General features: G+C 39.4%; 2 protein-coding genes and 2 pseudogenes across 6 annotated transcripts; 1 reads left to right on the forward strand and 3 right to left on the reverse strand.

Moving 5' to 3' along the window:
• Positions 1-12,158: 12,158 nt before the first annotated feature.
• Positions 12,159-19,579, reverse strand: LOC311601908 (Y-box-binding protein 1-like). Its single transcript, XM_084789677.1, has 2 exons — positions 19,548-19,579; positions 12,159-13,673 (listed from the first exon to the last, which is right to left on the reverse strand). Exon 2 carries the CDS (start codon positions 13,420-13,422, stop codon positions 12,463-12,465), a length of 960 nt encoding a protein of 319 aa, XP_084645803.1. The 5' UTR covers positions 13,423-13,673; positions 19,548-19,579; the 3' UTR covers positions 12,159-12,462.
• A 60,753-nt stretch (positions 19,580-80,332) lies between these two features.
• LOC311601152 (Y-box-binding protein 1-like) lies at positions 80,333-81,296 on the reverse strand (annotated as a pseudogene). Its single transcript has one exon. The product of its transcript is annotated as a Y-box-binding protein 1-like (transcript).
• Positions 81,297-109,469: 28,173 nt separating this feature from the next.
• WDR44 (WD repeat domain 44) lies at positions 109,470-239,315 on the forward strand. Of its 3 annotated transcripts, none has more exons than XM_084790546.1 (21): positions 109,470-109,581; positions 139,515-139,700; positions 179,672-179,705; positions 190,738-190,812; positions 196,467-197,103; positions 197,769-197,899; positions 198,915-199,010; positions 201,082-201,218; positions 202,099-202,182; positions 207,029-207,135; positions 208,668-208,819; positions 210,783-210,921; positions 212,671-212,735; positions 217,869-217,982; positions 222,852-222,974; positions 228,682-228,873; positions 229,033-229,134; positions 229,358-229,473; positions 230,499-230,626; positions 232,063-232,197; positions 238,251-239,315. In XM_084790546.1, the coding sequence occupies exons 2-21, from the start codon at positions 139,624-139,626 to the stop codon at positions 238,343-238,345; spliced, it is 2,739 nt and encodes a 912-aa protein (XP_084646672.1). In that variant the 5' UTR covers positions 109,470-109,581; positions 139,515-139,623; the 3' UTR covers positions 238,346-239,315. The 3 variants fall into 3 exon arrangements, with proteins under 3 accessions (XP_084646672.1, XP_084646673.1, XP_084646671.1); XM_084790547.1 differs by lacking the exon at positions 109,470-109,581 and adding an exon at positions 139,196-139,211; XM_084790545.1 differs by lacking the exon at positions 109,470-109,581 and adding an exon at positions 139,225-139,432.
• Positions 151,375-154,529, reverse strand: LOC311601972 (large ribosomal subunit protein eL36-like; annotated as a pseudogene). Its single transcript has 2 exons — positions 154,409-154,529; positions 151,375-151,681 (listed from the first exon to the last, which is right to left on the reverse strand). The product of its transcript is annotated as a large ribosomal subunit protein eL36-like (transcript).
• Positions 239,316-285,215: the final 45,900 nt, after the last annotated feature.

Below are 285,215 nucleotides of genomic sequence, written 5' to 3' on the forward strand. Positions count from 1 at the left end.
GGACTTCTCAAGGCAAGGAGCAGGTATGTGCCCTCAACTTTTCTACCTGCCCTTTTCATCAGCTGTTGTTCATACTGTCTCTCTCAGTAAAAATTGGTTTACTAATTATTATTCTGTAAAAATAGATTTGGATCTCAATAAGAATTAAATAATCAGCTCTAAATCAATATCCCCACAAGACAGTTTCCCATGTTTTTTTAAGTAAAGTTCAGGAGGCTGGAGAGGTGGCTCAGAGGTTAAGAACGCTGACTTCTCTTCAAGTGGACCTAGGTTTGATTCCCAGCAACCACATGACAGCTCACAACTGTCTGTAACTCCTGTTCCAGGGAATGTGACACCCTCACACATGCAGGCAAAACACCAATGTACATGGAAGAAAAAATTAAATATTTTTCAAAGTAAAGTTCATCTTGCAAGTTATTTAGTGAAAATTTGTTTTGTCTATGTTCATCAGGTAGACTGGCCTATGGTCTTCTTTTTGGGGGGTAGTCGGGTAGGGACCTTGTCTGGTTTGAGTATCAATATAAAACTCCCTTAACTGAAAGAATTTGGAAATGCCCTTTTACTTCCTATTTTATGCAATAGTCTGAGGAGTTCTTCTTTGAAGGTCTGACAGATGTGCTAAGTCCACAGCTTTTCTTTAACTAACTTTAAATTATTGCTTCAATTTCATTGGTTGTTTTAGGTTTGTTTGAATTATTTTTTGTGTGTATCTTTCTTCCTTTTATTTAACTAATTTGTTTATGTATTCACTTTACATGCTGATTGCAGCCCTCTCCCTCCCCTTCTCCAAGTACCCCAGCCCTGCCACACCTCTCATTCCCCCATGGGTACCAACCCACCCTGACACATCATGTTGTATCTTCTCCCATTGAGGCCAGACAAGGCAGCCATGCTAGGATAAAGGGATCCAAAGGCAGGCAACAGAGTCAGAGACAGCCCCAGCTCCTTATGTTAGATGTCCCACACAAGGACCAAACTGTGTCCAGGCCATGAGGCCATGCATGTTCTTTGATTGGTGTTTCAGTCTCTGTGAGCCTCTATGGGCAAAGATTAGTTGACTCTGTGGGTCTTCTTGTGGTATCCTTGATCCCCCCACCTCTGGTTCCCTCAATCCTTCCCCCAATTCTTCCACAAGATTTCCCAAGCTCTGCCTAATGTTTGCATGTGGCTCTCTGTATCTGTTTCCATCAGCTGCTGAGTGAAGCCTCTCAGAGCACAGTTATGCTAGGCTCCTGTCTGCAATCATAGAAGAGTATCATTAATAGTGTTAGGGGTGGGCTCTCTCCCATGGGATGGGTTTCAAGTTGAGCCAGTCATTGGTTGCCCATTCTTTCAATCTCTGCTCCATCTTTATCCCTGCACATCTTGTAGGCAGGACAAATTTTGGGTTGAGGTATTGTGAGTGGATTGGTGTCTTCATCCCTCCATCAGAAGTCCTGCCTGAGTACCAGAGGTGGGCACTTCAGGCTCCATATCTCCCAGATTGCTATGGTTACCCCCATAGACTTCCAGGAGCCTCCTCTGTGCCAACATCTCTGCCTTGTCCCAGAGGTGCCCGCCACTAATTTCTGTTCTTTCTCTCTCAATCCTTCCTCTCCCAATACCTGGTCTCCCTGTTCCCCTCCCAACCCTTCTTCCACCCAGTTCCCTCCATCCACCCACCTCCAATGTCTGTTTTATTTATCTTTCTGAGTGAGATTCAAGCATCCTCCTTTGGGCCCTCCTTGTTACTTAGCTTCTTTGGGTCTGTGGATTGTAGGATGCTTATCCTGAACTTTATGGCTAATATCTGCTTATAAGTGACTTCTTACCATGTGTGTCTTTCTGGGCCTGGGTTACCTCACTCAGGATGTGTCGCGAGCAGAGAGTTTACACTCAGAATCCGGAACAAAAGAGTCAGGCCAAGAGCAAGTGGTACGATTAACAAGAGAGGTCTATTAGCAATACAAAGGCAACTACAACAAAAGGCAGCGGCTAAGGCTCCAAGGCCAAGCCACCAATACCATTTCATTACACTCTTAAAACTATCTTAATTCTAATAGGAGTAGCATTTAGCATCTTATAATATCAATGTTCTGGGAGCTTATGCCATTAGGGTATACGACCTGATATCGCGAAGTTCTGTCGAACAGGTTCGCTGCTGCGACTTGAATCAGTTCTCGGGTTGTTATCTGACAGCATGTCTGTCTGCTCCGTCCGGGGGGGGGGGGGAGCGCCCCCTTGGCTGGCAGCATTTCAAGTGATCATGGTGGCAGCGAGAGAGAGAGAGAGAGAGAGAGAGAGAGAGAGAGAGAGAGAGAGAGAGGGAGAGCGAAGAGAGCTAGAGAGCGAAGAGAGCTGGCTGCTTCTTCTCAGGGTTTTTATACTTACTTTAACCTTACCCTCTCTAATTCACACATCTAGCTTTCTGCGGCACTCTTATCACCAACTTGCAGTCCTGGCTGCTCCTAGGTCAGAACTTACTACTAAGGTTTTATCTATCACTCACACATCTGGTCAGACGTCAGCTTTTTGGGCTGTCAGCTATTTTCTACACTGGGCTTTGAAACAAGCCCTGACATGTAGCTGCTTCCTACACTGGGCTTTGAAACAAGCCCTGACATGTTTATTACAGGATGATCTTTTCTAGTTTCATCCATTTGCCTGCAAATTGAATAATGTCTTCATTTTTAATAGGTGAGTAATATTTTATTGTGTAAATGTACCATAGTTTCTTTATCCATTCTTCGGTTGAGGGACAGCTAGGTTGTTCCCAGTTTCTGAATATTATAAATGAAGTTTTAATTATTTATTTTATCTTGATTTAACTTTGGTATGCTACATAAATCTAGCTTTAGTTTGTTGGAATATAAACATTTAAAGTATGTCCTTATGATTCTCTAATCTTCTCAGCATTCGTTGTAATGTCTCCCTATTCACCTCTAATTTTCTTAATTTGGATTCTCTCTTTCTTTTGGTCAATTTGGTTAAAGGTTTGTCAAGGTTGTATGTGGGAAAGATTAAGCTTTGTCACAGGTGGAAGCAGTCTTGGCGGGCTTTACCCTTGGGGCACACCATGAATACCTTGTGACAGACTGTTTGGAGCCTTCCTGGGCTTGGAATTCAGGAAGCCTACCTGGGAACCCCACCATGGCTATTGTTTTCCTAATGACCCTCGAAGGGAGAAGGAGACCGCCCTTTGCATGTGACTGGGAGGTGGGGGAAGACAAAACAACAGACAGAGGCGGAGAGAGAGAGCGCAGAGAGAGAGAAAACGGACCGGATCAGCTCGCGGGACGTAGAGACACCTAAGGACCTGTCCTGTGGAATGGATACCGGAAGGTTCACTCTTCTGTCCCTTTAACCTTTTTTTCCTTCTTGTGTATGCTAGTTGGGTTGTACAATAAAGTTTAATTGTTAATAAACAGAGCCAACAGTTGTAAATATTTTCAAAGAATTAACTTTTCATTTTAATAATTCTGTGTATTGTTTTTGTTGTTGTTGTTCATATGTCATTAATGTCAGCCCTGATTTCTTTTAAAGCTCAAAGGTAAGAGATAAATCTCCTAGCTTCCCAAAGGAGGAAAATGAAGAAGATTACTATGGAGATCTGTAGCATATTGTGTTGGGGGTGGTGGTGGTAAGTAAGACCTAAGAATACTTAGGCTCATGTCAGTGTCCAACAGAAAAGGAAGAATAGGAAAAGAAATAATTACAGCATTCTGCGAAAGGAAGCAAACTCAGCCAGACCTCACAGTGACTCATAGGGATTGCCTTAGCCCTGATTTTTATTATCTCTTCCTACCTAATGTTTTTGAGTGCTGTTTGTACTTATTTTCCCAGAGCCTTGAGGTACATCATTAAATTATTAACTTGATATCTCTAAACCTTTTGATACAAGAGCTTTAAAAAAAGGAAAACTATTCTAGGCAGTGGTGGCAAATGCCTTTAATCCCAGCACTCAGGAGGCTAAGGCAGGGAGTTCTTTGTGAGTTTGAGGTCATCTTGTTCTACAGTGCAAGTTTCAGGACAGCAAAGGCTACACAAGGAAACTCTGTTATGGAAAAAGAAAAACAAAAAGAACAAAAGCAAAAACTACAATCATCATCCTAAAGTATCTTAGATCCAGTATTCTCTGCCTTAATAATATATGTCCAGATTGACCTGCAAATTTACTAGTCTAGTAGATTTTCCATGGAATAACAGTTCCTATCATCAATAAAGACAGACAGATGTTGTAACTGGTGTGGCAGAAATGAAGATATTCTGAGGAAATTCTTGTATCTCACAATCGGACCATCAGGTTATTAAAACAATGGACCCTGAAGAAATGAGTATGTGCCCAAGAATCTCATGCTGGGAGGAAAAAAAAGCTCTCAGCCAGAAGGAGAATTTGTCTCCAGAAGAAAGATTTCCTATATGCAAGGGATGACAGTGGCCAGAATTGTTGACCCTGGATCTGGGGTTGCAGGAAGTTATATGCCACCTGATTCAGATTCTGGAAACCTAAATTGTGTCCTCTGGAAGAGCAACAAGTGCTGTTAACCATAACGTCATCTCTCCAGACCCTTATTTTATGCTTTAATCTGACACATGGAATTGTATATATTATGGTTTACAGTGGGGTTTTTAATGCATGCATATAATATATATGGACCAGATCAGTGCTGTTGGCATCTCTCACTTAAGATATTTATCACTTTTGAGTTGTAAACATTTACAATCTTTTCTATTGGCTATTTTAAAGTATTCACCTAACTGTTGTCAATTACAGCTACCTTGCTGGGCTACAGAATGTTATTGATCCAATCCAATTTCATTAAGTATTCAATCAATTAACTATTCCTCTCTCCACACAACCTTATCCTGTTCTGAGACTCAAGTAACCACTATTTTACCCCCTATTTCTGTTAGATCAACTATCTTGGACCCTAAATATAAGTAAGACCATACAGTATTTGTCTTTCTATCTCCAGCTCTATCTGTGTTGTTGTAAATAGCAAGATTTCATTATTTTTAATAACCATATTCTTATATAAATACCATTATATTGAAGTAGAGGCCAACTCTACTTCAGTATAATCTCATTTTTGTTTTTAGTTGGAATTAAAAGAAAACACAAAGATTATAAGAGTTGGCAAGGTGGCTCTGTTGTTAAAGTAAAGACCAAATGTGTGATTTTACCAATGAAGACTCAAGAGCCAGATACTGGGGTGAAAGCCTACTAGCTCAGAGAGGCAGGGAAAGCACTCTGCTGACATCTCAGAAGGAAAAAGCCAAAATGCCAAAAGCCAAAAGCCCAAGGCCAAAAGCTTACTAGCTCAGCTGATGTCCCAGGAGGAAAAAGGCAAAAACTAAAAGCCAGAAAACTAAAGAGATCCTTCCTCTTCTCCACTCTGTCTTAAATACCCTTCAATTCAATGCCCCTCCTTTCTATTTAGTCCCTGTCAGCTGGTTTCTTGCACCATCTCTTGACCTAGGGTTATCTTTATTAAATCCCGTGTACAGGAAGATCTTGGATTAAAGGTGTGTGCTAGGGCTGGACCATACCATAATCACCTGTTAACAACAAACAGAAAATTCTTGGATTAAAAGTGTGTGTTATGGCTGAACCATACCAAACAAGAAACAAGTTTTTTACAGCTCACAATCTGGGGATTCACGGTGGCATCAAATATTCTACAACATGGCTCAATGGGTAAAGGCATTTTGTCCCCATGGTGAAAGGCCCTTACCTTCTCTGACTCCAACATGTTCCATGAAGCACATACATGTGCATGTGCACATACAAAATGAACAAAAATCTAATTAAAATTTTAACTATATTTTTTTCTGTGTGGGTATTTTGCCTGTATATATTTCTATGCATCATATGTGTATTTAGAGTACATGGAGGTCAGAAAAGGACATGAGATTCTCTGAATCTCAGGTGACAGACAATTGTAAGCTATAATACAGTGCTGAGAATGGAAGCTGGGTTTTCTAGAAGAAGAGTCAGTGCTCTTAAACACTGTGACATCTTTCTAGTCCCATCAAATGTAATTAAAATGTTAAAACATACACATAAAATTTGCCTCTGGGAATATAAATCAGCATAGTCAACAGGAAATAAAAATGAACTACCTACCACATGATCTACCAAACCCTCTTCTAGGTATATAGTCAAAGCAATGAACTCAGCACCTCATAAAGCAATCTGGATTTTCATGCTGATTGTAGCACTTTCACAATGGCCAACTTATAGAAACAACTTGTGCATTTGTCAAGAAATGAGTGGCAAAAGAAATTATTATACACATATTGTAGTAATTAGAATATTTCTAGGCCTTTTAGAAGAAGGACATTCTGCTATTTCCAACAACAGGGATGAACATGGAAGTCATGCTAAGTCATGTAAAACAAACATGGTAAGAAAAATGATACAAAACTTTACTTATATGTGGAATCTCAAAAAAGACGGGGGCTGAGAATATAGTTTGGTGGTAGGGCACTAGCTTAACTTAACATATGCAAGACTGGGATTCATTCTCTAGCTATGCAAAAAAAAAAAAAGGAATGTATAGAAATAGAGAGTAAAACAGTAGTTACCAGAGGCAGGAAGAAATCAGGGTGAGAGATGGGTGTCAAGAAACCCTGCTGCTAAGGTCGTAGTCCACAGTTACTGGAAAACCCTGAGCTTGGTGCAAAATGGAGGACTTCCTGTTGGCAGCAAGGCTTCCTTTACTTTGCACAGGGAGCCCATATCCCCACACCCTCTACCTGAAGAATGTCACATAGTCCTTAGGGAAATTACAGGTCCAAATCCCTTTCTCCCAATGAGAACCTGTTCAGCAAGCACCTGGGGTTCCTGGAATGTCTCTTTATGTAAATGAGGCATCTAAGTATATTAGATCTTCAATCAATGACATTTGCTCACCCTGGATATCCCTCCCCCTCCCCCAAAGCCTTATATAACCATCATTCACTATGAATAAAATTGATCTGACTCCCCAAAACTGATCCTAGAAAGTCATTTCCATTCAGTTATAAATAACTTCACAACAGCAAAACCAAAAGAAGACAAGCACACAAACACCACCACCACCACCACCACCATAATAAAAAGAACCAGCAACCATTGGTCACTAAGATTTCTCAACATCAGTGGACTCATCTCTCCAATAAAAAGACACATAGTAACAGATTGGATGTGCAAACAGTGCCCAACATTCTGCTGCACATGAAGAACACACCTCAGCAAAAAAATACGCATTATCTCCGAATAAAGGGCTGGAAGAAGGTTTTTCAAGCAAGTTGGAGTAGCCATCCTAATATCTAATAAAATAGACTTTCAACCAAAATTTTAAAAGTTGGAGAAGGACACTTCATTCTCATCAAAGGAAGAGTCCACCAAAAAGACATCTCAATTCTGAACATCTATGCCCCAAATAAAAGGGTATCCACATTTGTAAAAGAAACAGTACTATACTGTAAACCACACATCAATCCCCACAACATTAAGACAGAAACTAAATAGAAAAATAATGAAACTAACAGTTTCATGAATCAAATGGACCTAATAGATGTCTACAGAACTTTTCACCCAAACACAAAAGATACTTTCTTTTCAGCACTGCACAGAACCTTCTCCAATATCAACCATACAGTTGGTCAGAAAGCAAACCTCAACCTATAAAAGAAAATTGAATTAACCTATTGTAATTTATCAGATAACCATGGATTCAAGCAGGACTTCAACAACAATAGAATTAACAAAGCCTACGTAGTCATGGAAACTGAACAACTCCTTACTCAAAGACCATTGGGTCAGAAAAGAAATAAAGAAAGAAATTAAGGACTTCCTAAAAGTAAATCAAAATGAAAGCACAGCATACACAAACTTATGGGACACCATGAAAACAGAGGTAAAAGGAAAGGTCATAACACTAAGCAACTTCATAAAGAAATGGAGAGATCCCATATTAGCAACTTAATAGCTCACCTGAAAGCTCTAGAAAAAGCAGCAAACACACCCAAGAGGTAATCATCAAACTTAGGGCTGAAAACAATGAATTAGAAGCAAAGGAAATAATACAGAGAATAAAAAAAAAACAAGAGGTGGTTCTTTGAGAAAATCAACAAGATAGACACACCTTTAGCCAAACTAACTAAATGGCAGAAGGAGAGAATTCAAATCAACAAAATCAGAAATGAAAAAGGAGACTTAATGATAGACACTGAGGAACTACAAAGAATCATTAGGGTTTACTTCAAAAGCCTATATGCCACAAAATGTGAAAATCTGAATGAAATGGACAATTTTCTTGATAGGTACCAACTATCAAAATAGAGTCAAGTTCAGGTAAACAAATTAAATAGTCCTATATCTCCTAAGAAAAGAGAGACAGTCATCAAAGTTCTCCCAAACAAAAATAGCCCAGGGCCAAGATGGATTCAGTGCAGAATTCTACCAGAACTTTAAAGAAGACCTAATACCAATTCTCTCCAAACTATTCCACAAAGTAGAATCAGAAGGAACATTAGAAAACTCTGAGTCAACAGTCACCTTGATACCTAAGCCACACAAGGATCCAAGAAAGGGAGAATTTCAGGCCAATTTCTCTTATGAACATAGATGTAAAAATACTTAGTAAACTACTCTTCTGCAAACCAAATCCAAGCAAACATCAAAACTATCATTCACCATGACCAAGTAGGCTTTATCCCAAGCATGCAGGTGAAGTTCAATATACAGAAATCCATCAATGGAATACATCATATAAACAAACTGAAAGTAAAAAACCTCATGATCATTTCCATAGAAACCATAAAACATTTGGCAAAACCCAATACTCATTCATTGTTAAAGTCTTGGAGAGATCAGGGATACAAGGCATATACCTAAACATAATAAAAGCAAAATACAGCAAGCCAATAACCAATGTCAAACTACACAGAAAGAAAATTAAATCAATTCCACTGAAATCAGAGACAAAACAAGGCTGTCCACTCTCTTTATATCTCTTCAATATAGTACTTGAAGTCCTTGCTAGAACAATAAGAAGACTAAAGGAGATCAAGGGGATACAAATTGGAAAGGAAGAAGTCAAATTATCACTATTTATGGGTTATTATAGTATAAATAAGTGACTCCCAAAATTCTACCAAGGAACTCCTACAGCTGATAAGCACTTTCAGCAAAATGGCTATATACAAAATAAACTAAAGAAAATCAATAGCCATACAAATGACAACTGGACTGAGAAAGAAATTAGGGAAAGTACACCCTTCTCAATAGCCACAAATAATATAAAGTATCTTGGTGTAATGCTAACCAAGCAAGTAAAAAACTTGTGTGAAAAAAAAAAACACCTTCAAGTCTCTAAAGAAAGAAACTGAATAAGATATCAGAAGATGGAGAGATATCCCATGTTCATAGATTGGGAGGGTCAACATAGTAAAAATAGCCATCTTACCAAAAGAAATCTACAGATTCAGTGCAATACCCATCAAAATTCCTACACAAAGCCAGGCATGGTGTCACATGCCTTTAATCCCAGCACTTGGGAAACAGAGACAGATGCATCTCTGTGAATTTGAGGCCAGCCTGGTCTACAGATTGAATCTAGAACAGCGAGGGCTACACAGAGAAACTCTATCTCAAAACAGCAACAATAACAACACAATTCCTACACAATCCTTTACAGACCTTGAAAATCAATTCTAAACTTCACATGGAAAAACAAAAAGCCCAGAATAGCTAAAACAAACCTGAACAATAAAAGATCATCTGGAGGAATCTCCACGCTGTATCTCAAGCCGTACTATTGAAAAATGGAAAAACAAAACAAAACAAAAAACAAACAAACAAAAAAAAAACCTCACATTGTACTGCATAGAAATAGGCTGGTTGATCAGTGGAATCGAATCAAAGACCCAGAAATAAACCCAAATACCTATGGACACTTGATGTTGACAAAGAAGCCAAATCCATACAATGGAAAATAGATAGCATTTTCAACAAATAGTGCTGGTCTAACTGGATGGCTACATGTAGAAAAAATGCAGAAGATCCATATTTATCACTCTGCAATAACCTATAGTCCAAATGGACTAAAGACCTCAACATAAAAGCAGACACACTAAATCTGTTAGAAGAAAAAGTGGGGAAGAGCCTTGAACACATAGGCACAGGGCACAACTCACTGAATAGAACACAAACAGCTCAGGCTCTAAGATCAACAATGAATAAATTGGACCTCATGAAACTGAAAAGCTTCTGTAAGCCAAAGGACACTGTCAACAGAACAAAGTGACAGCCTACAGACTGGGAAAAGATCTTCACCAACCCTACATCTGACAAAGGGTTAATATCCAAAATATATAAAGAACTCAAGAAATTAAACACCACCAAACCAAATAACCCAATTAAAAATGGAGATCAGAGCTAAACAGAGAATTCTCAACAGAGGAATATTGAATGGCTGAGAAACAATGAAATGCTCAACATTCCTAGACACCAGGCAAGTGTGAATCAAAACAACTCTGAAAGTCCATCTTTCACTTATGGGAAAGGCTAAGATCAAAAACTCAGGTGACAACACATGCTGGTGAGGATGCGGAGAAAGGGGAACACTCCTCCATTGCTGGTGGGAGTGCAAATTTGTATAACCACTTTGGAAATCACTCTGGTGCTTTCTCAGAAAATGAGGAATACTGCTACCTAAAGACCCAGATACTCCACTCCTGGGCATGTACCCAAGAGGTAATGCACCATACTACAAGGACACTTGCTCAACTATGTTGAGCAAGCTTTATTCATAATAGCCAGAATCTGGGAACAACCTAGAGGTCCCTGAACTGAAGAATGGAAAAACAAACTCTGGTACATTTATGCAATGGACTACTATTCAGCTATCAAAAACAAGGAAATCTTGAAATATGCACGCAAATGGATGGGGCTAGAAATGATCGTTCTAAGAGAGGTAACCCAGACCCAGAATGATACACATGGTGTATACTCGCTTATAAGTGGATATTGTCCCAACAGAGATGTCCTCTGAGAAATTCCACCTAGTGCGGGGTAGGGACAGATACTGGGATATGCAGCCAGAGTCTGGGTAATCAGCTATGAATTGTATGCAAGAGTTGGTGGAAGGAAAGACATGAGGGCGAAGAGAGTTGTCAGGACCTGCACAAGGAGACTTCCAAGGCTGGTGGATCTGCACCCAGTGTGGGCTGCACAAACTGAGGCACCAATCAAGGACATTGCAGGCAGAGGACCTTGTCCCGCTGATCACATGTAGCCAATGGACAGTTCATTCTCCACATGGTGGGTAGGTGCACACGGGACTTCCTCTGAGAAGAACTCAGGTGACTTCAATTTTATCACTGCCCCTTAGGGGACGCAAGCTATCCATGTGAGACTTGATTGGCTGTGGTCAGAAAATGGGGGAGGCGGACCTCACCTGTCGTAGGTCATGGGGAGGGGAATAAAATGGAAAAGGGAGGGAGGTTGTGAACAGTAAGATAAGAGCAGGAGGTAGGGGGGCCTGATTACAACCAGGATGCAATGTGAATGCATTATAGTAATAATAAAGATTTTTAAAAAGACAATAGATGTGATGGTCTCAGAACCAGGCACGATCCTACACATCTGTAATCCCAGCACCCAGGAGTTAGAAGCAGGAAAGTCAGGGGCTCAAAGACAGGCAGAGCTGTATCACAGAAGCCTGCCTTACACAACCAAAGAAAGAAGACAGTGGTCTCAAGCAGGAGTGGTGATGCACTTGTATTATCCCAGAAATCACTTGGCTGAGGCTGGGCGATTACTTCAGTTTAGGAACTGAGATTAGCCTGGAAAACACAGTAAGATCCTCAGGATGTTTTCTGTCTCTCCCTCCCCCTCCCTCTCTCCCCCTTCCCTCCCTCCCTCCCTCCCTCCCTCCCTCCCTCCCTCCCTCCCTCCATCACTCTCCTCTCTCTCTCTCTCTCTCTCTCTCTCTCTCTCTCTCTCTCTCTCTGATTTGTGGGTAAGCAGAGTGTAGCATTGAGTTCTAGCTTAACTTCTCAGAATATGTTTCAAATAACAGAGAATGACAACTTTATATATATTTATATATTTTAAGACCTTTATTTACATGTGCTTGCAGTGCATTGACTTTTTAAAAATAATGTTGTAAAAATAAAGTTCTTAAAAATCTGAACTTGATCTGATATTTAACAATTTAAACACCACTAAAGTTGTATGGAGAAAAACCAGGCCTTGAAAAAAATCATGTCTGCCATTACAAAAAAAAAGGGACATCGTTATGAAAAATAATAACCCGATGCAGCACAGACAACGCAGATAGTTCTAGAGTATCTGGTCAACGGGGAAAAAGCAAGCACGCTTAAGGTCTTCAGATGTAATCATTGTTCTCTTCTTGTGGCTAAAATTTCCTTTTCATTTTTCCTGGTTGGATGACCAACCCGGCTGATGGTAGAGATGGTAGCCTGCATTTAGTCAGCCCCGCCCTGCTCAGCCTGGGGAGCCTGCGGATTCTCAGCTGGTGGATCGGCTGCCTTTGTCTCTCTGCCATCTGGTGGTTTACGGATCTCTGGATGTCTGCATCTGTACTTGAAGATGCGGCCACGCCGACCTTGAGGTGGCTGCTGACCTTGGGTCTCAGAGGCTCCTTGATGTTCCTTGTCCTCTTCCTTGTGGTCCTCGCTAGGCTGTCTTTGGCGAGGAGGGCCCCTGCGGGATCTTGGTCTGAAGGCCTGATACATATTAGGTCTCACCGGTCGGCCTTGCTCTCGTGCACCCTGCTTGCCAGCACCCTCCATCGCTTTTCCTTGCCCAGGGCGGCTGGAATACTGTGGTCGACGCCCACAGCGTCTCCGCATAGCAAAAGGTGCGAACCCTCGCTGAGGAAATGGCCAGCGCTGTGGGGCCTGGTCTTTAGTAGAGCTTTCCGCTCCCTCACTCTTTTCCTCACTCTGGCTGTTCTGGCAGTTGTGCTGGTGATGGCCTGGAGGACCCCTCTGATCTGCACAGCGTGTGTTCCGGTCTGCCGCGTATTGACTGCCTTGAACCGCGATTCCACCAGGGCCTGTAACATTTGCTGCCTCCGGGCCCTTTCCTCCTTCAACGATATCAAACTCTACGGTCTCTCCATCTCCTACACCGTGAAAGGACTTCCTGGGGTGGCTCTTCTTTATGGCCCTATGGTGCACAAATAGGTCTTCCCCAGTGTCATTCCTTGTGATGAAACCGTATCCGTTCCTTAGATTGAACCATTTTACTGTTCCCAAAACCTTGGTCTGGATGACCTTCTTCTTGTCCTGGCGGGCGGGCGCCTCTGATGTGGCGTCCCCTGTGCCTCCACTGCCTGTGCTGCTCCCCTGGGAGCTGGGCTTGGTGGCTGCTGCACTGAGGGCGGTGGGCAGCGGCTCCCGTGTCTTGGCATTTCTTCTCATGGCTGAGGTGGTGGCAACTGCGGCCTGCAGTCGAGGCCAAGGCTCCTCCTGGGTCTGATGGTGACTAGGTCACTAGGGCCATGGGGCCCTCAGGGCTCTCTGGGGCTCGCTCTTGGCTCCCACTACCAATCGAACTAACTCGATAATGACAACTTGATGTCACAACTCCGACTCTCACAGAAGGAAATGAAGGTAAGATGAGAAGAGTCTCACAAATACAGACATAAAGGTCCTGGATACGGACGAAAGTTCTAAATAGAATTCAGATGAAGTTCTAGAGTCATTTCCATTCATGTCATAAACAAGGTGAGGGCGCCTGCTGCCCTTGCTATTAATACTATTAGGGGTCTCCTTTGTCAGGCCGTGGTGGGGCACACCTTTAATTCCACCACTTGAGAGGGAAGAAACAATACCATCTCATACTACTTGTAGAAAATATGGTTGTGCATATAGGATACCTAAGATAATTAGAGGATAAAGATTTGCACTGTCAAATGAATTAGGTCCTGCTTTTCCAGAGGACCTGAGTTCAATTCCCAGCACCTACACAGCAGCTCACAACTGTCTGTAACTCTATGATCTGATACCCTCACACAGACATACATGCAGACACCATGCATATAAATAAAAATAAGTAATTTTTTAAAAAGCTCAGAACCAGGCATGATGATGGCACATGCCTTTAATCCCAGCACTTGGGAGGCAAAGGCAGGCAGATCTCTATAAATTCGAGGCCAGCCTCGTCTACAAAATGAGTCCAGAACAGCCAGGGGTAGAACATAGAAACCTTATCAAGAAAAACCAAATGTAAATAAAAATAAACAACTAAATATTAAAAAGCTCAGATTTCAGTAAGAATAAGGATGGTGTGTGTGTGTGTGTGTGTGTGTGTGTGTGTGTGTGTGTGTGTGTGTGTGTGTGTGTGTGTGTGTGTGTAGTTGAATCCTTGTAGACTTTCTAGTAATGCAATAGATGCTTACTCAATAAATATCAATTGAATGAATGAATGAAACATTTACTGATTGTTGACCTAATGCTACTGCAACAGTGTCCTCTCCCTCCCTGTGGTACACACTGTGATGTGCTTCTCTGCTCTCCACTTATGGCCTCTGTCTATAACAGACAGATGCTGAGCTATCTGTGTGCTAGAGAAAGAGGCAGCAGATTGAGAGTAGAGTTTGAAGTTTCCTAGCATGGAGGTGTACTAAAAACTGAATCGATGGCAATACCAACTACCTTGATTTGATCATTACATATCTGAGAACATATATCGAAGTACAGCCATTCTCCATAAGTCAGGGTAACTATCATATGATAAACAACACACTTCAAAGAATAAATGGAAGAATGATTCAGACTTCCCAATCTTGCCCCCTAGAGAGCTCATGGTCTCTCCAGGAAGAGGAGACAGAAGTTGTGGGTCTGATGCTCTGATACCTTGGGCATTAGCAGCCATTGTCACATGACTTGCATGGCCCCTGTGCACTCCTGCATCCTGTGAGACACTCATAACTCCTTGGTTTCCAGGACTCAATACCAGCATCTGACTAGGCCTATCTCGCAATAGGGCGGTTTTTCTGAGAGAGAGAGAGAGAGAGAGAGAGAGAGAGAGAGAGAGAGAGAGAGAGAGAGAGTCAGAGAAAGTGGGTGGGGTTTCAAGAAGTCTAGACTCTTGTGTCTGTGTACTCACACAATCTTGCTGCCCCAGCCTCTGTTGCCCTGGCTGTCCTGGACATCTCTTTGTAGGCCAGGCTGTCAACAAACTCACAGATCTGCCTGCCTCTGACTCCCAAGTGCTGTGAATACAGGTGTGTGCATGTAACCTGGACCTAAAGTGTTCTAATGACAGGATTTATAGAAACTTACTGAGAGCAGACGGGGTGTGTAGCATAGTGGTACAGGGCATGAGAGTATAGAACAAAGTGGTGTTGTTGAGACAGGGTCTCATATCTGAGGTTGGCCTCAAATTCAGTCTGTAGCCCAGGATGACTTTTTGAACTTATTTCCCCTGCTTTCACTTCTGGAGTGCTGGGATTACAGGAGTATGCCAATATGGCTGCCTGTATGCAGTCCTGGGGATAAAATCAGGGCTTTGGGCCACTCAGACAAGCACTCTACCAATTGAATATATCCCAAAACCCCTAAGATAGTGGACTGTTGACATAAAAGAGTAGTTTACAAAATAGTATATAGAGTGATATTATTTAGTATCTGATATATTTTTGTGTGTATTTATGTAAAAGGAGAGGAAGGAAAAGACAAAGGGAGAGACATGGATACATATCAAGACAATGTGGTGGTGGATCCAAGACGGCTGATAGGAGCACACATATTGTTTGATCAGCAGGACAGCAGTGACTGTACCCAAGGATGGATCTAGGAAATACAGAACATCAGTGCTCTTGATCCACAGGTGAGAGGGGTGCTCCACTTGTGCAGAGCACAGGCAGGTCTGGCCTCAGGCCACCCAGAGAATCCACAGAAAACTTCCTGGGTCCATACAGGGAAAGTCAACTCATTCCAAGGTCTGGCTACAGCAGGCCTTGTGAGAGTGTAATTTCTGACCTCTAGAGCCCAAATGGAGCTGTGTGCTGTGGAAACCCCAGCATCTGCCATTGCTGGCCCACTGGAGACCACACCTAGAAAACAAGTGGATCTGACTTCAAATTCCCAGACCAACCCACAGAAGCTTCCATGGTCTCAGCAGGCATGGATGCGCCCCAGGGACTTGAGGCAGCACGCCTGGCCTGAGTGTAATCTCTGATCTCCTGGGCCCAGAGGGAACTGTGTGCTACATCTGTGCCTGCTGTCTCACTGGAGATTGCACAGCCTAGCAAATAAGACAATATGACCTCAGGACCCCAGACCAATCCACAGAAAGTTCTCTGGTCCAGGCAGGCAGTGACATACACCAGGGACTGGCGGCAGCGTGCCTAGCCTGAACGCAATCTCTGACCTCCTGTGCCCAGAGGGAAGTGTGGCCTGCTAAAGTACCAGGGTCTCTGAAGAATGAAATTGAGGAAGATTATCAGAAAATGGAAAGATATCCCATGCTCATGGATCAGCAGGAGAGCTAGGACAGGGTAGGCTTCTGGGAGGATATGGGACAACCCTAGCTGTGACTCCTGGTAGCTTGGGTCATAAAGAGAGAAAGCAGCCCCCCTCTAAACCAAATAGGACTCCTAGTAGAGGGAAGGGAACAACAACCCACCCACAAAAACTTTGACCCAGAATTTACCCTGCCTAAAAGATGAGCAGGGATAAAGATAGAGCAGAGATTGAGGGAATGTCCAACCAATGACTAGCCCAACCTCAGATACATTCCATGGGAGAGAGTCAACCCCTGACACTAATAATACTCTGTTATGCTTGCAGACAGAATCTTAGCATAGCTATCTACTGAGAGGCTATATACCCAGCAGATGCTGAGACTCACAGCCAAACACTGGGCGAAATATAGGGAGTCTTGTAGAAAAGTGGGGGGACAGATAGAAGGACCTGGAGGTAACAGAAGCCCCGTAAGAAGATCATCAGAGCCAACTAACCAGGGCCCAGAGGTCCCTTCTGAGACTGAAACACAACCAAGGACCATGCATGGACTGGACCTAGGCCCTCTATACAGATGTAGTTGATGGGAAGCTCAGGCTTTATGTGGGTCCCCTAGTAAAGGGAGTGGGGGTTGTCTCTGACATGGACTCCATTGTCTGCTTCTTGGTAATTACACCCGGGCATGTCTGCCTTGCCAGGCCACAGGGGAAGAGGATGTGCTCAGTTCTGATGTGATTTGATGAGCTGGGGTGGGTGAGTAGGGGGAACTCCCCTTTTCTGAGGAATAAGAGAGGGAGGAGGGTGAAGACGGAGGGAGGGAGGGTGTAATTTAGAGGAGAGGATAGAGAGGGCTATGATAGGGATGTAAATATGTATATTCTGTATGATTACTTCTTTGTGTGTAAGTACATATATGTATGTTCATGGGTGCGTGCGCACGCACCTGTGTGTGTGTGTGTGTGTGTGTGTGTGTGTGTGTGTGTGTGTGTGTGTAATCAGAAGTTGGCATTAGGTGTTTTTTAAATTAACTTATCCAGATTACAACTCAACTGTTATCCCATCACTTGTATCCTCCCGTTCCTCTCTCCCTCCCGCTTTCACCCTATTCCCCTCCCCTAGGTCTAAGACCGAGGGGGACCTCCTCCCCCACTATATGGACATAGGCTATCAAGTCTCATCTTGGTATCCTGCTTATTCTTCCTTGAGTGCCATCAGGCCTCTCCACCAAGGGGAGGTGGTCAAATATGGGCACCAGAGTTCATGTCCGAGTCAGTCCCCACTCTCCACACAACTGTGGGCATTAGGTGTTTTCCTTGACTGCAGCCAACTTTATTCACTGAGGCAGAGTTTCCTAATGAAGTAGAAGCTCAGTAATTCCACCAGTGTAGTCAGTAGGCTTAGGCCAGGATTCCACTGTCTCTGCCTCCTGAGCACTGAAATTACAGGTGTACCACCATGCCCACTTGCACTTACATGGGTACTAAGGATCTGAAGTCTAGTCTTCCCACTTGCATGGCAAGTACTTTAGTCACTGAGCCATCTCCCCTGCCACCCATCCATAACAACTTTTAAGCACATATTGCAGAATTGTTAAAGTATAGTCATACTTCTGGACAACATATCTCTAGAATTTTCATCTTGCAAAACTAAACTTCTTTACTCATTTTCCCTTTCCACTTGCTCTTGATAACTGCCATTCCACTTTCTGTTTCTATGGGTTTGACATCTGTCTATATTTGAGGTGAGTGGAATCATATAATACGGACATTTTTGTGGTTGGCTTTTTCCATTTAGCTTAAAGCCTTCAAAGTTCATCTATGTTGTACCACATGTCATGATTTCCTTCCTCTATAAGGTTTTGAATAGTATTTCACTGGATTATATATAGACCATTTTTCTTTGTCCATTCTTCTGTAAATGTGTATTTCTACCTATTAGCTACTATGAATAATGCATCAGTAAAAACAGCATTGTTACCATTTCATCAATATCTTGAATATTTTTATACACTTTAAATTTTCAGAAATAAAAAGAATAAAAACAAATAGAAAAAGGAGTATAATTTGAAATAGAATACATGAAAATAACCAAATTATATTAGACATGAGATTTTTTTTTCAAATATATAAACTGGGAATGCTGGTGACCTCCTTTAATCCCACCACTTGAGAGGCATAAGACATCTCTGTGATTTCCAGGCCAGCCTGGTCTACATAGCAAGCTATAGGCAGGCCATGGCTACATAGTGAGTCTCTCTTCTTCTTCCTCTTCCTTTCCTTCTCCTTCTCCATCCTTCTCTCTCCATATGAATATAGATATAAATTAGAAACACTGAGATGACTTCTTACAGCCAAGCCTTGTAACCCGTTTTGAGCCTCAGAACCACATGGTATAAGGAAAGAATCGATTCCCACAAGTTGTCTTCTGCCTTTTATATGTGTGCCTCACCGTGTGCCCTCCATACACAAAGATAAAATAAACTTTTAAATTAAATATATATTATTTGATAGATTTTTCAAAATAGATAGTTTATTTGTCCAACAAATGCAGATCTTATCTAGGCAACTGGAACTAAATGACATTTTTCTAGGTAAGCATTACTTGTTACAAAATAAATATAATAGTATTCAAATAGAAATTCTTCACTCCAGCACATAATCCATTAAATGGAAAATACATTTTCTCTCATAACCATTTTCAAGCACATATGGTCATATTCTCTATTATGTGTGCAGGAACAAAGACCTGGACTCCTAATGTTTCCTTTGATTGTGAGCACTGAATCATAATTAAGATGCACACACTTAACTCCACTGTTTGTGTTGTCTCACTATTTGTGAGGATCCAAAGTCAGACCATTTTCTTTCAAAGCAATTGTGATTATCAGAAATGAAGTGGCTCCCTTAGTCTTTGTAGTTAGTTTGGTCTTATAGCAGTAGAAGTTAGTATCAAATAGGCAGTGAATGGGATAGAGTTGAAATCTGGTTGTTCTTTTCATCTGATGTGCTACAGTGGAGGAAAAATAAAACAGTCATTAGTGGATGAATGAGAAATCAGATGGAAGAGATTGAGAGTACCTGAGTCCTGTGTCTCAATAGCTTGACAACCGGATGTATGCTTCAGAAGTGTGACTGGTTTTTTCCATAGAGTCTTTCAAAGTTTATGTGACTTGGCTCCACATTTGTTAATTTTCTACAAATTGCAGGTAGGAATGTGACTCTGGGAACTAGGCTGGTTTGTTATTCTTGGTCTTACATCCTCTGAAGGTCTATGTATGCCAATCACATGTAGGAACTCATAGAACTGGTATCGAAATTCATGCCTTCAGCAAAGTTTTTCCCCCTTCAACAGGATTGTAATTTGGTCCACATTCCAGTGAAAAACTATTAGGATGTTATTCTATTAAATGGCTGCAAATATCTGAAAGCTTAATAGCCTGCATGGGCAAATACCATAGTGCGGGAGCGTATAATGAACAATCATACGGATATATTTTCTGCCCCAGTAACATGGCCAGGGGGCCAGACATAATGCAGCATGTGCTGAAAGTCCTCTGAAGGCCACTGTGAGTAAAGAGCAAGTTGGTAGGAAAATAGATGATATATCTTTTCCATCTCTGCCTATTGGCTTCCCCTAACCACTCTACTACACAGATAATAAGGGAACTATAATTTAAAAGGTGGGAGGAAAGTGATGGTGACCAGATGATACTCAAAAAGGGAGGCAGGATCAATCAGCAGCCAGAGACAAGGGGGGAACATGAAGCCCTTGCAAGTCTGGTCCAGAGCACACCAGCCTTTCATTTTTCTGGGTACTGTACGGTTGAAGGTAGCTTAATTCTTCACCAAGGGTCCAAACGTGCCACCTGTACGTTCCTCTAATTATCTTTGATCAGGCTTATGTGGTCGGAAGCTATGCTTCAGCAGCTGCGATTGAGCCCAGGGCATAGCTAAGTCTATAATTACTGGCTGGTTAAATCAGAACTCTTTCAGAATTTAGAGGCTATTTGAGCAAATGGTTTTAAATATTTTTAGACTATAAACTTGCCCTTTTGAACCTCTCAGGAAACTCAGAAATGAACAAGTAATAGTTAAGGAGAGGCAAATCTTTCAGTGAATATTTAGAAAATGAGAAGAGAACTAGATACGGGAAGGAAAGGTAAGTATTCCGCACAGAGAGGGTTATATGCTTCCTCAATAACCAGCGCCAGAGTAGGAGGCAGGCCTTGGGGTAGCCCAGATTGAGACACGCAAAATTCTAAACTGTGTGCCTCCAGATGATTGCTGAAAATATTAACTAAAGGGCAGTTATCAGAAAATCTAGAGTTAGATCCTAACACTGTGTGATGAAATCATAGGAAATCCTTTAACCAACTCCATGATACTCAGGTATCACACATAAATTACAAACAAAAAAGCACACCAAAGTACACCACACGGCTATTTTGAAGATCAAATAACCCAGAAAGAGCATTTAGCAGCACCTTTGGCACCTAATAAATGCTTGATGTAATAACAATAATTCCTAATATTAGAGTATATAAATTTGTCTGTCTCTGCGGGAGAGAAAGGCAATTCCTTTGCCTATATGTGCTAATTAGAATTATATGGAAGAGATAGAGAAACAAGCTCTTTCAGGGTAAAGAGTGGGAGCTGTATTCCCTTTTGAAGTTAAGAAATATTATGCCTCTAACATGAACTCTGGTGCCCCCTATTTGATCACTTCTCCTTGGTGGGGAGGCCTGGAGGGCACACAGAGGAAGGGGAAGCAGGCTATCCAAGAAAGACCTGATAGGCTGTGGTCAGACAGTGCGGGAGGAGGTTCCCTTCTGTCAGAGGTCAAGAGGAGGGGAATAGGGCCGGAAGAGGGAGGGAGGGTAGGAATGCTAAGACACGAGCAAGGGGATAACAATCAGGATGTAATCTGAATAAATTAAAATTTAAAAAAGAAACACTATTCCCAAATAATATGCTTTCCCCCCTCCTTCTATAATGCTTCCGAAATGGTACCGTTGAGGTTAAAGAAAATGGTACTAAACAAATTAACTACTTCCAAATGAGATGACTACTCATAATATAATGTAGGTGATGCTTAATAAATCCTCCTTTAAGAGGGGCAGTGGTAGCGCATGCCTTTAATCCCAACACTGAGGAGGCAGAGGCAGGCAGATCTCTGTGAGTTCGAGGCCAGCCTGGTCTACAAAGTGAGTCCAGGACAGCCAGGACTACAAGAGAAACTTTGTCTCAAAAAACAAAAACCAAATTAAATCCTCCTTTAATTGTGTACACAAAAAAAGGAGCTATGAATGGTTTAGAGACATCTAAGTGAAACTGCTTGTGGGACTAGACTTTAGACTAGATTTTGCTTTACTGCTCACCTTCAGATATGTGGCCCTGGAAAAGACCAGCAACACAAACCCATGGAAATGTTTTCCTTAAACGCATGTGTGCATCTTCCTTCTCTAAAGAAGTAGAACAAAAAGAATGAGAGTTACTTGTATATGGACTAGGGCAGCTGTGCTGCTGGATCAATGCCACTCTGATTCCCCACTGAAACAAAGGAAGTAAACTCTGTTTGCAAAAACATACTGTTTAACCCTTGAGCCAAGCAGTTGTATCCAAATGTTATCCCCCTCAAAGAACACTGTGATAATTATGTATATATGATTAAACGGCATTTGGAAAGATTGCCTGTGTGAGAGAGATTTTTAATTTTTCTCATCTTAAGCCACCGGGGTACTCTGGTCATTTACTTGGGCTCTAAAGGGCAACACCTGACATTTGGTCTTTGATGGATTTAACAGGCCGCTTGTAAGCTTAAAGGTTTTGCTTGGCTAAATCAGGTTTGATCTCAGAGGCTATTTGCAACTTTATGCGCTCTGTCTTACAGAAATGTCAGTGTTTGATTTTGCTCTGAACTGTGCATAGCAGCTCAAGGTTTGTCCCCGAGTAGCTCTGGAAACAGAAGATCCTTGGGTTTAGGCTGGTGTTCTCAACCTCCCACAAACAATCTGTATGACGCATTCCATTCAAAGGATAATGTAAGGATTATGGATGACTGAGCAACCTCAGTCTTTTGCGGGAGATGATGCGTTTGTTTGCCTTTATTCTCTTCCTGACAAATAAATAAATAAATAAATAATAAAAACTATTTTGATGAGAAGCTTGAGAAACACATTTTCTATGGGTTTTGTGGAAATAACAATCTCATTCTGTATGGGAAGTTAAAGCTCAGCTGGGCTTGCACTGCAGCTTGGCAGGCCTCTTGTGGACTCCCTTGGGGATCTCTTACAACAGTTGTTCTAAATCCAAACTGTTACCACTGTTCTCAAGCCCCTAGTCCAGCCCCAGCTGTCCTCCTCCTCCTCCTCCTCCTCCTCCTCACAGATGACCTCACCACCTACTTCACCACCACAGAGTCTCTGGCCACGCAGCACCCCACCCCACCCCCCAGTTTCCCTTCTTTCTTCAAAATACATAATGCTTTTACCTCTTTTTTTTTTTTCCACAACCCTTCTGTCTCAAAGAAAGCCATGTTCCCTTGCCAAGGCTACCTCCTCACTTGACACCACCCCACCCCTCCCCTTGAGAGAAATTGTTCCCTCAGTTATTTTTATTCACTCTTTTTCTGTAGTGTATATTCAGGGATCTCTGGCTTCGATCCAAGTCATCACCAATTTTCTTTTTTTTTTCCCTTCAGTTTTTTTATTGTTTTTTTTATTTTTTACATATACATTTATATTATTTATTACACATTTATACAATAAACTACCTATTCAAAGAAGAACTATGACACAATCCGGAATTATATAAATGTTACACTGTTAGTGTTTTGGCTATTTGTATTTGGCAGCCTTGAAGAAAACATTTTTCCTATCTTGGTGCATCTAAATTTCTGAATATAAATCAATCTCCATCACATATTGTCATTATCAACTTAAAATATCTATCTAGACCTAAACAACTAAGCTTCACTGTAAAACTAAGCTACCTGGTCTTCAACTCCATCAGAGACTTGAGACGGAATAAACATGATTGCCTGAGTATGGAATCATCGTCACCCAAAACTATCTATAATGTTGGAGCATCTTCTTCAGCCTCCTGGCCCAATCTATCTGACAGACATATTTGTGAGGCAGGAACTATTGAGGACTTGCTTACCATGTCTTGGCAGAGTTTGGCCGTCGACTCTGCCTGCATCCAAGCTTGCCCATTTTTAGGCAGAATTCTGTCTGTGGCAGAAACAAGGACATTTTGCCCAGTGGCTTGTTTGCCACATCTGAAACCATCTCCATAAGGAGGCTCTTTGATGTTCATCATCCTCTTTGAGGTAGACTGGGTGTTGCCAGGGGTTAACCTGTCTCATTGTCAGTGAATCTTTAAAATAACAAAAATATTTAAATGCCATATTCTGCATGTCTCTGATGTTTTTGAAGACCTTATCTAACTATCCTACCTTATTTTTCTATAGATTCATATCTATCTGCTCCACCTAAGATGTATATTCTTGCGATAAAAGTAGACTAGTGTTTGACATGACCATCATCACCAAATTTCTTACCTACCATGCACAAGCCAAATTTCTCCCTGCCTCACTCCATAGCATTAACTCACCCAATAACCCCCAGCAACCTAGCTTTTACTCTCCAGCCTATTACAGCCTATTGAAGCTGCAGCTGTGACAGTCAGCGCTGATCACATAATGAGCAGATGCACTGTCTTTGTCTCAGAACTCATCTATCTTGACCTCATTATAGCTTCGCCTACTATTGATCACTCTGTCTCTTAAAATTCCCTGGATTCCAAGCCATTACCTTGGTTTTTCTCTTTCCTTGGTGACTGTTTTGGATCTACCTTCCTGATAAGTTATTCCTCCTCTGTGCCTGAACTTCAGGCATTGCCCACAGTTTCTGTGCTTTCAAGCCTCTCTTTTGGAGAATATACTCAGCTTTTCTTTTGACAACTTAACAAAAATTGGTCATTCTAAGTTGAAATTGAAATCTGCAGGCATAATGTGGATGACAATCTCACACACTCAATCTATGTATAGATGGCTACGTAATGCCTCTCACTCGGCCTTGTACTCAACTACTGACTTGAGTGCATGGCACAAAAAGTGACCATATTTCCATATATCCATATATCCTGTAGTGCTAGGTCAAACTCAGGCCTCTGTACATGTTAATTAAGTATACCAACACAGAGCTGTATGCCAAGCAAAGTGGGACATTTTGAGTGTGAAAGGTAGCAATGCTGATGTCAGAGTAATAGTTGTAAAAAACAAGTTATCGTGGGTAAAGTGAGATATATGTAAACTATATAACATTATTTTAAAAGTAAAAAAATGCTTTCACCTTCAAACGTATTTTGTCTAATAGAGTAGCAACATATACACATAAATAAACAATAGCATTAGAAAGGTATAAATACCCTCAGAGTTTCCAGTTAATTACCCTGAATTTTGAAGATATATATTTTCACCTTACAGAATCAGGAAATGCTTTACAAAGTGGTATTCATGAATGCATGAAGATGATGATGGGCAGGGGTTGCTTGTCAACATAACAGTATAAACAGGATTCCACTTGTGCATCTTCGGTTTGTGTTCTGGAAAGACCTCTTCATCTAAGGGGACACTGTTCACATTCTTAACATTTTCGTTATTAGAAAATTGTCATGCTTTGCTGTTCTAAAGATGAGTGATACATATTTATTATATTTTTTTCTAGTAGGGACTGGGCATATGGCTCAGTGATTATGAAAACACAAGCATTAGTACCTGTGCTTAAATGCCCAGAACCCATGCACAAAGCTAGGCATGGTTGAGCCACTTGTATCTATAACCCCAGCACTGCAGCTGGCTAATTGCCGGCCTGACTCTGGGTTCAGTGAGAGGCCTTCTCTCAGTGAAATGAAATGGAAAGCAATAAATCAAGATACCCCCAAATCCTCCTCTAGCAACACCCAGTGCATGTGCGCAAGAACGTACACAAGGACAGATGAATGCACATGCTTGCATGTACACACACACACACACACACACACTCCATTCATACAACATATACACACAATTTTTACTAGTCTTCTAGTAGATGACAAGATAAGGACATCTTAATTTGTACATTTAAACAATTTTCTGACAGGTGAAAAAGTGTTTTGAGGGAGGGACACCTTTTTCTACTTTGCATCCATATGGTTGATGAGAAATTTGTGGAGCACAAATAGAATTGAGAGAGCATATCAACCTACATAAAGCAGAACATATAAAGGTCACAATGAATACAATTGGAAAAGTGCATTCCTGAATGTCAGCATATAAAAATCTAATTCTAGCCAGTTAAGCATAAGTCAACATGCTATAAGATATGCCCATAGGTACAATAGTGGCATAAATGTTATTGTGGAAACCAAATGTTTTCTGATTGGATTTAAGATCACTCTATGGGAGGAAATATATTTCTGGTAGTATAATCTGGCTAAAACCTCATGACAGAGGAGCTCATAGGCCCTTCAGGGTGAACCTACTATTATTTCGCTGCATGGAAATACAATCAAACTACCCTCTGAATTCATACCTCTCTGCCCATAGGTTAGTACTGCTCTCAGACCTCATGAGAAAAGGCTTTTGTTTTGCAGTGGACAGTGGCAGAAGCTCACAAATGACCAAAGTGTAAAGAGTGAGTGACTATGGAGTACTCAGCCATAAATGAGACATCTAAGCCATACCTCTCCCCAAGGTTCAGCGAAAATTATGGAAAAGGAGGTGTAAATAGTGTATGATCCAGAAGGTGGAGAGGACCAGAGAAAAACAGTGTCTTCCAGACAGGACAGGACCACAGTATTCAGAACTCATAGTCTCTGTGGTTGCCTGTACAAGACCTGCACAAGATCAGCCAGTCAGCATTGCAACACGGAATGAAGAGGACTCATAAGCACCCAGTCCTAGCTGAGGGGCTATTGGCAGTGTCGTCTAGGGAGGGAAAGATCAGTTTCCTTTAAGAGTATGGCTCCTAGTTGGTTGACAACAACCCTATTAGTAGATGGACAGCGCAAATTGGACTCCATGGGTCATAATAATTAAAGAGGACATAACGTTGTGAGTGGAAGGGAGTGGATCTGGGAGGAGTGAGGGGTAATTATAATTAAAATACATCAAATGCGTGTATCAAATTCTCAAAGAATAGAAATGTTATATATATATAGTTATATATATGTTAAAATAAGAATACTATAAAATATTTCAAAAATCAAGGACTGAAATTAGAGAGGCTAGTAAGAAGGCTATTGGCTTTTTAGTATAGAGTGGTATTTCCAAAGTGAGCTCTATGGAGCCATACCTGTTTTGTCTGGATTTTATTTCTATTGAACATCAATAGAGTCAGTAGAAGCTGAGAAAGCTTTGAATTCAATCTTACTATTTCATTCTACACCAGAATCTTCTACATCTCTCTGAGTGACATGTTTGTGCTTCATAGTCACAAGCCTAACATCAACCTCATCATTTACCCCCTCAAAACTCTTTTCTATATGGTTTTCTTTTCCTAGGCTAAGCCTAGTAGCACAGGCTCCTAATCTCAGATACTCTGGAAATGTAGACAGGAATATCACAAGGTCAAAGCCTACCTGAGGCTAGTAACCAAAACTTCCTTTCTACCTCAAAAGAAGGTGTCCAAGTTTATACCATGAACCAAGTTAGAAGTGAGTTTAGGTCCATCCCTCAGCACATCCAGTTGTATGAGGCAAGTATTCAAGACAGATTTCTTCACATTCCCCAGTAGAGCTCTCATTTGTGCTCCCCAAGCATCCCAAAACATATCGAAAAGACGCAGCTGGATTTTCAGTAACCTAAACCAAAAGGGATGAGAGCCATCTTTAAACCAGACTTTCTCTATTCTGGACTTCATTGTAGCTATATAGGGACAATGTGCAGGAGGAAGCAGGAAGAGAATAGGAAAGAAGGCTTTACATTTTATTGAGGTTTGGCTTTGAGGTTTTCTTCTTTTGTTGTCAAAATATTGACTTAAATAATATCTTAATGATCCAAGCCAGTACTTACAGTTCTTCTAACCCTATTTAACTTTTTCTGTGTCTCATCTGTTAAGCCTCTTAGCCAACAGCACATACCAAATCAGTGACATAGTCATCATGAGGCCCCAAGTGATTGCTTCCCAGTTTCATATTTTAAGTAAGCCAAGGGAAAGAAAAGAGGGAAAAACTGGGTCAGGGAAACAAAGTTGGCCTAAAAACAGTCTCTGTTTCAAAACAAAGCCAATTACACAACCTGACATTTCTCATCTATAAACAAAAAAATAAGCAGCAGTCTTAGTATCTTCCTTTTCCAATGGATCCACAGAGGCACGATCATGAGAAGGGCAGAAGAGTGAATCTCTCACCATTCTCCATTCTTTTATCAGATGAAGATCCAATTCTTATCACTTTTATAAGAATTAGGGAAACAAACAAGATATGAAAGTGGCTAATATAACAGAACTATAAAGTTTCTTTGATTTTTGAGGGAGGGTCTGCATGGCTGTCCTGGAACTCACTGTGTAAACCTGGTTGACCTCAAACTCACAGAAATCCACCTGCCTTCCACCTCTCTAGTGTTTTCCATAAGACATACCAGGAAAAAAATATATATATATGACTCAATTTGTCTCGATATTAGGACTAATGCACTATAAAAAAGAATACAGACACAAGAACAAGTAGCTTTCTTCATGGCAAAGCTGATCAAAAGAAAGTTCCCAGTGCAACTGATTGTACTCACTTGCCTATATACCTCTCTATCTCCTTTCTTCCTTCTATCTCTGCCTGATCCATTCCTTCTCTCTTTTCTGTCCCTGGAATCTAAAGTATCACAGAAAACTTCCAAGATGTCACCTACAAGTACACTTGTTTATACTTACTCTAAGATTTGAAAGGCCATGGGTGTGATTCAGTGAGGAACAGATAAATGTTCCTGGAAACTCTTTACCAAAGTGATATTCACCCAAAAGCATGCAGCCAGCCCCTCTGTAGTACTTCATGGCAGTCTTGGCTGGTATATATCATAAGTGTATCTTCACCTTGTGTCAGGCTATGAAGCATGCAGGGATGCTGATCATGAACCTATTACCCTGGTATTCTACCTTTTGGGAATTGTTCAGTGGTCCAGGAGAAGGAAGAAACTTCTATCTGGCCCTACAGAAACATAACTGCCACTTCTCAGAAACAGACCAATCCCAATAACCACTAAGCAAGACGTTGAGTGCTGGTCTGCTACCCACAATTCAGGAGTTATGGAACAGAAGTGGAATCTGCCCCTTAACAGTGATTCTCAACCTTCCTGATGCTATGACCCTTTAATATAGTTCCTCATGTTGTGGTGACCTGCATCCATTAAATTATTTTCATTGTTACTTTATAACTGTAATTTTGCTACTGTTTTGGATAATAAAGCAATTATCTGTGTTTTTCAATGGTCTTAGGTGACCTGTGAAAGGGTGGTCTAATCCTGAATGGGGTCATGACTCACAGATTGAAAACTGCTACTCTAGAATATCACAGAATTTATCATGGTTTTCACATAGATAACCTAGAAACTCCCAGCCTTGCTCATAGTGAAGGGTTGGACTCCTCTTTCCCCAAAGAGTTGTTCAATAGTATCTAGCATGATTATCCTCCTGTCCTCAAATCAATAATGTATGCTTTCTCAGCTCACTAAGGCCTGGGCTCCTGACTCTATAACCCAGTGACAAGCAGTACCCATATTTGATATTCCTTCAGTTTGGGTGACACTTTGGATGATTGTTAAGATCAGAAGTTTGGATCTCAACCACTTTTTGGCTTTGCTTATCTGTTTGTGTTTCTAAAACAAAATGAGGTTACTTTATTTAAAATAAAAATATCAAATGCCCACTGCAAAAAATAAGGAAAAGAAGAGATCAATCAGTCAAAAATAACATTAAAATGAGCTATTAATTTCCACCATCCAGATGATACCCTCTTCTGATTTCCTTAAGGAGGCCTGAGAACACCACTTTTCCATGTTGTGCAGTGTCTTATGACTCCTACAATTTTATTTAACCCAATACTCCATAGATTGAGAACTTCATTCATGAACAGGGTAAAAACATCTTGACTTTTTTTTTCTCGCTGTATGGTAGCCACAGGTGAATAACTGGGCCCATAATGCCCATCAGACCTACACCCATGTTTGACATCTGGAACAGAAATATGCTTCCAACATCTTGACCTGAAGAACCTCCTTAATGCACAGAGAACAAGAATACTCAGGCATCAATTGTAGGCCTTTAAGAGGTTTTGGGAAAGAGTTTGTATGTGTGTGTGTGTGTGTGTGTGTGTGTATGTGTGTGTGTGTTTACATATATGTGTGTGTATGTACATATACGCACACATGAACACATTAGGTAGCATATGAAATCAACTTTAGATTGTATAATTTTTCAAAATTCTAATGTTTCTGATTTCAATAAAAAAATCTTCAAAACAATCTTCAATTAGGTATTTTAATTTTTCTAGGAGCAATTGTTTATTAGAATGTTTAAAGTTGAACCTTTTTACAGTTTTATTATTTTTAAAATGGCACTACTTTTAGTGTAGCAAGAAGCCATCAATTTTAAGTTACTTTCACTGCTCTACCTGAATCTGCTCACCATAAAAAAAGCAGCTTGACCCACTTGTGATTCTAGAGTAAGGAAAGAGCACCGCCCTGTGGTAGTGTTTTGAAGTGCACCAAGGGAAATGCCACTACTCTCCTCTGTCTCTTCTTTTAGCTATCCTTCTCCCTTCCTCCCAACAGCCATAGAATTGTTAGAAGAATCCTTAAAACTATCTAAAAAGTGTTTTTATGTTACAAAGAATCTTCTCCAACAGACTACAAATCATCTTCAACAATATGCTCACAATGGCAAAAGGAGCTAATATACAAAATCTCTCATTTGGTTATTGGACTCAGCACTTGATAAGATATAGATAGATAGATAGATAGATAGATAGATAGATAGATAGATAGATAGATAGATAGATAGGTAGATATATATATATATATATATATATATATATATATATATATATATATATATATATATGAAGGGTGATGCACACCTTTAGTCTCACCTTGGGCAGAGCTGGCAGATCTCTCTAAGTTTAAAGCTAGACTGGTCTACAAAGTGTGTTCCAGGCCAGACAGTGAAATTCTGTCACCAAAACAAACAAGAAGAAAGAAGGAAGGACGGAAAGAAAGAAAGAAATAGAGAGGGGGATAGAGAGGGAAGAAGGACGAAAGAAATAAATAATGTAGTAAATAACCAGAATATTTTTTACTTGGTAACTGACATCATAATAGCTAATACTTCCTGAATATTTACTTGCACAACAGTACATTCAATGTGAGGTATAGATACATATGGACACATACTAATTTAATACATATCCTATAAGTTGGGTGCCATTACGAATTAGATTTCACAGACCAAAACAAACAAACAAACAAACAAAAACAAACAAACAAACAAAAAACAGTACCTAGAGGATTGTTTAAGGATGCACAGTTACTAAGTGTCATTCCATACTTGAAGCTAACTAGTCTGTGCTCTGTACCACTATACCACATCATATCTCTAAAGCCCAAATTTTATACAGCCTTTTTTCAAATTAAACAGTCCAAAGTCAGAATCTTGTCCATATACATTCCACATCTAGCACAGGCAATATAAGACCCATGTTTTTATATATTTTTCTCTGTGTCTTTCATGAATTTGAAATTATGGCTTACCTCCCATGGCCTTCTCTACTCTAAAATGATTCTGTTTGTGAGTTTCAGAAGAAAGTTTGGTATCTTAGAGTCTAAGGCTTGTGACTGGTCACCATCTAGCTTTGTCTTATCCTCCTCCAATACCCACATGATCCCAGCATCTTCACACTTCAGCCACTTCTAAATATCCTCCAATTTAACATAACACAAAGCAGAATTTTTTTCTAAAACACTGATTTCCAAAATATTTAGTCTCAGACTATATTCTCTCTTTCCCTCTCTCTCCCCCTCTACTCCCTCTCCCTCTCCCTTTCTTACCTCCTACTCTTCTCTCTCTCTCTTTCTCTCTCTCTCTCTCTCTCTCTCTCTCTCTCTCTCTCTCTCTCTCTCTCTCTCTCTGTGTTTAATTTACTACCTTCAAACTAAGGTTGACAATGTACAAACTACCCAGCTAAGGGACAAAAAGAAATGTGATGCTTGGAACTCTAACAAAAATGTAAAATCCATAAATAAGTAGAACACAAGAGTGTACTCTACTTACTGAAATTGCCAGATGATATTTTTCTCAGACTTTCAGAAGAAAGAAGTAAATAAGTCTCAGGATACCCTGGGAGCCATCTACCATGGTATATTGTCCTTTTGTTTGTTTGTTTTCAAAACAGGGTCTCTCTGTGTAGCCTTGGCTGTCCTCAACTGGCTTTGTAGACCAGGCTGGCCTCAAACTCACAGTCATCTGCTGTCCTCTGCCTCCTGAGTGCTGGGATTAAAGATATCATGCCCACCCAGTGGTATCTTGCCTTTTGAAATTTTAATTCCTTGCTAAACTAGCTCATCCTGACCCAAATGAGAACCTTGGGTGAATTCCTCCTTCCCCTTTCATGTCTGTGATGCTTGGGCACTACCAAAACTGCAAACTGGCTAAACATCAGCAATCCACCAATTTTGTCAATGTCATTTTTCTCTAACTCCATTCTCTACCCAATGTCTTGCTGCTCCTCCACTCCTAACAATCCTGCTGCACTCTCTGGACCATATTCCACAATACAAAATCATTATTCCTTCTTTCTCTCCACTTCTTCCTTCTATGCTCATTCCATCTGATTCTGGTGACTAGAAGAAGGCTCTATATATCACAACCCCACATCTTACATACCCATCTCAAGGCTCTTCTTTCTTGTGCAACCTGCATTCCAGGTTGGTATGTAGTTAGAAAAGCTTTGTTCTTTCTTACCACTACCACTACCCTCCATTGGTAGGTCAATTATTTTTTAAATGGAAGATAATGCATATTTTAGGCTTTGTGAAATAAGCATAAACAAATAGGCATGCCTGTAGTCCAGTATAACTGTAATGACCGAAACAGGCAAGAAGACCAGATTTTATCTGTAGGTATTTTGTCAATCTCCACCCTAAACCAGTCATCTTTCCTTTCAATAACAATGCTGCCTGTGTCCAATTAGTGCTGCACTGAATGGGAAACCTACCATTGAATAGTGAATACACTCCTAAGGGAATCCTAGGAGCTGCTTCCACTCCAAGCAGTCCCCAACTGTTGGAAGCACCTCACCAAGTGGTGGAGCCTCAAGAGCTCTCACCGCTTCATGATATAATTTTTTTTTCTTTTTCTTTTTTTCCATGATGTAATTTTTAACTGGGTTGACCTTCTGCAGTAAACCCTACAGCTGTGTTAATTAGAATCAGTGACACATACATACATACATATGTATATGTGTGTACATATGTGTATATATGTATACATACATATGTATAAATATATAAATGGATGGTATTATGTTGAGAGGTAGATGAAAGGAAGGATCCTGGGGGGAATTAGGAGAATCACAGAGAAGTAAATATGATCAAAACACATTGTAGACATGTACAAAATTTTCATAGAATAAAATAATCTTTCTGCTTTTTGAAAATCTAACTATATACCATATTTGACCTGTCCCTTTTCCTGTCATATAATCCCTGGTCCATTCATATTTATTAAAAAAACTCCAATAATATGATGGGTAATATTGACAATCAACATTTTAGGATGTAGAATCACTTAAAAGACAAACCTCTGGGTGTGTCTGTAAGGGAATTTCCAGATTCGTTTCCAGATTAGGTTCATTGAGGTTGGGAGTATCTTCCTTGACTATTAATGACACTATTCCATGGACTGTGTTTACTAACAAAATTAAAAGGAGAGTGTGAACTGAGTGCCATCATTCATAGCTCTGCTTCCTGAGTGTGGATACAATGTGATCAGCTGCCTTATACTCCTGCTACCACATTTTCCCCTTGAAAATAAACTGTATCCCCTCAAACTGTGAGCCCAAAAAAACCCTTTCATTCTTTAAGTTGTGGAGGTTTTTTTTTTTATTTCATCACCACAACAATAAAAGTAACTAATACAAACACATAGATCACAATCAATCTCTACTCTTATTATAATTCTAGATAATTTCCAAATCCATAAGAATTATGGATATACGACCATGTCTCCACAGAATCTTGACACCTTCAATTCCAATGACATCGATCTCCACTTTATTTTAATGATCTAATCCACTGATGTAGGAGATAATACTTTTCTCTTGGGTTTCTTTAGACAAATATCCCACTATAGCTTCAACTTCTATACTACCAACTGTCCAACTTTTCCTTCCCAATGAATCTGCTCTTTGATCTTGAACCTCCAGCTCATTAACTAGCAGTTAGTTTCCACCAGGAACCTCACTGTCTTATCCTCAGTCATCCGCACATCATAATCAATCACTCTTATTAGTATACTCGACTCTGTTTCTAGTTTTCTTTCTTTTGTCTTAGCTATCAATATCATATCTTACTACTGAATCAAATCAGTTACCAGATCTCTCTGATTTTACAGTCAAGTGGGTAAACACAGGTAGAGAATATTGTACTGCTGTGTAAACTTGAGTTATTATGCCCGCTTGAGTTATTGATGTTTTGTTGATTTTGAAATAGAATATCACTATGTAGCCCATGATGTCCTAAAACTCACTAAGTTGTCCAGACTGGCCTTGACCGCATGCTGATCATCTTTACCTCCCAAGTAGTGGCATTATAGGCATATGCCGCCCTATACCTGGACAATTTGTGAGTGTTTAAACTTTAACTGGGCCTTAACTATCAGTAGTCAATCATTTTAATAGTCTTTGTTTAGCTGCCTTATAGCTTCATAGGCAAGACAAGATGGTGCTATAAACAGGCTTAGAAAGCAGACAGATCTGGGTTTGAATATAATTCCACTCATTTGTTAGCTGTGGTCTCAAGCAAATTATTTAACCCCCTTCATGTTACTTTTTTCATGAGAAAAAATTATATGTGCATTACATGTGTGTGTATGTTTAATAAGATTATATATAAAGAATACTATATTCCATAATTCCTATCCGAGGCTTAATAAGTGATAACTATTAACAAGCACTCAGATCCAGCAGATCACCATACACCTCACTTGAATAAGACAATTAAATGTTTCTTTGTCCTAAGTTGCCTAGAAAGCAGAGAAACATGTTACATGCCACTATTCTGTTAAAGCATGCAAAAGCACTGAAGTTCAAATGCTTGACATACAGACAGAAGTAAAGATGGAAGTTTCTAATTTCACTGCAGGTATTATAAACTCACTTTATTTTTTAAATTAGCCTATATATTCTGAGTCCCTTTGTTTAATATTTTTTAGACATAACTTTGCTTTATATTTAGAGCCCTTTTATTAGTAAATGATTCATATTCTGCATTATTTGATCCATTTGCTATTGTAGAAGTATAAACATTTTTACCTGTATATAAAATAAAACTAGTACAATAAAGTCTTGAAAGAAAATGGTGCAGAAATTCACTATCTTCTCAATAACCTCCACTCAACTCCCCATAAAACCTATCTGCAGATTCTTACCATGATACTTTACATCAATGGCTTTCAACCCATGAGTCTTAACATTGGGGGTTGAACAGCCCTTTCACAGGAGTCGCATATCAGATATCCTGCATATGAGATATTTACAATTTATAACAGTAGCAAAGTTAAAGTTATGAAGTAGCAATGAAATAACGTTATTGTTGGGGATCAGCACAGCATGAGGAACTGTATTAAAGGCTCATGGCATTAGGAAGGGTTCAGAACCACTGCCTTACATTCTACTCTACAGTTAAGGGTTAAGTAACTGTCCTGTAGAATACAGTGTTCTAGATGTTCACTTTTGTGTCTCGCCACATTTACCCAAGTTTAATGTTTGCCTCTGCCTCCTTCCATACTCACTATACTTTAAACACCCCTGACAGGTGAAGAGATGGGCTCTGATTAATACAATGATCTTTGATTCCCTTTGACACCATTAATTTCAATAGTAGTATCTGGACCAGAATAGGGCTGTGTACAAAGGAACATACCTGCCTCCCAACTGCTCAACACACAGCAGGGTAATGTTATTGGAGGAGGAGATCATGATGAAAATGAGTGTAGCCTGTCTATTGTGGTTCCTTTAACAAGTTACCTTGGGCTGGAGAGATGGCTCAGAGGTTAAGAGCACTGGCTGCTCTTCCATAGGTCCTGAGTTCAATTCCCAGCAAACCACGTGGTGCCTCACAACCATCTGTAATGAGATCTGGTGCCCTTTTCTGGCATGCAGGTGTTACAAGCAGGCAGAACACTGTATACATATTAATAAATAAACACATCTTTAAAATAACCAAGTTACCTTAGCCACTATTATATTGTTATGAGGACCCATCATGACCAAGGCAACTCTTATAAAAGAAAGCATCTAATTGGAGGCTGGCTTACAGTTAGTCCATTATTGGAGGTTAGTCTATTATCATCACGGTAGATAGTATGTTGGAAGGAAGACATGGTGCTGGAGAAGAGCTATATACTGATCACAAGAAGAGAGGGAGGAGAGGGAGACAGACACAGAGACAGAAACAAAGACAGACAGAGCCTGGCATGGGGTTTTGAAAACTCAGTGACACACTTCCTCCAACAAGGCCACACTGCCTAATCCTCAAATAGTGCCACTCCCTGGAGACTAAGCATTCAAATGTATGAGCCTCTGAGGGCCATTCTTATTCAAACAACCACACAAGCTATATATGTCTCTACTTGTAGTTATCTGGTATTATGTAAAATGGATAGCCAATAAAGCCTAGCATATTTAGTCCAAAGATTAAGTCCTGAACTTCTCTGCTGAACATACACCATCAACTTCATTCTGCTTTTCTTATATCACTCACACATAAACTAGTCTTTTAACATATCATGTCCAGAAACTAAATACAGATGATTAAATCCCAGATTATGGTTTTGGCTTTTCTCCTTAAAACTCTCTTTCTGGCTCTATCCATGATGTGGCTTAACTTCCCTTGCCCAAGGATTACTGACTCAAAAACGAAGGGAAGAACTCATTGGCTAGGCAGAATCTGAATACCAGATTCAGAAATATAAATTAAAATGTGTCGGAAGCCTGTGACATTTCTGGACAGGAAAGCAAACAAATGGGAGCATAAGGTATGTTTCTGAATTTGGTGAAGCAGGATGGTAGCTATAGTAAAGATTGACTATGAAGGAAGATTGAAAGCAAGTTCCTATTTCAGGAACCTAGAAGTGAAGCCACCTTCCCAGACTAATCAAACACACCTGCCTCATCTCTTCAAGCTTAATCCCTTAGCAAATAAACCAGAGAGTCTAAATGGGGAAAGCATTCAGCAACAGAAGACAGATGGCCATATTTGAAATGAATTCTGAATATCCACAGTGTCCAGTAAGTGAAACTGATATCGCTGTGGATCACTCTTTGGATAGCTTGAATTTTTAAAGAGAAGTCATGTGCTACTGCAACATAAACGTCTTAAGTGTCTCCTTTGCTTAAGCCCTAAAATAAGAAGCTACTTAGGAGAGCCCTACCAATAATAGAGGATGACTCTCCTAGACTCTACATGCCTAACCTGACAAATTGCCTACCATTAGGTTCTGATTTTAGAATTTTATTATTGAGTTTTGAAAAGCTCTAGTATAATTCACATGGAATTCTTAGGTACATCCCTAAAATGTGTCATTAAATAAGTATACCTCTAGGTCTAAAAATAACAAAATGTCCAATATGGCAATGTTCATAATGACCTCTAGCCAATCAACTCCAGTTTTATCCACTCATATAAAGAACTTTTTTTACTTGTTTGTCCTTACATATAACTGATCTCATTTGAATCCTATTGTCAATGATCAATAGCTATTATAATCAAGATGTAAAATGTAGGGAAAATGATACACAATCTCATAGTCTAAAGTTATAGGCTTTTAGATTAACAATACATAGGAAATTGATTAGATTAAACTAATAATGTCAAACAATAATTATATTTCAGAAAAATATCTATAATTTTCCAAACCTCTATACCATATACTCTTGAGATAAACTTTATTAAAATAATAAGAGCATTAGAATATTTTAGCTGTACCATATATACTGTATATTGAAACAGAAAGTTTCATAGATATTTCACTTAATAAGTTACTATGAGATTTAGTTTTATAATTCAGAAGGAATTCAATTTACATTTTAAAATTAAGCTAGTGTGTTTTTAAATCATTACACTTCAAAATGGAGCCAACAACATAGGTTTATAATCAGATGCAATTAAAATAAATAGATATAAAAATTGAATCTTTCATTACTCAACACTAAGTCTTGGGACACCACAAAATCACTTAAGACATTATTAAATCAAACACATTATCAAAATTCAGTGCATGCACTATGATTTTAATGTCTATATTAGTGAATACTGCTAACTGATTTGACTTTATTTCTTCTAAATTCAAGGGAAGATATATCTCCAAACACTGAATTATAGTGAGTATACCTGTTCCCTACCAGTTTTATGGGATCTCCTTGAAGCTAGATCAATACAATTTATCCTGTTAAGATGAAGAATAAAGCAAGAATGCTTCCCTCAGTATTCCCTTTCAGCATTATTCTGCAAGTACTAGCTACTTAAGAAAACATGAAAATAAAAAAGACATGCATAGCAGGAAAGTAAGAAATGAAAGTTTCTTCCCAGATGAAATGGTTGTATACATGGAAAATTCAAAAGAAGTATTCCCAAAGAATCTAGAACTAATAAGCAACTATGAAGAAGTTGCAGGATATACAGCTAATTCAAAAAAGTCAACCACTTCCCTATATACCACTAATTAACAAGTAGAATTTAAGTTTTTTTTATTTTTTAATTTTATTTTATTAATTTATTCTTATTACACTCAATGGTTATCCCATCGCTTGTATCCTCCCATTCCTTCCTCCCTCCCATTTTCCCCTTACTCCCCTCCCCTATGACTGTGACTGAGGGGAACTTCCTCCCCCTTTATATGATCATAGAGTATCAAGTCTCTCCTTGGTAGCCTGCTATCCTTCTTCTGAGTGCCACCAGGTCTCCCCACCCAGGGGACGTGGTCAAATATGGGGCACCGGAGTACGTGAGAAAGTCATACCCCACTCTCCACTCAACTGTGGAGAGTGTCCTGTCCATTGGCTAGATCTGGGTAGGAGTCTGAAGTTTATGGGCTGTATTTTCCTTGGCTGGAACCATATTTTGAGCGGGACCACTGGGCCCAAATCTGTCTATCATAATGTTCTTCTTGTAGGTTTCTGGGACCCTCTGGATCCTTCTACTTTGCTATTCTCCCATGCTTCTCTCACCTAGAGTCCCAATAGGATGTCCTCCCCTCTGTCCCAGTTTCCTGGTAAGTGAAGATTTTCATGGGGCATGCCCCTTGGGCTAGTATGCAGATATAAGTGAGTATATACCATTTGACTCTTTCTGTTTCTGCGTGAACTCACTCATTATGATCATTTCTAGTTCAATCCATTTGTCCACAAATTTCAGAAATTCCTTGTTTTTAATAGCTGAATGGTATTCCATCCTGTAAATGTACCTCAGTTTCTTTATCCATTCTTCTACTGAGGGACACTTAGGCTGTTTCCATGTTCTGGCTATTATGAATAAGGCTGCTATGAGCATGGTTGAGCAAATTTTCTTGTTGTGTGCTGGAGCATCTTCTGGGTATATTCCAAGGAGTGGAATAGCTGGGTCTTGAGGAAGCCCTATTCCCAGTTTTCTGAGATAGCACCAGGTAGATTCCCAAAGTGGCTGTACTAGTTTGCATTCCCACCAGCAATGAAGGAGTGTTCCTCTCTCCCCACATCCTTGCAAGCATGTGGTGTTGCTTGAATTTTTGATCTTAGCCATTCTGATGGGTGTAAGATGGAATCTCAGAGTTGTTTAGAATTTAAGTTTCAAAGCACAGTACTATTTATGTAAACTGAAATACTTAGGTACAAATATAACAAAAATCAAACAACATATATCAAAGAAACTAATGGAAGAAATTAAAGAACCAAATAATTCCATCTTCACAGAATGAGAGACTCAATATTATCAATATATAGGTTCTTCCCAACTGTGGTGCCGAAGTGCAGTGGAACTGGGAGGAGCTGGTCCAAAGCAGGAGTGGGGTCAGTTGTGTCTAACCCTGGAAATCTCATCTGGAGTAGGAGTGAGGACCACCCCCTCCCTTGCCCTAAGCATGCACACATACTCCTGTGTCCCTTACCTTTGCCCACACCAGAGGAGATCACTCCCAGGTTAAACTTCCTCTCTCCTTATAAAGGTCACATAGAGCAAGCACGTGAAATTCCTCTTCATGCAAATAAGACATTCCAAGGATTTTAACCCCAGCCAATGATATACACTCACCTCCCCCAGAAAGCCTCTACCCACACTTCAAAGGTTTAAATAGCCTATTCTTGCCTCCCCCCACAATTAAATAAGCTGCTCAATGGAGTCTGCCTCACAAGAAGTCTGTTTCTTGCTCTGCTTAGCTTTCGCTTTCAGGCTACTGGTGTTAAGGGAGGTGGAGTAGAGTGTAAAGGACACTCAACTTCATCTATAGATTCAAAGAAATACCAATCATAACTCTAGTGAACTGCTTTGTAGACATTGATAACTGATTGCAGAGTTAATATGGAAATGCAAAAGACCCAGAATAGCCAACATAATATTTAAGGAGAAAAACAAAATTAACTGCTACTACCTGACTTCAGGCATTAAGATAAAACTGTGGTAATCAAGATTGTGTAGTATTGGCAGATAAATAGGCAACTACATCAAGGAAACAGAATAGAGGGCTTGAGGATGTAGCTCAGTGGAAAAGTATTTGCCTAGCATGTGTTTGGCCTTAGGTTCAATACCAAGGCCATGGTTAAAAGAAAGGGAAAGAAAACAACAAAAGCAAAAAGAAAGAAAGAAAGAAAGAAAGAAAGAAAGAAAGAAAGAAAGAAAGAAAAAATATGAAGTCAAGAGCAAAAGTAGCCAGGCATGTCCATATACATGTTTAGATGCCCAATCTTTGGAGGCAAAGGTAGGTAGATTTCTTTGAGTTCAAAACCAGCCTAATCTACATAATGACTTTTAGGCCATGCAGGGCTATATAATGAGACCCAGCCTGTCTCAAAAAAGGATAATCCAAATTAATAGAATCTCTTTTTACTATCAAACCCAGGATTTTATGTATGCTGGGCAATCATTCTGCCACTGATCTATATGCTCTGGTTGCAAGGCTAATATCTTCAGTATTTAATTCTAGAACAACTGTCAATCTCCATGCACACAGAAGGAATCTAAACACTGCCCACATATGCCTTATAAAAATTAAATTAAAATGTATCATAGGCCTAACTATAAAAACTCTTAGAAGATAACATAAAAGAAAGTCTATATGACTCTGGACATGGCAACAACCTTTCAGTCAGGTACAAGACCAAAGCCACAATTCTGAAAGAACTAACTAATGTTCTGTGCTTCACTAAATTTTTTTTAATCCACTCTGCCGAAGACACTGTCAAAAGAATGTCAAGCTAAGCCCCATAGGTTCCTGGGGAAAATATTTATAAAAAGCATATCTGACAAAACCTGTTATTAAGAATTTCCAAATAGTGTTAAAGCTCAACAACAAGAATAAAGCCCATGTAAAATTCATCAAAAGAGGGCTAGAGAGATGGTTCATTGGTTAAAGCACCTGCCGTGCAGGGCTGAGGAACGCACAAAAAGATAGACATAGCAAGGCATGTCTACACATCGAGTGTTCGCACAGCACCATGGAAGGCAGATGTCTCTACAGGCCAATCTCAGGAGGCTCTCAAGCCAGCTAGACTAGCAAATGCAAGAGCAAACAACAAGATACCCTATTTCAAACAAAGTTGAAGACAAATGTACCTGAAGGTGCCCTCTGACTTCCATGACTGTGTTCATATCTGCAGTCACACAACGTGAACATGTGCACACACAAAGTTTATTTCTTTAATGAGCAAAAGACATGGAAAAATTTTTCTCCGAATGTGGTACCAAACAACAAATAAGTTTATGACAAGATAGTCAATGTCATTAAAGAATTGCAAATTAAAACACCAATGGGACATAAGTACACATCCTTGAAATTTTTTAAAGATTTATTTTATGTGTGTGGCTGTTTTGCATACATAAATGTATGTGTACAATGTACAAGCTGGGTGCCCAGAGAAGGTCAGAAGTAGGCATTGGATGCCTTAGAACTGCAGTGCTGGGTTATTGTGAGCACCATGTCTAGTACAAATCTTCAGAATGGCTGAAATCCAAGTCCCTGAAAACACCCAACATAGATGAGGACATGAAACAGTGGCAACTCCCATTCCTCCCTGGTGTGAATACAGAATGGGACACATGAGAAGGGAGCTTTCTGTTTCTTCCAAAATTAAACATATTCTTAATACTATGGTCCAGGAATTATACTCCTTGGTACTTTACCCAAATTAAATGAAGCTTTATACGCATATAATAAAGTATAAATGCAGCTGAATAGGGCAGTGCACAACTGAAGTTTCAGCACTTGGCAGGCTGAGGTTATTAGGTTCACAAATTTGAGCTCAGTCTGAGCTACATAAGTAGATCCTGTGTCAAAATTATAAAAAAAACTTACATACATGGATGTTTATGCATATAGCAGAATTTTATTTACAATCCCTAAAAATTGGAAAAACTATACCTCTTAATATATGAGTAAATATTAATGTGTGATAGATCCACACAATGATCGATCAAGATCTTATACACACACTATCAAACAGACATTAAACACTACCTCAGAGTCCTATCAAGCTGTGAGATGGAGAAACCATAAATGCATATGCCTAAAGGAAAGTCCCACTTGAAAAGGCCATGTACATATGATAGGATTCTTACATTCAAGAAAACAAAAGTTCTGTGGATGCCAAGAGCAGTAAGAGTGGAGGGATGAATAAGCAACTCACAGCAGATTTTGAGAGCAGTGAAACTATTCTATGTGATACTATAGTAGAGTATACATGCTATTTTATATTTGTCAATAATCACAGACTGTACAACAGTGGAAATGATCCTTCATTGAAACTACGGACTGAGTGATGGTGATGTGTCAATGAGGATCATTAACTATAATAAATGAACCAATCTAATATGGGATGTTTATAGTGAAAGGGAGTGTGCATATGTGGTAAATGTGACAAGTAAAGCCCTTCTAACAGTAAGCAGAAGCACTGGACAACTTGACCATTTATGCCAAAAATGTATTTTAACTATCCCAAATGTTAATGGAAATCATAAAAAACAAAAATTAATATACATGTTCTAAACTAGCAGAAAATATGAAGAACAATAGAAATCCATATCAATACAACACAAATCTGGGTGGGGGCAGAAAAGCAGGAAAGATGAGACAAAGTGGAAAACAGAAAACAAACTATATGAAAAACTCAAGTGGTAGAACTATATGTATGTAATGGTACAATTTATATACAGAATTGAAGACCCAGGAGATACTTAAAGCCCACAGAATTATTTGTTGATGAATTCATGGATAGTAAGCATAAATAGTTTGATAATACTTATCTTGGAAAAGAAAGGAGATTAAAGACAGCTATATGGAAAACTAAACTGCAGATACTTTCATCTCCATTTTAAAATGTTTTGAAAAACTAAAATCTGATATTAATATTTTGTAAAGATGAGCAATAGGAACCCAAATATTTGTTATATTATTTTATGTTTGCTTTGTGTGAAACAATACCTATTTAAATATGAGTTGAGCACTAGACAGACGGCTCTGTAGTTAAGAATCAGTATTGCTCTTGCAGTGGGCCTGAGTTTGGTTCCCAGTACCTGAGTTGTGTGGCTCACAACTGCCTGTTATTCCAGCTCCAATTGGGAGCTGAAGCTGTGGCCTCTGAAGGCACCTGCAATTCATGTGTACATATCACAGCCTACATACATATAATTAAAATAATAAAAATAAATTCTTTAAAAGGGGAGTCAGAAAAGAGGAAAGCAGGGCATAAAAAATCTTGTACTTCAATATTTCTTTTTTTAAATATATTTTATTTATTTATTCATATTACATCTCAGTTGTTATCCCATCTGAGTAATTAGAATCATAAGCATTGGAATAAGCACACCAAAACAGCTAGAAAATATATACTCTTAACTTTTTAAATTTTTCTTTTATTTTCTGGGTATGGGTATTTTGTCTGCATGTATGTCTGTACCATATGGGTACCTGATGCCTGTGGAGACTAGAAGTGGGTGTTGGTTCTCCTATAACTGGATGGTAGAGATACAGATGATTGGAACCAGCATGTCAGTGCAAGGCATCGAACCTACATCTTCTGGAGAGCAGTCAGTATTCTTAACCACTAGGCCATCTCTCAAACTTATCATCTTAATTTGTGTTTGTGTTTACCCCTAAAGTATAGGATTACAGCAAAAATATTGTTATTTATTTTGTTTTATTTTTCAATGGGTATGCATTACTGCACTCAGCAGTAAAAAATAATAAAGTTTGAAAGTGAGGAAAATGAAACAGAACACAGGAGAGTCTTTAGGTTTCATTAGCAAAACTAGGAAAATCAAAGAAGTCCTGGTTAAAATAAAATAATATACTTGGAATCCCATTTTAAGGAAGTTTTCTCTAAATTTAGTGCCATTATGTCAAAATTCTAGAAGTAGCTATTAACAACTCAATGTAAAGTGTAAATAAGGATCTATTTTATTATATTCTTGCTAAGCTTTTATATTATTATAATGGGCAAAAATGAAACAATGAGATTCTATGGTATAATTTTGATTAATGGGATGCCAGTTGTTGTTCAAGATTAGGTCATCTTACCTAGTAATTAGGTAATGCTGGCTTTGTTGATTTGAAGTAAAAAGTGAATCCATAGAGTTTCCAGTGACAACAATACTGTTAGGTTGCTGGCATAGTAACAGGAAAAGAAGAATCAGGATGCACCAATAGCTCATAACAGCCCTTTTGCATTTCTATCATGCCTGGTTTATTTATTGTACTGAACTACAAATGTATTTACACTTAATAATATTATTGTATATTGAGAAATAAAAATACAATAGCATAGTTCATGAGTGAATATACAGTAACATACATGTTGTATGTGAAAGATTGATTCTATAACAGAAATCACAGTTCCAAGATAAATTCTTTGTGTTACATGAGCCTACTTAGAACACAGCTGAAGCACAAGAAAATGACCTTAAATCTAATCTTATGAAAATGGAGGAGGCCTTTAAAAAGGAAATTAATAAATCCCTCAAAGAAAAACAGCAAAATACAGTCAAACAGGTGAATAAATCTTTCAAATAAATACAGGACAATGCAAGCAAACAGGTGAAAGAAATGAATAAAACTAGAAATAGCAGCAATAAAAAAAACACAAATTGAGGCAATCCTGGAGATGAAAAATCTAGGAAAGAAGACACAAAGTATAGGCACAAGTATCATCAACAGAATCAAAGAGATGGAAGGGAGAATCTTGAGCATAGAAGAGACTATAGAAGACATTGATACATCAGTCAAAGAATATGCTAAATCTAAAAGGGTTTTTAACACAAAACATCCAGGAAATTTGGAACATTATGAAAAGATCAAACCTAAGAATAATAGAAATAGAAGTAGAATATTCCCAGGTAGAAGGCCTAGAAAATAGATTCAACAAAACCAAAGAAGAAAATTTCCCCAACCTAAAGAAAGAGATGCCTATAAACTTACAAGAAGCTTATAGAATACCAAATGGATTGGACCAGAAAAGAAAACTCTCCCGCCACATAATATTCAAAACACTAAATGTACAGAACAAAGAAAGAATATTAAAACCTGCAAGGGATAAGGGGCAAGTAACATATAAAGACAGACCTAGAAGAATCACACCTGACTTCTCAACAGAGACTATAAAAGCCAGGAGATCCTGTGCAGATAGATATCATGCAGACCCAAAGAGACCATAGATGCCAGCCCAGACTACTATACCCAGCAAAATGTTCAATCACCATAGATGGAGAAAACAAGATATTCCAAGACAAAGCCAACTTTAAACAATATCTTTCCACTCACCCAACCCTACACAAAACACTAGAAGGAAAACTCCAGCACAAGCACAAGGAAGGCAACAACACACAAGAAAACACATGAAATAAATACAATTCTGCAAAAGAAGGGACACACACACACACACACACACACACACACACACACACACACACTGCCACCACCAATATCAAAATAAAAGAGATAAACAATCATTGGTCATTAATATCTCTCAACATCAATGGACTCAATTCCCCAATTAAAAAACACAGCTAATCAAGTGGATGTGAAAACAGGACCCATCATTCTGCTGCATATAAGAAACACACCTCAGAAACAAAGATAGACATTACCTCAGAGTAAAGGGCTGTAAAAAGGTTTTCCAAGCAAACAGACCCAAGAAACAAACAAGAGTAGCCATTCTAATATCTTTCAACTAAAAGTAATAGACTTTCAACTAAAAGTAATCAAAAGGTATGGGGAAGGACACTTCATACTCATCAAAGGAAAAATGCACCAGGATGATGTTTCAATCCTGGACATCTATTCCCCAAATGCAGGAGCACCTACATTCACAAAAGTAACATTACTAAAGTTTAAATCACACATTGAACCCCACACATTAATAGTGGGAGACTTCAACATCACACTCTCATCAATGGACATGTCAATGAGACAGAAACTAAACTGAGAAATAATAAAACTAACCAACATTATGAATCAAATGGACATAACAGATTTCTAAAAAACATTTCACCCAAACAAAAAAGAAAACACCTTCTTGTCAATCCTACACAGAATCTTCTCCAAAATTGACCATATACTTGGTCACAAATCAAGCTTCAACAAAATCAAGAAAATTAAAATAATCCCTTGTATCCTATCAGACTACCATGAACTAAAGCTGGATTTCAACGACAACAGAAACAACAGAAAGCCTACAAACTCATGGAAATTGAACAACTTCCTACTCGATGAGATCTGGGTCTGGGATGAAATTTTTATAAGAAATTAAAGACTTTATAGAATTAAATGAAAATAAAGGCCCAACATACCCAAACCTATGGGACACAATGAAAGCAGTGCTAAGAGAAAAGTTCATAGCACTAAAGGAATGGGAGAAGCCTCCTACTAGCTACTTATTAGCATATTTGAAAGCTATAGAACAAAAAGAAGCAAACACATCCAAGAAGAGTAGACCACAAGAAACAATCAACCTCAGGGCTAAAATCAATAAATTATTAACAAAAAATACAAAGAATCAACAAGGCTAAAAGCTGCTTCTTTGATAAAGTCAACAATAGACAAACTCTTAGCCAAACTAACTAAAAGGCAAAGATACAATATCCAAATTAACACAATCAGAAGTGAAAAGGGCAGACATAAGAACAGACACTGAAGAAATCTTAAGAATCATTAGGTCTTATTTCAAAAGCCTGAACTCCACAAAACTGGAAAATCTAAATGAAATGTATGATTTTCTTGATAGACTCCACTTACCAAAATTAAATCAAGATCAGGTTAACTACCTAAATAATCCTGTAACCCCTATGAAAAACAGAAGCAGTGAATAAGTCTCCCAATTTAAATAAAGCCCAGGTTCAGATAGTTTTAGCCTAGAATTCTACCAGTTTTCAAAGAAGAGCTAATACCAATATTCCTCAAACTCTTCCACAAAAATAGAAATACAACCTATTTATGAAGTTACAGTCAACCTGATACCAAATCACATAAAGTTTCATCCAATAAAGAGAATTTCAGATTAATATCCCTCAAGAACATTGGTAGAAAAATACTCACTACTCACAAACCGAACCCAAGAACATATCAAAAACATCATCCACCATGATCAAGAAGGCTTTGTCCCTAAGATGCAGGGATAGTTCAACGTACAAAAATCCATCAATGTAAAAACAAATCCATCAATGTAATCCACCATAGAAACAAACTGAAAGAAAAAAACCACACATGATCATCTCAAGAGATGCTGAGAAACCCCTTGACAAAATCCAATACCCTTCATGATAAAAGTCTTAGAGCGATCAGGGATAAAAGGCCTGTACCTAAACATAATAAAGGCAATATACAGCAAGCTGATAGATAACATCACATTTAATAGAGAGAAACTTAAATCAATTCCACTGAAATCTGGGCCAAGATAGGACTGTACACTCTCTACATATCTATTCATCATAGTACTTGAAGTCCTAGCTAGAGCAATAAGACAACTAAAGGAGATCAAGGGGATACAAATTGGAAAGAAAGAAATCAAACTATCACTGTTCACAGATGATATGATAGTATACATAAATGAACCAAAAAAATCTACCAAAGAGCTCTTGCAGTTGATAAACACCTTCAGCAAAGTGGCTTGACACAAAATCAACACAAATCAATCAGTAGCCCTCCTGTATACAAATGACAAACAGACTGAGAAAGAAATTAGTGAAATTACACCCTTCACAATAGCCACAAATAATATAAAGTATCTTGATGTAACTCTAACCAAGAAAGGGAAAGCCCTATATGACAGGAAAAAAAAAACACTTCAAGTCTCTGAAGAAAGAATTTGGAGAAAACATCAGACCATGGAAAGATCTCCCATGACCATGGATCAGTAGGATTAACATAGTAAAAATGGTCATTTTATCAAAAGCAATCTACATATTCAATGCAATTCCCATCAAAATACCAACACAATTCTTTATAGACATTGAAAGAGCAATCTTCAACTTCATATGGGAAAATAAAAAAAACCAGTATGGCTAAAACAATTCTGTACAATAAAAGAACTTCGGGAGGTGTCACCATCCCTGATTTCAAACTATATTGCAGAGCAATAGTAATAAAAACAAAGAAGCCAAAACCATACAATGGAAAAAAGAAAGCATCTTCAACAAATGGTGCTGGTCTAACTGGATGTCTACATGTAAAAGTGTGCAAATAGATCCATATTTATCACCCTGCATGCAACTGAAGTCCAAATGGATCAAAGGCCTCAACATAAAACTAGATACACAATTGCCGATGCCGCTCCTGTCCAGCAGGAAAGACACCAACACCGGGAATTCTTCTTGCAGCAGTTTTTATTCAGGATCCTGGAGTGTCCCCGGGAAAAGCTCCCACAGAACCTTTTATAGTGTGCCTGTCCTATCAGAAACTGCCATGTCGCCACTCCTGGTTGGTGCATTCGGATCACACCACCTGACGCTATGGCTTGTTTGAATCACGCCACCTCACGCCATGCCTTCAGGCATGCGCATAAGGGGCTTGCTCACTGCGCATAGGCATAGGGATTACTCATTGCACATGCGCAAAAAAGGGACGCACTGCGCATGCGCAAAGGTTTACTCACTGCGCGTGTGCAAAGGGTTTTCTCACTGCGCATGCGCAGAAGGGGGAGCATTGCGCCGGTGAAGCAGCAAGGGGCACTGCTATCTGTGACTCTCCACACACAATATTTTTTTATTTTTATTATTTAATTAATTTATTCAGATTACACCTCAATTGTTATCACATCACATGTATCCTCCCATTCCTCCCTCCTTCCCGCTTTCACACTATTCCCCTCCCATAGGTCTAAGACCAAGGGGGACCTCCTCCCCCACTATATGGTCATAGGCTATCAAGCCTCATCTTGGTAGCCTGCTTATTATAGAGGAGAAAGTGAGTAATAGCCTTGAACCCATTGGTACAAAAGACAACTTTCTGAACAGAATACCAACAGCTCAGGCTCTAAGATCAACATTTAAGAAATAGGACCTCATGAAACTAAAAAGCTTCTGTAAGGCAAAGAACACTGTCAACAGAGCTAAATAACAGCCTACAGACTGGGAAAAGATCTTCACCAACCTTATATCCAACAAAAGTTTAATATCCAACTATATAAAGAACTCAAGAAATTAGACACTACCAAAGTATCCTAATTAAAATATTATGTACAGAACTAAACAGAGGCTTCTCAACAGAGGAATCTCTAATGGCTGAGAAGTACTTAAAGAAATGTTCAACATCCTTAGTCATCAGAAAAATGCAAATCAAACAACCTATCAGAATGGCTAAGGTAAAAAAAACTCAAATGACAGCACATGCTGATAAGGATGTGGAGAAAGGGAAACACTTCTTCATTGTTGGTGGGAGTGCAAACTTGTACAACCACTTTGAAAAGTATTCTGGTGCTTTCTCAGAAAATTGGGAATAGTTCTACCTCAAGATCCACTCCTGTGCATATACCCAAACAATGTTTCACAATATCACAAGGACATTTGCTCAACTCTGTTCATAACAGCTTTATTCATAATAGATAGAAACTGGAAACAACCCAGATGTCCCTCAACTGAGTAATGGATTAAGAAACTGTGGTACATTTACACAATGAAATACGACTCAGCTATTAAACACACGGAAATCTTGAAATTTGCAGGCAAATGGATGGAAGTAGAAAAGGTCATCCTGACTGAGAAAGACACACATGGTATATACTCACTTATGAGTGGGTATAGTACAGGAAAACCATGCTACAATTCACAGCTCCGAAAAGGATCCAGGAGGATGTTTGAATCTCCCTCAGAAGAGAAGATGAAATAGACATCTGAAGTGGATGAAGAAAAACAACTAGGTGGGAGAGGAGTGAGATGAGGAGGAGTGTGTGGATCAGGTTGGGAGAGAGGGGGGGATAAGAGGGTTGGGGGAGATAAGAGAAGCCAATGGAGAGGGGCATCTCTGAAACAAGCTGGAGACCCATGATGGGGTAGGCTCCTGGGAGAATATGGGCGTGACTCCAGATGAAACTCCTAGCAGCAGCAGCAGCAGCAGCAGGGGAAATGGAAACTGAAGCCAGGCAGGATTTCCAGTAGAGGGAGGGTGACACTAACTCACCCACAAAATCTTTGACCCCAAATGTATCCAGCCTACAAGATGTGCAGGGATAAAGATGGAGCTGAGGTTGAGGGAAGGGCCTAACAAGGACTGACCCAACTTGAGACCCAGTCCATGGGAGAGAGCCAACACCTGACACTATTAATTATACTCTGCAATGCTTTCAGACAGAAGACTAGTGTAACTTCCCTCTGCGAGGATTCATCCAGTAGATAACGGAAACAGATGCAGAGACCCACATCCAAACATTAAGCAGGGAGGTTTTTGGAAGATTTGAGGGAGCTGGAGGGATCAGGAACACGACAAGAAGACCTACAGAGTCAACTAACCTGGGTCCATGGGGGGATTACAGAGACTGAAGCACCAACCAAAGAACATGCATGAACTGGATCTAGGCCCTCTACACATATGTAGCTGATGGGCAGCTTGTTCTTCATGTGGGTCCCCTAGCAAGTGGAGCAAGGGCTATCTCTGGCATGGACACTGTTGCCTGCTTTTGCATCACTTTCCCCTAGCTGTGCTGCCTTGTCAGGCCTCAGAAGAAGATGATGATGCCCTTAGTTTTGATGCAACTTGATGTGTCAGGGTGGGTTTAGGGTAGGGGACTCCTCTTTTCTGAGGGGAAAGGGAGGGGGAAAGGGGAATGCGGTGGGAAGGTGGGAATGGAATGAGGGGAGGGAAAGGCGCTATGATAGGCACGTAAAGTGAAGCGAGGGAGGGGCAGAGACAGAGACAAGAGAGGGCGAGAGAGACACACACAGAAAGAAGGTGAAAGGAAGGAAAGAAGGTAGGAAGGAAGGAAGGAAGGAAGGAAGGAAGGAAGGAAGGAAGGAAGAGTGAAAAAGTGAGTATACACAAAACCAAACCCCTATCAAAGACAGGACAGAATTGGGCCCAGGATGCACTGCAGAAGAACTTGATTCATCTGTAAGAAAAGTAGTGTTTCCCAACATTTCGTTCTCCCCCTTGTAGAAACTAATACCAAGTTTTTAAATGTGAAATTTGGCAGTATTCAAATTACTAATGTTTTTAAAATTTGAGACAGCTTCTCAACATCTAGGAAATATTTCTATAAAATCCCACAATATAAATATGTATGTAGAGTAATATTTGTTTCAGTATAATTCAGAATTTTCAATAGCTAAAGATTAATAGCAATTAAAATACTAATCAATAGGAAAATAATTAAATCATTGCACATGTGCACAATGAAATGTGGTATATATGAACAAGTATACATATTCATTAGTACCAATATGAAAAATATGTATGATATGTTAAATGAAATAATTATTATACTATCTTGAATATGTGCCTTATTAAATATGATCCAATTAACATTATTGGTATCTGTATGTAATGAAGAAAATTAGAGGAATTGGCTATTAATTCTTAACAATGGGGACTAAAAACACTAATTTTTAAGATTATATATTTCCACATCTTGCGTCATTTACACATAGTAACTTTGTAATCCTTAGAAATAATTTAAAGATTAGAGACTTTCTCTGTTTAAAAGATTTATTTATTTTATATGTATGAGTGCTTTGCTTGCATATATGTATGTGTACCATGTGCCTGTGCAGGCATGGTGCCCACTGAGTTCAGAAGAGGTCTTCAGATCCCCTGGAACTGTAGTTGCATATGACTGTGAGCCACCATGTGGGCTCTGGAACCACTCCTGGGTCCTTTACAAGAGCATCAAGAACCAATGAAGTCTCTCTCCAGCCCCAGTACCAAGATTTCCCCTCCACACACACACAGAGTAATTTGAGTACTTTGACTGACATGGGTTGCATTGATCAGAGATATGTGTATATAAACAGACAGAGCTACATAGGCTTCATTGTTTTTTCCTTTGAAATAATATTATACACTGAATTGCAACACATAAAATTCCTATGTTGAAGTCCTTACCTCTAGTACTTGGTAATGACTCCATGGTGAGCTGGGGCCTTGAAAGATGCCCTTAAGCAAAAATGGGGCCAGTAGAATACTTCCTAGTCTACTTTGGCTATCATTCCTTCAAAAAGAGGAAGCGATTAAGACAGAGATGCATCAAGAGAGGAACAATCAAGTGATTCCACAGCCAGAAGACAGCCATCTGGAAGCCTAAAAAAAGAGACATCAGAAGAGTCAAACTTACTGATACCTTCAGTTAGACTTCTAGCCTCAAAATAGTGAGAAACTAAATTTATGTTGTTTAAACCTTTTACTATGTCAATCATAGCAAAGTAGTACAGATGATAAATTGATAAGAGATGTGAAAACCATTAGAGATACAAACTTTTTAAATGGTTTTCAAGGCTGGAGAGATGGCTCAAAGGTTAAGAACACCAACTGTTCTTCCAAAGGTTTTGAATTCAATTCCCAGCAACAATATGGTGGCTCACAACCATCTGTAATGACATCTGGTGCCCTCTTCTGGCCTGCTGGCTCATATACTGGCAGAATACTGTATAAATAATAAATACATCTTTTTAAAATTGCTTTCAAAAAATATGTGCTGCTTCAGTCTCTGTGAACTCATATGCTCCTTGCTCAGTTGATTCAGGGCATCCAGTTGTTCTCTGGTGTCCTCCATCCTACCTCGCTCTTAGATTCTTTCTGCCTCTTCTTCTGTGTGGTTTCCTGATTTCTGACAGGAGGGGTTTGATTGAGACATTGAGTTTGGGGCTGTGTTCTAATATATCTCACTCTTTTCATAATGTCTGGCTCTGAGTCTCTATATTTGTTCTCATCTGATGCAAGAGGAAGTTTCTCTGATGATGGCTGAACAAGGCACAGATCTAATAGTATAGCAGAATGCCATTGGAATCATTTTATTGCTGTGGGGCTCTTGCAGTGGAATAAAGTTCTCCTCCTAGCACTTTGTGGTCAGTTCATAATCAACAATTCCTCCAATTCTAGACATCCAACACCCTCTCTTCTACTCTAGACACATGCAATCACATTATGTGTGCACAAACTGGCATATATAGAGATATAATTAAGAAAAAATTTTAATTATGTGCATTATGAGTTGGAGAGATGGCTCAGTGGTTAAGAGTACTGATTGCTCTTCCAGAGGACCTGGGTTCAATTCCCAGCACCCACATGGCAGCTCACAACTGTCTGTAATTTCAAGATCTGACACCTTCACACAGACATACATGCAGACAAAACACAAATGCACATAAAATAAAAATAAAAAATATGTGCATTAGTGTTTTGTCTATATATATATATGTCTGTGTAAAAGTGTCAGATTCCCTTGAACTACAGTTGCAGACAGTTGTGAGCTGCCATTGGGGTACTGGGAATTAAACCAGGTCCTCTGGAAAAAGCACCCAGTGCCCTTAGCCACTGAGCTATCTCTTCAGCCCCAAGGAAAAATATTCTTTAAAACCTATCTTTAAGAGTAGCAAAAAGTCTCTTCTTGGTAACCTGCTATCCTTCCTCTGAGTGCCACCAGGTCTCCCCCTCCAGGGGACATGGTCAAATATGAGGCACCAGAGTACGTGTGGAAGTCATACACTACTCTCCACTCAACTGTGGAGAATGTTCTGCCCATTGGCATATACAGGGGGAGGAAATCCCCCTCAGGAACAGTCATACGGGAAGGGAATAAGGGGAAAATGGGAGGGAGGGAAGAATGGGAGGATAAAAGGATGGGATAACCATTGAGATGTAACAAGAATAAATTAATAAAAAATTTTAAAAAAAGAATAGCAAAAAGCATGAGGGTTGAAAAAAGAGCAGTGAAACTCAACACAGAATGGACAATATAATTCCCAACACTATTTGGACCTTCAAAATTAATCCAAGAAGAGATGAAAAATAAAATAACATTTGGAAAGCTGAGAAAGTATAACAAGTTCAAGTTAAGCCTGGATATATATATATATATATATATATATATATATATATATATATATATATATATATATTAAGAGCATGTCTGTAAATTATAATCATAAATGATCAGAAAAAACACTACCAGAGCATAAAATACATGAGACTTACATAAATTAAATATTAAAATATTGGGTAACTCTATCCCTTCTTCACTTATTCAATAGTACAGAGAAAAATACAATTTATTATCATCAGCTATAGATTCAGGTTCACTTATTAATATCAATTTCTAAAAAAAACTGTTAAAATATATAAAGATAGGCTGCCACACAACATATATGGTACAAGAAGATTTATTTGAGGGAAGGGGAGAGGAGTTAGGGCCTGAGCCAACCATAAGGGAGAGAGAGAAAGGGAGGGAGAAGGAGTGTCCCAGAAAGGCAGGGAGAGAAGGAGAGAAAAGGAGGAGAGAGAGAGAGAGAGAGAGAGAGAGAGAGAGAGAGAGAGAGAGAGAGAGAGAGAGGGAGGGGGAGGGAGGGAGAGAGAGAGAGAGAGAGAGAGAGAGAGAGAGAGAGAGAGAGAGAGAGAGAGAGAGAGAGAGAGCATGCTAGGGTGGGGTGGGGAGACAATAGGGTTCTTATCTCCTATGCACCTGGTGCAGGTGATGACTCTAAAGGCCCTGAGGGCAGGCCAGTTGAATTGCCTGTACACCAACATAGCTCAAACTATCAACAAATATTATTTGAAAGGCCATATAAAGAACACCATATCACTAGCCAAGTAGTTTGAAAGGCACATTTATAATCCATTATATTGATAGAGCAAAGTAGAAAAATATACTACCGTTTTCACAGATACTAAAAAGGTAATTGACAAAATTCAAGAGCGAAGCCTACTCACACCAGTAATCCCGGTACTCAGGAGGTAGAGGCAACAAACTCAAGACCAGTTTGAAATACATGGTGACTTCAGGGCCAGACTGGGCTGCATTACAAAATCCTGCCTCAAAAAACCCAAGGTTTGGGGCTGGAGAGATGGCTCAGAGGTTAAGAGCACTGTCTGCTCTTCCAAAGGTCCTGAGTTCAATTCCCAGCAACCACATGGTGGCTCACAACCATTTATAGTGAGATCTGGTGTCCTCTTCTGGCATGCAGAGACACATGCGTACAGAATATGTATAAATAAGTAAATAAATCTTTTTTAAAAAACAAAGTTTTCTGAGTGTGGTGATGCACACCTTTGATCTCGCCATGTGGCAAATAGGCAGTTGGATCTCTGTGACTACACACTGATTTTCAGGCAAGCCAAGGCTACATAATGCAGAGTGCTTGCTTAGAAAGCACAGGACTCTGGACTCAATCCTCAGCATCACAGAAATATTTAACAATAGCCTCTGATCTCTGGTTTAAATAGTAAACTGAAGAGAGATATATCACTTCCTATGAGTATGATATTTTAAGAGTTTGACATAAGTGGTGGCGCACGCCTTTAATCCCAGCACTTGGGAGGCAGAGGCAGGCGGATCGCTGTGAGTTGAAGGCCAGCCTGGTCTACGAAGCAAGTCCAGGACAGCCAGGGCTACACAGAGAAATCCTGTCTCAAAAAAAAAAAAGAGTTTGAAATAGATGCACAATAGACAGATAGAAATATCCTAGAAATGAAATACAAATATGTAAAGGACTTTTCCATTGGAATAAACCACACTTCTCATCAGTGAAAGGAGAGGCTGCATTCAGGAAATGTTATAGTGGCAACTGCTGGACTCCAGATGGCTATCTACCACATTCTTTGCCTCAAAATAAATTCCAGATGGAATGAAAGAATTTTTAAGAAACTAAAATAGAATGAGAAAAGATAGATATGTTTATGACCTTGGGATAAAGAAGGTCTATTTAAATGTGATACAAGATCACACGAAATTTTGATATGCTTGTCTACATTAAAATTAAAATCTTCTGCAGAGAATTAACTCTTTGTCTTAAAAATAATTTCAACCGCTACCCAGATCTAGCCAATGAACAGAACATTCTCCACAACTGAGTGGAGAGTGGGGTCTGACTTTCAAATGAACTCTAGTGCCTCATATTTGATCATGTCCCCTGGATGGGGAGGCCTGGTGGCACCCAGAGGAAGGATAGCAGGCTACCAAGAAGAGACTTGATACCCTATGAGCATATACAGGGGGAGGAAGTCCCCCTCAGTCACAGTCATAGGGGAGGGGAGTAAGGGGGAAATGGGAGGGAGGGAGGAATGGGAGGATACAAGGGAGGGGATAACAATTGAGATGTAATATGAATAAATTAATAAATATATTTTTTAAATTAATATTTTCATATTTATGAAATATTTAATATGTTCAAATCATTAAGAATATGATTACAAGGGCTGGGCGTGGTGCCATATGCATGTAAGGCCAGCACTTGGGAGGCAGAGGCTGATGGATCACTGTGAGTTTGAGACCACCCTGGTCTACAAATTGAGTCCAGGACATTCAAGGATACACAGAGAAACCCTGTCTCAAAAAAAACCAACAACAACAACAACAACAACAACAACAAAAGAATATGATTACAAAAAATAGTGAGAAAGTTCTTCCCAAAGAGGACACAAAATCCAGGAGTGATAAAAAAAATACTGTCATATATGGATGTGTAAAAACTTAAATGGTTTATCTAATGAAAAATATATTTCTTTTATTTTTTGAGACATAAAAATTCTATTTCTAAAGAAAGAAACCAAAGGACTAGAATCTGTGGTTGAAAAGAATTTGTGTTTCATTGGAGGATACATTTTTGGTTCCATTTAGGTTTTTCACTATGTCGATAGTTTGTCATATATATATATTATTCATATTACATCTCAATTGTTATCCTATCCTTTATACCCTCCCTCCCACTTTCCCCCTATTCCTTCCCCTATGACTGTGACTGAGGGGGACCTCTTCCCCCTCTATATGCTCATAGGATATCAAGTCTCTTCTTGGTAGCCTGCTATCCTTCCTCTGAGTGCCACCAAGACTTCCCATCCAGGAGAAGTGGTCAAATATGGGGCACCAGAGTTCCTGTGAAAGTCAGTCCCCACTCTCCACTCAACTGTGGAGAATGTCCTGTCCATTGGCTAGATCTGAGTAGGGGTTCGAAGTTTACTGCACGTATTGTCCTTGGCTGGTGCCATAGTTTGAGCAGAACCCCCTGGGCCCAGATCTGCCTATCAGAATGTTCTTCTTGTAGGTTTCTAGGACCCTCTGGATCCTTCTATTTCCCCATTCTCCCATACTTCTCTCACCTAGAGTCCCAATAGGATGTCCTCACATTTATCCCACTTTCGTGGTAGGTGAAGACTTTTATGGAACATGACCCTTGGGCTAGTGTCCAAATATAGGTGAGTATATACCATTTGACTCTTTCTGCTTCTGGGTTAACTCACTCATTATGATCATTTCTAGTTCAATCCATTTGTCCACAAATTTTGGGAATTCCTTGCTTTTAATAGCTGAGTAGTATTCCATAGTGTAAATGTACCACAGTTTCTTTATCCATTCTTCTACTGAGGGACACTTAGGCTGTTTCCATGTTCTGGCTAGTATGAATAAGGCTGCTATGAACATGGTTGAGCATATGTCCCTGTTGTGTGGTAGAGCATCTTCTGGGTATATTCCAAGGAGTGGAATAGCTGGGTCTTGAGGAAGCCCTATTCCCAATTTTCTGAGATAGCGCCAGATAGATTTCCAAAGTGGCTGTACTAGTTTGCATTCCCACCAGCAATGAAGGAGTGTTCCTCTCTCCCCACATCCTCGCCAGCATGTGGTGTCGCTTGAATTTTTGATCTTAGCCATTCTGATTGTTGTAAGATGGAATCTCAGAGTCGTTTTGATTTGCATTTCCCTGATGACTAAGGACGTTGAGCATTTCTTTAAGTGTTTCTCAGCCATTCAATATTCCTCTGCTAAGAATTCCATTTAGTTCTAAGCCCCATTTCTCAATTGGGTTATTTGGTTTGGTGGTGTTTAATTTCTTGAGTTCTTTATATATTTTGGATATTAGACCTTTGTCAGATGTAGTGTTGTCACCATGCACAAAACTCAAGTCCAAGTGGATCAAAGACCTCAGCATAAAACCAGAGACACTAAATTGGTTAGAAGAAAAAGTGGGGAAGAGCCTGGAATACATTGGCACAGGAGACAACTTCCTGAACAGAACACCAATAGCCCTGGCCTTAAGGTCAACAATTAATAAATGGGGCCTCATGAGGCTGAGAACCTTCTGTAAGGCAGGAAATAATGTCAAAAGAACAAAGCGACAGCCTACAGACTGGGAAAAGATCTTCAGTTTGTCTTTTTTAAAACTACAACTTTATTTATTTAATAAACACATAGAATTCAGTGTTTGCCATCCACTAAGAGCTTTATTTTCTCCAATATGTTATTTGAAAGTAAGCACAATTGTCTGTTTCACTGGTAATTTGGCCTTAGTAGACCACTTCTTCCAGTAAAAAGTATATTTGGCAACTGTGTCAATAAGTAAAGACAAATCCAACCCAGGCATGATTTATTGTTATATATTCATCATTTAAAAATTTTCCTGATTTTAAGAGAAATAAAATCTAATACATTTTCAAGCCAAGTGTTGTAGAACATGTTTTTTATTTCAGCTATACAGGCTGCTGAGGTGCAAGGATAAACAAGTCTGGCACCACCTTGTGAACATGGCAAGACTTTAGCTCAGATAGATAGATAGATAGATAGATAGATAGATAGATAGATAGATAGATAGATAGATTCATTAATTAATAAAACAATTCAGTAAGTAAATAAATGAATGTATTAAATAATAAAATAACTACATGGGCTTTTTTTCTGACACTAAGTTTTGTTATGTAGCTCAGGCTGGAACTCATAGCATTCTTCCTGCTTCTGCCTCCTATTCCAAAGTGCTGGAATTTAAGGCATGCACTACCACATGGGGCTTCAGGGATTCTTAAATTATTTGTGGGTTCTTTAAAGTATACAATAGTCCCTAAATGCCTCCTTTACTGTGTCTAATGGCCACGTCAGCCTTGTAGACTTTGGGGATGTTTGTGCAATGTCAGAGAACCAGTCAAGTGATAAAGCTGAGATCTGAACAGAAGAAATTTGGTTCCTAAATCTATTCTTTAAACCCCTATACTACACAAAGTCACAGAAGGGAAGTAGTCCTATATTTCAGAAAGGAGGTTAATAAGGCTTAAGAAGCCTATCCTAGCTCTGGAAGAATCCACACACAAATGTTTCTTAAGCTGAATATTGTGGCAGATGCCTGTGAGTCCAACACTCAGGAGGCAGAAAGAGTAGGAGCACCATGTGTACAAGGACAGCTTAGTCTACACACAGTGAGTTCTAGGCCAGGCAGAGCTGTATAGCAAGACTCACTCTGCATCACAATAAAACAAAAGAAAAATATATCTGGAGAAGAGGATTGAGTAAAAAGCTTGGGAGTCCAGGTAAATTATTCTGTTAATGCACTATGTATCTCTTTGCACTGTTGAGCTTTGTTTTTACCAAAAGTATATATTTGTAAAAGAGGAAAGTGGGGTATAAAGGGGATTATATAACTTGTCCAAGGCAAGTAACAAAACAAGGGACTCATGTAGCACTCGGGCACAAACAACTATTCAACCAATCAACAATTCACCTCCATTCCTCTTAAATTTCATCATGAACCCAAAAGTGTGTCAATCAGCTACCTTCTTTTTATATGATGATTCTGTATCCAAGGCTTTCATCTTTTTGGCTTCTTTATTTCCATCAAAGTTCCTAATGAAAGTGTTAACACATGACAGGGCTGAAGCAGAGTCCTGCCGGCAGGACTAGGGATCCCTCGGGGAGTCATATCAATCCACCTTACTGGATAATATGTTACCTCTACAATGAACTGTACCATCTCCCATTTCACACACATTCCTCTACTTCCCCTTGCCCGTATGATATCTTGGGATCAACATCTCTTACTGAACACTTATCCTCAGCATTTCTCCCCTGCTATGTTCCTCTAAAGTCTCTTTCACAACCACTATTTAAAATGAATAAAGAACTACCTCTTTTACTAAAATTCTACAGGCTTCGAATTTTTACAGCCTGGCCAATTACCTAGAATTCAGTTTCTGGAAGGCTATAATTTCCCCGCAAATCTTTCATAATACACTTGCACCAAGTGTTTTAAAACACAAAGATATACAACTGTTCCCCCTCTTAAATCAACCCACTGTCACCCAAAATAACCCAGACAGCAGAACACAGCAGCTGGCAAAAGGACAGAGGTCTCCAACGATGGGGGAAGGGAGCTAAATGCATGCTGTGGGGAATTACGAAGAAACACCCTGTAACAACCCCTTGCTCTATTTCTAACCTCAACATACAAGTCAAAATGTTGAGAGAACACGCATTTCCTTTTGAGTGATAAACCATAACATCAAATCATTCCACAGGTACCCCCAATAATATAATTACTACAATTCTCTACTTTAAAGTAGAGCCCAACGAACAAAGACTATATTTTCTTTTTCCTTGCTCTGTTAATTAGACTCACATTTCTCTGGAAAGAATTTTTTGCCTACTTATTATACATTTAATGTATACATACAGCAGAATGTTTAATGGCAGATTTTAGAGGGGGGAATCATGATTAAGATAAACATAATAAATAATACGTTTTTACAACAAATGTTACAGGAAAGATTGACTAAAGGCCAACCAGAGTAGAATGACAAGAATCTGACAAGAGAATTACTTAGCTAATACTACCTCACACATTGTTCCTCTGTGGAAGCTCAGTTTCACACCATTCCTAATATTTCCTCATTTAGATTTACCACCTGTCTAGTTCTCAGACCTCTTCAATGGAGTCTGCATGCTTTGCTGAAGGATCTGTTTCAACAGAAAACATTGTGTAGTGCACACCTGTTGAGCTGTGCCCTTGGCTGGCAGATGACTAATTTTCAAAAATAATTGGTGCGTTAAGCTGTTGTGTTTCATCCTTAATCTAATGTTTTAAATTCTGGTGCTGTTCTCATTATGATATATTACTTTATCAAACAGTGCTGGCTATGACTGGCAAAGTGCTGATCATAGTTAGATGTTAACAGCATGCTGTGATTTTCGTTCCAGAATAAGTAATAACAGGGAACTTTTACTGAGCACTCAGCATGTATTAGACACGCAGAAGCGTTTTAGATGTACTATCGTACCAACGCTACTAACACCCTATGAAATAGGGCTTATCCGCATGTAATAGGAGAAAAAGGCAGCAAGAGACTAAGTGACCAAAATCACATTCAAATAAATAGTAGAGCGTGTTATAAGGCAAATTGACTGCAGAGCCTCAATTCCATCTCTATACCTAGAAAGCAATTGGACTTTTTTTTTTGAGACAGGGTTTCTCTGTGTAGCCTTGCCTGTCCTGGGCTCACTTTGTGGACCAGGCTGGCCTCGAACTCACAGCCACCCACCTGCCTCTGCCTCCTGAGTGCTGGGATTAAAGGCGTGCGCCACCATGCCTGGCTGCAATTAGACTTTTTTTTTTTTTTGATAACTTGGGGGGAGTAAATGTAATAGCAGAAACTTTGTTAAAAGTAGTGGTGGCTGTTTCTGTCTTACCTACTAAAAAGTTTCCTGACTTCATGCCTCTTAATTAACCACTGTCCAATGATGGATACCCAGATATTTACATTTTACTCTTTAAATATAGTTTCTATCTTCTGCTCTCTGACATCTTTTTTTTTTCATAAACTCCTCCTCTCCTCCACCTTTCTCTCTCCTCCCCCTTCATTCCCTCAGGTTTCTATTTTGAGACAGAATGTTACCGCATAGACTCGTACTTCAGATCCTCCTGTAGCGGCCTCCTGGGGTCACAGGCATATGCTACCACACCCAGATTCTATGAAAATCCTCTGTGTCTCCACATGGTTTATAATTAGATTAAAATTGAACCCTCTTCCAATTCAGTAACTTTTATGTCTTTATAAGTAACTTGAAAGTTCAATGCTATAGAGAAGAATCAGGAAGATAGATGACAAAGCTGGCTTGGCTGACATTCTGGCACATTTTAAAATGAAAAGAAATGTAACTCTTTCCATGAAGCTTGACTGGGAGTGTGTCAGGAAAGGCTAGGAGGAACACTTACTAAAGCTCATGAGGCTAATACTCTTAAAATTCAGTTCTGTTTTGCATGTCATTATTATTTTTCACACAGCTAGAAACAAACTTCATTAGAACACGGGTCCCACTAAATACAATAATATAGCTAATACTCAGATATTTAGGTCATTGCTGTCTCTGGTAGGGTTTCTATTGCTGCAACAAAACACCATGGCCAGAAACCAAGCTGGGGAGGAAAGTGTTTATTGGGCTTATATTTTCACACTGTAGTCCATCACTGAAGAAAGCCAGGACAGGAACTCAAGCAGGGCTAGAAGATGGATGCAGGAGCTGATGCAGAGGCCATGGAGGGGTGCTGCTTACTGGCTTGCTCTCCATGGCTTGCTCAGCCTGCTTTCTTATAGAACCCAGGACCACCAGCCCAGGGATGACTCCACCCACCATAGCCTGGGCCCTCCTACACCAATCACTAATTAAGAAAATGCCTTACAGCTGGATCTTATAGAGTCATTTCTCGCCTGGGGCTTCCTCCTTTCAGATAATTCTAGCTTGTGTCAAGTTGACATAAGACTAGCGAGCACAAATGTCTTATAGTTTGAAAAGCCTTAATAGAAAATAGAGATTCTAAAACACCAATCCTCGTTCATTTTTACTGTGCTAATATATATTAGCAAATTGAGCAGCAGCCTTACCTCTTCTAAGTTACATGAAGTCTACGTCCTTTGTTCATTTCCCCAGCTTCCAAAATGATCTGTTGTCCATACGTGGTCTTCTCACAGTTCCTTTTGAATAACAGGAGACTAGTCACAAAACCTGGCCTACATCTTTACCTAAAGTATATGCAAATTACTAATTTCTTTTTCACGCCAAGAGAAATGAATTTAGCTTCCACATTCAAGTCAGTTACCGCTTTTATGCCGTTTCCCTTGATTTAGGGTTAGCAACAATTATTATTATTTCTAGTATTAGTCATGGTCTTTCAGAGAATAGCAAAGCTATAATTCATGCTTTACCACAATTGGTAAATCAGGCAAGTGTGAAACAGCAGAAGCCCATAATTTCAAACCTTTCTCGGTTCTTCATCTAGGACTCTGACATTTGAATTAGAATCAGCTATATATGGCTAAAATTAAACCATAAAGCAAGCCTACATAAATTATTATAAATTCTAACCCTGTCATCTAGAAACTCATAAATTAAGAATCAAGATTCTTCTTCCAATCCAATATGACATACCTTAATCCTATGGCATCTAGCATACTAAACAGTTGTACGTTTTGTTTTCATTGATATTGGTTATAGACATAGATTTAGTTTTTTCATCTAAAGTAAAAACCAATAACTTTAAGATGGCAAGATAGTCCTCTAAACATATGTTTTTTGAGTGCATGAAATTCCAGAAACACTTTGAGGTCATCAAATCCTGACTCCATTTCTTTTAAACAGTGGGAATTGTGGCTTACTTTATGAGTTGCAAATTTGGTTTAATTTTTTTTCTTTCCCTATTCCTTTCCCATCTTTGATAGCTATTTTCTAAGAATTATGCATAAACTGAAATTATATATGATTAAAATATTGTACAACATGAGTGAGGTCCTTGGTTTGATCCTCAGTACCGCACACAAATACATACAACACATAATTGAAATATTTGCTACTAAACAAACATTATCAGCTCATTTTAGATGAAGCAACAGGAAGTGGTCCTTGATTACATATCCCAGTTTTCACCTAAATGGCTGCCTCATTGGAGTGGAAGTCAGTATTTCCCCCTTTGTCCTAAGTTTCTGGGGCTGTCTTCTTTGACTTTATTCATTCCTTCATTTCCTGCCACTACCTAGTATCTCTTCCACCTAGCTCCAGTTGCATATTGGCTGACAAATGGAGACAAGAAATAGAAAAAGACTTTCCTAAAAGGAAGGAACTAATGCTCTTCCTTCAAAGACATTTTTCCATTTTGTTTTGCAACTCTGAGGATAGGAAACAGTCTTGTGCAACAATCAACCATGTTATTAGTGAGCTACCCCCAGCTTCATCACTTTTTTGTGCTAAGTACTGTGCCCAATATTTTACTCATATCTCAATCTATAACACCTGTGTAATACTGAGCTCTTATATCCTCACTGGGCAGATTAAAGAAAACAGGCCAAAACAGCTTAAAAATGTACCCAAATAAGCCAGGCATGGTGGTGCACACCTTTGATCCCAGCACTGGGAGGCAGAGACAGGCGGATCTCTGTGAGTTTGAGGCCAGCCTGGACTACAAAGCAAGTCCAGGACAGCCAAAGCTATACAGAGAAACCCTTTCTTAAAAAAAAAGAAAAATAAATAGATGGATGGATAGATAGATAGATAGATAGATAGATAGATAGATAGATAGATAAAGTGACCAACTATTCCTTTCCCCTAGCTGGGCTGCCTTGTCTGGCCTCAATGGGAGAGAGTACTCTTAGTCCTGCTGCAACTTGAGATGCCTGGGTGGGTTGGTTCCTATGGCAGGGGCACCCCTTTTCTGAAAAGTAAGAGAGGAGAAATTGGGGGGGGGATAAGGGTGGGACTGATAGGAGAGGAGGGAGAGGCTGGGATCAGGCTGTAAATTGATTTAATTAATTAATTAATTAATTAAATTTAAAAATGTGTCCAACATTTCACAACTAGCAAGTGACAAAAAGGGAACAAGACCTAAAGAGAGGCACATATTTGTTAGCATTAACATCACCACAAAGGCTCATCTTTATGGGGTTATGGCTGGCCACTGATTATTCAGCCTAACACTCACAATTATAACTGTAACTCTTATAATGTTGTCCCAACCATAACTTTTTAGTGTTATTTAACAAGCCAGGCACATTGGTGGGCAGGTGCAATCCCAACACAGGGAAGATTATAGCCAGGAAATCAAAACTTCAAGGCCAGAAGCCTGGGTGATACAATTAGACTTTGTCTAAGATTATGCTGTTTACAATTATTGTTTTCTCATATGCAGACTCTAGATTTAAATACACACACACACACATACACAAACACACACACACACACACCAAGAAAGTAAAAAGGTAACTATGAAGGGAGAAAAGATATCTGAGAGGGACAATAAAGGTTAACAAAGAAGAAAAACAATTTATGTTTTCTTTTCTACGTAGAATCTAGCTTTGATGCCATAGGTGGAGTTTTGGGTCATGAAAACAGAAGGCGGACTATCTGGGGGAGAATGGCTCCAATTTGGGGGAAGAGTGTAAGGAAGAAACACCAGAGGACAAAGAGGGAGTGAACATGGGCAAGTACAATAATATATACATATGCAAGTGTCATAATGAGCTCATTGATTTTGTACACTAACTTAAAATTACTAAAATTAAACATTTTAATGTTATTTGCAATAAGGTAATTACACACAGTCTCAAAGACAAACCAAAGAATGACAAGGCTTCTAAGAAAAGGGTACATCAGCTCTCCTGGAAAATCTTCTGCCTCAAAGGAAACAAAAATCTTGTGGGTTTATTTTTAATCTTTCAAAAAAGTATTTTTATATGTCTGTGCCTCTATGAGTTTATGTGCACAATATGCATGCAGGTGCCTTCGGGGACCAGAGGACATTAGCTCCTCTGGAATTGGAGTTACAGGCAGTTATGAGCCACCTGTTGTGGGTTCTGGGAATCCAAACCCAGGTCCTCTGCAAGAGCAGTAAGTACTCTTAACCAATAAGCCATCTTTCAGGCTTATTTTTAATCTTTTTCTTGTGTGATATAACTTAATAAGAAAGAGAAAAACTTCAGAAGTCAGAAAATGAAAAAAGATGAGAGCAAAACAATAATGGATGCTGATGTTTCAACAGTCCCGAGTGTTTCTGTACTTTCCAGTGACCAATACATTCGCAGATAATTTTTCAGAATTGTGAAGGTTGTATGTTCCAAAATTCAGAAGGCACAACCCCTGAACATGTTTTTTAATATTTTATTAATTTATTCATATTACATCTCAATTGTTATCCCATCCCTTGTATCCTCCCATTCCTCCCTCCCTCCCATTTTCCCCTTAATCCCTTCCCCTATGACTGTGACTGAGGGGGACCTCCTCCTCCTTTATATGCTCATAGGGTATCAAGTCTCTTCTTGATAGCCTACTATCTTTCCTCTGAGTGCCACCAGGTCTCCCCATCCAGGGGACGTGGTCAAAAATGGGGCACCAGAGTTCGTGTGAAAGTCAGTCCCCACACTGCACTCATCTGTGGAGAATGTCCTGTCCATTGGGTAGATCTGAGTAGGGGTTTGAAGTTTATGGCCTGTATTGTCCTTGGCTGGTGCCATAGTTTGAGCGGGACCCCTGGGCCCAAATCTGCCTATCATAATGTTCTACTTGTAGGATTCCAGGACCCTCTGTATCCTATTTCCCCATTCTCCCATGCTTCTCTCATCTAGAGTCCCAATAGGATGTCCTCTCCTCTGACCCACTTTCCTGGTAAGTACATGCCCCTTGGGCTAGTGTCCAGATATAAGTGAGTATATACCATTTGTCTCTTTTTGCTTCTAGGTAAACTCACTCATTATGATCATTTCTAGTTCAATCCATTTGTCCACAAATTTTGGGAATTCCTTGTTTTTAATAGCTAAGTAGTATTCCATAGTGTAAATGTACCACAGTTTCTTTATCCATTCTTCTACTGAGGGACACTTAGGTTGTTTTCATGTTCTGGCTATTATGAATAAGGCTGCTATGAACATGGTTGAGCAAATTTTCTTATGTGCTGGAGCATCTTCTGGGTATATTGCAAGGAGTGGAATAGCTGGGTCTTGAGGAAGCCCTATTCCCATTTTCTGAGAAAGCGCCAGGTAGGTCCCTGAATATGTTTTTAAGACTAAAGTTTAGTAGCCAAACACCTTGTTGTTAAATACAAAAGCAATTTTTTTCCTTTTTTTTTTTTTTTGGTGTTTTCTTCTTCTTTTTTTAAACAATTTTTATTATAATTTATTCAGATTACATCCCGATTGTTGTGCCCTCACTTGTATCTTCATGTCCCACCCACCTCCCTCTTTTGCCCCTAGGTCTGTGATAAAAGGGCACCTCCTCCCCAACCATATATGACCACAGCCTATCAGATCTCACCCGGATAACCTGCTTCCCCTTCCTCTGTGTGCTACTGAGCCTCCCCACCAAGGAGAAGTGATCACATTGGGGGCACCAGAGTTCATGTCAGAGGCAGTCCCCGCTCTCCCCACAAGGTGTCACTATGTAGCTCTTGCTGTCCTGGAACTCACTATGTAGCCAAGGCTGGTATCACACAGATCCACCTGCCTCTGCCTTCGGAGTGCTGGGAACAAAGGGCCATGTCACTACATGAAAACAATCCATGTAACAAATCTTAAAGGAATCAGAGAGGAAAGATAATAGATTTTAAAAAATGAAAAAGATACTATCCAACAAGAAAAATTGAAAACAATAAAAATAACTTCAGAATGATGAGAAAATTGTTAAATTGGAAGTGTGAAACTAGCAAAGCAATCACAAATAAGACCAAAGTGACTGTAGCGATGCAAGCTTTAGCAGCTTTAGAACTTACCTCCTGTTTCCCTGGCGACATTAAAAAGAGAAGCATCACAATTGCCTTGCCTTGGGATTTAAAATACCATATGACAAGGTGGAAGCACCTGGGTTTTTTGAGGCCCATTGATGGAAAGCTATTTTCCCAAGGTCAAAAGAACAGAATCTGGCCCTGGGTGCAGAGAAGACATCGTAAACCGTCCCAAACATTACATATTGTTGTCTCCTCCTTTAAGAATTTATCCAGCTGTGCCTGACAATCATGTGGCCAGGAGACTTCTCTGGAAAGTTAATCCACCTAATGAGGTAGTTTGAGTAAGAACAATGCCCCCCGTGCCCCCCCGCGCCCCCCCCCCCCGCGCCAGTAGGCTCATGTGTTTGGACACTTAGTATCTAGTTGCCCATGCTACTTGGGAAGATTATAGGGGAAGGAGAGCCCTGCCAAAGAAGTGCACCTCTTGGAGCAGGCTCTGAGAGTTCATTGTCTAGCCCCATTTCCAGTTCACTCTTTGTGTTTTTTGCATGTGGTTGGAGGTATGATGTCTTGGTTCGCTGTTGTTTTGGTTTGGGTTTGTTGTTGGTTTGGGGGAGGTCGAGACAGGGGTCTCGGTGTAGCTCTGGCTGTCCTGGACTCACTCTATAGACCAGGCTGGCCATGAACTCTGCCTCTGCCTCTCAAGGGCTGGGATTAAAGGCGTGCACCACCCCTGCCAGCTGAGGAATGATTTCTCAACTTCCTGCTCTTGCTGCTTGCTGGCAGCCTCCCCACCCCCGCCGACCATCGTGATGGAATCTTATCTCTTTAGAACCTTAAGCCAAAATAAATGTTCTTCTATAAGCTGCTTTGGGTCATGATATGTTGTCAGAGCAACTGAAAAGTAACCAATAAATCTGAAGACATACTAAGGAGCTAGGATGAAAAACTATCTCTTTAAAGATATAATGTACTTATCCTTCCCGGAGGCCCTTCCCCTGATACAGCTGCTTAGAGAGCTTCCACCATGAAGCACTGCTAAGCCTACCTACTACTATGAGTTGTATTTTAAAGAGCACAGCTTTTGGATACTGGCTAGAATCCTAAGCATACCTGTTCTGACATCCTGGACATTCTCACCCTTTCTCTGAAGGCACACTGTCCCACAATGCACCTGTTTGCTGGTTGCGACTGCTAAATCTGCACACTTTCTTGGATTCTAACTCAAAAGATAGAACTGTCTTTCTTCTTCTCCATCTCCCTTCTCCCAGGATAAATTGAGAGTTACAGCTTGTTTGACCTTTTAGTTTTCTCTCAAACTATAATAAAATGGGCCTTGGGCTTCCTTCTGAGTCCATTTCAACTTTATCGACAAGATTAAAAATTCACTTGCTGTCAAGTATTGACTTTTATTTCTTTAACATTCTACCAATGATACTAGGATTATTTATTTAATTAATTCATTGATATTACATCTCAATTGTTATCCCATCCCTTGTATCTTCCCATTCCTCCCTCCCTCCCATTTTCCTCTTACTCCCCTCCCCTATGACTGTGACAGAGGGGGACCTCCTCCCCCTGTATATGCTCATAGGGCATCAAGTCTCTTCTTGGTAGCCTGCTATCCTTCCCCTGAATGCCACCAGGCCTCCCCATCCAGGGGACTTGGTCAAATATGGGGCACCAGAGTTCTTGTGAAAGTCAGTCCCCACTCTCCACTCAACTGTGGAGAGTGCCCTGTCCCTTGGCTAGAGCTGCATAGGGGTTTGAACCTTAACCCTAACCCTTACCCTAACTCTAACCCTGACCCTGACCCTGACCCTGACCCTAACCCTAATCCTAACCCTAACCTTGACCCTGATATGAGGGTTTTTTTTTTTACCCACTAGTACATTTTATTTTATTTTTTTCCTGCTTTATTAATTTATTCTTGTTACATCTCAATGGTTATTCCATCCCTTGTATCCTCCCCTTCTTCCCTCCCTCCCAATTTCCCCTTATTCCCCTCCCCTATGACTGTTCCTGAGGGGGATTACCTCCCCCTCTATATGATTTTTAACTCTGGAAAAGAATGCTACTCATTAAGATAGTGACTTTTTTTAAAAAACATTTTAAGATGATTGTTTTGAACATGGGTTTTCTTCTTAGTATGAGTTTATTGCAAAATTATGTAGAAATAAGAATCATTGAGAATATTCTACAGAACACATCAAATATATATGTTATTTGTTGTGTTTTTTAAAAAACCTCTTTGTTCTTCTGTCGAATAAAGACTAAGAATTCACAAAAGGAGCCCAGCACAGTGATGCATGCCTTTAATCCCAGCACTCAGGAGGCAGAGGCACGTGGATCTCTGTGAGTTTGAGGCCAGCTTGGTCTACAAAGTGAGACCAGGGCAGCCAAGGCTACACAGAGAAACAGTGTCTCAGGGGAGAAAAGGGGGGAGACTGTGATTCCTTGCTAACAAGATATTTTCAAACAATATGTTAACTCTCACCAACAAACCTTTACTAAAGATATTCTAATGAATATGCTTAGGAACAATGAGCCCAGAAAGAAAAGCAGATTTAAGAAGCAATGACTTGTAAGGAAACCAGAAGAAATGATCAATGACAACAGGTGCTGGTTATAAGGAACAATATGCTGTAATCTGGATAAGGAAGAAGTGAGACAGGAGGTAGCTCCCCATAGGAAATAAGAACCGAGGCTATGGTATGTCATATGTCACTCACATAAATAGTGGTCTGCTAGTCACAAAATAAAATGAGCAGAAAGAGTAGACAAAGGTGACATTGACATCCTAATTGAATGAATAACGCACTTTCAATTCTCTGGTTGGGCCCAGGAGGCCTTCAAAGAAGGTGTGGGTCACCTATTGGCGTGGTGCATGACAAATCTCAAAAAAATTACCTCAGTCCTCAGTCTCCATTCAATTCCTGGCATAAAACTCCTAAAAGACCACTGTGCAGGACAATACAGTAATAATTCATACTTGGAGGCCTTCCCATCCTCAGAAGCTCTTTCTCATCTATCACTTTTTTTTAAAAAAATTTTTTTTGAGACAAGTTTTCTCTGTGTAGCCTTGGCTGTCCTGGACTGACTTTGTAGACCAGGCTGCCCTCGAACTCACAGAGATCCACTCTGCCTCTTGAGTGCTGGGATCAAAGGCCTGGACCACCACACCAGCTCAACTAACCTTGAAAGTTTAAATTTGCTCTGTTCACTCCTTGTCTATGTCTCCTTGTTTTTATTGGTCATGAGACAATGACATCAGAATCTACTGTCTCAGGAGCACTTTGGTAAATGTTGGTCATATGGCAACCCATTTCCCCAAATTAAGTTCACCAAGAGCAAACAAGGGCCTTGTCACTCTCAAAAAGTCACATCAGGAGCACAATAAATAGACACCAACAACAAGTAAAGTGGCAGATTGAGTAAGCATAAATAAGTATTATTAGTTCTTATTCATCTTTAGAAGAGAATACAGATGTTTATTAATATAGACATTTTTGGTTGATAATGCATGTTAAAAGTAATCACTAAGAAAAGAAAAATGTTTAAAAAATAGAAAGAAAGGCTTTTATACAGAAAGGAGAAAAATAAGAGAATGGGGGGAAACAACAGTAGCCTACATTAGTAAAAAATATTCAAATATATCAGTAAATACAATAAATACAAGTAACCTCAAAATGAAGGTTTCCATGTCAAATTTTTAAAAATTCATTTTCAAGAGCACAAATAGATAATTTCCCATTATTTTCTCTAAACACAGCTAAAGTCTTATCTACTATGTTGGTTAACTATTTTTTGTCACCTTGACACAAACTATAGTCATCTGGAAAGAAGGAAGCTTAATTGAGAAGAAGCCTCCATCAGGTTAGACTGTAGGCTAAAGCTATGGAGGGCAGTGCCACTTTTGGGCAGAGCCACTTCTGGAAAGGTGGTCCTTAGAGGTACCAGAAAGATAGCTGAACGTGAACCTAGAGAGCAAGCCAGTAAGCAGGAAACCTCTATGGTCTCTGCTTCACTTCTTGCCTCCAGCTTCCTGACTTGAGTCCTCACTTCCCTTCGTGATTAAATGCAAGCTGCAAAGTGGAGTGAGCTAAATCCTTTCTTCCCCAAGTTGCTTTTGGTCATAGTGTTTTATCACAGCAATACAAAGCAAACTAAGGGAGAGACGTGTAAAAACAGATAAATGAACTGAAGAGAAGGAAGATAGATTTAGTCCTTGGGATCCTAGAAATTGTAAAGTAGAAGTAGTTTTTTGTTTTTGTTTTTGTTTTTTTTTTTTAGATATTCCAGTTACCTCATATGTCATTCTTGGAGCTAAATAAATTGGCAGCTCTAAAAAAAATAGGAGTAGACATAGAAAGCACTAACAAAAGACCAAGCTCTCTATTCAAAAGCATAGTACAGGGGCACCCTGATGAGACAAAAAAACATTTAGACAATAACTACTGAAGCCAAATGCCATAAAACCTACTGTGGCCCTGTCCCTATTCTTGCTATAAAGGGCCAAGTAAAGAGTTTAAACTTCATTCTTTCTCAAGGCTATAACAAAACACCATAAAACGTTCCCCTGGGTAGTGTCAGCCAAGAATGAGGAAGAAAGCATAACTTTCATCTCTAATTTGTGATGATGAGAGTTGCTCCCTAACAATGGTGAATGCAGAAATCACAACGGGTGCTTATGAGTAACAAAGGTGACCCTGTTACATCCTGGTTAGGTGGTGCCAATGGAAACTAAGTGGAAAGCAAGAACTTCTAACACTAGCCAGTGGTCATAAAGCTATTCTCACCATGGTGTCATTGAAGGCCATCTGGAGAGTCATTAGGTATATCATGAAGACATCTAGGTATGAAGTGGAATGCCCACCCATACCTAGAATTAATAGTGACAACCCCACATGGAGAGCAATAAAGGCCTAGGCATAGAAAGAGAGATCGACAGTTAAGCATGCATACTCCTGAGTAGTATTCCATTGTGTATATGTAGCACAGTTTCTTTATCCATTCTTTGGTTGAGGGACATCTACGTTGTTTCCAGATTCTGGCTATTACGAACAAGGTTGCTATCAACATTGTTGAACAAATGTCCTTGTTGTATGGTGGAGCATCTTTTGGGTATATTCCCAGGAGTGGTATGTCTGGGTCTTGAGGTAGCGCTATTCCCAATTTTCTGAGAAAGAGCCAGATTGATTTCCAAAGTGATTGTACAAGTTTGCACTCCCACCAGCAATGAAGGAGTGTTCCTCTCTCTCCACATACTTGCCAGCATGTGCTGTCACTTAAATTCTTTTTCTTAGCCATTCTGATGGGTATAAGATGGAATCTCAGAGTCGTTTTGATTTACATTTCCCCGATGACTAAAGATACTGAGCATTTCTTTCCAATTTAATATATGTGCTACCAAAGCAAGCACTATTGAGCATATCTTTAAGTACTTCATGCCCTTTAGAGATTCCTCTGTTCAGAATTCTGTTTAATTCTGTGCCCCATTTTTAATTGGGTTATTTTGTTTGCTGCTGTCTAATTTCTTGAGTTCTTTATATATTTTGGATATTAGCCATCTGTTGGATGTAGGGTTGGTGAATATCTTTCCCCAATTTGCAGACTCTCAGTTAGTTCTGTTTAGTGTCCTTTGCCTTACAGAAGATTTTCAGTTTCATGAGGTTCCATTTATTAATTGTTGATCTTAAAGCCTGGGTTGTTAGTGTTCTGTTCTGTAAGTTGTCCCCTGTGCCAATGAGTTCAAGTCTCTTTCTCACTTTTTCTTCTAAAAGATTTAGTGTGTCTGGTTTTATGTTGAGGTCTTCAATCCATTTGGACTTGAGTTTTGTACATGGTGGTCAATATGGATCTACATGCATTTTTCTACATGTAGACATCCAGTTAGGCTAGCATCATTTGTTGAAGATACTATCTTTTTCCCATTGTAAGGATTTGGCTTCTTTGTCAACAATCAAGTGTCCATAGGTATGTGGGTTTATTTCTGGGTCATTTATTCGATTCCACTGATTCAACCAGCCTATTTCCATGCCAGTACCATGCTGTTTTTATTACTGTTGCTCTACAATACAGCTTGAGATCTGGGATGGAAATTCCTCCAGAAGATCTTTTATTGTATAGGATTGATTTAGCTATTCTGGGTTTTTAGTTTTTCCATATGAAGTTGAGAATTGATCTTTCCAGGTCTGAAAAAAATTGTGTAGGCATTTTGATAGGGATTGCAATGAATCTATAGATTGCTTTTGATAAGATGGCCATTTTTACTGTGTTGATTTTCCCAATCCATAAGCAGGTATGTCTGTGTGAGGGTGTCAGATCATAGAGTCACAGACAGTTGTGAGCTGCCATGTAGGTGCTGGGAATTGAACTCGGGTCCTCTGGAAAAGCAGAACCTAATTCATTTGTCAATGCAAATCTTTATTCTCTAATTATCTTAGATATCCTATATGCACTACCATATTTTCTACAAGTAGTATATGACTGTATCATTTCTTCCTTCCCAAGGATTTAGGGTTTTGTTTCTTTTCCTCCTCTCAACCAGCTACTATTTTCAAACCACTGGTAACAAGGGTAGGGTGTTTCCATAGCCTAGTGCTCACTAAGCTTGCCTAACCATGATGTAACCAAGGGAATCCTTGTCCAATTCTGAATTTCATGAGATGAACTGTTAAGTATGCTTACTCCATGAATTTTTCTGACAGATGAGCATTTATTATAATTTTAAAAGATCCCTGTCCATCTTTATCCTCCTATCCAAAACATAATTGGAATAATGAGGAGTTTACGAGTTTCCTTTAATCATCTACATCACTCATATTCCCTAATTTATTAACTAAGGTAGAACTTCCATAATAGTTTTTTTATTTGTTTGTTTGTTTTTGTTTTTCCAGACAGGATTTCTCTTTCAGTATTAGCTGACTGGACTCGCTTCTTAGACGAGGCTGGCCTCAAACTCACAGAGGTCAGCCTGCCTCTGCCTCCCAAGTGGTGGAATTAAAGATGTGTACCACCATGGATTGACAAAGGAGACCCCTAATAGTATTAATAGCAAGGACAACAGGTACCCTCACCTTGTTCACAACATGAATGGAAATGACTCTAGAACTTCATCTGAATTCTATTTAGAACTTTCATCCATATCCAGGATCTTTATGTCTATATTTGTGAGACTCTTCTCATCTTACCTTCATTTCTTTCTGTGAGAGTTGGAGTTGCCATATCCAGTTGTCATTATCGAGTTAGTTCGATTGGTAGTGGGAGCCAAGAGCGAGCCCCAGAGAGCCCTGAGGGATCTTATTTACACACAGGCAAACATTAAAAATTAGGATCAGTATATGAAAGAAAACATGTCATTTTGTTTTTCTGAGACTAGGTCTCAGAAATTTACACTGGTTCCAATTTCTGGCTATTATGAATAGTGCAATAAACATGGAGTTGGGTATACCATTATCTCTGTGGTGAAGATGCTCAGGAGTGGTATAGATAGGTCATGTAATAGTTCTATTTTTAATTCTTTGAGGAATCTCCACGACAATTTCTATAGTGGTCATACCATTTTATATTTCCATCAGCAGTAGCTAAGGGTTCCATAGCAGCATTTGTTTCTTGGTAATATCTATTGGGGTTAGTGCAAACTCGAAGTCATTTGAACTTGCATTATCCTGATGGCTAAGGATATTGGGAATTTGAAAATTATTTACTGTCCATCTGTAGTTGTTCTTTTGAGGACTGTCTGTTCAGTTCATTAGTGCATTTATTGATTGGCGGTGTTATGGTTGTGGTGCTTAACTGGGTCCTATTGGTCCTTCGCATGAGCAGTATGCACTCTTTTCTTCTTCTTTTTCAACAATTTATTTACTTTCCATCCTGATCTGAACATACTCTCCCAGTCCTTCCCTCTCTCACCTCCCTTTCCACTATGCCCTCTCCCTTTCCTCAGAGAAGGGAAGACCTCCCATGGATATCAACCCATCTTGACATACCAAGTTGTAATAAGACTGGGGTGCATCTTCTTTTATTGAGGCTAGACAAGGCCATCCAGTTAGGGAAAAGGGGTCGAAAGGCAGGCAACAGAGTCAGAGACAGACCCTGCTTCTGCTGTTAGAGGGCCCACATCAGGACCAAGCTGTACATCTGTTACATATGTGTAAGTCTATCCCATTCATGCTCTCTGTCTGGTGTCTCAGTTTCTGTGAGGCCCAAAGATTAATTGGTTAATTGAGTCTGTAGGTTTTCTTGTAGTATCCTTGAGCTATCTGGCACTTTCAAGCCTTCTCCTCTCTCTTACACATGATTCCCTGAGTTCTGCCTAATGTTCGGCTGTGGTTCTCTGCTTCTGGTTTCATCAGCTGCTGGGTGAAGTCTCTCAGATGACAGTCAATGTTAGACTCCTGTCTACAAGTATAGCAGAATATGATGAATAATGTCAGGGGTGGGCTTTGTCTCTCTCATGGCATGGGACTCAAGTTGAGCCAGTCATTTCCTCACTTTCTGCTCCCTCTTTATCCCTGTACCTCTTATAGGCAGGCATAATGTGGGTTAAGGTTTTGTGGCTGGGTTGGTATCCCCATCCCTCTATTGGAAGTCTTGCCTGGTTATAGGAGGTGACCGTTTCATGTTCCACCTCCCGTATTGTAGGAGTCTTAGATAGGGTCACACTCATAGACTCCTGGGAGTTTCTATTGTCCTACATTTCTAGCTTTTCTCAGAGGCACCTACCCCACTGATCCCAGTTCTATCTCCTGGCATCCTTCCTGCACTTGAATGCTCCTGTCCCCTCCACACCCTGTCCAGTTTCCTCTCTCTATCCACTCCAGTTGTCTATTATATTTCCCTTCCTCAGTGAGATTCAAGCATCCTTCCTTGGGCCCTACTTGTTACTTAGCTTCTTTTGGTCTGTGCTTTGTAGATTGGTTATTCTGTACATAATTGCTAATATCCACTTAGAAGTGAGTACGAAGCATGCTTTTCTTTCTGGGTATGGATTACCTCTTTCAGGATGATCTTTTCTAGTTCCATCCATTTGCCTGCAAATTTCATTCTGTCATTGTTTTTAATATCTGAGTAATACAAGAAGACCAGAAGGTATAACCATCCCTAATATAAAGTTGTACTACAGATCAATAGTAATAATTTTTAAAAACCCATACAGTATTAGCATAAAAAGACAGGCAGATCAATGGAATCAAATCAAAGACCCAGAAGTAAATCCACATACCTACAGACACTTGATTTTTGACAAAGAAACTAAAACGATACAGTGAAACAAAGAAAGCTTCTTTAACATATGCTGATGGTCTAACTGGATGGCTATATGCAGAAAAAATGCACATGGATCCTTATTTATCACCTTGCATCAAGATCAAATCCAAGTATCAAAGACCTCAACATAAAACCAGATATACTAAATCTATTAGAAGAGAAAGTGGGAATCAGCCTTGAACTCATTGTCATAGGGCACAACTTCCTGAACAGAAGACCAACAGCTCAGGCTCTAAGATCAACAATGAATTAATGGGATCTCATGAAACTGAAAAGCTTCTGTAAGCCAAAGGACAGTGTCAACAGAACAAAGTGACAGCCTACAGGCTGGGAAAAGATCTTCACCAACCCTACAACTGACAAAGGGCTAATATCCAAAATATATAAAGAACTCAAAAAATTAAACACCACCAAACCAAATAACCCAGTTAAAAATGGGGTACAGAGCTAAACAGAGAATTCTCAACATAGGAATATTGAATAGCTGAGAAACACTTAAGGAAATGTTCAACATTCCTAGACACCAGGCAAATGTGAATCAAAACAACACTGAGATTCCATCTTTCACTTATGGGAAAGGCTAAGATAAAAAACTCAGGTGACAGCACATGCTTGTGCCATCCAGCAGGACCAGTAATTACGGGGTCGTGAGGGGAGCCATACCTGAAAAGATGGGACGAAAAAGAGAGAGCCGAGACCAAGTAGCGTTCCTATCAAGGTCTGTTTATTGAATCAAAAGCAAAAGCTTATATGGGGTGGAGGCAGGAGCCAAGCAGCGGGGGCGAGAATGCCTCCAGATGATGCCATCAGGGGAACATCCTGTGGTTCATCTCGGAACAATTCCTATCTTATCTTAGCTAACTATCTCTTGGAAAGTCCTGAGCTAACCTGCTAAATAACATCTGCAGGGGGTGAAAGGAGGAAGTTAGCTAACCTGCTAAACAACATCTGCAGAGGCTGAAAGGAGGAAGTTATTCAGGGGCTGAAAGGAGGAAGTTAGCTTTGGAATGGGGCATCAGTATTTTGCCATTAGACTCTTTTAGCCTTGAATGACCCTGGGCTGGCTCCGAACACTTGGAGGCTATGGAGAAAGGGGAACACTCCTCCACTGCTGGTGGGAGTGCAAATTTGTACAACCACTTTGGAAATCAACCTGGAGCTCAGAAAATTGGAAATAGCTCTACCTCAAGACCCAGCTATACAACTCCTGGGCATATACCAGAAAGATGCTTCACCAAACAACAAGGACATTTGCTCAACTATGTTCATAGCATCTTTATTTGTAATAGCCAGAAGCTGGACACAACCTAGATGTCCCTGAACTGAAGAATGGATAAAAAAAAACTGTGGCACATTTACACAATGGAAAACTATTCAGCTATCAAAAACAAGGAAATCTTGAAATATGTAGGTAAATGGACGGAGCAAGAAATGATCATCCTAAGAGAGGTAAGCCAGACCCAGGAAGATACACATGGTATATGCTTGCTTATAAGTGGATATTGCCCCAACAGAGATGTCCTCTGAGAGGTTGCTCCTAGTGGGGGATAGGGAGAGATACTGGGACATGCAGCCAGAGTCTGGGCGATCAGCTGTGAATTGTATGCAAGAGTTGGTGGAAGGAAAGGCATGGGGTGGGGTGGCAAGAGCTGTCCAGAGCTTCACAAGGAGACTTCCAAGGCTGGCGGATCTGCACACAGAGGGGCCTGCACAAACTGAGGCACCAACCAAGGACATTGCAGACAGAGGACCTTGACCCCCTGATCACATGTAGCCAATGCACAGCTCATTCTCCACATGGTGGGTAGGTGTGTGTAGGACTTCCTCTGAGAAGAACTCAGGCGCCTTCAATTTTATCACTGTCCCTTAGGGGTGGGGTCCTGTCAAACACAGAGCAAAGGGGATGCAAACTACCCAGATGAGACCTGATTGGCTGTGGTCAGACAATGGAGGACACCACTTGTCATAGGTCATGGGGAGGGGAATAAAATGGAAAAAGGAGGGAGGGTGGGAAGATTAAGAAAAAGAACAGGGGGTAGGGGGCCTGATTACAACCGGGATGTAATGTGAATAAATTATAGTAATAGTAAAGTTTTTTTTAAATGACAATAAATGTGATGGTCTCAGAACCAGGCATGATCCTGCACATGTCTGTAATCCCAGCACCCAGGAGGTAGAAGCAGGAAAATCAGGAGCTCAAAGACAGGCAGAGCTGTATCACAGAAGCCTGCCTTACACAACCAAAGAAAGAAGACAGTGGTCTCAAGCAGGAGTGGTGGTGCACTTGTATTATCCCAGAAATCACATGGCTGAGGCTGGGCTATTGCTTCAGCTCAGGAACTGAGATTAGCCAGGAAAGCACAGTAAAACCCTCAGGCTGTTCTCTGCCTCTCCCTCCCCCTCCCTCTCTCCCCCTTCCCTCCCTCCTTCCCTCCTTCCCTCCCTCCATCACTCTTCTCTCTCTCCTCTCTTTCTCTCTCTCTCTCTCTCTCTCTCTCTCTCTCTCTCTCTCTCTCTCTCTCTCTCTCTCTCTCTCTCTCTGATTTGTGGGTAAGCAGAGTGTGGCATTGAGTTCTAGCATGACTTCTCAGAATTTGTTTCAAATAACACAGAATGACAACTTTATATATATATATATATATATATATATATATATATATATATATTAAGGCCTTTATTAACACGTGCTTGCAGTGCACTGACTATTAAAAATAAAGTTGTAAAATTTATTAGAAATAAAGTTCTTAAAAATTCAACCAGATATTTAACAATTTAAATACCACTAAAGTTATAGTGAGAAACACAAGGCCTTTATTTTAAAAGCATGTTTGTCATTACAAAAAAGGGACATCGTTATGATGAGAAATAATAAAAACCCGATGCTGCGTAGACAATGCAGATAGTTCTAGAGTATCTGTCAACGGGAAAAAGCAAGCGGTAAGGTCTTCAGCTCTAATCATTGTTTTTGTTTTATTTTGTTTTTTGCCAGAATTTCATTTTCTTTTCTCTTTGTTGGATGGTGAAACCGGCTGATGGTAGAGATGGTTAGCCTGCATTTAGTCAGCCCCGTCCTGCTCAGCCTGGGGAGCCTGCCGATTCTCAGCTGGTGGATCTGCTGCCTTTGTCTCTTTGCCATCTTGTGGTTTAGGGATCTCTGGGTGAAGTTGCGGCCACGCCAACCTTGAGGTGGCTGCTGACCTTGGGTCTCAGAGGCTCCTTGATGTTCCTTGTCCTCTTCCTTGTGGTCCTCGCTAGGCTGTCTTTGGCGAGGAGGGCCCCTGCGGGATCGTGGTCTGAAGCCCTGATTCATATTCGGTCTCACCAGTCTGCCTTGCTCTCGTGCACCCTGCTTGTCAGCACCCTACATCGCTTTTCCTTGCCCAGGGCGGCTGGAATACTGTGGTCGGCGCCCACAGTGTCTCCTCATAGTGAAAGGTGCGAATCTTCGCTCAGGAAATGGCCCGCGCTGTGGGGCCTGGTCTTCAGTAGAGCATTCTGCTCCCTCACTCGGGCAGTTTTGCTGGTGATGGCCTGGAGGACCCCTCTGATCTGCACAGCGTGTGTTCCGGTCTGCCGCACATTGACTGCCTTGAACAGCAATTCCACCAGGGCCTGTAACATCTGCTGCCTCTGCGCCCTTTTCTCCTTCAACAATATCAAACTCCACGGTCTCTTCATCTCCTACACCGTGAAAGGACTTCCTGGGGTGGTTCTTCTTTATGGCCCTATGGTGCACAAATAGGCCTTCCCCAGTGTCATTCCTTGTGATGAAACCGTATCTGTCCCTTAGATTTTACTGTTCCCAAAACCTTGGTCTGGATGACCTTCTTCTTATCCTGACGGGCGGGCGCCTCCAACGTGGGGTCCTCTGTGCCTCCACTGTCTGTGCCGCTCCCCTGGGAGCTGGGCTTGGTGGCTGCTGCACTGAGGGCGGCGGTGAGGGTGGCAGGCAGCAGCTGGGTCTTGGCCTTTCTTCTCATGGCTGAGGTGGTGGCGACTGCGGCCTGCAGTCAAGGACAAGGCTCCTCCAGGGTCTGATGGTGACTAGGTCGCCACCATCACTAAGTGATAGTGAACATGCTGGTAGACACTGTATAGGAGACTAGGAAAAGGGAACAGGATGCTTATGAGGGGATGGTAAAAGGTGCCATTTGACATGAAAGTTGTAAGAAAGATACTCAGTGTATATAGGGGGGTTGAAGGAGAGGAAAGTATGATAGAAAGGGAGCAGAAAAACATATTTTTCCTGAAAAATCTCATAATTAAATCAAATTCTTTAGAATCTAAAAAATTAAAAAAAGCTTTTAAAAAACTCAATGGGAAAAGGAGAAAGAAGCTTATAACCAACATGGTGGGGGGATGTCTTAGTTACTTTTCTACTGCTGTGATAAGATACCATGACCTTAGGGAACCCACAAGGAGACCATCAAGGCTGGCCGACCTGGACCCAGGGAGGCCTGCACAGACTTTTGTACCAACCAAGGACAATGCATGCAGTAAACCTAGACCCCCTGTTCAGATCTAGCCAGTGGACAGCTCATTCTCCAGGGTTGTGTGGAGAGTGGGGATTGACTCTGACATAAACTCTGGTGCCTCTATTTGACCACTTCCCCTTAGTGGGGAGTCCTGGTGGCACCCAGGGGAAGGGTAAGCAGGCTATCCAGATGAGACCTGATAGACTGTAACCATATGGTTGGGGAGGAGGTCCCCTTCTGTCACAGGTCTAGGGGAGGGAAATAGGATGAAAGAGGGAGGAAGGGGGAATGAGAAGATACAAGTGAGGGGATAACAATTAGGGTGTAATTAGAATAAACTATAATAATATTTTTTTAAGAAAGACAATAAAAAAGACACCATGATCAAGGCAGTTTTTGAAAGAAAGAATTTATTTGGGGCGTACAGTTTAGTATCTCCTCTACACAAGTCTTAATCCTTTCCCAAAAGTTCTCCCAACTGGGGATCAAGTATTCAAATGCATGAGGCTATAGGATCCATTCTCAGTCACACCACCACATTCTACTCTGTAGCCCCCACAGGTTCTTGGTCATTTTGTAACACAAAATACACTTAGTCCAACTTCTAAAGTCCCCATAGTCTTTCACAGTGTAAACACAGTTTAAAAGTCCTAATCTCCTATAAAATCAAAAAGCAAATTGCACATTTCTAACATACAATGACATTGCATATATATTACTACTCCAAAAGAGAGGAATGGGGACATAGGGACCAAATAATGAACCAAAGCAAGATAGAAACCCAGCAGAGCAAATTCCAAGTCTTGTAACACCATGTCTGATGTCAGAGACTCAACTCCACGATTATAGTTTTGAGAACCACAAAACACTTCTCTTTTGGGCCTGTTCCTCTCTCTGTCTATATCCCTCTGGCCAATATCTCATGTCTCTGTCCTCTCCACCTTTTGAGAGTCTCCAACACAATCCAAGCTTTATCTTCAAAGCTTCACACAATGGCCTTTCAGGGCTGCCATGCAGTGATTCCCTGCCACATACCTGACTTGCTGTAACTGCAGAGGAAGTCTCCATGAACACATTTACTAGTGTATCCTTCATGACCCTACTGTCAGCATCATATGAGTAACACTGCCAAGTTTGGCTACCAAACTTACCCCCCCCCTTGAATTACATTTGCATATCCTTCCCCCTGTTGTTGTATTTTAGGAAGAATGTTGGAGCCAAGGCTTGCTGAAAGAGATGAGAAGATAAAGAAAGACCAGTTCCAAAATGGAATAAATGGAAAGGTGTGTTCAGGGCAAGAATGCACCTTGCTAAGCTTCCAACATTAAATTTCTTTACACACTTTTTTTTATTCAAACTGTATATTTCATGTTTCTTTTCTGTTTGTTTGCTTTGGTTTTGGTTTTTCAAGACAAGGTGTCTCTGTGTAGCGCTGACTGTCCTGGGACTTACTCTGTAGACCAGGCTGGCCTTGAAATCACAGAGATTCGCCTGCCTCTGCCTCCCCAAATGCTGGGATTAAAGGCATGCACCACCATAACCGAGATACATTTGGGTTCTGTGGGGGATTTTTTTGCCCAGTTTATCTTTTTATTATAGCTTTGCATAAGACTGCAACAGTCCACTTCTCATTACCAACTTCTGTATTAGTTACCTTTCTACAGGTGTTATAAGACACCATGACTAAGGCAATTTATAGAAAAATATTATATTGGGAGTTTATACCTTCAGGTTAAAACCCATGGTCATCATAGTGGGAAACATGACAGCAGACTGCTAGCCATGGTGCTAAACCTGAATGCTCACATCTTGAGACACAAGAATAAGGCAACGGATGAGGAAGGGTCATAGGGACAGGAAGAAGAAGAGAAAGGGGGAGAGAGACTCAGACAGAATGGGGAATCTTTCAGGACTTCAAACCTTGCCCACAGTGGCATGCCTACTCCAGTAAGGTCACACCCCTAACATTTCCCAAACAGTTCCATCAACTGGGGACCATGTAGTCAAATAAAGGAGGCTATGATGATCATTCTCATTTAAAACACCACAGAGACTAATGTTTAGAAATTGATACCTAACAAGGGGTTGATACTCAGAACATATTAAGAACTTCAAAAATTCAATAGCAAACATTTAACCAACCAACAAGCCAATTTCAGTATTGGTGCAAAAGAGATCAAGGTTAGTCTGAGCTATAATGAATTTCAGATTACCGTGGTTTCATTTCAAGGCATTATCTCAAAAAATGGACAAAAGTAACAGATTTAAATAGATGTTTCTCAAAAGATGATATAATATTGTCCAACAGGTATATGAAAACATGTTCAGTAGCAGTAATTTTTATAAAAATGGAAATGAAATCCACAATGAGATATTATTTCACATAATTAAGAATGGCTAATATAAAAAGGGCAAAATATAACAAGTGATGATGAGGACAAAGAGGAAAAAAAATCTCTCCACAATGTTTGTGGAATGAAAATTAGACAGCCATTAGAAACACTAATGTGGAGGTCCCTCAGAAGTCCAATCCCATGTTCACTGTAGTACCATTCACAAGAACCATGAAATGGAAACATTCATAGCCAATGGGATGCTCTTCAGCCAACAATAAGAATTGAAATCCTAGCACAGCATGGTGGCACACACCTTTAATCCCAGCTCTAAGATTGCAGAGGCAAGTGGATCTCTGTGAGTTCAAGGCCAGCCTGGTCTACAGAGCTAGTCCAAGGACAGCCAGAACTACAGAGAAATCATGTCTCAAAATGAAAGGAAAGAACAAAAGAAAGAAAGAAAGAAAGAAAGAAAGAAAGAAAGAAAGAAAGAAAGAAAGAAAGAGAAATGAAACTTTAAAGGGCTGGTGAAATGGCTCAGCACGAGCACTGGCTGCTCTTCCAGAGGACCTGTGTTCAATTCCCAGCAACCACATAGGTGCTCCCAACTCTCTGTAAGTCCAGTTCCAGGGGATCTGACACCCTCAGACAGACACACATGTGGCCAAAACACCAATTCACATAAAATAAAAATAAATAATTTTTTAAAGATTGAAATCCTATCAATGGCAATAATGTAAGTGGAACTGGAGATCAATTAAGTGAGTCAAATAATCTGATATAAAAAGCCAAGCACCATTTGATCTCAGTCATAACATGGACTATTAAAATTTGATCTCACAGAAGTTGAGAGTAGAATACTAATTATCAAAAAGTAGGATAGGAAGAAGAATAGTGGGGATGGGAAAGAAAGATAAAAATGGTTGATTGGTGAGTACTATGTTACAGTTAGGTAGGAGCAAGAAGTTCTGGTGTGCTAATGCAGAATGGAGTGACACTGGATAATGACAAAGAATTGTCTATTAAAAATTCTGGATAAAAGGATTTTAATATTTCATGATAAAGAAATTATGTGTGGCTGGAGAGATAACTCAGTCAGTAAATGCTTGCCTTGCAAACTTGAGGACCTGAGTACAATCCCAGTTTGGAAAAAAAAAAAAAAGCAAACACTAGCATGGTGATGTACAATTGCAATTCTAGAACGGAAGAGACAGAGATAGGCAGATTCCCTGAGCTCACTGGCCAGCCAGTCTAACCTACTTAGCAAGTTCTGTCTCAAAAAATAAAAGGTGAATGTCACCTAATGAACACACATGCGATCCCTTCTACACACACACACACATACACACAAACACAGAGAGAGGGGGCGATGCTTGAATGTAGAGATATGACAAATCTGATTAAATTAAATTATTATAATAGCTATGTAAACTCATAAATATAAAGAAATTAAAATGGCATTTGTTCATATTCTTGTCAAGGTTAAGTTCATGCCGACAGAGGAGTGGCAAGAGGATAGCTGCCACAGACTCTGTGTCTCTAAAAAGACTGGATCAGTGCTCTTTATCTAGGCAGGAAATGAAGGGCAGTTCTAAGGTTAATCTCTTGAAGTACTCCTGAAGAAAAACTAGCTTCTTTTGTTACAGTTCTTATTTTTATCTGGTATATATGCACAATGGAACTTTATGCAGCCCAAAAGAACAAATTTATGACTTTGTCAGGAAAAATGGATGAACTTGGAAGATCAAGATGTTAACCAACATAAGCCAGACTCACTAATTGTCTTTGATATGTAGAACTGAAAGGAAGGAGAGAGAATATGAGTGTAAAAAGGGAAATAGTTGGAATACACAAGGAGAAATGCAGAAGTGATATTAGAAATGGGGATTAATATGACCAAAGTATAATTACATGCAGGCACAAAACATTATAATGAATCCTACTATACCATACAATTGATATACACTTTAAAACAATCAGCCACATAATCTGTAACTGGGCTGTTTAACTTTAAGAAACTCTCAATTTATTTTTGTAAATGGGCTGATATTGTCTGATCACACTCATATTTCATTTTAAATATAGCATTTAAAACAGCAACTATATAAAAATGAGCCTAATAACAAGTTGGCAGAAAGTATAAAGAAACTACACAATTTTGTTACAGTTACTAAAGAGAAAGTGATAAATCATATTCATGAAGTGAGAAAAACATGAATTTACCCCCCAGAAACCACACCCAAAAACATGAAAGCAATTGTTCAAAGGAAACCTAGGACAAAAAAATAAAGACTATGGTAAAAAAAACATTATGAATAAACAGACTTATTCTGTTCTCAAGTCTTTCAAATCTTGTAAAATGATTGAAAGAAAAATAGAATTGACATTTGATATAGTTTTAATGTAATTGTGGGTATGCAGGGTTGCCTATATGGGATCTTGATACCCTTCTCTAGTGTCTCTCTCTGTGGCTCAAACTGGGCAAAAAGGCTACCATCGTTAAACAGAACTCAACGAGAAGATTTACAAGATTTGTCAGGGCTACCTCATCAAGGATGGCAACCTCATTAAGAACAATGCTTCTAGTGACCCTGACCTTTTTGACAGGAGTTTCAACCCCCTGAGTGGCTTTGTCCCTTAGACCAAGGTGACCAATGACTTTGCCATGCTGAAAGGCTGAGTGGTGGGAACCAAGGAGCAGGTGCTCACCCACCTCAAGTCCTTGCTGATGCAGACCAAATGATGAGCTCTGGAGAAGATTGACCTGAAGCTCATTGACACCACCTCCCACTTTGACGGTGCTCCTTTCCAGACCATGTAAGAGGAGAAAGCATTCATAGGACCACCCAGGAAAAGACTGCATTACCAAGGAAGAAGGGGCTTCCAGGTGATGGGACCTAAATGAAAACTTTTCCAATGAAGAAAAAACGTCAGATGATGTATAGTTGTATATATTAGTATTAATAGTAATAAGCAACTGTTACTGGGTTACGTATTATACAATACTTTTTATTGGTTTTTTAGACAATTAATTCTTTGTAATATATATATACATTTATCAAAACAAAATTCTATAAAATTTCAAAAAGAGCTCACAGAAAATAGGGAAGGCAAGTAAAAAATGAGAAAATAAAGTGGTAGCTCTAAGTCTAAAACAAATATTTATGTTAAAATTAAATATTACAAGTAAAGCAAATAAAATACAGAGACTAGTAGAATAGATTTTAATAAACACCACTCTATGCTGTCTATGAGACATTCAATTGAAATATAATGGCGTAAGTCAGGCATGGTAGCTCACAACTGTAATCACACTACTTGGAAGGTGGAGGCAGGGAAATCTCTTAACTTCAGAGTGAATTCCAGGCCAGTCTTGGCTAAAAATTGAGACCTATACTAAAAAATAAATGAATAATCGACACACACACACACACACACACACACACACACACACACACACACACACACGGAGTGGGGGAGGGTGTATCATATCCCCTAAAACTGGAGTTGCAGGTGCTTATGGGTCACCATGTGGATGTAAGGAATCAAACAAGACATTATAATACTAAGTATGTATTATAAAATAATATAGCTGCAAAATGTGTAGAAGAAAAACTGATATAACTAACCTATAGCTATACCTGGAGTTTTTAATATCTCTTTTAATAATTGATAATATAACCAGATGGGAAAAGGCCAAGATATATAAGTAAATATCATCGACCAATAGGATCTATCAACTTTTGTGCAGTACTCTACCAAACAAGAATAGAATATACCCTATCTTTTCAAATAACCACAGAACATATATCAAGATAGGCTATATTCCAGGGCAATAAATAAGCGAACTGATTGTAAAAATTAAATTATGTATTTTTTGGTTTTGAACTACAGTAGAATCAAGTTTGAAATCAATAACCAAAAAAGTCCCAAGTACTTGGAAACTAAGCAACAAACTCCTAAATAATCGATAGGTCAAGTAGCAATACTTCAGGAAATCTTTAAAAATACAATGATACCAGCCAAGAAGTAGTGGCACACACCTTTAATCCCAGCACTTGGGAGGCAGAGGTAGGCAGACTTCTGTGAGTTAAAGGCCAGCCTAGTCTACAAAATGAGTACAGGACACCCAAGGCTACATAGAGAAACCCTGTCTTGAAAAAAATGATATTAAAGTGATAAAAATGAATTTAAGACACAATATAAAAACTTTTGCAAGGCCCCCAGTAAATGGTGCTGAAAAGAAAAAATATAGCACTAAATACATAGATAGAAAAGAGGAAAAGTGGGCTGGAGAGATGGTTCAGAGGTTAAGAACACTGTCTGTTCTTCCAAAATGCCGTGAGTTCAATTCCCAGCAACCACATGGTGGCTCACAACCATCTGTAATGAGATCTGATGCCCTCTTCTGATGTGCAGGCACACCTCTAGGCAGGACATAAATAATAATAAATAAATTTTTTTTAAAAAAGAGGAAAAGTATAAAATCAACAAAAGAACCCCTCCCAGCTGGACAGTGGTGGCTCACTCCTGTAATCCCAGCACTCAGGAGGCAGAGGCAGGTGCATCTCAGTAAATTTGATGTCAGCCTGGTGTACAAAGTGGGTCCAGGACAGCCAGGGCTACACAGAGGAACCCTTTCTCAAAACAAAACAAAATTAAACAAACTAAAAACTATAGCCACAAAATTTAACAAGAACAAAAGAGCAAGCAAGAGAGAAAGAAACACTAAAGAGCAGAAGCCAACCAGGTATGATTGCACACTTTTCTTTCTTTTTTCCTTTGGTTTGGTTTTTTATTTTTTTCAAGACTGGGTTTATCTGTGTAGTCCTGGCTGTCCTGGACTCGGTTTTTGTAGACCAGACTGGCTTCCAACTTACAGAGATCAGCCTGCCTCCGCCTCCCGGAGTGCTGGGACTACAGCGGTGTGCCACTGCACCTGACATGGTAACACACACTTTTGATCCCAGTACTTGGGAAGTAGGAAGATAGAGGTAGACAGATCTCTATGAGTTTAAGCCCAGCTTTTTCTAACCAGTAATTTTTGTCTTTAACAAAACAAAACAAACAACAACAAAAACAGCAAAAAATAAAGAGCAAAGTCTATTAAATTGACAACAAAACAAAAATAGAAAAACCATCAGTGAAACGAATAGCCTGTTATTTCACTGATATAGTCACTTTACATGGTACTGGGTTCTATGAGGATACTTCCACACACATATAAAATATACTTTATCCCATTTCCACCATACTGACTTTAGTTCCCTTTCTCCCCTGCTCCTATTAGTCTGCTTGTTGACCTAGAATCTAGGGCATAGACAGTCTTGCTTGCTTTCAGGTTTCTGGTGTGTGTGTGTGTGTGTGTGTGTGTGTGTGTGTGTGTGTGTGTGTGTGTGTTTATATAGTTTATAAAATATAGGAATCACAAATGGAAGGAAATATTTTTCTTTATGAGGCTGACTTAAATTTGCTTAATATAATTATCTCCTGTTGCCGATATTTTCCTAATGACATAGCTTCCTTCTATTTAGCTGAAAATAATTCCATTCTGTATATATACATGTTTTCCTTATTTATCTCTCCATTGCTGGCCACCTAAGTTGGTTCTAGAACTTAGCTATTGTAAGTGGTGCTTTAACAGGTATAATGTGCAGGCACGTATGCAATATGTGACTTGTTTTCCTTTGGGTGGTATAGCTGTGTCTTATGGTAGATTTATATTTCATTTTTGGAGAAACCACAATTCTGGCTTCCATTGTAATTACACTACTTTTTATTTCCACCAGCAACGTGTCAGTGTTCCCTTTTGTCATCATCATCACCAACAATTCTTTCTATTTGTTTCCCAATGCCTGCTATTCTAACTAAGTGAAATGGAATCTCCTTATGGTCTTCATGTGGGCATCTCTAAGGACGTTGAACATTTCTTCATGTTTATCACTTTATCTTTTGAAATCTATTTGCTCAATTTATTAGCCAACTTGCTGATGCTGTTATTTGAATTTTTATTCTTGTGCATGTGGGTGTGGGGAGTGAACATACCTCAGCTGGGATGGGGAAGTTAAAGGACAACTTACAGGAGAGGGTTCTCTTCTTCACTATGTGAGTTATGGGGATGAAACCCAATTTGCCAGCCTTGATGGCAAACACTTTTATCTACTGAGCCCATCTTGCCAGCCCTGAGTTTTAGTAATCTAGTGGGTCTTTTTTTAGTTCTTTGTATATTTTAGATATGAATCTTCTGTCAGATACATGGCTAACAAGTATTTATCCCCTATTTTACATGCTGTCTCCTCATTTAATTTATTGCTGTCTTTGCTATGCAAAGGCCTTTTAACTTCAGGAAGTCCCATTTGTCAATCATTGGAATTGTTTCTTGAACAACTGGCGTTCTATTTATAGTCCTCGCCTGTTTCTATATCTTGAGGTGCTTTCATTTTTCCCTCCAACAATTTTAGCTTCAAGTCTTAAATTAAGGTCTTTGATCTATTTGGAGTTAGTTTTTGTGCAGAGTGAGAGATAGGGATCTAGTTTCATCTTCTATATGTAGATATATAATTTTCCCAGTATCATTTGTTGAAATGACTATCTTTTCTCATGTGTATTTTTAGTATCTTTATTTAAAAAAAATAGGGTAGCTGTATCTTTGTGGGTTTATATCTGGGTCATTTATTCTATTCCATTGAACTATGTGTCTGATTTTGTGTCAGTGTCATGCTATTTTTGTTGCTATGAAAAGCCAGTTCTTTAAAGTGGCTAAGAAAGTAGACAAACGTTCAGGAACACTGACAAAGTAAAAGAGACAAATCATATTGCCAGTACTACCAGTATCCAGAATGAAACAGGATACATCATTATATACCCTATCAGGATGAAAGGGATAATAAGGTAATGCTACAACTTTACACATATTATTTGACTGTGTGGATTAAATGAGCTTGTTCTTTGAAAACCATAAATTAACACTATTCAATGCATATAAAATAGATCATTTGAATAGCAGCATAAATGCAGAAAATTTAAAATGTAGTTTAGAAAATTCCCCCAAGCAGAAATCTCTAGGTGTTTGTGCTATTTCACTAGATTGTTCTGTTAAACATTTAAAGAAAGAATAAACCAATTTTAAATGTCCCCCCCCCCCAGAAAATAGTAGAGACTAGGACATTTCTCAAATCCTTTTATTTCTCAGATACAGAATCTAAATGTAGTATTAAAATGGAAACTATATGCCTTTTGACTACATATATAAAAATTCCTAACAAATATTAACAGAATTCAGCTTTACATAAAGAGAACATTATACAACATGAGCAAGTAGAATTTATTCCAAAAATACAAGTCAGTTTCAGTCTTCAAAATCCAAGTAATATAACTTACCATGCTACCATGATAAAGAAAAAATATATGACAATATGCATCAATGCTGAATAAGCATTTGGTCAAAGTTAACACCTGTGCATAAGGGGGAATCTGCATAAAGATAGGTAGGAGCTTCATCAACGAGGCTAACAGCATCTTGATTTTAAAAACTACTTATAAAAATCCCAGGACTAACATTATATTTAACGGTGGAAACTATATGTTCTACTCTAAAGACCAAAAACAAGACAAGAGTATCTATCTGCTCACACCATTCACTCACCATAAAACTAGGACTTCTAGCCAGTGTGGTGCTATGATTTGGATGTGGTTTGTCTCCAAGGGTTCTTATACTGGAAGCTTTGTCCCTGGGATAGTGATACTAAAAGGTGGGATGGAACTTTAAGAGGTGGGAGATAATGAGATTAGGGTTAGGGTTAACGTCAGAGAAGATCAAAAATAGTTCCCATGAGACATCTGAGCAAGCTTTCCCAAGACAGTTACTATTAAAGATGTGGGCGTTTGTTTTTGTGTTTGTTTATTTTTGGTTTTGGTTGGTTGGGCTTTTTTTTTTTAAGCAGGATTTCTCTGTGTAACATTCCTGGCTGTCTTGGACTCACTTTGTAGACCAGGCTAGCCTCAAACTCACAAGGATACACCTGCTCCTGCCTCCCAAATGCTGGGATTAAAGGTGTGAGCTGTCATTGCCCAGTTTACAATTAAAGTTTTTAAATGTAAGCCTGACTTCCCTCCAGTTCTCTGGTTTCCTGTTCAGTGACATGATCTCTCCTCTGGCACTGTTTACAACTATGATGCCACCTGCCATTATGTAGTCATCAGAAGCTATCCTTGGACTGTCGGCTCCAAAACTGTGATTTTAACGAACTTCTACTTTTTGTAACATTATCCTACCACCGGTATTCCATTATAGTAACAAAAAACATTAATGTATGCATCACATGTGCTATGGAAATAAAGACATATAGGACCAGAATGCAGGAAATATAACTGTTCTTATTTAAACATGTGATAATCTATGCTTTAAAAAAAATCTCATCTCAAAGCACCTACAGAATTTCTTAGACTTAATAAATGAATTCTGCAAATTTTCAGGATATAGATACAAATACTGTGATGGCTCATGCCTGGAATATCAGCACCAGAGAGCCAGAAACTGGAGGGAAGCTTTAAGCTCATGGCCAGGTTGGGCTACACAATGAGTTCTGTCTACCCAGAGATATATAGTAAGACCTGCCACAAAAATAGATATAATAAAATCAGTTAGTAAATGTAAAGACACTGTATTCAGAGACTTGGAAGACACAATCAAGGAGCAGTTTCTCCCAAAATTTATATGTAAGTCCAATGTAACCCATATGAAAATTGAGCAAAACTTATGTATATAAATGAGAGTATCCCATAATTTTAAATAGAAAGACAAACTAAAACAACAAGAATTTAAAAGAATTCAATTGGAGAAATTGTGTTCCAGGTATTTTACTATTCTAATTGTTGCACTACTTTTTAGCTTTATTTTGTTGTATTGGGGTTCCTTATGCCTTTACCTCCCTTCCAAACCCCCATCCCTAGGGAGGAAAGAAAGAAGGCTATCAGGGAGAATGGGCATAGCTCTATTTAGCTACTTCTTGCTGGTTAGGGTCATTGGGTTGCTTAGGTCAAGTCCAATCTTCATTTCAGGATATCTCCAAATTCTCATCAAACTGCATCAACAGCAACCAGGAGCAGCAGAGGGGAGCCACCTTCTTCTTTCTTGGAGCCCCCAACACACACACACACACACACACACACACACACACACACACACACACACACTCTCTGTCTCTCTCTCTCTGTCTCTCTCTCTCTCTCTCTCTCTCTCTCTCTCTCTCTCTCTCTCTCTCCTCTGAAATTTATTTCCCTCTCCATGGTCCTCAGAATTAAGCTATCTGCAGCTGGCTAAGAGTCCGTCTCAGTGCCCACATAAGACAAATAGTTTGCTGCTGTGGACAATCTGAACGAGCCCCATATTCCACACCTGGGATTAAAATTAAATGTGTTTGCATAACATAACTGAGTTTTTAAAGACACCAAAACTTTCCACTACATATATGTGGAATGATTGTGGATCAATGAAAAAAAACCTAAAACTATATACATCCAAGTATGCCCAACTTACTATGTTTTTTGAGGTGGGATTTTGGGGTATATCCAGGGCTGTCCTCAGACTCACAATCCTGCCTCAACCCTTTTGGTACCTGAGATAATAATAACACATCATAGCCTCTGGCTTCCTATGCTAATTTTTGAAAATTGTAAAGAATTGATTTAAAATAGAAAAGATAGCCTTCTCAATATGTAGTGTTGGAGCAACTGATCACCACCAGTAAAAAGTGAAACTGGGCAAGGCGTGGTGGCACACGCCTTTAATCCTAGCACTCGGAAGGCAGAGGCAGGTGATCACTGTGAGTTTGAGGCCAGCCTGGTCTACAATGCAAGTCCAGGATAGCCAGGGCTACACAGAGAGACCTTGTCTCAGAAAAAAAAAGTGAAACTGGAACTACATTTCATGCTCTATAAATATTAATTGAAAATGGATCTTGATAAAATTGAAACTGGACCTCATAAAATTACATTTTATGTTTAGACATAAAATGTAAACCATATAATTTAAAAAATTATGGCCCAAGGTTGGGTAAAGAGTTCTTAGACTTGACACCAAACACATATGCCATAGAATCATTTGGGTCTGGGGAGGTGGTTCAGTGGGTTAAGTGTGTCACACAAGCATGAGGAGTTGAATTCAATTCCTTCTGGAACTCTTGTTGTAGACCAGGCTGGCCTTCAACTCACAGAGAGCCATCTGCCTTGAAGTGCTGAGATTAGCTCCGTGTGTCACCACTGACAAATTAGAATTTTCCGAGAATCTTCAGAACTCACTAGCAAAAACCAAGCAACAAGCCAAATCACACAGGGCTTGGACAGCGGTTCACATTGTAAAGAGCTTTTGCCTTGTAAACCCAAGGCCCTGAGTTCACAATTCGGAAGCACTCATGAGCCTAGGGAGGTCAATAAAACGTTTCCTATTTGGAAGAACAGAAACTTGAGAGTCTCACAAGCCTTGCCCAGCAATATAGAAAGGAATGAAGAACTTCTAGGAAGACTCTGGCATGCAGAACTGCAGAGAGGGGATACTCTGACTACTGAGCTGCCTGCAACTTGTGCAGAGGGCTCCATGATTGTTGTTCTCATCACTCTTTGTCATGTTAGGATGGGCTTTCCAGAGATGTGGCCTCTTCTGAGTCATCCATTCTCCGTGAAAATGACTCCCACTCACTTAGCTGTTAGTAGCCCCAATAAAAAAAATTCATTGGTTCACAAAAAGTATAAATAAAAATAAGCAAGCACAGTGGCACATATCTGCAATTCCAAGGCTAGGAAGATCTCTGGGGTTCACTAGACAACTAAACTATAGCCTAACTGGCGAGTTCTAGGCCAAAGAGAGGCCCTGTCTTGAGGGAGGCAGATGACACTCTTTAGGAGGTCTCCACGTGCATGCATTCATGTAAAAGCCTCCATTCTCACCATGACACTGGACTGGGTAATTCTATGTCAACTCAACACAACTACAGTTATGAGAGAAGAGGAGGGAGCCTCAACTGAGAAAATGCCTCTATAATATGGGGCTACAAGCAAGCCTGCCTGTAAGGCATTTTCTTAATTAGTGATTAATATGAGAGGGTCCAGCCCATTGTGCGTGGTGGTCCCGGTTCTATAAGAAATCAGGCTGAGTAAGCCATGAGGAGCAAGCCAGTAATCAGCATTCCACCATGGCCATCAGATCCTGCCTCTAGGTTCCTTCCCTGCTTGAGTTCCTGTTTTGCCTTCCTCCAATGACGAACAGTGTGTCAACTTGACACAAGCAAGGGTCCTCTGAAAAGAGAGAATCAACTGAGAAAATGACTCCCTAAGGTCCTGCTATGTGGCATTTTCTTAATTAGTGAATGATAGGAGAGGGTCCTGGTCATTGTGAGTGGTGCAATCCCTGTGTTGCTGGCCCTGTGCTCTGTAAGAAAGCAGGCTGAGCAAGCCATGAAGAGCAAGCCAGTAAGCAGCACCCCTGCACGGTCCCTGCATCAGCTCCTGCATCCAAGTTCCTGCTCTGTTTGAGTTCCTGTCATGACTTCCTTCGATGATGAAGAATAATATGGAAGCATAAGCCAAATAAATAATTTCCTCCTTAGATTGCTTTAGCCAAGGTGTTTCATCATAGTAATAGTAAACCTAACTAAGACAAGCAGTGTTGTGAAGGTATAAGCCAAACAAACCCTTCCCTCCCCAGTTTGCTTTTTGAACATTGTGCTTCATCAACACAATAGCAACCCTGACTAACACACACACTAAACAGCAACAAACACAAAACAGTAGAATGTGTGGGAAAGAAGTAACATTTCATCAGAGATCATATACTGGCATGTGTAAATAAAAATCATAGTGAGGTATGATTATAACCTGTCAGAATGGCTAAAAGAAAAATAATGACAACTCCCTAAATATTAGCAAGGATGCAAAGAAACTATAACTCATGCATTACTGGTGGGCTTTTAAAATGGTTTTGTAACTCTAGAAAACTGTGTTAATTTCTTTTCTAAATTGAATATATAACTATCATATGAACCAGAAATTGTATCTATCTCAAGAAATGAACATGTACCTCCTCACAAATACCTGTACATAAATGTGAATAGCATAGTAGTAAAAGCTATAAAACCCTTCAGTGGAGAAATTGTTATGCAAACTGTGGTACATTCATACATTGGATTATTGTTGTTTCTAACAAAATCTCTGTCATTTGATTTACCAATAAAGGCTCTTGAATCAGATGCTGGGGTAAATGACTGCTAGCTCAGAGAGGTAGAGAAAGCACTCAAATGATCTTCCTAGTCTGCTGATGTCCCAAAAGAAAAAATTCTCCTTCTCCACACCCTCTCAGAAAACCCTCAAATTTAATGTCCCCTTCTACTACCTATGTGTCTCTCTATCCATCCCCCTGACTTCCTCTTATGCTTTCTGTTTTTTGATATATTCACTCCCTGTCAGCTAGTTGCTTATTTTGTTTCTTGACATATGGTTGATTTTATTTAATTCAAGCAGAAAACTCTTGGATTAAAGGTGTGTTCTAGGGCTGAGAAACACCACTACTAGAAATAGGTTTTTCCAGTAAACAACACAACAGGGTTCACAGTATGATCAAATATCCTGCAACAGATTACAATACTACTTAGCTATAGAAAGAAATGAGGGGCTGGAGAGATGGCTCAGAGGTTAAGAGCACAGACTGCTCTTCCAAAGGTCCTGAGTTCAATTCCCAGCAACTGCATGGTAACTCACAACCCTCTATAATGTGATCTGATGCCCTCTTCTGGCCTGCAGTTGTACATGCAGGCAGAGCACAGTATACATAATAATAAATAAATCTTAAGAAAGAAATGAATACTACGTCCCTCTTCTGAAGATGACCACCACCCAAAACATACAAAGAGAAAATAAAGTGTTGGTGAGGATATAAAGGCTTTAGGGCTCTAAGAACCTGTTTGTGAGATTGCAAAATGATGTCACAGTTATGGAGGAAAGATGTTAGTAGTACATTTTTTAAAAACCATAAAGTGCTTCCAGTAGCCATTCTGAGACTATATCCATGCAGAAGAAAAGAAAATGTGTCTTAGAGAAATATTTACACACCCATGTTCATAGTAGTACTGTTCACAATAGCCAAGAAACAGAAGCAGCTCATACATTTATCCACAGATACACAGCTAAACAAAATGTGGCATATACATGAAAGGAATATTATTCCCTATTTAAGGAAAAAATACTGTCCTATGCTACCATATGGGTAAATCTTAAGGACACCACTCCAAGTGAAATAAGACAGTCCCCTAAATACACATATTGTATGGTTCCTGATGTGAAGTATCTAAAAGCAGTCATGTTCATAGCTACAGAGTTGGATAGCTGTTACTAGGAACTGGAGTGAATGGGGAGTTATTTAATGACTACAATTTACTTTCTCAAGACAAAACAGTTCTGGAGATTGATCGCACAATAATGTGCGTGTACTTAACACTCTCCAACTGCACACAGTAAAGTTGCTAAGGTGGTAAATATGATGTTATGTTTATTTTGGTACAATTAATAATAACACAAATAATTCATACTGTACTAAAAATTTCTATTGTATAAACACAGCAGCTGTTCTGAAGAACTTAGTGCATAATGTTATCCATGCTTAAAAAACCGTTGAATTATCTGTGTGTACCTTTAAAATATGCCACAAATTTTTACTTCTGCTTGTCATTTTATCTTCAATATGTCCAGGAGAATAATTTTTTTTTAGACTTTTAAGAGGATCTTATTCTATTCAACTCTTTTCAATCACCTTTCCCTTTTCTTAAACATCTTTCAAATTACTCAGCCTTCTAGCACTCTCACTAGGCATCTTTCCCCAGAGGCTTCACCCTGGCAGGTCTCAAGTCAGGAACTTCTGTCGTTTCTGCCTCCCACGCCTACTCAAGCCTGCACTTAACTTCCTGGGACAGAATTGCAGAGCAGGGAAACTGCTATTAACTGTGTAGAATTGGAGAAATTCTATCCCTGCATGCTAGGAACTAGAATGGCATATTCTAGAACTGGTATATGGAGCACTATGGTAGAAAGTAGCAATCTTATCGGGGAGTAATGGTGGATGCCTAAAATCCTAGCAGTCTTGGAGGCAGAGGCCAAGGCCCAGGCAAGATGAGCACAGATGCCAAGATTGCTTGAGTTACACAGTAAAACTTAGTCTGAGAGAGAGAGAGAGAAAGAGAGAGAGAGAGAGAGAGAGAGAGAGAGAGAGAGAGAGAGAGAGAGAGAGAGAACACTGTGGTTAAGCACCCATGAAGGGGAGGTGGGAAGATAGCTAATTCAGAGTCAAGTTGTGCTATATAGGTAGTTACAAACTTGTTGCAGCTACATAGTGTCCCTTTCTAAACCCTAAACAAATACAGCAAAGCAAAAAATGACAAAGTTTGTGGAATTAGCTGGAGAATAGAGAGGCTTGACCATATTATATAAAGATGCTGAATTCTACCCTAACACTACAAAGGTAGCAAAACTTTTTAGGCCAGATTTTTACAAGATACTGAAATCAAAGTTTTTAAAAACTACCTCCAAAGTAAGGAAGAGAACGTTCATCAGAATTGGCAAAGGTGCTTACTAAACATTCTTGGGTCAGTTCCCTTTGTCCAAAGCACTACTGTAGTCACTAATAAGTGATCACAAAGTCCACAAAGAGATAAGACAATTAATTGCATCAGTGCTGGGCCTCTAACAAATGCTTGTCCTCGGAAGTAGTGGAAGTCAGATTAGTCAGAAGGTAATCCCAGACGTATACTTAGATAAGCTATCAGCTTTGCAGAGAAAAGCCGGGAGCAAGAAACCCGGTCTGTCCCAGTTAAGTGTGCTGTGCTAAACTGTCCTGCAGCTGGTAAGAAGCCTCTCTCTCTCTCTCTCTCTCTCTCTCTCTCTCTCTCTCTCTCTCTCTCTCTCTCTCTCACACACACACACACACACACACACCTCTTTTAGACCTACAAACCAGCTTTCAAGAAGCAAACCCATACAATCACATGGACCTGCCATTTCCAAGGTCCCAATGTGACTTAAAACTATGTCACTATTTTAAACTCTCAATAACTTTATTTTTAAGCATGTGTTTTGTAAATGACTTCGATGGACTAGGAGACTACACACAAACAGAACAGAGGTGTGTAAGAAAGAAAACTTTTTTTCTTATTTCAAAAACAGAAAAGAATTTGGGGGCTAGGGTGAGCTCAGTTGATAGAACATTCACTTAGCATGCAGAAGCCCTGATTTTAATCCCTGCATGAAATAAAACAAGACATACGTAGTGGCATATGCCTATAATCTCAAAACTGAGGAAGTGCAGGCAAGATGATCAGAATTTTAAGGCTATCCTTCAGCCACCAAAGACATATCAAGGCAGCCTGGCATACATAATGTCCTGTTTCAAAAACAGAAATACATGTATAAAATTTTGGCATATAGGGGCTGAAAAGATGACTCAATGGTTAAGAGCACTTGCTGTTTTTCCAAGGGCCTGGGTTAGATTCCCAGTACACACAAGATGGCTCACAACAGTCTGTATCTCCAGTTCAAGAGGACCTGACATCCTCTGGCCTCTGTGAGCACCAGACATGCATGTGGTACATAGAAAAACATGCAGGCAAAACACTCATACACATAAAATAGTTTTTAAATGTTATCATATATACCATTTATATGTACATATGCAAATTTCTGTAAAATTAAGTAGTCTTGCTGTTCAATATATTTCAGATAGCTCTTCATATTACTAAATGTATACACTCGTCATTTTAATAAACAAATTAGTTTGTTGATTTTTCTCAAATATAAAAATAATATTTGTTCATGTTGGGGGGCAAAACTTTTCTGAGGGAATGCAACACACATGTCCACGTATCCAGACTAGGAAGTCCACGACTGACCAAGATATGGACATCACAAAATAATGTCCAGCATGGTGAACCAATGAGTTTTATTAGGTTTGCTTGCAGGAATATGGGTGAAGGGTTATTTACAGGAGCAGAAATGATTCAAAGGCAGCTGCAACACCAGAGTCCATCACAGCATGGTGACAGCACACAAAGCTGGGAACCTGGAGCAACTGCATAGCCTGCAGGCAGCTCAAGAGGTTGGAGTGTGTTCTTTCCAAGTACGTCAGTTTGTCTAAAGCCCTTCTAGGCAGCTGGTCAAAGTAATTTTGCTATTCACTTCCTTGATGACTAAGTGTGTTGAAATGTTCTCTGTTTCTCAATATTTGAGATTCTTCTACTGAGAATCCTGTTTAGAGTTTTAAAATTCTCTACAACACCATTTTTAATTTGGTCAATTTGATTTCTTGAGTTCCTTATAAAATTTATGTATTAGTGCCCTAGCTGATGATGAGTTGGTTAAAAAAAAAAAATCAGCTTCCATTCTGTAGGCTGCTGTTTTGTGCGATTGACAGTGTCCCTTGCCCTACAGAAGCTTTTCAGTTCCATGAGGTCCTATTCATTATCTGTTGATCTTAGTGCCTAAGCTCAGTATTCTGTTCAGGAAGTTGTCTCCTGTGACACAGTTCAAAGTTATCCCCCCCTTTGTTAAAGTTATTTTTATAAAACTGTGTTTGTTTCTTAGTTTCTTGCTTAACCCGGATATCACACAAATAATTGAGACTCTTTTATATGTGTTTAATAATAAGCTTCACAACGTAATAACTGAGCAGTTATTACTATATCCTTAGCCCTCTAAATTAATGTGGTTTCCTTCTGGCGTACAGCTGAAAGATACTTGCACTTTGTGACCTTCCCTTCTGAGCTCTCCCAGGCTGGCAGGAAGTTCAGCCTTATTCTCTCTTTTGCTCAGCGACTAGCTGTAAGTAGCTTTATTGGTGTATCAAGGGACAATTGGTTAGCAGTGCTTACACAACATTGAGACAGGAGATACTTAGAACAAGGATTGCAACCAGATACGAGGGGTACAGAAATCAACATTTAAATTATACAATAACCTTATGCATACACCACTTTCTCTTCTATCAGGTTCACTGTGTCTCATTTTATGCTAAGGTCTTTAATTTGTGTGGACGTGAGTTTTGTATATGGTGATAGATATGGATCTATTTGCATGCTTCTATATGCAGTTACCCAGCACCATTTGTTGAAGATGATTTATTTTTTCAATTGTGTATTTCTGGCTTCTTTATCAAAAATTGGGTATTCAGTGTGTTAATTTACATCTGGATTTTTGATTCGATTCCAATGATTGACTTGTTTGTTTCAATGTCAGTACTATACAGGGTTGTTGTTGTTGTTGTTGTTGTTGTTGTTGTTATTATTATTATTATTATTATTATTATTATTATTATTATTATTATTATTATTACTCCATAGTACAACTTGAAATGAGGCATAGTGATACTTCCTCTTTTATGGTACATGATTGTTTTAGCTATCCTGGTTTTTTTGGTTTTGCCATATGAATTTGAGTATTCTTTTTTCAAGGTCGATAAAGAATTGTGTTGGACCTATCAGAATGGTAAAGATCAAAAATTCAAGTGACACCACATGCTGATGAGGATGTGGAGAGGGAAGAACACTCCTTCATTGCTAGTGGGAATGCAAACTAGTACAGCCACTTTGGAAATCTATCTGGTGCTATCTCAGAAAATTGGGAATAGGCTTCCTCAAGACCCAGCTATTCCACTCCTTGGAATATACCCAGAAGATGCTCTACCACACAACAAGGACATATGCTCAACCATGTTCATAGCAGCCTTATTCATACTAGCCAGAACCTGGAAACAGCCTAAGTGTCCCTCAGTAGAAGAATGGATAAAGAAACTGTGGTACATTTACACTGTAAAATACTACTCAGCTATTAAAAACAGGGAATTCCCAAAATTTGTGGACAAATGGATTGAACTAGAAATGATCATAATGAGTGAGTTAACCCAGAAGCAGAAAGAGTCAAATGGTATATACTCACTCATATCTGGACATTAGCCCAAGGGGCATGTCCCATGAATATCTTCACTTACCAGGAAAGTAGGACAGAGGGGAGGACATCCTATTGGGACTCTAGGTGAGAGAAGCATGGGAGAATGAGGAAATAGAAGGATCCAGAGGGTCCTAGAAACCTACAAGAACATTATGATAGGCAGATCTGGGCCCGGGGGTTCTGCTCAAACTATGGCTCCAGCCAAGGACAATACAGGCAGTAAACTTCAAACCCCTACCCAGATCTACCCAATGGACAGGACATTCTTCACAGCTGACTGGAGAGTGGGGTCTGACTTTCACACGAACTCTGGTGCCCCATATTTGACCATGTCCCCTGGATGGGGAGGCCTGGTGGCACTCAGAGGAAGGATAGCAGGCTACCAAGAAGAGACTTGATACCGTATGAGCATATACAGAGGGAGGAGGTCTCCCTCAGTCACAGTCATAGGGGAAGGGAGTAAGGGGAAAATGGGAGGGAGGGAGGAATGGGAGGATACAAGGGATGGGATAACCATTGAGATGTAATGTGAATAAATTAATAAAATATATGAAAAAAGAATTGTGTTGGAATTTTTATGAGAATTCACTAAATCTGTAGATTGCTTTAGGTAGGGTGGCCATTTTTACTATATTAATCCTACTGAATCGTGAGCATGGGAGATCTTTCCACCTTCTGATATCTTCTTCAATTTCTTTCTTCAAAGACTTGAAGTTTTTATCACATAAATATTTCACTTGCTTGGTTAGAGTTACACCAAGATATTTTGTATTATTTCTGGCTATTGTGAAAGATGTGACTTCCCTGATTTCTTTCTCAACCCGTTTGTCATTTGTATATATTTGTATTTATTTTTTGAGTTACCATATTTTCCGGTGTATAAGATGACTTTTTAACCCCAAAAAATCCATACCAAATTCAGGGGTTGCCTTATACACCTGGTCCTTACCAGCAGCTTGCTTTCCCTTGCTTCATATGTCATGGCACATATGGTGCTTCAGCCAATTCCCCACTTGATCCCCTCTCTGTGCTAGGAGTATGAAGCAGGGAGGAGCAAGCTGCATACATCTTCCTGTACCTCTAGGAGGGGAACGTGAGCATGGATTGGCTCTCCACCAGGACCCACCCATTGGACTTGGAGAGCTGTTCTTCTTTGGGTTGAGTGTGGAGCATACCTTAAAGGGGGCAGTATAAGCTGGTGCTGGCTGTCTCCCTACACTTAATAAGGTGCCTGGCTATCTGTGCCCTGCCTGCAAATAGACACATGTCCGAGTCTGCTGCACAGGGTGTGCACTGGAAGAGGAGCAGTCTTATACAGCGAGTATATTCCAAACTCTATATTTTAACTGGAAAAGTTGGGGGTCATCTCATGTGCCCAGTCACCTTATATGCTGGAAAATGCAGCTTATATACAGCCACTTTGCTGAAGGTGTTCATCAGCTGTAGGAGTTTCCTAGTATGATTTTGGGGGTGGTTTATTTATACTATCATATCTTGTACAAATAGTGATGTTTTTCTTCTTCCTTTCAAATTTGTATCCACTTGATATCCTTCAGCTGTCTAGCTGATCTAGCTAGAACTTCAAGTACCACATTAAATAGATATGGAGACAGTGGACAGCCTTATCTTGTTCCTGATTCTAGTGGAATTGCTTTGAGTTTCTTTCCATTTAATTTTATGTTGGTTATAGGCTTGTTGTAAGTTGCCTTTGTTATGTTTAGGTATGCCCCTTGTGTCCCTAATCTCTCCAAGATTTTTATCATGAAGTGGTGTTGGATTTTGTCAAAGGATTATTATTTTTTTTTTTTTTTTTGGCATCCAACGAGATGAGCATGTGTTTTTTTTTTTTCTTTCAGTTTCTTTCTTTCTTTCGACAGTATAGCCTTGCCTGTCCTGGACTCGCACTTTAGACCAGGCTGTCCTCGAACTCAAAGAAATCTACCTGCCTCTGTATCCCAAAGTGCTGGGAATATAGGCATGCACCACTGCACCCAGCATCATTCAGTTTATTCCTATGGTGAATTACATTTACTCATCTTCATATGTTCAGCCACACCTAAATCTTTATGATGAAGCCTACTTATCATGGCGGATGATCTTTTTTATGTATTCTTGGATTTGGTTTGTAAGTATTTTATTGTGTAATTTTGCATCTATGTTCATAAGGGAAATTGATCCGTAATTCTCTTTGTTGAATCTTTATGCAGCTTGGGTATCAGGGTAACTGTGATCTCATAAAATGAATTTGGAAAAATACATAGTTTCCATTTATGTAGAATAATTTAAGGAGTATTGGTATTAAGTCTTCTTTGAAAGGTTGATACAATTCTGCACTAAAACCATCTAACCCTGGGAATATTTTAGTTGGGAGACTTTTAATGACTTCTTGTATTTCACTAGAAGTTACAGGTCTAGTTAAATTGTTCATCATATCTTGATTTAATTTTGGAAAGTTATACCTATAAAGAAAATTATCCATTTCTCTTAGATTGTATAATTTGGTTGAGTACAGGTTTTTAAGGTACGTCCTTGTGATTCTCCGGATTTCCTCCGTGTCTATTGTCCTGTCCCCCGTTTTGTTTCTGTCTTTGTTAATGTGGATGGTCTCTCCCCATGTGTTAGATTAGATAAGGGTTTGTCTATCTTGGTGATTTTCTCAAGGAAACAACTCTTTGTTTCACTGAATCTTTGTATTATTCTCTGTTTCTATTTTATTGATTTCAACCCTGAGTTTGATTATTTCTTGCTATCTACTCCTCTGAGGTGCATTTGCTTCTTTTTGTTCTAGAGTTTTCAAGTGTGCTGTTAAGTTGCTAGTATGAGACCTCTTCAATTTATTTATGAAGACACTTAATGCTTAGTCCTCTTAGCATTCCTTTCATTGTGTCCCATAAGTTGGAATATGTTGTGGCTTCGTTTTCATTGAGTTCTGGAAAGTTTTTTTTTTCTTTATTTCATCCCTTACCAAGTGGTCCTTCAGTAGGGAATTGTTCAGTTTCCATGAGTTTGTAGGCTTTTTATTGTTTCCACTGTTGTCAATATCCAGCTTTAAAACATAGTGATCTGATAGGATGTAGGGAGTTATTTCAATTTTCTTGTATCTATTAAGACATGCTTTATGTCTTAGTAAGTGGCAAATTTCGGAGAAATTTCTGTGAGGTGTGGAGAAAATGGTATATTGTTTTGCATTTGGGTGAAATGTTCTGTAAATATCAGAACAAATTGGTTTACAGTATCCATTAGTTCCAGTATTCAGTTTAGTTTTTGTCTGGATGACTTGTCCCTCTGTGAGAGTTAGGTATTGAAGTTTCACACTATCAATGTGTGAGGATTAATATGTGATTTAAGGTGTGGTTCTATTTCTTTTACAAAAGTAGGTATCTTTATGTTTGTGGCATAAATGTTAAATATCAAAATGTCATCTTGCTGGCTCCTTCCTTTGATGAGAATGGAGTGTCTTTCCCAATCTCTTTTACTTAATTTTGATTTGAACTCTATTTTGTTAGATATCAAAATGGTTACACTAGCTTGCTTCTTAAGTCCATTTTCTTGGGATATGTTTTTCCAACCCTTTATCCTGAGGCAATGTCTATCCTTGATGCTGATGTATGTTTTTTGTATACAGCAGAAAGATAGGTCCTGTTTTCCCATCAGCTGTGTTACTCTGTGTCTTTTCATTGGGGAATTGAGACTAACTGAAATTGAGAGATATCAATGACCAATATTTGTTAATTCCTGTTATTTTGTTGGTTTTGGTGGGTATTGATGTTGTTGTTGTTGGTGGTGGTGGTGGTGGTGGTAGTGATGTGTGTGTGTGTGTGTGTGTGTGTGTGTGTGTGTGTGTGTGTGTGTGTATGAGAGAGAGAGAGAGACTCATGTGGTTTTGCTGATGTGAGATTATTTCTTCTAGCACCTTCTGTAGGATCATATTTCTAGATAGATGTTGTTTAAATTTGACTTTATTGTGCAATATCTTGTTTTCTCCATCTACAGTGATTGAAAGTTTTGCTGCATATAGTAATCTGGGCTATTATCTGTGCTCTCTTAGAGTTTGTAGCATATCTATCTAAAACCTGGCTTTTAGAGTCTCCATTGAGAAGTCAGGTATAATATGACAGTAGGTCTGCTTTTATGTTTCTTGGTCTTTTTCCCTTGCAGATTTTAATACTCTTTCTTTATTCTGTATGTTTAGTGTTTTGATTATTATGTGGCAAAGGGACCTGCTTTACTGGTTGAGTCTATTTGATTTTCTGTATGCTTCTTTTACCTCAATTGGCATCTCCTTTTTTAAGGAAAATCCTCTTCCTCTTCCTCCTCCTCCTTCTCTTCTTTTTCCTCCTCCTCCTCCTCTTCTTCTTCTTCTTCTTTGAATTTTTTTGAATTATTTTTATTTTGTTAAAAATATTTTCTGGGAAGGAACTACTGAGGACTTGTTTACCCTGTCTTGGCAGAGTTTGACCACCGACTCTGCTTGCATCTAAGCTTGCCCATTTTTAGGCAGAATTCGGTCTGTGACAGAACCGAGGACATTTTGCCCAGTGTCTTGTTTGCCACATTTGAAGCCAACTCCATAAGGAGATTCTTTGTTGCTCATCATCTTCTTTGAGGTCGGCTGGGGTTTGACAGGAGTTAACTTGTCTTGATGTCAAAGAACCTTTAGAATAATAAAAATATCTTCAAATGCCAAATGCCATATTCTCTGGATCTCTGAGGCTTTTGAAGGACTTATTTACCTATTTTACCTTATATATCTATAAAATCATATCTATCTGTTAGACTTAGGATATGTACTCTTGTGCTAAATCAGACTATTATTTGACAAGACCATGATTTGCATCAATATACAAAGTTCTCTACAAATGACTTAGAGATAATCTTCTTTTTGAGTAACATTAAGGCCCTGAGTTAAGGAGTAGGTTCAATTATCTACCTTTTGTTCTATCCTCCCTCTATATTTCTATATCCCCCTTTCTTTTTTTTTCAACTCCTACCTCCTTGCCTATGGATGAAAGATAAAGGAAAAGACCAATAACAACTTATAACCACCTCCAGATGAAAATAAGAATTTGTAGACCAAGAGAGCAAGCAGAAACCTACCCAACACCACTTAGAGGGAATGGGATGTTGTTCTCTTAAGGTTTCTTCAGGCAGGATTGGGGCATATAGTACCTTAGAAGGGGCCCTAAAAATTGGGAAAATGGTTAAGCAAGTCAATGATTGCATTTGTGGTCCAGTTTCTAAATGTTAAGAGATTCTAGGCTTAATAGGAGTCCTGTGTGGGACAGATTGAAATGCTGGACCAATTGGGATCAGAAGTTTTCTATAACAGAGTCTGGGAAGCTGTTCAGTTCTGACGGATAACAGCAACAGGGGCATCTGGGGCTAGAGCAAGGAGGATGCAGGATGTCAGTGCACAGCATGCTGAGAAGAATGAATCCTGTCAGGTCTGATCCAGCGTCAGTGTCTGGTTCTTTTGTTCTGAAAACATAATTTCTCACAAGCATTATACAGCTCTAATATTATAATTGTATGAGGTGTGCAGGGTGTACGGAGCAAATTAAGACCGATTCTCTGCTCATTGTATGAGCAGAAGTAAGACATCTGCAAATCTTCCTTCATGCCATATTAAGAATGGCCTCTAGTAATAAGTCACAGATAATCTGTGGCTGATGTGAAGCCTCTCTGTGCATTTACATTCATAGCTCTGCCAGTCTCAGAGCTATTCCCATGCAGTGGAATTAGTAATATAAGTTACCTGCTTGTTTTGTAGTTTGAATTATTTACATCCCAATTGCCACCCCTCACTCAACACCTCCCGATCCCACCCCTTCCCTCATCATCCCCCAATCCCCTCCCCTCCCTCATCTTCTTTCCTTCCCTCCCCTAGTCTTTAGAAATGGCAGCCCTCCTCCCCTAATGTCTGCCCTCAGCTTATCTAATGTCCCTTGTACTACATATAGCCTCTTCCTCTGTGGCCTGGCCAAGCCACCCTATACTCTCAGCACTCTGCTCAAAATCCAGCTTAGAGTCTCAGTAACTGACCCTATCCCCTGCTGGGTGGAGTTTCTCAGAGGACATCTAAGTTGGGCTAAAATCCACAGATAAGCAAGTATATACCACATGTGTCTTTTGGGGTCTGGGTTATCTCACTTAGGATGATCATTTCTAGTTCCATCCATTTGCCTGCAAATTTCAAGACTTCTTTGTTTTTAATAGCTGAGTAGTAGTCCATTGTGTAAATGTACCACAGTTGAGGGACATCTAGGTTGTTTCCAGATTCTAGCTATTAGGAATAAAGCTGCTATGAACATAGTTGAGCATATGTCCTTGTTGTATGGTGGAGTGTCTTTCAGGTACATTCCCAGGAGTGGTATGGCTGGTCCTGGGGTAGAGTTACTCCCAATTTCCTGAGAAAACACCAGAGTGATTTCCAAAGTGGTTGTAAAAGTTTTCACTCCCACCAGCAACAGAGGAGTGTTCCCCTTTCTCCACATCCTTGCCAGCATGTGCTGTCACCTGAATTTTTGATCTTAGCCATTCTGATAGGTGTAAGATGGGATCTCAGAGCCATTTTGATTTGCATTTTCCTGATAACTGGGGATGTTGAGCATTTCTTTAAGTGTTGCTCAGCCATTCAATATTCCTCTGTTGAGAAATCTGTTTAGTTCTGTACCCCATTTTTTAATTGGATTATTTGGTTTTGGTGGTGTTTGATTTCTTGAGTTCTTTATATATTCTGGATATTAGCCCTTTGTCAGATGTAGGGTTGGTGAAGATCTTTTACCAGTCTGTAGGCTGTCATTTTGTTCTGTTGACAGTGTCCTTCGCCTTACAGAAGCTTTTCAGTTTCATAAGATCCCATTTATTAATGGTTTATCTTATGGCCTGAGCTGTTGGTGTTCTGTTCAATAAGTTATCTCCTGTGCCATTGAGCTCAAGGCTCTTCCCCACTTTTTCTTCTAACAGATTTAGTGTGTCTGGTTTTATGTTAAAGTCTTTAATCCATTTGGACTTTAGTTTTGTGCAGGGTAATAGGTATGGTTCTATTTGTTGATAGATTTCTAAGCCCACAGTTGTTCAGGTAGCCTGCAGTCTTTTTCGAGATAGCAGGGCTCTGTCTATCTGCTGTGTTCCAGATAGTTCTCTGTGTGAGATTAGAGCCCCAAGCTGCTCACAAAACAGCAGCTAATGTGCGGTGTGGCCTGCACAGGTCTCTGCTCTATGACCTAGGTGGATCCGACCAATAGGCTGTAGGTGGGTGGGGTGAGATCAGGGCCAGAGCAGATAATGAGGATTGTGACCCAAGCAGGTCTCTGCTTGGCCTACTTGCCTTGTGTTTTAGCTGTGTCTGAGCGGTACGCTTCAGGTGGGTGGGCAGAGAGAGACCAAGGCCTGAAGTTGCTTTCAAGATGGTGGCTAATGTGACCATGGCCGGCGCCCGATTCAGCTCTGTGGGCCACAAGATATGTTCCCAGCTGGTAAGCAGTTGGGGTCAGGCAGGGGTGGGGGTGGGGGGTGGGGAGGCTGTGAAGGATCAGATCTCCAAGCTGCTCAGGAGTTCCACTGGCCCTCTTGGAATGGCGGGGGTATACTTATCTGCTCCATGAACTAGCCAGACTAGGCCAGCAAGCAGCTGGGGGAGCTGAGACAGATTAAGAGCTCAAAGGAGCTTGAGTGCCTCACACTCTTTCTCAGGAGGCAGCTAATGTGTATTGTGTCTGGTGCTGGGACTCAGCTCTGCTCTGCTTGTTCACTCCCTGTCTCGGATCTGGCAAGCAGCAGACTATATCCCACAGTCCTTCTGTCCCAGATCTTGGAAGCAGTAGATGGGCGGTTAGAGCCCAAAGCTGCAGGGAAATGCCAAAGTCCTTCCCAAGATGGCAGCTAATGTGGACTGTCTCCTGGGACTTTTCTGTGGGTTAACTGGGTGCCCACCTATGCATCACACAATGTGGGTCCCTCTCACCTGGAAATCAGCAGCACTGGTGTTTTGTAGCTCTCAGTTTGGTCTTTAGGTAGCTGTGCAGTCCTGGTTTTCCTGCTAATCAGACACAGTGGGCCAATGGTGCCGCCATCTTGGATCTGACTCCTGAATGTACTTAAGGGTATAAAAATTTCAGATTAACAAAAGGAAAATACACCATGAATGCAACATTTATATAAATCCTGATTGCTTTGTGATTCTTCTTGCTGTAGGTAGTTTATTGTACATATGTGTAATAATATAAATGTATATGTAAAAAAATTTTAAAGATAAACCCTTTACTTCTCAAAAAAGAAAATATATTAGAAAGTACGTCAAAGAAATTAATGTCACATACAACTTAATGTCTTAATGCATATTATCAAATAACCCTATAAAATATAGTACCAATATAACCATTGTCAGTAACAATGATTGTCCTTGTTTATAGGATTTCCACAGCATGCACAAATCTTTCAGAGTGCTCATAAAATTGAAATATAATTTTTTTTATTTCATGAAGTTTCTATTCATGATCTTTGCCCATTATTCCACTACTATTTTGTGTTCTTATTGATTGGTGAGAGCTGTATATATAGTAAGCATATTAACACAAATTTGCCATTTTCTTATTTACTAGTGTTTGCTTTACTAATTTTAAATTTTTATGAAGTCCAATCTATAATTTTCCTATTCTGTTTTTGTTAAAAGAGCAATCCATATGCTTCTCCTATGAATGTATATCTACCTGTTATTTCAATAAAGAAGTCACCCTAATATTCTGATATCCTTTGAAAAGAAGAAAATCAGTGCTCATAACTTTCTCAAACATTGTGGCCTCAGTGTAGTAATAATATATGATTACTATACATTTCTATCTCTGACATTATACCGACTTTAAGGAATCTAGATCTATGAAATTCAATTTCCTTGGCCTATAATCTTATTTAAATACTGCTAAGCAGAAAAAGTCCTTCCAGATGTGTCTTAGAGATCTAGAGTACCCTCTATTCTGTATCATATGCTCTGACTATATCTCAAAGGCCAATGGATGGGATTTCTTACAGTTTTCTGGCCAAAGTATTATTGAATAGCTTCCTATGCCTTGATTGTTAGAGTATCATTCCCAAATAAACCCAGAGATGTTGTTTTGTGCATCTTTTTTAATTGAAAAATGAAATACTTCATATTACATCTCATTTGCTATCCCATCCCATGCATCCTCCCATTCCTCCCTCCCTCCCGCTGGTGGCACAGGCCGGTAGGATTTACTGAAGGAGGCAGAGACAGAGATGTTAATTTTAGAAAGCCTAGTAATACAAATGGCATGATCACTTTGGGAGAAATATCTTCAAGTTACTGAATAAAGAATCAATTACTTTACAGTGGAAATCCCCCTCTACTGTTAAGCAAGTTAACCAATTACTGGAGAGCCCCTAGTTTTCCACTCTAATAGCCTTTATAAAGAAGGAAGGCTTGCCTTTTTATCTCAGAGACTAACATGCCACAAAGACTATGGAAAACCAAGAACCTTCAAAGCACAAGAGGTACAGGTATGGTGGCCCTTGCAAGCCATCAGCACCACAAGTTCAACTTCAATAAATATCCTCCAGGTTACTTTTAGAAAGTCAACAGGAGTCATGACCACTCAAAAAAGAAAAAAGAAAAAAAGGAAAAAAGAAACATAGTTTCTGTCAAACCGTCAGCCTTAATAAATCATAAAAGTTACTTAGTGAACAGGTAGCCAAAAAGCAAAACTATTTTACACTGATATTGTGTGACTGGGCTACTCTGAAGTTCTGGGGAATAGAAAATTTCCAAAGTAGTCTGTCATGATAAAAGTCAGATTCAGTGTTGAAGTACAGGGAAGAAGACTCTTGTGTTTTCAGATGGGAATTATGTCCTAGTGGCTTGAAACAACATAGAAGGTTCACTAAATTATCATAAATGCTTAAAGCAAAAGGAGGAAGAAAAATAAAGCTTGTACCCTTTCCCGAGCTGCAGCCACACCATGCCAATAAATGAAATCTCCATTTACATCTGCTTTTCTTCCGGCCTACCTCACCCTAATGTGTTTCTAAGTTATTGAAACCAAACTCCAATCCCACAGAAGGAACCACTTCCAATTATATTTCTTCTAAAATGTATTGCCTTACTCTTGAGTTTGTTTTTGACTAAAGTACATAGAGCTGGAAGGAACTAGGTAAGGACGTGTTACTTTAAAGTCCTTCTAAATTTCTTTGATACATCAGACATCACTGGCTAAAGATACTAGGCAAATCAGAGAACTACTGGAAGAATACTCTTCTTATTTGCTAAAAATAGTTCTCTGATTTGCACAGCCATAGGGGAGGGGAGTAAGGGGAAAATGGGAGGGAAGAATGGGAGGATACAAGGGATAGGATAACCATTGAGATGTAACAAGAATAAATTAATTAAAAAAATTTTTAACTTTTCTTTTAAAAATAGGTCATCAATGGGAGGATACAAGGGATGGGATAACAATTGAGATGTAATATGAATAAATTAATAAAATATATTAAAAAATAAAAAAGAAGAGTATCCTTTGTAGAGTTTTTAGGTTCTACATATAACCTAAGTTAAATCAACAAGCAGATGCCCTATCATATACCACAAAATGCTAGGGAATCTCAGATACTATCTCGCCCCAAGAGACCTCAACAACTGAAATACTGTATCCATCTAGCATCAGATAGGATTAGAGTAACCCAGTTGTGAAATCAGAAAAGTACTAAGTAAAATATGCATAACAAGGTCAAGTTGCAACAGGCAACTCCCAGAGCCATCTGGAAAGATAATCTTGCAAATGCCCATTCACATACTCACACTTGTAAAATATACAATTAGACCAAAATAGCATAAATTCAACAAATACTTTATAGTGTTTATGTGCCACATACCATTAAAAGGATATAGAAGCAATGATAAATCAATGAGGTCCTGTTACAATTTTACAAATCGTTGAGGTGGACATATTAAGTACATAATTACAGTTAACTGGCTCACACTACTATGATTCAAGAAACAGGATAGTCTTATGAGGACCAATGGCTCATGATACAGCAGAAATGGGTCATGAAGTCCTGCCTCTGGTTACCAAATGCTTGGATTACGGGTATATGCCACCAGGTCTGATTTTACCTTAGCGATTTCTAAGGTTTACTCCTCCCATTTAGCTGAAATAGTCCTTCAACTAATGACTTACAGTGTATGGGTGATTTCAAGATTTAACATAAGTCAGTTTCCTGAAACCATCGGCCAGCACCAACATGCTGCTGTGTGACACGGGCGTACTCACAACTCTGCCCACTTACTTCCTTAGAAGGGATTCTTATTTTTTTTTTTTTATGTACAGAAATTCTTTTTTTTAAATACATTTTTATTAATTTATACATATTACATCTCAGTTGTTAGCCCATCCCATGTATCCTCCCATTCCTCCCTTCCTCCCACTTCCCCCCTACTCCCCTCCCCTCCCCTAAGTCTGTGTCTGAGGGGGACCTCCTCCCCCTGAATATGCTCATACCGTATCAAGTCTCTCCTTGGTGACCTATTATCTTTCCTCTGAGTGCCACCAGGCATCTCCGTCCAAGGGACATGTTCAAATATGGGGCACCAGAGTTTGTGTGAAAGTTAGATCTCCTTCTCCACTCAACAGTGGAGAATGTCCATCGGCTAGTCCGGGTAGGGGTTCAAGGTTTTTACTGCCTATTTTTTCCTTGGCTGTTGCCACAGTTTGCGGAGGGCCCCAGGGCCCAGACTCGCCTGTAGTTTTCCAGGACCCACTGGATCCTTCCATTTCCTCTTTCTCCCAGGCTTCTCACACCTAAAGTTTTAATAGGATGTCCTCCCCTCTTACCCACTATTCTGGTAGGTACAGTTTTTCATGGGGACGTACACCTTGGACTAGTGTCTCGATATAAGTGAGTATATACCATTTAGCTCTTTTTGCTTCTGTGTGAACTCACTCATTATGACAATTTCTAGTTCAATCCATTTGTCCACAAATTTTGGAAATTCCTTGTTTTTAATAGCTGAGTAGTATTCCATAGTGTAAATGTACCACAGTTTCTTTATCCATTCTTCTATTGAGGGACACGTAGGTTGTTTCCAAGTTCTGGCTATTATGAATAAGGCAGCTATGAACATGGTTGAGCATATGTCCCTGTTGTGTAGTAGTACATCCTCTGGGTATATTCCAAGGAGTGGAATAGCTGGGTCTTGAGGAAGCCCTATTCCCATTTTTCTGAGAAAGCACCAGATAGCTTTCCAAAGTGGTTGTACTAGTTTGCATTCCCACCAGCAATGCAGGAGTGTTCCTCTTTCTCCACACCCTCGCCAGCATGAGGTGTCAGTTGAGTTATTGATCTTAGCCATTCTGATGGGTGTAAGATGGAATCTCAGTGTCGTTTTGTATTGCATTTCTCTGATGACTAAGGAGGTCGAGCATTTCTTTAAGTGTTTCTCAGCCATTTGATATTCCTCTGTTGAGAATTCTCTGTTTAGCTCTGCGCCCCATTTCTCTATTGGGTTATTTGGTTTGGTGGTGTTTAATTTCTTAAGTTCTTTATATATTTTGGATATTAGACCTTTGTCAGATGAAGAGTCGGTGAAGATCTTTTCCCAGTCTGTAGGCTGTCGCTTTGTTCTCTTGACAGTGTCACCTGCCTTACAGAAGCTTCTCAGCCTCATGAGGTAGAAGGGATTCTTATAAAAGTTCATAGAAGGTGAAGGCAGGCTGTGCTTAAAGATTCTTTCTCTTGGAGCCTTTGTTAAAATAGTGCCAATTTTGCCCTTTCTTGATAGAGTAAGATGCGGGGCTAGAGATGTGGCTCAGCAGTTAAGAGTGCCTAATGCTCTTGCAAAGGACCTACCTCAGATGCTAGTACCCACAATGGTGGCTCACAAATGCCTGTAATTCCAGCTCCAGGAGATCTGACATCCTCTTCTGCACTCTGAAGACACCTGCATTACCCCCTCCTAGCATGCACCCTCGCACACATTATTTTTAAAAATAACAAGAATAATATTAAAATGTAAAAAGATGAGTGCTTGCTAGTTAATGTGCTTAATGTGCTAAGGAAAATATTAAAATATGGTGGTTTTGGTTTTGCGTTTTTGAGAAAGTGTATTTTGTAACTATGGCTGTCCTAGCCAGGCTGGCCTCCAACTCACAGCCATCTGCCTGCCTCTGATGCCCAGATGCTGGGATTTAAAGGCGTGTCTCACCACACCTGGTAAGAAACAATGTTTTAAATAAAGAGCAGGTTCTCTGGATGTGAAAGCATGGGCAGTGAGGAGGAAATGCCAAGGCCTTTGGAAGTACTGAAAATGCTCCAAGCTGGTACAGTGGCTCACACATACAATCTCAGCACTCAGTCAGGAAGCTGAGGCAGGGGTAACATTGCAGGTTTGAGGTCATCTGGAGAGCCTATCTCTTGCCGCAAAACACAAGGGGGAGAGAGAGAGAGAGAGAGAGAGAGAGAGAGAGAGAGAGAGAGAGAGAGAGAGAGAGAGAGAGAGAGAGAGAGAAACACAGAGACAGACAGAGAGACAGAGACAGACAGACATACTGAGAGAGACACACAAAGAAAGATACCCATATTTCTTAAGCCGTATGATGAGTACTCTTGCCTATGCTCTTTTTATGTCATTTGGTTAATAGTTTCACAAATAAAGCAGAAAGACAGAAAATAGTTAAATGCAAACCTATGTATTAAATGAAATACAATAAAATATTTTATATAATCTTCTATTCAAAGGGCTTCCACAGCAAGACTACGAACTGCAAGTCCCTACCCTAAATGGACAGATGAGATAAAATCAACATTTAAAATACCTGACAGTACATACCTACAATCCTAGCAATTACAAGGCAGAGGAGGAACTTAACTTCTAGTATATCTTGAGATACACAATGAGAACCTGTCTCAAAATAGTATTTTTAAATATTTGTATAAACAAAATTAAAAGAGTACAGGACAACAAAGATTTGTATTACACAAGAAAAGGATTAATAATTGAAATACCTGAAGAACTCCTCTTCCTGTAAATCAATGAGGAAAAGATAACCCATCAGAAAAAGTCAGTTAAGAATATCAAGTTCTGGAGGGTAACCAAGAGCACAGTAATGCCTTTTAACGTTAAGAGGACCTGTGGGAACCTACTGACCAAAAACTAGAGAAAAAGCTCATACCTGGGCACTGGACTCTTTATTTGATACTTACAGTGTTTGGAAGAGGCACTGTGCCACATTTATATGGTAACACCATTTAACCTCTTATATTTGTATATGTTTTAGAAAGCTTCTATATTAGTAGGTTTCCACATGGCTTCTTCAAAGGTGCCTCCTCATCCTCCTCGTGTACTCTGCTTTCACACCCAGGATCTTAGTTAATCCTTCCTGTACCTTTTCCCTTTCATACCATCTATATTCTATACCCTGTCCCTTGAAATCCCCTTCCATGGCCTCTCACTAGTTTCCTGACTTCCATGGGTACTCCAAAATAAATACACATATCTAAAGATTCAAATCTATCATACACATATGAGAGAGAACATAGGACATTTGTCTTTGGGTCCAGGTTACCTCCCTTGGAATAATTATTTCCAACTTCATTCAACTATGAATTTCATAATTTTGTTTTCCTTTAGAGATGAGTAGAATTCCATTGTCTATATATAGCACATTTTCATTATCTATTCAACAGTCCCCACACATCTAGAATGTTTCCATTTCCATTCTGTTGTGAAGAGAGTAGCAATAGGCAATGAACAAAGAGAAAGTACCTCTGTAGTAAAATGTAGAGTCCTTTGAGAATATGCCCAAGAGTGGTGTGGTGCTTTTAAAACTAATGTCCCCAAAACACTCATATATTTGGATGTTTAGTCATCAGGGAGTGGCACTATTTGAAAAGGATTAGACAGTATGCCCTTGTTAGAGTATGTGTTGCCTTGTTGAAGGAACTGTGTCACTTTGGGCTGTGGGCTTTGACATTTCAAAAGACCATGCCAGCCCCTCCCCAGCCCCTCCCCAGCCCCTCCCCAGCCCCTCCCCAGCCCCTCCCCAGCCCCTCTGTTTGAAGATCAGAATGTAGCTTGTTCTCAGCCATTTCTCCAGCACAATATCTGTGTGTCCCATGCTCCCTGACATGATTATAATGAACTAAGTTTCTAAAACTGTAAAAAGGCCTCCAATTAAGTGATTTCTTTTATAAGAGTTGTCTTGCTGGTGGCGTCTCTTCGCAGCAATAGAACAGTACTAAAACAAGTGGTATAGCCAGATCATATGCTAGAACTATTTCTAGATTTTTGAAGATCCTCTGCACAAACTTACATAATTCCTAACTGCTGTCTGATTGGATATAAGACATATTCCAGAAAATGGAACTCATACCTGGTACCGTTAATTGGCTCCAAACCAACCAACCAACAACAACAAATCCTTAAAACCCATACTGAATAGGTAGGTCATAGGCCTCAAGGGAGAACCCAATACTATTATTCTATGAAATAGATATAGTAATCAACTTATTCCAAAAAAATTATCATCCTATGCATAGATTAGTCCATCTCTCAACATCATCAGAGAAGCTTCATTTTTCAGTAGATGGTGCTTAATGCAAAGGCCCACAACTGGTCAACTATGGATAGCTCAATTCTAAATGCAGTATCTATATTACACACCTTCCTCCCAGAGCTTAGGTATAATCTACATTGAAATAGTATTTGGTGGACATGAGAAGGCTGTTATATACATGAACTCACAACAGCTATGAGTGCATGCATAAAACGTGCACAAGATCAAACTAGCCAAAATCCCAACCTGGAAGAGGAAAGGCTCATGAAACCTCACCCCTACTTGAGGAACCCTTGGTAGCTGATGGCTGCTAGAGGAGGAAGTATCAATTTTCTTCAGGGACATAGTACCTGAATAATTACCTGTGCTCTAGTAAGTAGATGATCGTTCACCAACGTATGCACAGGCAGCACTAAGTGGACTCAGTGGGTTTCAAATCATAGCACATGAAATTGGCAGGAAAGAGTGGTGGAAGAATAAGGGAGGAGCTAGAGGGGAAGGAATAGAGGTAGATTTGACCAAAACACATTATATTCATTGTGAAATTCTCAAACAATAAAAACTATGTTTAAAAACTCCAAAAATAACATATGTGTATATATTGTATATATGTGAATATATATACACATTATGTGTGTGTGTGTGTGTGTTGTATTTTCAAAAACAGAATATCAGTATTCAGGGCTGAGTGTGTGTGTGTGTGTGTGTGTGTGTGTGTGTGTGTGTGTGTGTGTACAAATCTACAATCCTAACTACTAGGATGGTTGAGGCAGGATTGTAAGTTTGAGGTAAGCCTGGACAATATGCAAGACTCAGTCTGGTGGTGAGGAGTAAAAGTCAAAGAAAATTGTAATCAGAAAGTATACAAAAATATTCAGTCTCATTAAGCATTAATCAGTAATCCAAATTAAGTAATAACAAGAAATTATTTTTGACCCATCTTGCTGCAAAGAGTAGAAAGTTACTAATGAAATTCTGTGGGTGAGAATGTAAAGAAATGGGTTTCTCTTACTTTTAGTAAGAGCATAATTAGGATCACTCTTATTTTTTTACTTTTATTTAATTATTTATTAAGATTACATTTTAATTGTTTTCCCTCACTTGTATCCTTCCATTCCTCCTTCCCACTTTCACTCTATTCCCCTCTCCTAGGTCTGTGACAGAGGGGTCCTCCTCCCCTACCATATGGTCACAGGCTATCAAGTCTCATCTTGGTAGCCTGCTTATTCTTTCTCTGAGTGCCACCAGGCCTCCACACCAAGGGGAAGTGGTCAAATATGGGCCACCAGAGTTCATGTCAGAATTAGTCCCTGCTCTTCACATAACTGTGGAGAATGTCTTGTCTGTTAGGTAGATCTGAGCAGGGTAGGAACACTCTTCTTAAAGAACAAGGTGGGTTTATATCTAACAGAGTCTTAAATGGATTTTTTAAAAATCATGAAATACCTTTGCTAGAACACTAGTTTTCAGACACACTGGCACAGATGCACCAAGTAAAACTAAGTGGATGTCAAAACAGGACCAATTGTATGTTATATATATACAATTGAATTTGTACATTTGCTTAAAAAAGATAGATGAGCATGGGAAGATGCTTTTGGCCATTTCTTACATTTTAATAAAATATGTTTTAATAAAATAAGTTTAATAAAATACTTATATTTTTACATTTGAAATATATATTATTATATGTATAAAATAATTTCAAGGACACTCACTTAACTGTCCATGATGATTATCTCTTTAGGAGATTACTTAAAAACAAATAGCTATAGCATTCAACTTCTAAGTTATATGAACCTTTATCATTATGCACCTGCATATTTCTTAGCAGGTGGATCTCTATGAGTTTGAGGCCAGCCTTGTCTACAGAGTGAGTTCCAGAACAGCCAGGACTACACAGAGAAAACTTGTCTCAAAAGAGCAGCCCCCCAAAAGAGTTCAAGGTCAAGTTCATCCTTAGCTACATATCCAGTTTGAAGTCATGTTGACTTCATATGTAATGGAAGACAGCCACACACACACAAAACCTAGATAGATGATAAACAGATGGATAATACATACATATTTATGTATATAAATAGATATGCTAAAATATATAGGCTTTCAACATCTAAATATACCTCAAATATACCAACTTCTTTTCAAGTTCATAGATATCTTGGTCCAAGTCACTACAGTTATCTCATTTGTGTTGTTACAAACATCTTACTAATTGGTCTTCATCTTCCATTCCTGCAACAATCCTGTCCATAATGCAGTTTTAAACTTAACTTTTAGTTTAGCATACAAAGTTTGGTTTCATCACAGCATCTTCACACAGTGTGCCACCTTGTTCTCATCTCTTATTTTCCCTATTGCTCTCTCCTGTATGCTCCCTTCTGTCTGGTTATTTCTTTCCCTTCCCCCAGTTAGTCCCATCTTCTCCTTTCTTATCATATGTATTCAATTATGTTCTCAATTTCCTACATCCCTTGAGAGCTCTCCCCTGATTCTTTTCTAGTTTTGCCACACACATACACACAACTACAATCATATATAAAACCATGCACACATAAATAATTGTAAGTCTATATTCTGACTATAAGGAAAAATTTATATTTGTATGTTAGAGTTTGGCTTGTTTCACCTAGCAAAATGATATCTGCAGCTGCATCCATTTTCCTGTAAATATATTTTAGTTTTTCTTAATGAGTGTACAAAATCCCATTGTATATATGTATATACATACATATATATCATAATCTCTTTATTCATTCATCTCTTGATATACATCTAGGCTGTTTTCATTTCCTGCTTATTGTAAATAGTTCAACAATAAACATGAATATTCAAGTATTCAATTTTCTACAATATGAATGGTCATTAAAATAGAAATAGGATCTTATCACTTCTCTACTCAAAACCAGTTAATGATTCTTCATCATAATTAAGTTCAGGCTCCTTGTCATGGTTTTATAGGTTGTATCTGACCTATCCTGTAGCTACCTCTAGAACTTTGCCTTGTGTAATACTTTCTCCAATCTGCCCGTTCTAGTCATACTGGTTTCTTTTCTGTTTCTCAGGCAATGCCAGTTTTGCTTCTTTCTTGAAGCTTATTGCAGTTTCTGATCCTTTCAGAGTAATGATATTCTCCCGTTCTTCATATAGTTCACTCTTTCTTGTCAGTCATTGCTTACCTTAAATGCTACCTCAGTAGATAGAAAACATCTCAGTAGATAGAAAAAAAAAAAGCCTGAACAACGCCCACTCATTCTCCATTGTATCACTCTATTTAAAACTCTGCAAACACTAAGCAATGCCTTGTACTGTTTTTTGCTCATCTCCTGCCAGGAGACTCCTCAATCTTCGTCTACCCTGTTTGCAGCTCTATGCTCAGCAAGTATGCTAATGCCTTGTGCATAGCACTGACTCTCAGTAAAATGTTGATGAATGAAGGGATCTCTAATACCATCACAGCCGTGCTGTTGCCAGTGCCAAACAGAGTTGGCTGCTTGTGCTTTTGCAATCTGAATGAGTTTACCAGGACAGTTCAGCTTTGACTCTCATCTTGTGGCTTTTTGTATCTAGATCTCAGATATGGCAACTTAGCTGTGGCCTCATGTTTGGGTCTCAGAAACCGAGCTCAGTTTTGTTGCTAGAAATATGCTTCCTCAAGCATGCTTTTCCCTGTCACACTGCTCAGTATTCTGAGTCATATCTATAAATCTCTAGGCTCTCATCTTCTAGAGAAATAATTCTCAGCTTGACTATACAGAGAATTACCTGTGGATATTTAATGAATACTAATATCTGTCCAGGTCCCAACCTGCAGATGTTCTAATTAATCAGATGCAAATACATTCTGAGCATTGAGATCCTCTAAAACTTCAAAGTTGACAACCACTGCTTTAGAAGAAACTTTTTTTCCACGTGGTAACCCATGGTTCCTTATAAGCAAAGTCCTGGTATGTTAATTTCAAGTCCTCCCACTTTTCTCTGATTTATCATCAGTAATAAATTTAGATTTAAGCTGGGATCCTTGGTACATGGATTCACTTCCACATTCCAATACTAAAATGTTAATGTAATTGTATTTTGATAAAACTAGGGATCCTAAATACGTACCTCTTGAGCATTTTACCTGAGTTAAGGCACGTTTAAGAAATGCTGTGGGTCTGAAGAGTTGGCTCAGCAATTGGGAGCACAAGCTGTTCTCCCAGAGGACCCAGGTTCAGTTTACAGCACCCATATGGCAACTCACAACTGTCTGTAACTCCAGTTCCAGGAGATCTGAGGCCCTCTGTGAACACCAAGTACACATGTGATATACAGATACACATGCCAGCAGAAAAGGCATACACATGAAGTAGTAACAATTATTTTCTTTTTTAAAATGCCATGTACGTTTGTTGTCACTAGGTTTTCAGGTAAGGTAAGCAAAAGAAGAGGGAATGAATTTGTCAGACCTATGTGTCGTGTACCTGCACGATTCACATTACATTGATGAATATAAATCTACGTTTTCCATCTTATGTCTTGCCCACTTTTCAAATGTCTAGCCCTGTGTGTTTTCTATTCAAGAGACTCCTGATTCTTCCATTACCTGACATTGAAGCAAACAGTAAAATCAAACACATGCCTCCCTAAACCCGACTCGCCCTTTTTAGTGTTGCTTCCATTCATGACATTTTTCACTCTATCAGTTACTCAAAAGCATACAGCCCTATGCCTCTTTATCTCTATGTGTGTACTCCCTCTATACTTCCAACTGTGTTTACCTTCCCAGTACTTCCTTTTAGACCCAATCAGCCAGGCATGGTGATACACTCTTGTAATCTGAGCACATGGACAATGGAGGCAAAAGATTAGTTCAAAGTCATCCTTGGCTATAAATGACCTTTAAGGCAGTCTGAGCTCCAGAAAACCTTGTCTGTAGTAGTTCCTCACTTAAAATCCTTGCGAAGCACCATAACGAACACCCAAAGCACAAATATCGTCTTTTTGTACAAATATTTTCTTAGGCTCATTTAAGATCTGGTTCCTCGGAAGGAGAAATAAACGTTGCAGGCCAGCTTGTCCATTGGCAACCTTGAGGCCAGCCTAGACTACAGAGTGTCTCGAAAAGAAACCGGAAAGATGGGGGAGAGAGATTTAGTTCCTCCTTCTCTTGCGTACTAAGATCTAACACTTTCAAATTTTCACTTCCCCATCTGTGTCCTCGCAAGTGCTATTTCCTCTGCCTATAATACCTTCCTTCTTCTTAATCTAGTAAGCTACTCAGCAGTCTAAGATTCAGCTAGCTAGATTCCTTCTCTTTCTAGGCAGAAGAAGCTTTTTTCACCCCACCCAAAAGAATGGCAGGCTGGGTGTGCTAGCACACACGCCTTTAATCCCAATACTTGGGAGGCAGAGGCAGGCGAATCCCTGAGAGGCCAGCCTGTTCTACATAGTTCCAGGACAGCCAGAGCTACATAATAGACCCTGTCTCAGAAAACAAAACAACAACAAAAACAAAAGAATTTTCTCGGGTGCCTTACAGGCATAAGAAATTTTTTAGCATATACTTTTTAAATTAATTTTAATGTATATTAATATGTAATGTATATTTAATGTATATTAATATATACACATGAATAGGCTTAAGGACTTGTAAAAGCTCTCCAGGCAGCTTTGACAGCCAAAGCTAAGTATCATTGTTATCATATACCATAAAGCTACAGTGTATTTCAACCAGGTCTCATCATCATTTGCTCTCTCTCCTCATACTCAATTCTGTAATCCTAGTACCTGCCAAAAATTAATGGATCCAAAAAATAAATTTCTATTATTACTTTTGTCATACTATAAGAACATATAGTTTTATTTTTATCAAAACGTGATATATTACCTTATGACACTATAAGATTTGTCTTACTAATTTAGACTAAATATTTTTACCAATGGTGTAAAAATCATGTGTCCTTACTGACATCAAGCTCAACCTGCTCAGAGATATGCCACAAAACAAAATTTTTCTTTAATGATTTATTGTAGGACCACCATAGGTGAATTAATAAATCTTTCCAGAAGATATTTATAACTCTGGTTAGTCATATTTCCCAAGGACATATTTACTAGTGGCATGCAGCAACAACATTCCAGGGCCTGCCTGCAGACACCAAGTGCAATGAACCCCCTAAAGTTTTCTTTTTTAGATATAACTCGATACTGGGACCATGGTCATTTTATCCCCCAAGCAGCCTCTCAAGATGGTTCCATTACACCATCACATTCTTACCAACAGCTGCCTAGCTAAAAGGTCTTGAAGATGGCTCAGCAAGCCAAGCTCAGAAATCTTGAGGATATTTATGGAATTACTAAAGAGTTCAGAGACCCTGGAAATAGAGGACACCTGTTACTGTCATTCCACAACAAAGAAGATACCAGAAAACTTAAGCCTTCGCCTTAGGAGAGGCTGTTTAACCATCCTTTGGAAGTCCCTGGATATAGAGCCCTAAGAAAACACAAGCTGACCCTAGAACACATGTGTTCTTTAACCTGTATCCCATACTCTGGCAGGATATCCTGTGAAAGGACCTTCTCAACAACTTCACCTTGAAGAGCTAGCCACATATAGCAAATTTATGGTCTGAGATCATTACATGTTTGCAAAAGAACAGGAGCCTGAATATTTTATAGATCCATGAGCTGGCAGCAACTGTCTTGATTCAGTGTATAGTTAATTCAAAAAAAAATATAGGATTCCAAAGTAATTGGTTTTCCTACCAACATTACTCATAAAACCTAGCTTCAAGCTACAAACATGAGGAAGCTAATGGTTGCTGCAGCCTTAATCTAAGAAGGACCATTTGAGGATGTGTATTTAAATAGCAAAAATGCTTCCTTCTTTCAGCACTGAAATGGCATGTATTCAAGCCCTTGCTCTTTAGTGGAAGGCTTTATTGTGGTTACAAATGGAACGAAATGGACCTCTCTGGCTGCAGCTTGATTTCTATTCTCTAGCAACAATTTTCCTCAGCCAATTCCAAAACACATGCAGAAAACACTGAAAAGAAAGTCTGGGAAAATTAGGTATATTTACAATGATGGCAGCTAGTGATAGACTCTGAACAGGCGAATTTACAAAGAAGTTCCTACCAGCACTTACTGTGAATACAGGCAGGCAGTGGTGGTGGTGGTGGTGGCAATATTCCCTAGACCTGAAACTTAAATTCTTAGCTGTTTGTTTATTTGTTTGTTTGTTTGTTTGAGACAGGGTTTCTCTGTGTAGCCTTAGTTGCCCTAGATTCACTTTGTAAACCAGGCTGGTCTCGAACTCACAGAGATTCGCTTGCCTCTTCCTCTCAGAGTGCTGGGATTAAAGGCGTGTGCCACCACACCGAGCAAAAATACTTTAACTTTTCCAGTTAATTTCCTCCAAGTCCTACCTACCATTTCTCAGCTTAGGTTATAATACAAGCTTTAAGTTCCCCCTTTGTACTCAAAGCACGAGGTTCTTTATTATCTGCCTTCAACAAACATGGTTTTTGGCTTCGGGTTGAAACAGCACTGGCTTCCTGACTACCTTTCATCACTTATTTGTCTACTTTCCCTCTGACTGCTTGTAGGATGTCCTGTTTCCCCCACCCCCCATCTCTGCCCTGCTTCTGATATAAGCCCTGCACCCACACTGTTCCTGGTCCTTGCTCCCAGGATTATTATAACACCCAGAATAGGCTCCAGCTTCCCTCTACTGCCTCTTTTCAGGCTCCCTTCCTGGCCCCTGAACTTTGCACCCACCATCGTATGTTCAGCACCCCTACAAGCTTCTTCCAATCCTTGACACTGGCAATCCCAAATGTTTTGTGTCTTATATTTCTTCCAAAAGCAGTTTTGACTTTTGGTTTTGTTTTCTGTGCGTCTAGCTTTAGATATCATCCAGCTGTCATGTCACACTGCCATTTTCTCACCACCCTCCAATTTCATTTTTCTTCCTATTCAGGAGTTAGCAGTACAAATCTTCAGAGGAACTATCACAACCACTAATTGAGATCAAGGTGTGTGTGTGTGTGTGTGTGTGTGTGTGTGTGTGTGTGTGTGTAAAAGAGAGAGATTCTTATATTTTAATATTTTTCACTCAAACTTCCCCTCCTCAATTTCAGTCAACCAGGGGAATGACAACATTAGTGTCCAGATGTTCTGAGTGCCTGTGGCGAGAAGCTACATCTCATGGGGGAAATGGCAGATCCTTAAGTTGTAAAAATATGACGTGGATCCTGGCCTGACAACAGGAGGCTATAACCTAAACTAGAGAGGATGAAGAAGAGGGATGGCATGAGCCTAGTCGTTCAGGGTCAATCTGGGAAACATAGCAAACCTATTCTAGCTCTCTCTCTCTCTCTCTCTCTCTCTCTCTCTCTCTCTCTCTCTCTCTCTCTCTCTCTCTCTCCTCTCTCTCTCTCCTCTCTCTCTCTCTCTCTCTCTCTCTCTCTCTCTCTCTCTCTCTCTCTCTCTCTCTCCTCTCTCTCCTCTCTCTCTCCTCTCTCTCTCTCTCTCTCTCTCTCTCTCTCTCTCTCTCTCTGCATGTGTGTCTGTGTGTCTGTGTGTGTTTACCTCAAATAAACAATGTTTAAAGTATTACTTAATGACTTCTTGTATGACATTCTCTTTCAGGGGATTTTTAAATGCCGATGTCAGTACCTTCTCAAGCAAACAGACTTCAATAGATCTATGCTAGAATGAAATCTTAGAACCTCTTTCTTTTAATACCCTTTCCAAGTGAATGTATAGTTTCTATACTATTACAGTGAACAATGCCATTTTAAATAGCTTTGTTCAGTTTAGACATTAGGATCTTGATATTAGTAGTTAGGCCATGTACCCAGAACAGTACATACTAAGTTCTTTACCTTGGAGGCTTAAGAAGAAAGCAAAACTATCCATTGAAAACAACTGAATCTGAACTTTTTAAAAAATAAGAACTGCATATTACCATGCACAGTGGAGCATGCCTGAAAATCTAGTACTCAGCTCACTGAGGTAGGAGGATAAGTTCAAGGCCATCTTGGGCTTTACAGTGAGATATTGGCTTAGCCTGACTGAAAAGAAAAAAAGGACGATAGAAAAAGAAAGAGACAAGAACAGAATAAGAAAGGAGAGGAGGGGAGAAGGGAGAAAACAAAGCAAAAACTATTTACCGTTTTGGGCACATGTACACATTTATACATATGTGCACAATATAAATTCTGCCTTATATATTACTTTTGTTTCAATAAAGCAAAATATAATTGTCTATGGTATACTTTGATATTAATCTCCAGATGACCCTAAGGAAGTGGCCCTTATGCATTTTGTGGGCCTCATTGCCTGTCCTTCCCAATTTGCTCTCATTTTTCTTATAATATTTAATTCCTGCTCACTCTATAATGCTTATGAGGAACAGGAACTCCGAATACTTGCTCTAATTCATTATTAAGAATTAATTAATTTCAATGTTAATCTTTGCTTCTAATATACACTGCAAACCACTAGATCCCTGCAAACTAGTTGACAAGTATGGACAACTGTTTCAGTTAATGTGTAGCCTGAAGGTTCCAAACGTGCTGCTGGAAAAGAGAAAGGGGGATATGATCACTGATCATGATTCTTGATATGGTTAGACATGGAACCAACTAAGGAGACAACTAAGGGTCTGTGAAAGCATTCCCAGGAAGGATTAGTTGGAGAAAGATCCTCCCACGGAGTAGGCGATTCCCTCCTGCCAGTCCAGTTCTAAAAAGCTCAAAGAAAAAGGAAATACTAGTGTTTGCTCCTTGTCGGTCAGGGAATTTATCCTGCTGTTGGTTTTGCTGCTATTGCTGCCACCACCTCTGCCATCGGAGCCCGCTTCTTTAACCTTTAGATGTGGAATACAGACTAGCACCCAAGAATCCCAACCAAGAATGTTGAGTAGTCATCCAGGTTTATAGCCTAAGAAGCAGCCAGATTCTCAGCCAGTCTAGCAAGCAGATGGCCATTGTCAAATTATCCGTGCGTACTGTGTAAAGCAATGCGATAAACATCCCTTTAAAGGTGGGATGGCTATTTTTGGTTGTCAACTTGATTACATCTGGAATAAACCACAGTCCAGAAATGGAGAGTAGTCCTGTGAGAGATACTTTTTGCTTGGTCTGAAGTGGGTGAATTGAGAGGCAGGGGCAACCGGATCTCTGTGAGTTCCAGGCTACCCTGGTCTACAAAGTGAGTCCAGGACAGCCAAGGCTACAGAGAAACTCTGTCTTGGAAAACCAAGCCCCCCCCCAAAAAAAAAGAAGAAGAAGAACTGAGTGAATTCACTTCTAGTGCATTTTGAGGTTAAAACAACAACAACAACAACAACAACAACAAATGCTTTTGATTTGGATCTCACGTTGGGAAGACACATCTTTAATCTGGACCACACCTTCTGCTGGAAGCCTGTATGAGAACATGGAAGAAGAAAACTTTTGTACTTTTCCTGATTGCCCTCGCCTTGCTATCAAGTCCATTAGTGTCTACATCTTTGGAATTCCTAGCATATACTGAAGACTAATTGAGACATCAATCTTCATGAACAACTCCTGGATTCTTGGACTTTCCATTCATAGCCAACCATTGCTGAATTAGTTGAACCATAGCCTTTAAGTCATTCTTACATGCTGACCATGACTAATACATGACTAATACAAAAATATATTTCCTGACTAATAAATAATCCAAGTATGCTTTCCAAGTGACATCTAGGATACCTGAAACTTTGGATAGAGAATTTGGATTGATGTTCACAGGTCTAACATATTCTATAGCTGTGCTAACTGTAATATTTGTATTTTGTCGTTACTTTTAAAATCATCAATCTTAAGGAAAAAATTATGGGAAGCACATTTAAATATGCATTGCTTGGGAATAAAAACAAGTTTGGAGTCTAAGGTGAAAACAAATTCTTTTATTTCCCTCCTTACATATGTACATACATACATACATACATACATACATACATACATAGTAGAATGTCCTCTATAATAACATAAATCTCCTCTACTATTACCCCAATCCATACTCCTATGACAGTGTCAACTAAAGGTTCAGAGGCTTTTCCAGTGCTCTTGTGAATCATAGCTCACATCTCAAATTTCTCACCTATAGTACATGGAGACAGTAAATCTATTTCTATTACTAGCCTCATTGATTTCTATTCCACAACCCAAATGGTGGATGTTGAATAGCTGCTCACTAACAAATACCAGAAGAACCATATTTAAGATTCCAATCAAGTAAGCGAATAACCTTGTAGCTGTTATGCTTTCGCCTCTGTGATAAAATACCTGGCAAAACAAACTTAAGGCAAGAAGGGTTTATTTTGGCTTAAAGTTCAAGTTATAGTCTATGATGGTAGGGAGCCCCGGCAGCAGCTTGAAGCAGATGGCCACATTACATCTTCAGTCAGGAAAAGAGAATATGCATGCTTGAGTTCTGTTCACTTTCTCCTTTCTGTACAATCCATGATCCTAACCCAAGGCCCTACAGATACACAGTGGGTGGAACTTCCTACTTGCACTAACCCAATCATGATACCCCAGAAACTCATCCCCCAGGTGACTGTAGATCCCATCAAGTTGAAAATTGAGAGGAACTATCACAGAGCCTTTCTTGCATAAAGTTATGGCTCTTTAGGTATAAGGTAGTTCAGTTTGAAACCAATTTTTAACCAAAAAGCTGTACACCTACTACCCAGACTAAATATGTTCACTCTGCTGGAACTGGTCAGTGACTTTCTACCCAGTGATTGACCCACTTCCGGTAGTTCTCCAGCTCTTCAGGAAGCACTGCTTGAAGAGGAATACCTGTTCTCAACCACCAAGTGTGATTTGGCTGTGCAGGGTGGAAAACGCAGACAGAACGAATGAAGCATGCAAAAGAACAAGGCAGGCTTTTAGTGAAGACTAAGGAAGATTGATCAGGGGAGGCTGGAAAAGGCCTCCAGAAGACTGGGCTTGAAACACGCAAACCGCGAATATGGGCCAAAGACCATCAGTGAAAAATAAGTGGTTTGAGTTTTTAGGAACTGAAAAATTACTAATTGGAGCACCATACCAGGGTGACTTGGGTCACATCCAGGCACAGGATACTGGAGCTTCACGTCAAACTTAAAATCAAATGCTCAGATGACAAAGTTAAAAAACACCAGTGAAGGGGCCAGGTGTGGTGGCACATTCCTTTAATCTCAGCACTTGGGAGGCAGAGGCAGGGGGATCGCTGTGAGTTTGAGGCCAGCCTGGTCTACAAAGCAAGTCCAGGACAGCCAAGGCTACACAGAGACCGTGTTTTGAAAAAATATATGCCAATGAAGGACTATAGAAATCAAGGCACGTGTAGAAGAATCAGGAATTCAAAATCATCCTCAGCTACGTAGCAAGTTTGACTGTGTATCAAAGAGGTGGGGGAAGAACTAAGCATAGTAGTGCTGATCCATTAAATAGTACAATGCCTGACATATAATGAGACCTTCAATCTATTCTTAATTCTGTTTAAGAAGCAATGAATAGGGCTGGTCAGATGGCCTGAGGTGACGTAGGTGCTTGCTGCCCAGCATGATGACCTGAGTTTGATTTTCCGGGACCCACAAAGTAGAAGGAATGAACTAACTTTTGTAAATTGTTCTATGACCTCCACCCACATGTTGTGTGTACTCCCCCACCTCTTTCTCTCTCACACACACACGTATATAATAAATAAATGTTAATGATTTTAAAGGGCAGTATGAATGATGCACATCAAGCAACTAGGGTGAAACCCAAAAACTAGATAACGGTGCAGGAAGGTCAGTAGTGACATTAATACAAAGCATACTATTAGAATCTAATAGGAAAGAAATCAGCCAGGCATGAGAGCGCACATAGGTAGTTCTAGCACTCTGGAGACTGAGGCAGGTATACCAGAAACTCAAGGCCATCCTGGGCTCCATGACAAGAGCCTTTCTTTCTCTTTCTTTCTGTCTTTTGTTCTTTTTTTTTTTTTTAATTCAGTTACTTGTAACAATCTGTTGAGTGAAATAAGGCAAGCATAGTAAGATAAATTCTTTGAGATAGCACTTATATGTGGCCTGTAAAATCAGCAAACTCATAAAAGCAAAGAATATAATGCTGATTGTTTGATCTTATGGGAAGTATAGAGCCAGCCATGCAATAAGACGATACTAGTCAAAGGGAACAAAATTTCAGTTACATGACAGGGATATGTTCTGTTGGGCATAGCGACTATAGTTACGAATAACATATTATGCATGACAGTGCAAACCTGAAATCCCACCACTCAGGAGACTGGGGCAGGAGGCCCTAAAAGAATGTAAGGTGATGGATTTATGTTCATGTATTTCATGTAATCATTTCAAAATATATACTTTTATGAAAGCATTCCAATTTATACAATAAATATATGTGACTTTTTTATTATACACGGATAAAGATTTCAAAAAACATACTAAGAATGAAATTCAAAAGTTTGGCACTGAAATTAAAAAAAAAAAAAAAAGACAAGCTGGTTTAGTTAAATGGGAAAAGGCCCTGTAAACAAGATGGCAGCCATTCCCTAACACCAAATGGATAACAGGATTACTGGGGTTCTAGATAATATTTTGAAAATGAGGTAGATTATGAATGTATGACTATATGTGAAAGTAGACATTTCTGTCATATTTTAAATTCATGTTAGGGTTTTTTTTCCCCCAATTTGCTAGATGTGTTTTTTTTTCTCTTTCATTACACCTCAATCAACACTCATACAAATGTTACATTTAATCACAAGTGCACTCAAGGACAAGGACTTCTTCAGAAAACATATAGCCTCAGTTTGTTTTTATCATAACTTATCTAGATCTGTGGTTCATAACCAGAAGCCTGAAGATAGGGATGTTTACTTCTGTATTACTTTTATACTGATTCATAAGAACTTACCATATAGTTAGTGGCTGAAAACACCCATATCTTGGCTACAGCTCGGAAAATCAGAAGTCTAGTCTGGGTAGGTTCTAAGCTCTGAGTCACACAAAAGTAAAGCCAAAGTTAAGTCAAACCACATTCTTATCTGCAGCTTGGGATCCTCTTTCAAGTCCATTAAAGCTGTTAGCAGAATTCAGCTCCCTGTGGTCTTAGGACTAAGGCCTCCTTTTACAGGCTGGTTATCAGCTGGAGGCTTCTGTCTACTACAGATGGCTCACAATCCACAGTCTGTGGCCCTCATAAACACTTCACACTAAAATGTTTGCTTCCTTCTTGCTGACTTCCTCTTCTCTACTAGCCAGGGGAAACTACATTTAAAGAATTTCTGTCATTAGGCCAGATCCATCTATATAATCTCCATAATTGTAAAGTCAATCAATTTGGGACCTTAATAATGACTACAAAATCCCTTTACAGCATTAATATATATCGTCAGACTGAATTACCCAGAGAAGGTGCATATATCAGGAGCTGAGAATGTAGGGATCATCTTAGACTCGTGCTTACTGTACCCTCAATTGGAACATTTATTTATTTTAAAAATGAAAATAATAAGAAATATCAACTGCTGCCCACACTTCCCTAGCCCCAGATGGTCCTGAAGAGCCTGGACAGCAGTTGGCTTAGCCTGTCCTCCCCAGAGCTAAAGACTTAAGCCAGGGCCTTGAACTTGCCAGGCCTCTACTACTAACTAAATACCCAGCCCTCTTTATATTTTTTAAAGATTTATTTATTTTTTACTTATGTGCATACATGTGGAAGCACATGTATGGGTACCCACAGAGCCAAGAAAGGGATATCTGACCCTGTTACCAGCAGTTCAGAGCTGTCTGACATGGGTACTGGAGACTGAACTCAGATATTCTGAAAGAGCAGTATGTGCTATAATTAAGGCATCTCTCCAGTCTCTCTCTCTTTCCAGTCTCTCTCTCTCTCTCTCTCTCTCTCTCTCTCTCTCTCTCTCTCTCTCTCTCTGTCACCCTCCCTCCCTCCCTCTCTCTCTCTCTTTCTCTGTCTCTGTCTCTGTCTCTCTCTCTCTCTCTCTCTCTCTCCCTCTCTCTCTCTCTCTCTCTCTCTCTCTCTGCGTGTGTCTCTCATCCAACCTCTTCTTTCTTGAGACAAGGTTTCTCTATTTTTGCCAAGTTGGTTTTGCTCAAACTCATCAGGTACCCCAAGGTGGCTGTAGCAATCTTCCTGCTTCAGCCTCCCAAATGTTTGGAGTATAGACATACACCCCCATAGTTGGGTTTGAGTGATTTTTTAAAGCATAAAGTTTATGTGCCTTTGTTTACTTCTCTTTATATAAGGCCATGTATATTTCTTATTGCTTTGAAAAGCAATCTTATGTCCAGTCCTTATTATCAGAATACCTCTAATATTATGCCTTGTTCCTTGACTTTTCACATTAGTCTGCCATTTAATAGTTGTTTTAAAAATTACCATTGCTTATTGTCTTATGTGTCGATTGAAGCATAAATAGTATGGCATTTTCAACAGTAGAATATTTATATTCCAAGTATTTTGTTCCATTTTGTGGGTATTTTTCCAAGTTAACTTCTTAGTGGAATTTATTAAACAATTCCAAGGCCTAAATATGGAATCTACAATAAGCCCAGGACTCATAGGTGCAGAATGTAAAGTCTTAATTTTGTATGTAAGTCTACCTAATGTATGTTACATGGTCCCTTTTTCAAAAAAATATTGTCCCCTTGTTTACAAAGTAATGCAGTTATTGTTGGATATTTAATCATTACTCAAAGAGAGAAATAAGGCTCAAATCTCCTAATATTATTATTTCAATCAGAAAATTTAAAATATCACAATGAGTTTTTTCTGAATATTCTACCATAATTTTCTATATTTGGCAAAACACACATAGACACACAAATAAATGATGTCACATAAATGAGATTATTACATGTAGTATTCTGTATCATCTGTTTTCATTTAACATATCATAAGCTCTTCTCATGCAAATGAATATAGGGATTTGTCCTTTAAGAACTTACCATAAAAATTGTATCGTTTTCTTGGAAAAGTCATATTACATAGTCCATATAATCTGAATAAGCTAAGCATGCAAATCTCTCTCTACTGGGCATATGGCAGAGAACCAATTTGTTAACTCAGGCCTGAAAAAAAAAAGATACTTTTCCTATGACCTTACAGGCTTTTAGTACAGGCACAGACACTAAGTTCAAACACTAATACCACATGAAGAAAAAATATTTACAGTTAAGATATTATGAACTGAAGCTTCTTGCAACCATTTTCATTAACTATAAGAAGGAAACCATTAGCAATAGGACAACTGAAGCCAAAGTACATAAAAAAGTATAAGTAGCAAAAGACGGACACATGGAGAGGACACTGATTATATATTGAGCCCTGAATGCACCAAATGTTATCATTTATATGGATTATACACAAAAAGATATGAATGTAATGAAAATGGAAGCACAATTTTACCCATGCTAAGTAAATATAATACACTAGCACTTTATTTTGAAAATATCAAAGCTTATATAGAAAAGACAGGCAAGATAATATGGGGAGGGCTATATTCAATATCCAATATATACCTGTATGAAAAAGTTTTAAGTAAATAAAATTTGTGAAATAAAGTGGGTATCAGAAAGGCTGCATTTTTTGAGTTATTTTGAAGTAGTGTTAAGAGCAGTATCTAAGAGCAAACCGGAAGTTTTACCACTAGACATGAACACATGGGTTTTTAAACACAGTGAACTGAGTTAGGTGGCAGATTTTTGAGGTATGAGCATGTGCATTTTGTGTGTTCCTATGCAAATTGATTCCATTTCAGTGCACTTTTCTGCTTTTACCTAATTATGGGGGGCAATGACAGTATGCATATGCAACTGTGAAATTCCCCTCTGCTCTATTTTTAATATATTTATCGTGATAGAACAAATATCATCTAATAAATTCCCTTTAAAGGTAATTCTGATTTGCTTTCTTCCAGAGTTTTAAACAAGAGCACATGACTATATAATATTCTATTATAAAATGACACATTTGAATTGCAAGCTGTTTTTTTTTTTAATGTCAAGATATCTTGAGGCTTTCTCTGTTCTTGTTAGCTTAAGGATTGAAAACTCATTCTAATGTTAACATAAACTATCATTTTAAAAAGGTACACTGATAGGCTGAAAAAAAAATACAAAGATTCCATAGCCAAACAGCAACAAAATCTTGAATACTTAGTATTACAGCTATAACACAAGTGACCTTTCAAACAGATAATTTAGGGCTCAGAGTTAGCAAATGTTACCTTGTCCCTGGCATGTTCTGCACAATTTCAGAATGCATTTTTAATGGATTCCGATATTTCAAAATCCATAAAAGTCTCACATAAGGAGCAATATTAAATCCTTTCATGTCTATACTGTATCCCCCGTAATGTAATCCTGTATACCATTTTCCTAATTTATCACTGTCGTGCTGTGCTTATGAGAAAAGGCTACCTGGATTATGAGCTGCTTGGATCACTGATGTTCTGAGTGACTATTCCCAGGCTTGTCACAATACTAGCTCTAGGGATACTGACAGTTTCTATTATTCCAAAGAAGAGAGAGGAAACACTCACAACAAATTGTTCCATATGTGGTGACCTCTTCACTTTTAGAGTAGAATTGCTGCTATATAGAGGACAGTAGGCCCAGCTCAAAGATTTTCCTTAAACCATTCTTAGTCTTAGGTCAGTGTAGTTCTTATAGCCGTTGGGAATAAGCCAAGGAGGAGAAGATCTGAGCATAATTTCCATCTATGCATAAAAGTTTGTGAGTTCTTATTGATTTGTGTGGAATGAATTCAAATAATCATTTAATTCAAGGGTACTTTCAGTTATGGGGTGGTCGCCAAAATACTATTGTATAGACCAGAATTCCACAAAAACTTTTGTAAGGACTCTAATAGTAAATATTTCACACTTTGCAAGCCATACAATCTACATTCCAACTGTTAAACTGTGCCAGGAATGTGTCATGGTTCTTCTTGCTATAGGCAGTTTATTGTATATATGTGTAGTAATATAAAGGGATATTTAAAAAATAAAAAAAAGTTTAATAAAAATAATAATTGCAGAAAAAAAACTCTGCCAGGAAACCAGCCAACACATAACATATAAATAGGCCTATCTATTTATCAATTAAATGTTATTGTCAAAAGCAGCATGGACCAGTTTGTTAACCCCTAATTAAGAAAACAAGAGTTTTATCTTTTTCCTATGTTTGATTCTGTTTGTTTTATAGAACCTCAGGGCTGTCCATGAAAGGGTCCAGGAAGGACAATAAAAGGGGGACCTGAACCACCTCTGCTTCAAACAGAGCATTTAAAAAATTCATATATGGACTGTCCTGTGAAAATAGGCTTGATTAAAAGGCTCATTTATACATTGTTTGTTTGTTTGTTTGTTCAAGGCAGGGTTTGTCCTGTTTGGCTGTTCTGCTGTCCTGGACTCACTTTGTAGACCAGGCTGGCCTCAAACTCACAGAGATCCGCCTGCCTCTGCCTCCCCAGTGCTGGGATTATAGTCATGTGCCACCACACCCGGCATAATGGAAACTTTTTAAACCACTGCTTTGAACTAAACTTAATGCTTTAAAGCTCAAAAAAGTATTCTGGAAAAATTAATACATCTTTAACATTTTCAAAAATGAAGGTTAGGATATGTTTTATTGTTCCCAGCAATTAACTTCCATGCAGTTCTAAAAGCACTCAAATAGACAACTATAAAAGCTTTAAGATGTAATTGGCTTATCATTCCTACTAACCATTTTGACCTTTTCTCAACTGAGAAATTAATGTTTAACTTACCTTAAAAACTCTGAGAGAATTGGCATGGAATATTTAAATAAAACTTCAAACTGGGACTTCAACACTAGACTGTGAGCTTGTAGAAGACAGGAACTAAGTTGTCTTCTTCATATTCAAATTGTCTTTAGCACTGTAGAATATTACATGACACCAAATAGTGAATGTTCACTGAATTGCTATATATTCCACATATAGCAACATAGCATCAAAATATTTTTCCTTAATAGTTAAAAAGATAATACCTCTATAATAAATCAATATATTTTAAAAACATATAGGTTCACTAGCACATAGTCGGAAGAAATTAAATTTATACATTTATATGCTTTCACATAACATATATATTTAATAAAACTTTCCCGTGATTCAAAGGCTATCTTCCATAATGAACAAAAACCTGTAATTTGAGGTACATCTTTTGCTGTTTGAGGCAGGGTCTTAGGCAGCCCAGGCTGGCCTCAAACTCATTATATAGCTTAAGATGACTTTGAAATACTGATCTCAAGTGGTAGTATTGTTTGCATGCACCATTGCACCCAGTTTTGGTTTGGTTTCATTTGGTTTTGGTTTTTCAAGACAGGGTTTCTCTGTGTAACATCCCTGGCTGCCCTAGACTCACTCTGTAGACCAGGCTGGCCTCAAACTCACAGAGATCCTCCTGCTTCTGCCTCCCAAGTGCTGGGATTAAAGGCATGCCACCATGCCAGACTTGCACCCAGTATTATTATCTCATTTTAAATTTTCAAATAGTTGCTCATACTGGGTGGTACAATGTGCTGATCAGTGTAAATACTGCAGAAAGAGTCAAGAACGTTGTATCATCTCACCAGTTCATTTTGTAGTAAGAATCATAAATCTATTCTTTATATTAAAACATTGAAAACACATAAAATCTAACAGTAATTTTTTACAAAATTGCACTCTCACAATAATCTACAATTTCTTTTCCTGCACTTTGGAAATCCATAAAGCTCTTGAAACCCAGAATTTTCCTGTTAATTAAAAAGTCTGGATTTAAGCCAGGTGCAATGGCACACACTCAGGAGGCAGAGGCAGGTGAATCGCTGTGAGTTCAAGACCAGCCTGGTCTACAAACTAAGTCCAGGACAGCCAAGGTTATACAAAGAAACCCTGTCTCAGAAACAAAAGAAAAGAAAAAAGTCTGAATTTCTAGCCTTCATTTAAAAAATTCATATATATACCAGCCCTAAAAAGACATATGAGCAACATAAACCAGTCTCATAGTGTGTGTGTGTGTGTGTGTGTGTGTGTGTGTGTGTGTGTGTGTGTGTTACAATAATAAAGAAAAGAAGACCTATCATTTTGGGGGGTAGAGGTTGGAGGGAGGGTAAAATGATGTAAATATGGCACACAGTTTTTGTTTTTAGGGATTTATTTGACAATCAAATCATCAATTCTAATTTTATTTGGCAGTAGTTATCTGAACAGAATGAGGCTATACCCTAGTTCTGCTGCAAAATATTACCATACTTGATTGTGCTGTTTTTCCTAACCCCTCTGAGATGTTTCAGAATCTAGCTTATAGTATTTAAATTTTTATAAATCCATCAGACCACACTAGACCTTCTTTGGTGTTGGATTGCTTCACAATACCTATAGAACACTATTTCTAATCTCTGAAGCTATGTCCCTGGTCTCAATCCAAGCTTTTCTGCTGCCATCTTGATTAACAGCTGCACAAACAATTCCAAAAGCCTATCATTACGTCAGTGGAAGAAATAAATGTGCCTCATGAAAACACTGAAAGTCAATATTATCACTTTAATGGGCAATGAATGACTCTTTGTTTCAGAAAGAACATCTCAGTCTTTCAAAATGTATCTTTCTATTTTAGTCACTGGACATTGGGCAGTTGCAGATCAGAATTAAGTTTGTGTCTTAGCCTTGCAATGGTATCATCTTCTCTCTCATATATGTTTGTATATCAATCACATATATATGTGGCATATACATATGTTGTACATATGTAATTTGGCTGACGCACATCTTGGGCAGTATAGAATTTGTCACACTGTGGTCAGAGACGACAGATAAGTATTGAGAAAAAGTAATTGGACGACAGATAAGTATTGAGAAAAAGTAATTGGAGGTCTTATGCTGGCTCAGGTCCGGCAATAAACCCACTAGTACTCTTTGGAAATGTGACACACCCAGCTATCTCCTTCTTATGAACTTTGTTCTTTGGCCATCTGGATCGTATGTAGAGATCTCAATTAGGGAATCTCATGGTAAGTGAATAAAACAGGTCTATTCCAATAGACTAGAGATGGTGAAAGTGCCAAAACCCTATGGTTGGATATTTCAGACTTGGCTAAGACGACTAAGTAAAATAAAGCCCCAAATGTCCACATTGTTCTCTCACGACAAACGGAAGAGTCTCAAAATAATCCCTCTCAAAAATGCTTCTCTTTAGAGCTGCAGTTAGTAGAATTGGTGACTAAAACGCTCAGCGAAATCCCACCTAAGTAGGGCGTGGCTCAGAGTTTTGGCACCCAGCGGCTCCTGCGCAGGTCCTAGACTCCGCCCCTCAGAAGGCTGGCCACCTCCCTTATTCCCCGCTACTTCCGGCCTCTGCCAAAATACCCTCTATGCGCTTGCGCCATTTTGACAGGCTTCGCCCGCATTAGTAATCAGAACGCTGCCTCTCTGGGACCGCCCCCCGCCACCTCTCCGCCCCGCCCACGCTTTACCGGCCCGATCCGAAATCTCGCGAGGGTAGGTGCGCGTCGGTATTTTGCGGGCTAGTAGCTTTCCCAGCAACTGTAATTGCCGCTGCGGGAGAAATTGGAGCTGCTGTCGCCGGCACGCCCGCTGTCTCCTCTCCCGGACTGAGAAGAGCCACAGCCTCTTCTCTAGCGCTCTTCATACACCTAGCGCCTGGGACGCCGGCAACAGTCCCAGACCCACTGCAGCCACCTCAAGCAGTCGCTTTGCAGGTCATACCCTTCGCCCAGTAACTGAGGGTGGTCCACTGTCCCTAACCGACTTCTTACTCCACGTCATCTGTGCCCTCCTCAGCGTCGCCCGGGACCCACCTCTTCACACACTAACTGACGAGGAGGAGACGCTGAGAATCACCCTTTCTCCAGGCGGAGCCAGCCCCCTCACCCGCGGGTGTGTCCTATAAATGGCGTCGGAAAGCGACACGGAGGAATTCTATGATGCCCCTGAAGATGTGCACCTGGGGGGCGGCTATCCTGTAGGGTAAGTAATAGAAGCCCGGGCCCAGAACTCGGACATCCCAGTCTCTTGCTTCTCCAGTGCCTCCCTCTACTCCTTTCCCAAATCCCGCTGTGACCGTCACCGTCTTAGTCTCACTTGGACACCTCAGAACCCAGACCTGGGACTCCTCCGTAGGGCAGGATGAGTGAGAAGAGAGAGGGGGAATCCTCCTCCACCCTTTTTCCTAGTGAGCGGCCAGCTGGGGGACTCCTTCGGAACCCCTTTCTTGTCTTAGGCAGCCTTTGAGTGGATGGCATTCGTGCCTGAGAGGCAAGGACTTGTCTTTGCGGGTTTCGAAGCTTACCTTTCCTACATCTGTTTTGACCCTCGGGGACCGAAAGGAGCGGTAGCAGGAGAAATTGAACTTCCCTGGCTCTTTTTTTCTTTTTAAACCTCTAGTTTACCTATTCATTTTCGGAAGTGGCTGTAATGCTACCCTATTTGCCATTCACCTTTTCTTTTGCATAAAAAAAAAAGAAGCGGCGGGGGGTGGGCGGTTGGGGAAGGGAGGAAAGCAGGTATTTATTTAAGGAAGTCCTGCAGCCAGCCAATGTGTTCGACATCAACTGTGTTTTACTGAAATAGCACTTTACTGTGCGCCAGAGGAAATTGTAGACAAGATCCTTACCATTAGAGAGAATGATGTGGTCTGCAACGGCAGCCGGACATAAATGCACACAGCTGAGTACAGATGTCCAAACAAGTGCTGAGTAATCTGGTCCTTGGAAGGAGAGCCCAGCTTTGTGCTCTTTATCTAATTTTGCAAGATGTTTTACTGGTGATTAATATGGGTAGCTCTGAGTAGGAAGTTCACTCGTTGGAAAGCAGCTCTCTCTGACCAGGATTTGGACTTACTTATTTTACTTCTCCACTTTTTTCAGAGTTAAAATAGCATTTAAAATGACTTCACAAACTCTTCTCCTCACATGTCTGTAACTAGAAGCAATGAAATATAGTCGCGAACTATAAGATCTTGAAAAAAATCATTGGTAAAATGTGTATATTAGTGTACAATTCTTGGAGTTGAAGTTTCTTTAGTTGTTATAGTTACCCCGTGGAAGAAAACTCTAATAGAAATAACGTTATAAGTACAGTTTAGAAGTCCTTTTAAAAAATCTGCTACATAGTATAAATACTCCATATCCAAAACGTTATAGCAACAAGAGCAGAGAGAGATGTATGTTGGTAGATTAGTAATGTGTATGTGTTTCCAGGAAGCTGTCTGTCACTATTGTGAGATTTGAGGATGATAATGATGTGCCTTGAGATAGCACTGAATCTACTTGAAGTTCAGTATCTGACTCAAGTTTGTAACTTGATAGAACAGGGTAGAAAATACCTTTAGATTCTGAAAAAAAGATGCTGTGTGGCTTTCCCTTCAGAGTAATCAATTGTCAGTTCAGGTTAAATGAGAGGATAAAATACTTACTAAGCCTTTATCTTGTTTTGTTTTGCTTTTTTTTTTTTCTTTTTTTGTTGGGAGGGAGAAATAATCAGTTTTTACTATTATTCAGAGCCATGTGGATATTGTTCTTTCTCATTGGATAAAGTTGTTTAATCTAGAAAGGACAGTTATCTCAGAACCTCTGTAAATTGCTAAGTTCAATACCTGACACAGAAGACATATTCAAATATGAAGTCTTTCTTCTCTTCCTCTCTTGGCATTCCACACTGCTTGCTTTGGAGGAAGTATACAGAACTTAGAACTGTTTTCCTTATCTGAATCCAGTGAGTCATTATGATAGAATTGATAGTCACTTTCCCACTCTGGGATGATAGAGCTTCTCAAGAACTTTATACTTTGAGAGCAGGTGAAAAGTCTGTTTCTTTTTTAATTCCTTTGAGACCCAGCTTCCTAAATGTAACTCTAGCTTACCCCCCGAACTGAGCATGTTGAGTGCTCTAGAGATAAAATGACAAGAACTGTCTCGACTACATGTCCTCTCTCCTACTGTATTAGTGAGAGAATTGGAAGAAAACAGACTTATTTGGAGAATTGGACCTGACAACAGTAATATTCAGAGGGCAGAAAAGGGATGGCTTTGTTTTTAATTTTCCTCCAGCCTCTGTGGCAGATTTGTAAGATACTATGAGCCGACTTAGCTTGGCAGCTAACAGCTTAAAAAAAAAAACTCAGTGAGAAATCGTGATTTCTGAAAACAGGTGGCATCACTAGCTAGTTGATCATAAGAACTGTGTTCTGTTCCTTGACATGAACCGAAGTGGCTCTATGCAAGCTCTAAGAGGCTAATTGAGTGACTTTGGCCACTTAAAGAATGCTTCTTGATGTTTCTGTGTTTGGGAATACATAGAGCATTTCACCAAATTGTACTAAATTGAGTAGACACTTGAGACACCTCATGTTTTGTTAATCAGCAGAATCCAAATACACAGTCTGTTCCCTAATATTGATTTATTCCTTACACGTCTTATTTATTTGCTAATCTGTACTTTGAAAGTAAATTTAATAAGCAGCCCAGTTACTAGAGTTTCAGTCCAATGCAGTTATGTTTCTACAGTGGCAGATCATCTCTAAACCAAATTGTAATGTGTACTACATTTATAATGGTTTCTTTTGATTGGTACTTTCTCCATTATTACATATAAGATCTTAGAGAAGTTAAATACATTGTTCTAGGAAAAACAACTTGCAAGTAACAGAGCTGGCATTTGAAACGAGCTTATCAAACACTAGTCCTCTGTTTCTTCTAATACATCATAGCTGTTGTACACTGTGTAGAGAATGGATCTTTCCCCAATAGATCCCAGAGGAAAATGCTTTTGTACCAACCTTCTAAATTGAACTGATACATCTATTTAAAGCCAGCAGCCCAAACCTTTCAGTTCTCTTGGCTACAGGTTTCCATTTTCTCTTTCAAGAATCTATATTTTTGTTTTATTATGTAGGACTTTTATGTCATAGTGTGTTATATCTAGAATGGCAATTAGTTGAACTCCCACAAAATGTTAAGAAAACTAAAGCCCAGAGAGAGAAAGTAGCTTGTCTCTGACACCACACTGAATTAACAGAACTATGTCCCAGATCAGTTTCATAACGTGGCATTCTTTCTGTTCTGATGCTTAATACAGCAGGAAGGGCAGGAGGAACTGTGGTATAGTAGAAAAGAGCCCAACACTGAGTCATCTAGTTCCTCAATGTTAAACTGAAATTACATTTTGAGAACCCTTTGAAATTTAAATGTTTGTCAGCAGTGTGTGCTTCCATTGATAAAAGTTTATTCTTGGAGAAATTTATATGCTGTTCAGTTGTTTTTGTTGTACTGACCGCTGAATCTAGGGTCTGATGCATGCTAGATACACGCTACCACTGAGCTGTATTCCCAGACTACTTTTTGTTTTTTCTTTTAATTTAATGTGTATCTGCTAAGTTGCCCAGATTGGCCTGGACTTTTTGTAGCCTAGGCAGACTTAAACATTCTGACCTGCCTCAGCTTCCTTAGTAGCTAGACTTATAAGCTTGTTCCACCAGGCCTGGCTTGCATATTTTTATAACCCTTTATTTTAATACACATTGACAGCTTTGATACATTTACTACATAAATTACATATGAGTTGGCTGCCTCTCCCAACTGTGAATTATATCTACATATCCTAAAGGCTACAACTGAGAGCATGTTATAAAAATAAATGTAATATTTTCAATATTATTTCTTTATTGATAGCCAAAGTCCTCGACTTCCTAGGCCTCAAGCCCTTAGAAGAGGGATAGAATCATGCATTTTTAGAATAAGAGTTAACTAGACACAATTTGGCTCGGCCTTCGATTTAAGTGAAAGTGAAACCTAGACTTAGAGAAGGAAGTGATACATTACTTCGGAGTTCAAACTAAAATTCAGGTCTTTTGCGTTCTTATCTATGCGATGCTACCACATTTGAATGGAGACAATTATAGAAGGTAGCTTATCTATGAACAGTGATTATGTAGTTTTGTTTCAGTTTTAGGAATCTTGTTAGTGTTAGCAGCAATCTACCATATTTAGGTTGGAGTAATGGTGAAATATGGACTGAATCATGGAAACAGAGATCCAAGTAACTAGACGAATTGTTAGGTCTAGCTGAGTGTAGTAACTCACATGTGTAATCCCAGTACTCAGGAGGAAGTGACAAGAGAATCACTTCAAGTGTGAGGCCAGCATGGTCTGCATATGAATTCCAGGCCAGCCAGAACTGTATAACAAGGCCCTGTCTCAAAACAACAAAGCAAACAGACAAAAAAAAAAGAGCAAGAGGGATGGCTTTCCACAAGAACACTTGCTATACAAACAAGAGGATCTCAGCTTGAATACAGATCATCCACTTTCAAGTTCTGCATGGCTGTGCCTGCCATATAACCTTAGTGTTGTGGGCAGAAGCAGGTCAGTTCCAGGAAGCTTGTTGGCCAGCCAGCCTAGCCAAAATGGTTACCTTAGAGTTCAGTGACAGACCCTGTCTCAAAAAAAAGTTAACAGTAGAGGAAAATCCCTTGCTAGCCTTTTATACACACAAACTCATACACAGGTGCACCTGTGGTCATATTATGTATATATACATAGAGAGAAATTTTTTAAAAAACAAAATTGTTTGGTCTGAAAACAGCCCCGAAAACATTTCACCCTGAACTGAAAGTTTATGTTTATTTTTGCTTGGTTGCTGCTGTTGGTGGTGGTGGTGGTCGTGCGTGCATGCGTGCGTGCGTGTTGACAGTGTCTTATATAGTCTTGGTTGCCCTCAAACCCTTGGTCATTCTGTATCAGCATCTCTAGTGTTGGAATTGCAGTATTAGGGAAAAAATCCTTGTAAATGGATATTTGAGCTAGCATAGTAGCATGCTTCTAATCTCAGTACTTTAGAGATGGAAGCATTGAGGATCAGGAGTTGGAGTTCGTCTTCAGTTGTACGGTGAGTTTCAGGCCAGCCTTGGCTACATGGGAACCTATCTTACAACAACAAAAGGAGTAGAGAGATGGCTCAGCAGTTAAGAGTACTGACTGCTCTTCCTGAGGACCCATGTTCAATTCCCAGCACCCACATGACAGCTCACAATTGTCTGTAACTATAAGATCTGACATACGTACATACAGGCAAAACCTCAATGCACATAAAATTTTAAAAATACTAAATAAAAAACAATAGTTGGTTGTTTCTGGGTTGGCATTCAACCATAGACTATATTGATTGCTGTTGGCTCTGTAGATTGATGGAAATGTATTTATCAGTGCAGTTTAACATATTCATTTAATATATTGAAGGGAGAAAAAAACCTTCTACATATTAATTAGTAAATTTAGGTTCTAAATTTAGTGACCTCCAACTGTCAATTGGTGACTCATGGAGGTAGGACAGTTGGTAGCAATATGACAATTTGGAGACTCAATTTGAATCTGTACAAATTCCTGTAAGTTGAAAACTTTATTATCTTATGATAACTTATTTCATAAAATAAGACATGAAAAAAAAACAGACATAGTGTATGCCTGTAATGTTAGTGCTTGAGGAAATGGAGACAGGAGAATCATGAGGTCAGGAACAGTTTAGTCTGTATACCAAAAGCCTGTTGCAAAAAGCCAAAATGAAAACAAAGTAAAATATTAAAAACGCGTAGGTATAAGATAAGGTCATAGGTGGTCTTTTTCTTTAATTTCCAAGTTTTTTATTTTTAATGTTTTGTTGTTTTGCTTGTTTGTTTCTGAGACAAGGTCTTACTAGGTGTAACTGGCCTGGAACTTACCATGCAGACCAGGCTAACTTGAACTCATAGAAATTCCTTTGCCTCTGCCTCCTGAGTACTGAGATTAGCACTGTGCACTACCATTCCCAGCCCCATTGATAGTCTTTAAAATATTTGTACATGTGTATGAAACTGAGAATGCTCCTGTGGGTTCATGTGCTTATGGAGGCTAGTAGTTGATGTCAGGATCTTCCTCAGTCACTCTTTACCGTATATTTTGAGACAGGATTGTTCACTGGAGCTCAATTATTAGGCAAGACTAGCTGCTCACAAAGCCCTAGTAGGTGATGTCATGCCCCTAGTGGGTGCATATTTCCATACCTGTCTTTTTTAAATTAAATATTTATTTATTTTATGTGTATAGATGTTTTCCCCGTATAGTTGACTGTGTACTGCATGTATGTCTCATGCTTGTGGCAGACAGAAAATCGTAACAGATTCTCCTGAAACTGGAGTTTCTAATGATTGTAAGCTGCCGTGTGGGTGCTGGGTACCGAACATGGGTCCTCTGCAAGTGCTTTTAACCACTGAGCCATCTCTCCAGCCCCCATACATGCCTTACAACTGTTGTGGTGAACTGAAGTCAGGTCTTCATGCTTGCATGGCAGGCACTTTATGGACTGAATCCTTTCCTCGGCCCTTCATTGGTACTCTTATAGAAAAAAATAATTTCTGGTTTGGGGCATGTAACTCTAAGACAACAACCAATATTTTCTACTCAATTGTGTGTGTGTGTGTGTGTGTGTGTGTGTGTGTGTGTGTGTGTGTGTGTGTGTGTTTCACAAAATTTTATTTTATTTTTTAAATATATTTTATTAATTTATTCATATTACATCTCAATTGTTATTCCCTCCCTTGTATCCTCCCATTCCTCCCTCCCTCCCATTTTCCCCTTACTCCCCTCCCCTATGACTGTGACTGAGGGGGAGCTCCTCCCCCTGTATATGCTCATAGGGTATCAAGTCTCTTCTTGATAGCCTGTTATCCTTCCTCTGAGTGCCACCAGGTCTCCCCATCAAGGGGACGTGGTCAAAAATGGGGCACCAGAGTCTGTGTGAAAGTCAGTCCCCACTCTCCACTCAACTGTGAAGAATGTCCTGTCCATTGGGTAGATCTGGGTAGGGGTTCGAAGTTTACTGCACGTATTGTCCTTGGCTGGAGCCATAGTTTGAGCAGGACCCCTGGGCCCAGATCCGCCCGTCATAATGCTCTAGGTTTCTAGGACCCTCTGGATCCTTCTATTTCCTCATTCTCCCATGCTTCTGTCACCTAGAGTCCCAATAGGATGTCCTCCCCTCTGACCCACTTTCCTGGTAAGTGAAGACTTTCCTGAGACATGCCCCTTGGCCTAGTGTCCAGATATAAGTGAGTATATACCATTTGACTCTTTCTGCTTCTGGGTTAACTCACTCATTATGGTCATATCTAGTTAAATCCATTTGTCCACAAATTCTGGGAATTCTTTGTTTTTAATAGCGGAGTAGTATTCCATACTGTAAATGTACCACAGTTTCTTTATCCATTCTTCTACTGAGGGACACTTAGGCTGTTTCCAGGTTCTGGCTATTATGAATAAGGCTACTATGAACATGGTTGAGCAAATGTTCTTGTGTGCTGGAGCATCTTCTGGGTATATTCCAAGGAGTGGAATAGCTGGGTCCTGAGGAAGCCCTATTCCCAATTTTCTGAGATAGTGCCAGAAAGATTTCCAAAGTGGTTGTACTAGTTTGCATTCCCACCAGCAATGAAGGAGTGTTCCTCTCTCCCCACATCCTCGCCAGCATGTGGTGTTGCTTGAATTTTTGATCTTAGCCATTCTGATGGGTATAAGATGGAATCTCAGAGTTGTTTTGATTTGCATTTCGCTGATGACTAAGGAGGTTGAGCATTTCTTTAAGTGTTTCTCAGCCATTCGATATTCCTCTGTTGAGAATTCTGTTTAGTTCTGAGCCCCATTTCTCAATTGGGTTATTTGGTTTGGTGGTGTTTAATTTCTTGAGTTCTTTATATATTTTGGATATTAGACCTTTGTCAGATGCAGGGTTGGTGAAGATCCTTTCCCAGTCTGTAGGCTGTCGCTTTGTTCTCTTGACAGTGTCTCCTGCCTTACAGAAGCTTCTCACCCTCATGAGGTCCCATTTATTAATTGTTGACCTTAAGGCCTGGGCTCTTGGTGTTCTGTTCAGGAAGTTGTCTCCTACTCAATTTTATTCTGTTCTATTCATTGTTATAACTTTGATTAACGTCTGATAAATTTATCAACGGAGGGGATTCTTTTTCCTCCTTGTGTTCCTGCTGCAAATTTGCTAGCTACTTTCTGGGAATATAGTGGAAATAATATGAGAAGGGACAGTAGTTTGAGATCATGGTAATTGTGGTGCTGGAGATGGAAGAGGAGAATGTTACCCCAAGCACCATTAGGGACCAGATTATGAGCTACCTTCTGTGACCTGACAAGTGAGATACAATATATAATTCCTTTGCCATTTTTGTCATAGGATATACATATGCAATGTGAATCAATTAACCCTTTCTCTAAGAGATAAGTACCTAGTTTAAGCATTGTTTAAATAAAACTTGTAGCCACTTTATGATACCATACTACTTTTTTACTTGAATTGATAACCTGTTTCTTTATTCTATTTATAGACATCTACATTATTTTCCATGATCTTCCCTTCATTAGTTCTGTGCCACTCCCCCCCCCACTTTGAAATATTTTTCAGCTAAATTCTTAATGTGTTGCTGTCTTGATCTCCAAAGTGGAAATCTGTCTGTTCTCTTATTTCCAGTTGAACTATCTTTACATTAGGTTGTTCTCATGATGCAAAATTGAAGGAAAAGCAATCATGACATAATATGGACTTCATATCTTATAGCAACTGCAGTACCCTCCCTCCCCCAGTCAGTAGTCAGTATAGAAATTTGTCTTAGTTACTATAGCAACCAGTCTATCAGTTATTCATCTGGCTGTTTTGCCTTCTCTCAGATACTGGGATTTGCTGTGTTATTAGGCTCCCGGTATGTGCTCAGGTCTCAGCATTTTATTACTAGCTGCAGCTGTCTAGCAGTTTACAATTCGTCATTACATCAGGGTTGGTTGCTCTTAAGTACACTAAACCTTTTTCTCTCCAAACATGTAAAAAAAATTAACATACAGAATTAACAACAACAAAAACTCTATGTTCTTTATTCTATTTTACTGTTTCAGTGTTAGCCATTGTCTTGAAGACTGAATGCATTGCATCACTACTACCCATGTGTATCTCTTTGTAATTCCAATGAGAATGAATTCCAAGGCCAAAGGTGACCATTCAAAAGTATGTTTACAAATAGGGTTTTAGATACAGCATCATCACTAAATAGCTGAAGCACCTTGAATGAAAGCTCCTTGATTCATCAACAACTACTAAATAAATAATTTGGCTTTTTAAAAAATGATTTTTATAGGCTGCTAGAAGAATGCTTAGCGTTCAAATTAATTTATTCTAATTTGAGGAAATGTTTTCTTTCTTTTGCAACCTTTGAATAAGAAAAGAGAAAACTGAATAATTGTATGAGTATTTAAATTTTTCCTATTCACTTAATACATTTTTGTCTTTTATAAAAGTCACCACTTATGTAACTAAAATAGCTTTAAAATATATGTTCATCCTGCTGAAACATGAGGAATATTTAGAATATTCAAGTTGTTTCTGTTAATGAATGGTTCTGGTACTAATTGTTAATCCTGCAAGGTGTAATAATAATTTCTGAATATGTACAACTATTCTGTAGGATTAAATGAATTTTAGGTGTTTGCTCTGTCAATGACCAATATACATGTCATTTTTATACATAATGACATGTTCCATTTCTTTTCCAAATCAAAGGAAATTTTTGTTTAAAAAACCATATATCTATGGTTTGTGTATATGTATATTGTGTGGTGTTTATCTCAATTTATTATTTTATTATGGTTAAAACATTAAAAATCCTTAACAGTTTAAGAGCATAGAATACCTTATCATTTTAGTAATCTATGCAGTAATATACCAGAATTTCTTGCTTCTAACTAACATAGCACCCATTTATCAGGCTTGCCACATTCTTCCCTTCTTTTTTCTCTAACATCTGGTAACGATGACTCCATCAATAAGATCTACATACTTGGATTCTATTTATGTCTGGCTTATTTCACTTAACGAAATGACATCCATTCCCACTAAAGTCATCATAAACAGTACTTTAATCCCTTGCTATAACTGAAGAGTAATCTGTTGTGTATATATACCATGTTTCTTTATCCCTTCATCAGCTAATAGACACTTTTATTTCCATTACTTGACTATTGTGAATAGTGCTACAGTAAATTTAGAGGTGCAGGCACATCTTTTTGGTAGATTGATTTCATTTCCTTTGGATATATAATCAATAATAAAATTGCTAAGTCATCTAATACTTGTGTTTTTAACTTTTAAGGAAATCGCATGCTGTTTTTCAGTGATAGCTATACTAATTTACATCCCTACCAGTTGCATGCAAGGATTCTCTTTTCTCCACAACTGCCCTAGCATTTGTTATCTTTGCCTTTCTTGTAAATAGCCATTCTCATTAACGTGAGGAGATGCCCCGTTGTTGTTTTGATTTGTATTTCCCTGATGATTAGTGCTATACACTATATTTTCATTTACCTGTTGGCAATTTTTATACATTCTCTTGAGAAATTTCTATTTAGGACTAATGCCCATTCAGTATTGAATTACTAAAAATTTTATTTTGGTGTTATTTTGAAATGTTTATAGATTCTGACCATTAAGCTTTTGTCAGGTGTATAGTTTTTATTTTTTCCTATTCTGTAAATTGTCCCTTTATTTATTGTATCCTTTGCTATGTGGAAGCTTTTAGTCTAATCAATCCTTTTTTTTTTTTACTTATTTATTTATTAGTGTGTATACACTGCTCTGCCTGCATGTACAACTGCAGGCCAGAAGAAGGCATCTGCCTGCATGTACAACTGCAGGCCAGAAGAAGGCATCAGATCACATTATAGATGGCTGTGAGCTATCTTGTGGTTGTCAGGAATTGAACTCAGGACCTCTGGAAGAGCAGTCATGCCCTTAACCTCTGAGCCATCTCTCCAGCCCCATAAATCCTATTTTTTAAAAAATTCATTTGTCTACTATGCCTTTGGACTACTACCCAGAAAAATCATTGCTTGTGCCTCTGTACCCAAAAGTGTTTTCCCTATTCTGTGTTCTAGTAATATCAGTTTCCAGCTTTATATTTAGGTCTTTAATCTATTTTCAGTTGATTTTTTGGAACTGGTAAGAGATATAAGTCTATTGTCATGCTTCTAATTTGAATATGTAATTTCTCCAACTCTATTTAATGTCCTTTCTCCAATTGTATTCTTAGCACTGTTGTCAATGATAGTTAGGAATAGATATATGAGTTTTCTTCTAGGCTCCAGTTCTGTTCCATTCAGAAGTCTCTTTATGCTAGGGACATGCTGTTCTAATTACAGGAATTTCATAGTTTTGAAATTAGGCAATGTGATACTTCGTGATTTGTTGTTTATACTCAAGACTCTTAGCTGTTTCAAGGTTGTGTGTTTGTGCAGGTGTACAGGCACAGCTACATAGGAATTTACTTTGTACTTACTTGTTACAGTGTCACCCAAGATGGCCTCAGTCTCAGTGCAGTCATCCTGCCTCAGCCTCCCAAGTGTTCGGATCACAGAAAGGAACCATCACACTTGGTTCCATAGGAACTTTATAATGACTGTTATTTTTCCTTGTCCCGAGGGAATATTACTGATATTTTAGTAAGGATTACTTTAAATATGTAGATCATTTTAGTATGGACATTTTAGCAGTATTCATTCATTCATTCTTTCTTTCTTTCTTTCTTTTTTTGGCGCACAAAGGTTTATTGCAGTAGGGGCCATCAGTCCTTGGCTGCTGCCTTCCTCATGGCTGCCGCCTTCCTCATGGCTGCCAGCACATTGCTAAGCTCCTCTCCTTCCTCTTGGCCAGGATGGGCGTACCCACCCTCTTGATGAACTTCACTTTGCGCTTGTCCTTGGACATCTTGAGCAGCTCCATGGCGTGCAGCTATAGAGCACAAAGCCGCACACCTCTCTAATCATGTCCCGCAAGAACTTGGTGTGCTTGGTGAGGCGCCCGTGGCGCCTTCATCACCTTGTGGCCCTTGGTGAGGCCCACAGCCATGGGGTAGCGCAGGGCCGTGGCTGCTGCTCTCCAATGGTGGCCGTGACAGTGCAGTATTCATTCTTTTTTTAAAATATATTTTACTAATTTATTGATATTACATCTCAATTGTTATCCCATCCCTTGTATCCTCCCATTCCTCTCTCCCTCCCATTTTCCCCTTACTCCCCTCCCCTATGACTGTTACTGAGGGGGACCTCCTCCCCCTGTATGTGCTCATAGGGTATCAAGTTTCTTCTTGGTAGCCTGCTATCCTTCCTCTGAGTGCCACCAGGCCTCCCCATCCAGGGAACGTCGTCAAGTGTGAGGCACCAGAGTTCGTGTGAAAGTCAGACCCCACTCTCCACTCAACTGTGGAGAATTTCCTGTCCATTGGGTAGATGTGGGTAGGGGTTCAAAGTTTACTGCATGTATTGTCCTTGGCTGGAGCCATAGTTTGAGCAGGACCTCTGGGCCCAGATCTGCCCGTCATAATGTTCTTCTTATAGGTTTCTAGGACTCTCTGGATCCTTCTATTTCCCCATTCTCCCATGCTTCTCTCACCTAGAGTCCCAATAGGATGCCCTTCCCTCTGACCCACTTTCCTGGTAAGTGAAGACTTTCATGGGACATACCCTTTGGGCTAGTGTCCAGATATAAGTGAGTATATACATTTGACTCTTTCTGCTTCTGGGTTAACTCACTGTGGTTCATTTGCACTATGGAATACTACTCAGCTATTAAAAACAAGGAATTTCCGAAATTTGTGAACAAATGGATTGAGCTAGAAATAATCATAATGAGTGATTTAACCCAGAAGCAGTATTCATTCTTATAATGCATGAACACCAGAAATTTTCTTTTTTATTATTAATTTATTCATATTACATCTCAATTGTTAGCCCATCCCTTGTATCCTCCCATTCCTCCCTCCCTCCCGCTACCCCTCTACTCCCTCCTCTATGTCTGTGATTGAGGGAGACCTCCTCCCCCTGTATATGTTCTTAGGGTATCGAGTCTCTTCTTGGTAACTTGCTATCCTTCCTCTGAGTACCAACAGGCCTCCCCATCCAGGGGACGTGGTCAGAGATGGGGCACCAGAGTTTGTGTGAAAGTCAGATCTCCTTCTCCACTCAACGGTGGAGAATGTCCTGTCCATCGGCTAGTCTGGGTAGGGGTTCGAAGTTTACTGCCTATATTTTCCTTGGCTGGTGCCATAGTTTGAGGAGGACCCCAGGGCCCAGATCCGCCTGTCATAAAGTTCCACTTGTAGGTTTCCAGGACCCTCTAGATCCTTCTGTTTCCTCATTCTCCCAGGCTTCTCTCACCTAAAGTCTCCATAGGATGTCCTCCCCTCTGACCCACTTTCCTGGTAAGTAAAGTTTTTCATGGGACGTACCCCTTGGACTAGTGTCTCGATATAAGTGAGTATATACTATTTAACTCTTTTTGCTTCTGGGTGATCTCACTCATTATGATCATTTCTAGTTCAATCCATTTGTCCACAAATTTCTGGAATTCCTTGTTTTTAATAGCTGAGTAGTATTCCATAGTGTAAACGTACCACAATTTCTTTATCCATTCTTCTACTGAGGGACATGTAGGCTGTTTCCATGTTCTGGCTATTATGAATAAGGCAGCTATGAACATGGTTGAGCATATGTCCCTGTTGTGTGGTAGAGCATCTTCTGGGTATATTCCAAGGAGTGGAATAGCTGGGTCTTGAGGAAGCCCTATTCCCAATTTTCTGAGAAAGCGCCAGATAGATTTCCAAAGTGGTTGTACTAGTTTGCATTCCCACCAGCAATGAAGGAGTGTTCCTCTCTCTCCACATCCTCGCCAGCATGTGGTGCAGAAATTTTCTTTAATCAGCAGTGTTTTACAATTTTTATTGTTAGTTTGGTGTGTGTGTGTGTGTGTGTGTGTGTGTGTGTGTGTGTGTGTGTGTGTCTATGTGTTTCTTTGTACCTCATATGACCCAGGTTGACAGCAGTACATAGCTGAAAATGAGGATAAACTTCTAGCTTCTGGCCACTTTTCAAGCCACCATGCTCCACTTGACGAGCTCTTTCAACTCTGTACTTAAATTTACTCCTAGATGCTTTTCATGGCCATTGCAAATGGAATGGTTTTATTTATTTTTCAGAGAGTTCACTCCTAAGGTCTAGCAACACTACTGATTATTGTATATTTATTAATTAGTTTTGAGACAAGGTCTCACATAAGCCAGGCTAGCTTTGAATTTCATATATAATGAGGATGATGTTGAACTTTTGGTCTGCCTGCCTCCACTTCCCATATGCTAGGAATACAGGTATATGGTACCATTACCCAGACAGTTCATTAGGATTTAACCTTTAATATAGCATGTTTGTGAAATTACTAAGTTCTCCTGATTTCAGTTTTTAATTTAAATCATCACATTGTGAGAGTTCATTTAAATACTAGTATATCCTATCCAAAACTGATAATATTCCAAAAGAAAACTTTAATTTCACAAATATGCTTAGGCACAGGAGTTTGACTTTTGCCAATGAAGCCCCCTGACCCTTACATTTTTTAAAAGAAAGGGGAAGTCTTTTTAAACATTTTAGAGTATAGCATTATATTTGTGAATTTTTCTTTTCTCATGTTACCCAGGCTAGCCTTGAGCTCACTTTGTGGCCCAAAGATGATTCTGAACACCTGACCTTCCTTACTTCCACCTTCCTTACTACCACAGTGCTTGGTAGGCATGTACCACCATTGAGGTTTTCTGATTGAGAACTAACCTTTTTCCCATTCTTTAAGATCTTCTAGTACAGAACTTATTGAACCCTGAATATTCTTCTGAACCTTACAGTGAACCAATAAATGTGCTGTATTCAAATATACTTTGTCCAAAGCAGACATTTTTGTCATTAAGTAGGTTTATGAAGAGGATTTGAGAGTACTCCTTTTGGCAGTGTTTTTGAATTGGTAAGAATAGTTGAGTATTATGTTAATTTTAAGTTGTGTGTCTTAAATACTTAATAGTTGAGTATTGTGTGTCTTTTAAGTTGGTCCCTGAAAGTCTTTAATAAAATTAGGAGACTAAGGAAATCACCTTTTTGTATGTCAACGCTACCTTGTACATTTTTGGTACTCTTTTAAAAGTCTCTATTTTAAAGTTACACTTATCTATCCATGTCAAACTAAAATGGCAGGTAGTATCCACACCTCCTTGCGAATGTTCTCCTTCCTAAATTAGCCATTACCATTACTATTTTCAGATTTAGAATTTTCAGCCAGGTTGTGGTGGCACACACCTGTAATCTCAGCACTCAGGAAGCTAGACATAGGCAGATCTGTGAGTTCGGGGCCAGCCTGGTCTACACAGAGAATCCAGGACAGCTGGACTACACAGAGAAACCCTGTCTCAAACAAATAAATAAAAAATATTAGAATTGTCAATATTTTATAGTAGGCATTTGATCTTTATCAGATTGCCTTAAGTGGTTAAAGTAAATGACTGAGATTAGTTTTTTGCTTTTTCCTTTAGGGGAGTTTTTCTTTCGCAGTCATAGCTCTTGACTGTTGACTTTTATTTTAGCCTTCACTTTATTTTTTAGCATAGAGAGGTGTCTACAGTTGATGTAGAAGGTTTAATTGTGAATAGAATTGGTGTATAAGCATGTTCTGTAATGTTCCACTTCTTTTACTTTTGAATTTCCAAGATCTGTCAAATCTCCATCCATTCAAGCCCCACCTACCCCCTGCTAACTCCACCCCCCACATACACAACTTTTCATCAGAGGAGCCAGGTAAGGGAGAGGGCAGAAATGAGGACAGGGTTTTATATTTATGGAAGCTTTGTAACCTATACTTACTTAGGAAGTACTAAGTGTTAACAGTGGAATCTTAGAAGATGTCGACAGTTATCCTACACACATTAATTCCTCATTATCAGCTTTGATTTTCAGTGTGAATGTGCTCAAAAAAAGAAAGAAGTGCTATGCAGCCTTACATGTTGTTACATAAATAGAACAACAAATGGCACGGTATCAACTAATGTTGGCTATTTACTTTCAGAGGCCTTTTATATACATCTTGGGACAGTTTTTGTGAGATGAATAAGATGATTATTGACAGGTCAGTGTGATAAAGGACTTGTTGCATAGTCATCCAGAGATGGAACTTTACTAACTTGTATCATTAGATGAGAAGTGTGTAATGCAAAATGTAAAAGTCTAAGTTCACACCAGCAAGATGCTTGCTGCCAAGACTGATGCCCTGAGTTTGATCCCTGGGTAGAAGGTGAAAAGCAGCTCCTACAAGTTTTTTTCTGACATCCATATGTGTGCTGTGACATGTGCATATACACACATACAAGTACATGTAAAAAAAAAGTCAACTATAGGTTCCTTTTCACTTTTTCTAAAGAATGAGCATTTTGCTGTGTTTTACAAGTAATTTGTTAGAATGACAAAGGTAATTCTACCATTTGCATATTTATGCTGTTAAAAAACAGGATAAAAAGCATTTTTGTTTTCTTCTTATGCATTAATCTAATTAACTATTGGGTAACAGCCAAATCCAAAAGTGACTTTGCTATTAAAAAGCTGGAATTCCAGATCCTGCTCACTACCTTTCAGTGAACATAGTCTTTGAAAGGAGAGATCTCACTCAGATATGAACCACCAACTTGAGTTGCCAGTGCTACATCAAAGTCTCTATGCATACTTTTTCTCTAATTGTTTTATAGGTTGCTGTCCCTTGTTTAGTCAAGCACAGTACTGTGTTGTGGTTTTTTTTTTTTTTTTGCAACTCTGATTCATATTTTGGCCATAAGCCACTAACTATAAACAGTATTTTTTCTTTTTTTTCTCCTTTCCCTTTCAGATGTGCTTTTATACCAGTCAGAACAAATTTTATGTGGTAGTCATTAACAATTTTCACCTCATCTATCCTCAGTTGGCTGTTAAAAATATGGGAAAATACATTTACAATGAACTAGAAAAAGTAAATGAACAAAGATTGTTATTTAAGATACAAGCAAGATTGGCTAACCTTTATAATTATTGAAGGGCTTAAACTTGGCCTGTGGAATCTCTTATGTAAGTAAAATGTTATAGATAAAGCCTTTTCTAGAATATTAATTGTTGATACATGTTTTATTACAGAAGATAGGAATAGAAATTCAAATATGTTTAGCATGAATTGAAATCATAAAATAAAGTTGAATTCTTACTGAAATACAGTTTTTCTTATAGTTATTGAGAAAGAAAATGATGAAAAGCTACAGTTAAACCTAGATCTTAATTCATTGATTAATTTACAACTTCCTTTCCTGTCAAGCCTTTTACTGGAATATAATAGATTTTCTTTAATTAAATAAACCAAATAACTAGGTATGATAATGCCTGTCTTATAGCCTCCACTTTTCAGAGGTCAGGGGAATTGCAAGTTCAAGGACTTTCAAAGCTCTAGTCAGAGATCAAGGCCACTGGGAAGCCACATGATACCTGGTCTTAACAGGAGGTATTTGCCCAACGTGTGGGAGACTCTAGGTTCAACTCCTAGCTAGTAACATTCAGAAAATAATGAGTTTGAATTTATTCCTTTTCCCATCTTTGGTGATGACTAGTGGACTCAGAGGAAAAAGTAAAAGTCTTAAGTCTGAATAATAAGATCACTATCAAAAGTATTTTTTAAACATATATGTATTTGGGTTGGGGGGGCATGTCAATGTCGGTATGCACCATAGCACAGGGTGAAGATCAGAGGACAACTAACTTTTGCAAGACAATTATCTCCTCAGTCTGAGGTCATCCAACTTGGCAGGAAGAGCCTTTATCCAATGGGCCGTCTTACTGGCCCCCAGAATAGTTTTTAAAAATAGGAACTTGTGACAAGTGCTTTAGAGACCCAATTTTTGCTTAGAGGTTACTGGTACTTATCTAGACTAGAACTCCACTGACTACTTTATATGGTATAAAATCATGTTAACTTAGTCAGCATCTGAAATATGTCTTGCTTGTTTTACCTTAAAAAAAAAAAAAAGGACCTAGCAGATTTTTATTAGGTCTTAACTTCTCTTAGCAGATTTTTATTAGGTCTTAACTTCTCTAAGCAGGTATACATTTATTTATCATTTTCTATTTCAGATGAATTAGAAATTACTTTAAACCATTAATCAATCTCATTTTTATTCTAACCTACTTTGACAAACTGATATTGTGATAATGCTACATTACTTTAATAGTATTAATGTGCATGCTTATTGAATGGTTGTAAAGGTATATAAAAGCATAGTTTAGTTTGGAATGTTTAAGTAGGTGAAGGATAGTTGCTTATTTGTCTTCTGTTATTTTGTCAGTAAATATATTATTAAGTTATTCTTTTAGGGATATGGGATATAGCAATACTACATAATTTTTTTAGAAAAATCAGACTGTTTTAGACAAGATATAGTTGTTTAATGATCCACTTTGTAATTTATATACCTTATAGTGAACAGATGTGGATTTCAAAGCTTCCTTTGATTTCATTAAACTTTATTTTAAAAATACTGCCACAAAACCTCCTTTCAAAAACCATTTAGCCATTGTGTCAAATTGTCTCACCATTTATTTCTACTAATAATATCAATAAATTTTTATTAGCTGTTTTTATTTATACCCTAGTTCAAGGATTTCATAGTATTTAAAACTTTAAATGAAGTTTAAAGAGAGATGTAATTAAATTATAATATCAAATAACATAAAAACAAGAAATTTAAATTACAAAAGAATAATGAATGTAGTGGATCATATCTTTAGGATTCAGTTAATATTTATTTGATTATTGCAGCTTTATTCTCATATTTTTGTTATCTTGATAATAAAGTGGCATTAACTGTATCCAGGGAAATTGAGTATAATTATTGTCTACAACTTAGTTAAAACATGGTATTTCTGAGCCTCAGCATTGGAGGGCAGAGATGGGTGGCCAGAGAAATTACTGGTTAGCCAGCTTAGCAGAAACAGTAAGTTTCTGGTTTAGTAAGAGTTCCTGTCTCAAGGCAATAAGGAGGAAAGTGATAAAGGAAGACACCGGATGTTCTGCTCTGGCCACTGCACACTCTAGTCCATGTACCACATGCACGTCCACACCACACCATACACATGCTAAAAATGACTTCTCTTGGGAAAATAAGACTAGATTATGAGTGTATAGCACCTATTTTATCCTACCATTCCTAGATCTTAAAGGTCTTATTAATGCGTCTTTTTATACTAGCAAAGTTAAAATAGGACCATGAGGAAATGATTGTGGGTGTGGTCATGGTTTGTGTTTCAATGGCAGAGCAAATCATGTTTCCTTAGATGACATTACTTTCAGTATATTTCTAAGTTGGGGGTGCTTTTTGAATTCCCAGTTTCTATAAAGGATGTTATTAACCTAAAATCAAGTCAAATGCTCCACAAGAATATCATAGCTGGGTGGTTAATCCCAGCATTCTGGGGGCAGAAGCTGGAAATCTCTGAATTCTAGGCCAGCCTGGTCTATAAAGCAAGTTCCAGGACAGCACAGAGAGACCCTGTCTTTAAAAACCAAGGCCCCCAACATACAATGTTGCAAATAAAAATTTAAAACTTCACTTAGAAAAGGATTTAAAGAGGAAAGCAAGGCAGTATTGTCTTGTTCTGTAAATTTGAATGTTTCTAAGACATTTTTAAATTTTTGAGCTTATAATATAATTATATAATTTCCTCCTCCACCTTGCTCTCTTCAAACCCTCCTATATACTCCTCCTTCCTCTCTTTCAAATTTATGTCCTTTTTATATTGTTTTCTCTATATAGATATTATATACATACCTAAATATGACAGCTCAGTTTATATACTGTTACTTTATATATGTTTCCAGGGCTTATTTTTTTGTTTCTGTCTTTTTGTTTGTTTGGTTTTTGGGTTTTTTTTCCCCTATTGAGCTTGGGACTGTTTGCTTTAGTTGTACTTATTTTTCTACTTCTTTCTAGCTTCTTCCTCTTTTCTCTTGCCTGGCCTCTTAGGCAAAAAGTAAATCATTATCTTATAAGTTCCTGTTTAGACTTTACATTTTAGTGTTTGCCTTTGTTTGCTATCAGATTTTACTGTTTGAGCTTCCTGGACTTTAGAAATCAAAACCTTTGCCTTAGCTTCTTACCAGAATGCCTGAGAAAGGCCTTATCTCTCTCTCTCTCTCTGCTATGTCCTGTTCACCTCAAGGAACTTAGGATCACAGCACTTTCTTTCCAGAAGCAACTTAGTTCTTGCTTGCTTGTTTCAGTTGCTTGTTACACTGCTTTACCTCATCTTACTTTTATATTTCCTGTATATATGGCAAAAGCCGGAGTGAATAAAGGGCAAAATGAAGCTGTTAAGCTGCTCTTTGTAGTCATCGTATATAGGAAATGTTTCCTTAGCAACCAGCTTTATTCCAGCTGAGTCACTCTAGGAAGCTTCTGTGTTGGTGCCCCTTTTACCTCCTCAGGACTCTGTCAGAGACCCAACCATCTTTTTTTCCCTCAGAACGAAAATAGTGTTTCTTAAACAAAAAGAAAAGGGCAGGATATGTTTGTTTGAGTTGCTGTTGCCTTTCTTTTCCTTTGAGTCTTGATTGTTTGTTTGTTGTTCTTGGTGGTGGTGATGGTAGTGGTTGGGAGGGTGGTAAGTTGGTTGGTTGGCAATACTGAGATTTAAGTCCAGGACTTTTCCTGGGCTAGGCAGGTGTTCTATCACTAAGCTACATTCCCAGGTTTTGGTTAGTTGTTTTAATATGTTTTCATAAGCATCATGAGGATTTAGAATTGGCCATGTTAAAGATGAGATTGCTCTTGGATTTTGTTTTTGCACAAATTTGGGGGGGGGATTTTGTAGGAGGTAGCCTTTTGAGTTTCTTGTTTTCAATTGAATATGAAACAGGTGGCAAATGTAGGGTTAGTCTGTTTACTGATCCCTCTTTGTTTGCCAAAGATTTACAGATTGTTTTCAGATAACCTTCAGGTAAGGTAAAGAGAAGTAACAACCTCTAGAGCAGAGTATCTGTGGCTAAATGGGCAAGAAACTATAAACATTTAGTGTTCTTTATAAAAAGTAGTTTTTAGCACTTGCCGTTGATTTTAAATCCTGATAACTGAAGCCTTGAACAATGAAGATCTGAGCTTAAGATTGGAAAAGATGACAACAATAATTGTTACAAGCAGTGGTGCCAAACCCACACAGGCCACATGTAGCCCAGTATAGTATAAATGCAACTCAACAAAACACTGTAAACTTACTTAGAACATTATATGATTTTTTTTATTTAATTTAATTTTATTTTTTATTAATTTATTCTTGTTACATCTCAATGGTTATCCCATCCCTTGTATCCTCCCATTCCTCCCTCCCTCCCATTTTCCCCTTATTCCCCTCCCCTATGACTGTGCCTGAGGGGGACTTCCTCCCCCTTTATATGCTCATAGGGTATCAAGTCTCTTCTTGGTAGTTTTATGGTTATTTTTTATAACTTGATTATGTGATTTTTGATCTTATACTTTATATATGACAGTACTTTGTCACAATGTCACACAAAAAATGTATATATCCTCTCACAGTCCACTGAGACTAGGTTGGAAAACTGTTGTGTAGCCAAAAACAGTTCTGCTTCCAGTGTGGCTTAGGGAACCCCAAAATTTGGACACTCTTGGCTCTCTGAAGGAAGCCCACACTGAGACTCTGGAGGAAAATCAGTTAAATTACTATTATGATCATGTTAGCAGCTGAGAGTTTCCCAGTATACTGGGAAAGGCAGCTTTTTGGGTTAATATACCTATATGAGTTCTTTTTTGTTCGCCCCCCCCCCCCCCCGCACCCATAGCGATCCACCTGCCTCTGCCTCCCGAGTGCTGGGATTAAAGGCGTGCGCCACCACCGCCCGGCTGTACCACTTTCTTATGGAGCACAGGTATGACTATAGAGTACAGTGAAAAGAGTGGCATGTAGTCTGACAAAATTCTAAAGGTTTTAGTGTAGTGCTGAGTTTTGTTATCATTGTTAGTTTGTTGTTTTGTTTTATCTTTTTAGTGTCCGTCACTTTTTTCCTTGGGAAGTGCACTAGTAGAAACAAAGCTCTAAAGAAAAAAAAATTTTTTGGTATTCAAGTCAGGATTTCTCTGTGTAGCTCTGGGTGTCCTAGAACTCACCCAGGCTGGCCTCAAGCTGAGAGTTCTGCCTGTCTCTGCTTCCCCAAAAGCTGGGGTTAAAGGCATGAGCCACCACACCCAGCATGATGAAACTTTTTGTATTTTCTAGACAAGGTTTCTTTGTGTAGCTTTGGCTGCCCTGGAATCACTCTGTAGACCAGGCTAGCCTTGATCTCACAGAGATCCACCCACCTCTTCTGCCTCCCAAAAGCTGGGATTAAATGAATGTGCCACCAACACCTGGTGAAACTATTTTTTTAAAACCCAAAAAATATTAGAGAATATTACCCAATTTAACATGTATTAAGTAGACAGACAGAGCATATAATAATGATCCTGGGATGGCTCCTATTCAAGTGTCAAGGTAAAATGCCTTATCATAGGAGTTTATTCTGTGCCTTATACTTGAAAATCATATGTGTATGTAGAATATCTTTTATTTAAAACTTGTGGGAACAAAAGTATTTTAGATTTATGAACTTTTTAGAATTGAAGATATTTTCATAGATACAATAAGATATCTTTGGAATAGCAACTGACTCTAAATAAAAGAGTCATTTATGAGTCATGTATGCCCTATGTACATACCTTCAAGGTAATTTTATAGGAATTTTTTTTATGTATCTGCACTTCGTACCCTTCATGTGAAATTGGGTACATAGTTTTTTATTTGTGGCATCATTGTTGGCACTCAAAAAATTCAGTTTTAGAACATTTTGGATATTCAGATTCAGGTGCTTAACCTGCATATTCTAATATAAGTCTTATTAAATAAATAACATATTAAATGAATTAAAAGTTAAAGCATGGACTTCAATGAGAAAATTAGTCTACACATAAGGCATTACATGTACTTCCTGAACTAAATCAAAAAAGAAAAGTTGAGGCTTCCACTAATTTCCTTAAGTTAAGGTAGTTAAGTTCCTATTAGGTACTTAACTATTATAATACACCTAGATTAGCCCCTCTGTTTATAAACCTTTACTATTTGTTTTCATTACCTCTATCATAAAAATTCAGTTTGTGTTTTCACTAGGAAAAGTTAAAGGTTCAACTGTGTTATATATCACGTTAAAGAAGGTTCTAGAGTATGTAGAAAGATATGATTAGTCCAAGTGACCTAGGTAAAAATATTAGGATTCTTAGAACAAAACCACGAAGACCTCTTCTGTATTTTATTAATATTTAAAAATTAGATTTCAAACTATTCCCATAAAAGAACTACAAACATACACAATAGTATTACAGGTTGAAAACAGTCTACACACAGGACAGTGACCCTGTAAGATATCATCCCTAATGACATCATGACATCTTAATTTTGTGTCACTGTACTACTCTATGATGTTCAGTTAGCAAAACCGCATAGCACACATTTCTTAGCATATGTCCTAGTTGTGAATTGAGTCATGCCTGTGTTTGGGCAGTCTATAATAACTATCCAGACGGGCTAAAGATACAGCTTAGTGGTAAATTGCTTGTTTAACATGTGGAAGGCTCTGGCTTCAGATTCCAATACCATAATAATACACATGCGTGCTCACACACACACATACAAGCAAGTGCTAGTTTTGTGCATATGGCTTTTGGTTTATATTTAGTGATTTAAAGTCATTTTCATTTTCTTTAGCCTCCTATGAATCCCGTTGTAGAAATAGCTTAAAATGGCTCTTCCAGGGAGCCTTTTAAACATGCTTCATATCCTTACATACGCTTGAGTGCCCCTATTCTGTCCTTCGATTGTATCATTATATCTTTGGGTGAAGTTCTCATATATTAAAATTGTCTCTCTTCATAGGTATGACTCACCTACTATATTATGATCACTCTGTAGGCAAAGGCTGGGTCTTTTTTTATCTTTGTTTTCTCCTTGTTACTTGACAATGCCTGACCTGTGGTAAACAACCAGTAATGGTTTGTTGATTAAATGAAGAACCCAAGAGCCCAGCTTATCCAGCTCCTTAACTTTACAAATGTGAAAAGTAAGGTGTAGTGGGATTGTGACTTTAAGTAGAAATAGGAGACCATGGAGGTCATCTGTCCCAACTTTCTGTAATGTCCTTGTTAAGGTTATCATGCAGTTTCCGTTTGAATACTTTATCACAAAGAGGTTCTATACTCCAGTTGTTATCAGCTTATTAAATTGAAAAAGACAATTCCACTTTAGAATTCCTATTCTTAATTTTCATTCTGATATACAGCACTTCAAACATTTGAAGGTAGACTTTTTTCTTTTTCTTTATTTATTTTGTCATCCTTATTTCTTTATATCGTTTCACATGGGCTTCAGAACGTTCACCAAACAGGTCTCTTCTCCTTTGACTTCATCAATGTTCTTTTCTAAATGTTATTTCTCAGATAGTACACAATGGTTTTCAGTGTGGTCTCATCAGTGAGAAGGTGCATGGATAAACCCCCTTCCTGTGTCTGTTAAGTCAGGCTAGGTTGGCAGCCATGTCACGGCTTTATCTGGTGTAAGCTATCAACAGGAACACATAAGGTTTCACTTGGCATGTTGTTAATCCATGAATTCTTTATCATGCACTTTGCATTTATTACTGCTACAGTTGATTCTTCTAAGATTTGATCTGTTGTCACAGTCTGACAACTGAATATCTCTGAATCCTTCTAGCCAGTATGCTACCTATTGGCCCAATGTTGTCACACCTACAAATTTAGTAATATATGGTCAATTTATTTGTTTAAAATTTTATTAAGGGATTGAAGTATATAAGAAATGAGTATTTGTGGTGGTTTGGATGAGAAATGCTCCCTGTAGTTTCAAGCATTTAAACATTTGATCCCCAGTTGGTAACATACTTTGGGGAGGTTTAGGTGGTACCGCCTTGCTGAAGGAAGCACATGACCGGAGACAGGCTTTGAAATCAAAAGCCCTACTTGCAATTTACTCTCTGTCTGCTTCATGCTTGGGCTTTAAGATGTGACCCCTTCCTGCTCCTTCTGATGCCTACTTCCTGCTGTCATGTTTCCATGCCATGATGGACTCTTATCCTTCTCGAACTGTAAACTCAAATTGTTCTTTTCTGTAAGTTGCCTTGGTTGTGATGTTTATCTTAGCGATAGAAACTAAACTAGAGTAGTGCTTTAATCTAGATGCTTGTGCACAGTATTCCTTTTATATTCTGGGCCGATAAACCTATCTAAAAGGAAAACCAGGATAGTCTTGTATGATTGGTTTCAATGAATGCTTGCTGATCCTCAATTAGTGCCCACGACTCTAAACAATTTACTAGTGTGCCAGAAACTTATTTGGGATTGGCATGTAATGAATATAGCTATAATTTGTGGTATCTAGCTGCTTTCCGTTGTTTTCCATTGTTCCTGTGTTTTCTTTACAAGGTCCTCTTCCATTCTCCTTGGTTTTTCTGAGGTTTTCATACGGAAGGAGCTGTATAAATTCTCACATAGAGCAAGAGCTAATGTATATGATACAGTGAAGCTGAGCTTTAGACAGCCCAGGACTTTATTCCTGAATGCTCTAGGCCCCAGTTTTCCTCATTCTGCAGTCTGGTTTTCTTCTCTGACCAGACTGTTAATGATGTCAGTAGAAGAAACTTTTCACATGTAAGCAAACCTGCATTCTCTTTTTGTTGTTCTTGTTATGAGTATAAATCAAAGAAAACCATCTTCCCATATTTTTTTGGAAACTTTAGCACACTCTGCCCCAAACTTCTGATACTTTTTCTTCAGCTTTTTTCTTTTTAACTTTTCCTCAGATCTGTACCCAGTCTCTCCTGAATGTGTTTCTTTCTTAGGATGTGCTTTCAGCCTCCATGGCGGGCTTCACTCAGGTCTTCTTCCAGGGATATCTGCAGACCTCACAGAGGCAAAGACTCCTAGAATTGCAACACCCAGAAAGCCTGTCTTTATCTGTCAGTATAAGAACAAGGGAACAAGAGCAAGGACAATAAAACTGATTGACATAATTTAATCCTGAAGTGGCAAAGCCTCAGTGATTCAAATTTTACTACTGGAAGTAACCTTGTCAACCTGAAAATCAGCTTGTTCAGTAAAGACAAAATTGGATTCGAGAACAGCAGCCTAGCTTGCAACAAAAAAGGAGAAAAAGCATATCCAGAATATGATGAGGAATTCTAGATGCTGTATGAAGAACTGTAGGCTACCTTGGATGGTTTGATTAAAATACAAATGAAAATAGGAAAGCTGTGTACCAAGAGAATTTGTGGACTAGAGAATTATCATTATAAGAAGGATACTAAATGAACCCCACTGTTTCTCATGTGACAGCAACCCATTTAAGAATCTCCTGCCAGCTCTCCTGCACATACAGAATGGAAGTCCTCCTAAGCACACCACTGTGGTGGCGCTGGCCCCTCACCAGACTGTGACCTCATCCTGAGATGCCTGGCTTTCTGGCTACCTCTGTAGGGAAAGGGACAGTAAGCTCCAGCTAGAGAGCATGGTGTTGTAAACAGGACCAGGCCCTGTGGCTCCCCAGATACCCAGGCCTTTGAGCACAGCCCAGGCGGCAGACCACTAGTTGGTCAGGCCGCTCTATGGGACCTGATATCCTGCTCCTGAGCTAGACACATTTCTGGCATGACCACCAGCCCTCTTAGGGCCCTCAGATCACTGTGCTAATACTTGCAGCCTCTCCTTGTGTGCCTCGCATTCATCTGTTGTGAAGCACCACTCGTGAGCATTTAGTGAAACAAATTAGTTCCCTATGGATATGATATTTCTTATGTTATTATCATGATACAGCCAACAACAGTCAAACCATGTGGATTGCTAGAAGATAAATAACATAGTTTCTTTTGCACATAAATCACAAGAAATAAAAGTTCGAAGGAGAGCCTACTGATAGGTTTAAAGAGACATTTCAGCTGATTGCTCAGTGGGTAAAAGATAATACCCATCAACCTGAGTTCAGTCTCTGAGTGGAAGGAGAGAGCCAGCTCCTGCAAATTGTCTTCTGATCTCCACACATGCACTATGCTTTGCGCACACATCACTGCTCCACTAAATACATTATTTTAAAAAGAGACTAAGGCAATCTAATAAATCTGGGTGTGTGATATAAATAATTAGGAAGAGGTGAAGCTTTCAGGTCAGTCAGTACAAACTCCAGTTCTCAAGTATGTGCTATCTTCAGCAGGACAGTCTTACTGTCAAATTCCAGAGCCTAACCAGGAGCAGGGTCAATAGCCTGGAATGTCTGGGGGGTCTGTGGGACCTCCCTAGCCAAGAGTTCCAAAGAATTAAGCCATTCATGGCCCTGGGCTTTTTATCTGTTAGCCTTAGCATCTCGTATGAACATTATTGCCCTGTTACAGTGTAGCTCCATTTTAGCTCTTGTGTGTTATGTGCATGTGTGTATTAGGAAGCTTCTAGTAGTAGTAATAAAAAAATACTAGTAGTAGTGCTAGGAAGTAGTATTAGGAAGCTTCTAGTAGTAGTAATGATAAAAAAAAATAGTAGTAATTTTCCGCCATGGCTTTTGTGTTATTTCCCTTTCCCCTCCCCTGCTTTCTACTCTACAATTCCAATTTAATCTTTTTCTATTCCATTATCTTCCCAATATGAAAGCCCCAGCCATGATTCCTTAATAATTTCCTAACCTCTATGGTCATTCCAAATGAAACACAAATATCTGAGAGTTCAAATCTAACATCTAAAATTGGAGAAAATATTTGACATTTGTCTTTCTGGATCTGGGTTACCTATCTCAGAATGATTGTTTCTAGTTCCATTCATTTACCTGTGAATGCCATAATTTTATCTTTCTTTATAGCTGAAAAGTACCTAATTGTGTAAATATACCATATTTTCATTATCATCATTTATATGACTTCATCGGCTTATGGACATCTAGGCTGTTGCTATTGTGAGTTAGAGGAGCAGTGAATGTGAATGGCCAGGTATCTCTAGAGTAGGTTATGGAGTCCTCTGGGTATATAGCCAGGAGTGGTATAGTTGGATCATGTGGTAGGTCTGTTTTTAGGTTTTTTAAGAACTTCCACATTGATTTTCATACTCACTATACCAGTCTGTACTTCCACCAGCAATGAGTAAGTGTTTTCCACTCCCCACTAACGATGATAGCCAAACAAACCAGAGTTGTTCCATTTAAATCTCTGAAACCATAACCTGGTTCTCATATATTATTTGAGGTGTACTAGAGAGCTAACTCAGTCTTTGTGTACACTAAGGGCATGTCATATGTGGGAATAAATTATTGTTATTAAAGGAAGTAAATACTGTTCTCATAATACTAAAAAGCCAGGCATAGCAAGTTCCAAAGTCTAGCTGTAAGCGAATTGATGAAATGTTGTTTTCTTAAATACTTGCATCTTTGGCTGCAGTTGTATTTGGTTTTACAGCCTGTACAGTCTCTGAACATCTTTTAAATAAGTTATAGATATTGTCATCAAATCTACACCCCAAGGATTAGACACCTATGCTTGGATGTAATGAACTTACTATGCATATTTTGCTTCATATACATGAAGGTTATCAGTAAATTATGTCAGAAATTATAAAAGGAAAATAATTTCTACAGTATTCTACAAAAACACTAGCACTGTACATTAAAGTTGCATGATTTTTTTAATGACTATAATGCAAGTAGTAAAAAACATTCTTATTGTAGCTACCAATACACTGCCTGCAAAAGAAAACTCATCATGAAAATACTAAACAGGTAAACTAAGAAAAAATATCACTAATGCATAATTTTCTACTCAAACATAATTGTATTAGTATAAACTATAGGTAGTGTGCAAAAATAGCTTTCTCATAGAAAATTTTAAAGCCAGCATGGAGGTGCATTCCTGTAGTCCCAGCTACTGGAGAGGCTGAGGAAGCAGAATTGTTTGAGCCCAGAAGTTAGTGACTAATCTTAACAATACAGAGAATCCATTTCAGAAATATAAAAGCAAGTTATAATAAATACAAATATTCTATATATGTTGGCAGTTGATGAGATATTAATATGGAAATTCTATTTATATTGAAATCCACACTACTTTTGCAATATTTTACATGAAAGCCATGTCTTTTTAAAGCAAAGCTCCAATATTTGTTTAAAACAGACTTTTATTTTGAAGCTGTTTTAAAATTTGCTTTTTTCATGTTTATAGCTAACACGCATTAGTAGGCACTGCTTTCAATGTGCTGCAAAATCAAATTTTTACTGTGTGCATTGAACCAGTCAGTAATTTTTTTTTGTATTTGACTGTAAAAGCACAAATAACAACAGCAGTGGTATACAAATACGATTACATTAAACATAAAAGCTACAGGGAAAGAAATAGTTAATAGAGTCAAAAATGTAGACTGGGATAAAGTATCTACAAAGCGTATATTTTATAATGGATTATATCAGAAACTTAAACAACTCAGAAACAAGAAAACAGTAACCCAGTTTAAAAATGGACAGGGGCTAGAGAGATAGCTTGGTGGTTAAGAGCACTGACTTCCAGGGTCTTCCAGAGGACCCTGGTTTGATTCCCAGCAACCACATGGTGGCTTATAACCATCTTTAACTCCAGTTCCAGGATATCTGATACCTTCTAATGGCATCCAAGGGTACCAGGCACATACTTGGTATACAGATATTCATGCAAGCAACACACATACACAGGTGTGTATCTGTTTTAGATGGACAAAGAGATATGCCTACAATCCCAGTACTTAGGAGGTGAAGTCAGGAGGATCAGAGTTTCTAGTTCATCCTCAGCTACTAGTGAGTTTGAGGTGGCCTATATACTACCTGTGATCCTGTCTCACCTGCTGCACCCAAAATGAACAAAGACCTGAAGAGGCAGTTTTGAAAAGGAGATATAGGAATGAATAGCCAACAAATATGAACATCACTAATCATTCATAAAGGTAATGCAAAACATCATGAGATACCTGTTAGACTGTTGTCAAAAATAGTAAGCAGTGAGAATGTGAAGCAATGTACAGTGTTGGTATGGATATACATAGTACAGCCATTACAGAAACCAGTATACAAGCTCCTCAACTAGAAATAGAACTGCCATATGAATTAGTAATTCTACCTGATGGTATATAGCCAAAGAACATGAAATTTGTAGTCTTATGAATATCTGAATCTCTTTGTTTACTACAGCATTATTCATAACCAAGATACAAAATTAAGATAAATGTATCAGAGTCTGAGTAGATCAAGAAAATGTGTTATATATATACAATAGAATATTATTCTGCCACAAAGAAGAATATTCTATGATTTATAGCAACATGGATAAACCTAGGAGGCATTATATTAAATAAAATAAGCCAGGCAAACAAAAAAATCAAAAGCCTAAAGATCTTAATAATGTATGCAATCTAAAATAAGTTGTGCCTGTAGAAATAGAAAGTAAAGTGGTAGTTATCGAGTACTGCCGAGGAGGAGCAGTATAAAAAGGGTTTCTTCAAAAGGTTTAGAAAGAATAAAGTTAAGGATCTATATTAAAGCACATGACAATAGCAAATAGTGTATACTTAAAATTGCTATGTTGGGTTGGGTATGTAGCCCCGTTGATAGAGTGCTTTCATACCATGCACAAGGCTTTGGGTTCTGTCCTCAGCACCATATAAATTGAGTATTACGGTACATGCCTGTAATCCCAGCACGTGGAGACAGAGGCAGGAGGAGCAGAAGAAGTTCAAGGTCATCCTCAGCTAGCTATGGCAGTGTTTTCAAGGCCAGTCTGGACTAAATGAAACCTGTCTCTAAAAAATTGCTATGAATGTAGAAACAAATGGTGAATATATAAACGGACAGGGTAATTATCATTATTTAATCACACACACACACACACACACACACACACACACACACACACACACTTCATTATTTCCAATAGTAGGAACATCATTTGTCTCTATTTCTTTCTTTGTTTCTTTTCAAGACAAAGTCTCATGGAAAGTTGGCCAAATAAGACTAAGTTTTGCCCCAAATCTCTCTGAAAAGGTTGTAGATGTATCATAGAGTCTTTGTTTATGTACTATTATAATATAAAACTGTTTGTCATATAAAGAACATGTTTTACACATGTAACAGACATTTGTGCCTTTCTTCATTTGCTTTTTAAGTGGCATGTACCCTGCCTACACTGACACTGTTTTCTTTTATTACTATAATCATAGAATAATATTGTACTTCTAATCTGGCTTGGTTATTAGGATAAAATAACTAAGGTTAACCTGGTGAAATAATTATAAAGATAATTTTTGTTTGGTAATTGACAGAATTTCTAAACTTTAAAAAATTATTTATGTGTTCTCTTTTTAAATCTATGAGTGTTCTGCGTGTACTCCTGTATACCAGATAAAAGTATTAAATTCCTTTATAGATGAGTCATGAGCCACCGTGTAGTTGCTGGGAATTGAAATCAAGACTCTGGAAGAGTAGCCAGTGATCTTAGCCACTGAGCCATCTCATCAGCCCCAACAGTGTTTTTATTATGACATCTTTCTGAGAATAAATTAGAAAAATAAAGTTTGAGCTTTGGCAATATTAAAAAACTTCTAAAATCACAGAAATTCTACAGATCCTTGCTTAAGATCTTGCAGCTAGTTGATAGTGGAGGAAAGAGAATAACATTTTTTGACATTTAGTACTTTATTTTTTTCCTTCCATTCCTAAGCCTGACCTCAGTAGTTTTGTTGGTATATGCCTACTCTGAAGTAGTATAATGTTATCTTCACTTTGAAATCAGAGACTGAACTACATAGAAGAGCTAAGTGGTCCCAGGATGCTGAAGATTAGTAACACATTTATCTGGCAGTTACTTCTTGGCTAATGCCAATACTCAGAGCTGAACATAAGAAATGAGCATTTTGTGGGGTTTGGGGGCGCATGCCTTTAATCCCAGCACTCGGGAGACAGAAGTAGGCGGATCGCTGTGAGTTCAAGACCAGCCTGATCTACCAAGTGAGAACAGCCAAGGCTGTACAGAGAAACCCTGTCTCAAAAAATAAAAACAAACAAACAAGAAATAAAGAAAAAGAAAAGAAAAAAGAAAAAAAGAAATGAGCATTTTAGAAACCTTTGAACAATTGAAAAAGTGCTACAAAGGGCAAAATAAAATCACATACATAAAGTCTCTTTGGCAGCATCCCCAGATCCCTATTTTTCTTTGACCTTGCAATTACAGTTTTCAAAAACCTGATTTCTCTGTTCAGCACAGATAAGAAACAAAGTTAGAAGGGCAAGAAAGCTGTTCAGTGTAGGAACATGGTCAACTGTATGAAGTAACCCCAGTCAAAGTGAGGAAGAAATAAAGCTATAAAACACAGATAGTCCAAGCCTAGAGTCTTTGGCACAAAAAGCAAATAAATTCCCTCTATTTATCACCTCCAGGAGGGAATAATTATATCAAAATATTATATTTGAGTATGCTAATTAAGGGAAATCGTATCTTCTTTAAAGAGATATTTCTAAGTGACAGATACTAAAACTGTAAGGCTTACCCATTTATATACAAGGTACTTGTGACACTTTGTCTTCAAAAAAACTATTAAAAGACAATAATTAGTAAAAAAAAAAAAAAGTAGCTGCTGCTTCTTGAGTTAGGCTGAACCTGTTAAAGCTTCAAATTTTGACTGGCCCTTAGCAGCTGCAATAAGTGCCTAATTGACATGCATAGCTTGGGAATTAAATAAGGAAAGATGCATTTGTAATATCTCCAGAAAAGTGAATCCTTTGAGCCCCCAACACTACTTTTATAGTGTTTTAAGACCTTACCCAGAAAGGAGGCAATGTGCAAAGTGGTTGAGAGCCTGGAGTCAGGCTGCCTAGGGTCACATCCCAGCACCTGTGTTTTAAAGGTAGAATTTAAATGATTGAGTCTGATCCCAATTAGACTTTTGTTCTGTGAAAATAATACAGTTAGTAGGATATTTTTGAGGACTAAAGAAGTTCCAGCATGTTAGCATGGTTTGGGCAAATGTGTGATAAATGATGGCCTTTGTTTTCTTATTTACGAAGCCCTTCTTTAGAAAAACGTGGAGTGGATATACTCCATAAAGTTTGCTACTGTTTATTAGTTTATTTATGTGTTGGTTATTTATTATGTATGTCTGTGTGAGTGTATGCCATATGTGTGTGACTTCCTGCAGAGGCCAGAAAAGTGTGTTGGGTTCCATGGAGCTTGAGTTGAAGGCAGTTAGGAGCCAGTGAATGCTAAGAAATGAACTCAGTTTTCTGCAAGAATAATAAATAAGTCTCTTAACCATTGAGCCATCACTGCAGTCCCGTTGGCTGCTTTTTGTGTTGAAGTGAATTGTTCTTTTCTCATTTTTGGCATATGACAAAGGTCATTTACAAGTTAAATGTGTTTTTGCATTTAACTAGGCATTGAAGTTCTGAAAATAGATCAGAAATGTATAACAAAAGAATTCTAGCCTTACATACTACCCTGACAAAAAACAGTTTCAAATATAACAAATTAGAAGAAACCATGATAGTTTGAAATATTTTGTGAGTGTTTTGGGTTACCAGGCTTTTGTTCAATAATATCACCTAATGGTAAGATTTCATTTTAATCCCAGCTGAGTGTAATCTGGCTTTCTTCACTCTTTTTAAGTGGCCTGCGGCTTTTTAGGCTATAGAGTACCCTTTTTGGTCCAGAAATTAGTTTTTGGCTCCTCACTACTGAGAGCTGCCAGAGTACCATGGAAAAATGTGGAGCAATTCAAAGTCGTTAAAGAAACTACCATGTTCTGTGTGTGTCTTTATGCACTCTGACTGAATTCTCATAACCAAAGTAGATGTTTTTAACTTCTTTTGCAGAGGACTAAACAATACCTTTAAGAAACTGAGTCATTAAATGTTCTCTCTCTCTCTCTCTCTCTCTCTCTCTCTCTCTCTCTCTCTCTCTCTCTCTCTCACACACACACACACACACACACACACACACAGTATCTATCATAGCACAGTGTTCTAGCAGAGTTAGCCTGCTTAAACTACTATTTTGCTATGTCCCTTGTCTCTTAAGAGGAAGTAGTTACTCAGCATAATCTGGAATATCTCCATGAATGTCAACAACTGGCCAATAACTTAGATGCTGAGAGTCAACAGCCAGAAACCTATTGTGAACACAAGCTAAGAGTAGCTTCCTTTCCAGGGCATGCAGGCAGCTAAGGAACCTGGCTAAATTTCTCCAAGGCATAAATATTCTGGGATAAATACAATTCCTCCTTTCTCTACTTCATATGGGGTTTAGGTTTTTTGGTTTTTGGCTTTTGGTTTTGGTTTTGGTTTTAAACTTAAATCTTGTTGCTTTTAGAACTGTATTTAAAGATTTGCTCCTCTTCATTGTCATTCAGGATCTGTAGTCCATGGCAGTTTGAGCTTTTTAAGGCCTTTGTTTTGGTTTTGATTGTACTTGTTTGTTTTAAACATCCATTTATTTAGAATCAATCTTTCTTTGGAGTTAGAATAGCCCCAAGTTCTAATCAGCTTTCTACATGCAGGATGTTATTATACAGAAATATAGATTTGACTAGAGAACAAATAACTCTCAGCTTACCAGGCATATAATCCTGGAACTCAGGAGACTGAGGCAGGAAAATCTTGACTTTATACTATGTAGCCAATCCCTTCTTAACAAAACAAAACGTGTTTTCGTTTCTGGAAATTGTCCTCTGTTAACACAAATTTACATTGAACAAACACTGTTAGCTAAACAGGCACTGGTTATGACAGTGAATTTTGTGTTTTTAAAGCAACCTTAGAAAAGCAAAATACAATTGTCAAATTCATGTCCTTATCTCTAGTCCTGGCACATAGTGGTGTTCCATAACTGTTTGTCCGGTGGAGGGATTGAATGTTCTTTGAAAGTAATTTTGTTTCTCACTAAATGTCCATTAGATATTAAGGATTTCTATAACAACATCATACAAATTTGGCATATTAAGAATATGGGAATTTTAGTTCTGCCTTTAGATACAACTTTGAGGAAAAGTCACCTAGTCTCTTAACCTGTTTTCCTGTCTACACAGAAACAATGTGTGATTAAATGGTTTTGGTTTTGAAACTACCTTTCAACCCAAAGTAGTATCATCTGTCAACACTGCGTTTTATTTTTCAAAATCCAAGAATGACATAGTATTTATTTACTGTTTCTGTGTAGCCCTGAGGTATAATTAGTGGCCACAAATGTGTTCTTTTGATTATGCTTTGAAGCAAATATTAAACTGTTTTTACTTGGGGAAAAAAAGGTGAGGAAGGAATCAGTGAAAATCATTTTTGAGAAATTACTTTTTAAAATACTGTGTCTAGAGTAGTCTATGTTTAAGGGTAGAACAGATTCTTTTCTTACATAATATATCCTGAATATAGTTTCCCCTGCCTCTACTCCTCCCAGTCCCTCCTCACTTACTCTCCCATCTATTCCCCTTCTGTCTCTCATTAAAAAACAGCCAGCTTCTAAGGGATAAAATTAAAATATGTCAAAATAAAATATAAGATAAAAGAAAAACTATCACATAAAAGTTGGACAAGGCAAGCAAACACAAGGAAAAGAAACCAAGAGGATCAGATACCCACTCAATTGCATACTCAGGAATCCCATGGAACACTAAACTGTAAGTCATAATATAAGTGCCTAGGATCTGGTGTAGACCCACGCAGGCCCTGTGCATACTGCTTTAGTCTCTGTGAGTTCATAAGAGCTTTGCTCATATTGATTTACAAGGCCTTGTTTTCCTGGTGTCCTCCATCCACTCTTGTTTGTTTGTTTGTTTGTTTTGGTTTTTTGAGACAGGGTCTCTCTGTGTATCCTTGGCTGTCCTGGACTCACTTTGTAGACCAGGCTGGCCTCGAACTCACAGAGATCTGCCTGCCTCTGCCTCCCAATGTGCTGGATTTAAGGCTTATGCCACCACTTCCACTCTTTTTGATTTATCTTTTTATGGGGTTCCCTGATCCCTGAAGGGAGGAATTTGATGGAGACATTCTATTTAGGCTGAGTGTTCCAAAGACTCTCACTTTCTGTGTAATGTCTGGCTGTGGGTTTCTGTATTTGTTTCTGTCTGCTACATCAGGAAGCTTCTCTAAGATGAGTATAGCCAAATATCATTAAGAGTCATTTTATCACTACATGTTTACTTTATTTAGATCAGTAGTATTTGTTTTTACTCTAGGTAAGGGCAGAGGTTTGCTTTACTAGAAAAACTGAGGTCAGAAGAAAAATAAATCTGTCTCCAAAATCAGTATGTTTAATGTTTCTGAAAAACTTCAAACATGTTCGAAATCAAAGAAGTACAACATAAGAAAAAATACTGCGTACATTTGGTTATCAAGTTGGAAAAGAGTGTAAAAGGCACTCATTTTTGGGAAAGGTATTAAACAGATATTCTTTTTTTCTCCTTTATTAATTTATTCTTGTTACATCTCAATGGTTATCCCATCCCTTGTATCCTCCCATTCTTCCCTCCCTCCCATTTTCCCCTTATTCCCCTCCCCTATGACTGTTCCTGAGGGGGATTACCTCCCCCTGTATATGTTCATAGGGTATCAAGTCTCTTCTTGGTAACCTGCTGTCCTTCCTCTGAGTGCCACCAGGTCTCCCCCTCCAGGGGACATGGTCAAAGGTGAGGCACCAGAGTATGTGAGAAAGTAATATCCCACTCTCCACTCTACTGTGGAGAGTGTTCTAAACAGATATTCTTAAAGCAATGAAAACGTACATTGATGGGGTTGTTCTGGATGGCAACCTGAAAGCTTTCCCCAAATTTGAAGCTTTTATACTTTGACCCACAATTTCACACTTAGAAATCTCATTTTGAGGAAGTTTGTTGTGGAGTTGCAGAGTTTTTTATGCACACAGCTCCATGTACTGTATTCTATGTGTATATGAAGACAAATGGTAAGCTAATAAATAATGGCTTTAGCTTTCTTCCCTGCTTTTTTCTGTTTTCCACATTTTGTTGTATAAAGTCTTTTCAGTAACAAAATACCTTAGTTTGGGTTTTATTGCTGTGAAGAGACACCATGACCAAGGCAACTCTTATAAAAAAGAAAATATTTAACTGGGGCTGGCTTACAGCCTCAGAAGCTTAGTCCATTAGCCTCATGGTGGGAAGCATGGCAACATCCAGGCAGACATGGTGCTGGAGAAGGAGCTGAGAGTTCAACAGCTCGATCCTAAGGCAGCCAAGGGAGACTGTGTGCCACACTGGCCAGAGCTTGGGCACAGGAAGCCTCACAACCCACCCCCAAAGGGACATACTTTTTCAACTTGGCCACGCCTCCTAATGGTGCCACTCCCCAAGGGCTATGTCTAAGCATTCAAACACATGAGTTTATGGGGGCCAAACCTATTAATACCACATTTCATTCTGTGTCCCCCATAGGCCTATAGCCATAACATAATGCAAAATACATTTAGTCCAACATATAGTCCCCATAGTCTATCACAATCTCAACAATGTTTAAAAGTTCAAAGTCTCTTCTGATCAGATCTAGCTGGTGGCTAGCTCATTCTTCGTGGTTGTGGGGACAGTAGGGAGGCCTGAAGGGCACACAGAGGAAGGGGAAGCAGGCTAAGCAGATGAGACCCAATAGGCTGTGGTCATATGGTTGAGGAGGAGGTCCCCTTCTGTCAGAGGTCTAGGGAAGGGGAATAGGGTAAAAGAGGGAGGGAAGGTGGGAACAGGAAGATACAAGTGAGAGATAACAATTGGAATATAATCTGAATATATTATAATAAAAATATTTATAAAAAGAATGACTTTTTCATGAAAAAAATCTCTTGAAATTCATGAAATCACTTAACTGTAATCCCTTATAAAATCTAAATCTAAAAGCAGATCATATACCAACATCACAGGGTATACATTACCAGTCCAAAATGTAGGGAAGAAAGCATAGTGAGAAAATAGTGGACCAAAGCAAGACCAAAAACCACCTAGGCAAACTCTAAACTCTACATCTTCAGACGTTCAATTCCTGTCACCTTGGTTGACTGCAACACACTTTTTTCTCTTGGGTGGGTTCTATTCCCTGTTAGCAGCTTTCCTTGCCATGTAACCTCTTGGGGTTCTCCAAGGAAATCCAGGCTTCACCTTCACAGCTTTACACAAATGGCCTCTCTGGGCCTCCATGCAGGAATACTCCTGACACATTCATGCCTTCAGCTGCTTTCCTTGGTCACAAAAGGAAATTCCATGTTTGATTTTATAGCCAGAACCACGTGGCTGAAGCTGCCAAATTATGCTGCTTGCTGGGGCGGGAGCATAGCCCTCTTTTTCACCAACTTTCTGTTTTCATTGGTTTCCTTAACTTCCTAAGTTTGGCTGTTCTGAAACAAGACCAGGCTGGCCTTAAACTCAGAGATCTGCATGCCTTTGTCTCCTAAGTTCTGGGATCAAAGTTGTATACCACCACACCAGGACCTAAGCTTTGCTCTAATTCCTTTTCATTATAGATCTTTACTAAACATGGCCATTATGCCTCAAGATCCAGATCAAAAGTGTGTGTCTTCCAGCCTCAAGATCTGGATTAGGTGTACCCTCCATTTCTGGATCGTAGTTCATTCCAGATATAGTGAAGTTGACAACTGAGAATAGCCATCACAGTCTACCCCTTGTCAACTTGACGCACAATCTTACCTCCTTATGTACAAATGAAAACAATAACCAGGTAGTATTAATGCCTAACATGATGAAAAATATTTTGTCGAACATGATAAAAATATTTCTCGTGTAACTGTAAAAGCATAAACAATAACTAGGCCATAATAATGCCTAAGATGATATAACTATCCCTCATATATTCACAAACACATTGTAAATTTAGGTGATAATGTCTTTTGGGGAACATTCTTTTCACAAGATAGAAACATAGCTGGGTGGGATCTTGCCCTGAGGTCACCACTCCCTTAATTTCATTTAATATCTTTAAATTATTTATGTCCTATGCACAGGTTTTGGCCCCATTCCACTTCCTGGTGCTCCTTTAACCCTTGACCCATACATTTTTTAAAAATTTTTCCTTTCTTAGCTTTCTATGTTTGATCAAAATGCTCTTCATAAGAGTGAATCACAGGATAGAATCTGTACTAGGCCATTTTAAGATTTCTTTTGTCAGTATAGTTAATCTAAATCTCTTCACTTTAGCCTCAGGCAGACTCTTCAGACAAGGACAAAAAGCAGCTGCTTTATTCACCAAAATACCAGAAAAATGATCTCTAGGCAACATACGAAAATTCTTCTCTAAAGCCTCACCTGCAAATCACCCTCAGGACCACTGTCTTCAAGCTTCTACTAGTGTGGCCTACTAATCCCCACTTTAAGCATTCTACTGTTTTCCACGGTCCCCAAATTCACATTCCTCCAAACAAAAGCATGGTCAGGCCTATCACAGCAATATCCCAGTGCCTGGTACTTTCTGTCTTAGTTTGGGTTTTATTGCTGTGAAGAGACACCATGACCAAGACAACTCTTACAAAGGAAAACATTTCATTGGGGCTAGTTTACAGTTTCAGAAGTTCAGTCCATTATCATCACGGTGGGAACCTGGCAAGTCCAGGCAGACATGACATGACGTTGGAGAAGGAACTGAGAGTTCTACATCTTGATCCAAACACAGCCAAAGGAAGCTGTTTCACACTGGGTAGAGCTTGAGCATAGGAGACCTCAAACTTACCCCCAATGTAACACACTTCCTTCAAGAGGGCCACACGTCCTAATTGTGCCACTCCCCATGGGCCAGACATTCAAACACATGAGTTTGTGGTGGCCGAACCTATTCAAACCACCATACAAAATATATCCCTATTTTAAAAATGCAAGCTTGTCTTTATTAGTATGTAGAAGTCTTTCTTATTTCTTCTATTCAATACCTTCTTTTGTTTCTGAACAGGTCTCCAGGAAAGGTTGGACTTTCATCATTCAAGGTGAGTTGTATTTTCTCAAAGATTTAGGTATTTGTCATTTTCTTGCTACTTTTTAAAAACTTTTTCTTCAACAACAGTGTCATTATACTCTGATTTACTAGTTAATTAGATATCTCATAAATACCTAAGTGAATATTATACTATAAGAAAGGATATATACATAATTTTTAGATTTTCATTTTATTTATAATTTTAAAATTAAAAGAACTCTGCAAATGACCCAAGTATATAACTTAAAGATAAGAGTACTTGCCTAGTATATACAAAGCCTTAGCTTCAGACCCTAGTGTTTTAAAATATAATCAAAATACTTGTATACTTCTTATGGGCACATGTTTTGACACTATTAGTATAAATAAAATTTAATCCTAGCCTTATATCTAATTGAAAAGATTTTCTATTATGGCAGTATGTCATTGGGAGACTTTTTGTTTATTTTTGTGATGCTGGGAATGAATCAAACCTGGAGCCTAGGACATGCTAGGTAAGTGTTCCATCACTGAGCTACATCCTGTCCCCTAAGAGATACCCATGTTAAGAAATTTTACTTCCACTCAAATGGTATATACTCACTTATAACTAGACACTAGCCCAAGGGGCATGTCCCATGAAAGTCTTCACCTACCAGGAAAGTGGGATAGATGTGAGGACATCCTCTTGGGACTTAGGTGAGAGAAGGATAGAAGAATGGGGAAATAGAAGGAACCAGAGGGTCCTAGAAACCTACAAGAAGAGCATTATGACGGTGGATCTGGGCCCAGGGGTCCTGCTCAAACTATGGCACCAGCCAAGGACAATACCTGCAGTGAGCATCAAACCCCTACCTAGATCTAGCCAATGGATAGGACATTCTCCACAGTTGAGTGGAAAGTGGGGACTAACTTTCACATGAACTCTGGTGCCCCATATTTGACCACGTCCCCTGGATGGGGAGACCTGGTGGCACTCAGAAGAAGGAGAGCAGGTTACCAAGAAGAGACTTGATACCCTATGAGCATATACAGGGGGAGGTAATCCCCCTCAGTCACAGTCATAGGGGAGGGGAATAAGGGGAAAATGGGAGGGAGGGAGGAATGGGGGGATACAAGGGATGGGATAACAATTGAGATCTAATATGAATGAAATAATAAATAAATTTTAAAAAGAAATTTTACTTCCATTAAATAAATTATATATAAGTATATATTATGTGCTTTTGCACATATATTCTTGAACATGCTCCTTATATATATATATGTGTGTGTGTGTGTGTGTGTGTGTGTGTGTGTGTGTGTGTGTGTGTGTATTCCTTAATATACATTGAATACTTTATAGTAAATTTATATATAACATTCTACAGAAGTAGAAATTAATTAATTAATTATACACAAAACTCAAATGTGTTTCAAACACCAGAATGTTGATTAGAGGTACAAGGCACAGAAAAATATTTATACTATGATTCCATTATGCTAAGTTCAAAAACATAAAAAAGTATATTTAGAAGTGTAATCATGGGATATGCTTTACCTCATAAAATGGGGCATGAAGGCCATGCCTATAACCACAGTACTAGAGATGTAGAGGTAGGAGAATCAAAAATGCAAACTCTTTTTTGTTTACATAGTGGGTTTGAGGCCATCTTGGTCTACATGAGATGCTGTCTCTATCAAATAAAAAATGAAAACAAACAAACATGGTCAAACTAGAAAGAAAGCAGGTAATGATAAACATAATTTAGGCTATCATTTCTCAGAAGGAGGGATTATAAAGGAAAATAATAATGTACAAGAGACTTGGAAGCTCTTTTCTTTAAACTGGATGCATAATTCTTATTTGTATTTTATGAAAATATTTTGTACTTAATATTTTCATAAAACATTTTCTCCTTCTATTTATTTATTAATTTAACCTCTTTACAGCCTGATCTCCCAGCCCCCTCTCTGCTCTCCAGGTCCAACCTATGCATGTTCTTTTGTTGGTGGTTCAGTCTCTGTGAGCCCCATGGACCCAGATTAGTTTTACTCTGTAGGTCTTCTTGTGGTGTCCTTGACCCCTCCAGCTCTCTTAATCCTTTCTCCCACTCTTCCACAAAACTCCCCAAGTTCAGCCTATTGTTTGGCTCTGGGTGTCTGCGTCTGTTTCCATCAGCTACTATATAAAGTCTCTCAGAAGACAGGTATTCCAGGCTCCTGTCTGCAAGCATAAAAGAGTATCATTAATATTGTCAGAGGTTGGCTCTCTCCCATGGAGTGGGTTTCAAGTTGGGCAGTCATTCACCATTCCCTCAAACCTGCTCCATCTTTATCCCTACACTTCTCCATGAAACATGTTTTAAGTGTAATACATATAAATGGTTTAAATGTCCTCAGGGCAGAAGATACATGGTGCGAATAGCCTTTCCACCATTTTTTCACCCCCCACTTCCTAGTCTCCATATCTAAGTTAAACCTATAAGACTTTTATGCTTATAGGTTTTCAGAGGCACTTGGCTCTCATATAAATACGTTTAGAGAATCTATTTCATTCCATTAATTAAAGATTATCCTTACTTGACTAAAATTAGATAACAAATGTACATATTTAGCAAATAAATATGACATTGGATATTATTCCCTTTTTACTTTTTTATTACAAAATAAGTATGGAGTCATAGGAAACTACAAATATAGTATAAAGAGGTCCTGTGTATCCTTCACACAGTTTCCACAATGGTTATAACTTAATTATAGAACAATATCAAAACTTAGAATTTAACAGTGTGAATATATAATCTTGTGTCAGTATTCTTTGTGTGTATGCCTATATAACCACCACAACCAAGATGCACAACTGTGTCATCACTGCCTTTTGCTACCACTTTATATTTTACATGCTACCAATATCCCACATCATTTACAAATTTGGTTTCCATCACTGTAATTTTGTCATTTTAAAGACAGTCTATAAATAAAATCATATGGAATATGCCCTATAAAATTAGCTGAAAGTATTACGATGCATCAGAGTTGTTGCATTTATCAGCATTGTGTTCCGTTCCACTGCTTAGTATTGTATGATATGTATATGTACTGAGGTTACTAAGTATGGTTTTGTATATGTGATATATCTACAGGTATCCTTTTAAAACATGTGTCTGTGTGTCTGTGTGTAGATACCACACAGTGGCTAGAAGCAGGCAAGGGATCCCATGGAGTTAGCATTACAGACAGTTGTGAGCTTCCCAAATGTGGGGGCAGATAACTGCATGCAGGCTCTGTGGAAGAGCAGGAAGTGCTGAGATGGCAGGTATGAGACATCACACCTGCCTCCTAGTTTAATGTTCTTTCATAGATAATAACACATACTTCTGTGAGTATGGATCATTTTTGTACAAATTTATTGTGAATATGAGTGTTCACAAACAATTGTTGGGCATTCTTATTTTTTTAATCTTTCATTGAAAATAGATTCTTTTCTCATACAATTTATCCTGATCACAGTTTCTCCTTCATCTACTCCTCCAAGATCCTCCCCACCTCCTTCCATCTTGATTCACTCCCTTTCTGTCTCTCATTAGAAAAGATAGATTTTTATGAGATAACAAGAAAAAGATAAAACAAAAATCATCACATGGAAATTGACAAGGCAAACCAACAGAAAGAAAAGAGCCTAAGAGAAGGCATGAGAAATAGAGACCCATTCATTCACACACTCAGGAGTTCCATAAAAATACTAAACTGAAATCTATAATGTATATACAGAAGACATGGTGCAGACCCATGCAGGCCCTGTGTTTGCTGCTACAGTCTCTGTGAATTCATATGAGCTTTGCTCAGTTGATGAGAGGACCTTGTTCTCCTGGTGTCCTCCATCTACTGGCTCTTACACTCTTTATGACTCCTCTTTTATGTGGTTCCCTGAGCCTTGGTGGAGGGATTTGATGGAGACATCCCTTCCACATAATGAATGGCTGTGGATCTATGAATTTGTTCCCATCTGCTGCAAGAGGACGTGTCTCTGATGATGGCTGAATAAGGCACTGGTTTATGAGTATAGCAGAATATCATTAGGAGTCATTTTATCACTACTTTTTTTTTTAACCAGTAGTATGTGGTTTTAACGTAGGTCTCTGGTTCTTGGTCACTCAAGAAGTATTGGGTATAGGTTCCTTCTCAAAGAGTGGGCCTTAAGTCAAATCAGTCATTGCTTGGTTATTCCCACAATTTGTGCCACCATTGTCCTAGCATATTTTGCAGGTAGGAAAGCATTTTAGATCAAAGATTTTGTGGCTGGGTTGGTTTTTGTGTTTCTCTTTTGATAGCCTACAGAGTACCTTCCCATACAAAGACACTAGAACATAGTGGGGAGCATTCTATGTAGGCACCAGATCGACATCTCCATGTTCACTTTGTTGTATGGGTGTTGTTTTCAGCAATAGAGCCCTGCTGTCAGTTTGTGAAGAGTAACCTATTGTCTAGCAACAGCCTGGGCTGCTTGGGGATTTCCATAGCCAACAACTCGATTGGCTGTAACCCAGTCCTGGTACTGGAAGCTTTGTTTGCTGACAAGAGATGGCTAGTTGGACTCTGTCTCCCTCATTATTTGGAGACTTCACTAGGATTACCTTCATATATTTCAGGAACTTTCTACTACACTAGGTTTCCATAACACTGAATCTCCCTCATTCCCTCCCTCAACCACATCTCTCTTCCTCCTCACTACCTTATCCTTCCATTCTTTCTCAGTCATCCTGAGTGAAGTAATTCAGAACCAAAAAGACAGATATGATATGTATCCACTTATATGTATATATTAGCCATTAAATAAGTGATAACCAAGCTATGTACGGTCTATAGACCCAGAGAGGTTAGGTATAGAGGAAGGGATGGGGAGAAGGGAAAATAGAATTTTTATAAGTGAACTGGTTGTGGTGGATTGTGTATTAAAAGTAAAGTGTGTAACCATATAATTAAGGACCATGGGGAAAGTACAAGTAACTCTCTATTAGCTAATGCAAATGGAGCATAACTTCTACCTGGATGACTAAAAACTGAATTGTGCCTTTTACAAAAGCATGTTTCTGATAATCAGATACATAGGGGTTAGAGAATGGCATGATATTGGGAAAACTGGAACTTAGTAAGTTTTATGTTTCAGTAATGAACACCCCATAAGAAGATACTGAAGACTGTCACAAGTATAGTTAACTTGAAGATATTGTCTTGTCACATGCTTTATTTCCATTGCCTTAACCTCCCAGCCTGATAAAGGTGTTATCAGAAGAATAGTTAACAGCTATGATTGTCTCCCAGTGAAAAATATAGTTACATATATTTAGGTTTTACTAAGAAACATTCTGATTATCTCCTTTCCCTGGAGATTGAGTCTTTTGGCTAGTACCATATTATCCCTTTTAACATGTGACTTAGGAGCATGCTGCCTTTCAAGTTCAAAGTCCAAAAATGCTTTGTTAACCTGTATAAAACAGAGATCTAATCAGTGCATAGCAGTTTTTGTCAGTGTAAGAGTGTTAAACTAGGATTTTTGTAAATACTAATTAAAACAAATCAAATTGGGCCCTAGAAAGTTTCCATTGTATATTTTTACTTAGCTTAAATGATAATTTTTTCCATTAAATTGCATTGTAAATGCTCTTGATTTTCCAGGTAATAAACATTTGGAGGCTAATTGAATTAAGTACTTAAAATTGTTAGGATTTACGGTACTTTCAAATGTAGTAACTATTCTTAAAGATTATCTTTCTCTATCTTAGTTCAAATTCTCTTCCTAAGTAGTTTTGATTATTTCTTCTTTAGTTTAACACTAAGCTAGAGCTATAAAAGATGGCTCAGTGGTTAAGAGCACTTGTTCTTATAGAGAACCCAGGTTTGATTTCCAGTACACACATGGCAGCTTACAGTCTTACAGTCTTGCAGTTCCAGGGAATCATGCATGCCCACAGCGCACATATATACATACAGGAAAATAATTATATACATGGAATTTAAAAACAAGTAAATAAATAAATTATTTCAAAAAGTACTTCTGTTTCCACAAGGCTCTGCCCTATACAAAGAACTATAGTAAACTAAGAAATGCTGAAACAAATAGTGTTTCCCAGGGAAGAGTACCAATTAGTTATCCAAAAAGCCCCCAAAATACACATACAAGTAACATACAGACTACGCAGCTTGCCAGGTGTGGTGGCACACACCTTTCATCCCAGCATTGGGGAAGCAGAGGCAGGTGGGTCTCTTGAGTTCAAAGCCAGCCTGGTCTACAGAGCAGAGTTCCAGGGCAGCCAAGGATACACAGAGAAACCTTCTTTCAGGAGGGGGCGGGGACCAGACTGAGCAGCTTGTATTTTGGAATCCAACAACAACTAATTAAAAAAATAGGCCATGAATTTGAAAGAACAAGAATGAGTAGATGGGAGGATTTGAAGGAGGAAAGGGAATAGAAAATGTTAATCTCAAAAATAAAAGGAAAAAGAAACTTCCTTTAAAAAACAAAGTACACTGGGCATGTTAGCACATGCCTTTAATCTCAGCTCTTGGGAGGAACAGGTAGGTGTTTCTAAGTTCAATTTGAATTTGTTCTATACAGTAAATCCCAGGCTAACCAGAAGTATGTAGTGAGATTCTATTTCAAAAAAAAATATTAAACCAGAAATAAATTAAAGTGTGTGTGTGTGTGTGTGTGTGTGTGTGTGTGTGTGTGTGTAAACTTAAGAAGTATGTATTAGCCAAAGGAAAACCAGAACATATATTATTCAACATTCATTATGTAACAGTGATTATTTAGTGCTGGACACTGAGATACGGGGTAAATAGTGGTAGACTCACCAAGCAGTGTCACTGTTCTTGTGGTCCTTATACTGTAGTAGGATAGAAAGAGAAAAAAAGTAAGCAAATAACAAAGCTCATTTCATGGCTGGAGAGATGGCTCAGAGGTTAAAAGCACTGCCTGCTCCTCTAAAGGTCCTGAGTTCAATTCCCAGCAACCATGTGGTGGCTCACAGCCATCTGTAATGAGATCTGGTGCTCTCTTCTGGCCTGCAGGCACACATGCAGGCAAAACACTATACTTAATAAATAAATGACTAAATAAACAGAGCTGATTTCAAATTCAGAAAAGTCACTTTAAGATGGTTAGGAAAAAGGGCTGGAGAGTAACTCAGTTGTTAGAGTGCTTACTGTTCTTGGCTGCCAGCACCCACATGGTAGTTCACAAACATTTACATCTCCTATTCTAGAGGATCTCTTCTTCCCTTCACGGGTTCTGCAGGCATGAGCTGCATATGTACACTCAGGCATACACATACATAAATTAAATAAATAAATGTGTTTGTTTCATTTTTCATTTTATATTTTTTGAAAATGTATTTTTACACAATATATACAGATCATAGTTTACCTTCCCCCAACTCCACTCAGATCTTCCCCACCTCCCTAACTGCTCAAATCTATTATTTTCTATCTCTAGAAAACAAATCAGCACAGTCACATGTGGTGACGCAGATCGGTAATCACAGCACTCAGGGAGGCAGAGGCAAGTTGCTATGAGTTCAAGGCCAGTCTAATCTACAAAGCGAGTCCAGGTCAGCCAAGGCTACACAGAGAAGCCCTGTGTACAAACAAACAAACAAAAAATAAACCATAAAAAGCAAATTAGAAATGTGCGCACACACACACACACACAAAATCCATAAAAACACAAAATTAGAAACCATGGTATATAAGCAAAAGGACAGAAAGACAAAAAAAATCTAAACAAAACAGTATGAGATTAAAAGTCTACAAAAATACAGCTGATTTCCTTTTATCTCCTGCTAGGCATAGAACATGCCTTTATGTGTGGTTAATATACCCGTTGAGACTCCATGTGGAAAGAACTAATTTTTTTCTTTGTGAGTGGTTGTTAATTGGATATAGATTCTTGGCTGGGGATGGGGGTCTTATGTCTACTTCCCTGTGTCAGTGCTGTTCATTGTCCAGTTATGGGTCTCTGTTAGTTCCCATCTACTACAAGAGGAAGCTCCTCTAATGATGCTTGATCAATGAATGCTTCTGGATTGAACCTATATAGGCCTTCTCCATGCTACCACAGTCTCGTGAATTCATAAGCGCATCAGTCCCATTGTGTCTAGAAGCCACTATTTCTGGCTCTTACTATCTTTCTGCCCCCACAGAGCTCCATGTGCCCTGAGGGGAAGGATCTGATGAAGACATCCCATTTTGAATTGTGTGTTCCAAAATCTTTCACTCTCTACACATTGTCCAGTTGGGGGTCTCTTTGTTACTTACCATCACTGCAAGGGGAAGCTTCTCTGAGGGCTGAGAGAGGTACTGATATATGAGTATAACAGAATGTTATTAGGTATCATCTTACTATGTTCCTTTAATAGTACAGTAGTATTTGGGTTTCCTCTAGGTCTATTCATGGCCATCTAAGCAACATTAGGCATGATTTCCATCTTGTGGAGTGGTTCGTAAACCCACTCAGAGAGTAGTTGGTTACTTCCATATTTGTGCCACTATTGTACAGTATTTCTTGCAGGCAGGTCACCATTGTAGAATACAGTTTGTAGATGATTAACTTTCTCCAGGTAGTGTGCAGAGTACCTTCAGTACCATGAACACTAGTCAGTAGTGGTGAAGGCTCTAGTTAGGCAACAGATTGATACCTCCATGTTCATTGAGGTATCTAAGTGTTGCCCTCAGCAGTAGGGCCTTACTATCAGTTTGTGGAGAGCAACCAATAGCCTTGGCAATAACCAGAGATGTTTGAGGCCCTTTTGGCCAGTGATTTAACTAGGTATAGTCCATTCCTGGCACTGATGGTTTTACTTTGTGATGAAAGAAACCTAGTTGGGGCACTGTTTAAGAACCTTCTACAGTAGTAGGTTTCCATATGACCCTTCAAATGGCCATATTCTCTCCCTAACCTGTCTCTTATATCCTCCTCCTGTTTAATCCTTATTGCTCCAATCTCACCTGGGTCTTCATAACACACACACATATACATAAAATTAAATAAATGACTGTTTTTAAAATAATGCCTAGACAAGGCTTCTATGATAAAATTGTCACTTGAACCCCAATAGCAAGGGTTCACTGAAGTATATGTATTGAGGCTGGTGATGAGAAGTGCCTGAGATATCAAGTGTATAGGAAGAGGTCACATCATGTGAGGCCCTCATGGGCTATAATAAAGTTTAGATTTTACCTAATACTTAGATTCTGGGAGAGGGGAAAGAATGATCTTCTATCAGATTCTATATAAAACTTGCAGTATTCTCCAAATATTGAAGAGAAATTTAAAAAAAAATTGAGATAGAAAATGTTGCAAGGCTATCATAAATTTCAGTAGAATATTGACTCAATTATATTAATCAGTAGTAAATTTTGGCAAAACTTCATCATGGAATTAGTACTCATACAAATAATCCCCAGCCAGACATGGTGGCTCATGCCTTTAATCCTAGCACAGAGGCAGGCAGATTGCTGTGAGTCGAGGCCAGCCTGGTCTACAAAGTGAGTCCAGGACAGCCAAGGCTACGCAGAGAAACCCTGTCTCAAAAAGAAAAAAGAATCCCCACACTTGTATATGTGTCATTTTAATATATACATACATTTTTATGTGTGTACATAGAAGATATATGTGTGTGTGTATAAATGTATACGTAGATATATATGTATTTTTGGTGGGTTTAATGTTTCTCATCTTTTAGTGTTTTAGGAAACTTCATTTAACATCTGGTTTAATCTTATATCTTTTTATCTAAAGCATATAGAATATAAAAATACTCTCAGATTGTGTTTTTGCGTGTCATATGATTTTTATTTTTATGTATTTGTAGAATAGTACTTTGGGGAAATATTTTTAATATCTATTTATTGGGAAAATATTTTTAATATCTATTTAGTGTATATAGGTGTTTTGCTTATATATATATGCCTGTGAACCACATGCATGTTTGGTGCAGAGGCCAGAAAAGGACATTAGAGTCCCCTGAAACTGGGAAGTCAAACTTGTATTCTGAACCACCATGTGGGTGCTGGGAATGAAACCAGTGTCCTCTGGAAGAGCAGCCAGTGCACTTAATCTCTGAGCCATCTCTCCAGCCCCAGGAAAAATATTTTTGATCTTTAATGTTTTCCAGTTACTAAGATATTCCAAAGTTCTCATTTTCTATTAAAATTTTAAATTATTATTATTATTGAGCTCAACTGTGAAGATCAGAGGACAACTTGCAGGAGTTGGTTCATTCCATCCACCATGTGTGTTCCAGGGATTGAACTCAGGTTGTCAAGCTTGGGACAAGCACTTTTACCCTCTGAGCTATCTCACCAGCCCTCTATTATTTTTTAATGTTAAAAAGTAAGCTCAGGGGACAAGAGAGATGGCTCAAAGTTAAGAGCACTTGCTGCTGCTTCAGAAGGTTTGCTTCCTAGCATCCACATGGCAGTTCATAACTGTCTACAACTCCAAATTTCAGGGGATCTAGTGCCTTCTGACCACTATAGGCATCCATTTAGTATTACATACATACATGCAGGCAGAGCACTCATACATGTAAAATGAAAGTAAATCTTCAGCGGGGCACTGTTGGTGTACACCTTTATCCCCAGCACTTGGGAGGCAGAGGCAGGCAGATCTCTGTGAATTTGAGGGCAGCCTGGTCTATAGAGTGAGTTCTAGGACAGCCAGGCCTAAACAGAGAAACCCTATCTCAAAAACCCAATTAATCAATCAGTCAATCAATCAACAAATAAATAAATAAATAAATCTTCTTTGCTAAAAGTTAGGCTCAATTTTTTCACATTTAAAAGTGAAAAATAAAAAATCTGCTGATTTTTTTTTCAAATCACAGTGTAGTAGTTGGAATATTATCTGTGGGTACCTTTATTGTTTCTTTGTGTTTAGTATTATTATTTATTGTTTTAGTTTTTGAAGCATGTTCACATGTCTTCTTTGCTTTATCAGTGCTATAGTTTCCCCTTTTGCACCCTTTTAGAGCAGACTTAAAAAGAATGTCATCATTTGGTCTGTTTGTTTCTTTAAACAGGAAACAGAGAATACAGAAAAGAAAGCTGGAAATGAGTCCCCTGTACAAGAATTGAGACAAGATGTATCCAAAAAGGTTGGAAAATGTCAACTTTATTTTATAGAGGACATAAAATTTATACATTGAAAACTGGATGTTTTCTGTATTGTTTGAGCATACCGTTGTATACATACTAATTGTTTTAGCAAATGTTTCTGCATGTTAGCTTAATGGGACAAGAGACATTGACCCTTTTAGAAGTCATGTCATCATCTGCTTTGTAATTTACTCTTGTAACAGTTGTTTGTTTAATATGGCTGTTAAGTGCTTTGGTACAGACCTTTAATCTCAGCTCTTGATAGGCGGGGTAACATGACTGTCTGATCTACATGGCAAGCTTCAGGACAGCTAGGGATACATACATAGTGAAACTCTATCTCAAAATAACAATAAAGAAGTTACAGACACTGAAAGGTTCATTGTAGTAAATTGTGATATCTTTAGGAGTCAGTGGTACCAGGAAGACCTTATGCAAATAGTGTCCTTGATACCTTTTAAATAATCAGTGCTGTAAGCTCCAGAAATTAGTTCACAAGATAAGAGATTAAATGCAAGATATATATTTGGGGGCTGGGGAGATATCTCAGTGGCAAAAACACTTTCTGTTTAAGCATGAGGACCTGAGTTCAAATCCCAGAATGTATATTAAAAATGCTGGTTATGACTCTGTGTGCTTATGTTTGGGAGTGCATGGATAGACACAGGTTGATCTCAGTAGAGTTTTCTGGCCTGCAAGCCAGGAGGCAAAATCCAGGTTCAGTGACAAACCCTTTCTCAAAGGAATACGGTAGGGAGTGATGGAGGAAGATACGGGGTATTCTTCTCTGTCCTTGGCATGTAGTCCACATGTTGTTGTTTTTAAATCAGTGTTGTAAAAATGAGCTATTTGTAGAAGCAGCTTAAAATCCAAAGGAATAGATATTTGTGTTTATTTACTTACACAAGTTTTCAGTGTTTTCTGGGCCATGGGCACTCTTCTAGCCAGTAAGTTTCTAGAGTCCAGAAAAACAGCTCATTCTCTACCTCAGAGTTTCTAAAACAGTAGCACTCTTCACATTTATTGTGTGAAGGGAAGCAGTCACTATCGTGCGCATTCTAGAATTATTCTACCTACCTGGACACCAGTAGCATTCTCACATCCTTTAGTCATAACAAGCAAAAATGTCTCCAGATACCAGCACATAGCTGGGATGGATTTGGAGCAAAGCTGCTGTCAATGGAGAACTGCTATTTTATCCTTATAAAATTTATAAATATAATGGGCTGGATTTTAACATTGATCATACATTTTTCTATAAAAGGGGAAAAACCCTTTAGGGAAAAGTAGTTTTCTTGTGTATTAGCATATAGAATAGAAATGGAACTATATTTTTTGGTTTTGGTTTTAGTTTTTCAAGACAGGGTTTCTTTGTGTAGCTCTGGCTGTCCTGGAAAAACTCTGTAGACCAGGCTGGCCTCGAACTCAACAGAGATCCACCTGCCTCTGCCTCCTTGAGTGCTGGGATTACAGGTGTGCACCACCACTGCCAGGCTAAAAGGGAGCTGTTTTTAAAAACAGGTAAAAATTCACAATTCTACAATGGAGCAGTTTATTTTTATTTTTTTATTTTTTCATGATTCATTCCTGGTTCTCAACCATTTGCATATATTTATTTTGTTCCTGATTGCAACGTAGATAGAATGTTATATTCTACATTTCATCCATGTGTGTATGTATGTGTGTCTATGTGTATATCAAGACAGGGTTTCTCTGTGTAGCCCTCACTGTCCTGGTACTTACCCTATGGACAAACTGGCTTCAAACTCACAGAGATCCTCCCGTCTCTGTATCTGGAGTGCTGGGATTAAAGGTGTTTATCAACACCCCGCAGGACATTTATTCTTACTGTGTTTATATGTCCTTCTTATTTATGTATCATTAATATGCTTCTGTCAAATGTTTTAATTTATTTACCGAATTTTTTTTTTTCGAGACAGGGTTTCTTCTCTGTGTAGCCTTGGCTTTCCTGGACTTTGTAGACCAGGCTGGCTTCGAACTCACAGCGATCCGCCTGCCTCTGCCTACCAAGTGCTGGGACTAAAGGTGTGTGCCACCATGCCTGGCTCTGTATTTACGCATTTTTACTGCTTGAATTTGAACACTTTTATTGCTGAAACTTCATTTTTGCCATATTTCTCCTCTTCCTGTTTCAGCCACTCAAGTGTAAGAATTTCAGGCGTTCATGACCCCAGTTTTTAATTTCTCCCTTTAAAAATCAGTTTCCAACTTACAATTTATCTTGTCTATAGTTAATATCCAAAAGGTAATTTGAAGGAGAATTTTAAATAGAAACAGAAAAAATAGTGAGAAAATTCTGTGGGCCATAGAATGAGGCTTAATAATACTCCTTTAAAATTCTAACCTTCTTAAGAATTAAGCTTTAATTAATAGTTAATAATAAAGACTTAAGACTATAATACTAACTTATAAGTAGCTTACATTTTTAGTAGAGGAATTTGAATAAACATAACCAGACATGGTGGCACAAGCTTGTAACCCCGGCACTTGGCCTGTGGAGACAAGAGAATTAGAAAACTTCAGTGTCATCCCAGCTATATCAGGAGTTTGAGGCCATCTTGCATACAGCTATATGTCAAAGAGAAACTAAGGAAATTGGATGAAAAGAAATGTAATAAATGTTGAACTCAATTTATAGAATATAAGAATCCAAAGAGAAACTACCTCCTGTTTGGTGGTACTACAGAGTAACTTCATGGGGAAGTAGCATGGGAGCTGACGGTTGATGGCTAGATAAGTACAGTTTTGGCAGGCAGGCAGAGGTAAAGAGGAACGACATTACCAGTGGTCTAGAGATGGGGAATGTGCAGAATGACTGAAGATGAGTCTGATTAAGTCCAAGTTAGGAGAATGCCTATGTCATACTAAAATATATGAGCTTCATTTTATAACCGCCCAGAAAGCAGTGAGCTTTTGATGTAAAAGGTACAATGGCATCAACATCTCTGTTGCTTTTAGTCCTGTTTCCTTTTTTTCCCATTTTCATTGCTTCCAAATCCATAGAAAATGACAGACTTGGGCACAATGAGTAGGTATGGTAGGGGTCTGTCATCATCCAGCTGAAAAATGTGTCTGATGGAACTGATCTTCTGAGCTTAGTAAAGTGAATATACAGCGCCAACCTATTTAGTCTGTGTATACTATAATGAAAGGTAAAGTCACAGAACAACGAGACTAGGAGAACAGACATGATTGTAAAATCACAGAACGAGATAGGAGAACAGACATGATTTTCAACTGCATTTTGACCTCTTATGGGTCTTTCTGTTACACGCAGTGATCAATCTTTATAATAACCTTGCTGTTATTGTGGCCACTCACCAGCCTCTTGTTTTCTTCTGCACATAAACATAGGAGGCTAAGAATCCTGAAACCCTCCTTTTCCATTATCTTTCCTTTATTTGCAAATTTGTTTTTAATCTTCCTACTTCTATTTCATATCATCCATTGCTGAGATTTAACTATTCTTTTTTCCTTATGCAAAGTATTGCATGGAAGATTACCTCCATTCAAGTTTGGGCTTTCTTTAACAACTATGGGGCATTTGGGCAAATTTCCTAATGCTTTTACCTCAGAATCCTACATCTGAAGAAGACAACTCAGCTACCCAATGAGACCTCTGTGATTGTGATTAGTGGGTGTGATGCTCCATAGGCTTTCTTTCCTTCCTTCTCCAGAAATTTAGATCATTACTCTGTTCTCTTTCTCTCCTGTGGCTAACTTCATAACTTCAGCTTATACAACTACTGGGTTACTTTTTTGATGTATTTTCCCTATTTACAGCCAAGCCTCCCCGTTCCTATGGTACTAAAGATCAGCTCCATGGCCTAGACTAAATACCAGACTTTTAAAAAATCGTTGTACCCAGCTAACTCTGTCTTCATGTTTTAGTCATTCTTTGAAAAAAAAAAAGTTATTAGCCCTTTGAGAATTGCATGTATTTTCAAAATACTGTCCCTCCCCCAACTCCTTTCAAATGCACTACTTTCCCTTCCCATCAAATTTTGTATCTTACTTTTTTAACCCACTAAGCCCTATTTTTGTTGCCCATATATTCCTGGGTATATGGTCTTCTACTGGAATAAGGTCAGCTTACCAGAGGCAACACCTTTAGAGAAAACTGACCCTCCCTCTCCACCCGGTTGCCAATTGCAGTAGCTTCTGTGCTACGGGTGGAGCTTTAATGCCCTCCACCTCTCTTCATACTAGGATTTGGCCTCACTTGAGCTTGTGCAGGTCTTACACATGGTGACATAAGCACTGTGAGCTTATAGTTCAGTTGCCCTGCTGTATCTTGAAGTCAGTTTCCTTGTAGCTGTTTACACCTCTGGCTCTTACACTTTTTCCACCCCTTCTTGCAAAATGATTCCATTTATTCATTTCACACACACTGTTATCTGACTTTTGTTATCACTAAAGTCATCGATGCTGATTAGTCATCTAATGTGATAAACATTTTGAACCTTAGTTCGTATTATACTGTGGCAATTTCTAGCACTAAAAATTTTAAGCTAAAGAAAAACTATTACTTGTAATATTCTGGGAAATCAAAGTAAATCTTATTGAACAGCAGAGATAACCAGTTCTACTGGTGTGGAAATATTAAAAATGCTCACCAGGACAGGCTGGGACATACTGTTAACTCATGGGAGCTGCTGAACTGAGAGAGCAGGAATCATCCAGGGTTGACACAGTAGAAGGATGAGTAGATGAGAGAATTGAGTGTCTTAGTAATGACAACACTCAGTTGAACACAGAGATTGGATACGTGTATTTTTCTCTTAGCTATGAGAAATAGAGGAAGTAGGAACAATGAGGACTGGATGTTTGAGCTCTTTTCATAGACCTGCCTTCAGTCTGAGGAATGAAGCCTTAGTAATTGTTGATTCAAGCGTGTTCATCTCTTTGCATCTACTGGCTTTTCTGATACAGTCTTGAGTTCATACTGAAACAAATCAGATTCTTACCCTAGGTGGATTTTGTTAACTAGAGACAGCAGGGAACTGGTGCGGTTCTGGTTTGGCAGAACTATGTAAATGGACTCTTGACATTTAGAGTTTTCATGAGAAGACATATAACTTTGTTTTACAGGGTCGACTGAACTTCTGTGACTATATTAACAGATTCCCTGTTGCATTGTTTAACAGTATAGATTCTGAAGCAAACTTCCAGGGTTTATCCTACTTTTCTGCTGACTAGCTCTAAAGCATTGGACAAATCACTTGGTCCATGTATGTTTTAGTTTGTTTGTAAAATTATGGCAATAAGAGTGAAACTTGAGGCTGGAGAGATGGCTCAGCGGTTAAGAGCACTGTCTGCTCTTCCAGAGGTCCTGAGTTCAATTCTCAAGCAACCACATGGTGGCTCACAAACAAACATCTATATTGGAACTTGGTGCCTTCTTCTGGCCTGCAGGCGTACATGCAGGTTGATCACTCACACATAAAATAAATAATAAAGTCTTAAAAATTAAAAAAAAAGAGAACGAAAAGAGTGAAACGTCATAAGGTTGTTGTAAAGATTAAAATTAATGAAGTATTATAGACTTGCCTGTCACATAATGAATTAGCTATTATTGTGTTATTGTAAATAGTTTCATTATTTTTAAAACTGCGTTTTAACCTTTCATTAGATAATTGAAAGTATCATTGAGGAAAGTCAGAAAGTACTACAATTGGAAGATGACTCTTTGGATTCCAAAGGAAAAGAACTTTCTGATCAGGCTACTCCTGGTCCTTCTGTGGCTGGGACAGACTTTAGTAACATACCTGGACTATTAGGCATAGAGCATGAACTACAACAAGATCCTGAAAAGGCAGACAGTCAGGATGTATCTGAAGAAACTGAATTAGAACCACAAAAGTGTCTGCCTTCTGATGACACCTGTGAGAAGACAGTAGACGAAACCGCTGATTTAACTGAAGTAAGTTCAGCTGAGCAGCTTGATGTTCCAGAACTGGAAACTGAAATATTGAACAAGGAAGCAATAGAAGTCGAAGAGAGTGATGTTCTGGATCCTGCATCCTCAGATTCTTTATCTACTAAAGATGTTGCTGCTGCGGAAGAAGTGGCTCCCGCCAAACCCCCAAGGCACCTTACTCCAGAACCTGATATAGTAGCCAGTACAAAGAAGCCTGTTCCTGCACGCCCACCCCCACCAACTAATTTCCCGCCTCCTAGACCCCCACCTCCATCTCGACCTGCACCACCACCAAGAAAAAAGAAAAGTGAACTGGAGTTTGAGGCACTTAAAACACCTGATGTGGATGGTAAGTATTTTGGTGGGGAGAGATGAGAGTTAGAACCTTATGGTTTCTGCTTTGGGCTGGGGAGAGGTAAGACAGGATCCATTTATGTCATCCAGGCTAGCATGGAATTTGCTGTGTTGACCCGGCTTGCCTTGAACTTGTGGAGCTCCTGCTGCTGCTACCTCCAAAGCATAGACATTTGCTATGATTCTCAGCTAACTTTTCTGTTTTTGTTTCAGTTTCTGCTAAAGAAAAAAAACACTGAAAGCTAGTTCATATAAATTATTTCTTGAATAGGTTGACAAAGGTAAAAGGTATTATATTGGTCTTAAGTTATAATAATATTACAGAATACTTTGGCACACTCCTGACTTTCACATCATTTACTCTCAAAGAATTTGTGTGACAGTTGTGGAAAGAAAATGAGATTGGAAGACTTGCAGTCTAAATTTAAATCCTACATCTTTGAATGTCGTCTTGAAGAAGTTAAATGATTCATTTGAACCATGTTTTTTCAATAAAGAAAATAAGAGTAATAAAAGCCACAAAAGAGCTTGCAACAAGAATTAAATAAAGGTTTAAAGTCCTTCATGTGTGTGTGTGTATGTAATTGTTGGTATTACTATTCTGTTATTAATATCATCATTGTCATTATTATTACTATTATTTGTCTATTATTATTGCAGTGCCCAAAGACAATATTACATCTGATTCTCTCCTAACTACAAATATGGCTTCGGAGAGTACAGTTAGAGATTCTCAGCCTTCTCTCGATTTGGCAAGTGCTACAAGTGGAGATAAAATAGTTACTGCCCAGGTTGGTAAATTACTGTTATGTTTGATATAGGCTAATTCACACTTTCTGCAACTGGCTGATATAGTATTAAAACTCTTTCTTCTCTAGGCCAAGTATTTCTTTGTCCCCAGTACCTGACCACCTTACTTCCATGTCTGGCTTGGCTACTAACTAGTTTAATGAGGTTAGCTAGCTGTTTGGCATCTGAGTCTTGAATGCCTCACTGAAAAAATAGGGGGAAATGACCCACCTGAAGATTTTTTGCAAGAATGAAATGTGCTAATATATCCCAAGTGCTTGGTGGGTTATAGATATTTTTTATTATTAATTTATTCATATTACATCTCGATTGTTAACCCTTCCCAGTTATAGATATTTTTAAAACAGCTATGTTGAATATTATAAGTTCCCTTTCCTGTGCATAAAACACTTAATGTACTAGCCTGTGGGCTATACAAAAAAAAATGTGTAGTAATTTACCACAGCCACATTCTGGAACTCTTGGATAATTTATATAGTAGCTGAGGTGAGGGGTTAACAGACCTAGAAATGTGGAATTACTATCTTCTTCTTATAACAATACAGTAAAGGTCAAAACCAGCCTGTTTTTATAAGATTTTGGTTTTGCCTTTTTAATGTAGAAGAATATGCAATGACAATGGTATGTAAAAGTTTTTAACATATTTGTTGTCTAGTTCTTTATACAAGCAGACGTTGCCCTAACCTTGCTTTAGCAATATCCACATATGGCCTGAATTAATTACAATCTTAGTAGAGAACTGTTGTTTTAGATGGGTTCAAATAAAACATTTATTTGTTCGTAACACTACTAAGGCATGATTTCATGGGCAGCAGTAGTTTTGGTGTCTTTTAGCATGCAGAGAGTAATAAAGGACTAAAATGGAATCTTCTCTTTAAATTTTCAATAGGTTTTATTATCTGATTTGTGGAATTTTTTAGAAATGTGCAGGGTAATGAATAATTAAAATATACAGAAATTGATTCAGTCTGTCTGTTTATACAATTATAATTTTAGGACAATGGAAAAGCACCTGATGTGCAGACAGTAGCAGGTGAAGTGATGGGCCCGCAGAGACCTAGATCCAACTCTGGAAGAGAGCTTACTGATGAGGTAAAAACATCAAATGTAAAAATCATAGCAGGAAAATGAGAACGTACAGGGGATTGATCATGGTGGTGGTTGCAAAGCACTGTAAGTGTACCTAATGACCCTGAACTGTAGTTTTTTCTTTCTTTCTTTTCTTTCTTTTCTTTTTTTTATTTTTTCTTTTTCTTTTTCTTTTTTCTTTTTTTCTTTTTTTTTGAGACAGGGTCTCTCTGTGTATCCTGGGCTGTCCTGGACTCGCTTTGTAGACCAGGCTGGCTTCGAACTCACAGGGATCTGCCTGCCTCTGCCTCCCATGTGCTAGGATTAAAGGCGTGCGCCACCACCGCCCGGCCACTTACTTTATTTTTCATTGGTATTTCATATTTGTACATATTTATGGGTTGCAGTATGATGGTTTAATAGATCAGTACAGTACATAATGACTAAGTCCAGAAAATCAACATTTCCACTTTCTTAAACACTATTTCAGTACTAGCAATATTGAACTTGTCTAGTTATATTAACATACATAGTAAATTACTTTTAGGCCAAAATCATTAAAATTAGGATTATCTTAGATTTGGAATTTTATTTATATACTGAAGTTTGAATCTCTGATAGAAACGTGCCATTTCACAAAGATGTGTGCTGGAATACATACATTTAAATAGAATCCAAGTTGGGCTGATGACAAAATAGGCCTATGATACTAGCACTCAGGACAATGAGGCATGAGGATCACAAGTTGCAGATGCAAACCTACATGGTCTTCAGCGTAAGTTCAAGGCCAGCCTGGTAACTTTCTAAGACATTCAATCACAAAGAAAAAAGGCTATAACTCAGTTGTATGCTCGATAGCATTCATAAGGTCCTAAATTCCATTCCCAGTACCACATGTAATCATAGCACAAATGCAGTATCTGTATTTTATAAAAGGTGAACTTTAAATTAACCATACTATTTTAGATACCTTTTTAAACATTTATTGATGTGTGTGTGTGTGTGTGTGTGTGTGTATTTATGGGCATGTACATGCCACAGCATATGGAGGTCAGAGGATGACTATATTGATCCTGGGGACTGAACTCAGGCCATCAAATCAGCTTTGACTATAAGTCCTTTTATATGCTGAGCCATTTCTCAATAATTATTTCTTACCTTTAAAAGATGGCTGGGCGTTAAAAGTTGCTCTTCTGAAGGACCTAGGTTTGATTTCCTTGAACTCGCATGGAACTGTCCATAACTCCAGTTCCAGGGAATCTAATGCCCTCTTCTGGCCTACTCAAGAATTATGCACATGTGGTACACAGACATACAAACTGTATCCACAGCAGCCAGGAGCAGCAGGGGGAATATTCCAGCAGGCTTCCTCTTTCTTGGAGTCCCCAGTCTCTCTCAGTCTGGCTTTTATCACATTGATAAAGACCACGCCCCCACATAAGGCACTTCACAGCTGACAAACATCATGCGCCCTCCCAGGAGGCAGTTAGCAGCTGTGGACAAACTGGAGCAGCCCCTATATCCCACACCTGGGATTAAAACAAAGACATGTTTACATATAAACCAAGACTTCCACAACAGACAACATACAAGTGCCTTCATTCATCAGTAATGTGATGTTATAATTTAACGATAAATTAAGAATTGTAAATAAGCCAGGCAAAGTGGTGCATGCCTGTAATCCTAGCACTCGGGGAAGCAGAGGCAGGCAGATGGTTGTGAGTTCAAGGCCAGCCTGGTCTGCAAAGCAAGTCCAGGACAGCTAAGGCTACGCAAAGAAATCCTGTCTCAGAAAACCAAAAAATAAAAATAAAAAGCAAGAAGGAAGGAAAAGGGGCTGGAAAGCTGGCCCAGCAGTTAAAAGCACATATTGCTCTTCCAGAGGACCTAGTTCAAATCCCAGCATTCAGTTCAAGTGAGTCACAATTACATGTAACTCCAGGTCCAGGAGATCTTAACACCTCTTGCCTCTGGGCAGCACACACACTCACATATGCACACACATACAGAACTATGTACATGCACATAATTCAAAATAATTTAAAATGATAATTAACTTGTAAGCCCATCTTGATATTTCTTTTTTTCCCTCCAGGAAATTTTAGCTAGTGTAATGATTAAGAATCTGGATACTGGAGAAGAAATACCTTTAAGTCTGGCTGAAGAGAAGTTGCCAACAGGTATTAATCCTCTTACTCTACACATCATGAGAAGAACAAAGGAATACGTAAGGTATGGCTTAATGTTCTTTAACATTTACAACATTTCAGTTTGGTAGTCATAATTTAACTTTGTGAACTACAACTGTCCCTATTTAATTAAACATAGTCTTCTACTTTTAATCTAAAAGTAAAAGTATGTATTCTTTACCTTTGATATCTGCTATAGTCATATAGTTACTTGGGGAGAATATTCTAAATTTTCAATCTCATACTACTTAGTTTCTTGTCTTTTAAAATGGTTTGTGCTGGAGACAGTATCAAAAGATTACAACTAAAAAGCCAAGTGTGAGGAGCAGTTAGTCTTCTAAACTTTGCTTTCTAAGTATTTGTACTACTTATTGTGGTTTTAAAAAATTGTTTTTAGCTGGGCATGGTGGTGGATGACTATAATCCCAGTACTCAGGGAGGCAGAGGCAGGCGGATCTCTGTGAGTTCAAGGCCAGCCTGGTCTACAAAGTGAGTCCAGGACAGCCAAGGCTACACAGAGAAACCCTGTCTCAAAAAAATAAAAACAAAACAAAAAATCGCGAAGTGATTGATTTTTGTTATGTAATGAGGTCTAAGGAACAAGTTCTAGAAAAGCAAGAACTTTATTAAATGTAACACATATTGTACCTGATGGATGAAGAAAAAGTTATCTACAAGTTACTTATAGTAGGATTTTCACAGACTATTAAATTGCATTCATTTAAATTTTGCATATTGCACCTCGCTTTCATATTCCGTTCTTTAATCTTGGAAACTATTTAGTAATTCTCCTGTTCTTCCTTAGTTTGAAGTTATATAAAACTTATCCAGATAATTTTTCTTATTCTAATTAGTCACTGTATAATAAACCTAAGAAGACATTTTTGAAGAAATTGTTCTTTTTAAATCACTTCCTCTTGTAGCAATGATGCCACACAGTCAGATGATGAAGAAAAATTACAATCACAACAAACAGATACTGATGGTGGAAAACTAAAACAGAAAACGTGAGTTACATTACATCTCTTTGTCCTTTTTTTTTTTTAATCCTTTTTTAAAAAGGTAAGAAAATTGCCAGGTATATTTTTAATCAAAAAATGTAATACAAAAATGTTCTTGGCCACTTTTTTCATTATTGTAAAGCAGGTCATTTAAAGAGATTATCTCCTGTACAGCCCATAGTTAACCTCACTCTAAGGCTTCTAATATATTACTTTGTATTACCACCATCCCACTCTTGTTCTGTTGCCCCTACTAATTGCTGTCACCAGACATTCATCTCTCATAAAATTGATAAGAGGATCAAATTCTTGTACTATTACTTGGAAACATCTGCTACCACTTAATTTCAGTAACTTCTTGCTCATAATTTCTTTCAGCTTGAGAGAATTGCTTTGAAATGGAATGTGTTGTCTTTCCCCCAGATGGCTTTAAATCAGTGTTAAATGTCCATTACACACCACTATTCCTGCACTCTATTGGTTGATTATGAGTTTCTTACATTTTGTATAGGTCACCTTTAATGCATCTGACATAAAGAAAATGACCAGTATATTTTGTTTCATCCTCTTTTTCATCTTGCTTTTTGTCCTGAGTGTTGCAATTACAGGTGCACATCATTAAGGCTTGTTAAAGCTCATTTTTATAAGAGAAAAAAATTCAGGCTTATTCAGTCCCATTCTTGATTCTTACATCATTTCTTAAATCTGTTCATCTACTATTTGAGCTTCTCAAGCAACAGAGCAGCTACAAACTCTGACATATAAATTGACAGTTAACACTGTTGAGGAATATTCTTATTTCAAGATTATAATCAGAAAATGGTGAGAGGGCCCATACATAGCACAGTAATCTGTGAATGCACAAGCTCTTTCCAGATTTTTCTCTTACCATGCTACACATAGAACATAGAAATATTTGCACTGAATGATGAGGAATGATGAGGAAACCAGTGGCCAGACAGATTGGCCTGCGATTCTGATTTTCATAACAAGTTTTGAAGTCTGAGGAAGCAACCAGTAATTGAGCCTAACTGAATCCTGTTTGAAAACCCCCCTCAGAATAGTGTGAGTGGCAACTGACCCTATTCATCAATAAAAAGAAATCTACTGAATATTAAGTGCTATGTTAAAAGGTATGAAAGTCTATATCTGACAAAGTCACATCTTCTTGGCTTTTAAACAGCAAACATCTTAGTTTCATTTCCTGTTTGTATGATAAAAATGCTCTGCTCTCTTAAGAGCAGCTTAAGAGTGTATTTGGCTTACAGCTCATAATTGCAGGAATATTAAGGCAGCAAGAACTTGCAGCGGCTAGTCATAATACATCCACTGTCAAGAGCAGAGAGCAGTGAATTGATACCTGTATATTAGCACTCAGCTCACTTTCTCTACTCATAAACAGCCCAAGTTTCTCTACCCACAGAATGGTGTTGCACACAGTTGTCCCATTAATCAAGATATTCCCCTCATAGACATGCTCACAGCCCAGTGCAATCTAGACAGTTCCTTATGGAACCTTCCTTTTCAGGTGATTCTAGAAAGTGTCAAATTGGCAACTTATTGTTATCTGTAAACTATAACTTTAGAGTAGACACCTTATTTTGGTTTTATTTTTTTAATGTATTTTTTATTAATTTATTCATATTACATCTCAGTTGTTAGCCCATCTCTTGTATCCTCCCATTCCTCCCTTCCTCCCACTTCCCCCCTACTCCCCTCCCCTATGTCTGTGTCTGAGGGGGACCTCCTCCTCCTGTATATGCTCATAGGGTATCAAGTCTCTCCTTGGTGACCTATTATCCTTCCTCTGAGTGCCACCAGGCATCTCCATCCAAGGGACATGTTCAAATATGGGGCACCAGAGTTTGTGTGAAAGTCAGATCTCCTTCTCCACTCACCAGTGGAGAATGTCCTGTCCATCGGCTAGTCTGGGTAGGGGTTCGAGGTTTACTGCCTATATTTTCCTTGGCTGTTGCCATAGTTTGCGGAGGACCCCAGGGCCCAGACTCGCCTGTAGTTTTCCAGGACCCGCTGGATCCTTCTATTTCCTCATTCTCCCAGGCTTCTCACACCTAAAGTCTCAATAGGATGCCCTCCCCTCTTACCCACTTTCCTGGTAGGTACAGTTTTTCATGGGGACGTACACCTTGGACTAGTGTCTCAATATAAGTGAGTATGTACCATTTAGCTCTTTTTGCTTCTGTGTGAACTCACTCATTATGACAATTTCTGGTTCAATCCATTTGTTTTTAATAGCTGAGTAGTATTCCATAGTGTAGATGTACCACAGTTTCTTTATCCATTCTTCTATTGAGGGACATGTAGGTTGTTTCCAAGTTCTGGAAACTGGTTTTATAGGGATGAGATGTAGCTCAGTGGCAGAGGCTCTTGGCTCAGTCCCCAGCACTACAAAAATAGTTTAGCATCTCTGTTTTCTGATGATTTGGAAAGTAATAACAGAAATGGATAAAATTGACAATGAAAATTTATAATAATCTCACAGCTATAAATCTGTTGTTCTGATGATGTATGAGTCATCAAGATCCTCCATAATTTTTTTCACAATGCTTGTAAATCAAAACAAGGAACCAGCACATGCTAAGCAAGCACCCTATCACTAAGCTATACCCACAGCTCTAGAATTCTTTTTTTTTCTCACAAGAGAGGATTACATTATGCCTGTAGATCATTGGCTTTCGTTTTTATTACTGTAAATAAAATAAGTCATGAACATCTCTTCACAGTAGCACCCAAAGATAAATATATTGCAGTCTTTCTATGAACCACATTAGAATTAGATACTGTAAATGCAGTAGTTAAGACAATTACACTTATGCCTTCATGGACCTTCCAGTTAAATGAGGAGGTGGATACTAAATATGTAATTATGCATAAAAGTGCAGCTGTATTTATGACTGCTGTAAAAGAAAACTGTAAGGTGCTGTGGAAGTCTACAAGAAGAAATCATGGTTTGGCTCAAGGAAGCCCATTTTGAAAGATTATTTGGTCTGAGACCTAAGAGGTAAATAGAAATGAGTAATCAGGATTAAAGTGTTTGAGTCAGAAGCAAGCACATGTGCAAAGGTCATGAGGTAAGTAATAGCTTGGCAATTCAAAGAACAAGGCTTTGTTTTGTTATATTTTATACCAGCACTTACTTATCCATTTTGCTGTTCATAGATATTTATATCTACTTTTTAATTAAAAAGAGAATAATTAGATCATATTTATGGAAGATTTTGATACTTGTGTTAATTTGTGTTTGGGGGTGTCAATTGGGAAAGCTCAGCCGAAGTTTATTACAGCTAATACCCAAATAAAAGAAAAATACAAGGGGTCATCTTAGACTTCCCTGGTATTCTATTTTGTACATACGTGACTTTTTTTAATTTTTAAAAGATTTATTTATTTATGTACACCAGAAGAGGGTACCAGATCTCATTGGAGATGGTTGTGAGCTACCATGTGGTTGCTGGGAATTGAACTCAGGACCTTTGGAAGATCAAGCAGTGCTCTTAACCTCTGAGCCATCACTGCACTCCAATACATGACTTTTTAATCCTTCCTTTTTGTTGGTAAATTGTGTTCTTAGAGACAAGTCTCTAAAGTAGTCCTCTCAAAATTATTTAACTGCATGTTTGTGGCCTTGTTACAAGCTCTTCTTATCTGGGGATGGTGCCCATAGATTTACATAAACATGCCCTTCCCTACCCAACTACTGTCAGTTATTATGCACACTTGAATGTTGCAGTCTAGATAGATGTTTTAATTTGATAATGATGAGATATGATAGATATTGATTTTTATTCAGAATTTTAGACACACCAAGACAGGGAAGATATTTTCTTCAAGGCTGTCAAATACAAATACCCAAAACACTAAGAATGTAACATTTATATAATTCCTGATTGTATAATGGTTCTTCTTGCTATATGTAGTTTATTGTATATATGTGTAATAATATAAGTGTATATGCAAAAAATAAAAAAGTTTAATTTAAAATAAACTTCTTAGGGGCTGGAGAGATGGCTCAGAGGTTAAGAGCACTGTCTGCTCTTCCAAAGGTCCTGAGTTCAATTCCCAGCAACCACATGGTGGCTCACAATCATCTATAATGAGATCAGGTGCCCTCTTCTGGCATGCAGGCACCCATGGGGGCAGAATACTGTATAAATAATAAATAAATAAATAAAATATTTTTTAAAACTTCTTAAACTAATATTTCTATTTCATATATGTTCAAGACAGTGCAAATCTATCTTTATCAGAAAATACCCTGATGGATATGATTAACCTTATTTTGTACTTAAGAAAGTCTGTAAAATAAGCACAAACAGAGAATTGGGATTAACATTTATTCATAATCTAGACTCCTAAATAGTAAATGAGTGTGTCACTATACATTTCATCACTTTTCTAATGTTAAATGTATAGGTGGTTTTCAATATCTTGATATTAAAAGTAATGTCACATCAAAAAAAGAAAATTGCAGCTCTAGAGCATATAATAAGTGATAACTGGGAGAAATCATATTCACATGTTTTCTTCAAAGGATATTGACTTGAATATTTTCATTCCGTAAAACAAGGAATCTGGAACTTGAATACCTACTATTAATGTTTTAAAAGATGGCTCTGGCTGGGCGGTGGTGGTGCACGCCTTTAATTATAGCGCTGGGGAAGCAGAGGTAGGTGGATTGCTGTGAGCTTGAGGCCAGCCTGGTCTACAAAGTGAGTCCAGGACAGCCAAGGCTACACAGAGAAGACCTGCCTCAAAAAAAGAGATAGATTTTAAGTTTGTCTGTGGATCTTGTACAGTTGTGTCAATGCATTTTTTGTTTATTTTTCTTCAGGACTCAACTAAAGAAATTCCTTGGAAAATCAGTAAAGAGAGCAAAGCATCTTGCAGAGGAATATGGTGAACGTGCTATAAATAAGGTTAAAAGTGTAAGAGATGAAGGTCAGTAAAATGAGGACATTTCAATTGAACAGTCCATTAATGTGCATTTTCTAAATTTAGCTTGTCATTTATAAGAAGCACTCTGTATCAGTGAATATAATAAACTTTTATAGCCTCAAATGAGTCACTTAATTTTATGAATTTGAAGAAAGATAATGTATAAGTTTTATATATGAATTGGTTCAGTATTTTGTGCTTATAACAACCTTGAAGGATTTACTGTACAATGATTATGTGGAAATTGGTTTTGTCAGACTTTTTGGCTTTTAAGAATCTTAAGGGACTAGAGAAATGGCTTAGTGGTTAAGAATACTGGCTGCTCTTTCAGGAAACTCATGTTAAATTTCCCAGCACTAACATGGCAGCCTAGAGCTATCTCTAACTCCAGTTTCAGGGGATCCACACCCTCTGTGGCTTCCATGGGCACCAGGCAGACATGTATTACACAGACACTCATGCAAACAAAACACTCATACCCATAAAAATACATAGACTTTTAAAAATGTTTTTTTAATCGAGTAAACTTAGGACCAGGGAATTATTTCATGGGTAAAAATGCTTGCCATGCAAGCCTGATGGGAGTCCTTGGAACTCATGCAGAAGCTAGATGCTGTAATGTGCATCTGTAATGCCAGCATATTTATTACATAGGAGGTGGAGAAAGGAGAATTACCCTTAGATTTATAGGCCAATTAGTGTGCAGTATGTAGCACAGCAGCAGAAAGAAAAAAACCACAAAAACAAAAACAAACAAAAAACAAGAGAGACTTGCTACAAAGAAGGTATAACACTAGAACCACTCTCCAAAAAATTGTTCTCTGATCTCTAATCTTGTGCCTTTGCATGTGTATGCACCCATCTCTCTCTCTCTCTCTCTCTCTCTCTCTCTCTCTCTCTCTCTCTCTCTCTCTCTCTCTCTCTCTCTCACACACACACACACGACACAAAACAAAGCTAGGGGATAGCAAGATGGCTCAGTGGGTAAAGGAGCTTGCTGCTAAGCCCAGTAATCAGAGTTGAATTTCTGTTATCTGTATATAATCTGTATTATAGAACAGAATAGACTCCATATATACCTCATGGCATGCACATGTTTACACAATAAATAATGTAAAAATAGATTTTCTTAATTTGCAGAGATTGTAGCCCACTGTACCTTTGTCATTATTGTACTCATTTGTTTTTCAATGCCAGCTACTCTTCTAAAAATTAACAAAAATCAAATAATTTAATCTCATAAGAACTCAATGAAGTGAGTATCATCATTATCCTCATTTTATAGGTGAGAAAACTGGATATAGATAAGTTGAGTAACTTTTCTATAGTCATGCAGATTATATATAACAGCTAGATTCAGATCTAATCAATCTAGCCTTAGACTCCATTTTCTCAACTAATATGTCATATAGTAATAGACAAATTTCACTTCTTTATTTACTAAAATAATCAATACGATGATCAATATACTTGAAAATATGACTGTAACTAGATATGAATTAACCATTGATGATTTTTGTTGCTTTTGTCTTCAGTGTTTCATACTGATCAAGATGACCCTTCATCAAGTGATGATGAAGGAATGCCATATACAAGACCAGTTAAGTTCAAGGCAGCACATGGTTTCAAAGGACCTTATGATTTTGATCAAATCAAAGTGGTGCAGGACCTTAGTGGTGAACATATGGTAAGCAACCATTTCAATTTTCATGGCTGGTAGGGTATTTCTTGAGGCTTCTATCAAACTCAAGAACAGTACATCTATATCACTACATTTAAATGAAGAGGTTGTCTCTGAATTATTGTTTTAAAAAGTAACATATCTGGCTGAGTGAAGTCTCTCTGTCCTATAATCCCAGCACTCAGAAGGCTGAGGAAGGAAGATGACGAGGTCGAGGTGAGCCTGTGCTGCATAGGGCAGCCCAAACTCAAAATAAAAATGAAGTTTAAAATAAATGAATTGTAGGCTGTATTACTGTGAAAACTATACAGAGGGACCAAACTTTAAAGCACTTAAATTAGAAAGTATTCTGTCATTTTTACAAATGTTTAAATATTCCCAACCATAATTTAAAGAACTATTTCAAGGCTAGGAATATGCAGAGCATACATAAAGCTCTACTTTTAGTCTCTATGACTTTTATGAAAAAAAAAATCAGAATTCTGAGTGTTTTTCTCAGTAAAATGTTCAGCCACGACACAGAGATAGGTAAAGGTTTACATTCTTTCAGATCTCACAAGTACCAGACTGGGTATGCGGCTTGGTGTTAGAGTGCTTCCTTCATAGATATGAGGCTCTGGTTTGATCCTGAATACTTCAAAGAAAAGAAATCAAGGCTGCCAATGTAGATGAAAATACTCAGATTGTATTGCAGTTAGCTTCTGCAAACCTAGGAACACAAGATAGCAGTCAAACTCAAACCTACGTAAACTCTGCTGAGCCTTTGATCAGGGAATCAAATAAAGCCTAAGTGTTGCCCTAACTACAAAGCAACTATGAACATCAGCTAGTGGCCATATTGAAATTTAAGTTGTTGTGCTTATAAACTATGCATCAAATGTTTTAATTGTTTACAATGTTTTCATTTTGGAATTTACTGAATTTTCTTATACTATATTGAACCCACCTTTATTTTCTACTTAAGTAAAATATGTTGGGATCAAAATGGCGATGTTATTTTTTTACTGTATTTGACTTTTATGGAAGTGAATGCTACTTAAGTAAATTAACTGTTGCTTCTAACTTGGATAATCTTTGTTCCTAAAGAATCTATATTACTAAACCTAAATGTGAGTTATAGTCGTATTTGTTGGGATAGGATTTGACATTTCCATACTAAAGACCCCTATTCTTTAACACTTTTCTGAACACAGTTCTCCACTGTTTTCAGTTTCCATAGAGAGTCTAGCCATATACTGTAGAGAGAAAAGTGAATAAGATCATATTACTTAGGTACCTCAAAGTGCTTCATGCCATGGCTGCCACAGCTAGGGTGGGCTTTATTCACTTCAGTCTTGGTAGGAGTTCTTAGTGACATGCGAGGGCTTTCTCTTAGCCCTTCATGCTCGCTTAAGGGACTGAGATTTCCAAGCTGTGGTTTGTGCTTTTTTGTTGTTGTTTTGTTTTGTTTTTTCAAGACAGGGTTTATCTGTAGCCTTGGCTGTCCTGGACTACCTTTGTAGACCATGCTGGCCTTGAACTCACTGAGATCCATTAGCCTCTGCCTCCTGAGTGCTGGGATTAAAGGCATGTGCCACCATGCCCAGCGGTTTGTGCTTTTCTAAACATTTCTGGCCTCTTGTGAATGCTCACAAATGGCACCTGAGGTTGCCCTCTGACCTCTATACACATGTTCATACATATGCATGTGTATATGCAACCAAAAATACCCCTCACTTTTATTAATATATGAATATAGTTCAGGAGTTTTAAATTTGTTAGATTAAACTATGGGAAATGGTATTGGTCCTAATAGACCTTTCTCTTGAAAGCTTCCCTTTGTGGTACTGTAGTATTATTGCACTTGTAGCCATGAGTTGTATTAGGGAAGTTTTATGTTATTCTGTATAATATGTCATAACTTCAAGGGTTGAGTTAAAGTAATGTCTTTTGAGCTTAAAAAGTCATTTTGAACTTTCTGTTTTCATAGGGAGCTGTTTGGACCATGAAATTTTCTCACTGTGGCCGATTACTTGCTTCAGCTGGACAAGACAATATAGTGAGGATATGGGCTTTAAAAAATGCTTTTGACTATTTCAACAATATGCGAATGAAATACAATACTGAAGGTATTTTTCATTTCTTTAAATACCTAAGTAAATCTGGAATTTTTGTGTTTAGGTGCAATATAGGTTGAGCATCCTCAGCTCCTGAATTCTAAATGCTTTGTAATCTGAAACTCATTAAACAGTGGGGAAATGCTCAAAGTATTTTAATTTTAGAGGCATTTCAGGTTTCTTTTTTTTTTTTAGATTAGAGATGCTGAACTTAAAAAGACCATGCAATTATTTAAAATCCAACAAATTCCAAAATCTAATAAGGAGTACTGTTCTGCTAAACTGGCCAGTTCCTCATTTGTAGCAACCACTACTTATCATAATAGCTAGCATTTGCATGCCATGACATTGTGTGCCTATAATCTTGACCCTCTGCAGGGCTAAGGCAAGAAGGTCCAGATTTCAGGGCGGACCAGGCTTATATATCAAGACTATTTCAAAAAATAAAAACAAGGCAAGCAGCAATAGAAAAAAATTCTAACCCTAATGAAAAGAATACCACAAAGCTTTTAATTCATACCTTTTCAAGTGTAGTATATAATTTTATCAATTACATTTAGAAATTACTTTATTCCTCTGGTAACCATCAGTTCTATTCTACATTAAAATGAAAAATCAAATTAAATTGGAAAAAGAGTAAGAATACTATATATAATCACTAAGTAAAGAAAGATTAAGAAAATAGCCATGAAAAGTAAATAAAGTTTGTCAATATATCAATGGATATATAAAAAAAATCTGTTAGCTGATAATGAAAAACCTCATAATAACATTAATTTATGGTAAATACAGTATATCTAAACAAAATATTCTTATGTGATGATTTAGGAAAGTATGAAGAATTTAAGTAAGTAGAGACTCTAATTTTAAGGGATTACTTATAAACTTTAATGTAACACACTTTATCTACAAACTATCCCTTCCCAATAATGTAAAAAGTTAAGAAATGGAAACAAGGAGAATGGAGTCAACTGTTGATGAGAATATAGAGTACAATCAAAGCACCAATTTAAGCAACAGAGGTTTCTAGAGATTCATTCAGCCACCTAGTTAGACCCTATGCTTTGTTTTGTTTAGAGATTTCTTGGTACTAGAAATTGAACCTAGGTCCTCAAGTATACCAGGTGTCTATTTAAGTTCTATGATTAAGTTATATTCTCAATCTGCCTTCCATTAAAAAAAATTATCATGTGGTCCTGTCTCACTGTGTTGCCAGGCAGGCCTTAAACTTAAGCTCTTCTTGCCTCAGCCTTATGAGTATCTGGGGACTCTTGAGTTTCCGTAACATATGTTGTAGCACATAATCGAAGATGGTGATATGTTTGTCAAGGCAAAGTTGTAGAGGGAGGGAGGGAGCTCTTCCTGGTCTACCTGGTCATTTTTTTCTTGTTCTACCTGAAGCAAAAAGACAATTTCAATTGCCTTTGAGAACTAACCTCAGCTCAGACCCTTTGTTGGTCTTTTGTTGTTTTCCCTTGCTATTTCTTGTAGTGGGTAATGATGTATTTACTATGAACAACGAGGATTAAATGATATTTTGTTTAGAGAACTGGCTAAGCCATTTTATTTAAATTGTTTTAAATGATAAAGATGAGTGTGTAGGTGCTTGTGTAGTTATAGTTCACATTTAGAAAATGGGTTTTTCCAGGCTGTTATATTCTGTGACTATCACTATTTTTACAATATTTTTGTTGGTAGATAAGTATATATATATATATATATACATATATGGGTTTTTTACAATTATTGTGCTGTTTTTAGGACGTGTGTCACCATCACCATCTCAGGAAAGTCTAAGCTCATCAAAATCTGACACAGACACAGGGGTATGTTCACATTTTATGGTTACTATTGTGAAATGCTATGATTTGTTTGATGCCCTTAAATAATTTTCAATTATAAAAACATTCTGTCAAGGCATTTAATTAAAATTAACATGTAATTTTAAAAGTGTTTTGACTGTTAGTATTCCCAAGTGAGAAATTCTCAAGTTTCAAGACTACCAAATAGTGAATAGTATTATTCAAGGTACCAACCTACAGATGCATACCTAAATAAAATATAATCACTTTTATCATTTCAGGTTTAATATTTCTAAAATAATAATAATTGTGCCACTTTATAGTTTAATTAATTATAGTTAAGTTCTTCTGGTGTCTATTGAGTATGTCCAGGAAAAAGTCACTTCTTAGTATGGCCTCGCATTGCTTTTCTAACTCAGTTTCAATACTCTGCGGTCCAGGACTTCTGCTTTCTGTGCTGCTCTGCATCCTAATTATTCCTTCACAGTGATTCTTTCCCCATGTTTTTGCTTTGTCCAGAAGGCCCCCTCTAGGTCCAGCTCAAATAGCTTATATTCTCTTACTACTTTCCCTAAATCTAGCAGTTGAAATTATTATGCATGTGTTTTGATAATATGTGCTTTTATATTTATATTGTTTACCGTATCTTCCTTTTCAGCTTGTTTGCCTCTTTAGGCTTTGGACTAACCGTGACCATCTTACTCCATGCTGGCTGTAGTAGGTGTGCAGTCAGCACTGAGTTCCTGCCTCTGTGCTTTTATTCTGTTTTTCCTTTACCTCGGTGCTTCCAGTCTCACTTCTTCCCATTCAAGCTATGCCCATTTTTCATGGTCCACTTTTTCTCTAAAGCCTTCACTTGCTAATAAAGGGTGACACTTGTAACTGCTTTGCTCTGGGGAAAAGGTTTTATTTATAAGTTTAATTTACTAAAAAGCTTCTAGGTATTTATTACTTTTAAAAACAGCCTATACTGTATAGCAGCTTACAAATTTGTAACTACTTCTGCCAGGTGCCCACCTCTGGATGGGTATAATTAAAATGTTAATTGAGTACAAGACATTACAATAAGAACTATTAAACTTGCTTAATAGACAGCTTCACCCAAAGCTTATCATTTGTGCAAAAATGTAAAAGTAGTAAGGAAATGATCCTCTTTATATATAGGAGGGAGTATAGCTACAAGATAGGTCTACTGTGTTTAAGAAATAGCATCTAACTCTAGGTAGCCACTGGGCAAGCAGGAGAATTAAGTAACAAACATGAGTATAGGGTACTGCAAGAATACATGGGTGCTGGGAATCAGACCTGGGTCTTCTTGAAAAATGGCCTCTTAACCTCTGAGACTTCTCTCCAGCACAAGGAGACATTTTTAAATAATCAAGAAACCAATTAAACATCCCAAATCTGAAATACTACAAATAGAAAGTTCATCATCGTGAAAACTTTTCTCATGCACAAGATAATTAATACTATAGCTGGTGTAGTGGCTCACACCTTTAAGTCTTGCACTTGAGAGCCAGAGGCAGGCAGATATCTGAGTGAGTTTAGGTCAGCCTGGTCTACTGAGTTATTTCTAAGACAGCCAGAGCTACACAGAGAAACCCTATCTAAAAATAACAAAAAAAATGATTATTAAAAATATTGAGTGACTGGAGGGCTGGAGGTAGAGTGCTGTGGCTCTGGATTAGATCTCCAATACCAAAAATGCAGGGAAAAGAAAATGAATGTCTAAAGAGAAGAGACCTAGTGGTGTGGAGAGGGCAGGGGCTAGACTGATGGTTCAGAACACTTGTTGCTCTGCAGAGCATCTGTATTCAGTTTTTGGCACTGACATGGTGGCTCACAACCATCCCTAACTGCAGTGCCATGTGACCTAGCACCCTCTACTGACCTCAAAGACATCAGGCATACACTTAGTACACACACATACACAAACACACAAACACGTATACATGCATACATACATGTAGGCAAAGTACTCATACACATAAAAAAAACAAATAATTTTTTTTAATTAAAGAGGCCTGGAATTGCTGTTAAGTGAAATGTGCTTAAGCAGTAATGAAAAATAAATTATTATTAAGTTGGCTTTTATGTAATGAGGCAAGAATATTAACATTATGCCTTTAATCAGGGTTAACTAGTCTGGAAGTAAACTTTGGGGAAAAGTTGATCTCTAGAAGTGATTGGTAAACAGTCCAAATCTCTATGTTCTGGTCTGCCTGCATGGTTCCTGTGAAGATGTTTCTATAAATGTTTAAAGTTCTATATAGGGTTAGAGGTATAGTACGGTATTGAGAGTCATTGTCTAGCATGCATGAGGCCCTGGAGTCCATCCTCAGCACTAAAAATCACCCTCCATTATAAACAAATAATAGTCATAGCTTATTTCTCTGTCCCATAGTTACTTTCCTAATTCAAGGCCTCATTTTTTCCTGTATTTTAATATTTGATGATTTTATTATTAAAATATAATTACATCCTTTCCCTCATTCCCTTTCCTTATTCTATCCCCCCCCCACACACACACACACACTTTTTTTTCCTCTTAAATTCCTGGCCCTCTTTTTCTTTAATTGTTATTCTCTCTCTCCCTCTCCCTGCTCTCTCACACAAATACACATAAATAATATAACCTGTTTAGTATGATTAGTGTTGTTTATGTGCACATGAATTCAGGGTTGAGCACTTGGTATCATATAAACAATTAGAGAGGCTCATCCCTGTGGGGAAGACTATACTAGTTTGTCCTTAAGTGAGTTGCCATGACATTTTCCTCCTTCCTCATTGCATGTCTTTTGGTGTTGTCTTTGTTTCGGTCTTATTTTGACAGCCATATAGTAGAGAGAAGTGTCATGGATGAAGCATCCCTTGCCATTTCTAGGAGATACAATCTCACAGCAGATACCCTGGTCCTCTGGCTCTTAAAAATCTTTCTGCTCGTTTCCCTTAGTTTTGTTAAATGATAATGTGGTTCTTAAATTATTTTTAAGCATTAATTCTCAAGGATTATTTTTGTTTGTTTGGACAACTAACATTCATTTCAGGATAGATGGCTCAGTATTTTGTTTTTTGGGTTTTTTGTTTGTTTGTTTGTTTGTTTGTTTTAGGATTTTTATTTTATTTTTTTGGTTTGTTGTTGTGGTTGTTGTTGTTGTTTGGAGACAGGGTTTCTCTGTGTAGCTTTGGCTGTCCTGGACTCACTTTGTAGACCAGGCTGACGTGAGCTGATGGAGATCTGCCTGCCTCTGCCTCCCTGAGTGCTGGGATTAAAGGCATGCGCCACCACGTCAGGCTGATGGCTCAGTTGCTCAAGGCTAGGCTCATAACCAAAAATAGAAGGTCCCTAAATCTCAGGTGTAGGAGTTGTGTTAGCTATAGCCGTTGGGGATAGGCACCCTATGACCAGTGTTTCTCTGCATTTTGACCAGTTGTGATTTTTCTGTAACAGCCTCTACTTGTTGCAAATAGAAGATTCTTTGGTGAGGGCTGGTAGCTATAGTTATCCGTCAGTGTGAAATAAGTATTTACAGTGCAGTTAGAAATTGTGCTGGGTTAGTAGTAGTAGGTTCTCTTGTTGGCAGTAGTAGGTTTTCTTTTAAGATGCATACTCTCACTAGCCCCAGACACTTGCCAAGTTTCTAATACCAGCTGGGAATCCCCTCCTGTTGAGTAGGCCTTAAATCCAATTGCAGTTGCTGGTTACTGCCAAGATTTGAATGCTACTGCTACAGTCTTAGGGATATCACATGCTGCTATTGTTATGGTTCACAGGCTTTGCAGGCTTCACAGTTCACAGTTCACAGGCTGGGTACAACTGTTGATTGCTTGTCTCCCTGATAGCACTTCCCTAAACTTTAAAGTTAGTCCTCAGGGAGGAGGCCTTCAAGTCAAACCTCGCTTGGATCTTTCAAGACCTGTACCTCAAGTCAAACCTGCATTCTTCAACTCACTTTTTCCCACCTCCACGTGCAGGAAACAGGATTTGACATTCTTCACAGTTGTCTTTCTAAAGCTCCAGTCCGATCTTGTTACCTTTCCTTTTCAGAATTCTGTATTGGTTCTCCATGGCCTTCTCCCACCTAGAATTTTGAGCTCAATTTTGAGATCCGTCATGAGGTCGTCTCAAAAGTACTTTTCCACACTCATATCTTTTTTATAATTCCATGAATTTTTGTCTTTATCCTCATCCAGCCACTCTTCCCTAAGCATACAGGCTTAGCAGGAACTCCATATTTTCTCTCATGCTACCTGCTTTAAAGCAGTTGAGAAATAAATCTGGAGTTTCTAGTTAGATCACATATTCTGTCTTGAATCTCTTGTTCACAGGTGGCTGTGTGACTTTCTAATATGGTACTTTAACCTCTTGGGCCTGTAGGGGTTTTTTCTTAATGTCTTCATATTCATGGTGCTAATACCTATTTCAAAGAGTTGCTAGGATTCATTCAGATGATAAATATACAAAGCATGCAATAACTAATTTTGGCATGCATGTATGGCATTATTTTCTACACACCTCTGCAAAATATAAGAAACCTAATTATAAATGGCTTAAATAATGAGGAAGTGAATCAAGAGGTAAGGCTCCTCAGAGCTCATTAGCTCAGCAATTTCACCAGAGTTCCATCAGCTTTCTGCTTTTTACTCTTTTGTCTTGGGCCTTTCCCTACCTTCTGGTCCTAAGAAGGCAGATACAGTGTCACATTGAGATGTTCAAAGACAAGAAAAGGGGAAAGTCTCGTTAGTGGGCTCTGTTGAATACACCCTGTGGCTAAACTAGTCATCCTTGGGAAATGGAGTGAGTTAATCTTAAATTAGTTTAGCCCAGTCATGACTCACCCCCTTGAGCTGGTTCCACTTCTCCTGAAGAAACAGATGATAAGAAAAGGTCAAAGGAAGGGGCTGCTTTAGAGAGGGGGAAGAATGTGGTAGTAGGGTCTATTGCCCCAGGAATGATTCTAATTTGTTATTTCCTGGAGAGAAAGAAAGGTGGTAAGTAATAAATCAGCATAAACAGAGGAGTCTGTTTTGGGTGGCTTGAGATTTCAGTTGAGCATCATACAAATTGATGAGAGAACAAGTGGGTGTGAAAAGTCTGATGTTCTTGTTTTAATAGCATTACATCTCAGTTTTAAAGTTTATTTTATGTCTAACTAGGTATGTAGTGGAACTGACGAAGACCCAGATGACAAAAATGCACCGTTTCGGCAGCGGCCATTTTGCAAATATAAAGGGCATACTGCTGATCTCCTTGATCTTTCCTGGTCTAAGGTAAGAAATTATTATTTGAATTACATATTAATGTGTATGACTTTGACCTTGATATTGTAAAATGTCTTATTTGTATGATTATTATCACAGTAGCAAGTGTCAGCTGTCTACGTTGTAAAAGTTATTTACAAGCTAATCTAAGTTCTAAAAAAGAGGAGGTTCAAGTAAATGTTAATACTGCTTAACAATCTAGATCTATCTGTGTATTATTTGCCATTTGCTTTTTATATGCAGTGATTTTCGGAAAGAAATGATCCTTAACAAAAATGAATTTGACTTCAGCTACAAAGATCAAGTCTAGTCAATCTTTAAACCTGCTTTAAGGCTAAGTTGCTACCTTCGTGCAATTTCTCATTTTTCCTTAACAATTCATTTTGTGAAGTTTTTCCCAAAGAGCAATATTATATTAGAAGTAAAGGGATAATTTTGCCACTGAATACCTCAACAGCTTTTTTAAAAATTAAGATCAACAGCCAAGGCTACACAGAGAAACCTGTCTTGGGGGGAAAAAAAACACAGAAAGAAAATCTTTAAACAACTTGAGAAAAATGAACTGTGTTAACTAGATAGTAATATCTGGGATACAAGTGGTACCCATATATTTTAATCATGTCATAAAAAACCTTATGTAGCACAGAGATATTAATTGTAAGTTAAATCAAACGGCACTTGAGATCTGCTTGCTTGCTTGCAAGAGAAGAGACAGGTAGACCCATGGACTCTCTGACAAGCCAGCCTAGCCTGCCTGGAAAGTTCTAAGCCAGTAAAAGACTCAGTCTCATAAAATAAGTACTAGCTCAGGAACAACACCTAAGGTAACCCACTGACCTTCACATGCATATGCATACATGTACATGTGCACACACGAACACAAACAGGAACAGAGCCAGTGTTTTGGGGGGGGAAATTAAATGTTTAGTCTTAAAATTTTTTAATTACATCTATTCACTTATTTCTGTATGTATATGTGTGTGCACATGTGCCAAGGTATGCATATGGGGGACAGAGAACAAGTGAGATTCAGTTCTCTCCTACCGTGTGTGTCCCAGTGATTGTCCTCAGGTCATCAAGGCTTAATAGCAAACACCTTTGCCCTCTGAGTCATCTCAATGTCCCAAGATCCTTTTTACATATAAATCAAGAGTTTTATGTCTGACTTTTTTATATTTTAGTTGACACATTATAATTATATTAATGAAGTATAGATAATGATAAAAAAAATCAGGAAATTTGCATCTACTTCCTTAAAGATTTATCATTTTGTATTTGATGCTTGTAGATTCCTCTTTTCTAGTTCTTTAGAAAATCTATAATAAATACTTGTAGCTTACAGACAGTATCCTGTACTATGGAATACTAGAACATACTCCTCTTACCTAATTGCATTTTGGTGCAAAACTAAACAGACTCAGCACCGCGCGCGCGCGTGTGTGTGTGTGTGTGTGTAAGAAAATAGTCAAAGAAAAAGAGACATCAATTCAAGAGGGAGTAAGAGAGGGCATGAGAGTGTTGAAGGAAAAGAACATGGGAAGGTTTAGAGAGAAAAAAGGAAAAGGGGAAATTGATGTAATTATATTTTAATTAAAATCAAATGATAAACTGAGAACGTATAAACATTTGTTTGCTTGGTATTTTGTATTTCATGTTCACTCAAAACATACCTCTTGGGGGCTGGAGAGATGGCTCAGAGGTTAAGAGCATTGAGTACTTTTCCAGAGATCCTGAGTTCAATTCCCAGCAACCACATGGTGGCTCACAAGCATCTATAATGTGATCTGATGGCCTCTTCTAACCTGCAAGTATACATGTATACATGCAGGCAGAACACTGTACACATAATAAACAAATCTTTTTTAAAAAATACCTGTTGTTCACTTAACCACCTAGTTAAGAGCATAACTCTGGAGTCAGGCTCTAGGACTCATATTCTAGCTACTTTGCCACTGATAGTTGTGGACTTTTTGACAACTTTTTTTAACTTTACCATGCCTCACTTGCACAATAGGCATAATAAAAGTAGCATCTTTGTAGAATTATAGGGAACAATTACCTGAATAAATACAAAGCACTTACATAGAGCTAGAGAAATGGCTCAGCAGCTAAGAGCACTTGCTGATTTTGCACAGGACCTGGGTTTCATTCCCAGCACCCACATGATGGCTCACAACCATCTGCTTCTCCTGTGCCAGGAGATCCAACAGTCTCTTCTTGCCTCCATGAACACCAGCTAGGCATGCAGTACTCATACATTCATACCAGCAAAATACTCATACACATAAAATCTTTTTTAATGAAACTACTTGGCACATAGTAAATGTTCAGTTAACATCTGTGAATGGGATTGGTTCCCAACATCTGCATGGGGAAGTTTACAACTGCCCATAACTCCAGCACTAAAAGGATACCTCTGTCCTCTGCGGACTACTACAGTTAATGTGCAAGTGCACCTGTACACATGTGTGCACACACACAGACACACACACACAATTAAAAATAAAGAAATAAAAAATGATCTATTAATGTGCCAGGTAGAGGATTTTAGGCACTGAGGACACCAAATTGAAGTATTTTATATGTGTTCTCTATTTGTATTCAATCAAAACAGGTGAAGTTACTGATGTTTATCAAGGATTTGAAAAAGATTCGTATGACTTAAGGAACATACTGAGAAGTGTGTAGCTAGGCAGTGGAGAGTATAATTCACACTCCATATCTTCGGAGCATTACTCTCTAGCCAATCCTGATGTCAGAATAGCTCATCACCCTACAGAAGCTAGCATACAAAACACAAAAATGATTGGTACATTGCAAAGATTTAAGAATTCATAAATTCCTCCTTTCTTGAATTCTTCACAAATTCTTTTGTAGGTCACAAAAATGTATTTAGTATCAGTCTACATATTTGCCTTAAGAATGGTGGTAGTTTGTAAGCTTTGACTTCCTGATTCTTGATATTATGGATACTAGTCATAAAAAGATAAATACAGAAAACAAGAGAGTACAACACTTTCAAAACATTTGTAGAAGTTATCTACATTAATGTGTGTGTGCGTGCATGTGTGTATTCCTAAATATACAAATACAATCAGCTTAATACAATGTTACTTGTACGTTATGTTTTCAGGGCTGACCATTTTGATATTGAATAACAAATTGGGGTGCTTTTTCCTGGGAAAGACCTGTCACTGTCTTAATTGCTTTCCTAGTGATATGGAGAGACACTATAACCAAGGAATATAATAAATGATTTCATTTATTGTATAAATAAAATATATAATAAATAATTGATATAAAATAATTGGTGGCTAGCTTACAGTTTCCGAGAATGAGTCCATGATGAGCATGGCAGCAGGCAAGAATGCATACAAGAGAGAGCTAACTGAGAAGGGCTTGGGCTTTTGAAACCTGAAACCCACTCCTCAAAGCACACCTTCTCCAACAAGACCATACCTCCTTGTCCTTCCCAAACAGTCCCACCAACTGTGGAGCAAGCCTTGGCATCCACAAATGGTGAAATTAAAACCATGAAACACCACATGTGGATCCAAACTCTGTATTTTAATAATAAAGTGTAATATCTGTTTTAAAATAGGTACTTTAAATGTGTTTTGTAGACTAGCTCATTACAGTTATAGCCAAATCAATATTTTTACAATTAGTCTTTTTGTTTATTTTTTATTGTTTTTGAAAACAGGGTCTCTGGTAGCCAGGGTGGCTTCAAGCTTACTATGTAGCTAAGGATGACTTTGAACTCCTCTGATTCTCCTGCCTCCATATCCCAAAGATGATAGCTATGAGCTACCACAGGATAACGATTAAGGGTTCTTATTACTTTGGGCAAATGACAAAGCATCTTGATATTTTCTGTACTCTACAAAACATGGTTAGACCCTACCTGGAGTTAGACCACTTACTCTTGAACTCTACCACTGGCAGGCTGTGTAATCTTAGGCAAGTTATTTAAATTTTCTGTGCCTCACTGTTTTCGTTTGTCAAAAAAGATGATAATATGCCTCCTTCACAGAGTTGCTGTATAGTGCTAAGAACAAAGTCTTTAGTAAATTATATGTACTCCATAAATGTTATTACATCCTTGATTTGTTTGTCATCTTTAGACATGTCAAAAATACTAGAGTCCCTTTGAGTTTCAACATTCAGTGTAATACGTAGTTCTCCCCTTTAAATAGATGAGTTTTAGAAGCTATTGAGACTTGACCAACCAGAAGCTTTGGATGGGTACATGTTTGGTTTCAGGGAAATTGGGCAAATACAGTGCCTAACATCAGTTACTCTACCTCTTCCAGCTCAGAAAGTTCTGTGATGTATTCTGAGAAATTTGACATTTTCTTGCCTAGAGTATGACAGGAGCACAATAACTTTTTATTTCTATGCTGCATTACAGAGTAATCTTTTTGAAGACATTTTAAATGACAATTAGGATCCATGTAAGTTAGAATTCACCAGTGTTCTTGGTGTGAAAAATAACTAAACTGAAATAATCTAATTAATAGATATCATGTATTCATAGTTAAGTTTAAATATGTGCAGGTCATAACAGCTAAGGCACTCCTTAATCCTCTGCTAGCACCTGACATACTTCCTCTCATACATTGTAAGATTCGTAGTAATGTAACAAGTAATTCTAAAAACATCTTAAAATCGGTGAACTACACTAGATAATTTGAGACAATAAAAATTTTTCAAGTGAATTGAATTGGTTGTGTTCTTTATGACGCTGTGTATAGTAATAACATAGTATATAAAACTAAAAACTGGGAAATAAAACTATAATCCTAGTTTGATTTCGTTGGGTAAATAGTGTTTTCATATATACAGTAATAAAGTAACTGATACAATTTTTTTCCATAGAACTACTTTCTGCTCTCTTCTTCTATGGATAAAACAGTCAGGTTATGGCACATTTCTAGAAGAGAATGCCTTTGCTGTTTTCAACATATAGACTTTGTCACTGCCATCGCTTTTCATCCAAGAGTAAGTAACTATTTATACATTTTTTATCATGTTAAAAGGAAGATGAAGAAACTTGATTTCTGTGGAAAACAGTTGGGACTACAGGATAAAAACAAACATTACTAGCCACATAATTAAGAACAACTTAAATTAATGTTCTATTTTGCTATAAAAGTGGGAAACAGCGTGGTTGCACAAGCATTTAATTCCTGCGCTCTGGAGGCTAAGACATGTGGATCTCTGAGTTTGAAGCCAGCCTAATTTATATACTTAGTTTTAGTACAGCCAGGGTTACCTAAAGAGACCCTGTCTCAAAAAAAAGGGGGGGGGAGGGGATGGGGATGTAGCTCAGCAGAGTATTTACTTAGCAAGTAGGAGGCCCTATAAGTACTGCAAAACTGGGTGTGGTGATGTATCTGTATTCACAGCTGGAAAGGGAGTGATCAGAAGTTTAAGGTCACTCTTGACTACACAATGAGTTTGAGGCCAGTCTGGGATACATAAGACCCTGTCAATCAGTCAGTTATTGGAAAAGAGATATTCTAATAATTTGTGTTATGTTCTAAATATAGTAGTAAAAGTCACCCCAAGTCCTTAATAACACACATAGAATATAAATAAAGTATACTACTAAAAATGAGAGATTGACAACACAGAAAGAAAAATAGCAGCTAAACATCTAGTACATGCCTGTAATCCCAGCTCTCTTGAAGCTGAGTCAGGAGGATCCCCAGTTTGAGGCTAGGCTGGGCTATGTGGCAAGACATTGTCTCTAAAAGGAGGAAACAGTAGGTGTAAAATGGTAATGGTAAGTATATACGGTGAAAATTGTGGAAAGGTGAGGAGGAGAAAGACAAAGTACAAAGGACTGAAATAGGTAACAATGAAATTTCATTATATGATATCCTGAGTTAATGTTTAGTGTCTTGAAACATTGTTAATATTATTTTCGTATGTGTTGTATGTGTGTGTGTGCTTGTGTATATATGTGTGCACATGTGGGTATCCTTGCCATGCGTTCACTTGTGGAGGCTAAGGTCAACATTGGGTTATCTTCCTCTAGCATACTGTAGCCTACTTTTTAATACCAATAACATTTTTTAGTTATGTATATGGGTATTTTGCATGTATACCTGTGTACCACATGTGTGCCTGGTACCCTCCAAAGCCAGAGAGCATGTTAGATCCTTTGGAAATGGAGTTATAGATGCTGGTGAGCCACCGTGTGAATGCTGGAAATGAAACCTATGTCCTCTGATAGAGCTGCCAGTGCTTTCAACTGCTGAGCCATGTCTCCAAGCCTTCTAACATTTTCTGTGAGAGAATCCCTCTCACTGAACGCAGAGCTCACCGTTCTGGCTAGACTGGCTGGACAGTGAGCTCTCCAGAATCCACCTGTCTTGTTCCCTGTGCCAGCACTGGGGTTATAGGCTTGTGCTGCATACCCAGCTTTTATGGGTGGTAGGGATCAGAACTCAAGTCCTCTTTGTTGGGTAGCAAGCATTTTACCCAAACAAGCCATCTCCCCAACTCTTGTTATCTTAACCTTGTTGTTCTTTCTTGTTAACTTTTTTTGAGATTAGGTCTTACTGTGTTGCCCTGGCCTCAAGTGATCCTCTTGCCTCAGCATTTTTTTTAATTTATTATAATTTATTGATATTACATCCCCAATTATTATCCCCTCACTTGTATCTTCCTGTTCCCTCCCTCCCTCTTGTGTCCTATTTGCCTTCCCTAGACCTCTGACAGAAGGGGCCCTCCTCCCCCACCATCTGACCACAACCTATCAGGTATCATCCGGACAGCCTGCTCCCCCTACTGTGGCCTGCCAGCCTCCCCACCAAGGGACACACATGTGCTGCTGATCCTGACTCACATTGTTGTTCCTTTTCACTCATTTTCAATCTGGGAAATCCTTTAAAATCCCCCCCACTAGAATCCAAGTACTTAACCAGATGTGATGGACTTGCCTGGAATTCCAGTAATCAGGAGGTTGAGGCAGGATGAATATGACCGTGAGGCCAGCCTGAGCTACATTGGAAGTTTCAGGGAAATGTGGGCTATATAACGAAACTTGGTCTTGAAAGAAAGAAAACAAGCAAACAGTATTTAATTTTATTTCAACCAAAGGGGAAAAACTGATACGGAATTATAAATGCCATATGCCTTTATGATATAGAGCCATAAATGTTTAAATCTGAATTAGTTTTGTTTTTCTGCAAATGTAAGCACAAGGAAAAATGGTCATTGATGCCACCGTTACTGCCAGATTTTTAAAAGTGGAGGACTTAAACTGGGTCTAAATTGACTTTCCCTCCCAATCAGGTTGTTCAACTCTTATTTATTTAATACCCATTAACTTTTTAATACAACATTTAGTCATTTTACCATTTCTTCATCTTTTCCCTCAAATTAAGAGAGATGACTAACTTTTTCCCAATGTAATTGCTCTCCCTAGGCAAGCCTATAGCATAGGCAGTAATAATTCTAAGCTCTTAAAAGATTTAAGAACTCTTGAAATTAGTTTTGACCATCAAGCTAGTAGAATGCTTTATAAATAATGTTCTTCCCTTCAAAATAAAAGATGAAAGCCGGGTGGTGGTGGCACACACCTTTAATCCCAGCACTCGGGAGGCAGAGGCAGGTGGATCGCTGAGAGTTCGAGGCCTGCCTGGTCTATAAAGCGAGTCCAGGACAGCCAAGGCTACACAGAGAAACTCTGTCTCAATAAATAAATAAATTAATTAATTGATAGATAGATAGATAGATGAAATTTATACTTAGCAGTAACTGAGCAAAGTCTCTCCACCTATAAAGATAGCAGCACAGAAAGGAAATACTAGGATGGGATAGTTTTCTATGTAGTGTTTATTATTGAGGTCTCTGTTCAGCCAACTCTTTTTTTATAATTTTCTTTGAAAACCCAGAGGCTATAGTTCAAAACCCTCTACTGATATGAAGAGGTTTTGATGGGCTGGGGAAGAACAGAGCCATGTCAGCATTTTCTTAGATAATGTGATTCTACTATAATGTTAACTGGAAAGAAAGCAACAAGGTTATAAACAAAATAGGAAATTCAAGACACAAGCTGATATTTAAACAAAATTTAAAAATTGAAGTCCAACATAAAATATTTTTCAATCATTCGACTTCTCTGGCAGATGCTAAGTACAGTTTACTAAACCACAGCCTCAAGAATGTCCATCATGTGGCTCACAACCATCTATAATGTAATCTGATGCCCTCTTCTGCAGATAAAGCACTCATATGCAATAAATAAAATAAATAAATCTTTTTTAAAAAAAGAATATCCACCATGTACAGATCATTTATGACAAGCTTCAGCAGTAACTAAGAATACATGTCTTATATGAATAAAACATCCTGATTATTAATATGTAATTCTTGTGTTTATGGGGGATGGTGGCTATAATGTGTATGTGTACCCTCTCACCTTATTTTTTGAGACAGATTCTCACTGAACCTGGAGCTCACCAACCAGCTAGACTGGTTGGCCAAGAAGCTCTAGGGATCTGCCTGTCTCTGACCTCCAGTGCTGAAGTTACAGATGTGTACCCGTACCATATATGTGGGTGCTGGAGATCCAAATTCAGGTCTTCACACTTCACCAGTATAATCATTACATTATGAAAATGTAGCCCAGATCAATGGTGGGACTAATTTAGTTGACAGAGGATTTTTCAACTGTTGGGATTTTTTTTACACATTTATTTATTTACTATGTATACAGTATTCTGATTACATGTACGCCTGCACACTAGAAGAGGGCACCAGAACACATTATAGATGGTTGTGAGCCACCATGTGGTTGCTGAGAACTGAACTCAGGACCTCTGGAAGAGCAGCCAGTGCCCTTAACTGCTGAGCCAGCTCCCTAGCTCCTCAACTGTTGTGGGTTTTTTTTTTTATTAATTTATTCTTGTTACATCTCAATGGTTATCTCATCCCTTGTATCCTCCCATTCTTCCCTTCCTCCCATTTTCCCCTTATTCCCCTCCCCTATGACTGTTCCTGAGGGGGATTACCTCCCCCTGTATATGTTCATAGGGTATCAAGTCTCTTCTTGGTAACCTGCTGTCCTTCCTCTGAGTGCCACCAAGTCTCCCCCTCCAGGGGACATGGTCAAATGTGAGGCACCAGAGTACGTGAGAAAGTCATATCCCACTCTCCACTCAACTGTGGAGAATGTTCTGACTCACTTATATCTGCATACTAGCCCAAGGCATGTCCCACGAAAGCCTTCACTTACCAGGAAGCTGGGACAGAGGGGAGGACATCCTATTGGGACTCTAGATGAGAGAAGCATGGGAGAATAGCAAAGTAGAAGGATCCAGAGGGTCCTAAAAACCTACAAGTAGAACATTATGGTAGGCAGATTTGGGCCCAGGGGTCCCGCTCAAACTAAGGCACCAGCCAAGGACAATACAGGTGGTAAACTTTAATCCCCTACCCAGATCTAGCCTATGGTCAGAACATTCTCAACTGTTGTTTTTAAAAAACTAAATCCCAGTCATTCGATTTTACCAATAAAGACTCAGAAGACAAACACTGGGGTGAAAACCTGCTAGCTGAGCAAGGCAGAGAACACACCTAGCTACCTTCCTGCTCAGCTCAGGTCCCAGAAGAAGAAAAAAACAAAAAACCCTTCTTCTGTCTCCAAGCTATCTTAAATACCCTTAAAACTTAAAGTCCCTCCTTTCTACTTCCTGTCCATCTCTCTATCCAACCTCTGGACTTCCTCTCACTCTCTATGGTTTTTACCTGTGTGTACTTCCTGTCAATCTGGTTGTTTGCTCTACCTCTTGACCTATGGATGACTTTGTTTAATCCTGTTTACAGAAAGCTCTTGGATTAAAGATGTGTGCTAGGGCTAAAACACACCACAAGTTCTTGTTTACAGTAAACAGAAAGCTCGAGGATTGAAGACTTAAGCCATACCACAATTAGAAATGGGTTTTTTATAGTTCACAATCTGGGGGTTCACAATGAGATCAAATATCCTGCAACATTAATCCTTGACTTTATTGACATTCTTTGTTATAGTCTGTATATTGTAGGGTGATTAGTAGCACTTCTGACCTCTATTTACATGGTAACATCTCTCCCAACACTAGACTATGACAATCCAAATGTCCACTGACACTGAGGTATACCTAGAATGGGGCCAGTTTTTCTAGATATAGAACACTTGGTCTACAACTCAGTATCAAGTTCCTAAAAAGCAGGTTCCATTAGTTGTAACTGGTATTAGCCTTGTGTCCCAGTGTTACACATGACCCAGAAATAAAAGCATGCCCAGAGAAAAGGCTAGGGTGAAGTGAATTAAAAAGCTGCTACTCACTTTATCTCCCTTTCAGAGATTCAAAATATTGGTTAACTGAGAATCTTGTTTAATTTTGTTACTCCAGAGTTTGTTTCTTTCTTTCCTTCCTTCCTTCCTTCCCTCATTTTGAATACACAAAACATTGCTATCTTGAAGACTAATACTTTGTGGCTATGTGTAAATGTAGCTCACTGTTAGAACACTTGCTTTCATTCATGAGGCCCTGACTTGAGGCTTAGTACCCAGCCATCACAATAAAAAGAAAATAACAGCAACAAATACCTTTTGAATAAGAATTTTAGAACATTATTTCTAATCACTTAATGTGTTATTGAGCTTTCCCTAATGTGAAAATAAAAACATTCTCTTTTGCCACCCTTTTAGGATGACAGGTATTTTCTCAGTGGATCATTGGATGGAAAGCTCCGCCTATGGAACATACCTGACAAAAAAGTGGCTTTATGGAATGAAGTAGATGGTCAGACAAAGTTGATCACAGCTGCCAATTTTTGTCAGAATGGCAAATATGCAGTAATTGGGACATATGATGGTAGATGTATTTTCTATGATACAGAGGTAAGACCCTTGTGGTTTTAGACAAGTCATTTAGATCTTCTGGCCTTCAACTGCTTTATCTGTAAAATAGTGGGAAAATGGTAGTATCTGAGACTTAGAACAAATGATCTTTGAGGCATCTTCTAATTCTGTTATTTTTAATGTATTATTTTGTTTTAGCATTTGAAATACCATACACAAATACATGTACGATCTACTAGAGGGCGCAACAAGGTTGGAAGAAAAATTACTGGCATTGAGCCTTTACCTGGAGAAAATAAGGTACTATATAGTATTCAAAACCATCTTTCTCCAAGCTATGTATGGATACTTGAAAGTTGGTTTTAATATCTTGGCAAGAACATAGGGAAATATTGCTGTTGGTAGTTTTGCTGTTTACTTGCTTTGTATGTAACACCCTTTTGGTATTATGGTTTCATTTAGATTAAAAGATGATATGTTTTTAAAAGATGACATTTTAACCTTTCTTTTGGTTTACTTTTAGATACTGGTAACCTCAAATGACTCCAGAATCAGACTATATGATCTCAGAGACCTATCACTGTCCATGAAGTATAAGGGTTATGTCAATAGCAGCAGCCAGATCAAAGCAAGTTTCAGGTAAATTGGCATTGAGAAACTCCTAAAAGTATGGCCTTCCTTCACTCCTCATTTTCCATTATTTGAGGTTTTTAAATCTTTACATTTTTATAAACTGATATCACACCATATCATCATCATACATTGCTTACTTTGTCTGCCTGGATGGTAGATAAGAAAATTATCCCTATTTTGCAACTAAAGAAATGGAAATCCAGAACATAAATAATTGACCTAAAATCATAATTGTAAGAGAAGTTTCTTAGCTCCGGAGTGTTTGCTTTTGAACTTTTATGTAAGCTTTTAAGAGACGTCCCACCCCCCTACCACCACTACACACATACTGCCTTGATCCCTTTCAATGAAGGAGCTAAGAAAGCATTTTATCACCCTTAATGCAAAGTACCTTGTCATTATACCTTCACTTGTATTATTTGAACGCTCAATGTGGGATCTGTAAGCTCTCCTGAAATAGGATTAGTTGCCTAGCTTTTCTTCTTTCTAATCCTCCTTTCAACTCTTCTCAAAAATCCATTCTTTTCTTCTTGAATTACCCATAATTCCCCAGCCATTCAACTGGTGAAGGAAGTAGTCTACTTCGTTACCCTTTAAGTCACTAGTTCTCCTGGAACGGATTGACAAACGTCCCAGTTACCAGGGCTTTGATGGAAATACTAATGCTAGTAGACTGTTCGTTAGCCTGATGACAGGCCCTGGGTTGGGTCCCCAACACTAATAATTAATGTTCAAAATGTGAGCAATAGCCGACACTCCCCCCATGTCGGAAAAGATTAGCCTGGTTCTCCCCAGAAATAGTCTAGTCATTACCACAGTGCTGGAACCAATGAGTAGCAATGAGCAAAGAGCATCGAAAAAGCTTGGCTCTGCATCAAACCACATTCAGGCTCTTCAGAGTAAGAAGATGGCTCTAGTTCTCCACAGTCTCCCTCAACAGTTGTTGTAGATATCTTCAATTAGGAAGCACTGTTAGAAGGAAACCTTGATTTTTTTCTGTTTATTTTTTGACCTGTCCTGCTCAAATATAGCCATGACTTTACTTACCTCGTTAGCGGTTCAGAAGATAAATATGTTTATATCTGGAGTACTTACCATGACCTAAGCAAGTTTACTTCAGTCAGGAGAGATCGTAATGACTTCTGGGAAGGTATTAAAGGTAAGCAAATGCAGCTTACATATATATGTGCCTTATTATAAAGGAGTAGAGATTTGTTATGACCTCACTATGCCAGAAACATAGATGGACATATTTTATGTTTTTCCACTATGTCAGAATTTATAGAGTAACAATAAATTCATAAGTTACAACAGATTTGTTGGCTGCAATTTCCCAAGAAGTCCCAGTTTCCGTTGATAAATGGCCATTGGCTAACACAGGTTCTTTTATCCTAATTTTTAAAAAGTATTCCTTGTGTGGGGGTAGTGTGGGTGGTACAGTTCCACACATGATGCTGTACAAGTGTGGAGGCCAGAGGACAACTTTGTAGAGTTGGAGCTCTCCTTCCACCTTTACATGTGGCTTACAGGGATAAAATTCAGGTTGCTAGGCTTCTGTAAGAAGAACCTTTATCAACTGGGCTATCTCACTGGCCCTTTGGTTCCAAACTTAACTCCTAATAGTATGTTTCAAATCACACATTGCACATGACAGAGTAATTAGTAGCTTATAGAGTGGCTACAAAATAGTTAAAGAGGCCTTACTAGGGCAGAGGCAGATAGATGCAAAGAGAGTGACTGAGATAGTTACATAAGGCATTAAGGAACACAATGGAAGACCTTCTGGAGGCTCAGCAGAGCAAACCCACAGCCAAACCATGAAAGTACAGGGCTGAAAGACAGGTGGCAGGCCGACAATTCAAGTGGAACACTTCAAGCAGAGTGCACTAAGATGAACTGAAGCTTAGGGGACAATTGTGCGTTCTCTGTTTTTGACATAGACCAGGTGCTCATATAGCAGTTTACTGGGTAATCATTGTCGTTAAAATGATAGGGTCTATCTTTTTCAGGGTTCAGATGAAAGTATCTACCTTTTTCTGTGTTCACAAGTTCTGGGGCCCAGTTTTTCTGATAGAGTTTTAATAAACCTTTGTAGTAATAAGCTTCCAGTCTACTTTGATAGGTTTATAGGTGCTACCTTTGTAGTTTTAATAATCAGGTCTGCACTTGTAGTTTGTGCTGTATGGTGATAGTGTCTATGTGTAAAAATAAGATGTAAAGTCATCCTGCCTCTGCACTTCTATTCAAAATGGAGCCAAATGCTGCTAGGTAATGTGGAGCCACCCAGAGCAAGGCATGTAGAAACTTGAAGCAAGGCAGAGCTTGATGCTCAGATATATCCTGGAATGTTAGCACTTATAATGGGTTGTGTTTCATAGCTGACTATTTCATTTCTCTATACCAAGGAAGAACTGATCCTGGCCTAAAATTTGAAAAGTTATGGAAGCGTAGAACCTATATGAGACAATTTTTAGAAAATATTTCTGGGCTTTAAGTTAGTCTTATATGCTTTAAAAGATCTTTTTCATGTTCTCATTTTTGCTTTGATGCTTAGTATATAATTTCTCAGTTATCCTAAAATAAATCTTTTCCCAGCACATAATGCAGTTGTTACATCAGCCATCTTTGCTCCAAACCCAAGTTTGATGCTATCCTTGGATATGCAATCTGAAAAATTAGAGGGGACTGATAAAAGTGAAGATGCTGAAGTTTTGGATAGCACATCTACTGGTAGGTGCTTATGTTTTATTTATTCTGGTTTTTTTTTCTACCCACCTATGGGAACATTTTCATGCATGTAAAGAACATTTCATATGTATAACAGCAATTGTTAGATAACCATTTCTGAACATTCTAGTAGCATGTTTCTTGCAAGTTTTACATCTTTAAATTCATCTAGGAATGTCAGGAAATTGGAAGTTCATCATTTTTGCAGGCAGCATTCTCTGAAGAGAAATCAAAATGAGGGCCAGCAAGATTTCTTAGCTGGTAAAGGCCCCTGCTGCCAAGCCTGACACTGTGTTTGATCCCCAGGACCCACATGGTAGAAGGAAAGACTACTCTGACCTAACGCATACATGCCATCACATGCACCCCATGCCATCACATGCACCCCCATGGATAAGTGACATAATAAAAAATTAAATGAAAATAAGATTCTACAAAACCAACTTAATTCAACTTCTTCAGACAGAAGTAGCAAAGACCTTGGCTTATTCAATGTAGTATCAGTGCCTAGAGCAGTGCTTGCCTGCTCTGAGGGAGCACTCAATAATCATTTGCTGGCTGAACTGGTTGCCAAATGAAAGCAAGGTGCTTTTGCTTTCTACAAATGCTTTTCTTCTTGAATCAGGTAGCTGTTACATAACTGCAGTTTTGTGTGCTCTGTTGCATGTGCTTTGAGAATGAATACTAATTTCAGTTATTTGCTTGCTTGTTTGTTTTGAGGCAGGGTCTTAGTGGGTCAAAAGTAAGAGTGAATGTACCAAGCAATTATATAAAAAATGTTCTGTACTAGTCCTTAAGATTGTGGTTCAGAACATGCACTAGTGGACCAGTTGTTAGGGAAAATGAGCTTGTGTTAGGAAATTCACTCATAAATACTTTCTTCAACATTTCTGTACCTAGTGCAGACTTTTTAGAGAGCCATGAAATCACAGCAATAAATAGGATGTAAAGATGGCTCTGTTGTTTTGTTTTGTTTTTCGAGAAAAGAATTTTGTATTTAGCCCTGACTGTCTTGGACTTGGCTGGCCATACACATCAGAGACTTGCTTGCCTAAGTGCTGGGATTGAAAGTGCACACCACCATGCTTTGCTTCAGAGGGTACTTCTTTTTTTTTTTTTCCTTCAATTTTTATTTATCTAGTTAGTATTCTAGACAAGGTTTCTCTGTAGCCTTCGATGTCCTGGACTTGCTTTGTAGACCATGTTGGCCTCAAACTCACAAAGATCCTCTGCCTCTGCCTCTGCCTCTGCCTCTGCCTCTGCCCCTCTGCCTCTGCCTCTGCCTCTGCCTCTGCCTCTGCCTCTCTGCCTCTGCCTCTGCCTCTGCCTCTCTGCCTCTGCCTCTGCCCCTCTGCCTCTGCCTCTGCCTCTCTGCCTCTGCCTCTGCCTCTGCCTCTGCCTCTGCCTCTCTGCCTCTGCCTCTGCCTCTCTGCCTCTGCCTCTGCCTCTCTGCCTCTGCCTCTGCCCCTCTGCCTCTGCCTCTGCCTCTGCCTCTGCCTCTGCCTCTGCCTCTCTGCCTCTGCCTCTCTGCCTCTGCCTCTGCCTCTCTGCCTCTCTGCCTCTGCCTCTGCCCCTCTGCCTCTGCCTCTGCCTCTGCCTCTGCCTCTGCCTCTGCCTCTCTGCCTCTGCCTCTGCCCCTCTGCCTCTGCCTCTCTGCCTCTGCCTCTGCCTCTGCCCCTCTGCCTCTGCCTCTGCCTCTGCCTCTGCCTCTGCCTCTGCCCCTCTGCCTCTGCCTCTCTGCCTCTCTGCCTCTGCCTCTCTGCCTCTGCCTCTCTGCCTCTGCCTCTGCCTCTGCCTCTGCCCCTCTGCCTCTGCCTCTGCCTCTCTGCCTCTCTGCCTCTGCCTCTGCCTCTCTGCCTCTCTGCCTCTCTGCCTCTCTGCCTCTGCCCCTCTGCCTCTGCCTCTGCCTCTGCCTCTGCCTCTGCCTCTGCCTCTGCCTCTGCCTCTGCCCCTCTGCCTCTGCCTCTCTGCCTCTCTGCCTCTGCCTCTCTGCCTCTGCCTCTCTGCCTCTGCCTCTGCCTCTGCCTCTGCCCCTCTGCCTCTGCCTCTCTGCCTCTCTGCCTCTGCCTCTCTGCCTCTGCCTCTCTGCCTCTGCCTCTGCCTCTGCCTCTGCCCCTCTGCCTCTGCCTCTCTGCCTCTGCCTCTCTGCCTCTGCCTCTGCCTCTCTGCCTCTCTGCCTCTGCCTCTGCCTCTCTGCCTCTCTGCCTCTCTGCCCCTCTGCCTCTGCCTCTCTGCCTCTGCCTCTCTGCCTCTGCCTCTGCCTCTCTGCCTCTCTGCCTCTCTGCCTCTCTGCCTCTCTGCCTCTGCCTCTCTGCCTCTGCCTCTGCCTCTGCCTCTGCCTCTCTGCCTCTGCCTCTCTGCCTCTCTGCCTCTCTGCCTCTGCCTCTGCCTCTCTGCCTCTGCCTCTGCCTCTGCCTCTGCCCCTCTGCCTCTGCCTCTGCCTCTGCCTCTGCCCCTCTGCCTCTGCCTCTGCCTCTGCCCCTCTGCCTCTGCCTCTGCCTCTGCCTCTGCCTCTGCCTCTGCCCCTCTGCCTCTGCCTCTGCCTCTGCCTCTGCCTCTGCCCCTCTGCCTCTGCCTCTGCCTCTGCCCCTCTGCCTCTGCCTCTGCCTCTGCCCCTCTGCCTCTGCCCCTCTGCCTCTGCCTCTGCCTCTGCCTCTGCCTCTGCCTCTGCCTCTGCCTCTGCCTCTGCCTCTCTGCCTCTGCCTCTGCCTCTGCCTCTGCCTCTGCCTCTGCCCCTCTGCCCCTCTGCCTCTGCCTCTGCCTCTGCCTCTGCCTCTGCCTCTGCCTCTCTGCCTCTGCCTCTGCCTCTGCCTCTGCCTCTGCCCCTCTGCCTCTGCCTCTGCCTCTGCCTCTGCCTCTGCCTCTGCCCCTCTGCCCCTCTGCCTCTGCCTCTGCCTCTGCCTCTGCCTCTGCCTCTCTGCCTCTCTGCCTCTGCCTCTGCCTCTGCCTCTCTGCCTCTGCCTCTGCCTCTGCCTCTGCCTCTGCCCCTCTGCCCCTCTGCCTCTGCCTCTGCCTCTGCCTCTGCCTCTCTGCCTCTCTGCCTCTGCCTCTGCCTCTGCCTCTGCCTCTGCCTCTGCCCCTCTGCCTCTGCCTCTGCCTCTGCCTCTCTGCCTCTGCCTCTGCCTCTGCCCCTCTGCCTCTGCCTCTGCCTCTGCCCCTCTGCCTCTGCCCCTCTGCCTCTGCCTCTGCCTCTGCCTCTACCTCTGCCTCTGCCCCTCTGCCCCTCTGCCTCTGCCTCTGCCTCTGCCTCTGCCTCTGCCTCTCTGCCTCTGCCTCTGCCTCTGCCCCTCTGCCTCTGCCTCTGCCTCTGCCCCTCTGCCTCTGCCTCTGCCTCTGCCTCTGCCTCTCTGCCTCTCTGCCTCTCTGCCTCTGCCTCTGCCTCTGCCTCTCTGCCTCTGCCTCTCTGCCTCTGCCTCTGCCTCTGCCTCTGCCTCTGCCTCTCTGCCTCTGCCTCTCTGCCTCTGCCTCTGCCTCTGCCTCTGCCTCTCTGCCTCTGCCTCTCTGCCTCTCTGCCTCTCTACCTCTGCCTCTGCCTCTGCCTCTGCCTCTCTGCCTCTGCCTCTGCCTCTGCCTCTGCCTCTGCCTCTCTGCCTCTGCCTCTCTGCCTCTGCCTCTGCCTCTGCCTCTGCCTCTCTGCCTCTCTGCCTCTCTGCCTCTGCCTCTGCCTCTCTGCCTCTGCCTCTCTGCCTCTGCCTCTCTGCCTCTGCCTCTGCCTCTCTGCCTCTCTGCCTCTGCCTCTCTGCCTCTGCCTCTCTGCCTCTGCCTCTGCCTCTGCCTCTGCCTCTGCCTCTCTGCCTCTGCCTCTCTGCCTCTGCCTCTCTGCCTCTGCCTCTGCCTCTGCCTCTGCCTCTGCATGCTTTACCCACTGCACCTGGCCTTTTTATTTCTTTCTCTTTTTCTGGACAGGAGACCTGAAGTCAACCCCTACTCACTCTTCTCTGAATGACCCAGAGAAGTCACTTGGCCATTCTGGAATTCCCATTTGCAATTGGCTAGAGCCTGTTAGAATAGATAATAACCCTAGAGTGAAATGTCCCAGAGGATGGGAAGTACACCAGATCTGGCCCCTCCCGAGTACACTGCCCCCTCCAGCACTCCATGCTTAGTCTGGTAGTTTAGCACAATTTCTTCTCCCCTAGGCCAAAGACCAGCTCACAACTGGCACTCCTTGGCCCGACAGAGAGACAGCAGCTGCTGCTATCAGCCCCCATATGTATCTGCTACTCTAGTTTGCTGGGCCAAGAACATTGGATAAGAAAGGGAGTCTTTTGTATACCCCTTCTCTCTGTCATACCCAGCCCCCACCCCCAGCTCTTGCAGGTGCTTCTTAAAGTCCTTGAATTGCTGAAAAGTTCTTAAGCACTTTCAATTAACTGTCCCAGTAATGTCATTTATATTATCCATTCCACTTAATGTGCTATTATGTCTGAAGAATACTCTTAAAAACAAGGATGAATTCTAGCCTAGCACTTATTTCAACCCAAATCATAATTGTTAAGCTTTTACTAAACACCTACTTGGAGACAATGTATTGTGTATTTTTTAAAAGCTTTCTCAAAACTGTACCACGTGAACAAGATCCCATAAACTCTCTGGATCCTTTTTGGAGAGGCACAAATTTTAACAGTTTGTTTCCAAATTTTGTATCAAAATTGTACCTTAGGTATATCTAAGATTAAACTGGTAACCCAGGGTGTGGGACCATAAAATGAAAACAATGGCCTTTTCTTTATGCCTGACATTTGGCAGTTTGGACTTTCGTGTATTACCCGCGTCCCAGGTTGGAGTGATCTGGCTTATACCTTGTAATCAGAATTAAAGACAATGCAATGTAGTAGTCTCATTCTGGAACTCAAGCCTCTCATTCTGGAGCTCACCATGTGGTAGGCTGCCCCCTCAAACTCTTGCCCCACCTGCTTAGTGCTGAGATTCAGCCACCGTGTCAGGCACCAGGATTGAGTCTTCATAAAGAATTTCCATCTTCTCATGCTTTTCTCATGCCTCTAAATCCTTACTACTTGTGCACTGCTTGCCTTTAAGATATGCCAGAAGGATTATAAGGAATGTTCAAAGGCTCACAAGATGCTATTAACAAACCTAGAGTGAAAACATTGTATTGTACTCAACTTGTACCCAACTTTTCAATGGAAATTTAAATTCCTCTATCCCTAAGTAGTGCTTCTTCTATCTATTGTTTTTAGTCTATATGTAATCAAGTTCATTCAATTCCATAATTTGTCAAATGCTTCTACAAAGCTGGAAAATGAAAAGGTGTTTGGCCATTCGATGTAGCTACATAGATCTTTAATATGGACCATAAAGATAGAGTACTATCAACATTCACAGAGCAAATCTATGTACTCATTTCAAGGCAGTTTCAGTGTGTCTATGTAAAGCCAGCCTTATCAGTCACCTTAGCAACAGACTCACCCAGCTGGTAACATTCTACCAACATTTTAATCCTGAGATTGAAAAGGATAACATAGAGGCCTAAACTACCTAGAGTAACTTAAACATTCAGGGTCCAAAGAACTGTAACATCCCCAAGACAGGAAAAGAGCTTCTAAGAGGAAGTTAAGTGGAAGTGTTCTGTGGTCAGGAAGATGTAAGAATTCTAAAGAAGCCGGGCGTGGTGGCGCGCGCCTTTAATCCCAGCACTCCAGAGGCAGAGGCAGATGGATCACTGTGAGTTCCAGGCCAGCCTGGTCTACACAGGGAGTCCAGGACAGCTAGGACTACAAGAGGAAACCTTGTCTCAAAAAACCAAAAAGGAAAAAAGAAGGAGGAGGAAGAAGGAAGAAGAGGAAGAATTTTAGAGAAACAAACAAAAAAAACAGAAAAAAAAGAAGGAGGAGGAGGAAGAAGAAGAGGAGGAGGAAGAAGACGAGGAAGAATTTTAGAGAAACAAACAAAAAACAAAAAAACAAAACCAGACGGCTGGGAGAAGATCTTCGCCACAAATGTAGAAACAGGTCATGAGCACGTAGTAATTATGGCAACAGGCTTCCTAGTCCTTCAAAATCAACTAATAATATGCTTTTTCCTGTTCTTTTCAGGGATAGTGAAGACAGATAACACAGAAGTTCTTCTCTCTGCTGACTTCACTGGAGCAATCAAAGTGTTTGTTAACAAAAGGAAAACTGTATCTTAATTTGAAATTATATTTAAAATAAACATATCGATAAATTTCTATATGTATCTGAAATGAGAAAAGTATTATAGTATTTCAGGCTAACATCCTTTTTTAACTTTTATTGAAAGTTGTTCAAATATAATATATATTTTTTGAGAGGCAGTGTTAGTGATCTAGGAACCTCTAGACTGATAGACTAGAAAAGAATGTGGCTAGATTAACATTGCCAAGCATAGAGTTTATGTTTTGTTATGTTTATGTTTTGTTATATAATTATAAACATGCACAGATTTCTGCATGAAAAGATATTAATATATTAATCACATGTGCGTGCCTTTTGGTTACATGCACTAAATCTAACGAAGTTAAATTATTTTGGTGGCTCTTTTGGCCTCCTACTGAGTGATAGTCTTGTTTCTAGCTCTAAAATTTTTTTGCACAAAATTTCATTTTTAAGAAATGTGGTATCTTTTGACTGAATTATTGTTTTGAAAATGTTATATAGGTTTTCAATAGGTCAATAACCATATGTAAATGGTTTTTTATAAATTTCTCAATTTGGGGGACAAGATTTTTTTTGTGATCTAAATTGTCGACCTATTCTTTACTTTGTATGTGTGTGTATATATATATATATATAATTTTTTTCCTTTGCCACACTGGAGCACAATGTTTCTATGTAAAGAATTCTTTTCTTTATCCATGAGCACCAGGCTTTGCTCACTTAAAAATAAGCCACATTAAGGAGTGAGTCTTCTTTTTTACAATAATGTAAAAATGAACTGTTTACATTTTTTTTAAAGCATTGTAGTTTTTAAAAAATTAAGCTGTTTTGTTTTGTGTTGTTGAATTTGAAAGGCTTTGTAAATACCAACATAATGTACCAATGAAATAACATCTGGGACAAGAGAACCTGGAAATGTTGTTGATGGTTTGCATATGTTTCTGAAAATTAAATATGTATCATTAAAGTTGGTCATCAACATTTGTTAAAGGTGAATTATTTTCAAATGACTTGAGTAAATCAAAAGATGGAAGAAACAAATTTTGTCTTAAATTGATATTGAGCAGGTTTTAAATCCCTAAGTGATGATGCATAGATACATGCCTTTAAAACGTTGTCTGAGTTTAAGTCTACGCTGACTAGTGCGGTCCTCTATGCTCGCATGTTCTTTCTGCACTTCCTTCCTGTATGTGAGGAGCTAGGGAGTCACTATCATATCCTAGTTAATCCAGCATGGTCTTCATCTTGAGGGTTCTTAGCTTTCTACTTGACTGCTTGTCCTCTGCCTTGGACTTCCCCGTCATTGCTTCTTTCTTTAGACAGTGCTCTCTTCTTCTCCCCTCCTTGTCCTTGCCCACTGCTCCCCTCTCATTTATTTTCATGATGCTGGATCTCTCATTCTCCTATACTCTATATGATAAATTGAATTGTTATGTCACTCTTTCTGGGCTTTGATTTTTCGAGACAGGGTTTCTGTGCAGCCCTGGCTGTCCTGAAACTCAAATCTGTAGATCAGGCTGCCCTCACAGAGATCTACTGCCGCCACCTCCAGAATGCTGGGATCAAAGGAATGCACTGCCAACACCTGGCTTTAACTGACATCTTTCAGAGCATTCTGTCTTGCCTGGTTGTTTCAACTGCAGATAATCAGGGTAGTGCCATAGTGGTATTTTCTGATACCTGTCATATAGTTGCTTAAAGAAAAGGCTAGTTAAAAGAAAAACTACTTGCTTAAGAATATAATGCTGATCTTGCTGTCACTCTGCACATAACACTGAAACCATAAGTAAGAAAGGATGTTTGCAAAGGAAGCATCAAGATGTGTACAGAGAAGCTGGGCAGGGTGTGTGCACCTATAATTGCAGCTCAAGCAGGAGGATCATAGATTCCAGGCTTGCCTGCACTGCAGAGTTAGTTCAACTCCATTCTGGAAAACTATGACCCTGACTAAAACAAAAAAACAAGACTATGGATATAGCTCAGTGGTTAAGTACTTCACAAGTATGTACAAGGCCCTCAGTTCGGTTATAGCACTGTAAAAAAAATAGAAAGATGCATATGAAGATCAGTTGAACACCATTCTCTCTAAAGCAAGCATTAAAATTCTCTATAAATGATGTGACTTAGGAAAAATCAGGTTCTAGAATCAGATAAACTAGGATTTATCTGACTGTTAGCACATTCCTTGAGCAAGTGATTTATCCTGTGTTACCCTCTATTCTTTTTATATGTAATATGGAAATAGCTAATGCAAAATAAAGATTCAATAAGAAATTACATATGTGTGAAACATGAAATCTAGCTAGTAGCTGTACTCAGTAAATGTGCATTTTCATTGCCCTTTATAATCCCCTGACTTCCCTTCTAGACCAAACAAAACATTTGCACACTCGTACGTGCTTTTTATATGCATGGATTCACGAGCACATACACAATAGTGTGTTTTGTTTTGTTTTACTGTTTTGTTAGCTCCTCACTATGTGACCCATCATAGTGTAGACCAGGCTGCCTGGAACTCAACCATCCACCTGCCTTTGCCAACAATAGCATTTCAAAGTCTTTTTTAAAAGACCAACCCCTTTTTCTTTTAATTATCACCTTCTCATAAAAGAGTATTTTGATAGGAGAAAACAAAGCAGAAACAGTGCACTCTTATTACAAGTAGCCTGCAGTGGTGAATAAATCTAACTTTTGGAGTAAAGCAATTATATTCACCTATTTCTCATCAAATTTCCCCTTTTTCATGAAAATTTCACTGTGTGCTGTGGCAGGCTGAGAGCCGCTGTCCTAGGTGAACAGGTTGAATCTTTCATTCAAAGCTCCTCTGTAGAGTATCAAGTTTTATTCTTTATCTTTGTCTTGTTAACGAGCCATTTTTCACAAGTCTCCAGATTCTACAATTTGGAAGTAACTTTTATCCTTTGAAATGTTTACTTAGTATTAACATATCCATTTCTTTGTTTCCAGTTTATAATTTTAAGAGTAAGGAACCATATCTCTCTCCATTACAGTGAACATTTGAATTATCAAAATATCTTAATTGACTTAATATGGAGACAAAAGATGAAATGTTTGAGATTGTTTTCTCAGATTTACCTTTTTTTGTGTGTGTTTTAGCTTTACTTTGATTTGTTCCTTTTTTTCATATGCTGGTGTGTATGCATGTTTTGGCATGGGTGGGCAGCTGCGTGGTCTGAGTATGCATATACCTGCATACTAAGGCCTGAGGTTAATGTCAAGAATCATCTTCAATAAGACTTGTTAGCCTGGGACCATAAAGTGGGGGAGGAGATCCCCCTCGGACATGGACCTAAGGGAGGGTAATAGGGTGGGGGTGGTAGGATAGGAGGAACAGAAGGATACGAGTGATGGGAGAACAATTTAGTTGTAATCTGAATAAGTTAATTTTTAAAAAAGAATCCTCTTCAAAACCAGGCAGTGGTGGCACACACCTGTAATCCCAGCACTCAGGAGGCAGAGGCAAGCGGATCACTGTGAGTTCGAGGCCAGGCTGGTCTACAAAGTGAGTCCAGGACGGCCAAGGTTACACAAAGAGACCCTGTCTCGAAACCCCCCTCCCCCCAAAAAAAGAATCATCTTCAGTTACTCTTCCACCTTATTCTTTGAGGCAGGATCTCCCACATCTAGACCCAGAGCCTGTCGATGTAGCTAGTCTTGCTAGCCAGCTTGCTCTGGGGGTCCCTTGACTCACCCTTCAGAGGTTAGAGTTACAGGCAGGCCACTACATCCGTCTAGCATTTACATGGCTTTTGGAAGAGCCAACCACCAGTCTTTCCGTGCTTGTGTGGCAAGCACTTTAAATATTGAACCTGCTTTTTGGGTTTTATGTGGCCTAGTACCATAAATTAGGTTTCTGTTGCTGCGATGAAACACCCACAACCAAAAACCAAATTAGGGAGGAAAGGACTTATTCAGATTACACTTCCACATTGAAGGAAGTCGGGGCAGGAACTTGGAGGCAGAGGCCATGGAGGGGTGCTGCTCACTGGCTTGCTCTTCATTGCTTGCTCAGCCTGCTGTCTCAAAGAACCCAATACCACCAGCGCAGGGGTGGCACCACCCACAACAGAATAATTAAGAAAATGTCATACAGGCTTGCCGGCAGCCTTATCTTATGGGGGCATTTTTTTAATTCAGGTTCCCTCCTCTCAGATGACTTTTGCTTTTGTCAAGTTGTTATAAAACTAGCCAGCACACCTACATTGGATTCATCTACGTAGTTAGTGATAGCCTTGAACTCCTGATCGTCTTTATCTCCAGGGTGTTATGATTATGGGTATATACTTCTACAGTGGGAATCACAGGTTTTCATAAGAAATATTTCTGCCAGTTGCACTAGTCTCCGGCTTGCCACTTTGCTTACTAATTACATGATGTGCATTAAGTACCTACTGTGTATAGGGAACTGCTGGGGTGAGAAAGTAGTGAGGCAGATGACTGTGCCAGAAGAGCACATTCACTGTCGGGAGAGAAGATGGCTGCAGAACAAGAAGCTTGGAACTGTGTGACCGGTGCCTGGATGGATCCCCTTCTCTGCCTACCCCTGTGTGTCTAACCCTTAGTAACTCGTGGCAGAATCTAGGTTATTAAACTGCTCTTTGGTAATCTTATGTAGAGCCTTAAGGATAATATGGGTCAAAGAGTTTATGCACAAGACATAAGTAAGGCAGAAAAATGGGGCACCAACCATGCTGTTGATATTTTTCTTAGGCTCTGGCCCTTCCCCGTTTTCCAGCTGTGAGAACCATTGGCTTCCCCCCCCCAAAAAAAAATCTTAACCATCTCTGTTTTGAGCTAACTATGTGGTTAACAGGTCTTTTCCTCCAGTTGCTCTCATCTTTTTATCACTTCTGAAAGCTGATCCCTTTTTGTTTTTTGTTGTTGTTGTTGTTTTTTTTTATTCTCTAGTTTTAGATTATCTAGTTTACGCTGGTCACTGCAGCCATTTTTTTCAATAAATATGTGCACAGGAAATGCATTTACACTGTCCTAACAGGGACAATATTAAGTATCAAGATAGGTGTCCAAGGAAAGACTTTACTACAGAGTCCTAATTAATTCAAGTGCCCTTGGGCAGGTTACTTATAGTAGATACAATCTGATTTTTTTTTGTATACTCATCTGCCCTTTATCACATATTTTCTTTGATTTCAAAACCACTGTATAGATTGATAGCAATGTTACAAAAAGAAGAGAATTCTCAAAGACATGTTTACCTAGCACGTGTAAAGCTTCTGCATGATAATCAGCATCACAAAAACAAAATAATAGCACTGCGGAGATGCTTTGGTGCTAAAGCATGAGGACCTGAGTTTACGTTCTGCCACTCCGGTAAGGACGCCTCGCATGGCCATGGATGTGCCTATAACTCCACTTCTATAGGGAGTGGAGACCGGGAGATCAGTGGGGCTTGCTGGCCGTCAGCCTAGCGCCAAGTTCGGTGAGGACGTGTCTCAAGGGTACAGGCAAGGAGGAGAGCAGACACCGGGCACAGTCCTTTGGCATGGGAACATTTGCAAAGATGTGCACACATTCATTACATGCATACATGGTGGTGCTAGCAGTAACATACCCAACTGCCCTGAATGTTTGTCTCACATTGCCAGAGTACATCCCTCAAAAGTAAGAAGCACCAATACATTATTAAGTAAACATCCGATTTTATTTGTATTCTACCAGGTTTTCCACTGTTCTGAGATCCAACCTCGATGCCACATTGCATTTATAGACATTGTGCTTTTTTTAAAAAGTAATTTATTTAATATTCCTTTAAGTGTATTGGGATTTTGCCTGTATGTGTGTCTATATGAGGGCATTGGATCCCCTGAAACTGGACTTACAGACAGCTGCCATGTGGTTGCTGGGAATTAAACCCAGGTCCTCTGGAAGAGCAGTCATTGCTCTTAACCTCTGAGCCATTTCTCCAGCCCAACATCATGTTTTTGTTTTGGCAGGGGTTCTCCAGACAGAGTTTCTCTGTGTAGTCCTGGCTGTCCTGGACTCATTCATAGACCAGGCTGGCCTCTGACTGACAATGATCTGCCTGTCTCTGCCTCCCAAGTGCTGGGATTAAAGGTGTGCACCACCACCATGGTTATTTTTTAAATATCAAATAGTTTCAGATTTTCATAGAACTTGGAAAAATACCTCTATCACCTACTCCCATTTTCCCCTGCTGTTAGACTTATGTTAATATGGTTTTTTTTCAACTCAATTAAGAGTGGGCTAACAAAATGGTTCATTGGATAATGATACCTGCTGCCAAACATAACCTGGATTTGATTGCTTTGTGGGTGTCCCTCAATTTAGGCTTATTTGGTATTTTTCTCATGGTGCAGTTATGGTTATGGACTTTTTGGAAGGAAGACCACTGAGGTAAGTTACTTTTTTATTGCATCACATCGGTCAGCATGACTTAGCTGAGGTAGTGGTTGCCAGGTTTCTCTTCTACAGAGTTACAACTCTTTGGAAGTTCTGTTGGTCTGCTTTCTGGCATTGTAACAAATAGCTGAAGTAATCAACTTTAGAAAGAAGCCTCCCAAGTTTTAGAGGTTCCAGTCCTTGATGGTTGGCCCTGCTGCTTTGGAGCTGCGCTGAAGTAGAAGAATCATGTGGCGGAGGGAAGCCAGTTGTCTAATAGTAACGGAGCAAGCCAAGGAAAGATGAACGGGTGTGGCTCCACTAGCACCGTCAGTGGCATTCCCACAGGGACCTAACTTTTTCCCACTAGGTCTCGCCTCTTACAAGTTCCTCAGTGCCTAAGAGTGCAGATCTGAGCTTAGTTCAGACCACTGTATCAGGTGGCTCACAACTGCCTACAACTCTTCTTCCAGGGAATCTGATGCCTTCGGCCTTCTGTGGGTACCTACACATGTATGCACATAAGCCCTTGCTGGAATACACACATACACATACAAATATATGTTTATTTTTTACAAAGCTGTACCATGGACTCTAGGGATTAATTGTTTAACACAGGGGTCTTTTGTGGAAAGGCAAAATCCAAGCCATAGGAGAAGGGAACCATTTAATCATTGCCCAGTCTCAGGGGCTGGGAAGGGGCTTTAAGCCCCAATTTCCTTTTTATTTTCCCCAAGTTGGCAAATATTTTTTCCATTTTTCCTGTTGATGAACCTCCAGAATAATACCCATGAAGTAAAAAAAATCCTTGTTATCCATTTTCTACACTGTCAAGTTCCTCAGCCTTTTAAGTTGGGGCCAATCGGTCTATTGGGTTGTTTTCCAACAGTTTGTCCCTCAACCTTCCCTGATAAACGGTTCCCTTTTTTCAAGTGTGGGATGTGCTGCCTCCATGTCACAGGAGATGGGCAGTTTAAATTTGAGGTGATTATACATCAAAGTAGAGCTTTAGCAATGAAGGCCCTGATTTGTAACCGGTATTGTTTTGTTTTGTTTTGTTTTGTTTTTTTGAGACAAGGTTTCTCTGTGGAATAGAGTCCCAGCTATCCTGGATTCATTTTGTAGACCAGGCTGGCCTCGAACTCACAGTGATCTGCCTGCCTCTGCCTCCTGAGTGCTGGTATTCAAGACCTGTGCCTCCACCAATGTCTGGCTTTTTTTTTTTTTTTTAAGGAAAAAAAAAAAGCCATGATCATGCTGAGCAGTACTTCAGCCACTAGATGGAGCCATTCACTGCAGCATTCTTCCCCTCCTGTCTGATTCCTGTTGGGGCTTCTAGGCTGTGACACCTGCTTCAGTCTTCCTAGCGGTCCATGGTGCCTGGGAAAGGGTCTGGAAGTCTGTCTGTCCCATCTAGCATTTCTAGAACTTGTCTGAACTCAGAAACATGATTAGTGTCATTCTGTGAAACCAAGTATATGAGACTCCATGGAAATCAAGTCCACACAAGTGAAAACAGTACTGCTACTGTGGAGTAGTGACAAGGCACCTTGCTCTCTATTCCTATTTTTCTCTCCAGCTTTTTGATGTTTTCATTTCCACACTCACCTTGCTGTAGAGGGCTCATTGCCGTAAACTCTTACTTGTGAGACTCTTTCTGACTCGCTCTTGGATAAGAGTGCACACTGCTCTTCCAAAGGATCTGAGTTGGGTTGCCAGCTCCCACAGCTCATAGCTGCCTGGGACTCCAGCTCCAGGGAATGTGCCACCTCCCTCCTGGCCCTCTGAGCACACTAACATACAAATACAAATACAACTAAATCTTAAATCAAATAAAAAGAGTTTCATTTAAAAAAAAAAAAAAAGAACCTACAGAATGCAATCCCCTGCTTTCACAGATTTTTTATTTATTTGTTTTGAATTTTTTTATTAATTTATTCTTGTTACATCTCAATGGTTATCCCATCCCTTGTATCCTCCCATTCCTCCCTCCCTCCCATTTTCCCCTTACTCCCCTCCCCTATGACTGTGACTGAAGGGGACTTCCTCCCCCTGTATATGCTCATAGGGTATCAAGTCTCTTCTTGGTAGCCTGCTATCCTTATAATAATAAGAAATTGGCAATTAACACTCCGTAAGTGACTTAAATATTGTTACATTCATAAATCTCTTGGGTGACATGTTTTTTTTTAACTTACATTTCCCTTTGAAATAGTTGGTGTTTTGTACTTTTCTTATACTGTAGGGAAAAGGGATATTAGCTCTGGATTAATAGGATAGAAAGAAGAAAAAATTTTAATCCCATAAATTTATGAGTCTTGTTGTGGTTTTCCGCTTGTTTTGGTTCCTTGAGACAATGTTTCACTATGTAGTCCTCAGTGGCCCGGAACTTGATTTGTATATTCAGCTAGCCTCGAGCTAACAGAGACCCGCGTACACTCTGCTTCGTCAGTGCTGGGGTTGAAGTTATGCACTACCTTGCCCAGGACAAGCCTTGTTCGATTATGCTGAATGTCGTTTCAATATTGATCTTTCAAGACACAATTGATCCCGTTCTCTACAATCTGCCTTGAAGTATTAGTTGCAACAGTCACATGTGTGCACGTTTGTTAATAAAAGGGATTGTTTGGAGGCTAGAGCGATGGGTGCCTCAGCAGCTAAGAATGCTTACTACAGCTGGGCGTGGTGGTGCACGTCCTGTAATCCCAGCACTTCGGAAGCAGAGGCAGACGAATCCAAGGCCAGCCTGGTCTACAAAGTGAGTCAAGGACAGATAAGGCTACAAAGAGAAACCATCTCGAAAAACAAACAAAAGAATACTTAACTGGTCTTCCAGAGGACCTGGTTTCATTCCTGACACCCACATGGCAGCTCACAACAGTCTGTAGCTCCAACTCTAGAGGATGCAGCGCCCTCTTCTGGCAACTATGGGCAGTGCCTGGCCATGGTACATAGGCATACTGGCACATAAAAAAAATAATTTAAAAAATAAAAATAAAAGTAAAAAGAGTATCTTATGTACCAAGTTAGGCATGTGTTTCTCAGAAGCTATCAGAGTAGATGTGACAAAGATAGATAGGTGTGTACACTGATCTGTGCATATATACACAGTAATATGTGTACATACACACATCAATGCACACATATAAATATTTCTGACAATTTCTGTTAGAGTTCTTTGGTGCATGAGTCACCGTAGCACCCTCTCCTTCCTTATCTGCAACCTCTTCCTCCACCACTGAAAACATGCTGACACTTACACTACCCAGTCACTTGTTTGTTCAATCCCACCACAGCTTAGTCAGCAGTTTCGAGATCACCAACTTGTACCCTAATAAGAAACAACTTTGCCACACAAAACATCAGCACCCTTTTCTCTATTTACATTCTCATTTACATATTAGATTTTAGCTGTAGCCTTGGGCTCATGCTGCATTGGTGGTACCCTAGAGCACACCAGACTTGCAGGAAAAAAAGAAGCCGAGGCATGCCTGCTCTCGAATCAGCGGTTCCATGTGCAATTTCCCTCTGATAGGGCCTGGGTACTGTTGCCATGGTGATAGCACCTGTGCCATGTCATTATCGATCCACCAACAATAAGAGAAGCTTTGCAGTCAGGATGTTGTTTGGCAGCCAGCATGGTTTCTGTTGGACACTAAGTACTGGTACAAAACCTCAAGTTACTAAAAATATTGCTGGATGTGACCTGCTTGCATCTGGAGAGTAAATGTCAAATCAGAAATTCCACACAAGTGAGCGGTGGAGTTGACTAAATCATCACTCGGTGGGAAACTTCCACTGCCCAGCTTGCTCCTTTTCTAATAATGAAGCCAAAAGGAAAATTGTTTTATTTTGCCAAGCTAAATATTCAATTAGCTTAAACTATCGGTTCCTCTAACACAGTGGTTTCTCAACCACCCTAATGCTTTGAACATTTACTACAGTTCTATGCGTTGTGGTGACCCTCAACAATCAAATTGTTTTCATTGCTACTTTATAACTGTGATTTTGCTGCTGTTAGAAATGGTTGATGGCCAGTGATTGAGAACTGCTGCTCTAACTGTGCTTTGAGATTTGATGCTCTACAAAGTCATAGTATTTCAAATCAGCAGTACTTAGTCAATTACAGTCAGATACCAAACTGTTAGCCTGCAGTAGTTTTACAGCACCTCAGCCACTAGCAAGTGCTTACTCTATGTCAAGACCTTAAACAAATAAATCTACCTGCGGAAAGACACTGTCTAGAATGCAGGAGTTCTGTGATTTTCTTATTTTCTGTGCCATGGCTATAGTGTATGTGAACGTGGGGATGGTACTGAGAGTCTGGCCAAATAGGAACCCAGTTCTGTAATTAAGCATTCATCCCCCCAGGTGGAAAGGTAAGATACCCCTCAAAGTTGGGGCCACAGCACTGCCCGTTGTTACTCATACCATATACATCTTGTTAGGCACAAGTATGGAGACGCCTCGGATTGACTGCAATAGCTCTGTTACATTCATTTGCCAGGGCTGCCACAACAAAATGCCAGGTGGCTTATGCAACAGAAACTAAGTTCCTGGAGAGTGAAGTCTAAGATCAAAGTGTCGGCAGGTTCCATTTCTTCTGAAGCCTCACTCCTTGGCTTTCACGTTGTCGCCAAGCAGACCTCTTTCTGTTCATATGAGCCCCAGGCATCTCTGTATGTGCCAATCTTGCCTTTCGATAAGGACACTCTTCAGCCTAGAGTAGGACCCACCCCACAACTCATGTTAATTTAGTCTCTGCTTTAAAGCCTGTCTCCAGTCCATAACCCTACCTCAAGCAATTATTGTATTCCAAACAATTTTAATGAGCAGGATGTTGTTATATTTGGTTAGGCTGGCCCTGAATTCTGCTGCTCAACTGAACTTAGTCCCCCAGATTGCTGGCCCTCCAAGCATGCTCCACTATGCTTGGCTTTAAAATAAAATCTCAAAGTGATTAAACTGGAGTAACAATGGTGAGCTAGAAATTTTTACGTAAAGTTAAATGGTCTGTGGCTGCATTGTTGGCTCAATGTATAAAGCTGTATATGTAATATATCTAAATCAAAGATGTCAGGGTTTTTTTGTTGTTGTTGTTGTTTTGTTCTTGTTGTTGTTGCTGCTCCTGAGGTTTTTTTTTGTTTTGGTTGGTTAGTTTTTTTGTTTTTTATTTGTTTGTCTGTTTTTTGAGACGGTCTCTCTGTGTAGCCTTGGCTGTCCTAGACTCGCTTTGTAGACCAGGATGGCCACAAACTCACAGCAATCCACCTGCCTCTGCCTCCCAAGTGCTGGGGTTAAAGGTGCGCACCACCACTACCCGGCTAGATGTCAGGGATTATGAGGAGTTGATAACCATGAATTTAGACACATACAGATACTGAAATAAATGCCTCAAACCTCAAGTCATTCCCTCAAGTGAATTTTATAAAACCTTTGAGATTTTTTTTTAATGCACCACAAAATTTACCCAGTTAAAGTGCACCAGTGCAACAATTCTTGCATATAATCTGATCTGTGCAACTATCACTCCTAACTTTAGAATATTGTCACCATTCCAGGAAGACACACTGTACCCATTAGCAGTCAGTTGTCATGTCTCCCATCCTACTAATAATTGGTTTGTCTCTATGGATACTTGCTTACTGTGGACATTTTCAGTAAGAGGAATGAAACAACATGTGGATTGGTACGTAATTCTGTTTGATTTTTAAGTAATGATCCATTAAACATTTAGTTTATCCATTTATCAGTTGGGAAGCAGTTTATTTCTAGCCTTTGGACATTATGAATAATGCTGTTCTGCTCATTTAGGCAAACTGGTTTTGTGTGAACATTTACGTTTCTCCTACGTATGACCTAGGAGTAGAGTTGCTGGGTTATATTTTTAATTTTTTTGAGAACCTATCAAGATGTTCTTCAGTACTCTGAATTTTTACATTTTTTCCTCTTTTTCTTTTTTCTTTTTTTTCCAAGACAAGGTTTCTCTGTGTAGGCCTGGCTGTCCTGGACTTGCTTTGTATACCAGGCTGGCCTCAAACTCAGTGATCCGCCTGCCTCTGCCTCCCAAGTGCTAGGATTAAAGGCGTGGGCCACCACACTTGGACCAAATTTTTACATGCCTATCTACCAAGTGTGTAAATAACTATCTCAACTACTGTTCAGAGATAGCTTGCATTACTTTATTATATTTTTTAAAGATGTATTTATTATGTATATGGTGTTTTGCTTGCATGTACACCTGCAGGTCAGAAGAGGGCACCAGATCTCATTATAGATAGTTGTGAGCCACCAAGTGTTTGCTGGGAATTGAACTCAGGACCTGTAGAAGAGTGGCCAGTGCTCTCAACCACTGAGCCATCTCTCCAGCCCCTATTTTAGTAATTTTTTTCAAGAGAGAGAGAAAGAGCGAGAGACAGAGGGACAGAGACAGAGACACAGAGAGAGAGAGACAGAGACACACAGAGAGACAGACACAGAGAGAGACAGAGACACACAGAGAGAGACAGACAGACACACAGACACACAGAGACAGACACACAGAGACAGACAGAGAGGTACAGAGACAGAGAGAGATGGAGAGAGAGACAGAATGTTTGCAGATACCTGATGCATCCTGATCTTGGAGCCATCCAGCGTGAGTGGTGACAAGAGACTGCTTAACTGCTGAACTGTCTCTCCAGCCCTATTTCACTATACTTAATTTCATTTTGTACATTTGTATTTAAGAGCTTATATAATGGTACAATGCAATTGGAATAATAATCATGCTATACATATCAATGGAAAATTTCATGTATATTCATAGTATGCAAATATTCCATCTTATAGGCACAACTTAGATAACCTTCTAACATTAAATTGCCACCTGTCTGTATCACTGTAACAATGGAGGACAGAAATTGATTTGGGATACATCTTTAAAATATGTGTAAAGCACAAACCCTTAAGGACAAACAATGATCCTACATTGCATGAGTCTCCTGCATAGGAGTTGGGACTCCCTCACTTGAGGTCCAGTTCTAGTAACTGATGACATTTAAAATCTTTTAGTGCATATTGTTCATTACCAGGATAGAAAGACCAATATCATAATTTGAATTTGAAACCTCTGAGCCACCTCTCCATCCCTCAAGTTAAGTTTTTAGTGAACCATGAAATTAACCTTAGACATTTTTAAACCAAAAAGATTATTTAGTAATGTAGTGTAGACCAGAACTGAACCCTTCCCTTAAACATTTAAACATCAGTAAGACAACTCCTAAAAGGATGGACAAGAGTATCATAATTGGGGCTGGAGAGATAGCTCAGAGGTTAAGAGCACTGTCTGCCCTTCCAAAGGATCTGAGTTCAATTCTCAGAAACCACATAGTGCCTCACAACCATCTATAACGAGAACTACCGCCCTCTTCCTGTATGCAGGTGTAATGCAGTGAAACACTGTATACACAATAAACAGTCTTTTTTTTAGAGAGTATTATAACAGCTACTCAGGAGGCTAAGGCAGGGACCACAAATTTGAGGCCAACTTGTACAATTGCATAATGTGGCAAGATGCTGTCTCAAGGAAGAAGGAGGAGGAGGAGGAGGAGGAGGAGGCCTGGCCAAAGAAGATTTAAGTGGAGTCTAATCTTGGTTAAGTCTACCTCAAGGTAAATTTTGGATGTGGCAAAATGAAGGGTGCATGTACTTGGTCCTGGTGATGCTCTAAGTATGGAAAGACCAGAAAAGGTAGATGCTGAAGACATAGGTGGGGAACAGAGCGGGTGCAGACAGACTGCAGAAGTAGCGGCAATGGCGGCATGTACTGGCAGCAGCTGGAGAGAAAGGCTGTGGAAAGCCTATGCACACATATACACACACACAAATAATTAAATTCAATAGAAATGTAGCGATCATTAACATTTCAATTATGGCTCTATCTTATGGCTTGGAAGTTTCACCAGCCAGCCAGCTAGCACACCACTGCACACAGTCATTCTTCAAAGACGCACAACACGCAGCCTATGGGCTAATTATCCCACGTGAGCAATCAGGTAAGAAGAGGAAAATGTGGAAACACTGCAGGAAGGCAATGTTGCGGTGGCATATTGGGTCAGTAACCAACATGAAGGGGTATCAGTGTGACATTGAGCCAACTAGGCAGCCACTTTACTCTCATTCTGAGGCCTGTCATGGGTCCCGAGCTAAGAAAATTGATGCCCTGTAGCTGGGACTGTGTGTGTGTTTTTACTCTGCAGGCAAACTGGCCTCTGCATTTTATATCCTAGCTCAAGCAGAGCAGCACAGTCAAGCTATAGATGATAGAGGGAGAAGAGCAGTGTTTAGAATGTCCTGGGCCTAACAACAGCGCTATGGACTCAGGACGACTGGAAACAGGGTCCGGAACTTATATATTTACCCTTTCCAAGCAAATCTGATAAGCACACGAATTTGAGAACCCCTGGGTTGAAGCAGCTGAAAACTACAAATACATATTCTTCTGAGGAACAAGTAGCTTTAAAGGCATCAGTTTCCAACTCATTCTTCTATGGCCTCAGATTTCCCAAACTCTATTTGCTCCAGAAAGCTGAAACAGCATGCAGAATCTCTCTTTCTCCAACACTCCCCCGCCGCCCCCGGTGTGGTTGACTATCTTCCTTGACAAAATAAAAGCCTAGCTCTCAGCCATCCCCACGAATCCATATGGCACATGACTGCGGAAGATACGACCTGCATGGAGAGAGGGCCGGCAGACGGACAAATGAAAATACTGAGAAAAGTGCTGCCTTCACCCACACACCCCACCCCCTCTCTCTTTTACCCTCTCTCATTCTCTCTCTGTCTCCCTCCCTCCATCCCTCCTTCCCTCCCTCTCTTTCCTCAGGCAGGTGGGTCATTTATTGTTTGCAACAAAACTGAAAGACTGTCTAATTTCCAGCTAATCATTTAAAATAACTTTGCACTACCACACAACAGGGGCATATGCTCAACCATGTTCATAGCTGCCTTATTCATAATAGCCAGAACTTGGAAACAACCTACGTGTCCCTCTATAGAAGAATGGATAAAGAAACTGTGGTACATCTACACTATGGAATACTACTCAGCTATTAAAAACAAGGAATTTCCGAAATTTGTGGACAAATGGATTGAACTAGAAATTGTCATAATGAGTGAGTTCACACAGAAGCAAAAAGAGCTAAATGGTACATACTCACTTATATCGAGACACTAGTCCAAGGTGTACGTCCCATGAAAAACTGTACCTACCAGGATAGTGGGTAAGAGGGGAGGACATCCTATTGAGACTTTAGGTGTGAGAAGCCTGGGAGAATGAGGAAATAGAAGGATCCAGCGGGTCCTGGAAAACTACAGGTGAGTCTGGGCCCTGGGGTCCTCCGCAAACTATGGCAACAGCCAAGGAAAAAATAGGCAGTAAACTTCGAACCCCTACCCAGACTAGCCGATGGACAGGACATTCTCCACTGTTGAGTGGAGAAGGAGATCTGACTTTCACACAAACTCTGGTGACCCATATTTGAACATGTCCCTTGGATGGAGATGCCTGGTGGCACTCAGAGGAAAGATAATAGGTCACCAAGGAGAGACCTGATACCGTATGAGCATATACAGGGGGAGGAGGTCCCCCTCAGACACAGGCATAGGGGAGGGGAGTAGGGGGGAAGTGGGAGGAAGGGAGGAATGGGAGGATACATGGGATGGGCTAACAACTGAGATGTAATATGAATAAATTAATTAAAAAAATAAAAATTAAAAAAAATAAAATAACTTTGATACCGGTTTTATATAACTTAGAGTCCAAAGAAATAAAAGTCACCACAGTAACAAAATTTCCATTTTAATCTACCTAAATTTGCAAATACTGGCCTCCAGGTTTATAGGTATCAAAGAAAAGTGGGACTAGAGCTGATGTTCAATCCTATCACCTCTCAGTGAGAAACAGGGTGGACAGAAATATAAACTGATAAAAAATGGCCTGCATGCGTCATTTAGAGCTGAATTTCCAATGAAAATTGATTTCTCACCCCCCACTAAAATTTGAAATTATTGACATTCATGGCAACAGTACAATGATATCACTTGTAATGCTAATTCAATTAAAGAGAAAATGGAGTATTATAGTCACAACGAAGTATAAATCACTTCAAGTGTAACATACACTTCTTCAAACAAGTTTTACAGGATGTCCAGTAAGAACATTTTCAAGATGAAAATAATTTGCATTAGGGCAAAGAAATCTCAGGGAGAAGAGGAATGGGCTCTAGGTTCAAAGCCAAGAGAATGACATGTGTCTCTCAGCTGCTGGAAAGGTGCTTGTCAGGGTTTTTAAATGAACGATGGTAGTTGTAAAATTGCTATAGTATCTTGTATGTAAAATATGTCTTCATAAAGCCATTTAAAAAGTAGAAAAGCAGCCGGACCTGGTGACGCATGCTTTTAATCCCAGCACTTGGGGAGGCAGAAGGAGGTGGATCCCTGTGAGTTCAAGGCCAGCCTGGTCTACACAGTGAGTCCAGGACAGCCAAGGCTACACAGAGAAACCCTGTCTCAAAAAGAAGAAGAAGAAGAAGAAGAAGAGGAGGAGGAGGAGGAGGAGAAAAAGCATTGTACTGCTATTACGATTCCACTAAAGGTAATATAATGTTGCTTTCATGATACTTACACAGAATTCTGGAATCCCACCCTTTGATATTTTCATTCATGTTATAAATATTCAGGTATTTATTTTTAAATTTATCAGAAAGGACTGGGAAGATAGCTCAATGGTAGAGTGCTTTCCTGGTAGATATAAGGATCAAGATTTGATACCAAGAAGTGCATGGTTTTTTTTTTCTTTTTTTAATTTTATTTTATTAATTTATTCATATTACATCTCAATGGTTATCCTATCCCTTGTATCCTCCCATTCCTCCCTCCCTCCCATTTTCCCCTTACTCCCCTCCTCTATGACTGTGACTGAGGGGGACCTCTTTCCCCTCTATATGCTCATAGGGTATCAAGTCTCTTCTTGGTAGCCTGCTACACTTCCTCTGAGTGCCACCAGGCCTCCCCATCCATGGGATGTGGTCAAATATGGGGCACCAGAGTTAGTGTGAAAGTCAGTCCCCACTCTCCACTCAACTGTGAAGAATGTCCTGTTCATTGGCTAGATCTGGGTAGGGGTTTGAAGTTTACGGCCTGTATTGTCCGTGGCTGGTGCGATAGTTTGCGCTGGACACCTGGGCCCAGATCTGCCCATGATAATGTTCTTCTAATAGGTTCCTAGGATCCTCTGGATCCTTCTATTTCCCCAAAGTGCATGTTTTTTTAAAAAAATAAGTTGCCAGAAATTATTTTGACTGACACATCCTGAGGCAGAGCTTAAAGGATAAGAGGCCTGGGGAAAGGTGATCCGGAGCTGAGTCACCGGTGCGCTGTGGGCCATTGGGACAGAGTTTTCAGAGCCAGAGGCCACATGGTGGAAAGGGGAATGAGCGGGCAGAGGAGGGTCAAGAGGGGTAAAGCCATAGCTGCCTGTCACTTCAGCTCGAGAGGGACACAGCCCTTCTGGCTTCTTCAGGCAATTGCACTCTCACGCGACCATACACACTTCAAAATAGTAAAAAGCAAATCTTTTCTTAAAGCAAGGGTTAAGAGAGCATACAAGGATTGGTCCTAGGCCTCCCTGCATATATGTAGCAGGTCTCAACTTGATCTTCACAGGGGCTTCCCAGCAATTAGAGGAGGGGCCCTCTCTGACTCTGAGGCCTCTCTTTGGATCCTGTTCCCATAACTGGGCTGCCTTGTCTGGCCTCAGTGGAAGAGGATGTGCCTAGTTGTGCAGTAACTTAATATGACAGGGCTGGGTGGTACCCATGGGTACCTCCCCCTTTCTCTGAGGAGGAGAGTGGAGGATGGGGAGAGGGGCATGTGAGGGGGTAACTGAGAGGAGAGGAGGGGGCTGCAATCAGGATGTAAAGTGAATAAATAAATAGACTTAAAATTTTAAAAAAAGAGGGCTAAGAAAAAAGACTGAGGAACCACTTAGAATATTTCAGTAATCCAGGTATGAAATGGCAGTGTCCTGGACCAGAGTTGTAGCAGTTGGCTGGTGATTCCCTTACAGCATCCCTTTGAAGATGAAACAAGGATGAGGGAAAGGACCCCATGTGGCACAGCGGGAAACTGTTACTGCTATTGCTAAACACGGACTCATAAAGCAATGTGACGTCTTATACTGCAAAATCAAATCGTAAATGATCAAGAAAGATGAAGTAGTTACAGGCCTTTAATCTCAGCACTCAGGAGGCAGAGGCAGGTGGAGCTCTGTGACTTCGAGGCCAGCCTGGTTTACAAAGTGAATCCAGGACAGTCAATGCTACACAGAGAAACCCTGACTCAAAAAACTAAAAAAAAAAAAAAAAACAAAAGAAAGAAAGAAAGAAAGAAAACTGAGTCTTTGGTACATTTATATACCAACAACTGAATAGTATGTTCTTTGGAAAGCACCCTTATGGATACATACAAAATCTGTTCACTTTCGTGCCATTACACTCATGAAGTCACATCAGCAATGATTACCCACATAAGACCTATACAAGATCAAGCCAGCCAAAATGACCTTGTACATGATCCCACCTCTTACTGAGGAGCTATTGGCAATTAATAGCCGCTGATGGAGGTAGAGTCTCTGCTCTCTGAGGTACGTTGTCTCTTGTAGATTTTCCTTGCTCCAGTGGATGGCTGCACATCCATGCACATGTGGGCAATATTAACTGGAATTTGTGGATTATCAAAAAAGACCTGATGATAGGAGGGGGGGTATTGGGAGGTAATATGTGAAAGGGGAGACAAATGGAGGCTAAACATAGTTCATTGTAGTTTATGAAATTCTCTATTCATAATAGCCAGAACATGGAAACAGCCTAAGTGTCCCTCAATAGAAGAATGGATAAAGAAACTGTGGTACATATACACTATGGAATACTATTCAGCTATTAAAAACAAGGAATTCCCAAAATTTGTGGATAAATGGATTGAGCTAGACATGATCATAATGAGTGAGTTAACCCAGAAGCAGAAAGACTCAAATGGTACATACCCACTTATATCTGCATATTAGCCCAAGGGGCATGTCCCACGAAAGCCTTCACTTACCAGGAAACTGAGACAGAGGGGAGGACATTCTAGTGGGACTCTAGATGAGAGAATCATGGGAAAATGGCAAAGTAGAAGGATCCAGAGGGTCCTAGAAACCTACAAGTAGAACATTATGATAGGCAGATTTGGGCTCAGGGGTCCCGCTCAAACTAAGGAACCAGCCAAGGACAATACAGGCGGTAAACCTTAAACCCCTACCCAGATCTAGACAATGGACAGAACACTCTCCACAGTAGAGTGGAGAGTGGGATATTACTTTCTCACATACTCTGGTGCCTCACCTTTGACCATGTCCCCTGGAGGGGGAGACCTGGTGGCACTCAGAGGAAGGACAGCAGGTTACCAAGAAGAGACTTGATACCCTATGAACATATACAGGGGGAGGTAATCGCCCTCAGGAACAGTCAGGGGAGGGGAATAAGGGGAAAATGGGAGGGAGGGAAGAATGGGAGGATACAAGGGATGGGATAACCATTGAGATGTAACAAGAATAAATTAATAAAGGAGAAAAAAAGAAAAAGAAAAAATAAAGAAAGAAAGAAAGAATTTCTCAAATAATTTTAAAAGGCATTTCAAGTCTCTTGCTTAAATAGGCTATTTTAAAACACTCCCTTCTAAACTGACAACCGGAGGGTCTACGCGCTGTAGGTTATCAGAAGAGGGTGGGCCAGCTTTTAAGACCTCATCAGAAAGGGTTATTGTTTCTGCTACAAGATATCACCAACCAGGAAAGCCCCTAAAAAGTTGTCATCACTGGAGGAGGTCATCATAGACTGGCTCTATGAAAAGACCTCATAAAACAGGGTGGCCTCTCTCCCGGAAATCCTCAGAGGACGGCGGGGGTGGGGAGGGGGAACCAGTCTTGAAGAAGTCATCACAGCTCAGTGTCTGGATCTGATACAAGAGGTCATCAAACAGGGCAGCCTCTCTGTCAGATGTCTTTCAGGGGCCTGCAGCAAGATTTCAAAGGCTGGCCAGCCCCACTACAAGATTCAACAAAGGAGAGGGGCCTAGCTGCATCTTAAAGGTTGGAAGCAGAGCAAAGCAGAGCAGAGCCCTTTGATGATATCGTGAAGCTTGGCCACCTTCTCAACCTTTTCCATGCGTCTAGGTCCTTATTCAAGTTTTCCCAGCTCTAATTGCTAAGCTCACAGCTTGATTTTTCTAATTCAGCATGTCTCAACCTTCCTAATGCTACAACCCTTTAATACAGTTCCTCGTGCTGTGGTGACCCCCGGCCACAGTGTTATTTCATTGCTACTTCATAACTAATTGTGCTACTGTTGTGAACCATAATGTAAAATATCTCTGTTTTTCAATGGTCTTTTGCAGGGCTGCAATCCATAGGTTGAGGACCTAATTTACTTCTCTTTCCCTGCTGTTTATGAGCCCCTGCTTAATTTCAGTTCACATCCACTAGAGGGTGGCCAGGGAAAGAAGATGATGCTCAAATCAAATTCTTGTGTTTTTTTGCAGTCAGTATCCGAAAGGAAAAAAAAAAAAAAAAAAGGTAAGCAGAAGAAACTGATGTTATGTGGAGGACAAAATGAAATTGAGATTTCTGACATCTGTTGGTTTTTATTCATATTAAGCATTAACCAAAGAAAATAAGAGAGAGGTGTTTTACATACTTTTCTTTTTAATAAATATGTAGAAAGCAACACACACACACACACACACACACACACACACAGAGAGAGAGAGAGAGAGAGAGAGAGAGAGAGAGAGAGAGAGAGAGATGTTTTCAACCAGTAAATCCATAAACCTAGTCTTTACTAAGGCTTGACATCCACATAGACTTCCCATTCTCTATTAAAATTTACAATTGAGAGTGGCTGGAGAGATGGCTCAGAGGATAAGAGCGCCACCTGCTCTTCCAGAGGTCCTGAGTTCAATTCCCAGCAACCACATGGTGGCTCGCAATCATCTATAATGAGATCTGCTGCCCTCTTCTGGTGTGCAGGTATACATGCAATCAGAACATTGTATAAATAAATACATCTTTTTTTAAAAAAAGAAATACAACAAACATAATCTTGGTGTTTGTAAGGTTGGTGCTGAAAATAAATTTGCCCAGTTACCTAATAAGATGTAGCCTGGACGTGGTGGTACACACCTTTAATCCCAGCACTTGGGAGGCAGAGGCAGGTAGATCTCTGAGTTCGAGGCCGGCCTGGTATACAGAGTGAATTCCAGGACAGCCAAGACTATATAATAGAGACCCTGTTCTTTAAAAAATAAAAGATAAAAGGAAAAGAAAGGAACTTCAAGCTAGAGTCAAATGATCACACGACACCAGACATAATTAAGGTAAGGCAGGCATACAGAGGACATGTTGTTGGTACTGAAATTACAAGGGGCACAAAATACGTGATGGGGATAGGAAACAAGGATAGGAATCAGCTTGAAGGGGTCACAGGCTGAAACATAGAACAAATGAACTGCGACATATTAAAAAATAGAAAGCTGTGAGTCCATATTAATGATACCCTATGAGCACATACAGGGGGAGGTAATCCCCCTCAGGAACAGTCATAGGGGAAGGGAATAAGGGGAAAATGGGAGGGAGGGAGGAATGGGAGGATACAAGGGATGGGATAACCATTGAGATGTAACAAGAATAAATTAATTTTTAAAAAATTTAAAAAGAATGTTTAATTGGTTTACAAGATAAAAAAAATAATATTCAGGTAATAGCTCAATAAATAAATTGAGATAAGGGTGATTTTGTTTACGGAGGACTTTACTGTTGAGTTGGATGAAAAGGTAGAATTGGAAAACCAGCCCTCTGTGACTATCATGATAAATACTGATTCATAGAAGAATGATCTGTATAAACATTATACAACATGGGTTGGGGAGATGGGTAAAGTGCCTAGAGTATATGTGTAAAGGAACTCCTGATCTCAGATACCAAAATCCCATAAAAAAAAGGTCAGGGCAAAGGGCTAGAGAGATGGCTCAGCAGCTGCCCTGGCAGAGAACCCGGGTTTAATTCCAAACACACACAGGCAGTTCACAAACATCTGTAATTCCAGTTCCAAGAGATCTGATGCTCTCTTCTGGCCTCCCCAGTCACCAGGTATACATGCAGGCAAAACACTCATATGCATAAACTAAAATACTTTTTAGAAAACCTTAAAAGCCAGGCCAAGTAGCATACTCCTCTTATCCCAATGTTCCTCCAGCAAAATGACAGGCAGAAACAAGAACACCCATAAGGTCATAGACCAGCTAGTCTGGTACGCGTGGCTGGACTTTTGGCTACTTTACTGGGTTCTTTTTCTACCTCCCTACATCACCCCTATAACTTCCAACCCCCCAACACTAGGTGGGAAAAAAAGAAGAATAGACAGGGAAGGGGGCAACATTATCATTAAACTACTTCCTGTTGATTAGAGTTCCTTGGGATGAGTTTGATCTTTGTCATCACGATATCTCCAACCAACAACCAGCAACCCAGCAAGCAGCAACAAACAGCAACCAGCAACAGGGACAGCAGCAGGAGGAGCATCTGCTGCCAAATTTATATACCCTCTCAAGACTTTCCCCAAATTCCAAACGTAAAGAAGCATGCCCCTGCTAGAGCACCAGGCAAATCATAGTCAGCTGCCATGGACAATCTGAAGCAACCTCATATCCCACATCTGGGATTAAAACAAAAACATATTCCCATAACATTTCTGTGGAGTTTTTGTTTGTTTGTTTGGTTTGTTTGTTAAGATTCACTAATTTATGTATACAGTCTTCTGCTTGCATGTACACCTGCAGGCCAGCAGAGGGCACCAGATCACATGATAGACGGTCGTGAGCCACTATGTGGTTGCTGAGAGTTGAACTCAGGACTTTTGGAAGCGCACCAAGTGCTCTTAACCTCTGAGCCACTTCTCCAGCCCCTTCTGTGGGTTCCTCTTAAATTAATTTTTCTTTTTTCATTAATTTATTTATCTAATCACTTTACAGCATGATCGAAGCCCCATTTTCCCCTCTTCTACCAGTCCTACCCTCACATCCCCCTTTGGAAATCAATCTGGCACTTAGATTCAATTCACTTCAATCTAAGCATGAGATGCTAAGACAAATCAGAAGCAAAGAACATCGAGTGGAGAGAAGAGGAGGTGGGTGGAGACTCTATTCATCAAAAATAGCAATGTCATGAAAGAAAAAACAAACTTGCAGAAATGTGTCCAGATTAAAGGAGATTAGAGCAACATAACAATTATAGTTTTTCCTGATCCCAGCCTGGGTCCTGTAAATCACCAGGAAGGGAAGGCTATGAAGGACACTAGTTGAGTAACTAGACCAACATTGGAATATGGAGATTCGGTTGGATTAAATCACTGTATCAATATTAAGTTGAAGACAGTCCTTACTGCAGTTATGTGTAAGATCATCCTTCTTAGAAAATACTCACAAAGGTATTTCAGGCCCATCAACAATGGAACATGCAAGTGGTTTAGAAAAATATGGATATCTATAATGACCAAGAGAGGACATGCAGGGGTGAATGAGTTGTAGTGGTGAAAACTGGATGGATCTGGGTAAAGGTTTTGTAAAAATCGTACTCTTGAAGCTTATAGGTTACTTTGAATTTCTTTGTTTGATTTTTCTGTCTCGAGACAAGGTCTCACAGGGTAGCTCAGGTTGCCTCTGAACTCTTAGACCCTCTTCTCTCTCTCTCTCTCTCTCTCTCTCTCTCTCTCTCTCTCTCTCTCTCTCTCTCTTTTTGTTGTTGTTGTTGTTGGTGGTGGTGGTGTTGGAGTGCGACACCACCCAGCTGTCTGTCTGTTTTGCAGTCTGATCAGGAATGCCCCAGAATCATTTTGTAGAGCAGGGGTCACTGTGGAAGTTAGGAAGAAACTATTTAAAAGGGGCCAAATCTTGTTTCAAAGATTCTGAAAGGGGAAGCTACCAGCTGGAGTAGGTCTGGCTCTGCGATCACAGACTGTATCTGGAAAGTCTGGCTAAGAAGGATCTTGATGCCGACATTGATTTCTGCCATCACCAAGGAAAGTCAAATAGAAACATGTTGTCCAGTCTTTCACACAAATTCCAGGACACCAACCAAGTAGGCAAAGGCGAAAAATCATTACACAAGTTTTGATGGGGAGAAAGAAATCATCGCTGCTCGTTTCCTTAGCTGCACTGAATGAATCTTAACTGGATAAATAAAATGCCCCTCATTCTTGGCAAGCTTCTCAGGAACTGTAAGGAGTCAGACAGAGGTGTTCCGATGAAGAAGCTAGTTGCTAAGCTTCAGGCAGAACCTGAATGCCTGCTTAGGGCGTCCCACAGAAGCATCCCAAAGATAGGCGGACAAGTGCTGCTGCAGGCACAACTTTTGTTGTAGTTACAGGCTTTATTTACAAAATCTATGGAACGTTTGCTTTCTATTCTGTAATATCACCAAGTTTTGGTGGGCTTTTGTTTGTCTGTATGTGGGATGCTGAGGACTTACTTAGCCCAGAGCCTGCCTTTGTGTTACAGGCATCATTGAGCTACACTAACCCCACTTCCAAATAAAAATACTGAATACAATGAATTGCTGTCAGCCAGGCATGCTGGGAGACAGAGTTCAAGGCCACCCTGGTCTTCAAAGCAAGTCTAGGACAGCCAAGGCTACAAACAGAATCTCTGTCCTGAAGAAGAAGAACAACAATAATAGCTGTCTAATAAAATCAGCAGTCCTAAGCCGGGCGTGGTGGCGCACGCCTTTAATCCCAGCACCCGGAAGGCAGAGGCAGGCAGATTGCTGTGAGTTCGAGGCCAGCCTGGTCTACAAAGCGAGTCCAGGACAGCCAATCCTAACACAGAGACCTTGTCTTGAAAAACAAACTAACAAAAATTAAGCAGTCCTGAAAGGTGCCCCTTACATATGACTCTCTTCCTCCCATCCTGCCCAGCCCTTTGCTTTCGTTTTCGTTTGACAAGCAGACTTGATTTTAAATCATTGTGTTTATGATATCAACCAGATTATTGGATTGATATCTTCATGGGTACACCTTACATAAGAGGGATTCCAAAAAAGGGTGCCACAATGGAATTGAAAGACCCTTTAATAAGTAGAAACCAAACAGTCACAGTCAATAAGAGCACCAGTGCCCTAAGAGACTTGGGGTACTCTTCCCAAAACCCGTCTCCTTTTACATTTATTCATTTGTCTTGTGTAGAAGTGAGTGTACATGTGCTATGGTATGCAAGCGAAAGGTAGAGGATAACTTTCAGGAGTCATTCCTTTCACGATGCGGGTCCTGGGGATTGAACTCAGGCCATCAGGCTTGGCACCAGGTGTCTTTACTGCTGAGCTATAGCGCAAGCCAAAGAGAGTCTTTTATGAGTGAGACAGAAAGGAGCAGAGAGGGGAGTTGCTATTCTGCTCCCTGGCCTGCTTTGAGAAATCTCTAAAATCCTCTTGTGCTTCTGTAATCCCCATCCCTGGTGAAGTCACCAAGGGTTTGCACAATGGAAAAATCTGCTGTGGTATAGGTCATCCAATATGACTAGAGTAAAGGTTGGGTTGTTGCTGTTGTTGTTGTTTGGCGGTAGTGGTAATGGTGGGGTGTTTGTTTGTTTATTCATTTGTTTGTTTTTTGGTGGCTACAAGAGTGATTTATACTCACCATCAAGCACATTAGGAGGAAAACCAAGAAAGCATAGGGTGACAATTCAGAGAAAGCTATTTTTGACATATTTTCTTTCAGATTCTTCTCAGGCTTCATTTACACATTTTTTAATCTCAATTTTATCAGTTGACATGGTAGCATTTTCCCATGTCCTTAAAGAATCTTCTAATTGCAATGAGGTGGTGGTGTACACCTGTAATCCCAGCACTCCAGAGACAGAGGCAGACAGATCTCTGTGAGTTTGAAGCCAGTCTGGTCTACAGATTGAGTTCCAGGATAGCCAGGGATACACAGAGAAACTCAGGATTTGAAAAAAAAAAAACAACCCCATTGGGCGTGGTGGCGCACACCTTTAATCCCAGCACTCGGGAGGCAGAGGCAGGTGGATCGCTGTGAATTTGAGGCCAGCCTGGTCTACAAAGCGAGTCCAGGACAGCCAAGGCTACACAGAGAAACCCTGTCTCGAAAAAAAAAATCCCTAATGGTTCTGATTAATGACTACATCAGTGTCTCAATATGTAAATGTACCAAAATTTATTTAACCTTCCCTTTAATGTCAGAGGTTTAAATTGCTGCTAATTGTTCTGTTTTCTAAATTAAAATGTAGATGATCATCTTGCATGCAAAATATTGCCTATGCTATGAAGTACACATTGCCATGGTGTCTTAGAACAGGAATTCAAAAGACTTCCATATATTTAAGGGTCTGATGCACAGTGTACCAATCAGGGTTCTTAGTCACAAGTAACAAGGATGATTGTGGGAGATTGAACAGAGAAGTCTACTAAAATATCTTGAGTCTTTTGCAGATTGATGGAGGAGGCTAAGTTACCAGAAAGGATACCCCAACCAAGCCACAGAACTATCATCATAGAAAAGCTGTCAAAGCCTGCTGGGCCTCATGGCAAGTATCTATAACTCCAGCAGCACTCAAGAGACAGTGTCTGGAGGATTGTCACAAACTCATGATAAGACTTATGCATATATACAGGGGTAGGAGCACCCCTTCAGTCACAGTCATAAGGGAAGGGAGAAGGGAAAATAGGAGGGAGGGAGGAATGGGAGGATACAAGGGATGGGATAACCATTGAGATGTAATATGAATAAATTAATACAATATATTTTTTTAAAAAGACTTATGTATATAGTGAATTCCAGGGAGCCAGGGCTACAAGGCTACAAAGTGAAGCTGTTAGGTCAAAATAAAAATGTGTTGGACGAGCTATCAAAGTCTATATAGAAGAAATTCTGTAGACTCCTACTAGCAGTGTCCTTAAACCTTGTTATTAGTCAGGTGGTGGTAGCACATGCCTTTAATCCCAGCACTTGGGAGGCAGAGGCAGTCGGATCTCTATAAGTTTGAGGCCAGGCTGTTCTAAAGAGTGAGTTCCAGGACAGCCACAGCTGTTACACAGAGAAACCCTGTCTCAAAAAACAAAAACAAAAACAAAAACTCTTCTTATTAAAAGGCCTTTCCCCTGCAGTGCTGCCAGGGCCCTGGTTGAATCTGATTTAACCATCTGCCTCACTATATAGGACTCCTGAAAGCAAAACTAAAGTCACATGCTTGTAGGCTAGCTGCAATGGACATTGAGAGTCTTAGAGGATGCCCATAAATCTAGAAAGTAAGTTTGGCAGATAAGATACAGAATGCAGCCAGGTGGTGGTGGCACACACCTTTAATCCCAACACTGGGGAGGTAGGCAGATCGCTGTGAGTTCGAAGCCAGCCTGGTCTACAAAGTGAGTCCAAGACAGCCAAGGCTACACAGAGAAACCCTGTCTCGAAAACAAAACAGAAGATACAGGATGCTAGGCCAGGTGTGATAGAACAGGCCTTTAATTCCAGCACTCAGGAGGCAGAGACAGATCTCTGTGAGTGCCAGGCCAGCCACAGCTACATAGTAAGACCTTGTCTCAAAAAGGAAGAAAGGGAAAAAAAGATACAGGATACTTGGGTTCCTTGAGGAAATTAAAGGAAATGACTAGCTCATTATAAATTTATAATAAGTTCATGCATCCATGCATCCATCTTCCTGAGAGTCCAGGGTAATCCCTTTCTTTCTTTCTTTCTTTCTTTCTTTCTTTCTTTCTTTCTTTTTGGCAGGGGGTTGAGACAGGGTTTCTCTGTGCATCCCTGGCTGTCCTGGACTAGCTTTGTAGACCACGCTGGCCTTGAACTCACAGCGATCTGCCTATCTCTGCCTCCCAAGGGCTGGGATTAAAGGTGTTCGCCACCACGTTGGGCTCCAAGGTGAATCTCTTGCTCTTACTCTATCCCAGAGTTCATATCTCTCTCACCAAAACTCCCACCTCCTATTTCCTGCCTCAACTAATAGGCATCAGCATTTTATTGACAGGTGATACTTTCATACAGTACTAAAAAGACTCTCTCTCTCTCTCTCTCTCTCTCTCTCTCTCTCTCTCTCTCTCTCTCTCTCTCTCTCTCCACACACACACACACACAGAGTCAGTTCTGTTCTTTTAGAGAACCCTGCCTAACACACCATGAACCAGGCAATGGGTTTGATTTTAAGCACTGAAAATGAAAAGGGTGCTTAGTTAAGTTTGAATCTTTGATAAAAAGAATTAGTTTTTTTTTTTAAACATATAACCAGACCTAAAATATTTAGAAGCAAATCTGATCACATTTATTTATTTGTAAGTTTTGTGTTCATTGGGGGAGGGATACATGTAGAAGTCAGAGGAGAACTTGCGGGTATGGGGATTTGAACTCAGATCATCAGGCTTTTGTTGCAAGTGCCTTTATCCTATGAGCCATCTTGCTGGCCCATAGGTTTGTTTGTTTGATAGGGTTTTTCCCCTTCTTTTTTTTTTTTTATCACGGGGAAAAACACCCCCCCCCATTTCAAAAATGTATATAAAAACCTAGCTTGTTTGTCTGAAAAATATACTCAGATTCAAACAGTACCTCTGGGTTTGTCTGTTTGTCACTCGCCAATCTTTGCCCACTGATGCTTCGAGAACTTTCATTCCCAAGGACCCCAAGACGGTCCGTGGCAGTTTTGTTTGTTTTTGTTTTTACAGATCTTTACCCCATGTCTTTTACTCTCTACTCACTACTTAAGACAGTTTCCCCCTGTCTGTAGATCAGACTTATTTATATTTTCTAGCTTATTATATTTGGGGTTTTTTTTTCTCTCTATGTATGTGGAGAAGAATGACAAACAAAAGGACTTCCCTCCTAAGCTGTTAACCAATTATCCTGGCAGGATTCATTGAACAACCCAAAGGATTTTTCTTTTCTCAAAATATTTCTCCATGTAGTTTCTTTCTCTCATTACTTGGCAGCACAGAGATCTTTCAACTCATTCTTTTAGCATTTCTCTGGGTGACTTAAAGCCAATGTGTGCCAATAATAACAGTATTCTCACTCCATATCCTTGGGTCTACAAGTCAAAAAAGTATAACGTCCTCTCTTCAGGACATGTGTAGCAGTGTACCCCTGTTATCCCAGCATTCAGAAAGCTGAGACAGAATTGCTTCAAGTTCAAAGCCACCCTGAGCTTGAGACTGATCCAATCAACCAAACAATAAGAACAACAAGCCTTCTCTGTCCACCCCGGAAGAGTCATACCTGATATTTAAGTAGCCCAAATAATGGTTAAATTGTAGTTTTGATACCCAATATCCTTCTTGATTGGCAATCAGGATTTGAACTGAGTGTTTCCGTGCTCTTATTTAAGAATGAAATAAAAGCCCACGTGGACTGCAAAGTAGTGAGGAACCATCACACTTTGACAGTTTCTATGTATATTTATTACTCATATAAGGGGATGCAAGTGTCAGAGGGTCAATCTTGTCTGAACTGTGTCCTCTGGGTGAACTTTTAGGGAGAATCCTCTATTTGCCATCTTATGCCCATGCATAGCCAGGTATGCATATTATTAAAATTAGATGCATTGTGTGAAGGGACGTGTGTAGTGAACAAAGTCTTACATACTCAGAATCTACTAACCAAAGTAGAAAACCTCTTACACTGCACCCTTTAGCAACCAATGTCCTCACGTTGAACTCCATAGAAGGAAGAACAATAATCATGAACTGGGCCCCTTGACTATCTCCACTCCTGTGCTGGCTTCACCTGCTACTCTCCTGCAGCATGTCAATCTGCTAACATCTTTGAAATCTTCAACTCTTTTTGCTATGACTAGTCCTCAATAGTTCCTGTCTCGCAAATATGTCTGTCAGATATATTGGGCTAGAAGGCTGAAGATGATGCTTCAGCATTAGAGAGAGTTTTGAGTGACTGTTTAGGCAGTAAACTGTCATTTTTTTCATTTTGGAAGCTGCTAACTTGGGGTTCACTCAGGTAATCAATTTTATTCCTTCTCAAGTCTCTGATGGGGTTGAAGACCAGATAGTTTAGTCTTATAATTAAGCTTAGTTGTTTAAGGGTTAAGATGTTTTTAGATCTAGATAGATGTTTTAAGTTAATAGCGATGAGATATGATAGATAGTGATTTTCATTCAGAATTTCAGACTCAACAAGATAGGAAAGATGTTTACTTCAGGTTTGCCAAATACAAATACCCAAATCACTATGAATGTAACATTTATATAATTCCTGGTTGTTTCATGGTTTTTCCTGCTGTATGTAGTTTACTTTATGTGTAATAATATAAATATATATTAAAAAAGAAATATATGTTGGCAAGTGTGTGTGTAATTTTACCATTTATTAAAGATAAAAGTGGATTTACATTCTGTGGGAATGTCTGGCAGACTCGATTGATAGCTTGATTTTTTTTAAAGATTTATTTATTCATTACGTATACAGTGTTCTGCATGCATGTATGCATGCAGACCAGAAGAAGGTATCAGATCTCATTATAGATAGCAGTGAGCCCCCATGTGGCAGCTGGGAATTGAACTCAGGACCTCTGGAGGAGCAGTCAGTGCTCTTAACCTCTGAGTTATCTCTCCAGCCCAATAGCTTGATTTTTGTTAGTTTGTTTTGTTTTTTTGTTTTTCGAGACAGGGTTTCTTTATGTAGCCTTGCCTGTCCTGGACTCACTTTGTAGACCAGACTGGCCTGGAACTCAAAGAGATCCCCCAGCCTCTGCCTTAAAGGCATCTGCCACCATGCTCAGCCTGATAGCTTGATTTTTATAATTGCCAAAGAGGAGGACACTGCTTCATCTAAATATGTAATGTAAAATGAAAGAAGTATGTTTAGGGACTGTGGTGGTTTGAATAGGTTTGGCTCCCATAGATACATGCGTTTGCATGCTTAGCTATAGGGAGAGGCACTATTACAAGGTATGGCCTTGTTGGAGGAAGTGTGTCACTATGGGGGCTTTGAGGTCTCATATACTCAAGCTACACCCAGTGCGGCACACAATCTCCTGCTGTCTGTGGATCAAGATGTAAAACACTTGCTCCTCCAGCACCATGTCTGCCAGGCACACTGCCATGATGACAGTGGACTAAACCTCTGACACTGTAAGCTAGCCTCAACTGAACAGTTTCCTTTGTAAGAGTTGTCATAGTCATGGTCTCTTCAGTAATAAAAACTGTTTTGTATAGTAAATCTATATAAAGATTTTGTGTGTGTGTGTGTGTGTGTGTGTGTGTGTGTGTGTGTGTGTGTAACACTCATCACTCATAGAATTTTTTTAACAGTTCTCTCCATCCACCATATGTGTTCCAGGGATCGAACTCAGGTCGTCAGGCTTGGCAGCAAGCACCTTTCCCCACTGAGCCATCTTGCTAACCTTGCCTCCTATAATTCATTCTCCATGAAGAAGCTAGAGCAATCTAACATGTAGATGGATTATATTAGTATTTGCTTTAAGACTCTTCAATGACTAATTACTTTTCAGAAAACTGAAGACGTTGAACTAAAACATCTACAGTGTCTCCTCTGGATTAAAAGTGTGCTTCCTTGGAGGCAAGGCATAGGGGTGGAAACAGGAAAAGAAATATGGGCTAGGGGTGGATACTGAGTAAATGAGCCCAGCTGGAATGAAGTTAAAAGTGAATCAGATAATTCAAAAAAAATATCTGGAGTTTGGGTAAAGGTGTTTTGACTTTTTTTTTTCTGGACAGTGGGGGAACTTAGGAATCTTTCAAATCACAAAAACCTGAAAACAGTCTTTGGAAAAAACCCTAAACTTATGGCAACGTGCAACCTGTTGGAATCACCTAAAGGCAAGAAATAGATTTGTGAAAATGAGGGTGAAAAAGAAAGGAAAGGACACAACACATTGTATAGGAGGAACTAAATGATTCCACAAGTCTGTGGTGGGGTGCGGTGCCACAGACTTGCCATTCCAGCTACTAAAGAGTTTAAGAAAGTATAATTGAAAGTTCAAGGACTGCTCGAGCCCCTGAGTAATTTCAAAACGAAACGTGGGAAAAAAGAAGATCTGGGGATGTAAGGGCTCAGTGGTAGAGCCCTTAAGTAGCAGATATGAATGGTAAACGGTCATTGAAACAGAAATAAAGGCAAGAAATAACATCATTAACCAATGTCATGAATCAAAGGGACCTAACAGATATCTACAGAACCTTTCACCCTTTTTCCTCTGCACCCCATGGAACCTTCTCCAAAACTGATCACGTAGTAGGTCACAAAGCAAGCCTCAACAGATACAAGAGGATTGAAATAATACCTTGTATCCTATCAGATCACCATGGGCTTAGGCTGCAATTCAACAACATACATGGAAACTAAACAACTCTCTACTTAATGACACCTGGGTCAGGGAAGAAATAAAGAAAGAAATTAAGGACTTCCTGAAATTCAATGAAAATGAAGAAACAACATACCCAAACTTGTGGGATACATTTAAAGCAGTGCTAAGAGGCAGGCAGATCACTATGAGTTCGAGGTCAGCCTGGTCTACAAAGAGAGTCCAGGACAGCCAAGGCTACACAGAGAAACCCTGTCTTACAAAACCAAAAAAAAGAAAAAAAAAAAAAAGAAAAGAAAAAAAAAGGAAAGAAAAGAAAAAGAAAAAAAAGAAATTGGAAACATCGCACATAAGCATCTTAACGACACAGCTGGAAGCCCTAGGGAAAAAAGAAGCAGAAACACCCAAGAGGAGTAGACGTCTGGAAATAACCAAACTCAGTGCTGAAATTAACAAATTAGAAACTAAGAAAACAGTCCAAAGAATCAACAAAACCAAGAGCTGGTTCTTCGAGAAAATCAGCAAGATAGACAAACCATTAACCAAACTAACTAGAAGGCAGAGAGACAGTATCCAAGTCAACAAAATCAGAAATGAAAAGGGAGACATAACAACAGACACTGAAGAAATACAAAGAATCATAAGATCCTACTTCGAAGGCATATATGCCACAAAATTTGAAAATCTAAGGGAAATGGATGATTTTCTTGATCAATTCCACTTGCCAAAATTGAGTGAAGAACAGATAAACAGAAATAGTCCCATTTCCCCTACAGAAATAGAAGCAATCATTGATAGTCTCCTAACCAAAAAAAGCCCAGGGCCAGATGGTTTCAGTGCAGAATTCTACCAGACCTTCAATGGCGAGCTACTTCAAGCTACTCCAAAAGATAGAAAGGGATGGAACATTACCAAATTCATTCTATGAGGCCATAGTCACATTGATAACTAAACCTCACAAAGACTCAACAAAGAAAGAGAATTTCAGACCAATTTCTCTAATGAGCATTAATGCAAAAATACTCAATAAAATGCTTGCAAAATTAATACAAGAACATATCAAAGACATCATTCACCATGACCAGGTAGGCTTCATTCCAGGCATGCAGGTTTAATATACAGAAATCCATCAATGTAATCCACCATATAAACAAACTGAAAATAAAAAACCACATGATCATCTTCTTAGATGCAGAGAAAGCATTTAATAAAATCCAACACCCATTCATGTTTAAAGTTGGAGAGATCAGGGATACAAGGCACTTTCCTCAACACAATAAATACAGCAAGCTAATAGCCAAAATCAAGTTAAATGGTGAGATACTCAAGGAAATTCCTCTAAAATCGAGAACAAGGCAAGGCTGCCCACTCTCTCCATATCTCTTCAATATGGTACTGGAAGTTCTAGACAGAGCAATAAGATAATAAAAGGAGATCAAGGGTATCCAAATGGGAAAGGAGGAAGTCAAATTATCCCTATTTGCAGATGATATGATAGTGTACATAAGTGACTCCCAAAATTACACCAGAGAACTCCTACAGCTGATAAACACCTTCAGCCAATTGGCTGGATACAAAATTAACTCAAACAAGTCAGTAGCCTTGCTATATACAAATGACAATCATGCAGAGGAAGAAATTAGAAAAACTACACCCTTCACGTTAGCCACAAGCAATATAAAATATTTAGGAGTTACTGTAGCCAAGCAAGTGAAGGACTTGTTTGAAAAAAATTTCAAAACTCTGAAGAAAGAGATTGAAGATGACATCAGAAGATAGAATGATCTTCCTTGCTCGTGGATCATGAGAATTAACATAGTAAAAATGACCCATCTTACCAAAAGCAATTTACAGATTCAATGCAATCCTTATCAAAATACCTACACAATTTTTTAAAGACATTGAAAGTTCAAGTCTCAACTTCATATGGAAAAACAAAATACCTACAATAGCTAAAACAATCTTGTACAATAAAAGATCCTCCAGAGGAATCTCCATACCTGATCTCAAGCTGTACTATAAAGCAACAGTAATTAAAACAGCATGGTACTGGCACAGCAATAGGGTGGTTGATCAGTGGAATCGAATCGAAGACCCAGATATGAATCCACACACATATGGTTACTTGATCTTTGACAAAGAAGCGAAATCTATTCAATGGAAAAAGGATAGCATCTTCAACAAATGGTGCTGGTCTAACTGGATGTCTATGTGTAAAAAAAAAATGCAATTGGACCCATATTTGTCACCATGCACAAAACTCAAATCTAAGTGGATTAAAGACCTCAACATAAAAACAGAGACACTAAGTCAGTTAGAAGAAAAAGTGGGGAAGAGCCTGGAACGCATTGGCACAGGAGACAACTTCCTAAACAGAACACCAACAGCCCAGGCCTTAATGTAAACAATTAATAAATGGGACCTCATGAGGCTGAGAAGCTTCTGTAAGGCAGGAGACACTGTCAAGAGAACAAAGCGGCAGCCTACAGACTGAGAAAAGATCTTCACCAACCCTACATCTGACAAAGGTCTAATATCCAAAATATATAAAGAAGTCAAGAAACTAAACACCACCAAACCAAATAACCCAATTGCGAAATGGGGCTCAGAACTAAACAGAGACTTCTCAACAGAGGAATATCGAATGGCTGAGAAACACTTAAAGAAATACTCAGCCTCCTTAGTCATCAGGGAAATGCAAATCAAAACAACTTCCATCTTACACCCATCAGAATGGCTAAGATCAAAAATTCAAGTGACATCACATGCTGGTGAGGATGTAGAAAGAGAGGAACCCTCCTTCATTGTTGGTGGGAATGCAAACTAGTACAGCCACTTTGGAAATCTATCTGGTGCTATCTCAGAAAACTGGGAATAGGGCTTCTTTAAGATCCAGCTATTCCACTCCTTGGAATATACCCAGAAGATGCTCCAGCACACAACAAGAACATTTACTCAACCATGTTCATAGCAGCCTTGTTCATAATAACCAGATCATGGAAACAGCCTAAGTATCCCTCAGTAGAAGAATGGATAAAGAAACTGTGGTACATTTACACTATGGAATGCCACTCAGCTATTAAAAACAAGGAATCCCGAAATTTGTGGACATATGGATTGAACTAGAAATAATCATAATGAGTGAGTTAACCCAGAAGCAGAGTCAAATGGTATATATTTACTTATATCTGGACACTAGTCCAACTGATATGTCCCATGAAAATCTTCACTTACCAGGAAAGTGGGACAGAGAGGAGGACATCCTATTGGGAGTCTAGGTGAGAGAAGCATGGAAGAATGGAGAAATGGAAGGATCCAAAGGGTCCTAGAAACCTACAAGAAGAACATTATGATGGGCAGATCTGGGCCCAGGGGTCCTGCTCAAACTATGGCATGAGCCAAGGACAATATGTGTAATAAACTTCAAACCCCTACCCAGATCTAGCCAATGGACAGGACATTCTCCACAGTTGAGTGGAGAGTGGGGTCTGACTTTCACACATATGCTGGTGCCCCATATTTGACCACGTCCCCTGGCTGGGGAGGCCTGGTGGCACTCAGCGGAAGGATAGCAGGCTACCAAGAAGAGACTTGATACCCTATGAGCCTATACAGGGAGAAGAGGTCCCCCTCAGTCACAGTCATAGGGGAGGGGAGTACGGGGAAATGAGAGGGAGGGAGGAATGGGAGGATACAAGGGATGGGATAACAATTTAGATGTAATACGAATAAATTAATAAAATATATTAAAAAATAAATAAATGGCCTAGTTATCGTTGACTGTCAATTCGACACAGCCTTGAGTTGTTGAGAGAGGAACTACTTAGATCAGATTGGCTTGTGGGCATGTTCGGCCAGGTGAGTCTTCATTGGTAATTGATGTGAGAGGATCTAGTCCACTTATGGGTAGCATTATTCCCAGGGCAGGTGGCCCTGGTGAAGGAGAGATAAACCTGTTTTTTAGGATCCCAAGTGCGGGATTGGAACGGTCTTGTGAGAGAACAAGTGAGGTTAATCCACTAGAAGACCCACCTCGTGCGGGAGCTTCATTGTTGCCAGCTAAAAAGATCCCATGAACGGACTCTAGGAGGAGATATATAAATGAGCCCAGAACTGGAGGCGGGGCTTTTTGGAGACTTCGGAATAGCTTTGGCTGTTCATTGCTGCACTTCAAGAAGCTCCTAGAGAGAAGCGCTTGAGGGAATGCTTCGGGGCTCCGGCTCCTGCTGAGGTTCTGGGTTCTGGTTACTCTAGGTTCCAGCAGAAGAAATCCTACAGATTGTGCCAAGAGAATCGTTCCTTGGAACCGATATCCTTACGGTTTTGTTATTGTGTCCATTAATCCTCATTTCCTATTGTTTTGGTTAATCGGGTTATAAGTGACATATACTCGGTCACTAAGTTGTTAAGAAAATATATTGGTTAAAAAAATTGAGCCTACACCCTGGCCTATATACGGAAGCTGGCTAAGCATGAGCTGAAATGAGCCAAGAAAACAGCATCCTACTGTGGTTTCTAGTTCAAGATCCTGTTTGAGTTTGTGGCCTGACTTCTCTCAATGATGGACTATGGTCTAAGAGCTGAAATAAACTCTTTGCTTCCCTAAGTTACATTTGGTCAAGTATCTTATCGCAACAGAAAGGTAACTACAATGAAATGAAGTTCAAAAGAACAAACTAGATGTAAATGTATTAATTAATCGATTATAGTATTTCTTCTGAAGTGAAACCTTTCCTCCTGGAAGGGAAGACTAGAGAGGGGCTCATAAACCAGGAAGCTTATGAAACTTAGGACACTTAAGAAGCTTAGAAAGGTGTATGATTCGCATGGCCCTTCCTCAAGGTTATAAAAAGCAGTCAACAGTCTCTCCAGGCCCTGAGGCTCTAATGGAGCTGCATGCAGGTTGTGCAGCTGCTTTTGAGTAATGAGCGTAACCCCAATAAATAACCCCAATAAATTCTCTGATTCACCAAACTAAACTTAGATAAAATAATTTCTTTGTTCTGTCATTAGTGCCACATCTGTGATGAACAGACATTTGTTTCTGTCTTCCCAGGGTAAGTCACACATTATGCGAAACAGTCGAAACTCAAAATCCTTATGAAGAGTATGGGGAGGGGTCAGTGGTAGAGCATCTGCATAGCATGCACAAGGCCATTTTTTGCACTGCCCAAACAAGTCATTATGTGAAACTACAAGCACAAGCTATAGAATGATTTGTCCAATAAGCTATGCAAAAAAGGAAAGAAAGAAAGAAAGAAAGAAAGAAAGAAAGAAAGAAAGAAGCAGAATGCTTGAGGAGAGCCTGGAGAGGTGGTTCAATGATTAAGAGTGCCTGTTGCTCTTGTAGAGGAACTGGGTTCGATTCCCAGCACCCACATTGTGGCTCGGACCCATAGGGTAACTCCAGCTCCAGAGGATCTGATGCCTTCTTCTGACTTCCTTGGACACTAGACATGGATGTGGTGTGTATACATACATCCAGGCAAAACACTGACACATACTAAATAAATCCTTAATTTGTAAAAAAAAAAATGCACAAAGCAATACTATGTGTGCTATATGGATAAATGTGTAAGCAGTAAAAGTATAAAACTCTTGCTCAGGAAATATATACATAGACATTAGATAGTGGTCTCTTCTGAGGTCAGTAAAGTGGCATAAGCCTATCATCCCAGCACTCAGAAGGTTGAAACAAGAGAAAATCAAGTTTGGAGCCAACTGGACTAAGATGTTCCCTCAAAATAGAGAGGAAAAACGAAGAGGGAGTGGAGGAGAAAAGGAGGAAAGAAGGAAGAAAGGAAAGAAAGAGGAAGGGAGGAAGAGAAAAAACAAAAGAAAAGAGAAAAGAAAAAGAAGAAAGCAATTCCTTCTGAGACAGTGGAAACGTGAAGGGTATAAGGAAGGCATTTGGAGGACTCCACGCACATTGATAATACTCGTTAGCGGGACTGAGGGGTACTGTCACGGGTTTATTCTGTCCTCCGTGTGTTTGAAATATTTCATAAATTCAAAACATAAAAAAAAAGAATCAACAAGGGGAGATGATTGCTCTAACGTGGGTGTGCAGTCAGGAAGGGAGTCAGGGATGACTCAGGTTGTCTAGCTGGTGCTGATGTCAATGACACAGGGAGATGCTCAGAAGCTAGCTTCGTGGAGGACGGGGAGCATGAATTCAGACATGACAAGCTTCAAGAAATAGTAGAGCAGAGAGGTACACCAAGATGTGTCACGCTGGAGGTCAGAACAGGAAACTAGCTTGCAAAGACTGACAAATCAGGTCATTTCCCCTAAGCGACAATGTCTCATGTGTCCCAAGGGCTAGGCCAGTAAAGTATTTAGCAGAAAAGCCATTCAAAAGGAGAGGAGGACGAACAGTGATGAGCTCAGACAATGTGGACTGGGGAAAGGTTGCCAAATGACAGAGAGCTCCCAGGCTGAGCGACAAGGGGGATGTGGTAGTTGACCATTTCAGAAAATGAGGAAAGAAAAGGAGGGCAATGTTATATATGGATATAGCTAGCAAAAGTGCAAAAACTATTATAGTGATGGGAAGCACTGACTACGTACCAGAAAATACATGTGTATAAACATACCTGAATTCCATATAGGCTTATATGTTATAATGTGTACATTCTAGAGTGTTTTCATCACTCACAATACTAATTAATCTGCTCTCCAAAGTCTCTCACAGTGAATAAATATGTTTACTTACCTATGTGTGATTGTGGCATATACGTGATGATATATGTCAGTGTAGATGTTTTGTATTTGGAATGATCTCAGGCCCTATGTTTTCATGATAGAGCTATGCTTAGAAAGCTATTCACTAGGAGTACTGCGAGGACTAGAAGAAAACAAATACGCATCAACCCTAAGATGCATTCAGCCATTTCAAGGGAAACGTGACCCTGAAGTCAATAGCCATTAAGAATCAGATTCAAAGCAACTGGTCCTCCAATAGAGGAAACTTGAAAACTGCCCCCTAACTACTAACGGAAAAGCAACATCTGGAGAGAGCTGGGCACCAAGCAGAACACATTAAATGAAGTCCCCCGAGCTGGAGGAAGACAGCATCAGCAAGAAACAGGGAGCTGGAGGAGTGTTGTCACAGAACAAGCTTAGCAACGATTCTCACAGGTACACAGCCAAGGGATACTCCTTCTCCTCCCCTCTTAAAATATTCATTGATTTCACTTCATGTCTGTGTGTGGTTGTGACTGGGTGTAGGTACACCAAGTGTGTGCAGTGCCCTTGGTTGTAAGCCATCTTATGGGTGTTGGGAACCAAATTGTGAGGGCAGTAAGCATTCATTCTGAAGCACAGAGCCAGCCCTCCAGCCCCATTCTCCGCCCCCACCCCTTCCACCCCACCCCACCCCTTTGCAGTGCTGGAGTGGAACCCAAACACTGTCATTGAGCCACTTCCCCAGCACCAAAGGGACACCCATTTATTTTATTAAAAATTATTTCTACCTGTTTATTTCTTTGAAGTATGGTTGAATGAAGGCCACAATGCGCATGTGGAGGTCAGAGGAGCTTGGGGCTTCAACCTTGTGGCCAAGCACCCTTATCCAATGAGTCAGCATGCCAGGCCTCGCCAGCCTGTGTTTTTGATTGTCAGGGACAAGGTCTTACAGTGTAGCCCAGGCTGGCCTTTTACTACCTACTTTGATCATGTTTGCCTAGAACTTGTGATCCTCCTACTTCAGTATCTGAGGTAACATGATTTCAATCATGAGCTGCCATACCTGGCAAGGGACAGCCTTGAAATTTATATGTACAGTTAGAATAACATCAGGAACTCAACATATAATATTCATTTGAATTACAGTTGACTGGCAAGCAGCAAAAACGGTTTATTGGCAAATGAACTGGTTCTCAAAACTATTAATGTTTGACTCACCAGCTTTATAAGTTTTCTAAAACACCAAAATGCCTAAGGTAACATATGCAAGACATTGAGGGATTTTTTAAATTTAAAAATTAACTTAAGCCGGGCCTAGTGGCACATGCCTGTAAATCCCAGCACTTGGGAGGCAGAGGCAGGAAGATCATTGTGAGTTTGAGGCCAGCTTGGTCTACAAAGCCAGTCCAGGACAGCCAAGGCTACACAGAGAAACCCTGTGTCAAACAAACAAATATATATATATATATATAAACTTCAGCTATCTTGTGTTGTTAGAGTTTTTTAAAATATAAAATATAATAGACAAGAATCAAAGTTTACAAATGCCAGCCGTGCCTTTGTGTCTTCTCAGCTCAAGTGCTCTGAACATGAGGAAAAAGCATGCTGGGTAGGAATTTTCAGTCACTCGTGTCATCTAACACATCTAACATGGCATGGGGGCACCTGCCATGTGCCAGGCATTGTGCTAGGCACAGTGGTAGATGTTGGAGCTACCTAAACTGAAACAGGGCCTCTGCTTGCCCAGAACTTACACTGTGCTGAGGGGGTGTGGGATGGGAGGTGGAGGAGGGGTGGGGGATGGGAGGTGGAGGAAGGGGTGGTGGTGGGGGGAACAGAGATAGGACTACAGGACACAGTATGCAAAACATTTTAAGTGGTTTGTGCTGTGGGGAGCAAACAGGTTAGACAGAAAAAATAGCAAGCCTGGGGGGAGGGGAGGGGATGGGTTGCAATTTTAAAGAAGGTCTGCCAGGAAAGCATTTGAGTAAAGGAGAGCAGGGAGGGAGCCTTGCAGCTACCTGACAGCATTCCAGACAGAGGGGGCAATCAATGAAAAGGCGGCCTGAGGCATGCTTGAAGAAAGAGCAAGGAAGCTAGTAGGCCTGGTGTGATTGGGCCAAGGAGAGCACAGAGGTCACAGGAGGTGAGGGTATAGAGTCATCCAAAGGACCTGGGAGGTTGTTAAGTGAAATGAAAAGCATTGTGGTTTCTGAGCTGACTTCTGTGAGATGACTTTCCTTTGGTTGTTGTGTTGTGGCCACTCCAAAGGGGCCAAGGCTGCAAGCTCAGATGCCACTGAGAGGCTGCTATTCTCAGTAGGAGATACGGTTTTCTCAGAAGAGATAATGGAGTTTTGGACCCTAGCATTAGTGGTGATGTGGGAACTGGGAACTGCTCTTCCGCTTGAAGGTAGAGCTGCCAGGATTTCTTTGTGGGTTGGATGCAACACGTGGAAGAAGAAGACAGGGTGGCGCAAATGGTTTAGGTCTGGTAGCTGGAAACTGTTTCTGGACATTAACTGATATGAAGTAGACATGGTGACATCTACTTGCAATCCTAGCACTCAGGAGGCTGCAGCAGGAGGATTTATGTGACTTTAAGTCTTGCCTGGGCTACATAGTGAGGCCCTGTCTTATAAAGAAAACTGATGGAAGCATCATTGAGAAATCATATACACATGCAAACCCAATTTGTATTGAGCTATCATTGTAAACAAGGTTCATTCTATTTGTCTGTCTACATATAGTCACCAGTCCACTATATTTATATTTTATCAAATTATTTACATTAATTTTAAATTATTCTATTTATTTGATAGATTCAGATGCAGTTTGAATCCCACAAACTCGGGTTTGTGGATCTATAATTTTTTTTTTCTTGCAGTCAAATATCCTGGGCAACGAGAATAAGGCCAGCCATGTACATAACACAGGCCCACTTGCATATGGATGAACAGACTATGCATCTCCACTGTGGGGGAGGGGAAGGGGGCTCATTCACATGGCTACAGTGTGATCCTCCTTCTCTTGTTCCCTGTGGCAACTCGAGCAGCATACAGTTATAGTACAGCATCCTGAAAATGTATGTCAGAAACTAGTTGTTGGGGAAGTCAATGAGTTTCAGTAGGAAGCTGAGTTCAAAAGTGCTTCCTGGTGAGCATGTATTCATACCCCTGCTGATCTCTCCAAGAGCTCTCTGGGCACAGCATGGCATCTTGTGAGACAGGTGATTGGATAATAAGAACTATATCAATGTGGTCCCCTTTACCTCATTGCTTCCAACCCCCTGGCATCCTTGGCATTCTCTTCACCATTAGCCATCCTCCTGTTCATTCCCCCGATGCTCCGCAAAAATAAATAAATTAAAAAAAAAAAAAGAGTGACAGGGCACAAGGAAAAGAAATATGTAAAAACAGACAATATCTGTCATATGGCTACTGTTTTACCAGTAACTTTTGTCTTTTTACCAGGGAAATTTTATGTGCAATGTAAAAGCAGAAAAGGTGGCTTTTAAAACATTCATTTTACGTGTTTAAGTGTTTTGTTTGTGTGCATGCATCACATCCATGTCTAGTACCCACTGAGTTCAGAAGAGGCCTCGGATGCCCTGGAGAGGGAGTTACGGATGGTTGTGAGCCACCCTATGGGTGCTAGTAACCATATCTGGGTCCTCTGCAAGAGTATCTCTCTAGCTCCTATCTTTTGACTTTGTAAATATAATACTTTGAGAATTCTAGAATGTAGTTTGATCCTATCCATTTCCCACTCTAATTCCTTCCATACCCACTTCTCAGAATGTCCCTTTCCCAACATCACATGGCCCCTTAACATTTTAAAAAAAATATTTTATGTGTAGAAGTGATTTGCTTGACTATGTATGTGTACCACCTGTGTGCCTGGTGTCTGTGGAGGCCAGGAGAGGGCGTCAGACCCTCTGGAACTGGAGTCACAGACAGCTGTAAGCCACCATGTGGATGCTAATAATTGAACCCAGGCCCTTTAAAAAGAGCACCCAGGGCTTTTAACCACTGAGCCATCTCTCCAGGTTCCTCCTTTTTCACCTCCTCCTCCTTCTCCTCCTTTTTCTTCTTCGATAATGCACTGAGCCTAATTGGTGCTGCCCTTATATACATGGGGGTGGGTCCATCTGCTGACACATGGAAAACCTATCATTATCCACATCCCCAAAGATAATCGACCAGCAGCCAACAACTGCCAATAGCTCCTCAGGGTGGGGTACAGCCTTGAAAGCTCCTCTCCCACCCTGTCCTGCCAAGACAGGGTTTTTCTGTGTTAGCCTTGGCTGTCCTGGACTCACTTTGTAGATCAGGTTGGCCTCAAACTTACAGCGATCCACCAGCCTCTGCCTCCTGAGTGCTGGGATTAAAGGCGTGTGCCACCACCACCCAGCCCCAGGCTGGAATTTTGACTGGCTTGATTTTGTGCAGGCAACCCCAGCTGCTGTGGCACTCTTGAATACAACCCTGTTGTGTCCAGAAGACAGCATTTCATAGCATTCCTCTTCATACTTTTACATTCTTCCATCTCTTCTTCTTTGCTGTTCCCTGAGCCATTGTCAAGGGTTGATGGAGATGTCCCATTTAGGGCTGAGCACTCACACCCACTTATTAGCCCTTTGACCAGTTATGGACCACTGTATTTACTGCTGCCGATGGCCAAAAGAATCTTCCTGAGCAAAGTTGAGAGCAGCACTGATCTATGGGTAGAAACAAGTGTTTAGAAAGAGGTTTGCCAACAGGGCCACTCAGCAAACTCACAATAGCAGGTTCCTCTAGAGCCTATGATCTCCCCTGTCACAGGCTTTTGACTCAGACATGAAATCCCTCATATAGAATCAAGAGAGCAATTGGTTGCCCCCCAAACAGCCTTGCCACTACTTTACCAGGAAGCACACCTGGCTTGATATTGTAGCATGCAGCAGCAGCTTCCGTTTCCCCTCAAACCAGCATTCCACATAGCACCTTTCAGCACTATGAAAGCTTGCTGGCAGGGAGGGCTTCCCAATCAATGCCAGATTGATTTGTCAGTGTCTTACTACCCAAGTATGTTGCCTTACCATCTACTTACAATGCGAACATAGTCCTTAAGCCTAACTGAATAATATACAAATCAAAGCAAAACTACCATGAGATGTGTGTGTGTATATATATATATATATATATATATATATATATATATATATATATATATATATATATACACATACGTACAAATAGAGGAAATGAAATAAGAGAAAATAAGCACTAAACAAGAACACTTCATGGATTGCTGGTCCAGCTATGGTGAGTTGAAAGATGGTCATCTTAGATCCTTCTGGCTCTAGCACGCTGTGTGTGGTATGAGGGAGAGGCAAGCTGATCACTGCAGCCTCACGGATGTCACTGGTGAGATGGTGATTGGGAGTTCAGCACATGGGCAGTTTTAGACCTATGTATGGTAGACCCAGGATAGCTAGCTAGGATGCTTATATGACAGCCAAGGGCTCCAACTAAGGTCTTTCAAAGAGCACACAAGTACTAGAACACTCTTTCCATCCTAGTATCAGAAGTTATATGGTATGAACTCCGACTTAGTCACAACTCCACCCAGACTCTAACATGGACAGCACAGACCGTTTCCTCTTGAGGCAGGACCATTATTTACGGTGGGTCACCTGTGCGGAACCATAGGGCTCCTCGCTCACAAGGTCTCTGTGCTTGGCTTGATGCTGTCTTAGTGCTGTCTTGAAATTCATAATAAATGATGAGCACGAGCCCCTGCATTTTCATTTCTCCCTGGGCCTAGCAGATTTAACAGCCACTTTTTGCCTTGAAAGGAGAAATACCAGAGCCACACTGTGAAGAGAGCCCACAAGATGGGAGGTATTATTGCAGATATCTTTGGGGAACACAGTCTACCAGTTAATCCTTAAGTGAATAGTGTGGGCCAGGGCACTTTATCTCATTACGTTTCCATAAGCAGGTAAGCCCAGTGCTATTAGTATTTCCATTTTTGCAATCTAATAGAGGGTGGAGGAGCAAGTTGTGACCCAGTACAGTGTGACTCCGGCCCCCTACTATTTACCAACTACATTACCAGCTACGTATTGATTAGCAGCCTCAATGGCCCTAACCATGTGGGTTGTGTCTATGCTTGGTCTCTACAATGGCCAGACATCAGAAGTTATCATACTGCGTGCTTCATAGTAGAGGTTCAGTTCATTTTAACCCCCTCCCTTTCCATTGATGTAGCCCTTCCAGTTTGGACGCATCAGTAGAAGGTTTTTTATCTTCATTAATGAGGTTTCTGTCCTTGTCCTTTGGTTTGTAAGGTGGCCCTACCTTCTGAGTGGTTTGTATTCCTGTATCTAGATGGGACCCAGCCTTGGCGCCTGTACAAAATACACTTTGGTAGTAGCACTTTGCCCTACCAGCTAGTCACTGTAAAAGGCCTGAGGTCTGTTCCAAGTTCCACACCTTTGCCTTCCCTGTCCCCTTCTTGCTTTGAGCCTACTTCCTGAAACATTCCGGGAACAATGTACCTGTTCCACAGAGGCTCCTGAAAGTCTCGGTTTGCTCTTTTCAACTCTGTTCCCAGGGTTAGTGTCCTAGTTTGTTTTCCGTTGCTGGGATAAACATCATAACTAAAAGCACTTTTGGAAGGAAGAGTTTTATTTTGCTTACAGTTCCATGTCACAGTTCATCACTGAGGGAAGCCAGAGCAGGAACTCAAGTAGGGCAGGGACCTGGAGGCAGGAGCTGAAGCAGAGGCCATGGAGGAGTGCTGCTTACTGGCTTGCCTTCCATGGCTTGTACAGTCCTTCAGGAATTTACATTTACATTAGAGAAGCAATCCCTGATGCTTTCTGTAACATTTGAAATACTTAAGAAGCACACACTGGCAGCTTCATAGGCCTATTACTGCATTCCTGGAAGAGAAAAGGCATCTTTAAATCCACAAAGTGCTATGTGGAGAGAGTACTTTTTCTTTTTTCTTTTCTTTTTTTAATGTTTAAGTGTGTGTGTGTGTGTGTGTGTGTGTGTGTGTACATGAAAATGCATGTGTCTGTGTATGTGTGTGCACATGGGCACAGGTGTATGTGTCAGTGTGCATGAAGAGGCCCAAGGAGGACCTTGAATGCCTTCTTCCATTTTGCTCATAAAGAGTATTATTGTTCATTCTTTTTTTAAAAAAATATTTATTTTTATTCTATGTGCACTGGTGTTTTGCCTGCATGTATGTCTCTGGGAGGGTGTCAGATCTGGAGTTACAGACAGTTGTGAGCTGCTATATGGGTGCTGGGAATTAAACCCAGGTCCTTTGGAAGAGCAGTAAGTGCTCTTAAGCACTGAGCCATCTCTCCAGACCCTGTTCATCTTTCTTTTAAGAT

The sequence above is a fragment of the Acomys minous genome (assembly GCF_964271855.1).
Source record: "Acomys minous genome assembly, chromosome: 7".
Taxonomy (NCBI): domain Eukaryota; kingdom Metazoa; phylum Chordata; class Mammalia; order Rodentia; family Muridae; genus Acomys; species Acomys minous.

What these genes read in the sequence shown, in the direction of transcription:
- LOC311601908 (XM_084789677.1), bottom strand. Translation starts at nt 13,422, where the DNA reads ATGAGAAGAAATGCCAAGACACGGGAGCCGCTGCCCACCGCCCTCAGT.
- WDR44 (XM_084790546.1), top strand. Translation starts at nt 139,624, where the DNA reads ATGGCGTCGGAAAGCGACACGGAGGAATTCTATGATGCCCCTGAAGAT. An exon ending in CCATCGCTTTTCATCCAAGA is followed by an intron (nt 222,975 to 228,681) that starts GTAAGTAACTAT and finishes CCACCCTTTTAG; the next exon opens with GATGACAGGTATTTTCTCAG. An exon ending in CTTTACCTGGAGAAAATAAG is followed by an intron (nt 229,135 to 229,357) that starts GTACTATATAGT and finishes GTTTACTTTTAG; the next exon opens with ATACTGGTAACCTCAAATGA.